This window comes from Schistocerca americana, chromosome 1 (genome assembly GCF_021461395.2).
Source record: "Schistocerca americana isolate TAMUIC-IGC-003095 chromosome 1, iqSchAmer2.1, whole genome shotgun sequence".
Classification (NCBI taxonomy): domain Eukaryota; kingdom Metazoa; phylum Arthropoda; class Insecta; order Orthoptera; family Acrididae; genus Schistocerca; species Schistocerca americana.
This window is the reverse complement of record NC_060119.1, coordinates 59,390,744-59,679,101: the sequence shown is the minus strand read 5'-3', so window position 1 is coordinate 59,679,101 and position 288,358 is coordinate 59,390,744. Positions and strand designations below refer to the sequence as shown.

The 288,358-nt window shown below is 43.0% G+C and overlaps 1 protein-coding gene across 1 annotated transcript; it reads left to right on the top strand.

Moving 5' to 3' along the window:
- Positions 1 to 99,261: 99,261 nt before the first annotated feature.
- LOC124620351 lies at positions 99,262 to 251,928 on the top strand. The gene is made up of 6 exons (XM_047147027.1): positions 99,262 to 99,363; positions 214,622 to 214,748; positions 226,841 to 227,062; positions 236,831 to 237,043; positions 245,761 to 246,022; positions 250,715 to 251,928. The coding sequence occupies exons 1-6, from the start codon at positions 99,321 to 99,323 to the stop codon at positions 250,880 to 250,882; spliced, it is 1,035 nt and encodes a 344-aa protein (XP_047002983.1). The 5' UTR covers positions 99,262 to 99,320; the 3' UTR covers positions 250,883 to 251,928.
- The last annotated feature ends 36,430 nt before the right edge of the window (positions 251,929 to 288,358 follow it).

Genomic DNA, 288,358 nt, shown 5'->3' with positions numbered 1-288,358 from the left:
TATCTTGTTGAAAAACTCCACTGCCGTCGGAAAAAATTGTCGTCAAGAAGCGGTTTACGTGGTCTGCAACCGGTGTACGGTACTTCATGGCCGCCACGGTGCCTCGCACGAGCTCCTCTGGACCCATGGATGCCCACGTGAATGTTTCAAAGAGGGTAACGGAGCCGCCGCCAGTTTGGCTCCATCCCGTACATGTGTCAAGGAGCTGTTCCTGTGGTGTCACCGCCAGACACCACACCTTGCTAGGTGGTAGCCTTTAAATCGGCCGTAGTATACGTCGGACCCGCGTGTCGCCACTGTCAGTGATTCCAGACCGAGCGCCACCACACGGCAGGTCTAGAGAGACTTACAAGCACTCGCCCCAGTTGTACAGCCGACGTTCATAGCAATGGTTCACTGACAAATACGCTCTCATTTGCCGAGACGATAGTTAGCATAGCCTTCAGCTACGTCATTTGCTACGACCTAGCAAGGCGCCATTACCAGTTAATACTGAAATTATAAAACATGTACCGTCAAGAGCGATGTTCTCCAATTATGGATTAAAGTTAAGTATTCCAAGAACTGCGTTCTTTTCTTTATAGGATAATTACTTTACCTTGTTCCAGACCTCACGCCAATCTGCGTGAGCTTAACAGCGTGCATTTCGGCCTCCTCTAGCAACACGGTGTTGGCTCTTCTGCCAACACTTCAGTTCCCCTGGGAGATAACGGATTCGCGCCCTCCCTTCATCATAATGCAGAAGATTAGGAGTATTCGGTACACTGTGTGTTCAGACACGCTTGTACTCCGCCAATCATTAAAGTGAGATGTTAGTTCCGCCACATTTCGTCGCCCGTCCTGCTTTACCAGTGTGCCCAGCATACGACCTGACATATGTGATGTGGGGTGGCCGCCCAGGACGCGGTCTCGCCCAGCTTTCGCCACGTGCTGAAGGCTCTGGCTGAAGGTGTGCTGTGGCACACCTCGAACACCCGGCGAGTCTTGCGTTTCCGAAATGCTTGTGCCGAGCCTCCGGGCCATCACAATATGCCCGCGGTCAATCTCAGACAGATGGCGCGCCTTCCCCATTCTACACACGGACAGCCCGCTCACTGGTACTGCGTGTGCGCTGCGTGTGTCTGACTGACAGTCATTTTTCGACAGGTGACGCTGCTCATTGCTTTCGTCACCGAACCGACGACTCCGTCTTGTGGCGTAGTGCGCCAACAAAACTTTACATGCAGCTGCGAAATATAACTCGCACCGCAACTGTTATTGTTGGTTTTTTATTCTTGTTTTTATCGTTTGTCATAAACATGAACAGATGAAGATTTTTGAATAGCCTTTTGTCTGGCAGAATAACAGAAAAAGATAATTCTGCACACTCTATTCCCACTTGCATGGTTTTGGGGCAACAGATTACTACAATGCATCTCACCCACTTACGTATTTTCATTGGACGCTGGACTATGGAAATCGTCACAGGCCTCTGTTACCTGAGCTGCCTGGGATGTGTCTCTTTACTGCGTTTAAGTCTTTTTCTATGTTAGCCATCTCATCATTAATATGAATCTCGGCATTTTCTTGCCCTTTTGGCAAATCTTGTGTCCAACTTCTTTGAGAAAGTCCTAATTCATCTTTAACAGCTTGTGCTGGAACGCTCGATTCGGAGTGCACTTTAGCAACACACTGGAGCGCCAGAGAAACTGGTATAGGCATGCTTATTCAAATACAGAGATATGTAAACATGTAGAATACGGTGCTGCGGTCGGAACTCTTACATGCGACAAGTGTGTGGCGCTGTTGTTACATCGTTACTGCTACTACAATGGTAGGTTATCAAGATGTAGTGAGTTTGAACGTCGTTTTATAGTCGGCGCACGAGCGATGGGACACAGCATCTTCGAAGTAGCGATGAAGTGGATATTTTTCCGTGCGACCATTTCACGAGTGTACCGTGAATATCAGGAATCTGGTAAAATACCAAACCTCCGATATCGCTGCGGCTGGAAAAAGATCCTGCAATAACGGGGCCAACGACGGCTGAAGAGATTAGTTCAACGTGACAGAAGTGCAATCCTTCCTCAAATTGCTCAAATGCTGGGTCATCAACAAGTGTCAGCGTGCGAATCATTCAAACAAACATCGTCAATATGGGCTTTCGGAGCCGAAAGCCCACTCGTGCACCTAGATGTCTGCACGACACATAGCTTTACGCCTCGCCTGGGCCCGTCAGCACCGACATTGGACTCTTGATGAGTGGAAACATGTTGCCTGGTCGGACGAGTCTCGTTTGAAATTGTATCGAGCGGATGGAAGTGTGCGGTATGGAGTCAACCTCCTGAATCCATGGATCCTGAATATCAACAGGGGACTGTTCAAGCCGGTAGAGAGGCTCTGTAATGTTGTGGGGCGCGTGCATTTGGAGTGATATGGGACCCCTGATACGTCTAGAAACGACTCTGACAGGTGACACGTACGTAAGCATCCTCTCTGATCACTTGAATCCATTCATGTCCATTGTGCATTCTAACGGACTTGGGCAATTCCAGCAGGAGACTGCGACACCGCGCAGGTCCAGAATTGCTACAGAGTGGCTCCAAGAGCACTCTTCTGAGTTTAAATACTTCCGCTGGCCATCAAACTCCCCAGTCATGAACATTACTGAGCATATCTGGGATGCCTTGCAACATGCTGTTCAAAAGACATCTCCAACCCTCGTACTCCTACAGATTTATGTACAGTCTTGCAGAATTAATGGTGTCAATTCCCTTCAGTAAGACCTCAGACATTAACCGATTCCAATGCCACGTCGTGCTACAGAACTTCTGCGTGCTTGGGGAGAGGGGGAGGGGGGCATTCACGATATTAGGCAGGTGTGCCAGTTTCTTTGGCTCTTCAGTGTAGTTTGTTGCACAGCTTGCCTTAATTTGTTTCCTAGACTTTCTGCAATTTGTTCGTCCCTTTCCTTTAAATAAGCATGTCCTCTGTTTTCGTGATCAGTGGAGAGATCTTCTACTTAGGTTATTACCTATTGAATGATGGGTTTCGAAGTTTCTTGTTCTAGTTGCAAAGTGATAAGGTTTTCAGTCAGTTTCTCTACAGCTTCAGGAAGACCTGTTATTGTGTGTTTAATGTATGTTAACTCGCTCGTTTCTAGATCGGTTTGCAAAACAGTGGCCACGTGACTAGCAGTTTTTTAACTGCTCAGTTTGATTTCTGACCTGGTCATTTATTTGCGCAACCTAATTAGATAAGCTATCTTGTTGTTGTCTCATAGGGACGATGTCATCAGCCATAGTTTCTAGTTTTCGTACAATTTACGTAATAGGATGTGTTGCGACGCTAACTGGTTCAGCAATAGTCCGATCTATAGACCGCGACGTAATTTCACTCGTCGCAGCTATCGTGTTATCTAAATTTTCAGGGACAAATTCACCTTCTGGTATTGATTAGACTCAGTTTATGTATGAGAAGAAACCATCATTCTAAACTGCTGACGAGTTATCATTATAGTACCGTACAATACAGTTTGTCGAATTTAATTCTCACTGTAGTGCTGCTAAGTTGTGAGCAGTTCACAGACGGTATCTTCGGACGCCTGAAAAACATGGCTCAAACCCATAAAATACATTTGTGTGAAACAACTGCTAATCACTACTGCAAGCTGCGCGCCCCTAACTACGAAATTGGCCTTGTTTTACAACGTATACTATAATTACGTAGTAATTACAAATTTTAGCACTGATCAAATTTTCTACTTCTAAAGCCTCAAATAAAAAAGATACAGCTACAGAAATAAGAAGTAAGCGGAATGAATTGTGTGTTATCTTACCTTGTGGTGTAGCCGTTAACACTGAGGTTCCAAAAAATTTATCAGTTACAAATGTTTCATGGCATTTCCTTATTTATACACCTTCCTCTAATTTCTTTGCTACTTTCCAATAAATGTCGTACCATTTTAATTTTTAGCGGTATTAAATATTAAGATGTACTGGTTTACATGAAAAAGAAACACTCATGAAATACATGAAATGCATATGCAGAATATTAATGATCTGTTTTAAATAGTACAACAAACTGTCGCCAGTTTAACTCGCCTTAATAAGAACTGGGCGAGTTAAACTGACGATAAGAGTTCAGATTTAAAGTTATTTCTCTCGAAATAGCTGCCTTGCCTTCGTTTTTTCGCAACCGTGTGAATTCGAAATTTTTAAGTACGATAATTTAATTCAGACTGGGCACTCGGAATTGCGTTTAAATAAATGAAGACCAGATTCTAAGGAATTATTGCAATTAGTAGTTACGTCGGTGAGATGGCAAAATTCGCCCAAATCGGTTATTGCGGTTTATACAACAGCACTCACCTACTTTTCCACTTGGTAATTTGTTAATGACATAAGAGAGAAAGCTCAAGTTCAACAAGCAATAAAACACGAGTCATTAGTGGTACAAAACAGAAAATTACTAACTGAGAAACCCGACGTTAACCGTTTTAGAATATATGGTATGGAAAAGGCTTGAGTACCATTCTAAATATGAGGTGCATACAGACGTATATCTCTTTAAGGGTACTATAAATGCAGTTATCCTGTTAGTAAGGTAGTCTGGTCGCGGTGCGTGACAGTAGATGCGTATGGTGGGCAAAACTCCGCGAAACATAGAGCTATAAATACTTTTTGGGTAAAGTTAAACAATACAGACTGTGACTTACGAACTTTACCGTATGTGTGAAAATGTTTTTGTTACGATATGTAAATTAATATCGACAGTATTTTTTGTTTACTCCGTTGTGTTATAATTACTCTGTGAAACTTCCCGGCAGATTAAAACTGTGTGCCGGGCTGAGACTCGAACTCGGGAACTTTGCCTTTCGCGGGCAAGTGCTCTACCAGCTGAGCTACCCAAGCACGACTCACGTCCCGTCCTCACAGCTTTACTTCTGCCAGTACCTCATCTCCTACCTTCCAAACTTAACACAAGCTCTTCTGGATTCATCTACGATGCAGAAGGTGAACTGATTGCCAAGACATTGCCTAAGAATGGCATCTATTGTTTAAATACAAAAGATGTGGGGTCTTACGGCATGGAAGGCTAGGACATATGAATCGCAAAAGTATACTGAAGTTGTCAAAGGTTTCGACAGGACTAAATGAAGATATTGTGATTAAGGATCCCTGTGAGTTGAGCATCGTGGGAAAATAGTCACGTCTTTCATTACAACCTAGCAAAAGGTATTCTAAACACATTTTAGTACATTCTGATTTGTGTGGGCAAATGGAGACAGCGTCTATTGGTGGAAATCAATATTTTCTCACATTTGTTGATGATTTTTCAAGATTCAAGTTTATTTATTTCTTGAAAAAAATTCTGACGTAACACAGATATTAAAAAAAAATTCAAAGCCATGGTGGAGAGGCAGGCAGGCAAAAATTTCCAGAAGTTCCGGTCTGACAATGGAAAGGAGTACGCCAACGACGAACTAAAAGTATTTCTGGTTCAACAGCTTAGATTACGTTACTGTCCACAGCAAAATCGTGTTGCCGAGAGAGCTAATAGAACATTGGTTAAAAAGGCTCGTACTATGATGTTTGCTGCTAACCTACCAAAGGAGCATTGGGCTGAAGCTGTGTCTACAGATTCGTACCTATCAAATCGTTCACTGTCTACCATATTCGGAGATAAGACACCATATGAACTTTGGCATAGGAGAAAGCCTTTTTTATCACATCTGAGAATTTTTGGCTGCAGTGCAATGATTCACGTTCCAAAACTTCATCGCAAGAAGTGAATAAGAAGTCACAGACATTGACATTTATAGGCTACTGTCAAGAAACCAAAGGCTATCGATTCATTAATAGGGAGACTGGCCGGATAATCGTCAGCAGGGATGTAAAATTCCTGGAAAATGGGAGTTTTTCAGGTTCGAAGATAGAGTAACCTAAGACAGCAAATGTCTTAGGACTGGGACAAGAAGCAGTTCTTCAGGACACCAGTACTTCACGAACTGAAGAAGAAGTTAAGTCAGCAGAAAGTGATGATTAACCCTTTTATGGCTTTGAGAGTGATTCAATAGAAACTGAAGCTCAAGGTGATGGTCATGAGAATCAAAACATAGTTCAAGAGGTTACACCTCGAAGGTCAAACAGAGAACCAAAACCCAAGACGTGGCCTGATCATGTTGTTTACTATTTGAAACAAGGGCTTCCAAGTGAAGACATTGATGTCAAGGAAGCTTTGGAAGACGCGAATAATGAAGAATGGAAAAAAGCAATGCAGAAAGAATTCTCATCTCTAATTCGTAATAACACATTCGAAGAAGTAAAGCTACCCAGGGGACACAAACCACTTGAGACTAAGTAGGTATTAAAAATGAAGCCTGGGACTAGCAGTGCACCAGTAATATCTAAGGCACGCCTAGTGGCAAAAGGATGCGCTCAAGTTCAAGGTATTGATTATCAGGAAACCTTTGCATCAGTGGTCAAGCCTGCATCCATTAGATATCTCTTCTCTATGTCAGCTCGAGAGAACCTGAAGTTGACGTCACTATTGCTTATCTCTAAGGAGACCTGAAAATTTTGCAACTCCTGGAAAAGTATGGAGGCTGAAGAAAGCTGTTTACAGACTCAAACAGGCTGGTAGGAAATTGAATCAAAAATTATATGAGGTGTTAAGGAAACTGAAATTGAACATATCAAACACTGATCCTTGTACCTATTTTCACAGAGATTGCACCAAGCTAGTCATCATAGTTTTATACGTCGATGATTGTTATTATTATCAAATGAGAAAAGAGTTTTGGATCAGTTCAAAAGTTCCTTGAAGAGATTTTTTGAGTTAAAAGATTTAGAACGGGTACGCCAATTCCTAGACATGGCAATTACACAGGATCGTGATAAAGGAAAAAATTTGGATCTCCGAGAAATCCTACGCAAAAATAGTTCTGAAGAAATTTAGAATGAGTGAAGCCAAGCCGGTGTCAACACCACTTGAACTTGGATTGGACTTTGAAGCAGTCGGATCAGATGATATCAAGGTACAACATCTAGAAGCAGTAGGAAGTCTTCCATATCTATCCCAAATATCCAGACCTGAAATGTGTTTCGCTGTTAATCTCCTTAGCAGATCTAATCATTGCTTTAAAAAGATTCATTGTTGTCAGTGAAAAGATTGTTTAGATATTTAAAGGGAACCATGGACTAAAAGCTAGAATTTTCTAGAGATGGTAACAGAGATTGGGGAAATAAAATCAGTGACAGACACTCTGCAACTGGTTCATGCATAAAATTGCAAAACTCTTTAATTTCATGGTATAGTACAGGGATCTCCAAACTATTTTGGACAAGTGACCCCTTTTCCAAAATGAACTGTTACCTCAGATCCCCATGGCCAAATTACCTACTTTTAAGATCAACCCCCTTATTCATAATGGTCCGCTAACTTAAAACAGCTGCTACAGAGTATTATTTTTCATTCTGACTTAGGTCAATAGAAGAAGACAGAGTCAGAATTACCAATGCTTTAAGTTAGCACACTATTATTCATAACTTGTGTTAATTTAATAGGGGTCGGTTTATAGACCTCGTCGACCCCCAAAATCAGTTTTAGTTTATGTCGACCCCTAGGGGTCGATATCGACCACATTGGGAATCCCTGGTCTAGTAGAAAACAAAAAACTATTGCAATATCTATTCGTGAAGCCGAATATATGGCCTTGGCATCAATTGTTCAAGATTTACTGTGGTTATGACAACTTATGTTTGGGGTAGTTCCAAGCAGTGTCATAAAGCCATTTACAGTGTATTGTGATAATAAAGGAGCCTTGTAGTTAGCCAAGAATCTAGTGACAAACTCTAGATCGAAGCATATACATGGTGGTCCACTGATCGTGACCGGGCCAAATATCTCACGAAATAATCGTCAAACGAAAAAACTACAAAGAACGAAACTCGTCTAGTTTGAAGGGGGAAACCAGATGGCGCTATGGTTGGCCCGCTAGATGGAGCTGCCATAGGTCAAACGGATATCAACTGCGTTTTTTTAAATAGAAACCCCCATTTTTTATTACATATTCGTGTAGTAGGTAAGAAAATACGCAATTCCTGGTGCATAGAAATATGGTACAGGTGCAATCGATGTTGATGTAGCATTCTCAACACTGACGTTTTTGAGATTCCCGATTCTCGTGCAATTTGTCTGCTACTGATGAGTGGATTAGCCGCGACAGCAGATAAAACACCTACTTGGGAATCATTATTTGTTGCAGGTCGTGGTTGACGTTTCACATGTGGGTGAACACTTCCTTTTTCCTTAAATAACGTAACTATCCGGCGAACGGTCCATACACTTGGATGATGTCGTCCAGGATACCGAGCAGCATACATAGCACACGTCCGTTAGGCATTTTGATCACAATAGCCATAATCAACACGATATCGACCTTTTCCGCAATTGGTAAACGGTCCATTTTAACAGGGGTAATGTATCACGAAGCAAATACCGTCCGCAGTGGCGGAATGTTACGTGATATCACGTACTTATACGTTTGTGACTGTTACAGCGCCATCTATCACAAAGCGAAAAAAGTGGTCCAACTAAAACATTAATATTTCTTTACGTACTACACGAATATGTAATAAAAATGGAGGTTCCTATTAAAAAAAAACGCAGTTGATATCCGTTTGACCTGTGGCAGCGCCATCTAGCGAGCCAACCATAGCGCCATCTGGTTTCCCCCTTCAAGCTAGACGAATTTCGTTCTTTGTAGTTTTTTCGTTTGATGCTTATTTCGTGAGATATTTGGCCCGGTCACTATCAATGGACTGCCCTGTAGATATAAAATATCATTTCATAAGAAGGCATGTTGAGTCAGTTGTTATTAATGTTGAACATCTGCCTTCTGAGGAGTTGTTAGCCGATGCTTTCACAAAACCACTTAGCAATGCCAGCCATGAAAGATGTGTAAGAAACTGTGGCCTTATGAAATAAGTGGAGGAGTGACCTTACATTTAGACTTCATCCTGTGTGTCGATGTCAATTTAAGGGGACATGTTAAGATATGTAAATTGACATGGACAGTTTTTTTTTTTTTTGTTTACTCCTCCGTGTTATAATACTCGGTGGTTATTATGTGTTCAACAGTGTGTAGCTGTTGTTATGCACGTATTGATTTATTAATAAAACGTTGTTTCGGGAAGCTTTCACGTGTGTAATAAAAATGCCTAATAGTTTTTATTGTTTCACTCACGATGCAATGTGGTGTCAGATTCTTCAACGTGTTTCATCCATACTGTTGTGGGTTGAAGTCGGTGATTGTGGCTGGCAGATATCTCAATATAATATGCAATGTCGAACATTTAATTCTCTTAGAAACAGCTATGTTCTCTTTGACTTTTGAACTACAACGTATTATTGAATATACTCGCTTATACAACCCTCGCCCTGTTCCATCCATACTGGCATTAACATTACATTGCACTGATATAGTTAGCGGCGGTTAATACCACTGGGTCATTGGTAATTTAGTAATATTGTCTTAATACACATATCAAAAACAGTTTTGCATCACCTCAGTTCCGAGAGTTCCGGAACCTGTACAGAAACTTGGAGTAGAGGTCAACATGAACATCATTTCTGCCCTTTTTTATGCTCATGAAAACCACACATTGCATGTTGTACCACCACACAAAAATAATTGCTCTGAGCACTAAGGGACTGAACTTCTGAGGTCATCAGTCTCCTAGAACTTAGAACTACTTAAACCTAACTAACCTAAGGCCATCACACACATCCATGCCTGAGGCAGGATTCGAACCTGCGACCGTAGCGGTCGCGCGGTTCCAGACTGTAGCACCTAGAACCGCTCGGCCACCTCGGCCGGCGTGCCACCACACAGCAAGACCTTCAGAGGTGTCGGTCCAGGCTGCTGTGCACACCGGTACCTCCAATACCCAGTAGCACGTCCTCTTGCATTGATGCCTGCCTGTATTCGTAGTGGCATACTGTCCACAAGTTCATCAAGGCACTGTTGGTCCAAATTGTCCCACTCCTCAACAGCAATTCGGCGTAGATCCCTCAGAGTGGTTGGTGGGCCACATCTTCCATAAACAGCCCTTTTCAGTCTATCCCAGGCGTGTTCGACAGGGTTCATTTCCGGAGAACATGCTGGCCACTCTAGTCGAGCGATGTCGTTATCCTGAAGAAAGTCATTCACAAGATGTGCACGATGAGGGCGCGAATTGTCGTACATGAAGACGAATGGCTCGCCAATATGCTGCCGATATGGTTGCACTATCACTCGGAGTCTGGCATTCACGTATCGCACAGCCGTTACGGCGCCTTCCATGATCACCAACGGCGTACGTCGGCCCCACGTAATGCCACTCCAAAACATCAGGGAACCTCCACCTTGCTGCACTCGCTGGCAGTGTGTCTAAGGCGTTCAGCCTGACCGGGTTGCCTCCAAACACGTCTCCAACCATTGTCTGGTTATAGGCATATGCGACACTCATCGGCGAAGAGAACATGATGCCAATCCTGAGCGAGCCATTCGGTATGTTATTGGGCCCATCTGTACTGCGCTGCATGGTGCCATGGTTGCAAAGATCGAACTAGCCATGAGCATCGGGAGTGAACTTTCGCATCATGCATCCTATTGCGCATAGTTTGAGTCATAACATGACGTCCTGTGACTGCACGAGAAGCATTATTCACCATGGTGGTGTTACTGGCAGGGTTCCTCCAAGCCATAATCCGTAGGTAGCGGTCATCCACTGCAGTAGTAGCCCTTAGGCGGCCTCAGCAAGGCATGTCATCGACAGTTCCTATCCCTCTGTATCTCCTCCATGTCCGAACAACGTCGCTTTGGTTCATTCTGAGACGCCTGGACACTTCCCTTGTTGAGAGCCCTTCCTGGCACAAAGTAACAATGCGGACGCCATCGAACCGCGGTATCGACCGTCTAGGCATGGTTTAACTACAGACAACACGAGCCCTGCAGCCCTTTCCTGGTGAAATGACTGGAACTGATCGGCTGTTGTACCCCCTCCGTCTAATAGACACTGCTCATGCATGGTTGTTTACATCTTTGAGCAGGTTTAGTGACCTCTCTGGACAGTCAAATGGGCTGTGTCTGTGATACAATATCCACAGTCAACATCTATCTTCAGGAGTTCTGGGAACTGGGGTGATGCTAAATGTTTTTTGGTGTGTGTATATTTAAAAGAAGCAGTAAAGGAACGGAAGTTACTTTATTTCACTAGGCGTTTACTTTTCATTGCATATGGATAAGTATATCTGGATTTCACAATAATTGTTTACGACTATACAGTATTTGCAGTTTCCTTGTCCACACTGTAAAGAAACGAATGTGTAGGAGACCCAGCTCGTAAGCCCACTACATACAGTTGTCTGTGTGAGAAACATGATTCTGTTTAAGTAAACGCCGCGCTATTTGAATGTTTGTCCCTGAGCTTTGTTGCTGTATGCTAATTTAAATGGAAATTGCAGTCGTCTTAACCCTTTCAGTTCCTTTGTCTACAGTTGCGTACATTTACCTTTACTGGGTCTTCGCTGCAATGGAAGAATTTTTTCCCAATTTTCGACCTCTTCATCATGCGCAAGTGCTGCCAACTGTTGGGCATTACTATGAAAAATCAGTAAGTCAATGTAGCAGTGCATAGCACCTCGTGACCATCAGAATACACGGATGTGATTGATTCGTTATATTTCACTGTGTAATTGAATATTATTATTGCATGGTAATTACTGAATGATCATTTTACAATTTGTTACAATAGAGAATATTTTGTAATTAGTTATTTTAGTCCATAAAATGAAGCCAAGTGTACAAAGTAAGTTTTGAAAGTGGATACACATGTGTGTATAAATCTTGCATCTAAAATCATTTAAAAGTCACCTGGACCATTACCACACAAAAATTTTCCTTCTTCCCGAATATCTACGGCAATCCGGATGACAAAACCATCTGCTTCTTTTGTTTGCCCGTAATTGCACTCGCTCTGATGAATTTACTTTATAACCATATGATGCAGAGTAGTTCCTGTGTAGAAGAACGCCTTGGTCGTTACATGTATTGGCCATTGTATCTCTGTTATGTGTATTTCGGATTTGACGTTGGTTACCTGATTCACGTTTTGTGAGTGAAGACACTCTGAGTCGCGTTGCTCCGTTAACGTTGGTTCTTGTTCCTCACTTCTGCTTCCTCTTAGTTGGCCGTGTCCTACGTGAGCGACAGAAGCGAGCGACAGCGAGCGACTTCTGGATACGCGACACTCCAGCGACAAACAGCAACATCGGTCGACAACCTTGGATGTCCTGCGTGCGAGCGACCACGTCGCGCCACAAGATGGCTGCTTAGAGCCAACCAGCTGTTTATATAAAACGGCGTCCCTAACCTGTAGAATACTATAACTGGAGAGTAAGGCTACAGAATTAGGTTTACTTAAGAAAACAAAGCGAAAAGGAATGCTTTGCGTGAAATTTACAAATTGAGGTATCTCCGTGGAGAATTTCATACGTATCGTCAATTACGAAGATCACCAGACAAGTTCTTTGAATACACATGAATGAGCAGGTGAGTATTCGACTATCTCATCAATAAACTAAATACAAATGTTTTTTTTTACATGATCAAGAACTTTTAACAACCAATAAATGCAGAGTAATGACTATTACATGACTAACTACACTAAATACAAACATAAGCACAAAGAATTGGATGTGTGGGCAATAGATAGCTGTGGTGTAGGAGTAGCGTATCCACTAAATATAAAGCGGCTTGCTAACTTCCGCATTGAGTGGACGAATCATGTTAATGAAGACAAAGCTCTTGGAATGGCATTGACAACTCCCCTTTTAAAAATGATACCAATAAATTGGAGGGAGGTAGCAAGGGAAATCAAGGGAGCTTTGATTGAAAACTGTCAACGTAGCATAGACCAGTTCCAGAGAATATTGTGTATCAGCAGATATATTTTATCCAAGGCCTACTACATAGCACAGGTTCTCCCCATTCCATCAATGGTGGCGAAGACGATCATGTCCACCTTAGCAAAGTTCTTGTGGAAAGGGGAATTGTTTCGAGTGCCGTGAAGACAGCAGTTTTGGATCCAAGCATTGGAGGAATGGGTCTAACCGACATCAAGTCTAAAGCGATGGCATTGTATGTCAAACGAAGATGGAGCATAATGTGTAACGATCCAGGGTGCATTACGGCAAAACTATACGATATTGTCAAGCGAGAAAGTGTAGAGCCGCCGATAAATATGCAAAAAATAAGTTTTAAGCTAAAACACATTAGGGAGTATTATTTTGAACTAAGTTATCTCAACAAAAACTTTTAAAACGTTACAGCAAAGGCGATTTTGGCTGAAAGACGGAAACATGAAAGGAAAAATAACATAGAAACTAAATATGCTGGAATAGCATGGAATGTGGTGTGGAAAAACATCAGTAGTGATGTTCTTTCGTCTGACGTGAGAACAGCGTGGTACAAGGTAGTCAATAACATCATCAGCACTAATGAGCGTCTCTTTGCCATCGGTGTAAGTGGCACTAACATCTGCAGCAAATGCAACCTCGTTCATAGTGTACCTCATCGTCACACATGTGGAGATTGGATCATCAACTGGAGGTGGACCAGGGAGAAAATTGTTCAAATAACAATAAGAACTTCAGCAAACAATGTACCGACTAACATTTTCTTCAGACCAGAAGAAAGTTACTACCCTCAGGCAAAAAATAACGCAGTGATTTGGTTAATGGGCAAATGTACAAGTTATGTTTTTAACAATATTGGGAGCGATGAACATATTGAATACAGAATAGATATGGGAAATTAATTCGAGAAGATACTTAAATATCAGAATCACAATAAGAAATATGGTAGCACGCTCCTAATTGCTTTCAACAGAGTGGGTATAGGTTAGGAACTGGATTCCTAGTAGAGAGGGAATGGGTTGGGTCACATTCCCGACCCTAACCTCACCCGAAAGTCACACATGAAAAATAAATCAGTAGTACAGCAGATACAAGAATATGACGGCAAACATCTGGTGTCTGATATAAAGGAAGGTCTTGAACTCCCTAAGGATGCGTTAGAAGGCTGGAACTGACAAAAGTAACAAGGCAGTGAGGGATTTTGCGATGTCGCTGTTAGGGACTGCTCTTCTGTCCACGTAATTTACCCGGGAAGGAACACACATCAAGGATTTACTGAATGATTAATTTGGGTCTGGGAAATGATGATGAGGAACCTCAGGCTGCAGAAGAAGAAAATGTGCATGATGAAATGCCACCAGTTGAAGGTGACAGTGAAGATGCTAAATTGTGCTACTGCTAAAGACTGAATATGATTCCTCATTCTTTGAATGCTGTAATTTATGACTGCAATTATCTGTCACCTTATTTATGTCATTTCATTGAAGCCATTTTCGTTACTGTTTTTGTGGAGTAAAAAAAAAGTTCGTAATTTCGTGCGAGGATAAAGTCCGAACTTCGATTCCTGGCAATTCTTGCATTTTTACTGACTCAATTACAATTCTGTGTACTAAGTTTTATGTATACTGTTTACACTGCTAAGTGTATTTTCAAGGTCTTGCCAAAGAATTTGATCTTCACACCCATCCCAGTACATCACACTCATTTAATTCCAAATAAATTTCAATGAACCATGAAATTTTACGGATATTTCATGTTGCGAACGTAATTCGTCAGCAATCAATCAGTGTTAAGGCCAAGCGTTTCAATTACTCTAAATAGTCTGTAAAATTAAAACTTTTTGAAAAGAAAATCAAGCGTTTTGTGTAATGATTTGTCTAAAAGTGTTGTTGTTGCGGTCTTCAGTCCAGAGAATGGTTTGATGCAGCTCTCCATGCTACTCTATCCCAGTACCTACTGCAACCTACATCCTTCTGAATCTGTTTAGTGTATTCATCTCTTGGTCTCTATCTACGATTTTTACCCTCCGCGCTACCCTCCAGTACTAAATTGGTGATCCCTTGATGCCTCGGAATATGTCCTGTCAACCGATCCCTTCTTCTAGTCAAGTTGTGCCACAAATTTCTCTTCTCCCCAAATCTATTCAATACCTCCTCAGTAGTTATGTGATCTGCCCATCTAATCTTCAGCATTCTTCTGTAGCACCACATTTTGAAAGCTTCTATTCTCTTTTTGTCTTAACTATTTATCGTCCACGTTTCGTTTCCATACATGGCTACGCTCCGTACAAATACTTTCAGAAAACACTTCCTGACACTTAAATCTATACTCGATGTTAAAAAATTTCTCTTCTTCAGGAAAGCTTTCCTTGCCATTGCCGGCCGGCCGTGCGGTTCTAGGCGCTACAGTCTGGAGCCGAGCGACCGCTACGCTCGCAGGTTCGAATCCTGCCTCGGGCACTGGTGTGTGTGATGTCCTTAGGTTAGTCAGGTTTAATTAGTTCTAAGTTCTAGGCGACTGATGACAACAGAAGTTAAGTCGCATAGTGCTCAGAGCCATTTGAAACCATTTGAACCTTGCCATTGCCAATCCACATTTTATATCCTCTGTACTTCGACAATCATCAGTTGTTTTGCCCCCCAAATAGCAAAACTCATTTGCTACTTTAAGCATGTCATTTCCTAATCTAATACCCTCAGCATCACCCGATTTAGTTCGACTACATTCTATTATCCTCATTTTGCTTTTGTTGATGGTCATCTTAAATCCTCCTTTCAAGACACTGTTCATTCCGTTCAGCTGCTCTTCCAGGTCCTTTGTTGTCTCTGACAGAATTACAATGTCATCGGCGAACCTCAAAGTTTTAATTACTTCTCCATGGATTTTAATTCCTACTCCGAATTTTTCTTTTGTTTCATTTACTGCTTGCTCAATATAGAGATTGAATAACATCGGGGATAGGCTACAACCCTGTCTCACTCCCTTCCCAACCACTGCTTCCCTTTCATGCCCTTCGAATCTTATAACTGCCATCTGGTTTCTGTACAAATTATAAATAGCCTTTCGCTCCCTCTATTTTGCCCCTGTCACCTTCAGAATTTGAAAGAGAGTATTCCAGTCAACATTGTCAAAAGCTTTCTCTAAGTCTACAAATGCTAGAAACGTAGGTTTGCCTTTCCTTAATCTATTTTCTAAGATAAGTCAATATGAAATAAAAAACATTAGGGAAACGTTTGGTGCACCTCATTTTTTGTTCATGATTTCGCGCATCATTCAAAGGCACGTAGAACGTTTCTCTGATCTACTTATTTCTTTTACACAAATAATTTCACAAAATATTTGAGTGATTTCTTTCATTTTTTAATTTCATGTTTCATTCAGGAAGCATGATCTTACTGACTCCTCGTTTGCCTTCCTGACGTACTTGATTCGAAGGAAGCCTTTTTGACATTTAAATACCACACCAATGTATCTTTTTATGTGCAAAATAGCTAGGTCTTGAACAAATCACATTTTTGACAGTTCAGCTTATTAATTAAGTTTTCGTTCATTACCCTGACTACTTTCAAGCAGTTAAATATTTTCATCCCAAACTAGACCTCATTCTGGCCACTTTGATACCCCGCTCACCTGTTTCTCTCCCTTTGTTTGCCTATGAAAATTTGGAGAAAACCTCATGGTGTACGTTATAGGGAGTCTTGTTTTTGCTTTGCTCACGCGTTTACAAAAACGTATCGAGTGTTAATCATATGATAAAATAGTCCTTTCTGCGTGCTGTCATTTCCAAAAATCATGGTTTCGATATATTGAACCCTTTATGAGATACGACGATTTAATAGTTTTCTTAAAAAGGGATGTTAAGTAATTCATAGCTGCCGTCGCGTCCGCTCCACTGCTTTGCCGAGAAGACACGTGGCTGTCGCCCTGTGTCGCGCGTATGTCATAATAAAGTAATTAGGGATATAAAAAGTTCTATTTGGAAAACAAAATAAGAATTCTCAATACGTGTAATGCTTTTAGTTTTTGTATCGAATATTTTTTTTTTTTTAGCCAGACAGGTTTTGGTCCTTATTCTGCTAGACCCAAAACAGATTTCTGACAAAGCCCTTTTCGCCCCAGAAACCCTCACCGCTTTCTCCAAATCGCCCAAGTGCAGCAGTGGAATACCCAGCGCCGGCGCTGAGCAGTGCGAGCAGAGGGGCGTGCGGGCAGCAAGGTGCATCTAGGCATCGTGTTACTGAAGTAACCATACATTATACAACCTGTAAATCATTTAACAAATTTAATAATTTTTCAACATAATTTATGTTCAGTGATGGAAAAAAAGATGTTCTATGCCATACTTCGCCCTCTACCCTCCCAGGAGCCGATTTTTAATTTTTTTACTTTCTTTTTTACTTTTTTTGTATGTTCTTTCCCAGGGTTCAAGGTATCATACGGAATAAAAACAACTACCAGATGCGGGAGGCGCTAGTGAAAAGCTCTTGACCTAGGTTTCAACCCATATAAATGATCCTTCTTCAGAAAACTATTACGTTTTACTTGCTGACCATAATGTGCCGCCAAGAGGCTTAGTCATAACTAAAGCAGCCGTCTGGCTTTGTCATACATTAAATAATACACATATTAGATGTGGTGTGTGTGACCAGTGACGGATAAAGGCGCTTTTACATGGGTTGAAATCTATGTCAAGAGCTTTTGGCCACTCCTTTCCGCAACTGGTGGTTGTTTTTATTCCATACGTTACATTTGCGTAGTTGCTGCAGCAGCCATGCTTAAAATTCAGTTTTCATCGGAACCTGTTCAGCAGTTTAGTAGTGATAAAATGACATACAGAGTTCCCTTCGCATTTAATAATATTAGTATGGAAATGTAGATTAAACACATTGAGAGATGTACGAGTATAACCACTGTATTGATTATGTTGAATGCACAGACATACGTTGCTAGACTGGCAATACCGGATACAATACCATCGGTGTTACGGAAGCCAGCACTTAAATACAGCAACATGGCGGCGAGCAGAAGGTGTAGACAACTGTTTATGAACTGATAAAACAATAGTAAGAAATGGGGATAAACTGATATAACTGCGTTACCTTTAGAGTTTTGACAAAGTGGTGAATATATGCGTCGTGTTTGATTGTAATTTTTCGTACAGGGGACGGAAAGATATAAAGAGAGGAACATGTCACAATGTAAGAATAACTAGTAACATCTGACCTATTTTTGCTTCTGTGCTTGTGTAAGGCTAAATAATTACAATACAGTTTACCTTACACGAAATACCAGCAGAGATTAAATAGTTTATGTAAATTTTAGGGGGGTTTGTAAATCTAGTATTAACAGACGTAGCTTAATGGTGTGTTCTCAAGCACTGTTGATCAACTTTGGCTTTTCTTCGAATAGCATGCTCATAATAAAAGCGCAGCTATAAGTAGAGACAATCTGGAACCGCGCGACCGCTACGGACGCAGGTTCGAATCCTGCCTCGGGCATGGATGTGTTTGATGTCCTTAGGTTAGTTAGGTTTAAGTAGTTCTAAGTTCTAGGGGACTGATGACCTCAGAAGTTAAGTCCCATAGTGCTCAGTACCATTTTTTTATAAGGAGAGCGTGATGTTTGTCGTTGACTATAATTGTGTTTATTCATTTGAATGTTCTTACGAAAACTACAGTCAGCTTAAAACGTGTGTATATCTGACTTGATGTTCTTCTCATAACACGATTCTACAATGTATGTGTTGACCTCAACTAGTACGCAAATATTTGCTCATCTGCAGAAGTTGACTAAACCACCTCGGAAAGGTTACAACGTCCGTTGGTTTCAGAAAATCGTAGTGGTACCATACACAAACTTGCTGACGCCGCCATCTTACCTCACCAAACGTCAGGCTTCATTACAAGATACATCTTTGCCAGTCTAGTAATGTGTGTCTGAAGTTGAATGTCATGATGTAGAACATATCAACCAATAAAAGCATTTTCTCGAATATGATAAAGTCAAAGAGTAAACCGCTTTTTCGAAGAGTAAAGATTTATAATTTTAACTGCAAACACAGTAAACACAAGGAGCCGGAAATCCAAATGATGTGCAAATATTTACTCCTAATTCACGTAATATTCCTTAAATCAATAAATATCTAGAACTAGGCATTTTTTAAAATAGCTTATGTTCTTCCTTAGGGTTCAAGGTGTCTCCAATCAAATTTCATACAAATAAGTTCAGCGATTTAGTAGTGAAAACGCAACAGACATAATTACCTTCGGATTTATAATATTAGTGTGGGTTTTTTCACAGAGAGAACCGCCCTGAAGGGTACCTCAGCAAGTAGGTCGAAACGTTAAAAATATAGCAGTTCTAGTAGTTACAAGGACACGGCCCATACCCAACATTATTTTGTCCAAAATGATACCCGCTGTGGAAGTCTACGACCGTTGATAATTGTATAGGCCTAAGCATTGAATTCAATACACTGCATCCTGTTGTGTAAACGTATCGCTCGATAAAAGCATTTTCGCAAATATGATAAATTAAAACTCCAAACAGTAAACAGTTTTTGAGAGTAAATAAGTTTCCCAAATGCCCGTCATACTCTTCAAATAAATAAATGTATTCTACTACACACTTTCTGTAGTAACCTATGTTCTTCATCAGCCTTCGAGCTATCTGCATATCAAAATCCTGACGAGGAGCCAAGTGCAGAGTGTAAGAGGAAGAATGCTGGGGTGGTCTCGTCACATAAACAGTACGAGGCGCAAAGGGCGTTAGAGCTGAAGGTGGCAGAGTTTCTAAATGAATGCAAGGGGAAAGATATACGAGGCATTACGTACGGGGCAGACCAAGTTTACACAATCACCGAGGGCGTGGCTGCAAAAAGCCCTCACGAGCAGCTGCCGAGGAGACATACAGAAAACAACCAAGACTAGAAGAGCAAGGACAAGGATTTGAGCAGATGGATGGCATGTCAGATTAGACAGCAAGCTGCAGGAGAACGGAGAAATTGCGTGAAAGAGGAGGCTAAACAGATTCACTCCGTATGAAAACCTGTCGGAGACACTGTTTCTTTTTATTCTCACCACGAATACTTGAGTTCCCGACGGGATTAACTGAAATGACTGCAGTGGCACACAACAGCCTTCTCACAGCGCGAGACAGGAAGGAGGAACCACCCAGAATAAGTACAGAAGGAAGAAGTATATAGAGGTGCGCCTTTCGCCAAGTTATAGTGGTAAATGTAGCGTACTTGCCAACGTACGCCAGTAATTTTTAGCATTATAGCTGTCGATTTGTGGCACCGACTTTGTCTCTTTATGGAACATTACACTTTTTTCTGTGTAGCTGAAAAGAGTCTTCGAAGAGTACTTCATTGGCATAAAGTATGTGGAACTTGATCAACCAATTGAAGGTAACAGAGTCGCAAACCACCGTCCTGCGGTCAAGATTTAATGAAATTAAAAATAAATAAATAAATATATGATGAAATGATTTTTGTTTTTAGATGTTACCTTTTTAAAATTGTTTTTGTTATTTGCTCTTTCTTTCTTTCTGTACGAACTTTGTTGTAGAACCCCTTATTTACGTGTGATAATAAAAATTCATTTAGACAGAATTAAGTACATTTTAAATTACGTGAACTTAGTCAACCCTCTCATGCTGATAAATTCATATTAACTGATTAAGAATATTTAGTTGAGAATTATATCTTTTACATAATTCGGCCTTGGCACACATTTTCTAAATAATACACACTTTTGATAATTTATAATGTATTTAGACCACAACAATAATTCAACTTACATTAATTTAATGAAATTAAAATATATATGTATATACACTCCTGGAAATTGAAATAAGAACACCGTGAATTCATTGTCCCAGGAAGGGGAAACTTTATTGACACATTCCTGGGGTCAGATACATCACATGATCACACTGACAGAACCACAGGCACATAGACACAGGCAACAGAGCATGCACAATGTCGGCACTAGTACAGTGTATATCCACCTTTCGCAGCAATGCAGGCTGCTATTCTCCCATGGAGACGATCGTAAAGATGCTGGATGTAGTCCTGTGGAACGGCTTGCCATGCCATTTCCACCTGGCGCCTCAGTTGGACCAGCGTTCGTGCTGGACGTGCAGACCGCGTGAGACGACGCTTCATCCAGTCCCAAACATGCTCAATGGGGGACAGATCCGGAGATCTTGCTGGCCAGGGTAGTTGACTTACACCTTCTAGAGCACGTTGGGTGGCACGGGATACATGCGGACGTGCATTGTCCTGTTGGAACAGCAAGTTCCCTTGCCGGGCTAGGAATGGTAGAACGATGGGTTCGATGACGGTTTGGATGTACCGTGCACTATTCAGTGTCCCCTCGACGATCACCAGTGGTGTACGGCCAGTGTAGGAGATCGCTCCCCACACCATGATGCCGGGTGTTGGCCCTGTGTGCCTCGGTCGTATGCAGTCCTGATTGTGGCGCTCACCTGCACGGCGCCAAACACGCATACGACCATCATTGGCACCAAGGCAGAAGCGACTCTCATCGCTGAAGACGACACGTCTCCATTCGTCCCTCCATTCACGCCTGTCGCGACACCACTGGAGGCGGGCTGCACGATGTTGGGGCGTGAGCGGAAGACGGCCTAACGGTGTGCGGGACCGTAGCCCAGCTTCATGGAGACGGTTGCGAATGGTCCTCGCCGATACCCCAGGAGCAACAGTGTCCCTAATTTGCTGGGAAGTGGCGGTGCGGTCCCCTACGGCACTGCGTAGGATCCCACGGTCTTGGCGTGCATCCGTGCGTCGCTGCGGTCCGGTCCCAGGTCGACGGGCACGTGCACCTTCCGGCGACCACTGGCGACAACATCGATGTACTGTGGAGACCTCACGCCCCACGTGCTGAGCAATTCGGCGGTACGTCCACCCGGCCTCCCGCATGCCCACTATACGCCCTCGCTCAAAGTCCGTCAACTGCACATACGGTTCACGTCCACGCTGTCGCGGCATGCTACCAGTGTTAAAGACTGCGATGGAGCTCCGTATGCCACGGCAAACTGGCTGACACTGACGGCGGCGGTGCACAAATGCTGCGCAGCTAGCGCCATTCGACGGCCAACACCGCGGTTCCTGGTGTGTCCGCTGTGCCGTGCGTGTGATCATTGCTTGTACAGCCCTCTCGCAGTGTCCGGAGCAAGTATGGTGGGTCTGACACACCGGTGTCAATGTGTTCTTTTTTCCATTTTCAGGAGTATATATATATATATATATATATATATATATATATATATATAATGATTTTTGTTTTTTAAATGTTACCTTTTGTAAATTGTTTTTGTATTTGCTCTTTCTTTCTTTCTGTACGAACTTTGTTGTAGAACCCCTTATTTACGTGTGGTAATAAAAATTCATTTAGACAGAATTAAGTACATTTTAAATTACGTGAACTTAGTCAACCCTCTCATGCTGATAAATTCATATTAACTGATTAAGAATATTTAGTTGAGAATTATATCTTTTACACAATTCGATAAAAAGAGAAGAAGTCACACAAACGTCTGCCCTCATGTTGTGTCGTTAAGTCCTCTTCGAACACTCTTTATAATGTCAAGTAATAACGTACATAGTTGCATCAGACAAGTCTGTGTCGTAATTCGACAGCAATAAATGTTAAACTCTACTTGCTTGCGTCGCCAGATTCATGGTACTGACCGCTACAGCTTAGCGAAAAACGTACCTGAAGAAGCGCGGCAAGCATTTTGCATGCCTGTTTCATCAAAAATTAGAATATATTTGCCATTCTGAGTCTGACAGCATGGAAAATCGGTATGAAAATGTTACTGGTATTATAAACCACGGTGACTGGCAGTAGGGTGTCCTGTGCAATTTAAATGTCTCTCTCTTTTTTTTAATGGAATATCATTGTTCCTGGGACACGTACAAATGTGCAGTGCATTGGACTTGAGATAGAGCAACAGGAGACTCTTTGGCCAAGCAGGTCAGCGTACGGTAGTCGGGATCGCAGCCTGGGTGGCGTTACATTCTGGGAAATGAGGTCGGTCCAGAACCTACAGGGGGAGGCAAGCATTGTCCTCCGACACAACTGCTTGCGCCTAATCTCCAGCCGGGGGACAGTAAGGCGCCGTGTGCGGGACCAGGGACGGGGGGGGGGGGGGGTGTACCTTTCCATGTTTTCTGACTTCATTTCTTCATTTCAAAATTAGCATTTGCCGCACGCAGAAAGTCAGTCCAAAGGAAAGAAACTCTAGGCTCGTGACAGTCCTCTCTGAATTTCTCGAACCCAGTCACGAGGCTACGATGAATATCGGCGGGAGACCGTGTGGTTGGTGTAAATGTGTGTGGCGTCAGATTTCAGCACTGAAATGAATGATTTTTGGTAGTAGGGGACAGTTTCGTGCTGTCGTTGGAGGTTGAAAAAGACGCGCTATTTTTAGCGTGGTTCTCTGTTGGAGGGAATCCTCGTGATTGTATCACAGTAGTTTGAAATTTTGCGACTGGCGACCGGCGCCTTTTGTCGGCGAGGAACAGGCATGGCGTGAGTGCGCGCCTTGAGGGAAGCAGGGCGGGGCGGGATGCAAGACTGTCCGCACTGATTTCGGGTTTGGGTGCTGTCGTCTCCTGATCGACTTGGCGTAGCAGTGAGGTAGAGGCTGCCCCAGCTTGGAGTCCCACAGAGGTGCTGACTATTCCGCCTTCGCGCAGCGGCCAGCACATTCACAGCGCACAGCTCGACACAGCACGCTGAGCATAAATCGAAGCACTGGCGGAGTAGTTCAGTTTGATTTCACACTAGTGAAATACAGCACGATCGCCTGTTTCATCTCCTTTTGCACTGGTAATGAATGTGTGCACTGCTGGGTTTTAGTCTCCCACTTACTCTTCCGATCGCGAATTTCAGGATGAAACAGATGTTAGTGTTCATTGAACTTCAGGAAAGAGTGAGAATGCAAGAAATAATTTAACTGATAGGGGAGTGGCATTGCTTTTCATTTAATCTTCATACAAATTTGAATGAATATAATGGTCACAGGTTCTTGTTTATTCATTTTATACGTTGATCCTGTAAATGTGTTTATGAATTAATGTGAATACTGACTTTCATAATAGTTTATGTTCGTTCCCTTCACTTACTTTAAGTTGTAGGCTTTCAATCTGCGTCCTGGGAGATTTTAGCAATCAGCTAAAAATCATAACCCAATACACTACTCCAGTCAGATGGTGTTAGTCAGAGTGAAATTCTGTGCAAATTCCCGACTTTAAAAGCTATGCCCAGGGCCGTAATTTTCGCGTTATCCGTGAAACTTTGCGCAAAAAGATTAGAGGTTAGTCCTTAATGAGCTGGCCTGCCGACAGTTACTTTTGAAGAGTTAAGCGAAATTCTAGACAATGGTGTTTTGCAAAAATTACGCTGAAACAATAGCTCCATATTTAGTAATTGTTCCGTACCTAAAGACTGGAAAATTGCTCAGGTCACACCAATACCCAAAAAGGGAAGTAGGAGTAATCCGTTGAGCAGTAGGGTTTTGGAACATGTATTCGAACATTATGAAGTACCTCGAAGAAAACGATTTATTGACACATAGTCAGCACAGATTCAGAAAATATCGTTCTTGCGAAGCACAAGTAGCTCTTTATACTCATGAAGTAATGAGTTCTATCGACAGTGGATGCCAAATTGATCCCATATTTTTAGATTTCCAGAAGGCTCTTGACACCGTTCCTCACAAGCGTCTTCTAACCAAACTGCGTGTCTATGGAATATCGTCTCAGTTGTGCGACTGGATTGGTGATTTACTGTCAGAAAGGTCACAGATCGTAGTAATAGACGGCAAGTCATCGAGTAAAACAAGTAATATCCGGCGTTCCCCAAGATGAAATTGGCGTCCGCGTGCCAGGAGTAAGTTTAGGTTTCTCCAGAAGGCGGTTACTTACATTAATTGTAGGGTTCACATAATTTGGTGAGGCCAGATCTAAGATTGAGCTTTGATTCTCAGGAAAGTAATCCGTTTCATGAATCATAGTGTTACCGTAATTTGCAGGCACTTATAATTTCAGCTGGATGTATTTCATAAACGTGTTGGCGACTAAATTAAGAGATAACAAATCAAAGAGCGGTTATTGTAGTCCAAATTAAAGCCATTTACTAATTTGTATTTCCTTTCCACTAAGTTATAATAAACTTTTCGTGAGGTCTGTCCCACATCTGACGAAACGGCGGAGTTGCAAACCATTATTGAAATGTTGGAAGGAAATTATTATGTAGAGGACAGTTGTGTAGATTGTGAGGAGCACATTTTTTTTCTTTCCTTTAAATGATAGGGGAAATATGATAATTCATGTATCGCTTGCTGGGTTAATTAAAAGTTGAACGTTAACACAGGGCGAGACACATCATGCCTTAGAAGAGAACAGAGTCAAAATTGACTGTTATTATGGTGCCACATGAGACTATGAATTCTTATCAAATGGTTCAAATGGCTCTGAGCACTATGGGACTTAACATCTATGGTCATCAGTCCCCTAGAACTTAGAACTACTTAAACCTAACTAACCTAAGGACATCACACAACACCCAGCCATCACGAGGCAGAGAAAATCCCTGACCCCGCCGGGAATCGAACCCGGGAGCCCGGGCGTGGGAAGCGAGAACGCTACCGCACGACCACGATATGCGGGCTGAATTCTTATCAGTCGCGAGTGAAACGTAATGTTAATTCGTCAGAGCCGTCAAGTCCGATGTGTTAACGTTGCAGATAACAGCCAATTAGCAAACGATATACGTTCCGTGAATGGGAATACGCAAGAGGAATGGAAGAGGTTGTACCACAACACGTTAGGGTCATAGTAATCATACGTAATCCAGAGGAGAGGCGAGGATGAAAACTAGGTACAGTAGAGATCGGCTCAGTACATTCCAGAGCAGCTTCGCCAGATGGAAGTAGTGTGTCAGGGAACAATTGATTCAACCTAATTGACTTTTAAAAAGAAGCGAGGAAATTAAATAAAAACATAGGGAAGAAGCTCACACAGACAGAAGAAATGAGGAAAGAAAATAAAGACACCAGGATAGAAATTAAAGATGGGAGAAAAGATCAGATAAAAATATAAAGACATGGGAGAGAGTCTAAGAAACGAAATTCAGAAGATAACGGAGGAAACCAAAAAATTTGCCAGAGCGACAGAGGAATCTCAGAAAAGCCAAATCAGTCGATAGATAAGGCAAGGGAAGCAACAAGGGTGTTGAATGAAACGTTAACAGCTAGTAAGCGACAAGAATAGTTGTGAAGCGACAACAGAAATATACCACAGAGCCGAGGGCACAGGGCAGCGTAGCGACGTAAGGTTGTAAGGAGCTACGAACCTTCTCGCAAACGAAACCAAAATTCACGGTTAATGGACTCAGTGTTGGATAGGACGTCAAAAACTCGACACGAATGGCAGAGACACAAGAACCATGTATGCTATTGTAATTTAGCAATCAAAAGAAAGTAATTAATTCGAATCTGGAGAAGAAGCTAGAGGAGGGGATTATAAAACATATCTGCCAATATGGAAAAAGTAGGAAGACGGTCGGCATGGAAGAAGTATCAAATGAGTCACACAATTGTGTACCAGTGTGTAGATGCCAGGATCAGAATGTTAGTGAATTTAGCTTCAGTATTGACAGCAGGGAAAGTTCAGAAATCATACAGAGGCAAGAAGACGTGGGAAGGGTAGTGGCGAGTGTGTAAACGAATGTAACATCAGAAGTACCGTTTTATTCAAATATTTTCTGGAGATTCGAAATTTCGGAACATTGAAGGATGAGGGGATTCACTTCATCCCAAAACTTTGACTTTCCAGTTTGATGTATCATTACCACTATCTTGGCCATTACTGTACGAAATTGATGTTATTTGTGGTCATTCAAAGGAATGGCAGTGAAAAAGATGCAAGGAACTGTCGCAAAGTGTCTTTCTTACCAAGATTTTCGTGATGCATTCCTGCAGAGCTTTTGGTCTACAGAGACACACAAGAAGGAGTAAAGCACGAGGTGATCGTTGCGAAAGATTACGTAGGCTCGAGATTCAAGAGACTAATAAAATTTTCAGAATTCATGATCAAGAAAATCCGTATTTGGGCGTGCCATGCAAACCAGAAGAGATGATCAACACTGCCACACGAATCTTCCGACTCATTGCCAAAACGTTTTAAGTGGGAGATTCAACATGTACATAAATACGTCCTGTACCATGCTGCACGAACTAGAATTTGTATTCAGTACACAGCACAGCCACGGAGGGAGGTGAAATTAGAGAAGGACACGTTGGTGAACTGTCACCTTGGGAGAGTCAAGATGATTATAGTAATTTTTAAATGAAATCATTTCCGCTTTTGGCTGTTAAAGCATTATTTATTGCAATTGCAATTTCGATATATTATCATTTTCAAGTATTTTGGGATGTTGCTCAGTTAAATAAAGCTGTGCCATTCTGTGAAAGAGTATTTGCATGAGGTGGTGTAAATTTATCCGTTATTCCATATACCATACACTTTATAGAGCTGCTGAAATAATGATGTAAACACTGAAGTTTAAAATTTGTGTAGTAGGCATGGTAACTGAATCACATAAGCGTCAAAGATCATCTGCATGATTACTGCTGCTCCGGATCACATGCCTTTGGTTCGAGAACTACCATGTTGCAGAAGATTAGCCTCGAACAGTCAAGAATGTTGATGTCATAGCACCACAGTGATCCCTTTCTGAAACTGCCAAGGACTAGAATGAGGCCACCAGTGTACTCGATACTGCCTGCCCCAGCGTAGCAATATGTCCACACTGCACACACAAGTGAGGTGACTGTGTAGCCATTCTACATTCCTTTCCCTAGTTGTGTGTACAGTAAAATGATACCCACAGTAAGTGTGTGTCGGTGGCGAAGTGCACATGTAGCGTTTAACGACAGTTTCCCAAAAACACCAAATCAGGCTCATTTCATCAGACTATTGATAACATGTTTATTTACTTATTGAACTTATTGTCTTATGAGTTTATTGTTTCACGTATATTTTGCCAATGAACTGTTTTGACTACGTCAAATTTCACTTGTTATATCATAAGAATACCACATACACACACTGTTGACTTGTGCATTGTTCTTGTCGTATCTATCTCAAACATTCACCATGTTTCTACAGAGCAAGTAGATTTGAACCAATTCGTGATTGATGGGGTACATATGTCCCATTAAAGTAATATGCACTTTTGAATATTGAGATGTCTGTCTCTTATACCTACCTAAGGCCAGCATGTAGCGAGATGCTTCCAGAACTTGGAGAAAAGTACCACAGACCATGGGATGGGTGTATAGAAGGCTGTGAGCAATCAAATGGGATAGTGTGTGTCTGTAGCGTGTCTGTTTTCTTGTACATCACAGACATTGTTTTCGAACATCACTAACACTTCCGTAGTTCCACTGGTTTATACATAATTTGCAAGTAGTCGGACATATATGCCCCAGGAAACAATGTAGAAAACATTCGTGTGTGGTACATCAAACCTTCGTTCAGGTATTATATTGAAAACTTGTGTGCAATATTTCATGTTTTTCATTGACAAGAGAATAAATATGTTTCGACGCTGTTCTTTATACTTTTATTCATAGTTAACGTCCTGATAAAATCATTGCAAATTAAATATTTGTATTTAAATCTGAGTTTCACATGAAAATGTGGATCTAGTTAGGTTTATGGGACACATGTGCCCCACCATCAATTTTCAACATCAGTCAGCTTAAATTTTTTTGGCAGTGACAGCGTATTATTTATCACAAAGAATGACAGGTTTTGACCTTTTATTTTTCAAATATATGCTAAATAAAGTTTAACCATGAAAAGGTTAAGCACACCGACCGGCTATGAAGCAGTGCATTCTATACATAGTTCAACTTGAGCAATATGGAAACATGAGTTGTCATAAGAAACTTCTCAGATGATTCATCAATATTATGTTCATTGTTTAACGATATTAACTGTTGCAATGTTCAACCTTCGACTTTGTTCTGATCAGTCTAAAGCTAAATTCAATCACACCCAAAGGTGCCTTGGTACAACTTTTTGTTATAAATATAAACTCAGAAATTGTGCTATGCACACTACTCATTTCTTAAGCACAAATATGAATGATGATCACTCTGAATATCTTGTAATTGAATGGGGAAGGAGCCAATGTAAATGTCAGCAGAGTAATTCTTCATGAGATGCTGTTTAACGCAATAATTCTGATTTGTAAGTCGAGATTTGCTGCTAAACTGTTTGCTAGATCTTCAGTCATTTTTATTAAGATGGTACAGTCTTGAAAGATGTTACCTCTCACACAATCCAAAGATAAAAATTAATGTTACGCTCGTCTCCTCGAATCTGATTCTGATTGAGTAAACGGAGTTTTAATAATCAAAGGTCACACTTAAGATAGTGGCGTTTCTGGAAGCTGATAATCTGGGCCGTGCCTCAGGCTGGTCAGAGGTTGAACGATCTATGAGAGGTATTTGGGACAAAAATTTTGTTTGTGAATGCCCCTCTATCTAGTTTAAGAGGATCACCCAATACGCATAATTGTAAATAGAATAGAGGGAGTTATGAAATATTATAAACATCAGTGACTGGCAGTGGGGAGCCCTCTGTAATTTACACGGCTCTCTTTATTAACTCAGTGCGGATTTTAATGGATTGTGAATGTTCTGTGGCATATTTGAATGTGTAGCGTATTGGACGTGAGACAGAGAGAGCTACAGGAAACACATCGGCCAAGCAGGTGACTGGTGCACAGGACCACAGGCCAGCGTGAGTGGCATAAGATTCTTGGAAGGGAGGTCAGCCCGGAACCCACAGGGGGCGACTGGCATTGTCCTCCCACGTGACTGCTTACGGATAATGTCCGAATGGAGGGCAGTAAGGCGTCATGTGTGAGATTCAAGGGTGCATTTTCATGTTTTCTGACTTCTTCTGCTGCTTGTAGGAAGCAAGGGCCACAGGAAACAAAATCTAACCTCATAGCAGTCTACTCTGAATTCCTCGAAACCAGTCATGAAGCTATGGACATTGGTGGGAGAACATGCAGTTGGCGTAAAGATGTGTGACATCAGATTGCAGCACTGAAATGAATGCTTTTCCGTAGTAGTAGGGGAGAGTTTCATGCTGCACCAGAGGCTGAAAAAAATGTGCTGTTTTAGGCGGGGTTCTCTGTTGGAAGGAGTCCTTGTGATTGGAGCACATTAGATCGTAATTTTGTGACAGGTGAGCCGGCCGCGGTGGTCTCGCGGTTCTAGGCGCTCAGTCCGGAACCGCGCGACTGCTACGGTCGCAGGTTCGAATCCTGCCTCGGGCATGGATGTATGCGATGTCCTTAGGTTAGTTAGGTTTAAGTAGTTCTAAGTTCTAGGGGACTGATGACCATAGCTGTTAAGTCCGATAGTGCTCAGAGCCATTTGAACTATTTTTTTTGCGACAGGTGACTCGCACCTTTTGGCGCGAAGAAACAGGCAGGGCGTAAGTGAGCTCCGGAGGGAAGCAGAATGGCGTAGGATGCGAGAGTGTCAACATTGAGTTCGGCTTAGTACGCTGTGGTGTCCTGATCGACTTGGTGTTAAGAGCATGCTAGTGGCTGCCCCACCTTGGAATCCCGCAAAGGTACTAACGACTCAATCTTTGTGCAGGGACCAGCACATTCGCAGGACACAGACAGCTCTGCGCAGTACAGTCCTACTTACTGTGAGCACAAATGGAAACACCGGCGGAGTAGTTCAATTTGATTTCACACTAGTGAAATCCAGGAAGAGCGCCTGTGTCTTCCCCTTTCGCACCGGTAACGAATGTGTGGACTTATGGGTTTCATTCACTGTTTACTGTATGTCAGTTACGTGTTCTAGACAAGCGACTAAGCTGGCATCCATATTTGTACAGATTCTAGGAGAAAATTTGGACCGGTTTGGTGGAATTAGAGCGCCAAACTCTGCAACCGTCGGAAAAATTACCACTCAGTTTTATGACTCATACTGGGCATTAGTACATGGAAATATGTTTGAACCAACCATTTCTGATGTAGGAACTGAACTACGTTCTTATTTAAGCATGCACATACAGTAAAGAGCCAAATAAACTAGTACACCTGCCTAATATCGTGTAAGGCCGCCACGAGCACCCAGAAGTCCCGCAACACGATGTGACATGGACTCCATTAATGTCTGAAGAAGTGCTGGAGGGAACTGACACCATGAATTCTGCAGGGCTGTCCATAAATCCGTAAGAGTACGAGTGAGTGGAGATATCTTCTGAACAGCACGTTGCAAGGCAACCCCAGATATGCTCAATAATGCTCATGTCTGGGGAGTTTGGTGGCCAGCAGAAGTGTTTAAACTCGGTACAGTATTGCTGGATCCATTCTGTAGCAATTATGGCCGTGTGGGGTGTCGCATTGTCCTGATGGAATTGCCCAAGTCCGTCGGAATGCACAGTCGACATAGTGTATGATGGTGATCAGACAGGATGCTTACTGTTGTGTCTAGACAAGACAGCCTAGACACAATGCGAGGAAGCCGAAAGGCACGCGCTTAAACTCACGCAGGCTGGCGTGAGGTCTGAAATAGGATACGTAATGAATGCTATAAAGAAAAGTACGTAGCTGCTGGAATACTTAACTTTAATCCACATTTGTAGAACATCGCTCTTGATGATACATTAATAGAATCTCAATATCAATGGAATACGGCGCCTTGCTAGGTCGTAGCAAATGTAGCTGAAGGCTATGCTAACTATCGTCTCGGCAAATGAGAGCGTATTTGTCAGTGATCCCCTTCCGGCAAAGTCGGCTGTACAACTGGGGCGAGTGCTAGTACGTCTCTCTAGACCTGCCGTGTGGTGGCGCTCGGTCTGCTATCACTGACAGTGGCGACACGCGGGTCCGGCGTATACTAATGGACCGCGGCCGATTTAAAGGCTACCACCTAGCAAGTGTGGTGTCTGGCGGTGACACCACACTTACGTACAAGTCACCTGCCAGGGTCGTATGCAGAGGTCCCACATCACTCCAACTGCACACGCCCCACACCATTACAAAGCCTCCACCAGCTTGAACAGTCCCCTGCTGACATGCAGGATCCATGGATTCATGAGGTTCTGTACACGTCCATCTGCTAGATACAATGTCCTACCAGACAATATGTTTCCAGTCATCAACGGTCCAATATCGGTGTTGAAGGGCCCTGGCGAGGGGTAAAGCTTTCTGTCATGCAGTCATCAAGGGTACACGAGTGAGCCTTCGGCTCCGAAAGCCCATATCCATGATGTTTTGTTGAATGGTTCACAAGCTCACACTTGTTGATGGCTCAGCATTAAAATCTGCAGAAATTTGCAGAATGATTGCACTTCTGTCACGTTGAACGATTCTCTTCAGCCGTCGTTGGTCCCGTCCTTTCAGGATCTTTTCCGACCGCACTGATGTCGGAGATTTGATGTTTTACCGGATTCCTGAAATGGAAATGGAAATGGAAATGAGCGTATGGCATCGTTGGCCGGGAGGCCCCATCCGGGGACTCTTGGCCGCCAAGTGCAAGTATTTTTTTTCAGTCGACGCCACACTGGGCAACTTGCGCGCCGGTGATGAGGATGAACTGGCGATGAGAACAACACAACACCCAGTCCCAGAGCGGAGAAAATCTCCAATCTGGCCGGGAATCGAACCTGGCCCCGGTTGCACGGCAGGCGAGCACGTTACCACCCAGCTAAGCAGGCGGACGCCTGATTGCTGATATTCACACTTCACTCGTGAAATGGTCGTACGGGAAAATTCCCTCTTCATCGCTACCTCGGAGATACTGTGTCCCATCGCTCGTGCGCCGATTATAACACCACGTTCAATCTCACTTAAATCTTGACAACCTGCCATTGTAGCAGCAATAACCGATCTAACAAATGTGCCAGAGACTTGTCGTCTTGTATAGGCGTTGCAGCCAGCAGCGCCGTATTCTAGCCGTTTACATATCTATGTATTTGAATGCGCGTGCCTATACCAGTTCCTTTGGCGCTTCAGTGTATATCCACCTATATGTAAGAGATTATAAATAAAATCGTGTAGGAGCCACTTGTATATGATTTTTTCCCAGTAATACCCCTTGTATGCCAATGTAAACCTATAGTCATTACCATGACTGAATGGACAAACCACTCACGTGACAGGGACTTTGCAGTAGCTGACTGGTCCTGCAAGACTACAGAAACCAGAAGAAGCAGAAGAAAAGTATGGAACCACTTTTTCCCAATAATATATGAGTGACAAATGTTGGTCCATCAGACTGCAGCAACATGAATGTTATTTTGTCCTTGCCAACATATCCTGGTGGGATTCACTTCAAGCATCCGTTTGTATTTTTAAAAACGTGATTTGAGCCCAAATAACAGCTATTACAGGATAAGCGGAACGTACATGACATTCAGCAAAGTCAGTGATACTCCACCACTGAAAAGAGTAAAGCTGAAAATTGTGTTCATATTTGATGGTGTTACTGTGTAGCTCCTCGATCTAATATGGAAATACTTCTGTTTTGAGATCATCATAGGAAGTTGACATGTTTTATTTAAGCCAAACATATTCGAGGATTCCGAATCAGTTGGTAAGGGATAAATCAAACCTTATTATACTTTTCAAACAAGACAAAATGGACTTAAAATATAATTAATAAGGACATTTATGAACTGACATACTGGCATGCATTGAATAAACTTATAATCATATGTGGACATTGCTGGAATCACACACAGTAGGGTTTCTGGTTACCGATGACTCAAGATATATAAATGAAACTTCCAAAGTTTCTTTTGAAAAGATAGTACAGCAGTACGGAACTGTGTCAGTATGTTGTGAACCACGAACATGTTTGTACACGTGTCATGCATTCAGTTCGATAGGATATTGCGCAGACTAAAAATCTGTTTGTACGTGGATAGAAAAACTGAAGCAATCAATGAAAGTCTCAACTCAAAATCAGTGTGACTGGATAATCTTAGCAAGGCAACAGCTATAAAATGTGAGATATATTTGAATCCCAGTTGAAGCAGTTGAGTGAAAGAATCCATCCATGTAAGATATACACTGAGGGAAAAATTGAAGCAATCAATGAAAGTCGCAACACGAGAATAATGGAATTAGTCAGGTTTATCAAGGCAACAGCCGTAAATGTTGATATGTATGAATTCCAGACGGAACATCTGAATGAAATAATCCATCGAGATGGAACTGAGATAGAACAGTTAAATAAAAAAAGAAAACCCCAAGTGTATATAAGTTATATACTATCCCTGAGTCTGTTTAGTATGTAATGGTATATCAACAGAACGAAACGTTACGAAGCCACAGGAGGCAACTGCGCAGAAGTACGACTGCTAAAATTAGAACAGTTGGAAGGAGACCATTCTCTCCCAGAAATATTTATTCCTGTAAATAAAAGTCGTAAACGACTCTCCCACGCACGTGATAAGATTAATGGAGGCAGAAGAAGAGAAGGAGAAGAAGGAGGAATTACTATTACCGATTTCAGTAACTGTCACAGAGAAATTAGGAAAGATGGAGCGTATGGGATCAGCAGGGAACCATCATATATGCTTTTCACATGTGTATAAACTTAACTACACATGCACTACAGGTCGGGAATCGAGAATTTGAAAGAAAACATGGTTGAGTGGATCTAATATTCTCCAAAACTTCGAACACTGTCAAGTATTTCTCGAAAGATATACAAACAGTACCACAGTGCAATTTATCTTGTTGCCAGAGGCGATAGCGATGTACTGGCTCCTTCTAAGAAAGGGTATGTTCATAAAGGTTTCCAGACTACCCACTACAAGCCGATAGGTCTCTGTTTACCAGGAAAATTGGGACTGTAGCTTTGTCTGAAACAGAACAAAGTATTTCACTACTGAAGGCGATACCGACTCCTTCCAGGAATAGGGTGTTCCCCTACTCACAAAGGAGTCTGGATCGCCCCAGAGGAAGAAGTAGGCAGTTACTTCGTCTGTGAGAATTTGCCGTTTTGTCTGAAATATGGCAGTTTATCTCACTAGCGATCTACCAACTCTTTCTAAGAAGGAAACCACCCAATAGAAGTTGCAAGTCTCTGGCTGTCAAACACAGAGGTAACACTTGCATGTTGGTAGGACAAAGGCTTTTGGTCTAACATGTTGAGAAAGATAGACGAGTAGACTTGCTCCAGCCTGCTGGCCAGAGTTCCTGCAATCCTGTTGGCTACTGCCAAAGTAGGAGGAGGAGCTTGAGTTTGTATAAACCCTTCCCCTTCCAAAGTCATCCTCATTCTGCCTTGGTCTGCAGCTGTGTTTGATGACTCTCTGTGATCATCATGAAATATTCCTCACCCTCCAGCAGGGCCACTGCGGCAAATGCCTAAGATTGAATGATTGCTATGTAAGTATATATTTTCATCTTCACCAATTGAGATTTCGTAAAATCCGTGTATCTGTGTGTCTCTCTACAAGTTCTTCAGCACCTATACACTTGTAGATAGGTAGGAAATTACTCTCCCTACACTTCAATGATAGTTTGCTGCCCGATCCACTCATACCATGTATGTGTGTGTGTGTGTGTGTGTGTGTGTGTGTGTGTGTGTGTGTGTGTACGTGTGTGTCAGATCACATTTCGTAGTATATTTTCGTAGTTTGTGGTCAGATATTATAGTACATTTTCGTACTTTGTGCTTAGATTTCGTAGTATATTTTCGTTACAAAAAGTTTCTTTGTTTTTGTTACAGCATTCATTCGCCAAATTCAGGAGGAATTAACTCCAGTGCTGGAGGCCGAAAGAGAGTCAGTTGATAGGGGTATGCAGCCTCCTCAGATCACACCACAGCCTCCACCTGCGGTTCCACCAGCACATCGGCTATGTAAGTACGAGTTCATAATTTAGTGTTCAGATTTGGTAATATCTATTCACTTTAGAAGAATATTACAGTTTTTCTTTCTTGTTATAGTACATTATCTCGATATGAATGGTTGCTGGTGCCTATAGGCAAGCAGCTCAAAGAGTCTGATGAGTCCCCAGCCATGTAAGTACACATTACCGTTAAAAAATGTTTTTGGTTGTTGTATTTCATGTATCTGCGTGCCTGCTGTTATATTTTTAAAGCGATATGTTCTTCCTGTAGTAGGTGATTTTGAGGAGTTTGAGGAGTGCGTTACACTACGCCAACAAACCTATCACAACATCCATGTAAGTACATTTGTGTTTATCAAATCGTGTTTCGTAGGATATTCTGATTTAGAAAAAAAAGTTTGTAATTCGTCTTCATGTTGTTCTTGCAGCTTCTATAGGGGTATATGACGATGAGATTGAGATGTCAGACTGGAGGAAATGGAGTGGGAGCTGCAGTACAGTGAAACATATATATGGCGAGGCAGGGAGAAGCAATGAGTACGTACACTCACATGCTACACAAAAATAAAGAACACATAAAATCATAATCACAAAAACGAAATACACTGGCATTCAGAACTTTTAAAAGCTTCAAATGCTGCTCATCCGATACAGTGAAGTGTGGCATTTTCCATATTATTTTATTGATGGTGACCCCCTTCTCTTCTTGAACCATATAAATATGTGAGTTGTTATCCATTGGACTCTGTACGATAACAAGTTCCCATTTAGCATTCATAGCAATTCGCCGTATGTCTTCGAAGTAATCCATAAGCAGTTTAGTGGTCTACACGCACTACATCTTGTACTCCTCCACTGTTCTACTCACTAGCTCCTCAATGAATCATCCAGTATTTTCTAAGTCGTTCAAATTCGAGGGAGAAGCAGTGACGTACATTTGAAGGGCTCATGCTGCGCCTACATTGGGTGTACAGACAATCTCAGACCTGTCAAGTTCATATCATGTCTTATGAAACAGCAATGCTAAAGCACTGTACGTAAGGTTCGATGCCACTGTAGCACTACCATCCCTTTTCATAAATTGTTCATCATTATATATGAAACTGCTGCATGGGAGGATAAAAGTATCTTGATGTTGGATAGCAATCCTAATTTCTTGTGGTTGATGCATAAGGTTTATGCAAGAAATATTCCTGACATATAATCAGCATGTCACATTCTACCGGGTTAGTTATATCAAATGACATCATTGCAAAGTGAAGACCCACTGATTTAAGAATCTCAAAGTCTTCATGTGTAATCACCTTGCTGTTCTGTTGCGAAGTCCAGCCCTGTGAGTTGTGTGTGGTGGTTTTATACCTTACGCCCATCCTCTCTCCATTGACAATATGTAAACGCTGGGAAGCTGGAGGCTGCTCGAAGTCATGAGTGGTTAAGGGTCACCACTGGTTTCGGTTCGAGCAAGCTGAAGGTCGTCATAGTCATTTCTACATTCGATAGGTCTCAGGCGGTTGAGGGTCAACGTCACTTCCGGTCCAGCAAGTCGAAGATCGTCGTCGTAGCTTCCAGTCCTGACTGCTTGAAGGTCGCCGCCGCAGCTGACAGGTGTCTACACATTGGAGGTCACTGCTGGTTCCACTTTAGATGTAGACACACAATGATTTACTCACCAAAATAATCGACAAGTTGTTTATCCTGGTCCACAATACGCAGCTCCAGATAGTCCAGGGTCTGAACTCGTCACTGGGAGATATTTAGCGTTTGTAGGGATCAACGATCTTATACCCATTTCCAGCTGATGGGAAGAATCTGTATATTGTATGAAGCAGTCTATTACTGAGATAGGAGTTTGTTGCAATGTTACACTGGACACGGATTGTACTGGCAGGAAGTAAATCCACTGGCTAGTGAGATCTGTAAAATTTAGTACGATCCTTCTTCAAAACCTGTCCTTTTGTGAAACGCAGTAGTCGCCCTACTGTATCTTTCTGGTTAAAGTCAATCGTTGCATTCGCTCTCTTTATTTCAGATTTAGATGTTTAAATCGTCGATATCGTATACATCGGATTCTGTTGCTACAATTTCTTTTCTACCATTAATTTCGATATGAAGTTCGTTGTTAGCCTCTGTCATACTCGGAAAGCTGTTGCATGTCTCCAGTCCAATCAGCGCAGCACTCCACTCTCCACTGCTTTTAATCAATCGGCGGCAAGTAATTCGCAACTGATACTGACGGTAGTTCTTTTAAAGCAAGATTATGTGACACTGCATCTGAAGCTCAACTGACGAGTGGTTGCTTAATGACCTCCTTATTCTTCTTCGTATACGTTAGGAACATGATGCGCAGAAGCACAGGCTATTATTAAATTGTGATGAAAATTGTAGAACACACATCTTCTGTTGGTGAAGCATCGTTCTAACCCTTCTTGTGGCCTCAGATCTTCAAATGAGTCGAAATAATAGACAATATTTGTATTTATCTTAACATACGCCACCCAGTGGGTTTCTGATCCCCCAGAAACGTTTAAATACACAATCCACATTCTCTGGATTTCCACATAGTCTTTGGTAATGTGTCCCGCACAAACACACCACGCAATCTTGGAATGCTGATTTTTTTCCTAACATACTTGAACAGATTTGAATTTAAAATCGGGCTATCTGGTAGGACAGCTATCTTTTTACTTATGAAGAGATCTAGACCTTTCTTGTATGGTTTCAGGTATAGTTCTCTACCGGAGGCTGTTGCTTCCATCACGCGGTAACATCTCCTTGCCTCTTCTAGCTGTTTCTGGGATTTCTGTGCGGTCTTGACTGTTCTGGCAATAGCCGCAGCACCAACAGCCAGTGAACCCTTTGCTGAGAGACCTAAAAGTCAGGAATGAGGAAGGTGATAATTCCGCCTGATGTATTTGTTATTGGCAGAACCTGGAGCGCTTTGACCTGTCCTTTATGCTTCAGGGCACTTTTAGCTGGATACATCACTGTCAGGTTATAGCTTTTTAAACACCCCTGCCCGGGCTTCTTCTTCTTCTTCATTGTTATCTCCAGCGTTCATAACCTGCTGGAAATGCACATCCAATCCCAACTTAAGTTTACTATGCATGGTTTTATCGACTACATATACTGTAATGCGCTGCCCTAAACCAATTTCCTTTCTCGCACATATTGCCTTGGCTTTACAGCTAAAATTCAATCTGCAGCGTGACGTCCTAGGGGACCTTCATGTTTTGCTTATGCTATGTCGCCTTCCAAACGCGCCTCGTCAATCAAGTTAATCCCCTTATCACCACGAGCCAAACGTTTTTGACGCTTTATACCATGTCCGCAGTACTTATACCCAGCAATACGCAGGTAAACTGGAATGAGGAAGGTGATAATTCCGCCTGATGTATTTGTTATTGGCAGAACCTGGAGCGCTTTGACCTGTCCTTTATGCTTCACTATGTGATCAAAAGTATCCGAATACCTGGCTGAAAATGACGTACAAGTTCTTGGCGCACTCCATCGGTAATGCTGGAATTCAATATGGTGTTGGCCCACCTTTAGCCTTAATGACAGCTTCCACTCTCGCAGGCATACATTCGATCAGGTGCTGGAAGGTTTTTTGGAGAATGGCAGCCCATTCTTCACGGAGTGCTGCGATGAGGAGAGGTATCGATGTCGGACGGTGAGGCCTGGCACGAAGTCGGCGTTCCAAAATATCTATGGGACTCAGGCCAGGACTCTGTTCAGGCCAGTCCATTACAGATATGCTATTGTCGTGTAACCACTCCGTCACAGGCCGTGCATTATGAACAGGTGCTCGATCGTGTTGATGGATGCAACGCCATCCCCGAATTGCTCTTCAACACGCAAAACAACAAGGGGTGCAAGCCGCCTGTATGAAAAACACGACCACACCATAACACCGCCGCCTCCGAATTTTGCTGTTGGCACTACACACGCTGGCAGATGACGTTCACCGGGCATTCGCCATATCCACACCCTGCCCACATTGTGTACCGTGATTCGTCACTCCACACAATGTTTTTGCGCTGTTCAACCGTCCAATGTTTACGCTCCTTACACCAAGCGAGGCGTCGTTTGGCATTTACCGGCTTGATGTGTGGATTATGAGCAGCCGCTCCCATGAAATCCAACTTTTCTCATCTCCCGCCTAACTGTCATAGTATTTGCAAACGATCCTGATGCAGTTTGGAATTCCTGTGTGATGGTCTGGATAGATGTCTGTCTATTACACATTACGACCTTCAACTGTCGGCAGTCTGTCAGTCAACAGACGAGGTCGGCCTGTACGCTTTTGTGCTGTACGTGTCCCTTCACGTTTTCATTTCACTATCACATCGGAAACAGTGGACCTAGGGATGTTTAGGAGTGTGGAAATCTCGCGTACCGACGTATGACGCAAGTGACACCCAATCACCTGACCACGTTCGAAATCAGTGAGTTCCGCGGAGAGTCCCATTCTGCTCTTTCACGATGTCTAATGACCACTGAGGTCGCTGATATAGAGTAGCCGGCAGTAGGTGGCAGCACAATGCACCTAATACGAAAAACGTATTTTTGGGGATGTCCGGATACTTTTGATCACATACTGTGCATAATAAGCTACTGTGCTGGTTGTGCTCTGTGCCGTCCATTATGTAGCAAATCGTTAATCCAGCTGTTTCGTGTTGCAGGAAGATAAAGCCATTTAACTAACTCTCTATTTCCTCCATGTCTTATGATGTGCTCTACGAGGAACATGTGGTTCTGAGCTCTTCTGCAATTGCTCTGTGTAATAGCATCCTGAAATTTCAGTGCTACTTCTATCCCTTAAGATGTAGGTTTCAGGATTTGTTCTCTGCACCAAGGAAACCGTGGATATCTAACTCGACCAGTTTGGGGAGCATGACATCTCAAATACTGTCATATGATTTGAGATACGCACCAAATCATGTGGATCAAACATCCTGATATGGTATTATACCGTATCCACGAGTCCATCATCAGACATATCGATTAGTCTGAGATTTAGTGTGCTATGTTTGATTCGATTTACTGTGCAATTATTTCTTGGAGGATATCCATCCATTTGTATGAACCACAGAGATTAAAATGCATTCACATTTGAGCTTTTGTTGTTCAGTTCAGGTGTTCCACGATACTCACCTTTAGGTGAGTAAATGTTCAGCAGTGACGTATTCCATACCGCTACATCAGGTTCTTGAAAGAGCTCTCGTAAAACTCTCCACCACGATCGCCTCGGAGGTTGTCTGGGCATCAATTTTCCCTGTCTGGAACAAACCCTCAGACACCTCTGTGAAATCTCTCCCCATTTTTGTTTTAATGGTTAATGCCCAGGCGAATTTAGAGTATTTATCAATATTCCCGTATATCTACAAGATCAGCTTGTCATAAGTCAGCCAAACTTTTAATCATAACTTGCACATGAGGGTGTGTTTTGCATGCTGATTTTTGCAGCTCTCAGACTAGTGTCTGCACACTTACTCGATTATTCCTCTCTCTCTAAAGCTTGGAGATTATCGAACCAACCTCACCCAAATGAACAGTATTATCAGCAGCAGCTGATGACACGAGCAGCCATAGTTGATCTATTAGCACACTGGGATTGTCATGTGTTGCGGGTGTCGATTGAGGACTCTTTTATGCTGGATGTAAAACAATCACCAATGCTATATCAAGCATCTAATATAGGTTTTATAATGGTTCTGTATTTCGCATTGTGTTGGTCTGTCGCTTTCCTATGTACACTGGTCAGTTTCAGTATATCACCATTTTTCTCCAGATGTTTGGGTGAAGAAATTACAGTTTTCGTGGGATTTAGGAAAATGAGGTTCATTAGCCCAGTTGTTCTTTGAAATTCCCGATCACCTATCTGTACTGGTTTCTCTTGTAAATTTACAGGGTGCATGCCAAACATGTATGGTTTTTCACATCTGACATTGAATGCTTTATCTGTTCTAGTATTGCTGTGATGCTAATGAAATCAGTAACGGCGCCGTCATTGTGTAATTTTGCAGAGAGTTCATCGATGGATTCAGTAACTGGTTTAAAAGTTTCTCTCAGGCCCTGCTCTTGATACAAATGTCCCAAGCCCAGCAGTCATAACTTCTCTCAAACAGCCTTCCATGCCACAATGACCTAATGATTAGTCGACTCTTGTTACATAATAAGCCGACTTGTTCACAGGGTGCACCAAACATACATTCCATCCAATTCAATCTTAACTGTTAAGTAGTCTACGTTCTTTTGAAGTTCTAATTCGTTGACCAGTCTCAGAAGGGTTTGGATATATATCTCTAAGTCCTTAACTTTACATTCGAGTGAGTGAAATTTTCCATCTTTGTACAGACAAATTCTCTGTCTATGCATACCCATCCTCTCAGGTGGAGTGCCTGGGATGCATGTGAAGCCATCCATGGTGCAATGTACACTAACATACTCACCTCTTTCATAACTATACATGGTTAACACTAAAAAAATCGACTAACTGCAGGAACGGATACCTGACTGGACTGGAGGGAAAAGGCACTATAAACATGTGTCTGGAAATGGACGTAGTGCGTCAATGACAATAAATCGTCCCAGAGTACAGAACAGAGCTGCATCGCATGCATGTCATAAGAGATGTCCAATGCATCCTCCATGTGATGCAGTACCCGTGTTCACATGCTACATCATGGATTGCCACACTCTTTCACACATTCTGGCCTCTCTCTGAAGCATCTGCACATCGGAAACTGCTTCAGCGTACACAACGCTATTCAGATACCCAAAAAGGTAAAAATGCAGGAGGGTTTAAGCAGTGATCTAGCAAGCCATGTCGGCTTAGTATATAACAAGCCCCTGCATCCTGTCCAACGTATGGGGAAGATGTTGTTGAGGTGTCGGCGAACTGTAATGCGGAAGTGGGGTGGTGCTCCATCATGAAGAAACTACATGACCTGTCGTATTGCCAAAGGCACATTCTCAAGCAGCCCAGGCAGAGTATTCTGCAGGAAATACAGGTACGTTCCTCTGTCAAGGCGTTGTGGAATAATAACTGGTCCAAGTACGCGGGTACCAAGAATCCCTGCCCACATATTGACGCTTAACCGACGCTTATTAGATGCATCAACCATTCCCCAAGGATTTTCTGTAGCCCACAGAGGACGATTATACAGACTCATGATGCCAGTTATGGTAAACGCTGCTTCGTTGGCAAAGAGGATTGATCACAGGAATTCCATAGTAGTGGTGGTCTAGGGCAAAAAGTATCGACAAAATCCCTCCCATAGGGGGTAACCCACTGCACATAATTTTTGCACTCGTTGCAGGCGATAGAGATAGTAGCAGCTGTCACACAGGACACATGTAATCGTGTTTTAGCTTACACCATGTTGCCAAGCCACTTAGCTGGAGCTTGCACTAGGGTTCATCTCAATATACTGTAAACCTGGTTCTCTAAATCTGGTGTAACCATATCCGCCACCTCCCTGCAAGTTCGCCTGTGTGAAAGGACCCAGGCTCACACAAACGCCCAAAATGGCTTCAAATGTTATATGATGTGGTTGGTATCTCTGAGGGTACTTGTTTTGGTGCAGCCATGCTGCCTACCTCAACCGTTTCCGTCCGCTTGAACGTACACCAACGCCATTTTGGCTTGTTTCCGACATGAATACTGGGCCATTCTACTGCTTACAGTATGCTGCGTCAATTACATAGCCTGCAAAACGAAAGAGACACACAACACATGATCAGGGGAATTTTCATTTTTCAGCAGCATCTACGGTGGCAACTATGCATTTCCAGACAAATGTTTTCGGGACCTTTCTTCCTCCATTTCGAGTGCGAAATCCATCCCTGCAGTTTGTCGGTTTTATTAATCTTCACCCTGTATATACAGAAACTCCTGGAAGTTGTGTCTATACCTACCATCATCCAGTTTTCTTGTTTTATCAATATAGACACATTTTCATAGGACCATTTTTTCCTCCATTTCGTCAGGTAGCCGTCCCTGCAGTTTGTCGGTTTTATTAATGTTCTTTCTGTATATATGGAAACTCCTGGAAGTTGTGTCTATACCTATCGTCATTTAGTTTTCTTGTTTTACCAATAAGAAGGAACCCATAGCATATGTGATTCCAGCAACCTCTACATATCCTTACAAATTCATTGACCGATGTGTCAGTTCCTACATGAACTTGGTAAATGTGCTTTAAATTGAAGTTGTCTCGCTTGAAAGCTTTAATGAGGTTTGCGTTATCCCTCAACAACTGTTTCAGGGTTCTGGAAAATCTCTGACTCAAATAAAAAACGCCAACACCCATATGACAGTCAAACAGTAACATCGTAGAATTTGATCCTAGTTTTCCGCAGCGATATCATCAAATACGAACACAGCGTTTTTTTGCGACGTCATCAAATATGAACACAGTGTTTGGCTTTCATTTTCCGGTGGGGATTTCACTGCTTTGACTGAAGTCATGTGTGTTGCACCATGGTCACCTTGCACGATGTGTTGCAGAAGCTAGTACTTGGGATGAAACAGTATTTATGAAAATACACGTACATGCTCAAAGCGGATTCCATCTGGGCATGTTAGCAGTGAATGACAACATTAGTCTTGGCACAGCTGGATGGACCTACAATTATGGTTCAAATGGTTCAGATGGCTCTGAGCACTATGGGACTTAACATCTGAGGTCATCAGTCCCCTAGAACTTAGAACTGCTTAAACCTAACTAACCAAAGGTCATCACACACATCAATGCCCGAGGCAGGATTCGAACCTGCGACCGTAGCAGTCGCGCGGTTCCGGACTGAAGCGCCTAGAACCGCTCGGCCACCGCGGCCGGGGCGGACCTACAATTATCACCTGTGTATTATTGGGTAAGATTATCTCATTCTTCTTCTTCTTCTTCTGGTCTTCTTCTGCACCATCACATGATCAGTCGATTACTACAAAGTCTTATTGTCGAGAACGCTTCACCCACCATGATACCGACTACATCAGATTTTGGTGTGCAATGGGCTTATATATCAACATCTAAGGTTCAATGCTCACGGGGTATATATACACAAGACAGTTCGTCTGTCATTCAGTTTAATAATGACTGAAGATGCCAACCGTGGTGATGAGGTGATTCAGACAGCTTGGTGCTGCTGTAGTGTTCTAGACATTGCAATGGAAATACTGGTAGCAGTAACATTAATATGAGGGATATGAACAAAAGAAAACACAATTTCTGGTAATACACATATTTTTATTCAACAGGGATACACTGGGTGCACTACACCAAAAAAGTCATTTGGTCCTTTCTTTATCTTCACACCTGTACGGAATTTAGCAAATAAAGCTTCCTTGTATGCACAGACTTCAGCGTGTATTTCTCTCGTACTGGTGGGTGTTCCTTTAGCTTCTTCTTTTGACATTGTATTGATGCACTGTTCTAAATCGTCTGCATGCACACTGTAAGTACAAAGATAGTTCACGATGTCTTTACACACAGTTTGAAACAAGGCAACTATCTGTTCAGTCTTCCCAACACTGGGGATAGCTCCATCCATAGGCAAACAAGTTTGTAACAGTTAAGTGTTGCAGATAAATGGATGGAACTCCAGATCTCACCATGAGTGCTGCGCCACCATATAGTAATGTTATAAATAGCGTCAGGCCAGCACAGTAAATGTCCAGGGGTGCACTAGATAGACAATACTCGCAGGTCATTTGTTGATAGATGTAGGGTTCTGCACAATACACTTAATCTCATTCTATCTCCGTGAACTGCACTTTAGCACTTCTTGATGCGTTTTCAATATTAAATGCAACATGTCAGCCACTGTCCACTGATGCTTCTGTACCAATATTCAAGCACCCTGAAACTCTAGCAGTTAAATTATAAGTTGAGCACTGGAACTGGCAGCTTCTCATCCACCATGTCAGCGCTCTGTCCTTGCAGTAGCACCAGAATGTTTTGGGATGGTGCATGTGTTGGGGACCAGTACAGACCTGCAGTGTGTGGCGGAGGAGCCTCAGCACAATTCTTCTGAGAGTCGAAGACTGGCTGGGTGTCTTCATTACATAAATCGATGAGTGGGATTGGTAATGATGTGTCGACAGAAGTGCCGACACAGTGTGGTTTGAGGAGACCGAAATGCACGCTATAAGCTCACGCAGGATGGCGTGAGGTATCGTTCTTGATGAGACATACTTCATACGATAACTATCAATTGGTATGGTGCCTTGCTAGGTCCTAGCCATTGACTTAGCTGAAGGCTATTCTAACTATCTTCTCTGCAAATAAACGAGGCTTCGTCCGTTGCATCGCTAGCTAAGTCGTCCGTACAACTGGGGCGAGTGCTAGTAAGTCTCTTGAGACCTGCCGTGTGGTGGCGCTCGGTCTGCGATCACTGACAGTGGCGACACGCGGGTCCGACATGTACTAATGGACCGCGGCCGATTTAAAGCTACCACCTAGCAAGTGTGGTGTCTGGCGGTGACACCACATTCCTCCCCCGCAAATCGGCGAACGGTTTTGTTATAAGGCTTCCTCCCGCCGTGGGAGGACCCCATGTTGACGTATGCGATGAGGTGGGAAGCCTAACAACAGGCGAGGCTGTGCCACCCGCACCCTGCCATTCGGTCCGAGTGGAGCTAGGAAACGCCTGAAAACCTAGTCCAGGGTGCACGCCAACATGCGGTGTATGCGCCCGTAGAGAGACAGGAGGGGCCGAAGGGTCGACCTCCATTGCGTCGGGGCACCCGACGCGCGAAGACGCCATGTGGTCCGGAGCGGGCAAGAGGTCCATGGCGGAGGACAGCTGGTCACGGGAAGCGAGCGGCGGCGCGTGACCCGGGGAGGCGCGTGGCGGCTGCAGCGAAGCGTCGAATGCGGGCGGCGCCGGCGGGAGAACAGGCGGCGGCGGCGGCGGCGGCGGCGGCGACGCGTCGCCATGGGGCAAAATGGAAGGCAGCGTCGGTAACACCTGAGGATGAGGCGAGCCAATAGATGGGTCCCCAGGGCGCTGACCGGACGGCACCGTCGCTCAAAGCAGACGGGGAGCGGCAGAACCCGTGCGACGCCAGAGGCGCAACTGATTGAGATGCCGACGCACCTCACCAGATGCCCCCAAAACCAAATACATCGCGCGGCCGAGGCAGCGAAGAATGCGCCCTGCGAGCCAACGCCGTGAACGCGATAGTTGCGATAGTATACAACGTCGGCAGGAGCAAAAGCAGGAGTCTGCCGCTGCACAGGAACCTGATGCGGCGGATGCAGCAAAGACATCAAGGTTCGATGAGGACGACCGTGGAGCAACTCAGCTGGCGAGCGACCATCTCGGGGCTGAGAGCGATACGAAGACAAAAAGAGCAACAACGCGTCCTCCCGAGAATGCGACTCTTTCAGTTTCAAATGTGCTTTATAGTTCTTAGCGCAACCAAGGCCCGGTGCAAAAATGTCTGCAATTTCTTCACATAGACGAGAAACACTGGCTGAAGGCACAGTCTGGTTCTCTGATAGGACCTGATTCACTATAGACAAGTTAAACAACTGAAATAAATCTAAACCAAACAAGTTCACTGCAGAAGAAGAACGAAGGACGTAAAAAGACACAAGTTTTGTTTGTCCCTTGTATGTTGCAAGAAGGCTGGCCTGTCCTAACACAGGGATCGTGTGACCTGAATATGTAGTTAGCTGAACGTTTGTGGCACGCAACGGAGGAGTGCCCAGTTGGTTGTACATGTCTTTATTGATCAGAGAAACCGCAGCTCCGGTATCGAACTGGAATGGGATCACGTTGCCATTAATGTCCAAGTCTACAAAAAGTTTATTGTCCTGCTGACGATAAGAGCGACTGTCTCGTGCAACGTGAACAGACACTGGTACAGAAGCACTTGCGACTTGACGTGATTTCCGTCGATGTCGACGCACACTTTTTGTGGGACGAACACAGTCACTGTTAGAGAGAGTGGCACTGGGCAGAGTGGAATTAACTACATGAATGTCCATGGGCGAAGGTTCACGAGCCTGAGTATTCTTGGTTCGATTCCGGCGCGAAGCAAAGGGCCTGGAATCGTTGTGAGTGTTCGATCTGAGCTTTTTCTGGCAAACACTCTGAACATGTCCTTTTTTATTACAGAAAAAGCAAATAGCTTGGCGTGACGGGCAATTCTCACGCGAATGTCTAGTAGCACACCGCGGGCATGATTTCACTGCATTTGCGTGCTTGCGCGGGACACGTAGCTGCGCAGACGTGCGCGAGGGCTGTTTACAGTTCCGTGCAGCTCGCCCGGCGGGCTGGTTAATGTGACACACAGCTGGCGAAGTTGCAAATGATTCCTGAGCAAAGTCAAGTGTGTCTTGCCTATCCAATATGTCTATCACTTGTTGAAGTGAGGGATTGACTAGTTTCAAAATTTGCTCCCGTATACGAACATCAGAAACGTTCTGTGCAATTGCATGACGCACCATAGTATCTGAATAAGGGAGTCCACATTCACACTCAAATGCACAATCCCTGGTAAGGCCTTGCAAAGTTGCAACCCACTCCCGATTAGTTTGACCGGCCGTATGTTTGGTACGAAAGAACGTATACCGTTTTGCAACTACATTAACTGATTCCGTGAAATAGGCATCTAAAGCAGACAAAATTTCTTCGTAGGACAGAGTTGCTACATCGTGTCGGGGAAATAATTTCACTATCACACGGTACGTTTGCACCCCTACACACGCCAATAAATGAGGCTGCCGCTCGTTACCTTGAATTCTGTAGGCGGCGAGATGAAATCCAAACTGGCGTGACCATTCCGTCCAGGTTTCCACCTCCGCATTGTAGTGCCGAAACGGGGGTGCAACAGCATGTTGTGGCTGCGGTAGCGGTGAAGCGGCGGCTGCTGCATCGGTTTGCATTGCACGTTGATCCTGGACGAGCTGTCCAAGGGCATCCAATAAGGCCTACGTCTGCTGATTCTGCAAGCGATAAAATTCGTACAGTACATCTGGAGATTGTGGCGAAGCCATGACACAAGCAAAGTAGAGCAATACGAACGCGAAATCCTCTTTTAAGCCTCGTCGCCAATATAATGTGTCGACAGAAGTGCCGACACAGTGTGGTTTGAGGAGACTGAAATGCACGCTATAAGCTCACGCAGGATGGCGTGAGGTATCGTTCTTGATGAGACATGCTTCATACGATAACTATCAACTGCTATGGCGCCTTGCTAGGTCGTAGCCATGGACTTAGCTGAAGGCTATTCTATCTTCTCTGCATATAAACGAGGCTTCGTCCGTTGCATCGCTAGCTAAGTCGTCCGTACAACTGGGGCGAGTGCTAGTAAGTCTCTCGAGACCTGCCGTGTGGTGGCGCTCGGTCTGCGATCACTGACAGTGGCGACACGCGGGTCCGACATGTACTAATGGACCGCGGCCGATTTAAAAAAAGCTACGACCTAGCAAGTGTGGTGTCTGGCGGTGACACCACAGGTAATAGCAACTTGTCGTCCTTCTCCAATCTGCTGGTAATATGCGCTACACAATCCCACATTGCTGCTGCGATTGCCATTCTTGACAGGCTGGAGGTCGCTGCAGATCCCGAAGAGCTGGTGGTGGCTACTGCTGGCAAAGACATGCCAGATGTCGCTGCAGGTCCCAACAAGCCAGAGGTTCCTGCCTGTCTAGACATGCCAGATGTCGCTGCAGGTCCCGACAAGGCAGAGGTTCCTGCCTGTCTGGACATGCTGCTGAACAAACAAGAAGAAACAAAAAGCATCCACAGACAAAGACGTGGTGTTGAACAAAGACACAGAGGCATGAGTACACTACTTCACAGTGGAAGCACATAGTGATAATACGAGAGAATTACAAGTTCCATAAATTGATAGGCTTGAAAGCACTCAGTGACATCACTCAATAAAAGAGCCGCAGTTCATTAAGAAGAGCAAATTATACACCTGGATTATTTCTCCCACAAACCTCTTGCTTCAGCGACGTTTAATAATAATGATGAGATTAGGTTTCTCATTCCATTCTGCTACAACGATTGCAAGCCTCGGGCCTCATCCCACAAGTGATGAGGAAGGAGGTGTAGCTGGAATATAAACCTCGTTAAAAAACCAGGGCCCATGTGCCTCTTGATGGTAGCACACTGTTACAGGGCTTCGTGCTACAGTTATGGTGAAGACCTCAATACACCTGCAGCAGCAAACATGGTGAAATTGTGCAAGGCATCAGTGGCATAAGAGGCAAATCTATAGCGTCTCTGCTCCAGAGGAGCGACTACAGAACGTGTCTAACTGTCTCGATTTAAACCTGGCAGAAGGTATGAAATGCCCGACGATAGGCACTGGCGACATCTCGGTCGGTCAGTAGCTGTCGCAACTCATGGGTCGATGGGACGAGTTAAACTATTGGAAAATGCTACGGTGTCCACCGTCCACTGCAGACGAAGCAGATTGATCTCACCTGGCCAATGGGAGAAGAGAGCAAGGGCTACCAACCCAGGGATGAGGTTGGCTAAAGAAGCATGTCCACACTAAATCATTGTGTACTGCTTTTTGGAACACTGGAATATTGACAGGCTATAGTCACGAATTGGCAGGTACCCTAAAATCTGATGTCGATTTAGCCTTCCTACAAAAGACGGGATGGAATGGACAGAAATCCAGAGACAATGGAGAAGACTATAATTTGATCTATCGTGGAACAACTAATAACCAAGGAATCGCTGTAGTTGTGAGTGAAAGACTCTACAGCCCAGTATCAGCTGTACGTCGATACCCCGATCGTCTCATGTCAGTAGTCATCAACAGCCCAACTCGTCGAGTTCATATGTTTCCCGCGTATGCCCCACGGACAGGCTGCGATGAGGCAACTAAAGACGGGCGCATAATCCTAGAATTCGCTGAAGCAAAAGACCTAGTTGTCAGCAGTACGTTCTTTAAGAGACGCACATCACGTCTGATCACGTACACTAGCGGTGGGCACAATACCCACACTGACTGCGACTGCACAGGGTGTCTCTCACCAGAGTCGTCAGGCGCATTCCCTCTGGTGTTTCTGCAGATATTCGCTCCGTGTAGCTCGTCTTTCATGCGACACGCAGTGTCGACGGGAAACGTTATAAACAAAATTATTTCTAAAGCGAAATTTTATGTGCCCATTCGATAGAGCGGTTTCAGATTGATTCTTTATCAATGTGCACAGTAAATCAGGCTCAGTAAAACACAAAGGATATCCAGTACTCCAGCAATGACACAATTGCTCGCGTTGACTGCTTCCGCCAAGCATCCAGCGCTACTGAGTAGCTACTCGATTGCTGTTTTACTTTCCATGTTAATACATATCGATAAAACGAATTTCGAATTACACTAATTTGTGAGCGCTCTATAGAATGGATACATAAAATTCAGATTTAAAAATAATTTTGTTTGTGATGATAAACAAACCGACGCGTTCTGTTGTCAGTGGGCATCGCATGAAAGACGTGCTGAGCAAAATTTGTTTGTGCTGATTCTAGCTACACACTGCAAGAACAAAATTGCAAATATCTGCGGAAACACCAGAGAATTTGTGCCTGGCAGCTCTTAGGGGAGACAGCGATTGTATTACTCCCCAGACGTGACCTCCCTATTGTCACATAAAACTAAGGTCGCACCATCTGAATGCCTAGCGCCTCAACATAAACTGTTGGTTACCGACAGCTGAATGAAAGCTTACATAAGAAAGTCCTATGTGAAATGTCAAGCCATCACCAAATGGCGGAAGCAACAAGAGCATCAAGTGGCCTTCAGTTGATCCTGCTCGTACTGATCGCACTTGATAACTGTCTAACAACTTTGTAACTAGTATAGATCAAGCTGAGCTTGGTGTAACACAGGCAGGTATGTACAGAATTGCTAAAAAGACATGGTTGTGAACAGACAAAGTAAAAGAATAAGAGCATGCAAAAAAGCAGCCTTCAAACAGTTACAAACTTCCCAGGATGAGGAGATATTTCAGAACTTCAAAGCCACCAAAGAGGCGAAACGAGAAGTTACAGAAACCAAAGCAAATCACCACCAACGTTTATATAAGCAGATAACAGCTAATGAAGGTGACAAAATCATCTACCGACTGGCCTGAGCCTGGTGTAGAGGAGGTCAGGATATGAAAAACTACAGTTCGGTAAAAGATAGGAACGGTCGGCAGCTCCGCGACAACAAGATGATTCTGGGGCGTTGGCGAGAGTATTTCAGTGAAAGGTAGAGTCCCGACTGGACCAGTTCCATGTATCAGAACACATGAGCTCGCAGTCGCCATTCATTACATGAAAAATGGAAACATTCCAGGACCAGACGACCTTCCTGCAGACATCTCAGGGACAAAACGACCACTTGGCTGACAGAATTATTCAACTCCATCATTCACTGCAATCATATGCCCACCGATTGCTCGTCTAGTAACACAGAACCTACTTTTAAGGGCAAGGATGACTCTTTGAATGTACCAACTACGGCCCAATCAGGCTCCAAACACTGAAGATATTCGAACGTTTCCTTGGTGACAGGCTGCAGAACACAGTCCAGCTCTCAGTAAATCAGTGTGGCTTAGTGAAAGGATGTGCCACATTAGACGCAGTTTTCCCTGTACACCAGCTGATAGAGACATTCCCCCAGAAAAGGAAGTCACTATGTGGTGTCACCGCCAGACACCACACTTGCTAGGTGGTAGCTTTAAATCGGCCGCGGTCCATTAGTACATGTCGGACCCGCGTGTCGCCACTGTGTGATCGCAGACCGAGCGCCACCACAAGGCAGGTCTCGAGATACGGAATAGCACTCGCCCCAGTTGTACGGACGACTTTGCTAGCGACTGCATGGACGAAGCATTGCTCATTAGCCGAGCCAATAGTTAGAATAGCCTTCAGCTAAGTCAATGGCTACGACCTAGCAAGGCGCCATTAGTTACATTGCATGTATCTAAAGAGTCTCACTTGTATCGCCACAATCTCCAGATGTACCAAAAGGATGGATTAAAGTTAAGTATTCCAGAAGCTACGGACTTTTCTTTATAGCATTCATTACATATCCTGTTTCAGACCTCACGCCATCCTGCTTTAACTTAGCGCGTGCCTTTCGGCTTCCTCTCATTGTGTCTAGGCTGTCTTGTCTAGACACAACACACTAAATCTTGCCTCTCTTGACAATGAGAAGGCATTTGGTAGAGTACGGCATCAGATGATTTGGTATGCTCTTCGCGATCATCAAGTGCCTGAGACCTACATCAAATGCTGTACAAAAACACCAAGAGCCGGGTGCAATACTCTGCAGGACTGACTGACAGCTTTCCTGTGACAGTTCGTGATCGTCACGACTCAGCTCTGTCTTCCCTACTCTTGGTTACCATAACACGTGACTTACAAGAGTGTATACTGTGGACAATACTATGCGCTGATGAAGTGATGATTGTGGCAGATACCAGGGAGGATCTCGAAACTCACGCCCAAACATGGTACGATTGTGAATAAAGATTTGATCTCCGTTTAAACATCCACAAGACTGAGTACCTCAGAACGATTCCATCTCCTGGACTATTTGCTCTTGGTAAGGTTGATACATTTCGATCCCTTGGTTCTCGACTACAGAGTGACGGCTATGTGAAAGAGGATGTGCAACCAAGGATCAAGGTAATCTGGATGTGATTCAATGGCGTCACTGGTATTCTTTGTGATAAGAAGATTTCCACCTAAAATCAAAGATATACAACACAATGACGAGTCCAGTTGTATTATCTGGTACCGATTGTTGTCTCACACTCAGAAGTGTTGAGCACTCATGAAACTGCAGATACCAAGAAGATCATTAGCCATTTCCGTGTTAGACCACATCAAAAATGGAATGATCTGACAACTTGTTGGAGTGCCTCCAATCAATGAGAACATGGAGACTTTGGTGGCATGGACACACCATATGGGCATCACCTGCTTCAGTCATCAGCTCACTCTACCATATCACTGTATCACAATATAAAAGACCTTAGTTACAATACACTAAAAAACACAGATATAAGATCAAGAATCATAAATCCACAGGAAACGTTAGACCATAAGAAATGGATTGCATTGATTCAAAAAGTGGACCCCACTCCAATGGGACAGCACTGAGAAGAAGAGTAGGGTTCTCATTAAATACTGGGGTGCTTTAACGATTCCAAGAAACATTTTCCTATAACTACAAGAAAATTTTGTGAAAAAGGATAGAGGCTCTACACCAACACCACAACTTACATGTAATGCTTTTGCCTCTCTGTTTCAAGAAACCAGATATGAAGTGAATGAGCTTGAAACTGACCATACAAGACATATTCGAATCACATCAATTCCTAAAACATTTTTACGCATCGACTTCGGATTTGAATGGTATCAAAGTGCAGGACTGACACCGCAAAATGGCAAGAAACGGAGACTGAAAAAGGTTTTGAGCATATTTCATAACTGTAACCAATACTTAAGTTTCCTTTAATTTCCCTTTTGCTGATTTGCAGCTGGTCTGGGCTAGTAACCTTCACAACTTGCTGTTTGACACGTATACATGTTTCATCCTTCTTACTGTGAGGATATTATAGAAGATGGATTTAGATGCGCTCAACCCATAGAAATTTAAGGAATCAGCGCCCATTGTCATGGGAGATTGCTTGCAGCAAAACGAAACTGTGAAATCAGGGCTGATAGAATCCCATACTGAATTAGAATCATTAGAAAATTTCCTGAAAGAAACTGCAGTTTATCCATTATCACTACATGACTGTGTGGTTTATTACCCACCACTTACAAACATTGTTCAACAAGTTGTATAAATGAACAGGGCTGCATCACGTCTAAAGCATTTCATGACTACATCTCAAAGTGCACACATCATTATAGACACTCAAGGCTTCTATAGTGAATGTGATCATTTATATTTAATACTATTGCCTTCATCATATTCAAAATTGTTGGACAAATCACAATGTTCTCTGCAAACGTTGTATCGCCGAAACTCTTCAGAGGCATGAAGTACATCATGACAATTAAAACTGTATTATGTTCAATACATAATTACTATGGAATATACTGGGATGATACTTGGATAGCTTATGAAGACATGCTGACATCACATCAAAGGTGTGACCACAAAAACATGACTGTGTGTATGAAAGGCAGTAGCTGGTGATGTGAACTGACAGATGCGAACTAGGATAGTGACTGAGCTACTGACTGACATAGTGACTGAGACCGACTGATTACTGAGACTGAGCCCTCAAGTATATGGCGGCGATCTAAATACTTGTGGTCGAGAGGGCGTTGGTGGTACGTTGCTTGCAAATCTGTCTTTGGCCTCTCTCCCGATGGGTGGCTTGATTCAGTGCCTACTATCGATCATCCTGCTACATATTTCTCAATCAGTATGCTGGCAACAGCTTTCGCCGGCACATACATGACTGTGTACATGAAAGACTATAAAAGTATTCAGAGTGCATGACATTTACGAGCAAGTTGCAGTTTGGAATCATACAGTTGCCAAAACCTCCAGAGTCGCAAGCAGAAGCATGGAGAAGAAGTAGAAAACAGTGTTATAGTTGCTTCAGATAACGTAAAAGTACTATAAATTGGTGGCAAATAAATGATGCTTTTTAAAACAATGTATTTTTATTGTAACTTTCCCAATTCATCATCATTTGACCAAACTCCAATTTGTCCACCACATCCAACCTCCTGGACTGGTCAGTTTCAGCATCTGTTCTCCTCCTGCTTCTACCCCACCGTCCACCTGCTTAGCTGGTTGGTAATGTGCTCGCCTCCCATGCATCTGGGCCTGGGTTTGATTCCTGGCCGGGTTGGAGATTTTCTCCATATGGGGACTGGATGTTGTGTTGTCCTCATCATCATTTCATCCTGCTCACCGGCTCGCAAGTCGCCCAATGTGGCGTCGACTGAAATTAGACCTGCACTTGGCAGCCAAACTTCCCCGGATGGGGCCTCACGGCCAATAGTGTCATACGCTCATTTCATTTCGTTTCATTCTTACTCCACCAATAAACAAGCTGATGAAGCACCAGCATGTCTGCTATCCTTTACCAGCATGTTTGCACCAGTTTTTATTCAACATGTGCAAGTAAGGATTTATGCAGTAAGAAGAGATTTATTCATGGTGAGGGTATCATTTACATATCTTGTCTGTGCTGGTTATCTACTGCGGGATATATAATTTTACCCAAATATTCAGGACGTCTGTGAAACTGGCAATAATTGTGTTCCACCTGCACTCATTGACCAATATGTACAGGACGATATGCAAACTTCTAGTAATTACTTAGCGAATTGAGGTATATCTCTTATCTGCTAAATGTACTTTCTTAGTAATGATACCAATAAATTTTCTTTTGACTGCATTTGGTGTTTCGTTACCAGATACACATATTGCTCCTTTAATACTCACTGGTTTCAGCTTGGAGCATATACATTTATATTTCTGATTGGATATGGGAATCAAGGTAGATAAGAACAGGGATATATGGTGACAAATTAATTTTTTGTTTACACACAATATATAAATTATCTTCTTTAGTATCAATTTTTATGTATAATGTGTTCTTTAAAAATTTTGGCAATGTTAGAGATATGGTACTTTTATACAAAAAAGAAATCATAATGACTATGATACTGTCACTTAGATGAAAGAATGATTCTTGATATTTGTGGATACTTCTAGAATGTACTCGAACCGAATATAGATATTAAAAATGTACAGTCCAGGTGAGTTTCAAACTCACAGCCCTTCATGCAACAGCTTAGCATCATAACCACTACACCACGGGGCTACTCGGCTTCTTCAGAGAAAATATACACTAAAAAAGAATCAACATACGCATTTCACAATGACACCTCAAAGTACAAACACCATTATAGGAACTCAAGGCCACAATAAACATATCTCATGAAGGGACATTAGATTGTTGATATTTTCATTATTTTTGTAATGCAGTTGATGAAATGTTAAAATTTATTTCTTTAATACGACTATTTCAGTAATAGAAAGAGACTTATATGTACAATCACATACAATGTACAATCAGCTCAGGTATACACACACACACACACACACAAAATATATATATGGGATATAGTGCATAGTTTTTTCATGGTTCTAGTTGTCTCAATCGACATACTTATTTACACTACCAACTATTCTGCATACCCTACAACGTTTACCGATTCGAGGCCAGCTGCTTTGGGATGGTTGGTCCACAATTGTATAGTACTGAGGAAAATATGACAAAATTTTGTCCATTTCAGTGCATGAATATACAATTTATTGCTGTAGCGGTTATGAGTTTCACGCTGGCTAGGCTTTTATCAAATCAAACAGCTTGTCATTAACCATAAGTAGGCTATATAACATGACGCCAAGAGGCACGAGTAGCTTTGCACAACAGAATCAAAATGGGAGCAACGAATACTGTCATTGAAAAGACAGTATACTGTATGCGTCCAGACAACAATCCTTTAATATACACTCCTGGAAATGGAAAAAAGAACACATTGACACCGGTGTGTCAGACCCACCATACTTGCTCCGGACACTGCGAGAGGGCTGTACAAGCAATGATCACACGCACGGCACAGCGGACACACCAGGAACCGCGGTGTTGGCCGTCGAATGGCGCTAGCTGCGCAGCATTTGTGCACCGCTGCCGTCAGTGTCAGCCAGTTTGCCGTGGCATACGGAGCTCCATCGCAGTCTTTAACACTGGTAGCATGCCGCGACAGCGTGGACGTGAACCGTATGTGCAGTTGACGGACTTTGAGCGAGGGCGTATAGTGGGCATGCGGGAGGCCGGGTGGACGTACCGCCGAATTGCTCAACACGTGGGGCGTGTGGTCTCCACAGTACATCGATGTTGTCGCCAGTGGTCGGCGGAAGGTGCACGTGCCCGTCCACCTGAGACCGGACCGCAGCGACGCACGGATGCACGCCAAGACCGTAGGATCCTACGCAGTGCCGTAGGGGACCGCACCGCCACTTCCCAGCAAATTAGGGACACTGTTGCTCCTGGGGTATCGGCGAGGACCATTCGCAACTGTCTCCATGAAGCTGGGCTACGGTCCCGCACACCGTTAGGTCGTCTTCCGCTCACGCCCCAACATCGTGCAGCCCGCCTCCAGTGGTGTCGCGACAGGCGTGAATGGAGGGACGAATGGAGACGTGTCGTCTTCAACGATGAGAGTCGCTTCTGCCTTGGTGCCAATGATGGTCGTATGCGTGTTTGGCGCCGTGCAGGTGAGCGCCACAATCAGGACTGCATACGACCGAGGCACACAGGGCCAACACCCGGCATCATGGTGTGGGGAGCGATCTCCTACACTGGCCGTACACCACTGGTGATCGTCGAGGGGACACTGAATAGTGCACGGTACATCCAAACCGTCATCGAACCCATCGTTCTACCATTCCTAGACCGGCAAGGGAACTTGCTGTTCCAACAGGGCAATGCACGTCCGCATGTATCCCGTGCCACCCAACGTGCTCTAGAAGGTGTAAGTCAACTACCCTGACCAGCAAGATCTCCGGATCTGTCCCCCATTGAGCATGTTTGGGACTGGATGAAGCGTCGTCTCACACGGTCTGCACGTCCAGCACGAACGCTGGTCCAACTGAGGTGCCAGGTGGAAATGGCATGGCAAGCCGTTCCACAGGACTACATCCAGCATCTCTACAATCGTCTCCATGGGAGAATAGCAGCCTGCATTGCTGCGAAAGGTGGATATACACTGTACTAGTGCCGACATTGTGCATGCTCTGTTGCCTGTGTCTATGTGCCTGTGGTTCTGTCAGTGTGATCATGTGATGTATCTGACACCAGGAATGTGTCAATAAAGTATCCCCTTCCTGGGACAATGAATTCACGGTGTTCTTATTTCAATTTCCAGGAGTGTACTTTTTGCTTTTTTAGCTAGTGGCAGCTCACAAATACGGCAGTTAACTGATTTCTTGTATAGCGCTTCATTTTCCTTCGATTTAGGCGTAGGAGTGTTGGTGCAATAAATCACATCAAATTCCCTTCCAAGTTGCTCGAGTCCAGAGAACAGCAATCTCTCGGAATTGTCCTTCATGTATGATTGAAAATGATTGTTTGTGCATGCAACTTGATACTCTGCAGCACATGGTTCATGCTGTTCTGTGAAGGTAGTATGTAAGGCACGGGCCTCAAGCACACAGTACACACAGGAGCCAGAAGACACTCAAAGTCTTCATACACAACACAGGGGACACACTCCTTGCTCGGCATATCCACGTGTGGAGCAATTCAATAGATGCTTTGCTAGTTACCCGCTTGTAGAAAACGCATTCAGTCACCTAGGGCAAATATGGTATGCACCTTTATATTTTGACAATTGGCACTAAAGTTATAATGCTCATGAACATTAAACTATTAGCTATGTGTTATACACTGTGTGTTTGCTTGTAATTTCTTTCGCAAACCAAAAGTGACCACACAGAGCAAAATTCATCGTCATTTTGGACATTATTAATTATACTTGTTCTAGCTACATTCTGTGGAATTGGCTTGTATGATGACCCCTCACAGAAAGGCGCGAAAATATATGAATGAACGTCAAGGTGAATTACTCTGCTGAGTTCCTTCCCAGACCTCCTTTCCTGCTCCAATATAATATATTAGCTGTGGCTCGGCATGCAGTGGTGTAGGCAGTCAGTTCCACAAGAAAGTGTACGCCATAATTTTAAATGTAACGTTCGCAGCGGCATCCCTGGTAGTGGTCTCGAACCTGCAATCAATGCGCTTTTCCACAATGTATAGACAAATAGTGTGAGAGTTGAGTGTTTTGTTTTGTCGGTTGCAGTTTAAAATCATTGGTCATAAATCATTGTGCTGATATCCCCTCTGGTCCACTTCTATTTTGATCACAGTATTAGTTTTTTAATTAATCATATTGGTTTCTGATCGACAGTAAGGCTACGCACATCAAAAAAAGTTTTGCATCAGCCCAGTTCCCAGAACTCCTGAAGATAGCCGATGACCGTGGATATTGTATCACAGACACAGTCCCTTTGACTGTTCAGGGATGTCACTAAACTGCCCAAAGATGTAAACAACCATGCAAGAGCAGCGCCTATTTGACGGAGGGGTCCGACAGCTGATCAGTTCTAGTCATTCCACCTGGAAGGAGGTACACGGCTCGTGTTGTCTGCAGTTCAGCCATGCCTAGACGGTCTATACCACGGTTCGATGGCGTCCGCATTGTTACTTTGTGCCAGGAAGGGCTCTCAACAAGGGAAGTGTCCAGGCGTCTCGGAGTGAACCAAAATGATGATGTTCGGACATGGAGGAGATACAGAGAGACAGGAACTGTCGATGACCTGCCTCGCTCAAGCCGTCCAAGGGCTACCACTGCAGTGGATGACCGCTGCCTACAGATTACGGCTCCGAGGAACACTGACAGGAACGTCACCATGTTGAATAATGCTTTTCGTGCAGCCACAGGACGTCGTGTTACCACTCAAACTGTGCGCAATAGGCTGCATGATGCGCAACTTCATTCCCGAGGTCTATGGCGAGGTCCATCTTCGCAACCACGACACCATGCAGCGCGGTACAGATCGGCCCAACAACGTGGACCGCTCAAGATTGGCATCACGTTCTCTTCACTGACGAGTGTCGCATATGTATTCAACCAGACAATACTCAGAGACGTGTTTGGAGGCAACCCGATCAGGCTGTCTAGCAAGTGCAGCAAGGTGGAGGTTCTCTACTGTTTTGAGGTGGCATTATGTGGGGCCGACGTACGCCGCTGGTGGTCATGGACGGCGCTGTAACGGCTGTACGATACGTGAATGCCATCCTCCGACAAATAGCGCAACCAATAGGCAGCATATTGGCGAGGCATTCGTCTTCGTGGACAACAGTTCGCGCCTCCATCGTGCATGTTTTGTGAATGACCCTACTTCAGGATAACGACATCGCTCCACTAGAGTGGCCAGCATTTTCTCCAGACATGAACCCTATCCAACATGCCTGGGATAGATTGAAAATGGCTGTTTATGGACGACGTGACCCACCAACGACTCTGAGGGATCTACGCCGAATCGCTGTAAAGGAGTGGGACAATCAGGACCAACAGTGCCTTGATAAACTTGTGGATAGTATGCCACGACGAATACAGGCGTGCATCCATGCAAGAGGACGTGCTACTGGGTATTAGAGGTACCGTTGCGTACAGCAATCTGGACCACCACCTCTGAAGATAATGCTGTATGGTAGTACAATATGCAATTTGTAGTTTTCATGAGCAATAGAAAGAGCAGGAATGATGTTTATGTTGGCCTCTATTTAAATGTTCTCTCCGAACCGAGGTGACGCAAAACGTTTTTTGATGTGTGTGTAACAAATCTACCTTGCTCAATTACTTTGTTCATATACAGTCAGAAATTTTTTTGGAGAGTTGCACTGTGTAGGCATGTAGTAGTTCTGCTAGTTTGAAATATGCTAATAAACTTTCACAGGTGTGTCAGAATTTAAATTTTCCGCAATAAAATCAAATCGGAATTTTAAATAATATTAATAGACATTCTCAAATATGGCAAATATTTCCACATGTATTCCATCTTATAAAAACAGTGTGGCAACACTAACGCATTTCAGGCAGCTATGATGATTGGTGTTCGCAACTGTGGCTGTTTTGGTTAGGCATAGTGTTTTAATGATGCCAAGGCATCCATTTATTTTATTTGCAACCTATCATGCAAACTGTGAAAAATCATACTACTTTCGTTATGAAGGTAGATTAATGACATGCAAATGACTGATACTTGAAGCGTGGAATGAAATAACCTACGCCCTTTATAAATTTGCTATCAAGCCAGCTGATATTTCTATAAAGGTGTTTGTTATTGCTGTATACCTTTTTGGAAAGTACTGAAAAGTATTGATAAGTTATGTAATTATTGGTTCAAATGGTTCAAATGGCTCTGAGCACTATGGGACTCAACTGCTGAGGTCATTAGTCCCCTAGAACTTAGAACTAGTTAAACCTAACTAACCTAAGGACATCACAAACATCCATGCCCGAGGCAGGATTCGAACCTGCGAACGTAGCGGTCTTGCGGTTCCAGACTGCAGCGCCTTTAACCGCACGGCCACGTCGGCCGGCGTAATTATTGAAAGAATCAGAATTTTGTTACAATGTTTATGTTACGCAGCTGCCGGCCGCTGTGGCCAAGCGGTTCTAGGCGATTCCGTCCAGAACCAAACTGCTGCTACCGTCGTAGGTTCGAATCCTGCCTCGGGCATGGCTGTGTGTGATGTACTTAAGTTAGTTAGATTTAAGTAGTCTAGAGGACTGATGACCTCAGATGTTAAGTCCGATTGTGCTCAGAGCCATTTGAACCATTTTTTGTTACGCAGCTTTCAGGTGATTAGGCAAATGCTTCTCAGTTCTGAGTTGAGTCTGCTCATCAGAATATGACATGCATGAAAATTTCTTGAATGCGTTTGTGCAGACAATGAAAAGTCTCAACTTTCTGAGAACGCATATTTTGATTTGCAAACTAAGTGACTTACTTTTTGCAAACAGGTTTTGACTTGTTGACTAAGATTAAAAATAGGCAATAACAGCAAATCAATCACAAAGAGCAGTAATCTATTGATGTTGCTGCATAGCGATTATTGTCAATATTCAACACTTGTTTAGCATGCATGTTTACACACACAATTCTACAAACTGTAAGTGAAACGTATATTATCGTATTGGAGATTTGAGCTCGGTTACTGTGCTCGCAGAAAATAGTAATGACATAAGGATGTGTCTGACTTTTTGCAAGTACATAAATATTGTTTTGCCTTAACATCCAAACATGTTTCACCACAGTTGTAGCATCCTCAGTACATTTTTCCTTTTATTTTTCTGAAATACGTACATACAGATCATGTTTAGGTTAGGAAATATGTTACCTCGGATTTTGTTGTTATTTACATTATATATGCACGTTGCCTATTATATTACAGTGTGTGTCTCCTGTGACTGCCAACTGAAATCAGCCACAGGTCTAAATTAGTACACCATGTCATCTGCAAACATAAGGGATGTTAGGATATCGCCTGTATTGAATTTTTCTGTGTAATCCAATCTTTAAAACGTGCGTTCAGGAAAAAATCGTGGTGTAATATATGTCCCTTTTTGGCTTACCATTGTAATACTTGGCTGGTCCTACAGCTGTGACAGGGTTTTTGTGTGCCAAACGTGTTTTGGTTGTTTTTATGCAGTTGAACTGACCGGTGGACATTGGTAAAATCGGTTGGCACCCACATGTCACACAAAATCCAAAATAAAATATAAAGTGTATATACAATTTAAATAACAACAAAATCCGATGTAACATATTTCCTAGTCTAAACATAATCCGTATGTATGTATTTCAGAAAAATAAAAGAAAAACCCACTGTGGATGGCACAACTGTGGTGAAACATATTTTGGTGTTAAAACAAAACACTCAATTATGTACTTGCAGAAAGGCGGACCCACCCTTATTTCATTACCAGTATCAACATATATTACTTAGCACTAGTACTAACGTTCTTACATCGTTCACCTGCTGATTACTTGCTGTAGCTCAAGAGCCTAGGGATGCTTCTCATTCCATGTTGCAGAATTTGCAGGAGCTGAGAGAGGGACGAAGCACTAAACATAAGCAGTGGCTGCCGTCTCTAGAACAAGGTGGATAAAACCAGATTCTGATTGTGTGATGCCGATGACGAACTTCGGGTCAGCGGTTGGGCCTTTCTATTTGACTGATTTATCGTGTAACCGAAGTTCAAAGGATTCTCTTTAACGCGCATGTGGATGTCCTCACAGCTTTCATTATTTAGGATAAATTTCTAATTTTTGCACAATACAGATATCTTTTCTAAATCGTTTACGATTTGTTTTGATCTTCTGATGACTTTACTAGACGATACACGACAGCATCGTCTGCAAACAATCTTCGACGTCTGCTCAGATTGTCTCCTAAATCGTTTATAACACTTTCTCGGGGAACGCCAGAAATCACTTCTGTTTTGCTCGATGACTTTCCGTTATTCACTGCGAACTGTGACACGAAATCACGAATCCAGTAGCATAACTGAGACGATATTCCATAAGCACGTAATTTGAGTACAAGGTGCTTGTGACGTACAGTGTCAAAAGCCTTCTGGAAATCTAGAAATACGGAATCAATTTGAAATCCCTCACCAATAGTACTCAACGCTTCGTGTGAGTAAAGAGCTAGTTGTGTTTCACAAGAACAATATTTTCTGAATCCGTGTTGACTGTGTGTCAATAGATCATTCTCCTAGTGCTAATTCGTAATGTCCGAACACAATATACTCGTATGTTCCAAAATCCGCTGCATATTGACATTAACGATACGGGCCTATAATTTAGTGGATTACTCCTACTACCTTTCTTGAATACTGGTGTGACATGTGCAACTTTCCAATCTTTGGGTACGAATCTTTCGTCGAGCGAGCGGTTATGTATGATTGTTAAGTATGGAGCTATTGCATCAGCATACTCTGAAAGATATCTAACTGGCATACGCTCTGGACGGGAAGACTTGCTTTTATTAAGTGATCTAAGTTGCTTCACTACTCCGGGGATATCTATTTCTAAGTTACTCATGTTCGCAGCTGTTCTTGATTAGAGTTCTGGAATATTTACTTGGTCTTCTTTGGTGAAGGAATTTCGGAAGGTAGTATAGTATTTCCATTGCTATCGCGCATAGAAGGCATTCATTGTGTCTTGCCGCTAACATGCGTTACATAAGACCAGAATCTCTTTGCATTTTCTGCCAGGTCTCGAGGCAAAGTTTCGTCGTGGCAACTATTATAAGCATTCCGCATTGAAGTCCGCGCTAAATTTCGAACTTCTGTAAAAGATCGCCAATCTTGGAAATTTTGCGTTCGTTTGAATTTGGCATCCTTTTGTCATTGTTTGTGCAGCAGTGTTCTGATCAAGTTTGTGTACTAAGGGAGATCAGCTCCGTCGTTAGTTAATTTATTTGGTATAAGTCTCTGAACTGCTGTCGATACTATTAATTTCAATTCAAGACACACCTGGTCTACAATTACATTGTTAATTTGGAAGGAGTGTAGAATGTCCTCAGGAAGATGTCAAGTGAATTTTTGTACCTGCTATTTTGAATAGATATATTTTTTGTCTATTTTTGGAGGATTTGGGGGTTACAATATTCACTCTCCCTACGACAACCTTGTGTTCATTATTCCCTGTATCCGTTTTGATGCTCGTTATTAACTCAGGATTATTTGTTGCTAAGTGGTCAGGTGTGTTTTCACAAACGTTTACTATTCGCTCTGGGCACATGAACTAACTGTTCGAAATAATTTTCAGAGAATGCATTTAGCACAGTTTCGGATGACAAATTACATCGACTTCTTCTGACATCTACGGGCTCAGAGATTACTAAAACTTGAAGTAAAAGAAACATGACTTAAACAATATAATAATTACAAAGACTATCAAAAGCTATCAAAACGTTGGACTTTAGACTGACTCAAATTTTCATTCGTATTGGTGTAACAACAGTGTACCTATTACGTAAGTTGGACCTGTTCAAATAACTTACGGGTTTGCTGCCGGGTGACGTCGTCGAACACCGTCGATATTTCGACAGGAGCACACCCTGCCATTCTCAAGGCACAAATGCAAGGAAGAAAGAATGTGCAAGCAAATTTAATACCTCGGTTCACAGAGGAGAACCAAGGAAGACACCACACACAGAAGAAGTGTCAACACAAACAAAGGTAACCAACGTCAGAAATATCGATAGTTACTATTAATCAACAGGTGAGGTAGCACTAATTCAGTCCCTCTGTTTTTTGATAAGGGACAGACCGGATTCCAAGCAGCATTTAAACAAAATCCGCCATCTCTGTTAATAAGGTTGCTTGATAGACTGATTTCAACAGCTTCCTTAATAACGCTATCCCAATAGCTGGACGTGCAAGCCAGAATCTCCGTGTTGTTGTATTCCACAGGATGACCGGTGTCAAGGCAATGTTCTGCAATAGCGGATTTGCTCGGCTGTCGTAAGCTTGTGTGACGCTTATGTTCAATACACCGGTCTTCCACAGTCCTGATTGTCTGACCAATATATGACATGCCACAACTGCAAGGAATACGGTAGGCCCCCTACCTTACGCAAACCAAGATCATCTTTTACGGATGCCAACAGGGTCACTGACCAATCACTGAGGGATGATTGTTTACACGAGGGTTAAACAACAAACAGAGTCTGCAGAGGATTTAAAACATTTCGACACAAGGACAGCAAGATGGGAGTTGTTGTACTTGGCGTGATTGACATTGTGTTGACTGCCCATTTCCGCTGAAGTGACATTTCACGCTATGTTTATTTATATTTTGGAACAGTGAAGTGTAATGAACCAGCGGGAAAATGCTCCTATTGGAGCACAAAAAGGCGAACATGTTCCTCTTTAAACTACTCTGACAGAGAAGTGGGTAATCAGCTGCCTCAAGCCTCATTTCGCTTTACACATCAAAAATTTTCGCATGCGAACATATTCGCGTTCTTTTAACACAGAACATTTCAAATCTGTTTACCAAGTCTCTCTTTGTAGTTAAGGCTTCACACTCAGCGTCTCCCTGTCACTGCCATGTCTATGTCTCTCTCCCACGGTCTTTTTCTCCTCTCCCACTGATTTACAGTACATCTTACTGCCATGGTCTCCCCTTTCACACTTATTCTGGTTGTCTTTCCTTCCCACTGCCACTGTCTTCACCATACCTCGGAAGCTCAAAAATTATGGGGGTCCCACTTATATTTTCTCCTATGCCCACATGTTTAAAATTTCGGTTCAAAATGCCCCATCTCCTATACCAAAGTCTTAAAGTTCGCTGTTCAGGAAGGGTACAGACAGTCCAACCCTACGTACGATCTCTGACCTGTATTTTTCATTTCTACTGTTTCCTCTCTCTTCTGCTCTCACTGATTCTATCCCCATCCATCTGTCTTTCTCATTTACTACCACTAACCATAGTCTCACTGACAATCAATATCTCCTCTCTCTTTGGCTCCCACGACATTCTCCATCCATTCCTTTCTCTTTAATCACCACATTCTCTCTCTCATCACCACTGTCTCCCTTCTCTTCCTTTCCCGTTGGCACTGTCTTCTCTCTCTTCCACCGTCACTGTCTCTCTGCTACTCTCTTTGAGCACAAAAAGACACAAATATATTAGCATGCCATAGTTTTCGTGAGGAAGGTGGAATGAGGATTGACACAGCTGGTTTCCCAATTTTCTGTCAGAGTCTTTTATAAAGAGGAACACATTCATCTTATTTGTACTCCAAAAGGAACATTTGTCCACTGGTTCCCTTCTTTTCCCTTCTACAGCACCGTGTGCTGACTATATGGGGCAATTCAACTGCCTCTGCTGATGTGTTTTATGCAACCCAGAATTCCTTCTAATACCACGTGCAAGATTATCATATTTTCTCGCTCACTATGTGCAAACTATTAGTCCCACAGAAAAAATGAAGAGGATGTTTTTGTAGAACATTTAACGTAGTTAAATTTTGTACTGCAATACATTTTCGACAGAGGCTGTAGTTTTTGAATTATTCAAGAAAAACGCACAAAAGTGACCTTCAAATGCGTTTTTCTTGAATAACCCAAAAACCATGGCCTCCAACAAAAACATATCCTAGTACAAAATTTAGCTACTTCAAATTTTCTAGAAAAAGGTCCTGTGCATTTTCTGGTAGAACTAATAGTTTGCATGTAGTGAGCGAGAGAACGTGAAAACATCACATATGGTTTTTGAAGGTGTTGCAGGTTACACAAAACCCATCGGTAAGGGAACCTAAATCACTCTGTTTGAAACGGATTCTATATGTCAAAAAAGTTTTGAAAGTTTATTTATGTACTTCAACACATTTGTATACTATAATACATATAAAAACAAAATAATAGGAACACATAATATTAGGTTAACACAAAATCGTTCGCTTTACATTTTTTTCTTGATACGTTGCTCAGTGATCGCAATTCAGGAGTGAAAGTGTTATTGGAAATATTTTACTGAATTCGTAGTCTTTTCAGTTTTACATAATTTTTGGCAGTTATTTTAAGTTCCTTTTCTTCAAGTTACGACTTTTTTTTTTTTTTTTTTTTTTTTTTTTTTTTTTTTTTTTTTTTTTTTGCAACTGCTCTAACACAATGGGAACATTTTTATAGATGTAAGATGTGTATTATACAGAGACAAGAGTCATAAAGATTTATTTGTGAAAATTTGTTTTCTAAAATATACACTCTTGGAAATGGAAAAAAGAACACATTGACACCGGTGTGTCAGACCCACCATACTTGCTCCGGACACTGCGAGAGGGTTGTACAAGCAATGATCACACGCACGGCACAGCGGACACACCAGGAACCGCGGTGTTGGCCGTCGAATGGCGCTAGCTGCGCAGCATTTGTGCACCGCCGCCGTCAGTGTCAGCCAGTTTGCCGTGGCATACGGAGCTCCATCGCAGTCTTTAACACTGGTAGCATGCCGCGACAGCGTGGACATGAACCGTATGTTCAGTTGACGGACTTTGAGCGAGGGCGTATAGTGGGTATGCGGGAGGCCGGATGGACGTACCGCCGAATTGCTCAACACGTGGGGCGTGAGGTCTCCACAGTACATCGATGTTGTCGCCAGAGGTCGGCGGAAGGTGCACGTGCCCGTCGACCTGGGACCGGACCGCAGCGACGCACGGATGCACGCCAAGACCGTAGGATCCTACGCAGTGCCGTAGGGGACCGCACCGCCACTTCCCAGCAAATTAGGGACACTGTTGCTCCTGGGGTATCGGCGAGGACCATTCGCAACCGTCTCCATGAAGCTGGGCTACGGCCCCGCACACCGTTAGGCCGTCTTCCGCTCACGCCCCAACATCGTGCAGCCCGCCTCCAGTGGTGTCGCGACAGGCGTGAATGGAGGGACGAATGGAGACGTGTCGTCTTCAGCGATGAGAGTCGCTTCTGCCTTGGTGCCAATGATGGTCGTATGCGTGTTTGGCGCCGTGCAGGTGAGCGCCACAATCAGGACTGCATACGACCGAGGCACACAGGGCCAACACCCGGCATCATGGTGTGGGGAGCGATCTCCTACACTGGCCGTACACCACTGGTGATCGTCGAGGGGACACTGAATAGTGCACGGTACATCCAAACCGTCATCGAACCCATCATTCTACCATTCCTAGACCGGCAAGGGAACTTGCTGTTCCAACAGGACAATGCACGTCCGCATGTATCCCGTGCCACCCAACGTGCTCTAGAAGGTGTAAGTCAACTACCCTGACCAGCAAGATCTCCGGATCTGTCCCCCATTGAGCATGTTTGGGACTGGATGAAGCGTCGTCTCACGCGGTCTGCACGTCTAGCACGAACGCTGGTCCAACTGAGGCGCCAGGTGGAAATGGCATGGCAAGCCGTTCCACAGGACTACATCCAGCATCTCTACGATCGTCTCCATGGGAGAATAGCAGCCTGCATTGCTGCGAAAGGTGGATATACACTGTACTAGTGCCGACATTGTGCATGCTCTGTTGCCTGTGTCTATGTGCCTGTGGTTCTGTCAGTGTGATCATGTGATGTATCTGACCCCAGGAATGTGTCAATAAAGTTTCCCCTTCCTGGGACAATGAATTCACGGTGTTCTTATTTCAATTTCCAGGAGTGTAGTTTGGTGACCTCAGAACCCTTGCGACCATCCTGGAAGCCTTGCTATTTCTTCACTAAGTCACTTAAAACTACATTTAGGTCTCAAACCGTATATTACGTGTATATTTTACGCGTACAAGGACAGTAACTTTCAACTTTTGGATCTAGGAAATGGGTAACGATATCGAGAAAAGTTTGAAAGTTCCCCGAACACATAATGTTAAGAACATATGATCAAAATTTCGGCAATTTGTCATGAATAGAAACTACAGAAGCAGCCATCCCCACAATTGGTACTTTAGATACCCAGAATTCATGGTTTTTCTTGGTGCTCTTAGCAACTGCTTTTATTAGCCGGCTAAGGTCCACCCTACAACACAACTAAAGCAAAAGAACCGATTTTCGCTATTTGTTTGGGCTGGACGAAGTGTGTAATGTTTAAATTTTGGTCCTATAGGATAGCTACAGTATGCTCGTTTTTCCGATAGGTGTACAAATGTTCGCTAGGCGAAGGGCTATCCAAAACACTAGATCCCCTTATGTCTCTGATCAACACAATACCAGATTGACACAGTTGGTTTTCCAAGTAAACCATAAATACCGGTAGCCTGTTTCTAGTGACATTTGAAATGCATTAAAAAAATAAGGGTAATGCTACAGCAGACAGATCCGTTGGGATAAAAACACTTTAAGAACTGAAATGTGACTTTATATTTACTGCAGAGTGGGGAATAATGTTCGAAAACGAACGGAAATGTTTCATTACTCACTTAATTGCATGAATGTCATTACCATCCTCACAGAGACTGCTGTGTGGGGGAAGAAACTCATCGAATAATTTGGTATACCTGAACATATGATTTTGTTTTCGACTGATATTTCATTTCTATAATAGCTCCAACAGACCGGTGATCCTTTCCCTGATAAGTGACGCCTTCAGATTATGCCTCAGAAAATTCAGTTTGATAGTATTTTCAATTCGTGTTCATCTAAAAACAGCAAAAATTGATAACATAACGAGGGAAACTGAAAACTGTTGAATGCGGCGAAATCACATAAATCCAGTATGGTGAACCTTAATTTTTCTGCCATAAGCTAATAGCCGTATAGCTCATTCACCATTTTTGTGCCATATCAGTACAGAGCCCACGGAACGAAGTGAGAGGAATGTTGTGGGTCGAAATCTCCCACAGTGCCGAGAACACGTGAGGCTCTCACTATAATCAGACCGATTGCTGAGATGGAAACGATGCAAGCAAATAAGACAGGCTTGTGAAAGTTCACGTCCACATGTACTACTTACTGGTGGTATTAATTCTGAAATAAAATTTAATAAATTAAATAAATGCCACAGCACATGGTCAAGCAGTTCACTGTGTAATGGCTGGTACATTGCCTCTTAGTGTCAGCTCTTAGTGTCAGCTCGCCCTTACGCCTTCCACCTGCTTTCTACATCTCCTCTCCTCTCCCCAGTCTCTCTCCATCTTCTCCTCCCCCTCCCTCTGATCATCTCCTGCTCCCCCCTCTCTCTGTGCATCTCCTGCGCCCCCTGCCTCTGTTCGTCCCCTCCTCGTACCAGCCTCTGTCCATTTCCTCCGCCCCTTTCTCTCTGTTCAACCCATCCTCCTTCAGACTCTGTCAAGCTCCTTCTCCTCCCTCTCTCACTGTCCATCCCCTCCTCCCCCTCTTTGTTCATCCTCTCCTCTCTTACTTCTTCCTCCCCCCTTTCTCTGGCTATCCCATCCTGCCTCTCTCTAAAAATCCGTCTCCTCCTGTCTCTTTCTGCTAAGCTATGCCCATCTGCATGTGTAGACCCTGCAAAGCATATCTAAACAACCCACACAGCGCGCCCATTACGAAGGGCAGCCTGAATGTCAGGTGTGAAAACCAAACATATACTGCACACACCTCCTCCTCCTCTCTGTGGCCACTTCTTCCTCTATCTGTCTCTCTGTCCACCTCCTCCTCCACCTCTCTCGAACCATCCTCTCCCCCCACTCTCTCTGTCCCTCCCCTCCTTCCTTCCCACAAACCATCCTGCCCCCCTCTCTCTCCATTGCCTCCTGCCTCCTCTCTCCCTATCCATCCCCTCCTGCCCCCCCTCTCTCTCTGTCTATCCCCTAATTTATCCATCTCAAACTTCTCCCAGCTATGCACATCGGCATGTATAGACACTGCAAAAGAGGTCGATAAATCAGGCCAAAGCTATTGCAATGCAACACAACTGCCGTTGTAACGTTCCCTGGCAGCACACACACTATTAATAAAATGAAATGACACACAGAATTGCTCAACTCGAGCGTGCACATTTGCAAATGCTTAACAACAACTGTGGCATGCCTGTTAGGAACGTGTACGGTAATGAGAACACTACGTACAGTTCACACCAACAAAAAGCAATTCGTATGTACTGTAGTTGTTTAACAAAAAATATTATTTAATTTTGCATAAGGGACGTTGGTTATTATTGTAATATTTTCTGTAATAATATTCTCGATGTATTTATGATTGTAATATTTCTATACTCATAATGTAATTACGAAATATGTTAATATCTGCGATGAAAAAATTTAAAATATAGCCACAGAGGAAAATAATGTAAGATTACAAAGAGATATTCATTATCAGCAATACTATTAAAAGCACTACATTATGTGCATTCTTTGTCGTCTCCCTCGAGAGCTGAGAGAGAGAGAGGAACCTGTGACGTAGCATTATATGAATGAGTAGACTTCTTTTGTCTGTATCTATCTTTACCCGCCATTAGAGCAGAAATTATAAAGGCGTGTAATTTTAATTATTGTTATGGTCTAAATACACTATAATTTATCAAAATTGTGTATTACTAATGTAAATTAGCTTGCCCATGTCATCTATAATATTTCTTTAAAGAATTTTCAGCATTTTTAGCGATTATCGTTGGTATTGCTGGGCTGTGCCGCGACCGAACGATTTGCAGCGGCGGCACACTTAAAAAAAAATTGTTCCGCTATAAAATTAACCAAACCCGTCAATCGGGAGCAGGTAAAATTAGCAGTGAATTACGAAATATTTTTCTTTTACAGCGATCCTGAGGCTGACTGAATTTATTACTGGTTTTACATTTGTGCATTCATAGGCGGATAATTAACGTTGAAGTTGTTAATCTGTTGGTTCTTTCAATTTCTAAAGCAAATGACTTAAACGTATAGTGAAGTGTGTTTTGTCAATGATGATTAAACGTTCAGGTCGGCTTGGCAATATTTAACCATTTTATGCTAACAGAGACAATCTTGTGTTCCATAGCTAACGCCGGGAAAGAATTCAGCAAATATTTTAAAAACCACTGCATTTAGAAAATGTGTGCCAAGGCCGAAATACGTAAAAAATTTAATTTAAATAATTTTCAAAATCATAAATGTCATTAATCAGTTAGTTTGAATTTATCAGCAGGAGAGGGTTGCTAAGGTTCACGTAATTTTAAATGTGCTTAATTCTGTCTAAATGAATTTTTATTACCACACGTAAATAAGGGGTTCTACAACAAAGCTCGTACTGAAAGAGTAAATAACAAAAATATTTAAAGCCATTTCTTCCCCATTTTTCATACATTCATTTTACATAATTATTTTTTTTCTCATTAAACCGTGCAGTCATGTTCTGGACGACCGTTTCTTGTTCCTGATGTGTAGGCTGCCGTGCAAAGCAGGTTGATAACATATTTCCATACAACTCATTGTTTCACAGGGCAATCTACACACAAGTCTTTAAAAAACGCGTTTTTGTCCTTATCTTTGCTCCTACTGGGGCTTGGAGGTTATAAACGTCACAGTGCTGATACTCATGAAGTTCGGTGTTTGTTTGCAAAATTTGGTTGAAATCGATCCAGGGGTTTGGGAAGCTATACCACGTATATAAATTCATCTGTAGAACAATACACTTGGTTGGATGTCACCAATACTTCGTACAATGCTTCTTATATTTAGGCCTAAAACACTTCTAGGATAAACACTTTTCAGAGACAGTCTTCAGGCTAACTGAAGGTATGCCTATTTATTCACATGTGTGGTGTGTATTGTAAAGCGCTTTCTTTTGAAATCAGTTACGGTGATAAAGAAAGCATTTGAAGTGGACTGTCGCATAACATGCAGTTTAAAGACACCAAATACTCGTTATTTACGGAACGATTTACGTCAGCTCCAACACACATCACAATTTTTCTTCTACGGTGCTTTCTTTTCCATTAAATTATATTAGAATTGTCAGTAGATGCAACATACGAGTCAATTCTAAATGTTGAAACAGTTGGTGAAAGTTCAGCTGCTAGTATCTTGCGATACTGATCTGAGTGAAGGTCTTGTAGTCGAGCAGAACTGAACTCCCCGCTCCCGGAAGAAAAATTTTCTAAGCGCCTGTTTCGCGACGGTTCGCGTGAGTTCGTGTCTCTCATTAGCCGTCGGAATCAACTATTCACGGCTTCTCCTTTCATTCAGACGCTGTAAATATCGTCGACATAGAGTTATCCTGTAATGGTGCCGCATCTGACAACCAAAGGGGTCTTGCTGTGATAAGAAATGGACCGCAGATAATTACTCATCGTTGTCAGGCTGTGTGGAGCGCAACAGTCAGGCTGATATCCACCACCGTCCAGAGCGTCTTCACACACGTCTTCGCTGGCCATTGCGGCCTGGAATCTCACTGACTGAAGCTGAACGGTCCTCACGATGACTCCCGCTTCCAGCTGAGCCCCAGCGACCAGCGACGTGCGTGGAGACACCCCAGACAGTGTTGGGATGTCAACCTGTCTGGCGCCCACCTTGAGGCCCGACAACCAGGAGTGATGGTCTGGGCTGTCATTTCTTTTCAAGGCAGGGCCGTCGACGATATTCTACGCCCCGTTTTGTTGTCTTTCATGGCAAGCCATCCTGGACTTACATTTCGGAAAGATAATGCCAGCCTATAAACGGCCAGAGTTTGTGTGCTTGTCTTCGTGCTTGCCAAACCCTACCGCCAGATGTCTCGCCAGCTGAGAACGTCTGGAGCGTTACAGGCAGGGCAGTCGAACCAACTCTGTATTTTGACGATCTAAGACGCCGAATGGACAGAATTTGGCATGACATCTCGCAGGAGAATAACCAACAAGTCTATCAAACAATGCCAGGTCGAATAACTGTTTGCGTAAGTGCCAGAGGTGGACCAACAGGATACTGACTTGCGCAATTTGTGAAGCTCTTTCTCTTGAGTAAATCATCCAATTTTTCTGAAATTGTAATCAGCTGTTTGTCTGCACATGTACATCACATCTACTGATTTCCGTCCCATTAGGAAAATTCTTTCGTTGTGCGTCGTTTTTTTTTTTTTGTTTTTTTTTCCCCTTAGAGTATATTCGAAATCGATACAAAAATGCCGCAAACTATACCACCAAGATATCGCCTTTTAACTACTCTTGTGTTTCTGCAAACAATATTAATTACTTTTATCACAACTGTACTGAATTTGTGTTTATGTTGGTCTAACATTAAAAAAAAAAAAAAAAAAACCAGCTAAAATTTAATGACTTCTGTATTTCTATTCGGCTTACCCTTGCTGTGAAGGTCCGGGGGGGGGGGGGAGGGATGGAGGGGGGAAGGGTGTGCGGGGGGGGGGGGGGGCGGCGGAGAGATTACCGTACCGCCCCTCGACATGGAGATTGTCTGCTGAGACGGGAATTTGGCTGAGGTTGAACGAGGATGTATTATGGAGTCGCAGCAGGCTCAATGGAGGATCGTTCAGGCATTCGTCAGAAGCAGTTTTAGGAAGCGATGGGCTAACATAAACCAGACAGACTCGACCGGGGAGTAGCTACTTCTCTTCCACAAAACCAGCCCAGGGCTCACTTCTCTTGGTCCGAACATCGTATTTCTGCCATCTTTTGGAAATTGTAGCTCTTTTGATTTTCATGTGTGTGTGATGAAAGTGGCTATATTTTGCAGAAACGTTCACGCATGAATAAAAATGTATAAATACGAGTCACTGCAGATCTACGAATGAAAGAGAAATAAATTAATATTGTCTAGTCCTATTTGAAGCTCTAGTTTAGATACGAAGTTTTTGAATCGAATATTTTTGTGAAGAATTGTCTGTGAATACTGCACATTAATGAAAAGTCCTAAAAACAAAGAGCGAATAAACATAACGAAAAACGCAACATTCCAAACTGCTCTAAAACAAGATCACACGCTGCAGTACGTGAAGTGAATCGATCGAGGGCTGCTGCAAATCTCTTAATCTTCTCTCCCGTAAGAGCATTTATAACGATGTCTTCAGGGAAGATATGAACAAGTTTTCAAACGAAGAAAATTTAGAAGCCTAGCAGTTAGTTTTTGTAATGTCTTTGTAATGAAGGTATTACAACACTACTTGCTAGGTGGTAATATCTACCGATATTACTGGAAGCTTAACTGAGAAGTGGTTTCTTCCGTTTTTTGCTATTCTACTGAGCGCAGTGAGTTGTTGCCAAGTATTGTTAGATCTACCCCTCAGCGAGGAGGCGGGCTGATGTCGGTGCCAAACCTGCCGTTAAGGGCAACAACGTTATGTGACCTATAAGATACTCACACTTCGATCAAAGGTTCCCATCTGAGCCCTCGTTTTGTTGCTGGATTTACGCACAGGCCTTAATAAATCTGAAAGAAAACGGAGTATGCATAAAAGGCCTCTTGGTCATCTAGCAAATTCTCTGTTTACGTTACGTATAAGGACAACCGACGGACGTAGAATTTAACAAAGATAAAAGCGCACCTTGGTCATCTAGAAAATTCTATGTTTACGTTACGGATAAGGACAATCAACGGACGCAGAGTTTAACTAAGATAATAGGTCGTGATCAAAACTTTTCTTTCATTATCTGAGACGCATTATCTTACAGGGCGCAAGAGCGTACAAGATGGCGCCACCGTTATCTGCACGTTAAGACCACCTTTGCCTCCTGTCTGATAAAGAGACTAGATCATAATCGTTTGAAACAAATAATTTGATAGCAACTTCTTTGCTACGCAATTTTTCCTTCTGCTTGACCCCATTAACAGAGAAAATAAAAATATTCTTCGCTCTTAAAGCCAGTTAACAGTACAAAAAATTATGCACTGAAATTTCCTACGTGTTTGACTTACTACCACAGAGACTTGTAGATAGTCGAGGGCCACATTTAGATTTTGTTGCTGAAGGTTTGGGTGGAGACTGACAGGGAAGGGCTGAACAAAAAGGAATGTTGGTGAGATCGCTGGATAGAAGTTCATCTCATGGGTCGGCCCGTGGTACTGATTTAGACGCTGGCCCATGCACGGCTGAGAGGCAGGAGGGGAATGCGTGGGGGACTTGAGGAGCATAGAACTCAACTATCCTCTGGTCACGTGATTTCCAAAGGTTTATAGGTTTCTCTAAATCACTCTAGCTCCTTCAAAACGAGCACCGCCTCTTTTCTAACGTTATCTTGCACAGCACAGCAACGGCTCGGTCTCTTCGTCGAGACGTTAATTTGTAATCTCCGCTGCAGGCTCGTACTTTTCGCATATACTAACCAGTACGTATGAGAGGTACTGTACGTCAGAAGGGCTTCAAGGGGAAACTTTCTTACGTTAGAAACGTACTATGGGAGCTCTCTGGTTATTTGCCTGTAAGAATATGTATAATCGGAAATTTTGTGTACTCTGGACAGTGAAGAACTTAAAGTTAATTCTGTCTTGAATGTAAGACAATGGAAGATCGCAGAACAGCAGTAGCTCGACGAAACATGAAGTAACTGGCAGTATGCTGGCTAAAATTCCACCAGTGGCTCTGCGATCCAGCTATGACTTCTCAACGTAGCAGGCAAGTTTATGTTGGGACAACCATCTAGGCCGAGAGGGGCCGAAATATCGCGGCAAGAACTGCACAGAGGGGCACTGGCCCGCGAGGGTCACGCCAGGCCCCGACAGAGACAGTTCAGCAGCTGAGCGAGGAAGGTGGTACATTTCGTTTAAATTTCTGTCCACGACGAGGTCCTTACAGACAGAACACAGCCTCTGACTGGGAAACAACGGTGAAGGAAGGCGTCTGTGCCCTTCTCAAAGGAGACAGCACTGTATTTGTCTTCAGCAATTCAGGAAATCCACGGCAAATCCAAACGTGGTTAGACGGGCGGAGAGTTGAACGGACTTCATCCAGAATGCGAGTCAAACGTCTTCACGACGGAGCCACCTGGCTCAGTCAGATGTTAAGCGTCTGTCCTCCCGTTGATCACAGTCTGCGGCAACAATTTCTAAGTTCGAGCACAACTTTGGTATCTATACGGTTTGGCGGAGGACGTCAAGCACTACGAAGCGGATCACTTGTCAGTATTTGCTGTTACGCACTCGACAGAAATGACCTAGAGAGATGTAGCACTGGGAAGATTCTGTGCTATACTGGGGAGTAGCGTCAATTGGGAAAAGCAAGATGTTCATCAGACGCGTTTACCAGAAAACAGAAAACGGCTGGCATAAATAGGAGGTCGCACAGTGCGCCTCCTTAATATTGGCTCAATCACTTTTTTATAATACAGTCATAAGCAGTTTCGACCTCCACAAGCCATCTTCAGATGCTACAATAGACAACAGAAAAGCTTAAATTAAGACCAGAAACAAGTGCAATTATTTTCACTAGGTCTACTTGTTAGCTTAGTAAAGTGCTATTAACATGCACAAGTTTCACGCCTATGGGCGGCATTTGATAGAAAGTGTTCAATTAAATGTGTCACAAGGATTACTACTGTCTCTTTTACTGTAAAAACCTCATTTTGTTCTAAATAGGTTTTACTGTTTTAACGACCTGTATTTACTTCCGTATTCGATCAATAACTGATTGAAATATTATTGTAGTAGTTGTTATAAGTCATGGTTTTTACGATTTAAAATTGTCTTATAGCGGACGTGTGCCTCTAGCGCAAGGAGTAAGGAAGGAAAAGTACACTCGATTGTATGCGTATAATTCCCTGATTTCTGTTTTTACATTTAGCTGATAACGCATGAACATTTGTTTATCAAGTGCCTCCCATAGGCATATGCATGTTAATGGCACTGAACTATGCTCACTAGTAGACTTACTAGTGCAATTACTTTTACTAAGTTTCAGGTCTTAATTTAAGCTTTTCTGTTCTCTGTTGTAGCATCTGAAGATTGAATTTGATGGCCGCAACCGGTTGTGATTGTATCATAAGGAAGTGATTGTGTCAATATATATATACAGGGTGATTCAAAAAGAATACCACAACTTTAGGAATTTAAAACTCTGCAACGACAAAAGGCAGAGCTAAGCACTATCTGTCGCCGAATTAAGGGAGCTATAAAGTTTCATTTAGTTGTACATTTGTTCGCCATTTCAGCCAATAAAGTTTTTGGTCCCTTTTTCTTCGAAGGTGCTACTGTAACTGGACGACAGTATCTGGAGATGTTAGAGAATTGGCTGTCCCCTCAGCTCGAACAAGAAGCACAACAATTCATATTTCAGCAGGATGGAGCGCCACCACATTGACACTTATCTGTCCGTAACTACCTGAACGTCAACTACCCGAGGCGATCGATCGGCCGCCAGGCAGCCCGTGACAGAGCACGTCATCACTGGCCTCCAAGAAGCCCTGATCTTACCCCCTGCGATTTTTTCTTATGGGGGTATGTTAACGATATGGTGTTTCGGCCACCTCTCCCAGCCACCATTGATGATTTGAAACGAGAAATAACAGCAGCTATCCAAAGTGTTACGCCTGATATGCTACAGAGAGTGTGGAACGAGTTGGAGTATCGGGTTGATATTGCTCGTGTGTCTGGAGGGGGCCATATTGAACATCTCTGAACTTGTTTTTGAGTGAAAAAAACCTTTTTAAATACTCTTTGTAATGATGTATAACAGAAGGTTATATTATGTTTCTTTCATTAATTACACATTTTTAAAGTTGTGGTATTCTTTTTGAATCACCCTGTATATATATATATATATATATATATATATATATATATACGATGACCATCAGTCTAATCTTCAGTCAGTAGGTATTACCTCCCAACTTACTTTTTTGGGAAATGACAATGTTTTTCCCTGTTTATATAATAAAGTGATGTCAAATAATGTAAATAAATCCTTTATTTATTTTTTAAAAGTATTCAGATGAACAGAATTGCCTGATATAGATCACCGGGATGGTACAGTGTCTCATGTTTATACAGACGTCTATATTTTGATGTATTCTGTTGACATTTATTTTCATAAGTAAATTATTACGGCTTTATTTGTAAAGGTAAATTACATATACTAAACAAAATTATATACACTCAATATATTATTCGTTATCATTATATTTTTGTATTACAAATATCTTTCAGTTTTACGAGAAAATGATTTATTACTTTTAAAATTTACTTTTCATTCACCTATCATTGTAAAAACCAATGATTTTCAGTTTTTATCACCTATTTATGCTTTTACATCGTTCCATCTATTTTTTGTGGCTACGTTCAAAGCAGGTGGGACAAAGGGTAATGTTACATTTCTTACAAAATGTCAGTGGTCTGCCTTTGCAACCAGCAAACAGACAATGTCTTTGTGAATTACGTGCTGACATAAAGTAGTCCTTTCCATCGTATCTCACGTCAGGGAATGCTCTTCTTGGTGCTGATAAGGGACGTCCCATTCAGAGATTGGCAGCTATTTTCAGATATTGGACAACAAGATATCATCGCAACTCCAACAAATCCACAGATCTTGCACGATGTACCCTGGCGTTTGTGATCCAGCTGTTCACATCAACCTTAGCAATAATTTTTATAAAGAGAGCCCAATACCATTTTTTGCTGCGTCTACGCCTCCATATTTGTATTGTAATTCTTTATAAACTGTGACTGTTGAATGTTGGTTTTCTGCTTAGATTTTCTGTTCCACCTACTTGCAGGAGTGAGTGGCTCTATTGTATCAAAATTGGTGACAATACAGAAGCATTTATTATCATTCCATTTGACAAACAGTGTTGCACAACTTCTATCAAAGAAAATGTCATAAGAGCCAAGAGACAATTATTCCAGTTGCTTTATTTGCACATTTCAGTTCTGTTTTCTCGCACAGTACATGTTGCCTTAAATCCGTTGTTTCGCAGGTGCAGCAAGAGATCTCGACTAGTGAAATAATTGTCGAAGTAAACAGTATACCGGCCGGCCGGAGTGGCCGTGCGGTTCTAGGCGCTACAGTCTGGAGCCGAGCGACCGCTCCGGCCGTAGGTTCGAATCCTGCCTCGGGCATGGATGTGTGTGATGTCCTTAGGTTAGTTAGGTTTAATTAGTTCTAAGTTCTAGGCGACTGATGACCTCAGAAGTTAAGTCGCATAGTACTCAGAGCCATTTGAACCATTTGAAACAGTATACCCTGAGGTTTTCCAGTACACTCAAGAATATTTAGCACGACCCAAGATCCAATACCAAGGTCAATATTTTTGTCACTTACCTGCCACAGTTCACATCAAACTTGAAACAGTAACCATTAGAAGCACACAATGCCCGTAGTTTATAGCCAGATCGAACTGGCTTGCCTCGAATGAACTATTTTAGTGGGTGATGGCCGTAACACTTCACAATCATTTCTTCAACACTCAAGTTTTCCGAAAATATACCAAACTGCTGGAAGGACTCGTTCATCTCGGTAATTAGTGGCCTAGCCTTTAACTCTCTATCATGTTTGCTGTCTTGAACTTAATCATTATCACTGAAGTGAATTAGAGATTTTATATTCCGCGACATATCTCTAGTCCTAAGTCATCGTTTTCAAACCAATAATATGTTTCCCATGGAAGTCTGTGGTAGCCTGACAATAATATGCCTGGGAGTACTCTCACGACGAAAGGGCAATCGCAAACGTTTTAGAATGACTTGCATGTCGCACTGATTCTCTCACAACGTAATCAAAATGCAGTGCTGACATTCAAGATATTTCCTCCAACTTCCCACGGCGTGAGATCCTTTATTTTGTTTTTCGTTTCTTCTAGAGCTGCAACGTTATTTTATTTTAGTTGAAATATATATTGGCTTCATTGTACTGTAAGTCGGCAGCTGGGTGCAAGCTTTCTTCTGTTCTCTTGGGCTTACTCTATCTCCAGTACCCAATACTTCATTATCCACAGTCCCCAAACACGTATCTTCAGTACTTAGAAAAGGAACGTCCACAGATCCAGGAACATCCACAACATTTACAGTACCTGTTGCACCATCGTCTGCCTCATCTTCATCTGTCAAAGCATCGGTATCCGGAGAAACAGCAACCACATCAACATTTTCATTGTTTTCATCAAAAATGTTCAAATGTGTGTGAAATCTTATGGGATTAACTGCTAAGGTCATCAGTCCCTAAGCTTACACACTACTTAACCTAAATTATCCTAAGGACAAACACACACACCCATGCCCGAGGGAGGACTCGAACCTCCGCCGGGACCAGCCGCACAGGCAGTGACTGCAGCGCCTTAGACCGCTCGGCTAATCCTGTGCGGCTTGTTTTCATTAATCAGTCTTTCAAAATTGTCATTATTTATAATGTCTAAAATTTCATCCACTGCAATGCCATCTTAGTTTGCTTGCATTTTCTCTGTTTTATTGTGCTACACTGAATTAAGTAAGCTTCACTCATCAACTCCACTACTAGAACTGAATGCTATTATTGCATTGCTTTTATTACAGCTGTGTCAGCAGACGATACTGTTCCCTCCTAGTGACCTAAAATACATCATTTATCTTTACTCTAGATGAACAACAATGTATGTCAAATAACGGCATATTATTTACTACCAATATTGCAGTATTATTGTATGAACCTTCTACTACACAATCAGAGTCAACAGACACAAAGAAGTAATTGATAAACATAGAGAGGGCATAAAAAGTAACGTGCTGCATTTGCGGCAATTGTGGTCTCATTTTAAATTTTATGAAAAGTCCCATTGTTTGTATGTTCGCTAATAAAAAATCACTATTGCTGTCAATGATGTAGGTTTATAACATAAAAACTGGAATTCAATATAAGATATCCCATTATCAGTAACAAAATAAAAAACATCTCATCTACACCTACATGGTTACTCTGCAATTCACACTTAAGTGCCTGGCAGAGGGTTCACCGAACCATTTTCATACTACTTCTCTATCATTTCACTCTCGAATGGGCCGGCCGGTGTAGCCGTGCGGTTCTAGGCGCTTCAGTCTGGAACCGCCGAGACCGCTACGGTCGCAGGTTCGAATCCTGCCTCGGGTGTGGATGTGTGTGATGTCCTTAGATTAGTTAGGTTTAAGTAGTTATAAGTTCTAGGGGACTGATGACCACAGATGTTAAGTCCCATAGTGCTCAGAGTCATTTGAACCATTTGAACTCTCGAATGGCGCGTGGGAAAAGGAACACCTAAATCTCTCCGTTAGAGCTCTGATTTCTCTTATTTTATTATGATGATCATTTCTCCCTCCGTAGGTGGGTGTCAACAAAATATATACGCATTCGGAAGAGAAAGTTGGTGATCGAAATTTTGTAAATAGATCTCGCCGCAAAGAAAACCGCCACCCCAACTCGACTATCATATCGGTGACACTCTCACCCCTATCGCGCGATAACACGAAACGAGCTGCCTTTCTTTGCACTTTTTCGATGTCCTCCGTCAATCCTACCTGGTAAGGATCCCATACCGCGCAGCAGTATTCCAGCAGTGGGTTTGTCGCATCTTCTAAGTGTTCTGCCAACAAATCAGTCTTTGTTTCGCCTTCCCCACAATATTATCTATGTGGTCTTTCCAATGTTAGTTGCTCGTAATTATAATTCCTAGGTATTTAGTCGAATTGACAGCCCTTAGATTTGTGCGATTTATCGTATACCCAAAATTTATCGGATTTCTTTTAGTACCCATGTGGATGACCTCACACTTTTCTTTGTTTAGTGCCAGTTGCTACTTTTCGCACCATACAGAAATTCTCTCTAGATCATTTTGTAGTTGGAATTGATCGCCTGATGATTTTACTAGACGGTAAATTACAGCGTCATCTGCAAACAATCTATGGGGGCTGCTCACATTATCACCTAGATCATTTATATAAATCATGAACAGCAGAGGGCCTATGACACTACCTTGCGGAACGCCAGATAGCACTTCTGTTCTATTCGATGATTTACCATCTGTCACTACGAACTGTGACTTCTCTGAGAGGAAATCACGAATCCAGTCACACAACTGAGACGATACTCCATATGCAAGCAATTTGATTAAGAGCCGCTTGTGAGGAACGGTATCAAAAGCCTTCTGGAAATCTAGGAATATAGAATCGATCTGAGATCCCTTGTCGACACCACTCATTACTTCATGGGAATAAAGAGCTAGCTGTGTTGCACAAGAACGATATTTTCTGAATCCGTGTTGGTTATGTATCAACAAGTCATTTTCTTCAAGGTGATTCGTAATGTTCGAGTACAGTATATGCACCTAAATCCTACCGCAAATTGAGGTCAGTGACATGGGTCTGTAATTCAGTGGGTTACTCCTATTTCCTTTCTTGAATATTGGTGTGACCTGTGCTACTTCTCAGTCTTTAGCAACAGACCTTTCGTCAAGTGATCGGTTGTATATGATTGCTAAGAAAGGCGCTGTTGTGTCTGCAAACTCTGAGAGGAACCTGATTGGTATACCATCTGGACCGGAAGACTTGCCTTTCTTAAATGATTTAAGTTGTTTCGCAACACCTATGATATCTACTTTTATGTCACTCATGATGACAGCTGTTCTGGTTTCGAATTCTGGAATACTTACTCCGTCTTCTTTCGTGAAGGAATTACGGAAAACTGTATTTAGTAACTTCGCTTTAGTGGCACCATCATCGGTAACATTTCCATCGCTATCGTGCAGGGATGGTATTGACTGTTTTTTGTCTCTGGTGTACTTTACATACGACCAGAATCTGTTTGGGTTTTCTACCATATTTTGAGACAATGTTTCATTGCGGAAACTATTAAAAGCATCTCGCATTGACTGCCGCTCTAAATTTCGATCTTCCGTGAAACTTAGCCAGTCTTGGGGATTATGCGTTCTTCTGAATTTGGCATGCTTTTTTCGTTGCTTCTGCAACAGTGTTCTGGCGTATTTTGTGTACCATGGTGGATCAGTCCCGTCTCTTATTAACTTATGCGGTATAAATCTATCTATTGCTGTCGATACCGTATCTTTGAATTTGAGGCATATCTGGTCTACACTTACAAAATTAGCTTGTAAGAAATGGAGACTCTTGGGAAGGCATCAAGCGAATTTTTATCTGCTGCTTTAAATAGATATATTTTGCGTTTATTTTTAGTGGTTTTGGTTGATATGGTTTTGAGCCTCGCTACAATGACCTTGTGTTCACTAATCCCTGTATCCGCCATAACGCTCTCTATTAGATCAGGATTACTTGTGGCTAAGAGGTCAAGTGTGTTTTCGCAAGTATTTACAATTCGTGTGGGCTCATGAACTAATTGTTGTTCAAAGTAATTCTCAGAGAAAGCATTTAGTACAATTTCGGAAGATGTATTGTGTCTACCACTGGCTTTGAACATGTATTTTCACCAACAAATCGAGGGTAGATTGAAGTCTCCACCAATTATAACTGTATGAGTGGGGTTTCAAGTTTTCTTCGAAGCGCTCAGCTATTATATCATCTGAATCGGGGGGGGGGGGGGGGGGGGTCGGTAGAAAGAGCCAATTATTATTTTGGAACGGCTGTTGAGTATAACCTCTACCCCTAGTAATTCGCAGAAACTGTATACTTCAACTTCACTACAAGATAAACTACTATCAACAGACAGAAACACACCACCACCTACTTTATTTAATCTATCCTTGCTGAACACGGTTTGCGCCTCTGTAAAAATTTCGGTAGAATTTATATCCGGCTTTAGCCAGCTTTCTGTTCCTATAACGATTTCAGCTTCAGTGCTTTCTATCAGCGCTTGAAGTTCCGGTACTTTTCCAACACAGCTACCACAATTTACAACTACAATACCGACTGTTGCTTGGTCGATTCTCGTCGTTTCTTTGCCCTGTACCCTTTGAGACTGGAGCCTTTTTTTTATCTTTCCCAAGACTGTCTAACCTAAAAAACCTCCCAGTCCACGCCACCCGTGTAGCCGCCTCCTGTCTGTAGTGGACACCTGACCTATTTAGCGGAACCCGAAACCCCACCACCCTATGGAGCAAGTCGAGGAATCTGCAGCCTACACGGTCGCAGAACCGCCTGAGACTCTGATTCAGACCCTCCACTCGGATCTGTACCAAAGCTCCACAATCGGTCCTGTCGACGATACTGCAGATTGTGAGCTCTGCCTTCATCTCGCTAGCAAGACTGGCAGTCTTCACCAACTCAGATAGCTGCCGGAAACCAGAGAGAATTTCTTCCGATCCATAGTGACACACGTCATTAATGCCGACATGAGGCACCACCTGCAGTTGGCTGCACCCTGTACCCTTCATGGCATCTGGAAGGACCCTTTCCACATCTTCGATGACTCCCCCCGGTATGCACACGGAGTGCACATTGGCTTTCTTTTCGTCCTTAGCTGCCATATTCCTAAGGGCCTCCACCACCCGCCTAACACTGGGGCTCCCAATGACAAGTAATCCCACCCTCTGCGCTTGTGCGGACCTCGCAGGAAGACCGGCACTGCCCCAACAGGCGAGTCTGCCCTTGCTGGCTCAGTACTTTCGGCAGTGGGCATTACCTCAAACCTGTTACGGAGGCGTAAGGGTACAGCCTTGCAGCCAGCATCAACTTTCGCCTTCCGCCCAGGGATCCGCGACCCCGCCACGGTTCGCCAATCACCGTCAGGCAAGTGTCGACCGGCAGGGACGTCCGAATCCGAGGGCGCAGTGGCATCAGAGATCCCAGGCGGTGGTACAGGTTCCAGAGGCGCCAAAGTGCTCGCCTCACCGCGTCCCAGGGCACCAGCCCGGAGCCTGTCGACCAAGGTCTGTACAGCTTCCAGCTGTTTGCGGACGGTGGCCAATTCTCCCTGAATCCGTACACAACAGGAGAAGTCCTTATCCATCCCTAATATTTTTTTCCCTCTCTTTTATCTCACAAGCGTTCAAAACAAACAAATGACTGACGACTACGCGAATTTGCACTATACGGGTACTAAAGCGCGATGCTACAACTCTCAAATACTACACTCCTGGAAATGGAAAAAAGAACACATTGACACCGGTGTGTCAGACCCACCATACTTGCTCCGTACACTGTGAGAGGGCTGTACAAGCAATGATCACACGCACGGGACAGCGGACACACCAGGAACCGCGGTGTTGGCCGTCGAATGGCGCTAGCTGCGCAGCATTTGTGCACCGCCGCCGTTAGTGTCAGCCAGTTTTCCGTGGCATACGGAGCTCCATCGCAGTCTTTAACACTGGTAGCATGCCGCAACAGCGTGGACGTGAACCGTATGTGCAGTTGACGGACTTTGAGCGAGGGCGTATAGTGGGCATGCGGGAGGCCGGGTGGACGTACCGCCGAATTGCTCAACACGTGGGGCGTGAGGTCTCCACAGTACATCGATGTTGTCGCCAGTGGTCGGCGGAAGGTGCACGTGCCCGCCGACCTGGGACCGGACCGCAGCGACGCACGGATGCACGCCAAGACCGTAGGATCCTACGCAGTGCCGTAGGGGACCGCACCGCCACTTCCCAGCAAATTAGGGACACTGTTGCTCCTGGGGTATCGGCGAGGACCATTCGCAACCGTCTCCATGAAGCTGGGTTACGGTCCCGCACACCGTTAGGCCGTCTTCCGCTCACGCCCCAACATCGTGCAGCCCGCCTCCAGTGGTGCCGCGACAGGCGTGAATGGAGGGACGAATGGAGGCGTGTCGTCTTCAGCGATGAAAGTCGCTTCTGCCTTGGTGCCAATGATGGTCGTATGCGTGTTTGGCGCCGTGCAGGTGAGCGCCACAATCAGGACTGAATACGACCGAAGCACACAGGGCCAACACCCGGCATCATGGTGTGGGGAGCGGTCTTCTACACTGGCCGTACACTACTGGTGATCGTCGAGGGGACACTGAGTAGTGTACGGTACATCCAAACCGTCATCGAAGCCATCGTTCTACCATTCCTAGACCGGCAAGGGAACTTGCTGTTCCAACAGGACAATGCACGTCCGCATGTATCCCGTGCCACCCAACGTGCTCTAGAAGGTGTAAGTCAACTACCCTGGCCAGCAAGATCTCCGGATCTGTCCCCCATTGAGCATGTTTGGGACTGGATGAAGCGTCGTCTCACGCGGTCTGCACGTCCAGCACGAACGCTGGTCCAACTGAGGCGCCAGGTGGAAATGGCATGGCAAGCCGTTCCACAGGACTACTTCCAGCATCTCTACGATCGTCTCCATGGGAGAATAGCAGCCTGCATTGCTGCGAAAGGTGGATATACACTGTACTAGTGCCGACATTGTGCATGTTCATGCGAAATGCGTCAGCACGGACACAAAGAAATTTCTCAAACAGCTTATTTCCACTAATCGAAACTGACTATAGCAGAAACATGCAAAAACTGCAAAGATGAACTTCAGACTAAAGAAAGAAAAAAAATTGGGACGAAAACTGAAATTACAAATAGCCAGGCAACTTTCAACATGTAGCTGTCAATTGACAGTACATAGTGATGTCCAGATTCTTTTGATCAGATAGTGTACATCTTGGTTGCTTCTAGATGTAATTTTTACGTCAATGTACAGTATAATAAATCGTATAACGTTAAAAACCGTGGGAACTTAGCGCAGTTATTAGATAACGTAAAATTCAACAGACTTTTGCTGCGGAAATGTTCCGATGTTCGGTCTGAAGATTCTGATAAGGAATTCGTGAATATTTCCGTTTTGTTTCAGAGTACCTATATTCCAATGAACCAAGTAGTTGATGCATTTCTTTCTGTTTAATGTGAGGACTAATCTAAGTAGAATATGAGAACTGCTATACGTAAGTAATACCATCTTAGGTTTATGATTGAAAACGTCTGTGTATTTACCCATTATTTCGCAGTGATCTATTTTTAGACTCCATTGCCGCCGTTGGATAAGCAGCGGCCAGCAGTAAGTCGTATACTCTTAGCTTACTTATTTGTTTCATAGTTACTCAACCAATCGTCATCTTCCGCCATCTTTTGAAACGCCCACACCGCATATGCCTTCCACTTCACTAAATCGCCAGGTAGCAGTTCATGATGCCGATGGATTTTGTACGGATAACATCGGAGGGTACGCCTAAGTGCCAACCAAACAGTAGTGTATGGAATGCCGGTGCGACGTGCGACTGCACGAGCGCTGACTTCCTCGTGCATAGACGAACCCGCTGCAGTCTCCATTTCTTCCTGAACTGTCTCAGCAGCACTACGCCTTGTGCTCGGTTGGCCACTACGGGGTCTATCGTCTAAACAACCCCTGGCTTCGAAGCTCGAAATCGTTCTCGCCACAGCTGCATTTGTTAACGGATATTTACCCGTTCGGATCCCCTTCCTATGGCGATAGGATCGTAGAACTGCTACCGTGACGGGTGAGAGGTACGCCGATATGTTACAGAATCGCATCATCCCCAGCCTGGCTGATAAACACCTGGTGGAACGTACAATGTTTATGCAGGATGGCGCTCCACCCCATATTGCTAGACGCGTGAAAGATCTCTTGCGCGCGTCGTTTGGTGATGATCGTGTGCTCAGCCGCCACTTTCGTCATGCTTGGCCTCCCAGGTTTGGGGTTACCTGAAGTCACAAGTGTATCGTGATCGACCGACATCTCTAGGGATGCTGAAAGACAACATCCGACGCCAATGCCTCAGCATAACTCCGGACATGCTTTACAGTGCTGTTCACAACATTATTCCTCGACTACAGCTATTGTTGAGCATTTCCTGTAAAGAACATCATCTTTGCTTTGTGTTACTTTGTTTGATAATTATTGCTTTTCTGATCAGATGAAGCGCCATCTCTCTGACAGTTTTTGAACTTTGTATTTTTTGGTTCTAATAAAACCCCATGTCATTTCAAGCATGTGTGTCAATTTGTACCTCTCCATCCACATTATTCCGTGATTTATTCAGTTTTCAGATTTATACTGACTTTTTGATCACCCGGTACATTGTAAAATACATGATAGCAAGGGGCTTTAAAACGACAATGTTCGGAGGAGATTATATTCAGAAGTTGTGTCCCGATCTTAATGGTTCACGCAAGTTTTGGGTTAATTATTCTTTCAAGTCTAGATTAAATGAATACATACATGAGGGAACATCCTCAATTGCACTCCTCGAGGCCATCAGCCGAAAGCAAACACTACTCAGTTTTCTTTAGACTGGTTCTCGTGGAAAATTATATATTGTTTCATGGTTGAACAGTCCGCTATGAAAAATTCATTTCAGTCGGTGTTTTTGTGGCATACAGATTCAAGTTTAATAGCCGAAGGTTTTGCTCCTCTAGTCAGGGAAGTAATTCAATTTATATCACACGCACGCACGCACACACACACACACACACACACACACACACACACACACATACTCGCACCCAAACACCTGACGAAGTCACGAGTGGCAGACGCGCCAGCATAAAAGGATGTGGGGAGTATTGTGTTGTCAGTGTAAGAGGAATGGGAGCTCAGTGACTTAAGACATGGAGTAGTCATTGCATGTCACCTGAGTAACAAATCCATTAGGGATATTTCAACCCTCCTGCAGTCCAAGTCAGCTTTTGGTGATGTGACTGTGAAGTGGAAACACGACGTGGCAACCATAGCTAAACCAAGACCTGGCAGACGTGTTGCACTTGACAGACAGCTCTGTCGAGAATTGTTGTAAAAAAATTGCGTGAGTTCAGCGGAAGGAATGACTCGTAAGTTCCAAAATGCTACCAGCAGTACGGCTAGCACGATCACTGTACGTAGGGAGCTAAAAAGATTGGCGAGCGGTTCCTCATAAGGCACACAACTCTGTAGTGACGGCTGAGGGTGTGTGAGGGCACTGGAGGACCGGACACGAGGGAATGGACTCATGAATAACGGTGTGCCCTGTGTCCACCCAACGGAAGGGTCTGGGTGTGGCGGATGCTTCCAGAACGCCGTCTGGCATTATGTGTAAGGTCAACAGTGAAGTACGAAGGAGATACGGGTGTGTTTTTCACGGTTAGAGTGTGGTTCCCCTATCACGCTCTGAACTACGGTAAATGCAAAACACATTTTACAGCATTTTGTACTAAATTAATAGAAAAACATTTCGGACAACGTGACTGTTCGTATGAGGATTGTAGTGTTGCTAGAGGAGGCCGAAATACACGCGTTTAAGCTCACGCAGGCTGGCGTGAGGTCTGGAACAGTTAAGGGAATTTTTTAGTAGCAAATAAAGTACGTAGTTGATGTAATACTTAACTTTAATCCATAATTGTAGAACATCGCTCTTGATTGTACATGCTTCATAAAATAATATCAAATGCTATGGCGCCTTGCTAGGTCGTAGCAAATGACGTAGCTGAAGGCTATGCTAACTATCGTCTCGGCAAATGAGAGCGTAGTTGTCAGTGATCCTTTCCTAGCAAAGTCGGCTGTACAACTGGGCCGAGTGCTAGTAAGTCTCTCTAGACCTGCCGTGTGGTGGCGCTCGGTCTGCAATCACTGACAGTGGCGACAAGCGGGTCCGACGTATACTAATGGACCGCGGCCGATTTAAAGGCTACCACCTAGCAAGTGTGGTGTCTGGCGGTGACACCACAAGGATAACAACGCGTCGTATCATAAAGCAGCATCTGTGAGGCAGTGGGCTACAACATTTCTGAAATCGATTGACCTTCCCAGAGTACCGACATGAATTAAGTGGAGCAGCTATGGCATGAGTTAGAACGTCCAGTTTGCCTGTGGTTTCGTCGAAGAACGAGGTCCTATGTCAAAGTTGAAACCACAAGTAAGGACAGTGGCTGCGTGACGCAGCGACAAATGAGAGACGTCGGTGTAGACACGCCCTCAGGAGCCTCCATACGTCACTCCGGCTGGAAGATTAATTACGTGCGTCTCAAATTGAGTCTGCAAATATCGCTTATGGCGACAGCATCGTCTTAGATCAGATCAGCAGTGAGAGTTGTATTAGAGGCCACAACTGTCTATCAAAGTTAATAGTCAATTGTACATTCAGAGGCGACAATTATTCTGTATTGTATAAAGTGATAGGTGTTCTGCGACAGTAATAAATACATAAATGACGTGCTTGTGGACATTGATTGTTTTCAAGTTATTTCAGATTCTTTAAGTTTTACTAAAATGATACAATATTTTGTATGTTTAGTATCTGCTCGACCTGTCCCAGAAGCAAATCTGGGCTTGCCAGAACCCGCTACAGTGCCGTCGCCAATATCTCAAGTGTATTTTTCGTCCGGCACTACACTACCTTCTCACATTTTGGTTTTTGAGGAAAACTGTGCTACCATTCCTCCACAGAAATTAAGACAGCTCATTGAAAGTGCCCCAGAATACTTTAAGTCGTCATAAAGACGAAGAAAGCAAACACCTAATATTAACATCTAATAACAGGTGTCCAGATACTTTCGAGCAGATAGTATCGTAGAAAATTATTTTTTGAGTGAATTGCACTACAGCTTTTACATTCGGCCGCAGTGTCAAATATTTTTTGTGAATAAACCACGCAAAAATGGTTTTATAGCTGACTACTTGCTAAATTGTTACTTTTGTTGGAGGCTTCATTGTCTCTCGACCGTAGTTAGTCGCTAAGTGTAGCCACCTGTGTAACGGAGGAGAAAGTGAAGCAGCAGTCAGTGCGCAGTTGAGTACAGAGCACTGCGTCACCAATTCTGAGCTGGGCAATGTGACTTACGTACAATGTCCAATCTATCAGCACGCGTCGGAGGGTCGTTTCGACTTTATACCGTGTGCGCTTCACACTTTACAGCAAGACGAGTTGTCAGCGCCGGAAATTGTCCGCTCGTCGTGTTCGCCGACAGTCAGCTACACGAGCTGCTGATCCCTGCTAACAGACTACCGCGAGGAGATGCAGCACAATGTGTGTCGCCTTCTTGAAGGCGTGACTCTGGTCTCTAGGCGTCCATTATGAAAAAACTACAAGACCTTCGGCTTACTGTTGCGAGAAGTATCCGGACACCTCGCTGAAAATGACTTACAAGTTCGGGCACCCTCCATAGGTAACGCTGTAATTCAATATGGTGTTGGCCCACCCTTAGCCTTGATGACAGCTTACATTCTCACAGGCATATGTTCAATCAGGTGCTCGAAGGTTTCTTGGGGAATTGCAGCGCATTCTTCACGGAGTGCTGCACAGCGGACAGGTATCGATGTCGGTCGTTGAGGCCCGGCACGAAATCGGCGTTCCAAAACATCCCAAAGGCGTTCTATAGCATTCAGCTCACGACTCTGTGCAGGCCAGTCTATAGCGGGCATGTTATTGTGGTGTAACCACTCCGCCACAGGCCGTGCATTATGAACAAGTGCTCGATCGTATTGAAATTGCCATCCCCGAATTGCTCTTCAACAGTGGGAAGCAAGGAGGTGCTTAAAACATCAATGTAGGCATGTGCTATGATAGTGCCACTCAAAACAAGGGGTGCAACCCCCTCCATGAAAAACACCACCACACCATAACATCACTACCTCCGAATTTTACTGTTGGCACTACACACGCTGGAAAATTACATTCACCGGGCATTCACCTTGCCATTGGATCGCCACATTGTGTACTGTGATTCGTCACTCCACACAACGTTTTTACACTGTTCAATCGTCCAAGGTTTACGATCCCACCGAGCGAGGTGGCGCAGTGGTTAGCACACTGGACTCGCATTCGGGAGGACGACGGTTCAATCCCGTCTCCGGCCATCCTGATTTAGGTTTTCCGTGATTTCCCCAAATCGCTTCAGGCAAATGCCGGGATGGTTCCTTTGAAAGGGCACGGCCGATTTCCTTCCCCATCCTTCCGTTACCCGAGCTTGCGCTCCGTCTCTAATGACCTCGTTGTCGACGGTACGTTAAACACTAATCTCCTCCTCCTCCTTTACGTTTCTTTCACAAAGCGAGACGTCGTTTGGCACTTACCGGCTTATGAGCAGCCGCTCGACCATGAAATCCAAGTTTCCTCACCTCCTGCCTAACTGTCACTGTCCTTGCAGTGGATCCTGATGCGGTTGGGAATTCCTGTGTGATGGTCTGGATACATGTCTGCCTATTACACATTATGACCCTCTTCAACTGTCGGCGGTCTCTGTCAGTAAACAGACGAGGTCGGCCTGTACGCTTTTGTACTGTACGTGTCCCTTCACGTTTCCACTTCATTTTCCCATTGGAAACAGTGGACCTAGGGATGTTTAGGAGTGTGAAAATCTTGCGTACAGACGTAGGACAGAAGTGACACCCAATCACCTGGCCACCTCCCACGGAGCGCCCCATTCTGCTCTCTCACGATGTCTGATGACTACTGAGGTCGTTGATATGGAGTACCTGGCAGTAGATGACAACACAATGCACCTAATATGAAAACGCATGATTTTGGGGGTGTCGGGATACTGTTGATCACATAGTGTAGCTGGGCGACCGAGAATGGCAATGGCGTCGGGTTCTTCTTTTCACCTACGGGTGGAGAACTTGTCTCAGCGTTGAGAAGAATGTTGGCGACCAGGTACTGGGTGGTTACAGTGAAAGTACAGCTACTAACAGAGGTCCAGAGCGGACTGTGGTTATCGTATGGCAGCGAAACGTGGTAGATATTCTAATGCGGTAATGCAGAACCGATTAACGCTGGTAAATAATTAGTTTAGTTTTGGGCACCAGGTCCAATCGTGTGCAGGGAATGCGAGAATGTATAGAAAATGAAACTACATGTAATGTATTAGGAATGGGCCGTGGGCAGAAAAGGTCAAACAAGTGGGAAGGCATGATGCTGGTTTAATATTAACTGCTTCTTAACAGAATTTGTTCAATATGAGCAAGGGAGACGTCGGAGAGATATTGTGCAGCGCCAGATTTGCACCTGATGGCCAAAATTGGAAGTTTTTTCCCAGCGTAAATCGGTTTCACATTAACGCATTAACATATCTACCAAGTTTCACAGGTATACGATGATTACAGTGCACACTGGACCTCAGTGACTAGCAGGACTTAAATTATGGCTACGCGGTACTAATGCACTTGTCAAGCACGCAGTTCCAAGAAATCAGCGGCGAGATGAGTCAGTCTCGTTTTGGGTTGGGGTCGTGAAGGTATGTCGGGTGCCTCTCGCCGTTATCGAGTACAGTTTGAGGAGTGTGCAGTACCGGGACAGGATACTCTAGCCTATTGTCCAGCGTTACAGTTGATGTTCCGACGAATGGTCCGCATTTCAAGACGATATCGCAGGAGCACACGAGACCCACCTTGCGAACACTTTCATCCTGCCGACGGGAACTAACTGAACGGAATGGGCAGCAGTATCTGCTGACGTCAACCATAGCGAGCAAGTTTGAGTCCATATGAAATTTGCAGTGTGTCATTGTAGGATAACTCGTCACATTCTGGATGACCTCAATTTGAGAGGGCTTCGATTCATCCCTTCGTTTTCCCAGAAGCTGAACAGCTCGCAGTGAAGATTTTAGTAGTCTGGTCTAGGGCTACACCAAGAAACCGGCTAGCGAGCGATGTAATGCAGTGATGAGCACACTAGACTCACTTTCGAGATGGTAGCAGTTCAGATCTCCGTCGGGCCATCCATATTCTTGTTTTGTGTGCTTTCTCTAAACCGATTAATCCAAATTGTGGGATTGTTCCTTTGGAAAGAGCATGGCCATTTCCATTCACATCCTTCCTCAATCCGAGATCGTGCTCCGTCTCTAATGAGGTCGTCTCAACAGGATGCTGAAGCCTAATCTCCATTCGTTCCTTCTTTCAAAAACCATCCAGGAAGGTCCATTCCACTGGAAGGCTGGACGCTCCGGTGAGGAGCGCTTTTAACGCCCAGCTAAAGGGCAGTCCTCCAGTGTCCACCGTGAACTATGTTATCCTGTGGATCAGGTGCCGCGGAAGCATCCCTTCTCTACATGGACACACTCACTACCACCCCGACTTTCCTCAGAACCTCAGCCGGCCGCTGCGGCCGAGCGGTTCTAGGCGCTTCAGTCCGGAACCGCGCTGCTGCTACGGTTTCCATATTTACGTAAATTTGATCCGTACGACCGCTACAGTCGCAGGTTCGAATCCCGCCTCGGGCATGGATGTGTGTGATGTCCTTAGGTTAGTTAGGTTTAAGTAGTTCTAAGTCTAGGGGACTGATGACCTCAGATGTTAAGTCCCATAATGCTTACAGCCATTTGCACCTCAGTACCTCATCTCACACCCATGGTACTCTTGTTGCCGAGATTTCCCTCCCCGCGTTTGAGGAGTCACCGCTGGGAAGGCTTTCTCTTTTATCGGGGACACGTTTTAAGTTTTTGCAAAAAGAGTGAAAGAAAAACATTTTTAATATAAGTCGTTTTGTTGTTTCTCAAAACTTTTTGCTTTAAAATGTATCCAATTTTAAGCCAACATGCCAACGGCTTTGCCGCAGAGGTAACGTTGATTCCCGTCAGATCACCGAAGTTAAGCGCTGTCGGGCTTCACTAGTACTCGGATGGGTGACCATCGGTGTAGTGCTATTGGGAAGCGGAATGCACTCAACCCTTGTGAGTCCACCTGAGGAGCTACTGACTGAGAAGTGGCGGCTCGGGTCACAAAAACCGACAACGGACGGGAGAGCTGCGTGCTGACGACATGCCACTCCACGTTTGCGAACAGCAATGCCTATCGGCTGTGCGGTCGGTCGGTACCGTCGGGACTTCCGAGGCCCGTTTGGACCGAGTTTTAAGGCGAGATGCTTTCGAACCAGTTCAGAAAAAGGTTGCAGCTTTGATTGTGGTACCTCAAAAACCTGGTTTTGAAGTCATCCAACAGCTTTTTGAGGTGACGAACATCGCCGTCCACTTAATTTTTTGTTTGACACAAGGATACAGAAAGATGTCTCTATATAATAAATCGAGTTAATGCGGCCAGTAGGACACTAGTACCACGATGTCTCCCTCAAACATAATAACTGCCTCAAACAGTCAATTATGGCAGCTGGAATTCTCATGAGGAAAACTGATTCGACGATTAGGAGAACCAACACTTACCTCATCTGTTACACTGCAACTGTTGTGACCTATGTTGTAAAGGATTGAAGAACTGTGAACGCTGTTTGATATAGAACAATCTGTTTCCCGCAAGTCAGTATCCGTTTAATTCTTTGCATCTTTTCATGTGCGGTCAAAGATTTTTATGACTGAATACCTCAGTCTGTGTCACGCTGACTGTGGATAATTTCTCTTTTCATGTATGTTACTGTTGTTCTCAAATTGTGACTTATTGTTGACAACAAGCTTCATAACGGAGTGAATGTACCGTGAGGATGGTGTCAGTACGCCCGTCTAAAGAAATGTCTGCAAGAGGTTCTGAAGTGGAAACCAGATATTACCCCTACCGTGCACTATGCATACCGTTACGATGATTCAATAAGGATGTCTGGTTAAATGGAAGCGAGGGACTTACTCTTGCCAGGCGAAATAACTACGTCTATAAACAAATAAAGATGGCAAGACAAAAACGGAAATGTTGCCCACAACAACATGGATAACTGCAAAATATCGGTGCAATATTTCAAAAACCTTCTCAACTGTGAAGAATCCACAGAAAGAAAGGGCTTTAAGGCTTCACCAATAATCAACCCTAACTCTGAAGCACCCATCACCGACGAACAACAGGTAGGCACTGCAAATCTCAGAAACTGTAAGGCCTCAGTAGAAAGCCAAATTACAGCTGAACTTTGGAAAAGTGTCAACAAAAGTACCATAGACTCTCTCCAAAACATCTTTGAAGAAATCAGGATAAATAAAAGAATCCCAGACGAATGGATAATGGCCCTCGTGCACCTACTGTATCTCTAAGAGTCCAAAACAGACCCCAACAAAAACGGAGGGATGTCACTCCCAGACGTAACGTACAAGATATTCTGTAGAGTGCTACTGAACGGAGCAGAACCCCAGTTAGACCAAAATCTTGGAGAATGCCAAGCGGGTTCCAGGAAAGGAAGGTCCTGCCCAGAACAAGTCCTGAAACGCAGAAACGTCACGGCCCAAAAAAAAAAAAAAAAAAAAAAAAAAAAAATTAAAAGCAAAATCATCTGTTATCACTTTCACTGACTTCCAGAAAACATATGACCCAATAGACTGGGAATCCCTTACCTCTGCACTAAAATAATTAAACCCAGACAAAACCACAAACGTATTCAGGAAAACCCTTACCAGCACATACCCCAAAGTCAAATTCATGGGTGAACTTTCCGACCCTTTTGAGATAAAAACTGTTGTGTGGGAAGGAGATTGACTCTGCCCACTGCTATTTAACTGCGCTCTATAAAGAATGGTCTGAGAGTAAAACACGAAGACACATCGTGGAATCAGACTAGAAAAAACAACGAAGGCATCAAAGACAATCGTCCAGCCTTTGCAGATTTTACAAATGATTTGCCCTCCTAGTCGATACCTGGGAAGAAGTCAACGAACAGACCCACAAACTACAAAAACAAGCAGAAAAAGTAGGTTTCGAAATCTCCTTCGAAAAGACCAAGACAATGACAAACATAAAAAACCTACCAAAACTTTTTGAAGTGGGCAATCAAAAAATTGAGACCGTTAAAGAATTCAAATATCTTGGAGAATGGATCAGCTGGAATGCCCTTGAGAAAAAGATAATGGAATGTACAAGTTATAAAGTTTTTGATGAGTTGGAAGGCCAGTCCAACTCATCAAAAACATATGTAACAGAGAGTCCCTCTCAGGGAATGCAAAAATAACACATTACAACGCAGTAATCAAACTGGAAACCCTATATTCAGTCGAAACACTGCAGTTCGAAGGGTGCACATCAAAGAAAGGAAGACATTAAGAAAAGTCCTTGGCCTTAGATTCACATAACAAATGAAACCCTTTATTAAACTACCGAAAAACTCTCAGACACAATAACGGAAAGAAGAATTGATTTATATGGAAACATCCTCAGAATGAACCCAAAAAAATTTTTGGCTACTTCTGCACCAAAAAAAGAAAAAAAAATCTAGAAAATTGCTTTAACGAAAGAGAATGTCTTAAGAGGACTCCAATTCACAGAAAATATGGTCATAGATAAAACTGCAAAAAAAAAAAAAGAAAAAAAGGACAGACAAGTCAAAATGAAAACCAAACGAACAGTGTAAATCTCCTAAGAGGGAAGGAAAGCAAGATCGGAACGAATTAAACAATATTGAACTAACAGAAATGCACAGAACATTAAAAATTGGTTGATTTGACGTATCCCAAAGTCGGGTGAAGCGAAAGAAGAAGGCAGGTGGCAACAGGTATGGGGACACGTAACCAGAATCCGAGGTGGGCCACAGTCTCGCGATGTCCTTCGGAGGCCCGCAATAAGATCGCGGTCAGCGGCGGCGGCGGCGGCGGCGGCAGGTCGGGCTGGTGTTTCGCTGCGCTGGAGGGGCGGTCGCGTCGCTCGTGACGTAGCCGAAGCCAGAGCGGCAGGGTCCGCGGACGCTGCGCCGCGGCCGTCAGTTGGACGCCGCCAGCCGCGAGGACACGCCATGGCCGACTCCCGGCAGAGGGGCGCGGGCGCGCGCAGCCGCGGTGAGTCCGGCCGCCGCTACACCGCTCTGCTCTGCTCTGCGCAGGCGCGCGCCGCCACGCTCGCTCAAATGTCACGACCCTCCAGGTGCGAATGCGGTGCTTCTTTCGCTACTGTCGTGAAATCTTGGATTTGTTAGCGACACTTTCAACTGCTTTGAAATAAAATATCACAAGTTTTGCAGATGACAAACCAGCACGACATCTGCGAAGGGAAGAACTCTTCTAAGTCGCTTTTGACAGCCACTTTATTAGTGAAAGATCCAAAAGCGTGAATGAAAACGAGAGTTCCTCAGTGCTATCTGTGAATCTGTAGCGCAGTCTTACTTGGCAAACGGTGTTCCGTATTTTCACGAAGAAAAACGCTGCAAGAATTGTGCAAGGACTGAAATCTCCGTGAATTATTCAAAAATTTAAGAATGGGACTAAGAAGAGTGGTGTGGAAGTAGACTGTTCAGCTTTTACGGATAATATACCCATAATGAAACAAGGTGTTGAAACAGCAACAGAACAGATTAATGTACTCAAGAAGTAGCAAAACAAGCTGTGTTGCAAATATCTGACATATTTACGTGTGTCATGGCGCTAAAACGTTTCCATTGCTTCTGAAAAATATTTCAAGGATTGACCCAGCCATCTTTGTCAAATTCTGCCACGAAATACTGTGTTAAAGAAAGGGTTCAAATGGCTCTGAGCACTATGGGACTTAACATCTATGGTCATCAGTCCCCTAGAACTTAGAACTACTTAAACCTAACTAACCTAAGGACATCACACAACACCCAGCCATCACGAGGCAGAGAAAATCCCTGACCCCGCCGGGAATCGAACCCGGGAACCCGGGCGTGGGAAGCGAGAACGCTACCGCACGACCACGAGATGCGGGGGTTAAAGAAAGGGGGAAAATAAATTGTCTGTGTGGATGAACACCAGGTGATACGTCTTCTAAACACCTAAGAGGAATCACTAAATTTTCGCTTTCAATTTAGCATTCTGTGTCGAATATCTCTTAGTTTTTTATGCAGTTCTTCTACCGTAGTGTTTCCAAACACGTCCTGTCCGGAAGTTCTATCAATAAGTTTTCAAGAGGAGTCTGTGTTTCTGCGTGTTTTGGTGCTCTTGGCAGCACTGGCCGTTGTGCAGAGCAGTAACAACAACTAACGTACGATACCCCTTTGTCAATTCTCATACAAGTGCTCTCAAGGAAACGCTATATTCCAGTAAGATATACCGAGCCACAATTCCATGCGACGCCTTCGATATTTTTCAGAGACATCGTGGGGAACCAGTTTGTCCAGTTTCGTGACGTCTCCGCATGCTTACGAGTTCCGAGAAACTGTGTTTTTCTATCACAACAGCACCCCACACTTTGGCGATCTACATACTTTACTAATGGCTGCTGTGCCTCGATATCGACGTCCATTTATGACATGTGCATGCTATCAGATTGTAAAAGTAACAACTCCACACAAGAGATTTAGACGTTAGCCTACTACAGTTGGCCAATTTATTGGTGAAAATTTTATATTTCTGTCTACCACAATTATTTTCTGGTGAAAATCACACTCGTCGAGAGACAGTACTTGCGGTTGACTTTCGTCTGTGTACTGTTCATAAGAATACGCGGCTTGCTCCATGTACGACACAAAGTTCTAGTACGTTGATATAACCCGGAGTTGCGTACGTCGTTTGCTGTGACGTGATAATCACAACCTTTATCATTGTTAACAGACAACTGCTATTCTCATTATATGCGCTCATGGTAATGGCATGGATGAAACAAACGTTCTGGGTTATCAGTCATACAGTCAGGAATCCAATAAAAACAGATGGATAAAATGACTGCAAATGCTTATGCAATTTGATCTCTCAGATTTTCTTGACGTGACTAATGGTATGCTTCCGGATACACAGCTGGATCGTTGTTTCCATTTATGCATTATATTTCTTCTGAAGAAAGCGACTGGTTCTGTCGTTGAAAAATTATGCATAAATGAAAACAACAGTTCGACTCTATGCCGGGAGGCATACCATTAATATTGATCCTCTTATTCTGAACCAGGTCAGCAAAATGGAAATGCAATATGAAGTACAGCGTAAGTACAGGAATTCAACGCACTCTATTTATGTTTGTTGGAACGCACTGAATAAGACGTAAAGAAGAAGATTATGAATTGTAATTTTTGTCTTGTTTTCTGTCGTAAGTCAGGTTTCATTGCCGTAGGTAATGCGATGCATATCAAGAGTTTATCGGTTACGATAAGAGATAATTGGCGCGTAGCTGGCAGCTCGTGCCGCATCTGATAGAGCGAGAGGTTGTCCGTTCAAGATATAAACTTTTCACTGTGCCATTTACGAGCCAATATAGTTATAACTATGGTTCTGCTTCTGAAAAGCGATCCACCGTAAATTTTGTTAAAAAATTAAAATAAAACTTTCCGAATGCAGCTGCATCGATTTTACAAAATTATCCTACCAGTTTTGCAGTTAACAAATACTGTATTAGGCAAGAATTTTGCGATGTTAATTCAAAGCAAATGTTAACAATCCATGCGTCTAGCCGTGTCCGAAGTAACAAATGGGTTGTCATCTGGTCTACTCGGTAGCGCAGTTGGTTGCCCAATTCCAGTGTTCTGGATTCGACATGCAGAGCTCTGCATACACTTGTGCCATGCTTTGGTGAATTCCCTTTTATCGCACTGCTTCCGCTGCAATGAAGCGCGCTACGCCCCTCTGCTTTCCCCTCTCTCTTTCCTCACCTTCTTCCGCAGACAATGGCATTACGATCCCTCTGGTGGTTTTTGTTTTACAGCCTCCGACTGGCCTTTCTCAATACATCTTATACTGTATATCCGCACCGATCGAAGCTGCACACAGACAAGACTCAGGGTTCGAATACGAGCAGGTCCACCTACGAATGCTGTACATGGGAATAAGTCATAGTCTAGAATCTAGCGTATCACCAAGGGCTTAGGAAAACCGTTTCACATTCGTGAATCCTCCCAGATTTACCTGAGATGAAACAGAGAAATCAACTGTTCATTCTTTAAAAATAAGGAGATCTTATACGCAGCAAAAAGGACTGCTGTATTAAATATGTAAATGTTAGAAGTAAGATTTGAACTCTCTTTTCCTATACGTGGCTGTGTGCTTCTTAGAGGTAAAATACGTGCTGTCGGACAGCTTTCTCTGCCTACACTACTCTAAATTATACCATATTGGATATATTCGTTGAACTAAACAATTTATTATAAATGCTTTGGTGACCACCTATACACCGCAAAATAAATATTGTTCTTAACGAAACGTCGTTTCATGCTGAAGGTAAGCGCATTACACGCTTTCGAATTTGACGTTGCAGTGCAATTTCGCACACACGTAAATGAAATAAACAGTTTACCAGCGATGATTTGGTAACCACCCAAATCACATAACATAAATTTTGTCTTCCAAAAATAACTTTATCCTTTATTTAAGCATGTGTTCAAACTGTTGACCACAGACTGAAACGCACATTTGCTATCGCCGTTCAAAAAACTGTGAACAGACGTAATAACAGTGGATGGTATGGTAGAGCATGCGGAGGCGATTCGGCAATACATATCGTAGGGCGTAGTTGGGGCTTCGTCATAGACTGCGTCTCTGAGTGCTCACAGAATAAAGAAATCGAGAGGAATCAAGTCGGGGGACCTCGCAGGCCATTTGACAACAGAATTTCGTCCTGTCCAACGTCCAGGAAAGTCCTCATTCAGTATTTGCGTTGCAACACGGGACGAGTGAGCTGGACAGCCGTCGTGTTGCAGCCACATATATTGTCGAATATCCAGTGGTACCTCTTCTAGAAGAACCGGCAGAATTTTCGTCAGAAAGTGTCCGTACAATTGTCCATTCAGAATGCCTGAGATGAAGTAAGATCCCCACAGCGTAACTTCCTACGAAGCCGCACCAAACGTCTACAGCCGGCCGAAGTGGCCGAGCGGTTCTAGGCGGTTCAGTTCTAGCGGACTGATGATGGTTCAAATTGCTCTGAGAACTATGGGACTTAAAATATGAGGTCATCAGTCCCCTAGAACTTAGAACTACTTAAACCTAACAAACCTAAGGACAACACACACATCCATGCCCGAGGCAGGAATCGAACCTGCGACCGTAGCGGTCGCGCGGTTCCAGACTGAAGCGCCTAGAACCGCTCGGTCACACCGGCCGGCGGGGCTGATGACCTCAGATGTTAAGTCTCATAGTGCTCAGAGCCACGTCTACACTCCACGGGCGTTGATGTTGCACCTGACGAAGCCAGTGTGGGTTTTCAGCTACCCAGTAGTGCATGTTATGCAAATTTATATTCTCGTGGTTAGTAAATGTTGCTTCATCGGTAAAGAGCAAAGGCTGGAAAAAAATAGGGTCGTCACTCTGTTGCTGAAGAGCAAAGCGACGAAATTCTATACGACGTTCGAAGTCACTGCCGTCGAGTGGCTGATACTGTGACAGCAACAGAGATGGAAATTCTGTCGCTGCAGGATGCGAATGACATTCATCTGGCTGATTCCACATTCCTTGGCAATATGTCTCGTACCACTGCGCGGATTCATTACCGTCGTAGCCAGAACAGCTCCTTCGTGTTCTCTGCCAGTTGCAGTCTTCCTTCTTGTCCTCTTTTTTGACTCCAAGCAGCCCGTCCGCGCTAATGTCTTCAGAGCATATTTCGAGCAGTTGCTGGCACGTCGTACATTCGCGATCCGGATCGGTACCCCTATACCGCAATACTGTTTTTACGCCATTTCTTTTACAGTCACCATATAAAAGTAGTATACCCAAGTTCTCCTCATTGGTGTACATGTCTGCACGCAACGAATGTTGAAGCAGGAACGAGCTGCCTGCAGTCCACAGACGTAAATAGGGAAATGTGTTGAAATTCTGACACAGCGTAGCACGAGAGCTCTGCTTAGCTGTGTTTGCACCACTAATGCCGATTCCGGCCCAAGTGCTCTAAAATTCTAGGATATTTCTCGAATTTTTTACGACAAGTTTTAACGTAAAAAAAAGGTTCAAATGGCTCTGAGCACAATGGGACTTAACTTCTGAGGTCATCAGTCCCCTAGAACTACTTAAACCTAACTAACCTAAGGACATCACACACATCCATGCTCGAGGCAGGAATCGAACCTGCGACCGTAGAGGTCACGCGGTTCCAGACTCAAGCGCCTAGAACCGCTCGGCCACATCGGCCGGCGTTTCAACGTCAACATTAACAAATGCTATATCATTATAACTGCCTTCTCAAGAAGTTTCGGATGCAGTTATAAAAAGTATACGATTCCATTTAAACAGTGTACTTACTTCATTATCTCCGTTGACATCAGCGCTAAAAACATTAACCATTAGACGCTCTAACGTATACCGAAAACGGCTTTTCAATATAACTGTTCACGAAATAGAAGGGTATGACACCCTGTATATAGGCGGATATAATACTTAACGTGTAAGATATAGTTTGTCAAATAGTAATGTTGCTAAAGAGGGTTGTGAAGATGTAGGCTTTTTTTCCCGTAGCCACCTAAGATTTCGATCTTACACCCTAGCCGAGATGAACACAACACGCAATTGCGTGGGGGCACTACCTGGAGGTAACTGGTTCGAATCCAGAAACTTGGAAACTTCTTTCGTCGTTATTTTGGATATCGACGGGGTGAGAGGACGATATGCAAATTTTCTGACCGCCAAATGCAGAGAGTTAAAGCACAAAATTATCTCCTAGCAAGACCATTCAATGCAGTTGGTGTTTAACCTTCCGTCTGTTTGGGACGTTAAAACCGGCGATCCTTTTGTACTTTCTGATATTCATAATCGCTCATAAGATCTCGGTATAAGTGTTCATTGCGGAAATAGATGGATATCTTACGCCACGGGAAGAAGTGAGTCTATGTCGCAGAGTTCAAATATGCATGGGGAACAAAAGTTCACCGAGCGGGGTGGCGCAGTGGTTAGACACTGGACTCGCATTCGGGAGGACGACGGTTCAATCCCGCGTCCGGCCATCCTGATTTAGGTTTTCCGTGATTTCCCTAAATCACTCCAGGCAAATGCCGGGATGGTTCCTCTGAAAGGGCACGGCCGACTTCCTTCCCAATCCTTCCCTAATCCGATGAGACCGATGACCACGCTGTCTGGTCTCCTTCCCCAAACCAACCAACCAACTAACAAAAGTTAATGAAAATGATAGGGCAGCGTTCTGAATTCAATAAACGGCTAGGAAGGCAACTAAGATTTCGGCGCACCCACGCTGCTGCCTCGTCAAGCCATAGAGACTCACACGTGTAACTTAGGAGTCTTGTAGCCTTGACAAAACAGGTTCTGACAAGAATGAGTCAGCTTCAGCAGGAGAATAGAAGAAGTTGGGCATTCGCCGCGTGATGCGTATGTTGAGTATTCCATGTCTGCAGCAGCCACCTCTACGGCCACAGCGCCAGCGTTAACATCAGAACTCACATTTCAGGTGACACATTAGGCAACAGAGAGCAGGCTACTGCTAGAAACTGCCAGCGTTACAAATGGTCTTTGCCAAATCCCGTACTAAGGCGCTAAGAAATATGACTCCAACCTCTAAAGCGAAAGCATTTCAGCTTCTCTGCAATATAGTCTCTTCGCACCGTCTGCCACAGACCAACATATACTTACGAGATTCCATACTACTTATCGTATAACAGTTTACGAGGTTTTGAGATACAACCGTTTTGCAGCAGCACTTAAGGTCTCGCTAACTTACCAGCCCGGAGCGAATTTAAAAAGAACTTCAATTTCACGAGGACACGGGAAAAACTATGGCCGTATCTCACTCGTAACTATGGCCCCGTAATTTACACAAAGCTGTACAGACACCTTAGACCATCAATGATAAAGGGCTACTTATTTCCATGTTCCATAGGTAATATTCACAATAAAGATTATGATGTGGCACATGTTGATAGAATAAAAACACGCATAGAGAACTGAACAAATATATTTATACGGCGACATGTTGAACATTCAGATGATTGTAGTTGACTCCTAATGTCTGTTCAAGTATTCATCGGTAGTATATAAGTTGTTAGAGAGAAACAACTTTAGTGGACCTATGAAAACAGTTATGCTGTTGCTGAAATTTTATTTTGATAGGCGCATTGTCAAAGAGTTTTGTAATTGCGGATTTCATTCTCTTCCGTGTTAAAGTTAGATTCACTAGAGAGAAGTGCACACTAACTTCCCTTATAAAACCGTATATATGATTATGTCTAACTCCAATGGATTGCTGTTTATGTCATTAAAAGAAATGTGTATTTAGATGATAACTCTTATAGCAGCTATGGCTCTTATTGATGCTTAGGATTACGTCCGCCAGAACTACAGATACTGAAACTCCTTCTTTAAAGCCTTAGTACCACCGCAGCGTTATTCCAACCAACAGCAGCGTAAACTGTAAGTTAAGGTAGGCTTATTATGTAGCCAGTAGAGTGTACAGAGATGTATTATACTTTAAGCGGGTTTTCTGGTCTCGGCGTCTTACTTTATGTTCAACTTTTTTTGGCAACTAATTGTTTTGTGATACAAATATTTATTAAAAAAGAAAAATGCGTACTTAAATACTGTGTAAATATTTTTCGGCGGAGAATTGATGAGCCCATGCAGCAGAAAGTGGCGGTCAAAATATCTCTGCGCGGGTTGTGCAACTAAACGGTTTGCACCACTGAGGGTGAAGTAGAGCTCTGCAGTCAAAATTAAACAAACGTTCATTATCATAATCATATTTTCGAAGGCGTGAACTTCGATAATCAGATTTCCCGAAGTGTACTTCAAAATGGCGGCCACTTGAAAACGTAGGTACTGAAAATCGTTCTATTTTGTGGCTTTTAAATGTACATAAATAACAAACATTTGCTTTTTGAGGTTTACGCCAAAATTGCAAGTGCCCATTCCATTAAAACCAAAGCGGCATCTAATTTTACCGAGTACTTGTTTTTTAAACACGTGTACTAGTTTAACAAACATTGTCTCGAGAAATACACATTTAAAGTTTTAAATGTAATTTTTGTGTACACAACTTTACAAACTTAGAACTTACCGTTAAGCTGCTATGCCTGAGCCATACAGTAAACCTCCCTCTTCTTCGAAGACTTCATTTTCTAAAGCGCGGGCCTTTCTAGCTGCAATTCCAGCGTCGACGCTTCTCTGAAACGAGCGCCGGTCCCAACTCTTGAGGCGTTTCTCGTCGCCTGTCATGGCGGATGGGCAAGCCTTGGTGCCGGTAACGACTGCAGTGACTTCCGTGGTACGCATGACACCCTTCAATTAGTCGTTAAAAATAACGCACGCCGATTGTTAGCAATCTGGACGACTTTTACTCTGTAAAACATGTGTTTTGAAGCGAGTGAGTTCACTGCTTCATTAGTCTGCGTATAGGCTCCAAGACTCTCTCCATCAAGCTGTCGCCAGTCAGATGTTTGCACACATCAGTAATAACCTCGCCGCACGGTGGTAGCTTACGATTAAAAGTATCGAGTGTCCCGTTCATGTCAACTTTCATCCATTTGCACAAACTTCAAACAGTAATCGTGTTGTGCATCGTCATTCGTTGAAAGCACCGTCATTACCGCTTTTTCCCTCTCACTTTTGTCGAAAGCATTTATTGAGAGATCTGTTGGGCAAGCACAACACCTATATCGATATGTTACACGACCTTTACAGAGAAGGAGATATCGATGGGAGTCGCGAACGGCCCAAGCTGAGAGGGCTAGAGCAGGCGTATGCGCCATTCCATTGAAACGTGAGTTTTCCGACAAAATCCTTTAGCTCATATATTCACAAGGCTACAACGAGTCAAAATACCCAAAAATTTTTTTTTTTTTTTTTAATCTCGTGACCGGAAAAACCCCTTAATACAGTACTTGACAGTTCGATGAGCTTTGTCACACTTACGCCTTTAATTACAAATTTATCTTGGAGAACCATTCATTAATTTCAGAGATCCTGGAGCAACTACATAATCACAGTAGCACCCTACTGTTCTGCGTACATTTAATAGTAACTTGAATTATACACAATAAGCGAAGCGTTACCAATGAGAACAGGTACATTACCACGTAGAGCGCCAGGACATCAAACTCCACACAATCCGACCAAGTAAACGCTGTGGGGTCTCCCTCTCAAATGAAGTAATCATAAGAACCTTATCTTAGCTAATATTAAATTTCAGCCGGCCGGTGTGACCGAGCGGTTCTAGGCGCTTCAGTCTGGAACCGCGCGACCGCTAGGGTCGCAGGTTCTAATCCTGCCTCGGGCATGGATGTGTGTGATGTCCTTAGGTTAGTTAGGTTTAAGTAGTTGTAAGTTCTAGGTGACTGATGACATCAGATGTTGAGTCCCATAGTGCTCAGAGCCATTTGAACCATTAAATTTCACCTTAGCTAACATTAGTGACTTCTGCGTCCTGAAAACGGTCTGTACATTTTAAGTAGAACACATCTATGTTAATTTTAAAATAAGTGGATAATCGTGCTTTACCCTGATAAAACCTTGAATGCAGATGCTCTTTTTCCTGTTAAGTAATGACTATCGCTTGCAGTACGCAATCTATATTATGCATTTTGAATGAAAAATGATTAATCGTACAATGTACATGTATTTGTTCAAGTTATCGAAAGAACTGTTAATCTTAAAGGGGATTTCCAGAACGCAGCGGAGCATGCTGTCCTGTGTAACTTCTTGTTGACCGGTTCTCGAACGTGGAACTTCCGCGGGAAATGCCCCTACTAAACAAGAACTGGCAAATCTGAAGCTGTGAACAGGTTTTTTTTTCTTTTTATTTTTGCACGCCTCCTTTGTGGCGCCAACGGCCTTCAGTCTTCGGCACGAACTAAAATGTTTTATTTGGTTAGCATCAGAATCGAGTTCATGTTACTATAAATACTCCATACTGTTTTTCGATTTTTTAAAGGTTTATTTCCTACCAGATGTGGGTAATCCTAGTGAAAGTTATTGAAGAATCGTGTCATGTTTTCTGATTCACTGTCAGACAGGTTGAAAGTCTTATGACGGAGATGCATAGTGGGCGTTCACGGTAGACTCTTAAAATTTTGCTGTACAGTGAAAGAACGGGGAACATTCAGATGATATGGGTATGGTTTAGTTTTATTTCGAAGAGAATTCTGTCGCAGATGGAAATAGCTGAACCCAACGCATGTGTGTGCACAGGTGTACGTACGTAGAGAAGCAGAGGTAGCTGTGAAAGAAGGTGCACTTCAGATTTAATTGTCTTCGAATTTAGCTTTCTTCATAAGAACGACGTTAATCGCTTCATCAGTGAAGCCAACCGCAAGTTCGAGAGGCCTAGTTAACGAAAAGCGGTGTAAATGAAACCACTGAGCAATATGTATGTCGCAGTGCCTCTCTAACAGAAAAGAAACACCCTTCCGAGGCGCTTTTCCTCTTTCTTGAGGGGGTGGGAATGCTGCAGTCGTAATACAAGTGTCATGCTTAGACCTCAAATCAGAAACTGCTATACGTTTGTTATGATGTATGATGATGATCGGCTGACGAATTTCCATAAAAAGCAAGTTGAACACTGACGCACAGTTCTGTCGTAAGCCGCTTTACAAGCACGGACGAGGCGGCCGCTGAGCGAAGAAAGTGTGCCGAGCAAGTCAGCTCTGCGTTTGTCGTCTGAGAGCTGCCCGTGTCTCCGCCCACACCCGCGACTTAAATGGCTTACTGGTTGTGATACAAAAGTGAAGGAAAATGTCGGCGTGCGGTTAAAAGACAGAACTGCCTACGCAGAAAACTATCTGAATTTATTTCGTTCGTGTACACACGGATCCTAAAGCGTAACACAAATATTTTCGTGAGATATAGTTCCACAGCCTTAGTAAAATGCTTAAAATATGTCAATGTCGTGCTCCAAAATAATTATACTTACTACTTGTTATACAGATCGATTCTCGCGAAGAAGACAGCAGCAACCAGCCACTGTCAATAATGCTGTTTATTTTTGCAAATAGAGCCGTTAATGATTTCGAACTGACAGGTTCATCTTCAGACAGCTGTTCACGTTTAGATATATATTTGTTGACGTTTATACTAGTTTTCGGCTCTTTATTCCCCTTTTGCAATGAATGTTACTTAGGGTGATGGTGTCTTACAGAAAATCGATGTGAGAGACGGCCTATTTACCTGTAACTGTACCTAATAACGATTGAAAACCACGTAAATAAATCTAGAATATAGAAATATTTTAACTTTAGGTTACGTATGTCGAAAATCCCGCTTTGTTATGTTGCATAACTTTCGGTGTAAATACTCTACAAGATGTTCAAATGTGTGTGAATTCCTAAGGGACCAAAAGGCTGGAGGTCATCGGTCCCTAGACTTACACACTACTTAAACTAACTTATGCTAAGAACAACACACACACCCATGCCCGAGGGAGGACTCGAACCTCCGGCGGGAGGAGCCGCGCAATCCGTGACATGGCGCCTCAAACCACTCGGTCACTCCGCGTGGCGAATATCCTAGAGAATCACAAGTGTGCTACCAATTCCGGATTTCGGGTACTGGTGGTAAGGACACTTTTAGATAAGTTGCGAAGCTGTTGGGAGCTGGAAATGCTAGCGGAGCAGTTAGCCCGCAGGCGAGGCACTCGCACACTTTCCAGCCGGGTTCCAGTATTGCCCCGGCTCAGGCTGCTCTGCTGCCCGTGCGTCACGCCAATAAAGCGATATAGCGGCGGATGGAGCGCCCGCTCTGTGAGCAGCCGAGCAAAAAAAGCTGGCCAGGTACGGCCGCGGGCCGAGGTAACGGTGCACATCACACAGCCGGCACCCGTCTGATCTGGAGCCTGGCCGCAGCGCTACACAGACGCACAGCACTTCCTCTGCAACTCGGCTTCCTTCACCGCATACGAAGGGCATCATTCTGGCGAAACTGCTGTTGCCGGCACGACAGATGACTCAGGAGGACGATGAACGCCTGCACTCGATCGTGTTCGAAATGTTGGCCGCAGCGGCGGTGCCATTAAGGCAGCGTATTTATTGCTACTGGCGAACACGGCGGAAACGAATTCACATTACAATACTTAGTTTCCTTCAAAACTACTGCTTTAATATTCAATAACAACATTAATATTACAGATGACTTCGATGGCAATACATACACTATAATTCAAGACATTTTGTTTCTTCTAGACGGAAATATAGCATTTGAAAGCAAATTGCCTGTTACACCATGATACAAGATCTTTTATTTAAAACATGAAATACTGGGTTGGTGCATAAATTCATGATATTTTTCGGTAAGTTTAATAAACTTAATAGATACATATAAGAGTGACTTTATTAACAATATATTCCCCTTCACTATTTACAACAGCCTGCCATCGCTCGGATAACTTTTCGATTACGCGACTGTAGAAATCAAAGGTTTTGACCCGAAGAAGTCGTCGAGCCATGGTCGGAGCGCATTTTCATCCGGAAAGGGAATTCCTTGAAGACTGTACGTTAGAGAGCGGAAACGGTGAAAACTGATGGCGCAAGGTCAGGTGAAGAAGGTGGGTCCGGAATGACTTCCCATCCCAACTCCTTTTTGGCTGTCTAGCGGAATGCGCGTGGGCGTTATTGTGGAGAACCATGATTTGACGCAGTTTTCCTGCTCGTTGTTCTCGGACTGCGTCTGCATGACGTCTCAGTTGTTAATATATGTCAGCAGTGATGGTTAGACCTCGGGGAAGCAATTAGTGGTAAGTACACCACACCGTCGCTGCTCCACCAGACGCATAACATTATCTCTTGTGGACGCGCGCTGGTCTGTTGCTGTTTCTGCTTTGTTTGGGCTCAGCCATTCCTTTCTACTTTTATGATAGCACGAAGACGCCATTCCTCGTCACCCGTAACGATACAGCAGTGGAATTATAATGAAAAAGCGAGATGCACTCGCTGATTGTTGTGATCTTGGCTAAGAGCACGCGGTACCCATACACCCGATTTTTGAACCTTACTCACTGCAAGCAAACGCAGCACGATGATGGAATGTTCATCGCATTTACTCATTCTCGAGTACACTCCTGCGTCACTGTGAAGTAATGTGTTTACAAAACCTTCATCAAACCCCGAAGGCCTTCCTGAACGCGGAAAGTCACTAATGTAAAACGATCCTGCTTGAAACAAGAAATCATTTTTATGTCGTGGTCTGTCCAGTGGAATTATCCGCATACTCGGCACAAATGTCTCTGGTTGCCCCCGCTGCTGTCACCCATCTGTCGAAATCAAACAGAAGAATATGTCGGAAATGTCTCCACTTGGCATACCATATCCTAGCGTCCACAGCTCCGTCCTCTATATCCAAATGGCAAAAAGACAATATGTAAACTCAAATAGCAACAATGAACTACAAATAAGAAATGACAATCGATAAAGAAACCTGTACCAACAGCAATGCAAAACAATCGTAATACAAACAAAAACGCTATGAACTTATGCACCAACGTAGTGCTTTTTAAATGTGAAAAACTATAAAGTAAGTGTAATTACGGATGTTCTACTTTCACTAATGTCAAGTTCTGTCACAGTCTAGGTCTGTTGGAACCATTTGTCGACATGTTAATAGTGGTCTTGTGATTTTCGAGGTTTGAGGGGTATTAGGCTTCCTATTGCCTGTCGCGTTGCGAAAAGAGATGTTCAATCACATAGACAACTTTAACAGAACATGTGTTCGATTTTATAACGATTTCTGTAGACGGAAATACACAAATCATAACATAATTATTCATTACGCGTGAGATATAAACCAGTACGCCTAATTTAGAAAAAATACCATAACTTTTGCTTCTCGTTCATTGCGCAGTGATAACTAACATTCGACCATCTGTCACTGGGTAGCGACGGACATTCACTTTTCGACGCGGACTTTTAAGTTTCCAACCATCCTTCTCATCTGTATCTGTGACACTTTCAGCACTTTATTTGCTTTTTAGATCTTAAGGGGATGAAATCAAATTATGGATCATATTACATGACTGGAACCATCTGCTTCTATCGTTAAATGTCTTGGGAACATAAAACAGCCAGTCAACATGTATAACGTTCTATCATGTTTTTTAATACTACACCACTAACCGCCGTACCGATGACTCTAAAAATCGACCTCCCATGTTAGTAGTAAAGAAGTAACTCACGTAATGTCTGATGGAGATGTTTTACTGCATGAGCAGCGAAAATATAGTAAGTGACGAACTTTTTGGTTTCGTTATCTTATGGAGGGTGTCAATGAGAAAAAGTTTCCAAAAAATTTCAGAGTATCTGTAAAGTCTGTTGGAGGTCGCTAAAGTGCTCTCATTCTCAAATACCGGACGAATATATTCTGAGTAATCCCCGCGCCTGAGGACACACACATAGTTTGTAATCTTAATATTTACCTGATTCTGTTATATCTTTATGGCGTGGCGGTTCTCGTGACTAATGGTCTGAAAGGTTGCATTTAAAACATGAAACTCCAGACTAAAGCTCCTGACCGTCAACTTCAAGTTTAATATCAGTCTCGATGATATGACTCGGGTAAATTGTTCAGAAAAAGGGGCCCCAACCTAAAAATTCCCCATTATGCGCGACGGATCCAGTGCACAAAGCCTCACTGCCACGCTAAATTTGCATCTGACTGTCTACACTCACGTACGTCCTACAATTTTTAAAATTTCCGCCATTCCAGACGAATAACAATTCAACGAGTAAACGGCTCTCCCTACTATATATATCAAGCTTTGGACGAGAAGTAGATCGTACAGTATTGCAGTAATTGGACATATAAGTCACCATACAGTCACTCAGAGCCTCTCATCGCGTATAAGAAAAGCAATGAATGGCTACGCAGCCAAATCTTACCCACTCGTATATTCTGAAACTACTATTACAGTCACTGTGCCTCATGGTAACTCATTAACCTCCATCTGTGTCAAATAACTTGTCAAGTGCAATATTAACTGAAGAATAAAAATCGAAAACGTTCTAAGTGTCAAACGTCACATTTGTCAACAGAATGAAAAAACAAATGTACCTCTATCCCAGTATCTTTCGGGTCTGTATCTGGGGATGACGGAATATCTGATGCTCTGGGAAAACTTCAAGAAACACAACGCAGCTCTATTTGTACATAACTGATTTCTGTCCAAAAAACTGAGAAGGTATTCTGATACCGCAGGGTTATACAGCTCACCACACCTCCGCAAAAAAAAAGACAAATTACAAAATAAATACTTTATTAAGAACGTTCTAACAAATATACTGGAAATCCGATTGCGTCCAAGCGCCTAGTAGAAAATTTGTGTTTCACGTGCAACTAGTACGGGTGACTAAGTTTTATTTGTGATGATACACGTACAGAAATACAGCGATAAGTTTTTAACTAGTAGAACTGAAGTCAACAAAAACTATTTCTCGTATCTTCTAAATTTTGCGAAGCCAGAGGGAAGCAGTGTGTGGCACAAAGACGCCATCTAAAACCGCATGTTTGAAACACTTCCTCCGTGATTTGGCACTTGGATCAAGTCTAGGGATATGCAACAGAGTACCGAGACCACAACAGCACCGAAAACGCTTTTAGTGGAAAAACGGCTCTTACAACGTTTTCCACTTCCGCGCTTCAATTATTTTGGTGTGGTGCAACTAAAAGTATTACGTCAGTGAGGAATGGACGCGGTGCTAAGACTGACTGTGACGCTGCTCTGGAATGCAGAAAACCCCGGCAGGCAGGTCGTCAGCAGCGCTCGCCCTCTTATGATCGTTTGTCGCCCGGCGTCGGTCAGCTTGCTGCCTGCCGTGCTCCCCTGTACGAGTTGCTGCGTGGCATCTCGTACGCTCTTGGGTGATGGCGTGAAGCATATTTATCACGAACATTAATAAAATGATTTCCCCCCACCTACATCCGCTTTTCTTTCACTCAACAAACGTTTTCAATTCAATGACTTGGCGTTACTACTTTAAAGCGGAGGGAAAAACGCATCGACGCTCGATGTAGCCGTAGCGTTACGAATGTAAGATTATACCTCTTCATGATTAGATTATAACAGTAATTTAAATTTTTAAATTCGGTCAATAATTATATGAAAGTAATATTATAAGATTGTTCCCACAATACTTTAAAGACAAACAAATATATAATTATTGAAGAAATCAATCGCAATACAACAGAAAATTGGACAGACCTCGTGAAGACAATCCGGAATGCAATCCGTTAGGGGTCTACCTCCTAGGAAACTCGTAGATTGTGGAACGCAACTTGTGATCGTGCCATTTAATGTAGAATACAGGTCGTTCAGATTTTTATCAGTGGCAGAACAACAGACACATGGATTTCCACAAAGTCCTGAAACACTACTCGAAAGAAAATACGAGAATGAAAACGGCATTTGACAAAATAAACTAAATGAAATCGAGGAAGGCTTGAAGAAAAAAAAAATTGGCATAGTAAATTCAGAGAAAATATAAAAAGTTATCAGCCTTCAAATATCTTCTTCAAAAGAACTGGTGGATCTCTGGAAACAAATATTAAGGAAGCTGCAGAATTCTTAAAAAAATACTTTGATAAACTCCTTAACTGCGAGAAGCTTAAAGAAAAATTACACTTCAATGAAACAGATTCGAAACCGCCTCCAATTACAGAGGTAGAGGAGATTATAAAACAAACAACAGACCCCAGGAGAAAGCAGCGTTATTCCAAGATCTGGAAACTCAAAGACCAAAACATCACAAAGTAAATTAACAAAATTCTCACACATATGTGGAGTAGAGAGAAAATTCCACTGCACAGTAAGGGCGACAACACATACCATAATAATTACAGACGTTTCTTATTATTACCGATCAGCTACAAAATTCCCTCCAAGGCATCACTCGACAGACTAGGACCACGAACTATACAAACATAGATGAATACCCAGCAGGCTTCAGAAAAGGAAGATCCAGTAATAAACAGATTTGGAACCAGCGAAAGCTCCTGAAGGTAATACGGATGAACAACACTGTAGTCACATTCGTAGATTTTAAAAAGGATTACGACTCCATAGACACGCGGACTCTCTTTGACACACTAGAGGAACATGGAATAAACAGAAAAACTAGGATACTCATACAACAGAATAAAATTTATAGGAGAAATCTCAGACCCATTCGAGATACATACTGGGGTCATACAAGGAGATGTCTCTCATCGCTTTTATCCAACATGATATTGGACGAAATTATCAAACAATGGGAAGAAAAGTATAAAGGATTCAGTTGGGAAGAACATGTGCAAACAAGACAATCTTAAAATGCCTGGCATTTGCAGACGAACTGGTAATATTCAACAAGAATAGACAAGAAGCACTGGAGTAGCATGAAGTCTCTGACAAAACAGGTCTAAGGATATCATACGAGAAAAAGTAATACGTGGAAACAAAGAACAGCAACATACAAGACATGCACACAAAATACGAAAAGGTTAGCAGAGTGGAAAAATTCAAATCTCTTGGAACATATATACAAATAGGAGGATCAAACAAGGCATCCATGGACGCTCTGCGATAAAAGAAACGTTTCAAGACAGGTAAAACTCCGGCACTACAATACAGTTGTACTACTAGAAGTACTCTAAGCTTCAGAAACGACCAAACTTGGGGCATCAGGCATCACGGACACAGATAAAATAGACCGTAATGTCCTCAGAAAATTTTTTGGAGCGGTACACAGAGATGGTTTATGGATGAAAAGACCAACCAAAGAATTGTACTAAAACAAAGACATGATCATAAAACGCTAACTAACATTCTGTGGTCACAGACATGGAATGAACAACAAACTTGCATGAAGGGTTTCTGATGTAGTAAACCGTTTAATGATGAAAACCAGCAGGGATCAGCAGGAAAATGACATATGAAAGAGACAGATTTGGAAATAAAATTATGAACACGAAATCTGAAGTAAGAGAAGGGAAGAAAAAAGGGAAAAATGGCCGGAACAATGGAAACAGAAACACAGCCAAAGAATGAAGAGATTTGGGATGAGAAAAAGAAGAAGGAAATCAGAAAAAAAGAATGATCACGTAACATTCAAGTTAATCAATGTCTTAAGGACAAAAATGTGTAATAATAAATAACAATTACGTCAAAACGAAAATCCAGTCTTTGTTGTCCCTGGAAGCCGTTATACAAGGCGTAAAGGATATATAAGAGCAGATACTTTTGTATGTGGTAAGAACATTAGTGCGTTCGTTGCTTTTTCTCTGCATATAACAATTTTTGCGCAAACACGTCGCATTATTTTTACCTGATGTCTTCTGCACGGCGATAACTGCACTACCAAATGGACTGCACATGTCAGTATTGCCTCTGCGCATCCACACTTCAACATCTGACCTGCTGTCCAGGGGAAAGTAGGCAATAATGGGGTGCTCCTACCAGGCACTAACCAGCCTAAAAACATACGACTTGTAAAAGCATTAATTATTAGTCTGCAAATGACGTAAACGCTGATGTAATTTTATTCAGTAGACCGTCCTCGATCACCAGTAGAAATAGCTAGCTGCACCTACACCCTTTACACCCCGTGTAGACAACTTGCAACAGGCACCAGGTGACCGTTTTAGCAGTTTAGTAATACAGATAGTGTTTCAGAATAGCAAGGAGAATGGTGTGTAAATTCTTTGTAGCGATTTGACACAAGTCCACTAGAATATGGTGGGGCGATAACTTTAGATGGCTGCACCATATTGCGCACTCCTAAGCTTTTCTGCGAATGCAGTCCTAAGTGGTAAAGAGGGCCTGCGCAGGACCGCGCAGTAAAGCGGCCGTGCACTTATTGCCGGGGTGATCGAGACAAACCTATGTCGTGCAGCGTCAAACCGAGAAGATTCTGCAAATAACTATCATTCTGAATCTGAGTCTATGTGATAATGAAGAAAATAAAATCAGCGATCGCTCCATTGAATTTTTTGAAAGTAACCTTCCTGTCGACAGTGCGTTCCTGGAGAACACTACGAAATACCGTATATCGCGAATCATCCTAAATTTTTGATTCTATAGCTTGGAGTGTACTATTCGAAAGAATGTGTTATGAGAAGATCTGAAGCTAAATTTTCAGAAAAGTAGAGGGTTACCTTTGTCAGCGGCACTGAAAATACAATTTTATTTCTTTTGAATATACATAATGTGAGTGGTGTATCACCTCAAAACCTAATTATTGATGTAACTCCCTCTGTTGATGCATACAATACTGAACTAGTGTACTTATTACAGAAAGATTTTTAAAAGATGTGCAATTTCTTAGAATCTAGGATAAGCCTTCACTCGCACAGCAAAAATATTCGAAATTCATTTCGGACTGATGAAAATAATAGCAATGTACAATGTTTGATAAAGAATAGCAATGTACAATGTTTGATAAAGTAGACTACCACTTTAATCATACTCGACACACGGGTGATTCCTACACCCCAATTTCCGTATCTACGAAATGTTTCAGCACAGCGGTTAGAAACTTTCAGGGGAGATAGAATACACCTAGGCCAGTGATCGTCGAATTGCGGCCCGTATCGAGTGTTCTCCTGGCCCGCCGTTCACAGCCGTAATTTTTATAATAATAAGCGTCTAGCAACTAACAGCCGAATACAATAAAGTCACCTAACGTTAGGAGCTACTTAAGAGTCTAGTGCTGGAGCTCGTAACAAACAAAAAAATACTTACAGAGACAACAATACCTCAATGTGCTTAATTTCGACTGACGTTGGTGAATGCGACCGTGGTGTAAGTAAAGTTGGCCGCATACCTCAGTGGCAGAGGGGAAAGCAGTATCACCACTGCGGGGTTCAGAGGATGTGAGAGGGGGAGTGTACTATTGTTTGCTTCCAACACTGATTACTCACGGGCGCGGGAGACCCGTACCGATCCCCTGCTATGCTATAAATTCTGACACGAAAATAACACCGATTCGTGAGCACACAGCCGGCCGGTGTGGCCGTGCGGTTAAAGGCGCTTCAGTCTGGAACCGCGTGACCGCTACGGTCGCAGGTCCGAATCCTGCCTCGGGCATGGATGTGTGTGATGTCCTTAGGTTAGTCAGGTTTAATTAGTTCTAAGTTCTAGGCGACTGATGACCTCAAAGTTAAGTTGCATAGTGCTCAGAGCCATTTGAACCATTTTGTGAGCACACATTTCAGAGATGGTCACCATCAAAGGAGGAGGAGCTGTTGTAATTCAGAACAGGGAGTAGAAAAAAGTGGGATTTACATCATTTATCGACCTCGTTTGATGGTGTTTCATATTTAATAACGAATATAAATATGAGTACAAATACTACTATTAGTCAAAGTCATTCGCAGACGTAGTAAAACCAACAACACTTTATCACGCGACTATAGTGTGGCAGCTGTAAGACTGCTGCGGCTGGCAGCAGTCTGAAACAGACGACAGTCAACACGAAGGATTTTTGGAAGGATGCCGACTTTTAGCAGTCAGTACGTGGTTGCCAGCGACCACATTCTCGCGCCCTTCATGTAGCTGGTTTACTGGAGGCTCATAATATACTAATTTATGTCGGTCACCTGTTAATAACAAGATCGGCAACCCCTAATTGCCGCCAAATAATGTCCTTATTGGCTCCTGATCAAAATCGTTTGACGATCACAGACATAAGACGATGGAAAATCACACAGTAATGCACAGTCGGAAACGCTTTCCTGGGGTCGTGATGACGACACAAAACACAAGACAGGGAGGAGACGAACAGGGTGAGAAAGCATGTTTATTAGCCTTAGCACAGATAAAATGCGTGTTTCAATTAATTATATTTTAATTACGGTACTCGTTAAACGTGTTGTCAAAAGTGTGAAATACGAAACGCTGATGTTAAACATGAACAAATTTATTAACATCGTTCAGTTGCGGAATTTTTTTCGGGTGGGAAATTTTTTGTGCGACGCTGTATTAACAATAAATAATTCACGGAGGAAAGTTAAATGGCACCCTAAATAATCCTTCTTACTTATGGTAGCTACTGAAGATCAAAGCGGGCGATGATGTATGAGCAAAAGGGCTGGAGAACGCTTGCACAGAATCTTCACTTACACGGACAGAAAAACAGCAAAATCAAATTTGCAACATATTTATCTTTTAAGAGCTCATATTGAATAGTCCATAAAATTAGAGAAACGAGAGAATGGCGAACTATAGCTCAAAAAATATTTCGAAGTGTCAAAGATAGTTTCATATTTACGTAAATTTGATCCGTACGTTTCAGTAACTTGAAAACTGAACTTGGAACAGTAACGCGCTCGAAGATTAGAGGTTCCAGACCTGGCGGTGATTTGTCAACATGCCATAGTGACCAAGAGAAAATGTCCAATCTAGTAATCCAGACTAAAAAAAATTAACGCATGTCTGTATTTTTTATCACTAATTGTTCAACTTTTAGTTTTTGTTTAACGCAAAATAATTTCCATTACAGTTCTATTTTCTTTGTAAGATGACAAAACATCTTCCTCCCCTCTCGGTGGGATCTGGCTTGCAGTCCAGGTGAATGTACCAAATTCGGTTATATTTTCTTGTTGTTCTTTCTCAACATAACACTTACTACTTGGCCCTATAAAGTTGTTAACATCTGGCAACCTGCTTCAACATGTAGTTGCATAACAGAAAGAAACAGGAAAGAGTTCGTCACGATTATGCAATCTCGTGTACGCACGTTTTCAAAGCGCTTTTGCGTGTTTATTTGTCCCCCTGCTTGCCTTGACACTAGTGCAACACAACACCCGATTTCTTTTCTTATTCTTCTACAGAGAGAGGTGGAGCAGTGATTGGCACACTGGACTCGCGTTTGCGAGGAAGCCGGTTCAAAGCCGCGTCCGGCCAGCCAGGTTTACTTTTTCCTTGATTTCTCTAAATCGCTCCAGGTAAATGGTTCTTTTGAAATGGCGCGGCCGATTTCCTTCCCCATCCTTGACACAATTCGGGATTGTGCTCCGTCTCTAATGACCTCGATGTCGACGGGACGCTAAACCCAATTTTCCTTTCTTCTTATCGTTCTTCATTTTACTACGGCTTATTTCAGCTTTGTTTCCGCTTCAAAGTCAGTAAGTGTTCATGACTGAAGGCCGAGATGCTGGAACCTTCACATCTCGTTGTCGCCTTTCTCATTTAAGCTCCCCATTGTTTTTCTCCTGGGCCCCGGTGGTCACATCCCCTACAGTCGGCGATTGGTTACACTACCTCCGCTACCAACATTGAACAACACAAAACAAATTAAGGAAGAATTAAACAGACACGTTCAACATTTTCTTTAACAAAGTAATGTAATGGCCTGAAGATGGAGTAGTGAGTCACCGAAACTGGTTGCTATACAATAAAATGTCGTGTAACCGACGGCTGCAGGCGTTTCATTTTATTACGTAAATGAATAACTGAAATCATCCGGACCATCGGTCACAAGGATGGCTATTGTTACATTCCAGCCATGGTATACTTATAAGAATCCATGGACTAACCACACCAATAACATTCAGCTTACTAGAGAACTGCGACTCTCATTAAGATTTTTAACCTCAAGACTCTTTGCTTTTCTTTGTCACATTTTCAACAATTTCAGAGGATTCTTTTTTATTCATCTTTCACTCCAGATTCCTCACAGAACTTGAGAAGATCCTTTCGTTTCAGCCAAGTGCTACCCCCAGTGAAGGCTATTAAAGTCGATAGGAAGACTGGGTTGGAAAGGAAAGAAGTAGACAGTTAATAAAGAAATTTAAAACAAAACAAAAATATGTACGTGGATGTCAGATTACTAATCGAAAGATCCCCTGTTCAATAGGCGGTCGGCGCAAAGTGTGTTTCTGTTACTTGTTGCGTGATCTCTCTCTGGCTGTCATTAGTACATGTGAAAACTGCCGAGCTGCACCATAGTTCGGAGCCCTCGTTAAATTCTAGGCCACCCTACAACTGTCTGGCTAGGTCAGTTCTAAGGTTGTGAGAAGGCAACAGCGACAACACACGATTTCCAGTAGGAGTGTGTCTGAAAGCGCTTTGTTATCATACCAACATTCGAGTTGTAGGCGTCCGTACGTTTACGTTTTCCTTGGAACAGTCACTGGTTACAAACATTCCTAGAGAAATGCCTAGTGTCTAATGATTCTAAAACACGAGCAGAGTATGAAGAGAAGACAAAGAAGGAAGGAAGATGATGGCATAACGCTCCAAGGCAGCTGTTAATTTTGCGAGAGTGCCATTTTGGATGCAATTCAACGGAAAATGCACTGACGGGAAAGAAATCGCAACAGCAAGAGGGAGTTATGCGACATAAACGAAAGTCTGTAAGCGTGATGTCTATTCAAATTTCGCGCTAGTAAAGCTACGATGAGGATGCAATCAGGTTCGCTGTAAATACACGCTGTAACGGTCGTGAGCGTCGGTTATCTTTGTGATTGATGTCATTTAAGAGTGTCTTTAAGGCGACAAAGACGCCATTATGAACACCTCACTGAGTTTGAACGAGTTCTTGTAATAGGGCTACGAGAAGCTGGATGTTCGTTCTGCGATATTACAAACAGGCCTGGTAGAAATGAAGCCAGTGTATATGTCTGCTGGAGCGGAGGCCACGGGAATGTACGGTCGCAAGAAGACTGCGCTTCGGACGGCCACTTGGCACTGCCGAGAGGCAAGACCACCGTGTTCAGAGTACGGCTCTGTCGCATCGCAATGCATCTGCAGCAGGAATCTGAGAAGTAGTTGGCACCACTATGACACAACGGACTGTTACAAATCGGTTAGTACAGCTCCGAGCCAGATGCTCACTGAACACAATACCATCGCCATTTACGACTTCAATGGTGTAAAGTGACAGTTCATTGGAGGGCAGGGTGAAGGTCTATTACGTTTTCTGATGAAAGATGGTTCTGCATCGGTGCCACTGATGGCCGCATGTTGGTTAGCAGGAGGCTAGTTGAGAATCTGCAAGCAACCTGTCTACGTGCTAGACACACTGGAGCTACACCTGGAGATGGTGTGGGGTGCGATTTCGTATGCCAGCAGGAACTTTTTCGTGGTCATCCCGCGCACCCTGACTACAAATCTGTTCGTCAATCTGGTGATTCAACCTGTGGTGCTGCCATTCGTGAACAGCATTCCAGCCGGCCGTTGTGGTCGAGCGGTTCTAGGTGCTTCAGTCCGGAACCGCGCTGCTGCTACGGTCGCAGGTTCGAATCCTGCCTCGGGCATCGATGTGTGGGATGTCCTTAGGTTAGTTAGGTTTAAGTAGTTCTAAGTCTAGGGGACTGATGACCTCAGATGTTAAGTCCCATAGTGCTCAGAGCCACTTGAACCATTTTGAACAGCATTCCAGGTGGTGTTTTCCAACATGACAGCGCTCGCCCACATACGGCTGCTGTAACCCCAACATGCTCTACAGGGTATCGCCATATTGCCTTAGCCTTTATCACCAGATCAGTCTCCAATCGAGCACGTACGAGACATCATAGGACGACAATTCCACCGCCATCTACAAACAGAATTAGCCATCCCCGTATTGACCGATCAAATCCAACAGGCATGGGACTCCATCTCACAAACTGACGTCCGGCACCAGTACAACATAATGCATGCAAGTTTGCATGCCTGAATACGACATTCTGGCGGTTACACCTGTTATTAATGTACCAGCATTTCACATTTGCAGTTGTGTATCACGCGCTTCCCATTAACCTGTGATATTGCAACGTTAATCGCTTACATGTGTTACCTACAAAAATATGTTCCCAAAATTCTTACATTGACCTGTGATCTCGCAACGTTAATCACTTACACGTGTTACATACAAAAATATATACCCAAAATTACATTACTCTACATTCATTGTTTTTTGGTGTTTCAACTGTTTTCCGTCAGCGCTCAGCGTATGCGGGGTGATCGGACACAGTGTGAAAAGCTTGTAAGGGTGTTGCAGGGGTGGGCTGTGCTGTGCTGTGAAGTAACTGTTTCCGAGTCAATTAGCATTCGAGTTAGCCAATCAGACCGTTGTGCACGCGAATTCAAGCGGCCCACCAGATACAATAAGTCAGTGTCAGTTGTTCCCATAGCGCACGAAACATCTCGGCCTTCGCTACCATTTGCAAGACGCCGCAAAGCAGGATCCAACATAGTTCCTTAGAAATAAATTTTTGTAATCAGGGAAAGACTTTATGTTCACCCTGTATTTGTGGCGTATCTTAGTGTCAATTCTTGGAAAATGATAAGTTAGAATTTATAACATCATACTGTATTTCTCATGGTTTATTAAACTTTTATTCCTGCGAGTTCGTTCGGTTTACTCTAGGCACAGTGACAAACTGGATCACAAACACCCGCACCCTAACACTCATTCACATTCATTCATTCTCTGTCTGTCTCTCTCTGTCTCTATTTTCAACAAGAAAAATGTGTGAAAATACTGTTGGACAAAATCCGTGCCCGGAACTAATAACTGTATTCGACGTTACTCATGAAATCGGAACCCGGTTGTATACAGGGTGAGTCACCTAACATTACCGCTGGATATATTTCGTAAACCACATCAAATACTGACGAATCGATTCCACAGACCGAACGTGAGGAGAGGGGCTAGTGTAATTGGTTAATACAAACCATAAAAAAGTGCACGGAAGTATGTTTTTTAACACAAACCTACGTTTTTTTAAATGGAACCCCGTTAGTTTTGTTAGCACATCTGAACATATAAACAAATACGTAATCAGTGCCGTTTGTTGCATTGTAAAATGTTAATTATATCCGGAGATATTGTAACCTAAAGCTGACCCTTGACTACCACTCCTCCGCTGTTCGATCGTGTGTATCGGAGAGCACCGAATTACGTAGGGATCCAAAGGGAACGGTGATGGACCTTAGGTACAGAAGAGACTGGAACAGCACATTATGTCCACATGCTAACACCTTTTTATTGGTCTTTTTCACTGACGCACATGTACAGTACCATGAGGGGTGAGGTACACGTACACACGTGGTTTCCGTTTTCAATTACGGAGTGGAATAGAGTGTGTCCCGACATGTCAGGCCAATAGATGTTCAATGTGGTCGCCATCATTTGCTGCACACAATTGCAATCTCTGGCGTAATGAATGTCGTACACGCCGCAGTACATCTGGTGTAATGTCGCCGCAGGCTGCCACAATACGTTGTTTCATATCCTCTGGGGTTGTAGGCACATCACGGTACACTTTCTCCTTTAACATACCCCACAGAAAGAAGTCCCCAGGTGTAAGATCAGGAGAACGGGCTGGCCAATTTATGCGTCCTCCACGTCCTATGAAACGCCCGTCGAACATCCTGTCAAGGGTCAGCCTAGTGTTAATTGCGGAATGTGCAGGTGCACCATCATGCTGATACCACATACGTCGACGCGTTTCCAGTGGGACATTTTCGAGCAACGTTGGCAGATCATTCTGTAGAAACGCGATGTATGTTGCAGCTGTTTGGGCCCCTGCAATGAAGTGAGGACCAATGAGGTGGTCGCCAATGATTTCGCACCATACATTTACAGTCCACGGTCGCTGTCGCTCTACCTGTCTGAGCCAGCGAGGATTGTCCACGGACCAGTAATGCATGTTCCGTAGAGTCACTGCCCCGTGGTTTGTGAAACCCGCTTCATCGGTAAACAGGTAGAACTGCAACGCATTCTCTGTTAATGCCCATTGACAGAATTGCACTCGATGATTAAATTCATCACCATGTAATTACTGATGTGGCGACACATGAAACGGGTGAAAGCGGTGACAATGCAGTATGCGCATGACACTACTTTGACTCAGTCCACCGGCTCTCGCAATGTCCCGTGTACTCATGCGTGGGTTCATGGCAACAGCAGCTAACACACCAACTGCACCCGCTTCTCCTGTGACGGGCCTGTTACGGACCCGTTTGCGTGCTACGACCATATCTGTTGCATACAGATGGCGGTAGATGTTTTGCAATGTGCGGCACGTTGGATGCTCTCTGTCCGGGTACCGTTCTGCATACACCCTGCAGGCTTCAGCTGCATTTAGTCGACACTCGCCATAGATGAGTATCATCTCCGCCTTTTCAGAGTTCGAATACACCATGGTCACAGTTCCTACAACACTACACTATCACAGACGTCTGGTAACACGGTGTACTACAGTTGGTCTGCGTGCGGAGACGAATGCAGAATAACAATAGCAGCAAGCGCTACATGCGGACACTGCGACAGCTAGACCAAACCACAACAGTGCACTACAGCCACACTCGTAAACACGGTCGTCAGATGCACGGTCTGCAGATGCTGCTCGCCGACCCCGTGGCCCGTGTTTGTTACAACACGCAACTGAACGTCGGAGGTTTCAAGCGTCAACTTTAGGTTACAATATCTCCGGATGTAATTAACATTTTACAATGCAACAAACGGCACTGATTACGTATTTGTTTATATGTTCAGATGTGCTAATAAAACTAGCGTGGTCCATTTAAAAAAAACGTAGGTTTGTGTTAAGAAACATACTTCCGTGCATTTTTGTATGGTTTGTATTAAACAATTACACTAGCCCCTCTCCTCACGTTCGGTCTGTGGAATCGGTTCGTCAGTATTTGATGTGGTTTACGAAATATATCCAGCGGTAACGTTAGGTGACTTACCCTGTGTATGAGTCGACGGACAACATTGTCTCTGACATAAATTGAAAATAAATAAAATCCTCCTGTTCCGACCAAGAATACCTTGGTTGCAAGCTAAATGCCACAAATGGTGACTCCTCCAATTTATTTAGAATTTGGGCCCCTCAGATCTGCTTCACTATCTTCTCACTTAGTGTTTGGCTGCAAAGGTCCGAGGGTCTATAATGCCCGCTCCACACGTTGGACTATAGAACAAAAAGTACGTCCAAATGCGATGGTATTCACTCCGATGCGGCGTATTTTTCGCATTTGTGCTTTTCAGTCGTTTTTCAACAGGGCAGAAAAAAACGCTCGCATTACAAGTAAAACTGCAGAACGTTGTAATGACACGTAACTGAACTGTTTACGGGGATCCGAAATTCAGGAGCAAAGCAACAGAAATTAAGAAATTGTGGGATTTTACATGACGATAAGATGCTTGTTTACAGTGATAGGTCTCTCAGCATATTAATTGTGATAGTGATTGCTTGTTATCGTTTCGACAGCGGCCGATAAGAGAACATCAACTTCAATGAGACATTCCTGAGATAAGTATTGTTTTATCTTGAGTCTATCAGTAAACAAATGGATTACCTAGTCATTCGAGTCTCCAGATCTTTGAGATGTATCCTATGAACCAAGCAAACCTCAATTTTTTTTTTCATCTCCGGTGACCTTTATCACTTTGAACTGTAGCACATTCGCTCAGGATAACCCCATCCACCCACTCTCACAGACACACACACACACACACACACACACATAGGCACAGCCCAGCGCGGACTCGTGCGTACGGAGCAGTAGGCGAAACTGTTTAGTTGTTTCAGCAGAGTAACTTGTTCTGTGCTGAGATCTGTGCTTTAACGTGGTCTCGCACGTCAGTATGAAAAACCACTTGTTTAACAGACAGAGATAGACAGCAGACGTTGAATTGGTTGCAATTTTCTGCGAGGTTTGTGCAACGCCACGAAGAAGCCAAGGGATGGAGCAGAATCTCCTAAACTGATGTTCAGCGGGGCTTAAAGTCAGTGAGAGGAACTGGTGTGGTTTTCGAAAGTCAAGCGCTGTGTATCAGCGTCATCACCACCCATTATTCATTCGACATCCACCGCTGGTTTAAGGACTCTGCAAAAGTTTTCGATGCATGAAGTCCTTTGCTATATAAGTCATGTTTGTTCGGTATGTTGTCTAATGTCGTCCCTGCATTTCTTACATCTTGGAATCCAGCAGGGAACCTGATCGGTCCGTCCCCATAAAGTGCATCTGGCCACACGTCCCACCCATTATCGTTCAGTTTTCATTACCGGCGTTATTACGGCTTCCTCTCCAGTCTCTTCTCTTAATCATTTATTTGTTTTCTTCTAACAGTTCCCACTACCAGCAGTGCCAAGTAGTTTTGTAGAAAGACACGGAAGTTTTTTTTCGTACATAGCGTAAAGAATTATCACCGGTATAGATGTAATTCTCTGCTACAGGTTGACTCATGGCGCGAGCCGAGTTTTTCACTGAAAGGAATTGCAAATGCACGTAAGTGGGAAGTTGTACGCCGAGTAGCCAAAGCCACGGGAAGGCAGTGGGTCACGCCGCCTGCTGAAGCGTATGCGTCGCACTCGTCTGCTTCCTGACTGGCCACGTTCAAATCGGCGGCCACCTGACACGCAGTAGAGTGTCACACGGCACTGAGGAGGCGGCACGAGTCCGTCCTTCAGCCACCTGTCGTCTACATGTGCGGCGGCTTGCGTATGTGTAAACAACTCTGCGATACTGAAGATCCACATTGGAAACTGATAATCTCATAAACCCGAAATCTAGTGTATGCTATGACCAGTGCGACTAACACTGTCTAGCATCCCACGTTCACAGCCCGTTAACCAGACACTTGCCTGTAACAGACTGCACGGAGACAGCATCTACACAGGGCTCCTCTTCAAACGGGACATTCCTTCTCGTGACTCTTAACCTCTCAGATTATACGGACTGAGGCGCAGCTTGCCGATGAAAAACGTAATTAGTCTGCCAGTTTTCTTTTTTGATAATATTGAGAAGCATCCCATTTGTTTCTGAACATTTCTGTAAGAAAATCGCATTACTTGCAGTCTTTTACGCATGACTTATTTTTGACTTTTGATCACCTCACATTTTTGTGAGAAGAATGAAATTTGTGCTGAACAGTCGGAACATATACTTCACTGCTTTATCATGTCACGCTTTATACACTCCAAGATGAAAAATCGACGCACCACGAACGAGTTATGTAAATTGGTCACAAACTGATATTTGTACATGTATCGACGGATACATGTATGACTATTGGCGTCCGATGGATGAATGTGTGACGCTGCAGCACAATTTCACCTCGCAGCTGGCAAGGACAGTAAAAAGGGGACATTTTGCCATCAGGGCATGTAGTCTTTGCGAATTTCATTCCGTGTACTCAGCTGCACAGAAACTATGCCTCACAGACAAGTGCGTCAACGATATTTGACGAAAGACGTGGAGTTGGGCTCAAAGAAACCGGTTGGAGCAATCGGAGAATCGCTCGGCATTTGAATAGGAGCGATGCCACTATTCGACGGTACTGGCACGAATGGGTGAACCGTGGCCGCATACAGTGTCAAGTAGGAAGCGGTCGATCCAGAGAAACGACAGAACGTGAGGGCCGAGCAATCGTCAGAGAGGGACTCAGAGCCGCAGATTCATCATTCTCATCGATCCGACGTCCAACTGGAGCTTCAGTGACCACAAGTACCGTTGAAAGGCACCTGAACTCCCGGTGCCCCTTGCGCCGACTACCACTGACTTCTGAAATCAACAAGCTTATTTGATGGGGCATAGGGTCCATTCGGCCTCGAATCTCATTGACTGGAGTACAATATTGTCTTCAGTGAAGAGTCCCGCTGCGAATTGAGTTCCGATGACCAGCGAGGACGTATTTGGAGACGCCCCAGATAGCGGCCCGACAACCGTGAATGGCGATTTGGGGTTCCATGTCATTTCATGACAGGACGCCTTTTGCTGTCGTCTGTGGCACACTTAGAGCACAACAGTACGTCGAACATATTCCACGCCCAGGCAATCCGTCCTGGGCTTACGTTTCAGCAAGATAATGGCCACCCTCACACGGGGAGAGTTTCTGCTGCTCGCCGTTTTGCCTGCAATCCTCACCTCGGCCAGGCTGGCCAGAAACGTCCCTGGATCTCTCCCCAATTGAGGTGTTTGGAGCATTGTGGACAGGGCACCCCAACAATCCCTGGATTTTGGAGATCTAATACGCCAACTGGACAGAATTTGCTACGATACCCTTCAGGAAACATTCAACAACTCTATCACTCAATGCAAAGCCGAACAACTCCTTGCATAAGGGCCAGGGGTGGACAACGAGTTACTGACTTGTTCAGTTTGTGAAGTTCTCTCTCTTCAATAAACCATCCAACTGTTCTGAAATTGTAATCATTTGTTCGTTTGAGCATATATATCACATTTACTGATTTCCACCCCATTCGGACAATTCCTTCGTGGGCGCTGTTTTCTTATCATGTGTACATTATAATCTATCGCCGAATCAGCTCTTTTTGTGTCATTCACATGAACGAAATGGAAATGTAAACGTGAAGCGAATACTAAATCAGGACTGTTTTGTGCCATTCATGCAGTTGTGGAGCTTAGTAGATCTAAAGTAGGGTGGTGCTTTCTAATTAGGGTTGATTTGGTGGAAGAGACCAAACAGCGAGGTCATCCGTCTCTTCGGATTAGGGAAGGATGGGGAGGGAAGTCGGCCGTGTCCTTTCAGGGGGACCATCCCGGCATTTGCCTAAAGCGATTTAGGAAATCACGGAAAACCTAAATCAGGATGGTCGGACGCGGGATTGAACCGTCGCCCTCCCGAATGCGAGTCCAGTGTGCGCCACGTCGCTCGCTGTGCTTTCTGAATCTTGGGTCTGTGTGGATGGAAAATATTCTACTGTTCAGCTCGTCTGTGCAGTTCGGACACAGTAAAGTTACAGGACACAAACGGCAAAAAGGTTTTACCAAATAATCTAGACGCCAGTCGCCCAGAAGGAAATAGGAGAGGTAAGGCAGTATTGCTTACAGAAGTCCCCCATTCAATAGCAAGTCTGTTTAAAATAAAGTCTATTGTTGAAATACATGAATGCTAGTTATAAATCCTTCAGCTACCAGTTATATAGGATCCACCAGGTCGGTAAACAGAAAACTAGCGACATCTTTTATTAATTTCAGCAACTGCTTAATAGTAAAAATAATAAAAGACTGGGGCTATGTGAATCAGTCTTCGTGGGGCTTTCTGAATCAGAATATAATATTTGTTAACTTTATTAAGAACGTCATTGTCCCCATCGCATTGTTCCACCATGTTACTAGTGAACCCGACACATCTGGCTGTATCAACTGACTGCAAAGCCTGCAGAAGTTGCACTGTGCGTGCTAGGAAACGTAGCCGTTTGCGTAAAATCTTCAGCCCAATGCTTTGAAGTATGCCTGTTTGTGTGGACAGATACGTGTCGATTTCCGCGGACTGCGGCCAAATGCTGTACCGCCTCTCGCCTTGTCACCGACACTGCCACTCTGTTCAAACTTTCCATACCATCCTAGGTGCCCATCATATTTGACACATCTCGATAGGGACTTCGGAACTATCGCTGAACTGTAATAGACGACGTGTTTCATGAAACCAGCAAACACGTTGCCCTTTCTCCTGCATAGACGCTATTGTGGCAGCAGCACTCTTAAATTACACTACCTGTAAAAAGAGACATAGAAGAGTAATTATATGCTGTCACAGCACACGTATAAGTGTATCCATAAAAATTTCGTGAATTAAGCTACCATTAGCAAAAAAACTGCATATACGTGTGGAAGTATATGCATAAAAAGGTTAGGCTATCACTTGCAAGAAAGCGCACAGGTGCACGTTGGAAGTAAGTGTCTGCAGTTAGGCTCACCCCGTATGGCAGGAGCGGTGCCTGGTTCGGCTGTTGCAAAAGCCGGCTGCCCGCAGCGGCCGCCGGCCGCCGTGTCGAGTCGCGTCGTGTAGAGTTTGTAGCAGCTGCGGCGCGCGCCAGGCCGGCCTTGGTCCAGAGAAAGTTTCCTCCCGTCCCGCCCCTCCGCGACACATCTCCCCCACCCCCAACCCCCTCAGCCGCGCGACCCGCCGCTCCACGTCGCTGCTTTCATCGCGTCTGTAGCCTCACGCGGCGCAACTTCATCAATCGCCGCAGCTGCTTCGGAACTGGTCATCAGCACCAAAAGATTCTTAACTCTGTATCTCTCAGTAATAAATTAAATTTCTGACAATTGGTTGGTTGGTTTATTTGGGAGAGGGGACCAAACAGCGAAGTCATCGGTCGCATCGTATTAAGGAAACGTGGGGAAGGATATCGGACATGCCCTTTCTGACGAACCATCCCGGCATTCGCCTGAAGCAATTTAGGGAAAACACGGGAAACCTACATCAGGATGGCAGGACGCGGGTTTGAATCGTCGTCCTCCAGAATACGAGTCCAATGTGCTAACCAATGCGCCATCTCTCTCTGTAAATTTCTGTCAATGTCGAGACAGAAGAGAAATATTATTACAGCTCAACTTCCCGCCACATCGAGGTCGATAAAAAACGACACATAAGCTCGTATGAACAATGATCGTCTGCAACACTTCTGATGGAACTTCTCGCGCCAAATGATTTGGTGGTGAAACTGAGGGACGCCTGAATCAGGATGGCCGGACGGGGATCTGAACTTCGTTCCTCCCGCTACCGTACCTATTGCGCCATCTACAGGTATACCGCTGAGATCAGTAGCTTCGACTCTAGGGCAGTGGCCGTAACGCTGCTGAGTTGGTGTCATGAATGGCAACTAGCTCTATGTGTAGAAAAATGTAAGTTGATGCGGATAAGTAGGACAAATAAACCCGTAATGTTCGGATAGAGCAGAGAAACAGTCACGTCGTTTAAATATCTGGGCGTAATATTGCAAAGCGATATGAATTGGAACGAGCACTTCAGGACTGTGGTGGAAAGGGCGAATAGACGACTTCGGTTTATTGGGAGAATTTTAGGAAAGGGTGGTTCACCTGTAAAGGAAACCGCACATAGGACGCTGGTGCGACCTATTCTTTACTACTGCTCGAGTGTTGGGGATCCGTACCAGGTCGGATTGAAGGAAGACATCGAAGCAATTCAGAGGAGGGCTGGTAGAATTGTTACTGATGGGTTCGAACAACACGCAAGTGTTACGGAGACGCTTCGGGAACTTAAATAGGAATCTCTGGAGGGAAGGGGACGTTATTTTGGAGGAACACTATGGAGAAAATTTAGAGAACTGCCATTTGAAGTTGACTACAGAACTATTCTGTTTCCTTCAACATATGTTGCGCGTCAGGGCCACGAAAATAACATACGAGACATTAGGGCCCGTACGGAGGCATATAGACCGTCGTTTTTCCCTCGTTCTATTAGCGAGTGGAACACGAAAGGGTACGTTGTACCCTCCGCCACGCGCCGTAAGGTGGACTGCGGAGTATCGATGAAGATGTACGGAACCGACACGGTAATTCTGTATGTACTGGCTAGTTGATAAGTAACTTAAATAGCCGAAACTTTGTGTTGCCCAGCAATCCTTTGGAGTAAATGTCCACTTCTACATACAGTTTGCGATTGAATTAGCTCTGCCCATGATCACAATTTTCCGCAGCTCCCTTGACCAGATGCATGTTCCCAGCAATTGGAAAACAGCACGGAAGCCACTCACCTATAGAAAAAAGTGAAACTGATCCACAAAACTATTGCCCTACGTTGTTCGTATCTGTCTGTAGCAGAATCCTGGAACACACGCTGAATGCAAACGCTGTGACCTAGCTGGAAGCTTCTGATTACCAATCGGCATGGGTTCTGAAAATATCGATTAAGCTAAACCCAAATCGAGATCTTCACGTGCAATGTCCTCAGTGACACGGCTAGAAGAAATCAAGCTGATTCGGTAATTGAAAAGTTCTGAACAGTGTTTGGCTCACTATCGCAACGGCGCTTTCCGAAAAAAAAATCTTATCAGGATTGCAGCTGAATAAAACATTTGCTGGCAGTCACAACGCTGGATCGAGAGTCATCTGCAGACACTGAAATACACAGTGTGTCCCAGTTCCGTTAGGACTGCTCGTGAGAAATTCCAAACTGCAATTCTATCTCGTGGCGCGCTGCGGCGTTACAATCCTAGAAGGTTCAAAAACAAAGCCCTAGTATTGCTGCAGCAGGCATCCTGGCCGCGAATGGAACAGTACGGTACGTGTCCGACATTCGTCGGAAAATGGTAGTGCAGAAGTGAGGCAACATCAAGTTTTTTGAGTCCTCCAGCGTTTGTGGGCGAGATCTTGTCGAATTCGACCCAAATATCGAGACACAAGTTCCTGCTTGCTCCTCCATGGCGACACCTCAGCCCACAAAGCAAAGGTTGTGTACGAGTTTTTCACCAGCAATTGGATCACAGTCCTGGATCACCCACCGTATTCGCCGGATTTGACCCCAGTCGCCTTCTTGTTGTTCCCCAAATGTAAGTTGGCAATGAAAGGAGACAGTTATGGTGTTGTTAAAGACGTCCAAGAAAACTGCGTAACTCCAAAAAAGGACTACAATGACTGTTTCAAAACACTTTTAACCGATTTCAGCTGTGTTTTGATTCTGGGGGAGACTACTTTGAAAAAATACAGTGACTTTGTGAACAAAATCCATGACTTTTACTTTTCTTAGGCACAGTCCTAACGGAACTGGGACTCGGCATTTAGTTTAAGTTACCATTTGGATGATGGTGCAGTTATCTATTAGGCCTTTCTATCAGGTGAATGTTGCACTAACCTCTAATTAGATCTCGACAAAATATTAACCTGAGGCAAAGACTGCGAACTAACTCTTTATGCAGCAAAATGAAAAATTACTTTTTACGAAACGTAACACAATGTCACAACTAGAACAACGACTAGAAATATGAAGTGGAACTGCAGTACAAGCCGAGTTACGATAAATCAGTGACATACAGGGAAATTGCAGTTTTTCTACAAAACACTTGTGTGGTCCATGTCTGTCTGAATCGTACTCAAGTAAATGCGACCCTTATCAGCACAGCAAGCGAATGGTTACAGGCATGTCTGAATGACGAAAGAGTGTAAAACAAGTGTTGAAAAGTCTCAGCTTCTCGTGATCAACTGCTTAGCAATTTCAAAAACAGTCTTTCAAAGTGGAAACTGCGAATAACCTTCAGTCACCCAGGTATCTTTCCCATGGAGATCGCAGATGTATAGTTCTGCGCCGGCCGATGTGTCCGAGCGGTTCTAGGCGCAACAGCCTGGAACCGCGCGACCGCTACGGTTGCAGATTCGAATCCTGCCTCGGGCATGGATGTGTGTGATGTTCTTAGGTTAGTTAGGTTTAAGTAGTTCTAAGTTCTAGGGGACTGATGACCTCAGAAGTTAAGTCCCATAGTGCTCAGAGCCATTTGAATCATTTGTAAAGTTCTGCAAAAACCGGCTAGCACGGATATGTTCTGGTTGTCATTATTCCCACTTTCAACTTGTGTATAGCACTGGAACGAATCTTATTATATGGCTCAACAAAAATGCCCTCTGCTGTTCATTTCATAGCTACTCATCGTCTATAGATACCGATGTACAGTCGTGGACAAAACGAGCGAGACCCCTCGCCTTTTCGTTATGCTGATCCGCACAGTTTTAAAGTCTGCTACACAGCATAATAGGCAAGGCGACGAAGTGCTACCAACATACGACTAATTCGCACCGTAAATGTCAATGTAAGCAGCAATTACTGTTCGAACGTGCTTCCTGGACCAAATAACATATATTTCCTACGTCTTCAGTGCGAATCATGTATCGAGTGGGTTTACTAACATAATTATGAACCACTCAAGAACGTACATCGATGGTCAGATGGTTGTCAAACGTATACTGCGGTGTTGCCATTGTTCATTAGACTAGCAGCAGGAAGAAAACGTTCGCTCAGCTGATGTGCTGAGATAGCTAGCACTGGCGAAATTCGCGCTTCGAAGACGCCACAGCATCGTCTGCGACCACTTTACTTCGTGGGAAACGAAATAGCCAACGTGTTGTATTCGTATATCTGTGACTATGACTTGGCGCTAAAGTGTGGTTATGGATAGCACGTATGTTCAGATTGCGAGTCTAACATCATAAATAAAGACAATGGGAAATGAATTAGGCGTCCTTCCTCTTGCGTAACATCAAATATATTTTAGTTATTCAAACTTAAATAAAATGAACGGAAAATCATTCACCAGAAGTGAATAACTTTGTAGCAACACCAGATGATATTAACAGCTTGCCAGCGCGGGTTATCCGTGCGTTCAACTGCGTAATGTCGCGGACAGCGCGGCTGATTGCACCGTCAGTTCGAATCTTCCCCGGGCATGGATGTGTGTTAGGTAGGTTTAAGTAGTTCTAGGTCGAGGGGACTGATGACCTAAGCAGTTTGGTCGCATAGTTCTTAGAGCCATTTTTTGACCTTTCGCGTAAATTTTCTTTAAATAAATGGCCATATCTTTAGATAGCGTAGGCACAGAAGCTCACATTTTTACACCACCAGGGGACCGTATACCGCAGGGAGTGTGATACATTTCCGCTTATAATGTCTGCCCGTACTCGACGTAAACGGGTTTTAAGGTTCAAATGGCTTTGGGCACTATGGGACTTAACTGCTGAGGTCATTAGTCCCCTAGAACTTGGAACTACTTAAACCTAACTAACCTAAGGACATCACACACATCCATGCCCGAGGCAGGATTCGAACCTGCGAACGTAGCGGTCTCGCGGTTCCAGACTGCAGCGCCGAGAACCGCACGGCCACTTCGGCCGGCGGGTTTTAAGGGTTGGGTAGACAGATAGACGGTCAAGAAAGTGAGACTAGAATGGTTCGATTTTTACCGATTTAGGTGACGAAATCCTAACAACGAAAATAGCCACGACAGTTACTGAAGATGAGGGTCGCATAAATAATCCCCCCTACTCTTTATTCGAAATGTTCTAGTTGCAGTCGATACATCTGCATATTACTCGTAACCACGCTTTCGATCCAAATCACATTTAGAGGAATGCAAATAAAATCCATTTGCTTACACACGTGGTAATTCAGATCCCAGTATTGATGCCACCCCCTTTTAAAAGTGCGAGCGTTCCCATTGCTAGCTAACTTAAGAAACACTTCGGCTAATGAACGTTTTCTGGCTCTGGTGAGTCTAATGGAGAATTCGAAATATTGTAGAATACGTTTGGCAGCTATGTAGCCGGTAATTTCCTGGGGTGGTGCAGAATCATCCTACTAAATTTACTCGCTAATAACAGTATTTTGTTATTTCGATGAACAATCCAAATGATTGTCACATAAGCGGTGACATGAAGGTAGAAAATTCTTGTTCTTGAGTTCAGAAAGCTCTATGCAACAGAAACTGCAGATCATTTTGCCATATTCATTGCGGAATTGCCGACTTATTCATCTCATGGGTAATAACAAAGGGCTGTTGGCCTGGGTTGTCTGCTAGCGTAGTGAAAGGTGTTTGCTGCTGCAAGGGAGGCCTACACTACTGGTCATTAAAATTGCTACACCGAGAAGAAATGCAGATGATAAACGGGTATTCATTGGACAAATATATTATACTAGAACTGTCATGCGATTACATTTTCACTCAATTTGGGTGCATATGTCCCGAGAAATCAGTACCCAGAACAACCACCTCTGGCCGTAGTAACGGCCTTGATACGCCTGGGCGTTGAGTCAAACAGAGCTTGGATGGCGTGTGCAGGTACAGCTGCCCATGCGGCTTCAACACGATACCACAGTTCATCAAGAGTAATGACTGGCGTATTGTGACGAGCCAGTTGCTCGGCCACCATTGACCAGACGTTTTCAATTGGTGAGAGATCTGGAGAATGTGCTGGCCAGGGCAGCAGTCGAACATTTTCTGTGTCCAGAAATGCCCGTACAGGACCTGCAACATGCGGTCGTGCATTATCCTGCTGAAATGAAGGGGTTTCGCAGGGATCGCATGAAGGGTAGAGGCACGGGTCGTAACACATCTGAAATGTAACGCCCACTGTTCAAAGTGCCGTCAGTGCGAACAAGAGGTGACCGAGACGTGTAACCAATGGCACCCCATACCATCACGCCGGGTGATACGCCAGTATGGCGACGACGAGTACACGTTTCCAATGTGCGTTCACCGCGATGTCGCCAAACACGGATGCGACCATCATGATGCTGTAAACAGAACCTGGAATCATCCGAAAAAATGACGTTTTACCATTCGTGCACCCAGGTTCGTCGTTGAGTACACCATCGCAGGCGCTCCTGTCTCTGATGCAGCGTGAAGGGTAACCGCAGCCATGGTCTCCGAGCTGATAGTCCATGCTGCTGCAAACGTCGTCTAACTGTTCGTGCAGATGGTTGTTGTCTTGCAAACGTCCCCATCTGTTGACTGAGGGATCGAGACGTGGCTGCACGGTCCGTTACGGCCATACGGATAAGATACCTGTCATCTCGACTGCTAGAGATACGAGGCCGTTGGGATCCAGCATGGCGTTCCGTATTACCCTCCTGAACCCACCGATTCCATATTCTGCTAACAGTCATTGGATCTCAACCAACGCGAGCAGCAAAATCGCGATACGATAAACCGCAATCGCGATAGGCTACAATCCGACCTTTATCAAAGTGGGAAATGCGATGGTACGCATTTCTCCTCCTTACACGAGGCATCACAACAACGTTTCACCAGGCAACGTCGGTCAACTGCTGTTTATGTATGTGAAATCGGTTGGAAACTTTCCTGATGTCAGCACGTTGTAGGTGTCGCCATCGGCGTCAATCTTGTGTGAATGCTCTGAAAAGCTAATCATTTGCATATCACAGCATCTTCTTCCTGTCGGTTAAATTTCACGTCTGTAGCACGTCATCTTCGTGGTGTAGCAATTTTAATGGCCAGTAGTGTAGTTTGTTTTCGGTTCTAATCTAGATGGAGGCAGATAGACTATCATTAAAGCAATTTTAAGAAATTCTCGCCCCCCCAATACGCTTTATTGCTACCTTTATTCTGTACCGGCGAACTGTGGATGTCAATGTGAAAGTCTTGTAGAATTTCATACTTGTTACTGCCTACTTTTTACGCTTCTGTCAATAATTAAATTGACTTAAGTGTGGCACTGAATGATATTGTCTGAATTTCGTTATAAATCTTCACATATTGCTAAATTGGCACTTTTTCATGGTAGGTCAGCAACTTTAATCCAGTATGACTGGTCTGAAAGTTGACACACACCGTTTCGCGGCCGAATGCACATAATATTTTGCTAATTCGTAACGATCTGGGGTACTTTGTCTTACTAAAACAGTTATGTTATCTAGATAAGCTGAAAATTCATTTTTATTAATTCATTTCATACTAATTAGCGTTTCTTCTTTCATTTATATCTTGTATTTACGTGTTGTGTTTAACACACTAATCAGCATAATATAGTCTTCCTCATGATTGAAAACAGTGTGACAAAGTTCGGATGGTTTGTTAATTTCACGCCTGTTCATAGTATGTTGGTAGCACTTCGTCGCCTTGCCTGTTATGCTGTGTATCAGACTTTAAAGCTATGCAGATCAGCATAACGAAAAGGTGAGGGGTCTCGAACGTTTTGTCCACGACTGTACGTGAAGATGTGCAGGGACTTACCCAGCGTTCGGCCGAAGTTTTCAGGGAAACACTGGAAAATTTATTAGAATCTATCCAGGAGTATATGTCTTCTCTATACTTCCACATTAACAATTCGTGCTCTGCCTAACTCATCAAAATTCACTAACAGTGAGCATGAAATAGTTCTGTTGCTACGAGACAGGACCGTACGATACACATTCTGCCCGGCACAGACTCGAATCCAGGTCGCTCTACGGGCCTCTTCCAAGACTCCGTCAAAGTTTCGACTTAGCACTAGCTCGTCTACTTCCATTTGTGTCACAAATCAACACTTCACCTGATCCGCCAACGATAAACGAAATGTCGTCCAATCCTGTGGCTACGAATAAGTCAACAGCTCCACTGCACCAGTTCTCCTCGCGTTACTGTCTCTATGGAGTCTGCAAGGAGCAGTTAGTTGGCAATGTTGAGGCAGTGAGTTTGTCCTTTAGGTATGTCCAGTGGCGCAACTGGGATATCACTGTACGCAACAAGCAAGTATCGAAGATGAATTCCGGGTCAGGGACACAGTGAGTTTGTCCTTTAGGTATGTCCAGTGGTGCAACTGGGATATCACTGTACGCAACAAGCAAGTATCGAAGATGAATTCCGGGTCAGGGACACAGTCTTAACTTGTCAAGAAAAAGCGATACCTAGTCAACTTCTATTTTCGAGTTTTAAGAATTTTACCGCGTTTCTCTTGGCAGAAAATCTGCGTTCCTTTCAATGTAACAATAGTCGATAAATACCAGTAATTACTTCTGAGTAGAACTTACACGCTTCGCTAAGACGTACGAACATTTTTCTCCAGCTCTTCTCGAGCCAAAAATACTATGACGAGATATAAAAATATCCTTTATCCGCCTGGACGAATAGTACTTCAAATGCATCTGACATTGCGAAGTCAGACACTCATAATGTGCTAACTTGAATGATTCCAGAACGAACGTTTCACTCTACAACGAAGTGCACGCCGTAATGGATTTTCAAACTCATTACTACGCGCTGGACCGGGATTCAGACCCCGACCACCAGCCCTCGTCAGCAACGCTACTGATATCAGCTGAACACGGTTCATATCCCACTTGTGTGCTCAGAAGCTCCTTTGCGTAACCTGCTATGGGGAGATGTTTTAGCCATAGCCCAGGGGTTCTTTGCAGAATTAGTCTAGAGGCGAGTGTAAGTTATAGTAAATGTATCAGTTGGACTAAAGGCGTCTTTTCAATACGCCTTCCAGCCTGCGTCCTTCTGTGACGATGTCTTTTATGTCATTTGAAGCTGCATGTCTGGCTCTTAACTTCAAGATCATTACAGAAACAAGGGCACTCCTTGTGTCAAGGTTAATCCATCAAATATGCGGTCCGTTTCAGGAAAAGGAAATATCATTCAGTTCCAGGCACCGGTATGCAGACAGCGAAGAAAAATATCGAATTACTTTTTACTGATTTACTCCAGGATAAATCGCTACATTTAGTTTTAATCTGGTTAGGTCATTCAGTGACAGAGTACGGGTTAAAGACCGCGGGTTAGATCCTTGGTCATTCCCGCAGTTTTAGTCTCTTACCTATCATTTCTTTCTTCTCTGGCAATATCCGTTATTGTGAAAAATGACCAACTGTACTGTAGTTCTGAGTCCCCTACAACTGGCATTGCAAGTCAGTTCGAGACCACGCGAAGTATAGTGCTGCCGTTTTCAGACTATCCTTTGGGTTAATGACAACTTTAATTTTATTCTCTACCATAAAATTGTGCCTTTTGCGGTATTTACTGCCGTTGAACCTTAGGCTGTCCATGTAGGCTAGTGGGGAATTAAATTACTCATAGCAATAAGTGCAGCATGCTTCTCTGTGTGGCAATAGTCCATTACAGTAGTTTCTGTACGGTCTTAGAACATAAACAGCACAACACTGTCACAACGGTAGTGTGTGTGTGTGTGTGTGTATGTGTAGTTACATCGGGGAGGAGGGGGGGGGGCAGGGTTGGGAATTAAGGGAGATCAAATATAACGAGACCATTAGAAACTACGTTGTATTTTTTGAACCTAAAACAATTCTTACTTCTATGGTTTTCTATATTGTGGTCTTTAACTTATTTTTGTGGTTGAATCTTTATGAAAGTAGAACCAATTATGTATAATATTGCACCTGACACACAAACCAAGAGCTTTAGTTGATACGACAATCTCAGCGGTTGTTGTACGCTTTTCTTGTAATATCAGTTCCTTTTTCCGTAACTCTGACAGAAACTATATATATAAAAAAAATTCACTGAGCTAAACTCGCCAGAGAAAATTTAGTACTTACATTGCAATGCAGTTAATTCATCTATGGTGCCCTACAAGCTTGGGGCAAAGCGTACAACTAAAAACTCGTGCTTAATTTTTCTATTGCTTCGTTCACGATTTTCGTCTCTTCCTGAGCCATTTATGTGGTTACATTCAGAGGTCCAGGTTTTAAATTATCACTGGGTTGGCTCCACTGAAACTCTACCGTAATAAGTCGTTACAGGTCCATATAACTTCTCGGAGAGACAAAGTTCTTTTCTTTAGGCAACCAGAAGAAAAAACAAACACACACACACACACACAGTAAATGTCAAGCAACCCACGACGTAACTCTGACACACAATCAGCAGCTCTGTCGTAAACTAGGTTGTATATTTTTGACTTGGACACTGTTGTCCTAATAATAAATTAAAATAGTTCCAACCCCCAGCATTGATAAAATTTATTTGGAGAGTTTTCTTCATTGTAAGGCAAGTGCCCCGACTTTACTTTCCCTTATAAACATTCTCAAACAACTAGGATTCATCTACACGTATCCACGCTGAAAAAATCCCAACTCAATAGGGCCGAATTATAAGAATTCCGCCTCCCCTTCACTGCTCTCTCTCTCTCTCTCTCTCTCTTTCCCCGTATCTTTCTCTCTCTCTCTGTCTGTCTTTCTCTGCCTTGTCTCCCCCCACCTGCCGCCACCACCATTCCTTCTTCCTTTTTGTAATGGTTTTATTTTGGTTGACTTTTGTCACTGCCGTCGTGCTATCATTTTAAGCGCTGTGTCCATGCAAGGCGTCGGGTAGTAGCGTAACAAAAAATCTCCTCTGCGTTCCTCTGTTGAAAGGCTTACGAGCTCCGCGCTATTAAGTTTGTCAAAATCCCCATGCACGTATTCTGGGCACGGGATGGATCGTGAAGAAAAAAAATAAAAAGGCTGCAATCGTAGCAATGCAGACTACAAGTTTCTTTTTTTCTTCCCACGCGCTGGTGACCAACCAGTCCCATAAATTCAGCCGCCGCCGGCTGGAGAGCTCTCCCGACCTCCGTGTGCTGTCGGCGCGTGGAGCAGGGCGCTCAAGGCTGCGACCGACGTCTTGCCACTTGACGTCGCTACTCTCCACGTTTCTCTCACTCATTGTCCTCTTTTCTCGTCAAAAAGACTTCTGCTGATAAACGGTCTTCGGAATTACCACGAGTGTTCTGTTATACGAATACCCAGGCGATATTTTAGAGCCTTGCGGAGTGGTGGTCTTAAATGTATACTGAATAATCTAATCAGAAAATGAAAATCAAAAGCGCAAAAAGTAATTGTCACAGTAGATCCATTTCTCAACGATCGATGACGCCACAGGGGTTTCGAGTTCCTGCCAAAGCATTTCTCAGACACATTTTACTGCTGATGGAAACAAAAAAGTAATGCCGGGTGCTTGTTATACTGTTATAGTTTCTGCAGACAGAAAAAATATCAATTCAACGCAATTGTAAACTGTACTAGTCCACTAAACAATTAACTGACGCTAATGAATTGCCACATACCGGTCTAACCACTGACTACTGATGTAATAAATTTTGTTAAAACTATTTCCTGGCACAATCAAGGCTATACTTTTACCGGTTTCAGCTTGCGATCATCTTCAAATGAACGTGCAGCAGACAAGCCACAGCTTCGTTGAGGACGACGCTTTGTCGCTAACTGGAGGTGTTGTTAGTCACAATCGCTGGTCTTTATATGGAAACTGCACTGCACTAACGGCATTATTCACCGCTTTATGGACTCTTCATAGCTTATGTTATTTCCTTCTATGATCGTGCTGAATTGGTTTTTCTCTGTTTGGAAATATGGTAAAGGAATATCCCATTTGTTACTTGGACGGAAATACGTATTAAAAATCGTTAATATATACCGATTTATATGTGGCACTTATGTTCCGATGGATGAAACTGAGCCGGCCGCTGTGGCTCAGCGGTTATAGGCCCTTCAGTCCGGAACCGCGCTGCTGCTACGGTCGCAGGTTCGAATCCTGCCTCGGGCATGGATATGTGTGATGCCCTTAGGTTAGTTAGGTTTAAGTAATTCTAAGTCTAGGGGACTGATGACCTCAGATGTTCCCATAGTGCTTAGAGCCATTTGAACCATTTGGATGAAACTGAATCAAAATAAGTAGCGTAAAAAGGAAAACTGTAGAATGTGTCTAGTACTGAAATAAAGTAGTTTATTGTTGTTAAACTACATGATGAAATAAAGTAGTTTGTTGTTGTTAAAATACATGATCATAAAGAATTCTGGTTCCTATTTTTTTTAAGTCACAATTCTTGGACTGATTTGATTCTCCCCGCCACCTGTTCCCCTTTGTGGTAATCTCTTCATCTCAGAGTAGCATTAGCACCGTGCGTCCTCAATTATTTGTTGTACGTATTCCAATCTCTGTCTTCACCTACAGTTCTCAAATTCTACAGCTCCGTCTAGTGACGTGGAAGTTCTCTCCTGATGTCTAACACATGTTTTATCATCGTGTGCCACCTTCTTGTCAGTGTTTTTCGTATGTTCCTTTTCCTCCGATTTTCCGGAGAATCTCCTCATTCCTGTCTTATCACCCCCTTAATTTTCAACATTCTTCTGTAGTACCACATCTAAAGCGCTTCGACGCCCTTCTTTCCCGGTATTTTCAGAATCTATGAATCATACCATACAATGATATGCCCCAGACACACATTCTCAGAAATTTCATCCTCAAATCAAGGCCTATGTTTGATACTAGGATGCTTCTTTTGGTCAGCTATGTCCTCTTTGCCTACGCTAGTCTGCTTTTTTATGTTCTCTTTGCTTTGTACGTCAAGTGCTATTTCCCTTCCAAGGTAGAAGAATTTCTTCGTCTACTTTGCGGTCTCCTTTTTTTGATGTTAAGTTTATCGCTAATCTCATTCCTCCAACTCATTATTACTTCCGTCCTTCTTAGGTTTTCTCTGAATCCATATTCTGTAGTCATTAGACCGTTCATTCCATTCAACAGATCATCCTGTAATTCACTTTTAGTGAAGACAGCAATATCATCAGCGAATCACATCATTGATATCCTTTCACACTTAATTTCAATTCCACTCATGAACCTTTCTTTTATTTTCGTCATTGCTTTTCTGATGTACAGAGAGAACAGAAGTTGCGAAAGGTATCCCTATCTTACCCTTTTTAATCTGAGCACTTCATTCTTGTCCTATTAACCTTATTTTCCCCTCTTGGTTCTTATACGTATTGGATATAACCCGTCTTTCCCTACAGATTAAACCCTGCTCCCATATTTCACAAAGTTTCAAATATCTTGCACCATTTTACGGTACTAAACGCTGCTTTTCGGTAGACAAAATAATGGACGTGTCTTTATTTTTCTTAAGTTTTGCTTCCATTATCAAGCGAAACGTCAGCACTGCCTCTCTGATCCATTTACCTTTCCGAAAATGAAACCGATCTTCGTCTAACAGATCCTTAATTTTTTTTCTCATTCTTCTGTATATTATTCTTGCCATAAACTAGAACGCATGCGGTGTTAAGCAGTTTGTGCCAAAGTCCTCGCTCTTACCTCCCCTTGGTACTTCGGGATTGTGTAAATTATATTTTTCCCGAAAGTCTGATGGTATATCTCTAGTCTCATAGATTCTACACACCAATTTACCTAGTCATTTGGTTTTTCACTTCCACCAACCATTTTAGAAATCACGAAGGGATGTTATCTATCCCTTCTGCCTTATTTGATAGCACGTCTTACAAAGCACTGTTAAATACTGACTCTAATTGTTTCTAAAGCCCAATGTCTTCCCTATCGACTCCCATTCCTTCTTCTATCGTTGATTAATGAAGTAAAAAATGTACATCCTACACGGATTTAGAACAGTGATGTTCAATTCGAGAACGATTAGCCTTCAAATATACGCGCCACCAGTTCTCAACAAAAGCTATTTTTCCTCGTGAAAAGTCCACATGAAATGTGCAGCTCACTCCCCGCAAGAATGACATTAGACGGCAGAATGTGACGACTGTCTGATTGATGCTGCGTTCCTCGACTTTCGGATAACTTTTGATACAACTCGCAATAATCGATTAACCAGTGAGGTACGCTCTTTCCAGTGTTGTAGTAGATATGCGACCGGATCGACGACTTATCGTTAAGTCAGAGAAATGTAACGACGTGTATGAATGGAAGACGTAAAAATATCAGCAGTTTTCTGAGATTACTCGTGAATAATGCTGTTATTTTTAAAGAGACAACCTGCCACGAGACTCGAAATTTTTTGAAGGATATGTGGAAGACGTGCAAATGTCATTCAATTTGCGTAAGAGAATCTCCATTATAGCCCAAGTAAGTCGTTAGCAACGCAAAACTACGGCTACTAACGTTTTTTAAAGTCCTTTATATCACCAGTCGTAGAGATGTTCCAAATATGTGTGAATTCCTATGGGACCAAACTGCTGAGGTTATCGGTTCCTAGACTGACACACTACTTGAACTAACTCATGCTAAGAACACACACCCATGCCCGAGGGAAGACTCTAACCTCCGGCGGGAGGGGCCTCGCAATCCATCACATGGCGCCTTAAACCGCACGGCCTCCCGCGCGGCAGTCGTAGAGATTTAAGTGAAACGATGACGAGAATATTATTGTGAGAAAGCGAATGAGCAGACTGATTTATTAGGAGGAGGATGGGAAGATGTACGAAAGGAACAGCTTACAAGAGGTGCGGCCATCCCATACATGTTTACTACTTGTTCCTCTGACATTCCTATTATAACGAACTAACAGACGTGCATATAAAAATTCCTACCAAAATTGAGTAGCTGATTGTGGATGGTATCTGGGGTCACTTTACTGGTGATTCCTGTGGGGCGTTTCCACAATGCACCTCTCACTCTGCAGCATAGTGTACAGTCTTATAACTCCGTGATAAATCAAAATTACGTACAGGACCGAGAATCAAACCGGGACCCTAGCCTTTTGTGGGCAGCACCCCCTGTGGCTGAACTATCCGAGCGCGCTTCGCGTCACGCCTCACATTTTCATTCTGCCAAACATGCTTAAGCTGTAGATCTGGCCGTGTGGTCTGCCTGGGTAGCTCAGCTAGTAAGAGCAAGGGCCCAGTTTAGAGCCCTGGTCCGGCCAAGCTATCGCCAAGTTCCACTAGCAGGCTCTGCAGACAAAGCACCGGCAGCACGCAAGAATCTCTTGAAATTTCGACTATCTGCCGTAACAGATAATTCTAAAAATGTGTCGCTGCCTGATGAATACGTGTCATTTACAGATAGTAGTCGTAAGACGTAACAGTTGATGTCAGTGTATAAGAAGTCACTCCTGACATGGACTATCCGTGTGCGGAATGGGGCAGTAGCCAACTAATACTTGTAGGAAGCACCCTGAGGTGTACATCACGTGGTGGCTTGCGTAGTATCAGTGTAGACAGACACCTGAGAGCACAAAAAATGACGACGAAAAATTGCAAACCGAATTGCGGTGCAGCACTGACATGAATCAAATGCAACACACCATTTTTTTAAATTACGTTGAGACCCCCGAGAATAAAAATTATTGCGTGCTATATTACACAAAAATCCTCCAGTCGGTATTCTAAAGCTATTACAGGAAGCCACAAAATTCTGGAAATAAAATATGATGTTATTAACTATAAATTACAGAAACCCTTAATTGGGTATAATTTTTGCTGTTCGTCGCTGTAACTCAACAATCAACTTTAGGATTAGTATGTAAAGGGGCAGAGGTTCGATTCCGTGGCACATTGCAGAGTCTTTTCTTTTTCTTCCTTGCTCTTAAGAGATGTGTAATATGTGGGCCCTTGCTCTTGCTACCTTTAGGTCGTAAAACAACGAGGCTCATTTGTGGTGGCAAGTATGATAAAACTGATGCAACATTTGCTGTTAGCTCTCCTGTACGACATCGTTATGACGTCTGCAAATTGTAACAATGATAATAATAATGTACTAATAATAAATTAATTTCACTGTTTTATCATAACGGCGAAGATCATCAAAAGGTGTTTATTCAATCCACGCAACAACAGCATAACAAAGCTGGAGCCTCTCTCACGATTCCATAGCGAAATTCGGGTAAGGGGAGGCTACACCCGAAGACCCAGAGACTTCGATGCACTTTAACACACTAATTGCGTACCACTGAAACGTAACTCTTGTAAAAGGATTCAGGCTACTAAGAATTAACATTAGTAAAACTAGATAATCGTAACGCATATCGTTTCGTTTTATCGTTCAGGCAGAATTTCCCAAACTTCGTTCTGACAAGGTGTCGGACGATAAACTTTCAAAAGGCACTCAGAACACATGAAAGTTCTGCATTTTCCATGCCGAATTAAAGGCACTTCGGTGCAAGCTAATTTCTTTTGTCTAAGTCGGCGAAAAAGGAACATGGATTATATATCTGGTCAGGCTAAATGAGCAATATAGAAATAAAATATTCGTCTAAAGGAGTCTTTGCGTAATTGGCTAATGGTAAGAGACTGCCTGAATGATATCACGAAACGACATGTATCGTGATTCTCTATGACTGCATATTATGTTGTTCTCACCTGTGTCATTAAATTATTGTGTAATACTTGTGCAAAGTAAGATTAATTGTTAGTTTTATTGTTAAATGCGGTTAAAAAAAGCCGGAAGCGTGGGGATTTGAACCCATGACATCCCTGTCAGTATGTAATCTTTCTAATCGACGCGACAAGTTCCGCGTTGAATCTAGTAAAGCAGTCTAACGCGGTAACTGTTGAACTAGATTTTTTTTTAAAACGCTCAGGCGTAGTGGCCTATCCATGTATGACGCCTTCAGAGGACTAAACTGCGTAGCCGGCCGGAGTGGCCAAGCGGTTCTAGGCGCTATAGCCTGGAACCGCGCGACCGCCACGGTCGCAGGTTCGAAGCCTGCCTCGGGCATGGATGTGTGTGATGTCCTTAGGTTAGTTAGGTTTAAGTAGTTCTAAGTTCTAGGGGACTGATGACCTCGGCAGTTAAGTCACATAGTGCTCAGAGCCATTTTTTTAAACTGCGTAACTTCCTTGTAGTACCACCTCACCCGAAAGGGAACATCATTCTGGAGCAATTTTCACGTTAGACGCTGTCCCCGCATGACGTGGCAGTATTCTGCTGCATTGACGGACAGTCTAAAGCAGCGAGTTATGTCCGTCACGTCGGTCTATAGCAGCCAATGACAGTGCGTAATTCACGGTCAGACACCTCGCTTTGCGTCCAGCCACTTTATTCATGAGCCACGCTTCCTCGTCAACAGGTTATTCGTGATATCTTCTTTGCTCTTGTGGAGGAAGGGAATTTGATATCGTTGGAAGCGGGGCACAGTACGGCTTACCTGAGAGCACTGCGCAACGGCGCTGGCTGCGGGAGGCTGGATCATAAAGCAAACGGTGCGACCAGCAAGCACAAACTTAATGATGATAATCGAATCTACCAGTTAATGTCTGCTGAGCAAAATAGTTATTCTGACGAATATTTTAAGACGAATATGCATTGCCCTCAGCGAATCACGCTCCAGTACGAGTATACAGGATACATGAGCCCGTTTAGACCCAGAATATATGCGCGGGTCATCTCACAGTGACCAAGTGTCTGTGGCAGGTGGGGGCTGGATGTGTTCCCGTGAACTTGGGGTGCTTCTTAGGACAGATGGCCGACTTGATGCTGCCCAGTATACTCACACTACGATCCCATCAATGCGTCCACTATATCCTGAGGAATTAAAATTGTTTCCAGCAGGATCAGTCTCCAGCACACATGCCAACTGTGGTGCAAGAATGGTTTGCAGAACATTATGAGAGTTCTGTCCTCGATTGCCATCCTTGCACTAGACCTCAGCCCATGAGCGGAGATGATACCGCTGTAAGAACCAGCTGTTACCTTCGCAATGTCGCCGTAGCTGCCTTTGAAGAGATGGGAGAAAACTAGAGATTTATCACTGTCCTTGCAGACTCCTTTCCTCGCAGTATGCGGATGGTCATTGAAGTGGAAGGCCTATGGACTGGATATTAAATGGTAAAGGAACTACGCATGTCCTGCTGAGGACCGAAAAAATCTTATTAAGAAACATTAACTGTTGATTGAGTTAATTTCGTGTTTTCTACAGACTAAACAAATTACTGCAGCAAATTAAAACTAATTGGAAGGGGTTCGCGAGAATTACATCTCGTTTCTTCCCAGCATTCCTACTATGTTCTCCGAGCATGTCTGCTGAACTTTCGTATCGGCTATATCGACCTGTTGTGATCCGCTGGATCTGTTCGATGTTTCTTATCACAGCTACCTACTAAGAAAGTCAGACGCTTGAATAATAGAATCGATGGCATTATACTCTTGTTTAGCGATTTCCTACTAAATCATAAGAAGCTGAATTTTACAATGGATTTTGGACTCAAATCGACGAAAAGTGAAAGTCTGTAGCGAGTTCGTAGATTATTTTTCGCTGGAAACTGTCATTAGAGCTTACTTAATTCATATTTGAAGCACCACTAGGCTATTTCTCTCGTGTGAAACAACTCGACTTGGGAAAGAAAGAAGGAAGGTTAAGATTTAAGATCACGTCGAAGACGAGTCCATTTGTTGTCTGACTGTGTGTGTGTGTGTGTGTGTGTGTGAGTGTACGTGACATGAAGTTCCAACACACAAAACCAACAGAATAAAAGTTCTACGTAACGTCACAAATCGAATTTTGAATGAATAAATATCCAAAACGCTTTTATAAAAATGCCCTGTAATTAAATATGTTACGAACTGACTAAATGCAATCCCAAACATTAAATGATACACATGTGAATGTAACACTCCACTGTAAGAATAAGACTGTCCGACAAATAAGTGTAAACTGAACTTAACTTTACCTAAACTGAACATGATAACAATTTTAAAATGTAAAGCTTAACTGTAAATGTAGTGAAAATTAAAATACCCAGCACAGCAGCAAACCAGCCAAAGAAAAGAAACGTTTCCCAGTGCAATGCAAGGAAAAGCAGCTATGCTAAGCAAATCATGCTTTAAGTTTGAGCAAAAGTGTTCTGCTAAGTGCAATGCTTCAACAGACAATCACAAAACAAAATGTTCGTGGGGAGGTGGTGGTAAATTAAATGACTGAAAGAGACTAGCATTCAAAAACTGTATTGCGGAACTCTGATTACTTAACAATTACCACCATCTTTAGAAAAATTACTTCTTATTAAAAATGTTACTCTGCCATATAACACGTTACTAAATGGTAAAGGAGTGGTGTATATATTACTCTGTGTGCAAGCTATGTGAGTTGATAACTGTTTAATCACGTCTGGATAATCAAATAAAGAAAAATCACCGAAAATTTGCGTTACAAAGACTCATCATAAATAGCGCGCGAGCAAGCAATGCAGCAACTACTTACTTGGAAATCTTCACATTTCTCAAATCAATCCTTACAAAATCATATTTCTAAAAAGCAACATCCTCTGCATTTGCCTGTGTTTTGCTAGTTATTTCCAGGCTACTCAGGTGCGTAACCAACACCCAACTCTCTCACTTACTTCTCACTCATTGCTACTGGGAACGACAATGCTACTTACAACCAAAGAACGCATTGCTTGTACTCAGAACCTCTGTGGCGTAACGGCAGCTACTGAAGACTTCTGTTCGAAAAATATCCTGTGTACAAATATGAGGTATGGCTCGTCGAATAAAAAGAGAACCGACATCACTTTCATTGAACACATAAAATAAGCTTGAAACCTTACAATTTTAGACATCAAGTAGCTCTGTTGCTGTTTTTGGCAACAGTCTTTAATTGGAGGTGTGTCTGGCTTCCCATTCTTATTTTACTTAAGCTTAGTGAGAACATCTACCGACAGGCAAATGGTTCAAATGGTTCAAATGGCTCTGAACACTATGGGACGTAACTACTGAGGTCATCAGTCCCCTAGAACTTAGAACTACTTAAACCTAACCTAAGGACATCACACACATCCATGCCCGAGGCAGGATTCGAACCTGCGACCGTAGCGGCCACGCGTTTCCAAACTGAAGCGCTTAGAACCGCACGGCCACACCGGCCGGCGACAGGCAAATCAGAACAGATATTGATATTTCTCCTTACTTCCGTATTAGGATGTGAATAAAATCAAATTTGAAATTTAAAGCGCTTTTGCACGTACACTACAAATTTCGACTGAACACTCTCAGTCCTTATGGACGTCTTCAAAGCCGGGAGGTCCCTGTGTGGCACTCGGAACTGCGCGACATGAAGAAAAGAAGGAAATACGATACTGGTTGACGTCATACTGCTTTCCTAGGTCGGACACGCTGGCCGCCAATTTTGAAAGTAATTTTCCTGGCAACGCCAGCAAGAAGGCACTTGTTTTGTGGGAGCAGCACGAAAGCTAGTCCACATCACGACAGGTTACGTGTGCTCCCCAGGGGCATCTCCTTAAGTGCCGTCAACAGGTCAAAGCAATTTACCTTGACGCTTCTCTCCTCAGGAAACTGTGATGAAACTCGAGCAACGTAAAAGCAAATTAATATAATAAAACAGACAACGTAAAAGGAAACTAATATAAAAAAACAGAACCATCATTACCACATCCACAGATGATTACTAGCCTCTTACAAGGACTTCAAGAAACACTGATGCCTATGTAGACACAACTACGATATTTGTCTGTGCCACAGTTTTTTTTAAACCAACCTAAAAATAAGATATATTAGCACGATTTTAATTTCGCGTTTCTCTCGAGAAGGAAAGAAATGGATCATTCTGTTAGGGAAATAGCAGGAAAAACATGTCTGCTATCATTACCTGCTGTTACGTTTTCGTTCTCTGTTAATTGGGAACACGTAGAACTGAAACAAGGCATTGTGCAAAGAGTGGTATGAAATGGCATGGGAGTTCTATTTTAAATGAGGAAGACTTTTGGTAGGCAAAAAATTCTCGACCTGGCACCGAGAAGGCGTCCATATAAATGAGAGTGTAGTTTAATTTTGTTGGTACAGATTATGTAACTGCGTAAATCAAGAATTAACTGGAGCTGTGCAATAGCTTTTTTACAGGTTTGTTGTACGTGAGCTCCGATAAATGTAAAGTGCAATCACAACTTTGGCCGCGTGCCGGTACCTGGTTTCTCCCTTCCCTTATTTCACCATTACAGACCGCAAAATAACGATGTTTTATACATAAACCAACTGTGGCTATTTACATTCAAGATATACACTTGAAACACAGCTCTCCAACTCTGGCACACCACTTGGGAAGTGGTTGCTGTGTGACGAGGAAGAAAAATTTTTCCAATTAGACAGCGGAACGATCTACCTTCCCAGTCATCAATGCTATACGCCTCTTGCTTTCTTTTCTATTCGTCTGTTTATCGCCCATAGAAATTATTATACGTTGGTGAAAGTTCATGAGGCATCTGCTCCTTCATTTTAATCCAGAAATGCTTGGCTAAATTCAAGTCTGGTTAACCATACCTTCAAGGTGATCAACATGAAAACTACGAAGTCAGGACAGAAAGTCAGTGATCATTGGAAAATTAAATATTTTTTAAATGATTTATGGCAAAGCAAAAGAGTCTGGTACATTTCATATGAAGAATGAGGTGCAACAAGCCTCTCTAGGAGATCAAAACTATACGCGGAAAGGAATTTCTTAGAAATGTTTGGATCATTTTAGAAAGAATTCTACGAACTGTTCACGCCTGAATTCGAAGCAGCAGCAGACGGAAGCAGTTCGCCGGCAGTAATATGCAGTGTATATAAAGTCAGGGAACACTTTCAATGATTTATTGCACGAGGACCAAACGTTGTACAGATATCATACATATGTCATTTTGAAGAGAAACCCTGAAAGCTTTTTTTTTTCATGTGTACCGCCACAGCATAGTATCGTAATTTGCTGATAGGTAGCGCTAGTCGCAAACATGGCGAGTTCAGGTGCGGAGCGAGCTTTCTGTGTGTCGGATCACCAGATCTCACTCCGTGTGACTTTTTTCTGTGGGGACACAATAAAGACCTGGTGTATGTACTGCCTCTACCACGTGATGTAGCAGAACTCCGGGAGAGAATACGGGAAGCGACTGCCACAGTCGACGATGCCGTGCTGGGACGGGTATGGCAAGAATTCGATTACCGTATTGACGTCTGCCGGGTCACTCATGGTTCGCATATCGAATGCTTGTAAAACAAACTTTCAGAGTTTCTCTTCAAAATGCATTATGTATGACATATGTAAAATGTTTAGTTCTTGTGCAATGAATAATTGAAAGTGTTCCCAGTATTTATGTACACGCTGTATATCAGGTAATGTCATCTTCCGTTAACATTTATAATGAATTCTTCTAATTGAATATCGTGCAAAAGATAGAAAAGTAAATGGAAACAAGTGAATGAAATGATTGTTATTCTGAGTGCTCAGAATGGTGGCAGCCTTGCTCTGAGTAGAACACACACCGCAATGGACTGATCGCTTTCTACTGCCTTGATCTTCATCCCTTGACGAGAAATGAAGCTTAGGTGATAGCAGGTATGTAATTTACCAAGCGAGCTCCTAGCCAATCGTAATATGCGCCACCACCAAAAATTCAAATGATACCGTAAATTACTAAACTAAACGATTTATTTAGTTAGCAGCCAGGGAAAGGTTAATATGACTCGTGCTTTGGCAATGGTAAAACTAAGAGACGCAAATTAAGAATTTATTGTTAGAACATCCTTAGTCATCACGTTGGTATCCTCCGATATTCATCTATTCCATCTAAATATATTTCTATCTGCAAAACTTCCTTTGCCCAATAAGGGGCTAAGGGCACCCATGTATACGTATTCTGCAGAACATCCACAATCGAATTTCAGAGACGGTATACATTCACCGGAAAAGCTATACAATGAGTATTTTTCTGTAAGAGTTTGAGGTAGAAAAGTAAGGTTTTTACACCTGAAAGAAACAGTTTTTTGTCCGCAGCTCGTGGTCGTGCGGTGGCGTTCTCGCTTCACGCGCCCGGGTTCCCGGGTTCGATTCCCGGCGGGGTCAGGGATTTTCTCTGCCTCGTGATGACTGGGTGTTGTGTGATGTCCTTAGGTTAGTTAGGTTTAACTAGTTCTAAGTTCTAGGGGACTGATGACCATAGATGTTAAGTCCCATAGTGCTCAGAGCCATTTAACCATTTAAAACAGTCTTTTGCTGCTGAATTGATAAATTTTCATCTCGTCTGGGTGTGACTATATGTCACTTGCAAGAGACCACGAGGGTAACGTAACATCTACATCCATAGCCTGGAAAATCACTGTCGAGAGAATACCAGAAGGTGCTTCCCTTTGTATCACTGAAAATTGAGATTCTATAGCAGTATTCCAATCATAAGCCGGTAAGCCAGAAATACAACTTTCCTGTTTTCTACGAAAACCGTCTGTGAGGACATTGCTATCTTTACAATTTAGGTTTAAAACTATACATAATGAGAAAGAATGTATATGGGAGAAAAAATTTATCTAATGGTTAAAGTGCCCTGCTATCGTAGTTAAGACTGCCTGCGACGAATGAAACAAAATCGCACATCTTTACAACAGAGAATTTTATTTCTTGCAGTCAATTTCAACATAAAACCTGCACAGCGTTGTTTAATCTATATGTACCTGATTGTTTAATAGAACATCATTTAAAATTTGAAGTAAATCAGTCAAGCACTTTTCGAGATTTTTACTAACAACATTTCATTATACACAGGATAGGCTATCCGAGACAAAGTTGGTACGCCTCACGCCAGAGATTCAAGTAACGATGAACTAACTGAACAAGAGCAGGTAACAGTAACGTTAAATAACATGTAGTCGCCCCTTGATGAGAGATGCTTCGTGTGATGACGTTGTCATTTTGCAGGCGTCATGTTGTTAATTTCCCTAGTAAAGTTCCGTTTAAGATCGTCTATTGCGCGAGGATTGTCAGCATATACTTTGCTTTTTAGTGTGCCGCATAAATAAAAATCACACGACGTTAAGTCCAGGGATGTTGGTGCCCGGGGGCTCTGCTGACAAGTCAGTCTTCAGGGAACACGTTGCTGATTTGGGCCATACTTTGCTTGGAAGTGTGAGCGGTTGCTCTATCTTGTTGGGTTGCTGCATACATCTTCTCTACATCTGTTAACTGTGCATAGAAAGAGTCAAAGATGTCTGGATATCTGGCACTGTTTACGGTGTAACTGAAAAATATGGGACCAATAATGCGCATGCCGGACAACGAACACCAAACACATAACTGCTCTGAGTGTAGAGGTTCTTCATGCAGACTACGTCGGCTGTCCTGGTACTAGTACCTGCAACTCTGGGAGTTTACATAACCGGACATGAAGTAAAACAACGGGTCCAAGTAACCGTTAGCAATTGATGTTAATAGCCAGTTACAATAATGAACTCTTTTTTCCTTATCCTCAAATTTCAACTGTTTCACCACGCTCACACAATAGGCTTTTAATTACGTATCTTCTAGTACGCGATGACACTATGTATGAGATACATCAATATGCTGCGACAACTTCCTTACCAACTTTTGGGGGCTTCTCATAACTTCCACGCGAATTCTGCCTATAGTTTCAGGAGTCCATGCCCACTTTGAGTATTTCAGATCTGGTTTAGAGATCGAAACAGAATTTTCAGGAAAAGACTAGTATTTCGCTGTATGATTAATATTCTTACTTTTGTAGCAAATTACAATTTTAATGGAACACCTATATGGAAACACTGCCAGAAATGCATCCATGTACATGCTAGCCAAGCCTGCAGGTCGCGGCTTGTTGTATTTGACCACGAACGGCAACTGTGCAGTGTCCGCAATCCGTTGCAAGACCAGTCATGGTCAGAACTGTATTCTGTATAGTTGTGAGTGCATTATGTCGCAACTCAGTGAATTCGAACGCCAGCAAATTGTGCGTGGTCGTGTGGTCCGTGCTTCCGTAACCAAGGTAGCCGAAGTGTTTGGTACTACAAGAGGCACCGTATCGAAGATTGATACTGTACACAGGGAAAGCGGAAAAACATCAACCGCTAAGCCACGACGTGGATGAAAGTGCGTTTTTGTTGATCTTGCTGGACTGTCACTGAAGAGGATTGTGACGACGGCAGCAAAAGTCACTGCAGAACTGAATGCGACGCTCGCGAATCCTGTCAGCACCAAAGCAATACCAAGAGAGCTCCATAAGCGGGGAATTGTAGGGCGAACCGGAACTCCAGAACCGCTCGTCAGTGATCTAAATTCCCGTATTAGGAACAGATAGTGCCGCAGCCATAAAATCTGGTCTGTGGAACGGTAGAATGTCATTTGGTCGGGTGAGTCTTGTTTCACACTGTATCCAACTCCCAGGAGTGAAACCGGGCGGGGCTTCTGTGATGATTTCGCCACCCATATCGTGGTATTCAATGGGACCCACGGTTACTCTACAAGGTCACATTACTCTCAAGGCTTATGTGACTATTTTGGCTGATCATCTCCGTCTCATGGTACAATATTTGTTCCCCAATGGTGATGCTGTGTTCCATGTCTCAATGGCATTGAGCCTACGTCGTCCAATTTGGAGAGAAAGATGAGCGACCGCTCTCTACCTCCACCATCCTTACCTGAACGTGCCACCATTTTGCAGGAAGAACGGTATAAGAATACCTTGAAGACTGTATGGGACCTGCGTTTGTCCAATCCCAGACGAGTGGAAGATGGTTTGAATGTTAACTGGTATCCTACACCGTATTAGGCGTGGCGGTGTATTGTGATTTTGTTGCTTCCATATTTTTCCCTAGCTCCTGTACTCTTTTACCGCATTCGATAGTTCTCGAGAAATGATCTATGGTGCGTACCAATATTGTTAACGTTTGCAGTGAAAGAGATTCCTCACACAAACCAAAAAGAAACGGAATGCCGCACCACACCAGTCAGAAAGTTACGTTTGAATATAAATTAATACCCTCGGTCTCCTTCCCGAAAAGATAGATTACTAGCATCCCAAAGGTATCTGGCATTCACTTCTACATTTGCTGTTGCGGGAGCGAGGTGTATCGCAGTCGACAGCGTGTCCTCGATATGAGGCTTCGGTTAGCAGCTGCCCCGAACTCAAGTGTTACCTCACAGCCCTGGTGAAAGTAGACCTCTGGCTACGCACCTTACGAAAACGGAATGCTTGCTGAATGGGCAGACGGTGAAGTAACATTTGTTTACCACCAAAATACGCGTTACGACCAGTCTTGGAGTCAGATAACTTGGTGAAATACTGCCAACTTCTACCGTAGACTTAAAAATGAGCTACCATGTAGTTTTCCTTAACGAAGTCGCCTATTAAAAAAACAATTACTCCAGTATCTTGGAGTTTTAATTATTACAAAACTGGAACGGCGAAGCGCTGCTGGAGTCAAGAAGCCTGAGGTAAATTTCCAGACTTTGACGAATTTTTTTTCCAAATCTGACTTTCATTGAATTAAGCTGATCTTTTCCAAAATCATTTACTGTTATCTTAGAGTAACAACACACTTTTAAAGATCCAATAAAAGTGACGTACATGTACAGAAAAATAAAGACTAACAATTTCAGAAAACTTGGATGATTTATTCAAGAGAACGAGCTTCACAAATTGAGCAAGTCAATGTCGCGCTGATCCACCTTGGCCCTTATACAAGCAGTAATACATAGTTGCTGGGTATCCTCCTGAGGAATGTCTGATGGCAGCACGTCATGACCTCACACAAATGCAGGATGCTTTTCGATCGATACCCCTGGGATTTGTAGTGGGATGAATAGAGGCTAGCACGAGTGGGGTGGTTGTAGAAATCTGGAACATTCTATAATAATTAGTACTGGAATAGTTTAATAAATAAGTTTTACTTAACTTCGTCCTGCTACTGCACTCCAGGAACTTAACTAACAACAACTATCTCTCTTGAATACAAATGACTCATTAACAAACATTAACTGGATTACACAACAAGCAAGATAACACAATTCTGGTATTACGTGCGTAACACATGCGTGAACTAGAGGCTGCGAACCTATCGAGATGAAAGCTGTTCTAATCTGACTTGGCTCACGACCTGCAGCTGACTCGGCCGGTGCGATCTGCAAGTCTCTGTATTTGCCATACGGCGGCGCTGCAGGCGCCAGCGAGACCAGGGAGGTTCCAAGTGCTGAACCTCTAGCGTGGTGTCTAACGTTGACACCACAATATTGTGCCAAAATCTTTCTAATTGGAGCTTTAAATTGTCAAAGTCCCGAGCTGGTTGGAGGACGCTACTCCAAACACTCTCATTTGGGGAGAGATCCAGTGGTCTTGCACGCCAAGGTAGAGTTTGGTAAACACGAAGACAGTAGGTACAAACCCTCGCCGTGTGATGATGGGCATTGCCTTGCTGAAACGTAAGCCCAGGATGGCTTGCCATCAGGAGCAACAAAACGGGGCGTAAAATATAACCAATGTACCGCTCTGCTGTAAGGATGCCGTAGATGACAACCAAAGAATTGTGTGACCATTCTGGCTGATCAGCTCCATCCCATGCTACAACGTTTGTTCCCCGATGATGATGTTGTTTTCCAAGACGACTGAGCCCCTGTTCGCAGAGCCTAGGACTCGTTTTGCGAGCACGAGAATGAATTGTCGCATTTCCCCTGGCCACCAGTCACCATATCTCAATAATATTGAACCTACGCCGTCCAATTTGGAGAGAAAGATGAGCGGTCGCTGTCCACCTCCATCATGAAACGAAACGGTACCCCAAACCATGAGTCCGGGCTGGCGGGTGACGGCCATGTTTTTATCCCATCGCTGTCCGGGAGTCTTCTGACACGTCTTCGCTGGTCATCGGGGCTCAGTTGGAAGCGGGACTCATCACTGGAGACAATTTCGCCCATCACAGGGGCCGACAACCAGTAGTGACGGTCTAGCGTGCCATTCCATTTCGTAGCAGCAGCCATTTTTTTTGTTATCCGAAAAGCTATTCTGGGCTTACTTTTCGGCAAGATGTCGCTCACCCTCACACGGCGATGGTTTCTGCTGCTTGTCGATTTTTTTTTCTCCTTAGAGTGTATTTTTACACTCCCCGTATTACTTTACTCTATGACCTCAAGTGGTGGTGGTTAGTGTTTAACGTCCCGTCGACAACGAGGTCATTAGAGACGGAGCGCAAGCTCGGGTTAGGGAAGGATTGGGAAGGAAATCGGCCGTGCCCTTTCAAAGGAACCATCCCGGCATTTGCCTGAAACGATTTAGGGAAATCACGGAAAACCTAAATCAGGATGGCTGGAGACGGGATTGAACCGTCGTCCTCCCGAATGCGAGTCCAGTGTGCTAACCACTGCGCCACCTCTCTCGGTTGACCTCAAGTAAGATTCATTTTTCTTTTTATACCTCTATAAATCTGCTGTTCCTGCCTCTAATATTATTACTTAAATTTCTAACTTCTTCAAAATTTATATTACATGCAAGTTTGCCGTGCGTTCACATACGACGGCTGTTTCCTTTTCCAGGATCCACCTGGTCGCCAAATTTAAACCACAGTGAAAATCCGATACAGCTTCGCGCGAACGTGCTGCGTGATGTGTCTGGTATGCTCATCGATACCGTCACGTCGCATGTTTCAGTTCTGAGTGCACAGGGGACACGTAAACATGCCTGCAACATTACAGTCTCCCGCCAAGTGCGAAGTGCATGCTGTCATTTGATTTCTACATGCTGATGGGTTCCCCGTGATTTCATGCAGCGGACATAGCGTAACCGTCATGCGTGGCAGCAAAGTGCGGCAACGCTGCGGGAATTTCGAAGCACTAAGTACACATTCATGATGGAGACTGTCATGAAAGGAACCGAGCGTCAACCGCTAAGATCCGTCGGCGAGTGGATCAGGCAGTTAGAGAAAGTAGCGTAGCAAGAGCAGTTCAGAACAAGCGAAGAGAAGCGTCATCAGCCATAGTCCTTCTTGATGACAAAGACGCTCCTGCAGCGTTTTCTATCGGAAGTGTTTGATCACCCGCCATACAGCCCTAAGTTGGCCTTCTGATTTTGATCTCTTTGCTCACATGAACCGCTGGCTATGAGGACTCTTTGGTACTGACAACGAGCTGCAGGCCAGCGAAGAGAATGGGGAGGAAACCACAGGCGGCAGCCATGTATGACTTTGGTATTGGAAATCTGATACAACGTTAGGATAAATGTCTAAGTCGGGCGGCGATGTAGTTAAATGATGCAAATAAAACATTTTTGATTTGCACTGTGGCTTTCATTTCGCGACCGGACGGACCGCGAGAAAAAATAACGTTATTATGCCTCAACCGTCGTTTTACCTCTTCTTTTTCAATACGAAGAGAGTTGCCGCATCCAGTGGAGTATTTACCGACTACGCCGAGAAATGCAAGATTCCTTTATCGAAGTTGCCTTGGGGCACGTTAGGCGCACTGTACTTGTTACAGTTCTGCACAGAATGTTTCCAAAGCCATCACTAAATAATTATGCACTATCTAGTTGTACTCACAATAACGATAGAGAACGTATCTCCTTATATTCATGCAACAAAGCATCGAGCCTTCTGAGCTCTGACGGAGAGGTACGGATTGTGTTGGAAGCCACTAACGTGGTGGAGTTGTTAGACACCTTGTGGCAGTACTCACTGTTGCATCGAGTAGAGTGTCGAGTTGGCTCGTATATAGGACGCTGTTTAGCCGCACAGCAGCACAGTATTCTTATCCGAGTGCGCATCAGCGGTGCGTTGCAGCCGTTTTTCGCCATGTGGAAGCAGACGAAAAAAATGGTTCAAATGGCTCTAAAAACTATAGGACGTAACATCTGAGGTCATCAGTCCCCTAGACTTAGAACTACTTAAACCTAACTAACCTAAGGACATCACACACATCCATGCCCGAGGCAGGATTCGAACCTGCGACCGTAGCAGCAGCGCGGTTCCGGACTGAAGCGCCTAGAACCGCTCGGCCACAACGAAGCACACGAGTTTTGGGGGATATTGCTCCTGTTGCGAACTTCGCTCGTGGCAGTAGTCAATCACGGTCTATAGGTCAAGGATCTGTCAAGTGTGACACGCAAGTACTTTGGGCTTGGGTTGTATATTTAATGGAATTTCCATTAATATATTAATTTATTTCATTAACCTAATCTGACCGGGACCATCTGGCCATCGGACGATGGTTTCAAACATACAGTATCTTTTTTACACCACGTTTACCTAAAAATTACAATTTTAATGTGGCAAATAGTATTAAAATGATCTGAGTGACTATAGTGACAATGTGAATAAGTAACATTGACTGTCAACTTATAAGGTTAATAATTATGCTACTGCAACTGGTGCCACAAATAGTGATGGTAGCAATAATAATAATAATAATAACAATAATGACAATAATAATAATAATGATACTAATAGAGTCAGGTATAAAAAGAATTTATAGGTGTACAAAGCAGATGTTTTGCGATATAGCGAAGCTAAGGACACTGACAAACGGGGATGATCTGGTTGGAAGAAGGATGTACAAAGGTAACGAGTGCGTACTGCGGCTATGGTAATCATTACTTTTCCTTTAGTTGATATGTCATTAACTGTCTTCTGAAGCTGTAGATGTTATTCAGTTTCCTTGCATATTGCGTGAAGTTATTCCAGAATCAGGTTGCTGTTACTGAAAAGGACTTCGAGAAAGTGGCTGAATGAAGAACATTGTAGTTACGTGCGCAGTCCAATTTAGATTTTCATCTGCGATTTCTCCTAGTCACTTCGCTGAAGGGGAGAAATTGATATTTGCCATATTTATGGTTAAAGATGGTAGGGATTCCTTATACGTCTCGCTAATGAGGATAGAATGACCAAGCAGTACCGCTTGGGTTTTGTATGGGTTGAGCTGTAACCCAGTATCCTGGGTCACTTTTGGTAGTGGACACTGGTCGGTATTGAGATTCCCGATAGCTGTCTTCAGGTTTATTGGTTTTGCACTTACATACAACTGGAAGTCATCAGCGTACATGCGGTTTTGCAGCAGGACAAAACTGATGACACGTCATTGACATACAGTGGAAAGAGTGTAGGACCTAATACCGAACGCCTGAAGCTACAGGCCTCCATTGTGACTTTGTGGTGCCGGACACGATACATTGCTGGCGGTTTTCCTCTCTGTTGTTGCGATGGAAGTGCAAGCATTCTGTCTTACTTACGACACTGCTGCCGCAAGGTTGAGAGGTCACCTTAAAACAGGAAAGGAACACAAGCACAGCTGGAGAGTGAGCTGAGAAGAGCAGATCGAATGAGAAGAGAAAGAAGTCGCGCTGCCTAGCGGGATTTCCGGCGTGACGTGTTCGGGTCCGTGGACTGGCTGCCCACTGCCACGTCCGCCGCTGCAGAAGTGGGAAAGCGGCGCGGCGAGCGGCGAGCTGCGAGCTGCGAGGTCACTGAGGCGCGCCGGCGGCGGCTTTCGCCACGGGCTGAGACTGCGGTACCGCAGCGCAGGTTCCGCGCAACGCACAGCGCAGACTCGAGCCAGTGGCACGCCTCTTTCCCTACGTGCGGCGGTGGCACGCAATTTCGCGGTGTCCATCTCGTTTCCATATTTCATTGTTGCCCAGTCGCACAAAAATCTTTACATGTTTGGTTTCACCTCTAGCCCTCTCTACCCAGGAGGGAACCAGAACAGAAAAGGTCTGGATAACAGATTCATATCAGGTAACATACGAAAAGTCCGATTTATTGCAAGTTTAGTTATATTTACACTAGTATGAAGGATGCAAAATATTCTATTAGCTCAGAATCCTAACAGTGTGCTTTGTAAAGTACACTGAAGTGACGAAAGTCGTGGGATAACTCTTAATATCGTGTCCAACGTCCTTCTGCCCGGCGTAGCGCAGCAACTCGACGCGGCATGGTTTCAACAAGTCGTTGGTAGCCGGCCGGTGTGGCCAAGCGGCTCTAAGCGCTTCAGTCTGGAACTGCACGACCGCTACGGTCGCAGGTTCGAAGCCTGCCTCGGGCATGGATGTGTGTGATGTCCTTCCGTTAGTTAGGTTTAAGTAGTTTTAAGTTCTAGGGGACTGATGACCACAGATGTTAAGTCCCATAGTGCTCAGAGCCATTTGAACCCTTTTTGAACAAGTCGTTGGAAGTCCCCTCCAGAAATAATGAGCCACGCTGCCTCTGCAGCCGACCATAATTTCGAAAGTGTTGCCGCTGCAGGATTTTATGCACATAAATTTTCGATAGGAAGCATGACGGGCGATCTGGGTGGCCAAGTGTTTCGCCCGAATTGTCCAGAATGTTCTTGAAACCGATCGCGGACAATTTTGGCCGGGTGACATGGCGCATAGTAATCCATAAAAATTCCATCGTTGTCTGGGAACATGAAGTGCATGAATGGCCGCAAATGTTCTCGAAGTACTCCAGTTGAATCAGAGGACCAAATGCATTCCATGTAAACAGCCCATATCATTATGATGCCACCACCAGCTTGCACAGTGCCCTGTTGGCAACCTGGATCCATGGCTTCGTGGGGACCCCCTCACACTCGAACCCTACCACCAGCTCTTACTAACTGAAATCGGGACTCACCAGACGAGGCCACAGTTTTCCAGTTGTCCAGGGTCCACGCGATATGGCCAGGAGCCCAGGAGAGGTGCTGCAGGCGAAGTCGTGATGTTAGCAAAGGCACGGTTAACGTCAAATTTCGCCGCACTGTCCTGACGAATGCATTCTTCGTACGTCTCGCGATAATTTCTGCGATTATTTCAAGTAGTGTTGCTTGCTGTTATCACTAACAACTCTACACAAAGCTGCTGCTCTTCGTCGTTGCGTAAAGCCGTCGGACACTGCTTCGTCCACGTTGACAGATAACGCCTGAAATTTCGTACTCTCGGCGCACTCTTGACACCGTGGATCTCTGAATACTGAACTCGCTAACAACTTCAGAAATCGAATGTCCCACTCGTCGTTAGGAATCTGTTAATTGCCGTCGTGCGATCATAATCACGTCCGAAACATTTTCACATGAAGCAACTAAGTACTAATGACAACTCCGCCAATGCACTGCCCTTTTACACATTGTACGCGCGATATTACTGTCAGCTGTATATCTGCATATCGCTATCCCATCACTTTTGCCACATCAGTGTTAAGTTATTGTAGTAAATACTCTAAACTCCCCGTGGTCCCCGACTTTTGTGAAGAAAGACGTTTTCTGTCTGCTCGAATACTAATTATTGTTGAAGTGTCATGTTCAGACGACGACGAGTCCTCTAAAGAGTTGAGAGTTGTGCTCAATCCCCGGCGAGTCCGTTACCGAGTTCTTAACCTCTGACAAAGCGCTGGCTACGTTAGCAGGCTTATTTGTTTTTGAATTTAAAAGATAAGAAAGTAAGCTGTTGCGATCTACTTGTTTCAGTAAAAAGGGGCAGGAGACTGACAAAAATCGTCTTGGGTCACTCACAAACTCAGTAGAAGCTGGGAATATAAGTTTCACAGAATACCAGTAGAGATGGGAATCTTCAGACACCACAAAGAAAGCGTTTTACTTCCTCCAGAAATAAATGAAAGCCTCATCTAACTCATCGAGCTTATTAAGGATTTGATCCGTTTCGTCGTACACTTTAGCTCCGAAATGTGTGGGTCTGTTATCAAGTGGGAAAGTAGAGACAAACTTTCAATTTGTAATATCGAAGTTTAAGAGTAGCTGGACATGTCTTTAGACTTTATGCCTGATTTTCGGAGTGTTCCCTAATGATGTGGGGCCGCGTGGCCGCTAAATTTTTTGGCATAATTAGATTTCAATTATCATTCCACGTAGTAAAACTAATCTTTTCGTTTAGTTGGCGGGCGAACGTAATAACCTGCTCCATTTGTGAGCTGTGTTTACTACCTGCGCATGGATACACGGGTAGGAGGATCAGGGAGGAGCGCGCTAGGAACGCTATTCTGTTTTGCAGAGCCACGGCTGGACTAGGGACCAGTTTTTCTGACGCCCAGTTTATTATCGGTAGTGGGAAGTAGTACCTGCAAGTTTATACAGTTTCTACATAGTTCTTAAAACATATCATTGTTCACTGAGGCTAATTCGGACTCTTTATAATTGTCTTGTTCGTAATACTGTCTCTTCCCATTACTTCTGCTAGTCAATCCACGGTCAGTCCATTTAAAAATGGGGCTATTTAACCTTGTAAGTAGGAACGAAGTCCTTGTCACCAGAAAGTCAAATTCTTTGGGCGGCCAATAAGCCACGGTGAACAGGTTGCAGTATTACAGCGTCTGTTCTCCATCGTTCTCCATGTCATAGTTGCAGGTGTATCTTTCTACTCTCAGTTTCATTTATAGTCCGTCCTTTCCGCCGCATTATGGTGTTTACGTCTGTTATGCGCATATCTTCAGCTTAATTTTTGACAGCACCTGATTGGGATTATGGCCAAATTTTTTGAGGTGTATCATATCCAACAGACCATGGAGGACTTAAGAAATCTTGCGAAGATTCTTAGAATAAACAGCGCATCCGGTTATGTTAATCACATTGACATCACACCTGGATCGGTACCATGTAAGATTTCTAAGGAAAGAACAGTACACGTTAAGCTATGAGGAAAGCAAACATCCTACATGCTCTCCACTTACGGAATTGAGCTTGGAACTTCTCATTTAGCCGATGACTGTGAATTTCTTATCCCAGAATATTTTTATTTCAAATTGTTTTTTAATTATACGGATCTCTCTCATATAGTGCTTCAATTTGCCAAAAATCTTCTTATATATAACACGGTAAAACACCCACATGCTTATTAGGAATTTTTTAAGGAGTGTAATGAAGCATCTGAAATTTTATCTCGCAACAACGGCATTTCTAAGCCCCATATGATTAACCTCCATAAGCGCTTTACATTTAGACCTCATACACGCCTGTGAGTCTTGCGAACGTGCTTTCACCGCGTTTGTACTCAGAATTACTAGTCGAAAAATTTGATCGCAGCCATTTCACCTGTGTTATGTGTGGTGCTGGAAAGTTAGACGTTTTGGTCGATATTACGAACATGTTCAGCTATTACCTGTAGAATCAAGGCAGGTATCTGGTGAAAGCAGTTGACACGTTCATATCACCACGATTCTGATGATATGCGTACGGGATATTCTCCTAGCCTGTTGTTCATACCATCATAAGAACATTCCAGAATCTAAAGAGTTTCAGCCACAAAGCCATCATCTTCAGATTCTTACAGCACACGTAGCACACGGTGATAATTAATGCTCACAGTCTGACAACGTATTGTCTGTACCACGTCTCCCTATGAGTGACGTGTGTAGCGGTAGTCTGAAGATGACCACCATCTGCTTGAAACTCATTACATTGTATAATGTTCTTATGGTTGTATCAGCAATAGGACATAATTATACGAGAGCGTACTGTAAAATAATGCCTCTGAATTTTTTACTCTGTTCTCAACTTCGGTAGAGATATTACATTCTCTTGCCATAACATTTAAGACATCATCCGCTGTAAAAGGGAGAGGACAGTGTACTGACATTAACGCTACTGAGCTCAAGTAAGACCGACAACGTACACCAGCTCGGCTATAGTGAAGATGGACGACAGGCGATAATGCTATCTATTGTCTTGTCGACTGTTGATAGAGCCTATCCCTTTTTCTTCGTAAGAACGATGTTAAAAATTTGTTATGAAAGCAGGTAATGTGTACGAACATAAGGTACAACTGGAGAACATTTGTAAATTCCGTGGAGCCGGACGGACTTTAGTACTAGTTTCATTTTCTGATTCGTAAATTACGCTTTGCCAAACTGTTAGTCGGCAGTTATTGGGATGAATCTGCAGAAAAAATGTCCACACACAGTAAAACTGACGGACATATGGTTTTGAATATGTTTTCGAGAAATGATATAACAAAGAAATATTAGCACACACTCTTTTGCCTTTGACAAGGAAAACCATACTATGATGGCTATTTTTCATTGAAATTGCAAATAGAAGAACGTAGAGCCCTTGACAAAGTCAATAGGAACGAATTATTATAGATTCTGCAGATGGTCGGGTTCCCCAGCAACTTATCGATAATACACAGATCAAGAAAAGTTTGGCATAACACCGGTTCCCAGAACTCCTGAAGATAGACGTTGACTGTGGATATTGTATCACTGACACAGTCCCTTTGACTGTTCACAGATGTCACTAAACCCGCCCAAAGATGTAAACAACCATGCATGAACAACGTCTATTAGACGGAGGGGGTCCAACAGCCGATCAGTTCCAGTCATTCCACCAGGAAGGAGAAACACGGCTCGAGTTGTCTGTAGTTCAACAATGCCTAGACGATCAATACCGCGGTTCGATCGCGTCCGCATTGTTACTTTGTGCCAGGAAGGGCTCTCATCAAGGGAAGTGTCCAGGCGTCTCGGAGTGAACCAAAGCGATGTTGTTCAGACATTGAGGAGATACAGAGGGAGACAGGAACTGTCGATGAAATGCCTCGCTCAGGCCGCCCAAGGGCTAATATTGCAGTGGATGACCGCTACCTGCGGATTATGGCTCGGAGGAACCCTGACAGCAACACCACCATGTCCAATAATGCTTTTCGTGCAGCCACAGGACGTCAAGTTACGGCTCAAACCATGCGCAATAGGCTGCATGATGCGAAAGTTCACTCCTGATGTCCATGGCGAGGTCCATCTCTGCAACCACGACACTAAGCAGCACCGTACAGATAGGCCCAACAACATGCCGAATAGACCGCTCAGGATTGGCATCACCGATGAGTGTCGCATACGCCTTCAACCAGACAATCGTCGGAGACGTGTTTGGATGCAACCCAGTCAGGCTGAACGCCTTAGATGCACTGTCCAGCGAATGCAGCAAGGTGGAAGTTCCCTGCTGTTTTGGGGTGACATCATGTGGGGCCGACGTACGCCGCTGGTGGTCATGGAAAGCGCTGTAATGACTGTACGATACGTGAATGCCATCCTTCGACCGATAGTGCAACCATATAGGCAGCATATTGGCGAGGCATTCGTCTTCAGGGACGACAATTCGATCCCCCATCGTGCTCATTTTGTGAATGACTTCCTTCGGGATAACGACACCGCGCGACTAGAGTGACCAGACATGAACCCTACCGAACACGCCTGGGATAGATGAAAAGGGCTGTTTCTGGATGACGTGACCCACCAACCACTCTGAGGGACCTACGCCGAATCGCCGTTGAGGATTGGGACAATCTGAAACAACAGTGCCCTGATGAACTTGTGGATAGTATGGCACCACGAATACAGGCATGCATCAGTCCAAGAGGACGTGCCACTGGGTATTAGAGGTACCAGTGTGTACAGCAATATGGACCACCACTTTTGAAGGTCTTGCTGTGTGGTGGTACAACAAGCAACGTGTGGTTTTGATGAGCAATAAAAAGGGCGGAAACGGTGTTTATGTTGATCTGTATTTCAGTTTTCTGTACCGGTTCCGGAACTCTCGGGCCCGAGGTGATGCAATTTTTTTTTTTTTTTTGATGTGTGTTTATACAAAGTTCACTGAACAAATTTAATCTGTCTCAAGAAAGAGAGGAAATTATCAGAGTGGTGCAGGATAAATGCAGGGCAGCAAAGGGATGCGCTCTTTCACCACTCTTGTTTATTATTTATATGAATAAAATCATTGAAAAGTGGAGAAGAGTGAACAAATTCACATATTTAGGATATAAACTATCCCTTCCGGAAGAAACAGAATTATCTGAAAAAGCCACCAAGCATACAAAAATAACTGGAGTGATTAATAATGTAATGAACCCTCCCCTCGTCCAATGAATACCAAAACACTCATTTACAAGACCTTAGCAAGATATGTGCTGTGCTATGGAAGAGAAGCCAATAAAGACAAAATATGCCCAAAGACTTAACAGCCTACGAACTGCTGGTTGCACCTAATAGGACCGCAAAAGGATTGAAGATGTCTTGAAGGAGTTTCTCAGCAACAGTATATAATTTTCAAACATAGGAATTACACAGCCTACCGGCTGCAAATAACTGTTTTTTTACACTGACCTAGGTTTCGAGATCTCTAAGGGTATCGTCATCAGAATGAAGTTTTGAGAAACTGTAAAATTATTGTAACAAAGCAATAGTCAGAGTTTAGAGCAGCTATCCTCAAGTTAAGAATAAAATAAAACACGTTCCAGCCTTTGACACGTATGCCTATCTAGGAACAATACCAGACTTGAAGGAACTTAAGATGGAACTCATCAGACATTATATTCAGAACTACCAAAACAGCTGGAGGAAACTTCTACAACGAATGAGCTCAAAAAGGATCCCAAAATCCATGCTACGCTGTCGTCCCAACGGTGTAAGATCGTTCGGTCGACCCACAGAAAGGAGGTAGGAGAACTCGACGAGCCTGTAATAGGTCAGCAGGCCTAATAATTAGAGGGAATGTGATGATGAAGAAACCGTATAAAGTTTCTCAGCCGGTTGATACGATTATCTTCTACTTTCGTGAGGTTACACGTCATTAATAATAGAACTGCCTAACTTTCTTCCCGAAGAGCAGTTAGTTCACAAAGCTTTGTTAGAAAGTTTCTGGTAGCTCTCCTAGGCACTAGGACAGCACACATCTAACTCTCTCTTGCTGAAGGCACTTCACGGCACGGCTGCTCGAATGCATACGAGTCCTCTTGGCAGGCGCCTCTGCGAAGTAGGACGCACCCAGGGATGCGCGTAGGGACTGGATCAGTGTGCACTGTTCGTACCGGTAACTAGCAGTGATGTTGTCCTCGTGAACACGGATTATGTCAGAAAAACATAATACAGATTACATATTTTACGCGAGCAACTATGTGATTAGATTTAACGTCGATTCCACAAATTTTCATTCAAGTGGTGCTCCGTAATTTAGAACAAGTAAAACAAATTGAAGCACTTTTTCTATTATAACTTTATACAATAATTATCATAAACATATAATCGTATATACACAATTCCTATAATATTATAGTCAGATGTAAAAGGAAGGAGTTTACGTTTATTTTGATAGCACTTAATTTGTGCAGAATTCGAATACAGCATATAAATCAGTTAATGTGAAGTTATTAGGAATACATACAGCAATTAGCACTGGACCCTGAAATTGGAAAATTATCAAGCAAACGTTTACATAGACATTCAGAAATAAAATTCAGGACAGAAGCCTCCAGAGTTTTTGATTAAAATTGGGACCCGTTAGGATGAAGGACTGTCAGAAGTTCTCTTCAACTGCATGTTACAGACTGTCATCAGACAATGGGAAAATGAATTATCCCGGACAGGGTTGCTGAACGAAGTTCACGTCGGTGGTTCAAAGAACGGCCTTGCATTCGCCGATGATCTGGAGATCCTGCCAAGAAACATACAGACAGCTGTGGAACAGGCAGATATGCTTAAGGAACAAGCAGAAATATCTGGCCTCCGAAATTCTTTCAAGAAAGTAAAGTATACAACCAACACCCCAACAGCGCCTTGTCACATAACAACAGAGTACGGTAAAACATATAAAGTGGACAGTTTGAGGTACCTTGATGAAAAAGTACAGAGGAAAACTAGCGCACAAGAAGCCAATCACAGTAGGAGAGAGAAGATGGTCGTTGCATCTCGTATGACGCATGTCTTCCTTAAGACAAAGGCCACCTCAAGCGCTATAACATAGAGGTCGAATCCCAATGTCTGTATGTAGTGAATGCCTCAGAATGGCAGAAAACGTTGGACTGTGAGAAGCTGATAAATCTTTTCCTTTGGAAAAAAATGTGTCGTAAGACAATAGATGGACAATATATACTGCGAAGATAAGGAAACGACGGCTTAGGTTCTATGTACACCTGTTCAGGATAGATGCAACCCAGCTCAAGGAGCAGCTTTTTTTTTTTTTTTTTTTTTTTTTTAAGGTACTGGACGGCAGACTTAAAGTCTTCGATAAATGGTGCAAGAAAGTCAGGAAGGATCTGAAGAGTATTGGACTGAATCAGTAAAGACATCTCTAACCAGTCGAGGTACAGATAATCGATCATAAAATGTGTTTCCACAGCGTCTGGACACAGGAAAGAAGGTAGGCCAGAAAAAGAACGAAATGTTTTTGGACTGCAAGAAACAGTTCCAGTAATGACCATTAATAAATCTTTCAGGTTTTCTTAAACTGTACTTTTGTAATTACTATACATTTTTGATTTGCGGCAATTTCATGAAAACTTGGGTTTCCTAATATTAAACAGTTTTTTTTTTTGTACGAAACTAAGAGCCTAATGTAGATTGCTCACATTCTAGCGAAATGACCCATTATTTGGAACAATGGATATATGTATATATATTTAGGAACAATTTTGTTAACGAGTATGTAAAACAAGAAGCAATTATCTAAACAGGACTTTTTGAACTGTTGATATAATAAATCGTATTTGCATGCATTGTACCAGAGGGACGTAATCTCTGATACCGCAAATTTATTTGTTGTAAGTTTCACATAACATTACTGATAATGCACCAGGTTCTCGCTGTAGAGACTGAGGCGCGAATAGAGCCCTCTCAGACGATCGTGCTTGTGGCAGACTGCTTTCGGTATCCATTTGGGGAACGGGAACATTCAACTCTGTATTCGTTCCTTGGTTACGACATTGACACTGTGCAAGCGGTAATTTGGGAAGATGCCATGCAACTTCTCTACGTCCACATCAACGAACTGCCAAGATCCAAGCCCACGCAGTTCATACACATTATTGATCCATATTACTTCGAAATGCCCCAATGCACGAAATTCCACACTCCCAATGAACTAAGCAATTCATCAGCCAAAGGCATGCCCAGACAAGCTTCACTCTGTGCAAATAGTCGTTAGAAACAGAGAGACAACATAAAAACTAGCGAATGATGGGAAATTCACTGCGACAGTTGACTGAAGTCAATGGCATCCCAGTTCCGCAGAAGCCTGAAATCTAATGATGATGTTTTCAACTTAGTTCCATGGTGATTTTGTCCTTATTTTACTCAGTTGTTGGTCTGGATACCATCCTAACGGCAATTGTCCATAAATAAGCACATAAACACTCGGTGGTACTTCTTCTCCTTTGTTTTTGCGGTGATCAAGTTGATATCGGCAGCATATTACAAATGGATCATTAGTTTAGTTACGACGGCGGCGGCGGTGGTCTAGCGGTTCTAGGCGCTCAGTCCGGAACCGCGTGACTGCTACGGTCGCAGGTTCGAATCCTGCCTCGGGCATGGATGTGTGTGATGTCCTTAGGTTAGTTAGGTTTAAGTAGTTCTAAGTTCTAGGGGACTGATGACCACAGATGTTAAGTCCCACAGTGCTCAGAGCCCTTTTATTAGAACCTGACGCCTGACTGAGGTCACGGTCATCAGGAACGAAGCACTAGCTCACCTGACCAACGACGTGGCCCTATGGACGAAACCGTCCCTCCATCTGCTTGAAATGATAGAAAATCTAAATCAGGGTGCTTTTCTAGAATTTGTGCTGTACTCGTGTGTTGAATATATATAATAAAAATTTAAATGATCACTCATAAAACAAAGGAAAGAGAAAATACAAACACCTTTATTCGTCTTGAGAGTAATCTCCAGTGATAGCTATAATTTTTTGTCAACGAACGTAAACTCTCACACCTTTCTGAGTGTTCACCAGCTGAGCAAGATGGACTCTCATCTGGGAGGATGGACTTGCAAAATCTCTTCAGACCGTCCAGAGTTACGATTCCCCGACTTCCATAAATCATTTAAGTCGAATGCTTGAACGGTTCCTTTAAAAAGATCACTGCCACTTCCTGCCCCATCCTTCCAAAAGCAGAGATTGTACTCGGCCTCTTGCGACCTCGTCGATGTCAAACCGTTCGTTGAAAGTCAGTCGAAATGTGATGCAGACAGCTATGAAAAGTGATCGTTACGGTTGCCTCCTCGAACCATTAGTACCGTGGTTATTTTAGCTTAGGATATTTAACGCTGCGTGGCACTTGCCCCATTTGCCTGTCAATATGCTTGGAGATGCACCCATTTTGGTATGCTTTGTCATTTATATATCACTCCAGGCATCGAAATTGTTAGGTGTTCTTCCTAGCTGCGTCTCACGTGAAGCACGATTGTTGTTGCTTGTCGCCATGATTATTACACGCTACGCTCGATGTGTGAAAACGACTGCTGGAAGAAACTAGCTGTCTGTGCACGAGATCAATTGTGAACAAATACGCCACTGCCACACTCGTGTATTTCAGATAGTTAAAGCGTCTTAGTTACCGGAAGCATTACTGCTGATGGAACTACACATCCTACGAAGCAGCCGACCTGCGACGAAAATTGCAGTTATTCTGTGCTATACGTGAGTCACGCAATACAAATGACACACTTTTCGTTGTGTTCTGCGATGAAAGAATGACGTACAAAAGAATACCAGCAATTTCTTACATCAGAGTGACTCCCTGGGAAACCAGAATTGCTTGCTGTCGTTTTTTGTGCACTCTAGTGTCATCCAGCCTGTATGATTTGAGTAACTTCTATGTATCGCTTTACACGAATCATCTCCTCCGCCTTTTCGTTGCTATGCCATTTCGAAAATACAGGAACACTGAAATAGTAAGGTCGAAGGCTCATTAGGTCGACAATAAAAAGGCGATACTACCTAGATGGGCACAACTCTACGTACTTCAGAATTTACAAAATGACAGGCTCAGCAATGATGTTAATGGAAAGTTAAACTTCTATATTTATATTTTTTGTTTTATTCCTTGTAGTCCGTCAGAAGTGTTGATTGATTCGCTGAAACAGAACCACCATTCCCATACGTTAAATACGCATGCTTGTTTAAAAAAGGTCGCTCGTACTGCGAGCTCCGCAGGTAGTTGAAGTTATTGATAATCTGATTTATTTGACTGATTCCTTTCCTATTGGCTTGTAACAGCACACGAAGTTCCCAACTCCTATTTCAGCAGCTCTGTTTATAGTTGCATGCGAATCTACCTATAGAAAATATACAAGTTTCACAAACAAGCGGTACAAACTTATATCCGTTTCACAGGAGATAAATCAGAAAATTGTCGAATAACATTGGGAATTACATTGAACGTAAAGAGAGTTTGGATCTCAAGTAGCTGAGAGAGTTATGTAAGAACGCTAACAGCGATGAGATTAATTCACTGAACATTTTTAAAAATGAGCTAGAACAGAAAATGACATCTAAATTAAGGAAGTCAATTACAATTCAACACCGTATCTATTCAACCATCAGTTGACAACATATGCTTGAAATGGTGTTAGTAGGCTTGTACACCTACCTGAATTACGACAGCATATGTACGTGCTCCCATAGATTAATTTATCTGAAATTTGTCCTGACTAGTGGTTCACGATTTTGAAGGAAATAAATGAAATTTCATTACTTATATTTAGAAGTATGACAAGTTACTAGTTTGAACTACATGCTAATCAAACTGTTAACTTACCCGTGTTTAATGACTCATTGACGGCATCGAACGAATTTTAAAGAGAAGAGAAGCTTTAACAAACATTGAAACACATTTCGCCAGACTCACAGATTTTATTTCGTAGCTCGTAGCTATGCCATCAAAGAGTTTGTTGCCGTGTGCACTACTCCTTCCCGAGTCAGAGAGATCTGTTGTTTGCAATGAACAGCGAGGTGCCGGCCGAAGTGGCCGTGCGGTTCTAGGCGCTGCAGTCTGGAACCGCGAGCCGGCTACGGTCGCAGGTTCGAATCCTGCCTCGGGCATGGATGTGTGTGATGTCCTTAGGTTAGTTAGGTTTAACTAGTTCTAAGTTCTAGGGGACTAATGACCTCAGGAGTTGAGTCCCATAGTGCTCAGAGCCATTTGAGCCATTTTTGAACAGCGATGTATTCATAGAGTAGGAATATTTACAGAGTGAGCGTTCAGATGCGCAAAACATTTTTGTCGCCAACGTACATTGCCCATTACGTTGTGGGAGATATTTTTAAATAGTAAATGTGCCTTCTTTCGTGTATTTAAGTAAATTTGCATCCACAGCAGCGACAATTATTCACCACTGCTATTGCTGGCATTACTGGCAGACATAACTGCGCACTGCAGTCACATTACCTGAGACTAACGTATACTGGCGACAAAAATACTGTTCTACGCTTCTCAAAACTCACTCCCACTCTATGGAGGAGCTGCACAAATACATAATCCTGTGGGGCGTCAATAATCCAAATTATTCACGAAGTGGCGGTTGTCTACGTGGTAAAACAAACAGAATGACAGAAAATTTTCATGCTTTCACGGTGGCTGCGTCTGAATGCTTGCAATTTTATGGCAGAGTGAAAGTGTTTTCTCCTCTAGTGATTTCTCCTCTAGACGTCATCCGAAGGCGTTCTAGGCTGAAAAATGTTTCCTTTTGGCGTACTTTACTATTTGGTTACGTTCTGTTTTGTACAGTATAAAACATGACCAACAGTGAAATTCTCGAAGCTCAAAGCAATCTTGTGTGTCCCCAAGTTGCTGTGATAGAGTCTTCTGACACAAGCGCATTCGATAACAAAGTCTTTTATACGATACAATGTAACACTTAATCTACCATTTTACAAGCTCTTTTAAACTGCAGAAAGGAACTTGACAAGTCGAATAACATGCTGGTACTTATCCAAACAATATGACGCGAATGGCTTATTTTGATAAAACTAGAGCCGAAACCTTCGTCTTCTTTCATTCAGCTGAACAGCAATTCATATCCATTTTCTGGCTGTCGATGATTCTTTAAACTCCATATTTTTTGGCCTCCTATTTTCCTTTTCTTCCCAACATTTCATTGTGGCGCTTAGTTACCGTTGGCTATAATTAGAACTAATTGGTTATCAAAGGATTAGGAATATTCTCGGTTTTTAATGTTTAATGTGAGTGTGCATGGAACCAATCATAAGAAGGGTAAAAGAGTTACTTCTTTGTTCTTGAGTAAGTTATTTTATAGTTTCAGCCCTGTGGCCATTTTCAGATGATACATGTGTCAGTTGAATGCTTCCTTATTGTATTACATCAGATCAACCGAGAACCCGAGAAAGTTCTGGTTCTAAGTAAAATCAATAAGCTTGTGCAAGGGCTCTGTCCAGTCACTCGTTGGCCAGTCTGGTGTGTCAATAGAAGATAGCAACATGAAAGCTGAAGTTTTAAATTTCGCGCTTAAGAAATCGTTCACGCTGTACTCTCGTGGAAACATACCGTCGTTTGTCCGTCGCACAGATCTTTGTATGGATGACCTCGCAGCAGGCATCCCTGGAGTAGAGAAGCAACTGAAAGAGTTAAAAACAAACAAGTCGTCAGGTGTGGTGGAATCCCAGTTTGGTTTTACAGTGAGTACTCTATGGCACTGGCCCAATTACTTACACGCATTTATCGCGAATCTCTCGCCCAGCTCAAAGTGCCAAGCGACTGGAAAAAAGCACAGGTGACTCTTCTACATAAGAAGGGTAAAAAGAACTGACCCACAATTACAGACCAACATCCTTAACATCAGTTTGCTGCGGAATGCTTCAACATATTCTCGGTTCGAATATAATAAAGTTCCTTGAGACAGAAAACACTCCTATCCATATATCAGCGTGGATTTAGAAAGCATTGCTCGTGCGAAAATTAGCTTTCTCTTTTCTAACACGGTATCCTGCGAACTATGGATGAAGAGCAATAGGCAGATTCCATATTCCTACATTTTCGAAAAGTATTTGACACGGTGCTCCACTGCAGACTGTTAAGAAGGACTAGAATAGGAATAGGTTCCTAGATATGGGAAGACTTATTAAGCGGTACAACACAGTACGTTGTCCCCGACAGTCAGCGTACATCGGAGAAAAGGCATCGTCAGGAGTGTCCCACGGACGTGTGGTAGGATCGTTCTTGTTCTCTGTATATCCTGTAAGCTGCGACTGTTTGCTAATGATGCTGTGAAGTACGGGAAGATGTCGTCGTTAGTGACTGTACGAGCACACAGGATGACTTATACAATATTTCTAGTTGGGGGTGATGAATAGGAGCTTGTTCTAAAGGTAGAAAAGTGCAAGTTAATACAGATGAGTAGGAAAAACAATCCCATAGTGCTCGAATACAGCATTAGCGGGCTACTTGATCTATGGTGTAACGTTGCAAAGCGGTATGAAGTGAAACGAGCACGTGGGGATTGCAGTCGGGAAAGCGAATGGTCGACTTGGGTTTGCTGGGTGAATTTTAGGAAAGTGTGGTTCTTCTGTAAAGGAGACCTCCTATAGGATACTAGTATGACCCATTCTTGAGTACTGCTAGAGTGTTCGGGATTCCGAACAGATTAAAGAAAGACACAGAAGTAATTCAGGAAGGTGCTGCTAGATTTGTTATGTTCGAACAACATGAGATGCTTCGGGGACTCAAGTGGGAATCCCTGGACGGAAGACGACGTTCTTTTTGAGGAACGCTAGTGAGAATATTTAGAGAAACGGCATTTGAAACTGACTGTGGAACGATTCAACTGCTGCCAGCTTAGATTTCGCGTAAGGACCACAATCTTGAGAGACGTGGAAGTTCGCATGGAGGCGTATGGACACTCATTTTTCCCTTGCTGTATACTGCGAGTGGAGCAAGAAGGGAACTACTAACAGTCTACAATGTTCCCTCCGCCACGGAGGGTACGGCATTGAGCGAAATATTACGTAGATGTAAACGTACTGATATAGATGACAAATAATCAACAAGAGTAAATAGAAAAGGCCAATTTACAGGCGCACAGAATCAGAAGGCGCAATATGATGTTACATCTTATAGATGTTTAGATAAACCTAAATATATTATATTGCCAATGCACAAAAAACTTTTAATTTTGTATATCGTGTGTCTCTATAATCGCGACTCAAATAAATAAAAGCTCAGGAAGTTTATAATTAACGCTAAATGGCAATTAGAAAAACGGTGCTGTGCATCTCATTAACCTCTCTCTCTCTCTCTCCGTTAGTGTGTGTGTGTGTGTGTGTGTGTGTGTGTGTGTGTGTGTTTGTGTGCGACAGAGAGAGAGAGAGAGAGAGAGTATGGGTGTGCGCGCGCTCAATAACGCTAACTTCTGTTTTTTAAAGCGTTTAAGTACCTCGTATGTTTCTTTTGCAACTATTGCATCTCCAGTGTTCTGAGCCATAATCCCCTGTGTGAAATAAGACTAATGCATAATTTTTGCCAGGCAATTCTTAGTACCTGGATCATATGTGCGTGGCACACAGAACGCTTCGTTTTAAGTGCAGCTAGTACATACGTGTATTTCTTTGTTCGTCTGTTTTAATTTTTGGACTCGTCTCGTGAGAAACACGCAGCTACGCGGCCTGCGAGGTAGCGGCGACGGCCACACGTCCGCCCACAGGACCGCAGTTGCAGCTGTGTTTGTCATTCGACCGAAGGACGTTCGCTACAGCAAGGGAGAAAGTAAACAGCGCGCCGCTGCCCACCTATTACCGTCTGAGTCCGAAACACCCAGCCGCCGGCTAGCGTTCTCCCTCGGTCGTGTCCACACGTGACGCAATGCTCTCCGTTTGGGCAGACGTGCAGACGCGGCGGTAGCGCGCTCTCTGAGGTGAGGTGGCCACCGACAGACTTCTGGCCGCAAACTTGCTGGCCACCACACTGCACCAATAATCTTTCCTGCTTCTTCCTGTCAACAGCTCCAGCGCACACATTGTTTGTGTCGTCTTCATCGTTCCTCTCTCTCTCTGTCTCATCGTAGAAAATCTCAGAACTGTTACGGATGTAGTTAGTCTCCGAAAACTCGTGAATCCGTTAGCTACCGATCGCTAAATTCCCTTACTTTCTTCTACAGTCAACAACGTTCCTGTAAGAAACACATCAACGCTTCATGTCATGAAAATACGTCTAACAACAATACGACAGAAGTTTGCAGGTACCCGTTTTCAGTCCACCTTCAGTCACAGCTATCTTCCGCGAATCGTTATCTCAAGAAGTTAATCACTTTTCTTTGTCAGTGAGAATCGTTTCGACACAGGCACTGGAACTTTAGCCTTTGGTCGCAGTCAAACGTTTTCTTGCGTCACGTAACTGAGCGATTGCTGATAACACTCTCGGAAATAATTAGTATTTACTGGAATCTCTTATTTATTTATTGGTCTCTATCTTATTCTGGGAGCTATGGAATGGTCTTTCTTCTTTTCATTCGTCGGTCGCGTTACTGTGTATGTCTGACTTACTGTTATTATGAGTGGAAAGACAACGTCGTTACAACTGAAATACCGAGCGAGGTTTCGCAGTGGACTCGCATTCTGGAGGACGACGGTTCAAACCCGTGTCCAGTCTTCCTGATGTATGTTTTCCGCGATTTCCCTTCGCTTCGAAACTGCACGGCCTACTTCCTTCCCCATCCTTCCCTAATCCGATGGCACCGATGACCTCTCTAAGTCAACCAACCAGCCAATAACTGAAATTAATCACAGACCAAAGTAAACCAATAAACAACAAAATGCCTAAGCACATAGACAATTGATATTTCCACAAAGCAAGGTTCCATAACGATTGGACGCCGCCTTCTGATACACCACATTACGGAAATCAATGAAATTGTGGAGGCTACGGGAATAAAAGGGTTGGTGACTGACGTCACAACTTTCGCTTCTGACGATACCTGTACTAAGCAGAAAAATCGCCGTACTAACTGAAACTAAATGAGATGGCATAGTGTCTAAACGAGATGCATTAGAGGTTTATTAACCTAATTCTAATTTAAATGGAGAGGCGTTAAAATATTCGTACGGCCGTCACGAGTTATATTTGCTGTTGGTTCCCTAATACCATTTTGATTGCTTATGTGGGCCACGATCACTCCACACGACATCCTTCTAAATCTGAATTACTGCTCCGATAGCAACAGCCTCAATGTCGACGAAAGTTGAGACTTATCCGTCTCTTTGTTCCGACACACAGCCATAGACGTCTTTCTTGTGCGCGAGTGCACTTTCTCAAGAGAACAGTGAGCCATTTTGAATAAAATTGCTGGTAAAGTTAGGAACTGAATTTCCCTACATTCTACCAACAAAAGCAAAGAAAATGCATCGTAGCTGTTGTGGAAAACTCTCTTCTATATTCTCTACATCTACAGCTACATCTACAGCTACATCTACATGGATACTCCGCAAATCACGCTTAAGTTCCTGGCAGAGGGTTCATCGTACCACTTTCCCTATAATTCTCTGTTATTCGAGTCTCTAAGAGCGAGCAAAAAAAAAAACGGGTACATGTATCTTCCGTGAGAGCACTGATTTCTCTTATTTTATTATGTTGATCGTTTTTCCCTGTGTAGTTGGGCGTTAACAATACATTTTCGCATTCGAAGGAGAAAGTTGGTGATTGAAATTTCGTGAGAAGATTCCACCGCGACGATGAACGCCTTTGTTTTAATGATGTCCACCCCAAATCCTGTATCGAACCAGTGACACTCTCTCCCCTCTTTCGCGATAATACAAAACGTGATGCCCTTGTTTGAACTTTCGCGATCTACTCCATTAATCCTATCTGGTAAGGATTCCACACCTCGCAGCAGCACTCCAAAAGAGGACGCACAAGCGTGGGGTAGGCAGTCTCTTTAGTAGATTTGTTGCGTGTTCCAAGTGTTCTGCCAATTAATCGCAGTCTTTGCTTCGCCTTCCTCGCAACATTTTCTGTCTGTTCTTTCCAATTTAAGTTGTTCGTTATTGTAATTCCTAGTTATTTAGTTGAGTTTACGGCCTTTACATTTGATTGATTTTAAGTTTAGCGCATTCTTTTACCACTCATGCGGATGACCTCACACTTTTCATTATTTAGGATCAATTGCCAATTTTCGCACCATACACATATCTTTTCTAAATCGTTTTGTGATTTGTTTTGATCTCTTTATGACTTTACTATACGATAAACGACAGCATCCTTTGCAAGCAACCTAAGACGGCTGCTCAGATTGTCTCCTAAATCTTTTATATAGATAAGTAACAGCAGAGGGCCTATAACACTACCTTGGGGAACGCCAGAAATCCTGTTTTACTGGATGACTTACCGTTTGTTACAACGAATCTGCCAGGAAGTAATGAATCCAGTCGCATAATTGAGACGATATTCCATGAACACGTAATCTAATTACAAGCAGCTTGTGAGGTGCGGTGTCAAAAGCCTTCTGGAAATCTATAAATGCTTAACCTAATTGAAATCCCTTGACAATAGCATTCAATACTTGGTGTGAGCAAAGAGCTAGTTGTGTTTCACGACAACGATGTTTTCTAAATTTGTGTTCTCTTTCTGTCGGTTCAAACAAACTGTAAGTTAATCTGATTTCTCGTCAGTGCCGGCACAGTAAGTACATAGTGTAGAATGACAAGAGACAGCCGGTTAAAAATATACAAAAGTTGCTGTTACTGAAATAAGTACATGCGCATGTAACTTCGGGAGGCGTTTTGCTTTCTGCCGAAATATTCCTCTACAATTATATTTCAGTGTACTATTTCTTGATGGTCACGAAATAGATAAATGGAAATGCCGGGTGGCTAGGGCCTCCCGTCGGGTAGACCGTTCGCCTGGTGCAGGTCTTTCGAGTTGACGCCACTTTGACGACTTGCGTGTCGATGGGGATGAAATGATGGTGATAAGGACAACACAACACCCAGTCCCTGAGCGGAGGAAATCTCCGACCCAGCCGGGAATCGAACCCGGGCCGTTAGGTATGACATTCCATCATGCTGACCACTCAGCTAACAGGGGCGGACGACGAAATAGATGAAGTTAAGGAACTCTAGTACCTAGGCAGCAAAATAACCAATGACGGTCGGAGCAATGAACACATCAAAAGGAGACTAGCACTGGCAAAAAGGGCATTCCTGCCCAATAGGAGACTACTAGTATCAAATATAGGCCTTAATTTTATGAAGAATTTTCTGGGGCTGTACATCTGGAGCACAGCATTGTGTGGTAGTCAAATATGGACTGTGGGAAAACAGAAAAAAAAGAGAATCGAAGCAAATGAGATGTGGTGCTACAGGCGAATGTTGAAAAGTAGATGGACTGATAAGATAAAGAATGAGGAGGTTCTGTGCAGAATCGGAGAGGAAAAGAATGTGTGGAAAATACTGACAAGGAGAAGGGACAGGGTGATAGGACATCTGTTAAGACATGAGGTAATGGCTTCCATGGTACCAGAGGGAGCTGTACAACGTTACTATGAGATTGGCAGAGGAGAGGAATTCGTGGCGGGCCGCACCAAACCAGTCAGAAGACCGATGACTCAAGGCTAAGAACTTTTTCTAGCTAATCTTAGATCTGCTTTAATTAGTATTCTAACAGTATTGCAAAAGCTCACTGATGTCTAACAATTTCCGTGATTTGGCTATTGTAATGACACGAAATATGAACAGAAACAAAAAAACTAATGCTGTCTCTTACTTCCCGTAGCTAAGGCGAACTAGAGAGAAACTACGAGTGTGTGTGTACTGAAAAATAATGCTTTCGAATTTTTAATGTGAAAACACTTGAAGCTCTTTAAATAAAACAAACTTTATTAACATTCGTTCTTTGTTCTTCACGTCTATACATTTATTTCTTAACATAGTCACCATGGCAACGAACACGTTTCTCCTAACGAGAGGCCAGTTTGTTAATACCGTCCTTGTAGAATGTTCCATTTTTTTGAAGGACCCAAAACTTCACCTTTGCTCGCACTATCGAAATGAAGTCGTCGAGGGCGTTCTTTAAGTCTTGGAAAAGATGCAAATAGGCCAAGTTGGGACTGTCTGGAGGATGATCGATGAGGGTGCACCCAAAGAGTCGGACTGAGGCAGATGTCGCGGCGCGTTTGTGTGGTCCGGCATCGACACGCTGAACGAGAGAGCACTCCGTGTGTGGGCCGATTCTTCGAATTCGTGCCTTCAGTTTTCTGAGGGTCTCGCACTGCCGTGCAGAGTTTATGGCGGTGACTTTAGGCAAGAATTTGAACTGCACCACACCTTGAACATGACTTTGCCTGCTGATGGCACGATCTTCAGCATTTTTGGCGTCGTTGGCCCTGTGTGGCGGAACTCCATTGATACTCTCCAGTTTCTGGTTCAGAATGGTGAACCCAGCTTTCATCACCTGTAACAATGTCTTAAAGTGACCCGTGACCCACGCGCTCAAAACGCAAAAGAAATTGTTGACAGATGGCCACTCTCCTCTCCTCTGCTTCACGCCGGGCCTGAGCGTTCGAGGCACCCACCGTGCACGCAGTTTTGTGTACCGCAGTTCTGCAGTGATGATCTGTACACGCTCTCGTGATGTTCCACACCTACCTGAGAGCTGTGTGTGTCTTATCCGACGGTTTTCAAAATGGTTCAAATGGCTCTGAGCACTATGGGACTTAACATCTGTGGTCATTAGTCCCCTAGAACTTTTAAACCTAACTAACCTAAGGACATCCCATACACCCATGCCCGAGACAGGATTCGAACTTGCGACCGTAGCGGTCGCGCGGTTCCAGACTCAAGCGCCTAGATCCGCACGGCCACACCGGCCGGCTATCCGACGGTTATCTCTGATGAGATCATCAATCCGATTCCGATGATTCTCGTCGGTTGCACTACGCGGCCGCCGCTCCGGACTCTGTCACACACGTTGAGGTTAGTACCACCGTTTCCTTCATTACGAGCAAGAACAACCAAACGTCGCACATGACTGACACACACAACTTTCATTCACCTATGGATATCAATTGGAGACACGTTTTCTGCGGTTAGAAACGCGATTACAACACACTGTTTCTGAGTTGCTGACGTAGTTACGTTACACACAGCCATGTTATACGTTACAATTAGACACAGGGTTTCGTTTGCGTCAGCGAAGAGGAAACGTCCACCGAGTAATATACACTCCTGGAAATTGAAATAAGAACACCGTGAATTCATTGTCCCAGGAAGGGGAAACTTTATTGACACATTCCTGGGGTCAGATACATCACATGATCACACTGACAGAACCACAGGCACATAGACACAGGCAACAGAGCATGCACAATGTCGGCACTAGTACAGTGTATATCCACCTTTCGCAGCAATGCAGGCTGCTATTCTCCCATGGAGACGATCGTAGAGATGCTGGATGTAGTCCTGTGGAACGGCTTGCCATGCCATTTCCACCTGGCGCCTCAGTTGGACCAGCGTTCGTGCTGGACGTGCAGACTGCGTGAGACGACGCTTCATCCAGTCCCAAACATGCTCAATGGGGGACAGATCCGGAGATCTTGCTGGCCAGGGTAGTTGACTTACGCCTTCTAGAGCACGTTGGGTGGCACGGGATACATGCGGGCGTGCATTGTCCTGTTGGAACAGCAAGTTCCCTTGCCGGTCTAGGAATGGTAGAACGATGGTTTCGATGACGGTTTGGATGTACCGTGCACTATTCAGTGTCCCCTCGACGATCACCAGTGGTGTACGGCCAGTGTAGGAGATCGCTCCCCACACCATGATGCCGGGTGTTGGCCCTGTGTGCCTCGGTCGTATGCAGTCCTGATTGTGGCGCTCACCTGCACGGCGCCAAACACGCATACGACCATCACTGGCACCAAGGCAGAAGCGACTCTCATCGCTGAAGACGACACGTCTCCATTCGTCCCTCCATTCACGCCTGTCGCGACACCACTGGAGGCGGGCTGCACGATGTTAGGGCGTGAGCGGAAGACGGCCTAACGGTGTGCGGGACCGTAGCCCAGCTTCATGGAGACGGTTGCGAATGGTCCTCGCCGATACCCCAGGAGCAACAGTGTCCCTAATTTGCTGGGAAGTGGCGGTGCGGTCCCCTACGGCACTGCGTAGGATCCTACGGTCTTGGCGTGCATCCGTGCGTCGCTGCGGTCCGGTCCCAGGTCGACGGGCACGTGCACCTTCCGCCGACCACTGGCGACAACATCGATGTACTGTGGAGACCTCACGCCCCACGTGTTGAGCAATTCGGCGGTACGTCCACCCGGCCTCCAGCATGCCCACTATACGCCCTCGCTCAAAGTCCGTCAACTGCACATACGGTTCACGTCCACGCTGTCGCGGCATGCTACCAGTGTTAAAGACTGCGATGGAGCTCCGTATGCCACGGCAAACTGGCTGACACTGACGGCGGCGGTGCACAAATGCTGCGCAGCTAGCGCCATTCGACGGCCAACACCGCGGTTCCTGGTGTGTCCGCTGTGCCGTGCGTGTGATCATTGCTTGTACAGCCCTCTCGCAGTGTCCAGAGCAAGTATGGTGGGTCTGACACACCGGTGTCAATGTGTTCTTTTTTCCATTTCCAGGAGTGTATATGACATGTAATACCTCAACCAACATCGACAACAAAATAAAAAATCTCCGAGGCATTACTTTACAGCACACCGTCGTATTTAAGCCAGTGAATGAGGGGTAGACTGGTGAAAGAAATAGTGACACATTCATCTACATCCACATCCGCTTGATACTACGTGGGCTATATTATAGTCTGTGAAAGAGAGCTCATGATGTACTGCTATAATTCTACATCTACTTCTAGATCCATACTCTGCAAGCCACCTGACGGTGTGTGCGGAGGGTACCTTGAGTACCTCTACCGGTTCTCCGTTCTGTTCCAGTCTCGTATTGTGCGTGGAAAGAAAGAGTGTCGGTATGCCTCTGTGTGGGCTCTAATCTCTCTGACTTTATCCTCATGGTCTCTTCGCGAGACATACGTAGAAGGGAGCAAGATAGTGGTTGACGCCTCGCTGAGGGTATGTTCTCGAAACTTTAACAAAAGGCCGAACCGAGCTACTGAGCGTCTCTCTTGCAGACTCTTCCACTGGAGTTTATCATCTCCGTAACGCTTTCGCGATTACTAAATGATCCTGTAACGAAGCGCGCTGCTCTCCGTTGGATCTTCTCCATCTCTTCTATCAATCCTATCTGGTACGGATCCCACACTGCTGAGCAATATCCAAGCAGTGGGCGAACAAGTGTACTGTAACCTACTTCCTTTGTGTTCGGCCGGCCCGTGTGGCCGTGCGGTTCTAGGCGCTTCAGTCTGGAACCGCGTGACCGCTACGGTCGCAGGTTCGAATCCTGCCTCGGGCATGGATGTGTGTGATATCCTTAAGTTAGGTTTAATTAGTTCTAAGTTCTAGGCGACTGATGACCTCAGAAGTTAAGTCGCATAGTGCTCAGAGCCATTTGAACCATTTTGTTTTCGGATTGCATTTCCTTAGGATTCTTCCAATGAATCTCAGTCTGGCATCTGCTTTACCGACGATCAACTTTATGTGATCATTCCATTTTAAATAACTCGGAATGCGAACTCCCAGATAATTTATGGAATTAACTGCTTCCAGTTGCTTACCTGCTATATTGTAGCTAAATGATAAGGGATCTTTCTTTCTATGTATTCGCAGCACATTACACTTGTCTAGATTGAGATTCAATTGCCATTCCCTGCACTATGCGTCAATTCGCTGCAGATCCTCCTGCATTTCAGTACAATTTTCCATTGTTACAACCTCTCGATATACTACAGCATCATCCGCAAAAAGCCTCAGTGAACTTCCGATGTGATCCACAAGGTCATTTATATATATTGTGAATAGCAACGGCCCTACGACACTCCCCTGCGGCACACCTGCACTTTAACACACACGATCCTTTTGCCTCCCATTGCTTCTGCATTCGCTAACGAAGGCGGCAAGAACAGCTGCCGTTAAGCCTTTGCGTAAGCTCTAATTATTCCTATTTTATCGTCATACCTATTTCACGTCTGAGATTAGACAGAAAATGTCTTTACATCAGGAGCATGGGACACATACATCGTACAGTGACGTTAATGTCGCTACCGCGCATGCTCGACGTCAGCGTGCTGTAACCACTCATAGGTGGCAGGTGGCAGCACTGGCAACGGACGGTATAAAGCGTGTCGGAGGGGGGAGGGACGCGGAAAACAGTGCAGTCGTTACCGTAATGCGGAAACGGATGAATTTATACGACGTCCAAGCGGGCATGAGCATTGTCTTTCGGGCCAAGGGTGGAAGAATTTCCGAAACGGCGAAGTTTGTAAAGCGTTCCCGTGCCGCCGTGGTTAAAGTATACCGTTCGTGGCGAAATTGTGCCATGTAAAACCAGCGCCGAGGCAACTATAGCGTACCAAGGGGCCACAGGTGACAGACAGGGGTGAACGACGGCTGCAGAGGTGTACGCGGACGGATGGACGTGCAGCAACAGAGCAACTGACATCCCAGATGATCCAAGGGGCTGCCAGCAGTGTCTCCTCGACGAGCGTGCTGCGTGTGGTCCTCTGCAACAAGCACCTGGTTCATGCAACCACGCTGACTGCTGTTCGTCCGTGGCGAAGGCTGAAGTTTGCTGGCCAGCAGAGATGGGTAGTTCGCGAACGAACGGGTGCAAAGGAACGGTTCACCAAGGTGAACGAAAGGATCGAGGAACGAATTCCGAGGAACGATCGGTTCATAGTTCACTTCGGTCGCGGCGATCTACTTATAGTTCGCGAGAACGAGGAACGATCAGTTCATAGTTCACTTCGGTCGCAGCGGTCACTTCGGCAGTTCTCGTTCCAGCCTCGGTCGCGTGCTCGTCTCAGTGTAGGATTCCCTCGGCCGCACTCGTCGTTCTTCGCATGACCACCGGTCTCAGTTCCACTGCCCACTGCTCCTAGTTAGTTCAGTATCCGGTTGTTCGCTTCGTTCACTGCGCTCGTCCATTTTACATGTGTTGCAAACTGTTCCTGCACTTGGCTCTGGCTATTCAGCGTCCACGACCGGTAATCAAAAAGTATTTTATAGTTACGTAAATTACATAAAAATTACGTTGTATGTGATAGGTACGTCTTTTCAGGTAACAAAAGGGCATATCAGTTCACTTCATTATATCGATGAACAGCAGAAGACATACTTATAACAAGGCAAGGGTTTTTTTTTTTTTTTGTAACTCTGCCGGCCGGTGTGGCCAAGCGGTTCTAGGTGCGTTAGTTTGGAACCGCGAGACCGCTACGGTCGCAGGTTCGAATCCTGCCTCGGGCATGGATGTGTGTGATGTCCTTAGGTTAGTTAGGGGTTTAAGTAGTTCTAAGTTCTAGGGGACTGATGACCTCAGATGTTAAGTCCCATAGTGCTCAGAGCCATCTGAGCCACTATTGTTATGTTCGGTTGTTTCCAATTTGCATTACCTGTTAGTTTGGTTTCGTTGAAAAACAAAAAAGTGGGTTGTGGTTCATTTTGGCTCAGTAGGAAAAGCGGTGCCTCTCCATTTGAAAAGACAAAGATTGCCATAAAATCGTATTTACTTATTATGTCAAAAACATTTGTTCTGAAGGAGCTTTCAAACCAAAAACTTTAAAACTTTACTACTGCGAACATAATTATTATTATTATTATTATTATTGCTGCATTAACTTTAATAGTGCAACATAAAAACCTAATTTTTACTAAGCATGTGACGCAAGTATGATGAAAAAACCACATTTTATTTTATGCTTCCATAAGGTCTCTACTTCGCCTCGAACTCAGAGACAACGTGAAGTATATATAGGGTGTAAACGATTATTATTTACAACGCAGCATAGCTATGTAGTGGAAGTCGAAACGAAGAATTTTATACAAGACGCTTGTGGTCTATTAAGTTGGGAAACAGCCACCAACAGGTTTACAAGACTACATGAGCTATAGCCGATGCGCGTCGCGTGAGATTTTCATGTTCTCTTCTCCAGCTCTCTACACATCGTCATCGATTGTTTCGCAATTGCTGCTTGTATTAGCTTGTTATTTCTTCACTGCCTAATTATTACATGAAACTTCCTGGCAGATTAAAACTGTGTGCCCGACCGAGACTCGAACTCGGGACCTTTGCCTTTCGCGGGCAAGTGCTCTACCAACTGAGCTACCGAAGCACGACTCACGCCCGGTACTCACAGCTTTACTTCTGCCAGTACCTCGTCTCCTACCTTCCAAACTTTACAGAAGCTCTCCTGCGAACCTTGCAGAACTAGCACTCCTGAAAGAAAGGATATTGCGGAGACATGGCTTAGCCACAGCCTGGGGGATGTTTCCAGAATGAGATTTTCACTCTGCAGCGGAGTGTGCGCTGATATGAAACTTCCTGGCAGATTAAAACTGTGTGCCCGACCGAGACTCGAACTCGGGACCTTTGCCTTTCGCGGGCAAGTGCTCTACCAACTGAGCTACCGAAGCACGACTCACGCCCGGTACTCACAGCTTTACTTCTGCCAGTACCTCGTCTCCTACCTTCCAAACTTTACAGAAGCTCTCCTGCGAACCTTGCAGAACTAGCACTCCTGAAAGAAAGGATATTGCGGAGACATGGCTTAGCCACAGCCTGGGGGATGTTTCCAGAATGAGATTTTCACTCTGCAGCGGAGTGTGCGCTGATATGAAACTTCCTGGCAGATTAAAACTGTGTGCCCGACCGAGACTCGAACTCGGGACCTTTGCCTTTCGCGGGCAAGTGCTCTACCAACTGAGCTACCGAAGCACGACTCACGCCCGGTACTCACAGCTTTACTTCTGCCAGTACCTCGTCTCCTACCTTCCAAACTTTACAGAAGCTCTCCTGCGAACCTTGCAGACAGTTTTAATCTGCCAGGAAGTTTCATATCAGCGCACACTCCGCTGCAGAGTGATAATCTCATTCTGGAAACATCCCCCAAGCTGTGGCTAAGCCATGTCTCCGCAATATCCTTTCTTTCAGGAGTGCTAGTTCTGCAAGGTTCGCAGGAGAGCTTCTGTAAAGTTTGGAAGGTAGGAGACGAGGTACTGGCAGAAGTAAAGCTGTGAGTACCGGGCGTGAGTCGTGCTTCGGTAGCTCAGTTGGTAGAGCACTTGCCCGCGAAAGGCAAAGGTCCCGAGTTCGAGTCTCGGTCGGGCACACAGTTTTAATCTGCCAGGAAGTTTCATATCAGCGCACACTCCGCTGGAGAGTGAAAATCTCATTCTGGTAATTATTACATGTTTGTCTATTTGTTGTATCTGCTCGTAACGGGCAACACACGTCCGTAATTGGCGAGCAGTCTGTACTTGGGGGCCGGTTTTCGGTGCACCACCCTGTATTATTTCCCTGCGATCAGCCACAGAACGCTACAGTTGGCTAAACGAGAGGTTCTGCAGAATCACAGAAATTACTTCTAAAAGTGTGTAAGAATTCTGTAATGAATAAAAACTCTATACCCCAGGGGGGAGGCAAGTGCCCCCTCTTGGTGCCCTCCATCCTTCAGTCACCTACACTACTAGTTTTCAGTTTTTCATAAGAACCATACCAAGCACAAATGAACGGTGAACGAGTAAAAATGAACGGTTTCCAAAAAAGAACGATCAGCAGTGAACTAGTTCCCAAGGATGAACGAGTTTGCCCATCTCTACTGGCCAGTAGCGCACCTGGACGTCCCCCGAGTAGCGACAGGTGGTCTTTCCAGATGGATCACGTTGCGTGCTCCGTCGGGCAGATGGTCGTTGGCGTCACATGGCCCTGCAACGACCGTCGTCACGGTCCAGGCCCGAGGAGGGGGCGTTACAGTTGAGAATGTTTTCCTGGCACTGTGGATCAACACAAGTATACATCTGTCCTTGGTCACCATGTCCATTACTACGTGCCGTTTGTTTTTCGTCGACACGATGACATCTATCAACAGGACAATGCAAAGTGTTACACAGCTCGCAGTGCACCTGCGTGGTTTGAAGAACACTAGGATGTGTTTACAGTACTCTCCTGACCAACGAAATCCCTGACTTAAACGTAGTCGAGAACCTGTGGGACCACCTTGATCTTGCTGTTTGCACCGTGCATCCTCAACCGAGAAACCTAGTACAAGTGGTAACGCCTCCACATCTCTGTCGAGATCTTCCAGAACCTCTACGTCTTTCTTCCTGCACGTCCGGGCTGCAAAAGGTGGTGATTCAGGCTTCTGACAGATGGTCACGTTAATGTGACTGGGACGTTTACGACTGCGTCAACTTTAGCCGAGTCACGCCTGTAGTTTGTGGAGGACGAGGATAGTGTTTAACGTCCCGACGACAAATAGGTCATTAGAGACGGAGAACGAGCTCGAATTAGAGAAGGATGGAGGAGGAAATCGGCCGTGCCCTTTCAAAGGTACCATCCCGGCATTTGCGTGAAGCTATTTAGGGAAATTACGGAAAACCTAACTGAGGATGACCGGACGTGGGTTTGAACCGTCGTTCTCCCGAAAGCGAGTCCAATGTGCTGTAATTTGTGTATGTGTCTGCAAGAGTATTAGAGGTGTTGCAGACGGTATGGAAGCTTTACAAATCCAAATAATTTGCTACTTCCGATTTTCACACGAGCGGTGCGCAACTGTCAACTATCCTGCCGCAGTTTTTATTTGTTAATAGTACCCCGGAATTTATTTATTTATTTTTCTTTGAGTCCAGTCTCCAAATGGAGTTCGAAAGAACCTTTCGGGAGGTGAATGTAGACTTTCCTGGACCATACTACAGCTCCGAAACTCTTGGGTCTCCAGCCCGCTGACAGTGTTGAGTGGCGTGACGCAGCCCGGCGTCAGTCTCTGCAAGTCTGTTCACCTCTACATACACCACTGCAACAAACATCGATTTAAATCTGCCTACTGTATACAGGCCTTGGTCTCCCTCTACATTTTCTATTCTCCACACTTCCCTCCATTAACAAATTGACAATTTCACTATGCCTCAGTATGTGTCCTATCAATCGATCCTTTCTTTTACCCAAGTTATGCCACAAATTTCAAATGCACCACTTCGATTCAGCACCTCCTCATTATTTATTCGATCTGCTCATCTAATCTACAATGCTCTTCCGTTACACCACATTTCAAAAGCTTGTATTCTCTTCTTGTCTCTACTGTTTATCATCCAAGTTTCCGTTCAGTGCTGCAGGCTGAATAATGTCGTGGCAGGTTAGAGACATGTCACACTGCCTTGTCATTTCTGCTACAAACGGCGTAAGTATTTTGCATAATATATTGAGGTAACAAAAGTCGTAGGATACCTGCAAATATCGTGTCGGGCCTCCTTTTTCCCGCCGTACTGCAGCATCTCGACGTCACATGGGTTCAGTGAGTCGTTGGAAGTCTACTGCAGAAATATTGAGCCGTTGTCTCTATAGTCGTCCAGAATTGCGAAAGTGTTGCAGATGAAGGATTTTGTACACCAACTGACCTCTCGATTATGTCCCATAAACGTTCTGTGGGATTCATGTCTGGCGAACTGATTGAGGAAACCATTCGCATGAATTGTCCAAAATGTTTTTCAGATCAAACGCGAACAATTATGACACGGCCCATTTTCAGTCATAAAAATTCCATCGTTGTTTGGGAACATGGCGTCCATGAATAGCTGAAAATGGTCTCCATGTAACCGAACATTCAAAGGACCCAGTCCATTCCATGTAAATACAACTCACACCATTACGGAGTCACCACCAGCTTGCACAATGTCTTGTTGACAACTTGGATCCATGACTTCTGCCCCACACTCGTACTATGCCATCAGCTCTTTGCAACTGAAGTCGGGACTCATCTGACCGGGCCACGGTTTACCAGCCACCTAAGAGTCCAATCGATATGGTCACGAGCCCAGGAGAAGGGCCGCAGGCGATGCCGTGCTGTTAGCAAAGGAACCCACGTCGGTCGTCTGCTGCCGCAGCCCATTAATGCCAGATGCCGCCGCATTGTCCTAACGGATACGTTCGTCGCACATCCCAAATTGATTTCTGCGGTAATTTGACGCAGTGTTGCTTGTCTGTTAGCACTGACAACTTTACTAAAACGTCACCGTCTCGTTCGTTAAGTGAAGGCCGTGTGCCATTACGTTGTCCGCGGTGAGAGGTGATACCTCAAATGTGGTATTCTCGGCACACATTTGACGCTGCTGATCTCTGAACATTGAATTCCCTAACGATTTCCGAAATGGAATGTCCCACGAGTCTAGCTGCAACTACGATTCCGCGTTCAGGTACCCGTCGTGCGGCCGTAATCACGTCGGAAACCTTTTCATGTGAATCACCTGAGTACAGATGACAACTCCTGCAATGCGCTGGCCTTTTACAACTTGGTACGCGATACTAGGGCCGTCAGTATACGTGCACGTCGCTATCCCCCGACTTTTGTCACGTGAGTGTGCCCTTCCACAGCCGTCACCTCGACGACCGGGCTATGTTAGGCACGGTGCTTAGAGTGAGTGCCTGCTTTACAACAGCGTAGCCGTCGACGCTTGCCGGCGGACACGCGGGCGGCAGGGACCGACCGACGCTCGTCACGTCGTTACACAATGCCGCAGCGAGCGTCGTCGCCAGGCGACGCACGTCGCACGTCGCCCTCGGCAGACGCGTAAGAGGCGCGTTACGAGCGCTGGCGAAAGCAGAGGCCGGCGTCAGGGAACGGAACGTGCTGCGGGGCCCGGCCCGGCCGCTCCTCCTTCCGCACCACTTTCACCGCCGCTCGACGTGTCGCGGCGTTTTGCGCGGGCCCGGCCCGGCGCGGCCGTGACGGGGACAGCCGCGTAGCACACCCGGCCGGCCGCTGCAGTGCTGCTGCGGAGTCCTTGCTGCTGCTCGCCACAGATCATTCAGATGCCGCACAGAAAGTGAAAAATCCGTTACTCGAAAAGTAGAACAAATGCGCATCTCAACAGGTGCTACTTTCTTATTACTGAGACGTTTTTCAGCAGCAGACGATAATTCAATATCTTCCGTTTTGCCTTTTGATGTAAATCCGTGCAGCCACCACCATATTACTTGGGTGGCACATCTGATGGTAAAAAGTGTGCGAGTGCTAGCAGATATGCCCTTTTATTGAAGGCCACTTGCGACAGTAGCCGAAATGAACCTTCAGTCTCTGTCTATCTTTCCTTCCCCACTCTCTCTCTCTCTCTCTCTCTCTCTCTCTCTCTCTCTGTCTGTCTCTCTCTCTCTCTCTCTCTCTCTCTCTCTCTCTCTGTCTATCTCCTCCTCCTCTCTCTGTCTATTTCCTCCACCCCCTCTCTCTGACCGTATCTTACACAGCCCCTCCCACTGCCTCATCCTCCTCCCACTCTCTCTTTCTACCTTCACCTCACCCTCTTCCATTTCCACCTGCCAAGTACCCCTCTACACTTTCCACCTGCCTCATGAATCCTCCCCCCCCCCCTCTCTCTGGCAATTTCCTCCTTCCCCTCACTCTGTCCACACCCTCCTCTAACCATCTCAAGTTCTCCCCAACTACACTCATCAGTACACGTAGCCCCAATGGTACATACAAGCCACTAAGCAAAGTAGCTAGATAACTCAGACTGATATTACTTCAACACGCCTATCATGCAGGGCAGCCTACATGTCAGGACCTGGAAAAACCAGTTCTTGCCCCTAACATGTAGGCTGCCGAGCAAAGCAGGTTGATTTGGATACTCATGAGGTCTGCTGTTTCTGTTCCAAATTTGGTTGAAATTGATCCAGGGATTTGGTAAGAGATTCTAGACATACATAGACCCTGCTTTATATATCAGACAGATAACAGATAGAGTCTAAAAGGGCTACATATGCGAAACTTTAGAATGTTGCGATAGACAGATTCAAGTGTCAAAACTGTCACACGTGCACCATATCTTCTGCTAGAGGTCCATGTAGCTTCTGATGTTAGGGCTAGTAATGTTCACAGGTGCTGTTGCAATTGTTGTGTGATGGAAATTGTTTTGGAGTTGTTCCTGAAAACGTCATCTGTTTATATTAATGCACATCTGGCATCAGCATGCTAACGATTGCCTAACATGCTCACATCAACAAGGTATTTCATCAATAACGGCTGCAGCTTCAGCCAAACTTTCAACCATCTCTTTCGGAGTGTTTATTGGTGTCACATACATGAAACGCTTTATCTCCCCCCACTCCATAGAATGAGGCTGGGAAAGTCTGGCGGCCCTTCCAAATCCAGCAACTGGGGAAAATATAGTTCAAATATTCTCTCATGCCGATGGTAGACTGTGGTGGGGCCCCATCATGCCTGAACTGTAATTGTTATCTGACTGCTAACATGACGTTCTCCAACACATGAGCTAGTACTGGATGAAGAAAGATACGGCAGTTTTCCCCACTGAGCAGAAGAAAAGCAGTACAATCAGCCACCATAGCTAAAAACAGCAGCCACCACATTTATGGTAAATCTTGGTTGATTGTGGAACACACGAGTTGTCTTTAAATTTTCCAACTCCCAGACTAGGCTATCCTCACTGAGGGATATTCCTTTCCTTGGGAAGGGTGTATGTTAATAAACAAAAGAGACATATGGAAGTTAGGAATTTTTACAGTTGTTGCAGATATTATTAGCAGAAGTCCACACTCTGCGTAAAGTCATCAGCTGATAGGACTTCTACGTTCTGATACTTGAGTGAATACATGCCCATCTCTTGCAGGAGGTTCGACAGACTGGCGATAGAGGTATTTAGTTCCTTGGTTATGGAATAGGTGACTAGTGCTGTGGTTGTTTTCAGTTGACTGTAAGACAGCATACTCAGACTGAACAATTTGCACACTGCGAGGTCCTGCAGCTTCCCATCGGTCTGGTCTAATGATCCTGAAGTGGCCATCAAGTTTTTGAAATGTAACATGATTTGGTAATCCTCTCCCTGGTAGCCTTGCTGCTCGGCTGTTGCATTGTGCCCCCCATAAATGAGATTCACGTCAGTTAGCTCGTTTAGAGCGTAATCAGCCATCAATAGCCTGTAAACTTCAGTGTGTGTGGGGGGGGGGGGGGGGCGGGGGGGTTCATGGAAACACTGCATAAGACAAACATAGCATAGTATAATTGCTTGTCCAGGGGTGTGGAGACTACTAGCAGCCATAAACAATTGCCCTGCACAGCAGTAAGAATATTCCATTTTCAATCCAGAGCAGTCATAACGACTGTGAACATTGGCTTAACCAAAGTCCAGCAATTCTTCACTCAAATACCCTTAACGGGGAAACGGTGCTAATGTGGTATTAGTGTCAAACAACAAAAATCTTTCTTCTTATGTTCTTTAATAACGGCACAAATTTGTATACGTTGTTTTTATATGTATGAGGTGATGTAGCGGGTGGAGCACCAAATTCCATCCCTGGAGGGTCTGGGTTCAGTCCTGGGTAGATGCAGAGATTCTTCTTAGAAGAGTCCCTCCAGGACAGCCCAAAGTCCACTCAGTCTGTTTTCAAATGAGTACTGGGGATCATTCCAGGGGGTAAAAGGCAGCTGGAACGATACACCACCTCCTGCTCCTAGTGCCATGGCGAAGGAAGGCTGCACTCCAGCTGCACTCAAGCCAGTTTCCCAGACACAGGCTTCTGCTACAGTATATAAGCCTGTGGCAGATGTCTGCAATTTCGTGTGTAGCTGTAGTCAGCCCAAACAAATACTGCTCGTCTGTATGGACGAAAAATATTGAATGGTTTTTAAAGCGGAATTTTACGTGTCCATTCGACAGAGTGGTTCCAAATTAGTGCAGTGAAATATTCGTTTTACCGAAGTGTATTACAGCGGAACTGGAAGAACAGCCAGTGCTCGAGCAGCGGCAGCGCCGCACAGACCCCCGTGCTGACTGCAGCCGCGACGCAGCAGCGCCGGTCATTCGCTGCTGGAGCACTGGCTGTTGTTCGTGTTTTACTGCCCCTGTCAATACACGTCGGTAGAACGAATAGCGATGTACACTAATCAAGGACTGCTCCGTCGAATGGGCACGTAAAATTCCATTTTAAAAATCATTTTTCTTGTAACGGGAAGCAAACCGACGCTTTTTGTCGAAACTGGGCGCCATGTTGAAAGACGTTTTGAGCAGTATTTGTCTGGGCTGACTACGTCTACACATTTCAAAAACTAAATCGCAAGTATCTGCCGAAACACAAGAAAAAAAGCGCCTGGCAACTCCCAGTGAGAACAGCCTATATACACGGTGGCCGGAAACAGTATGAAAAGTTTGTAAGAGTGTTACAGGGCGAATTGTCCTGAAAAAATATCTGTTAAGAAAAAATTGGATATGTTGATCCGTTTTCCAGTTAATTAGCATTGAAGTTAGCCAATCAGGCCGTTGTGTGTGCAAATTGAAGCGGCCACTGAGAGACGGTGTCGCCAAAAGTGTTCTTCGCCTATTCTGTGAAGGTAACTGCAGTAACTGCTGCGAAGGCAGAACGTCATTTTCATGGACATTAGGTATCGCTTCCCTCATGTTAATCATAGATCGTAGTGTGATGGGAGCATGTCACACATTGCAGTATTGGCGGCTGCACTGGCAAAGTGTCTCTCCCCAGTCTCCTTTACACTCGTTGCACACCCTCCCTCCCCTCCAAGTTGAGGCACGTGGCCGGATGCACTGATACTGCGGATAACCGAGTGCGCGTTGTGGTGTTGCATACTTTCCGAGGAGGACTTCGTATTTATTCTATTCAATGTCTCGGTACTCTGGTAACCACAGAAAGTTACGTATTGCTGTAGCTCAGTAACCGTCTCCGCTATATTCTAATGATGTATGTTATTTTCCTTCCGTATGGTGAGGGTGTTGACGGGTGTTAGTCCACTTGCTCAACGGTCTCACGAATTACACTGCTTGTATGATGTGCACACTTTTTGACGTCTTGTGGGAGAGAGAGAATGACCGTCCTGTTTGGATGACAAGACACACAAAGGCTCTATCCACATAACGTTGAACAATTATTTTTGTTACGTCTGCCAATATTTTAGTATTGCTTTAGTGTTCGCAAAGGCAGATTTTAGATGTTAATCCTGCCGATGCCGAATAAATTCGATTTTACAGAGGTAGTAATGTCGCACGACACAAGCGCAGATTTGCTAATTCAAGTGAGGCGGTAACTGAAATTCTCGTGGTGAGGGAACTACGGGTTATCACGAGCTAGGACAGGACATCTCGTAATATTCTTGTTATTACTCTCTCTCGAGGGGACGTGACGTTCTCTCTAGATGAGAGGTAATGACTGTTTCTTTCCAAAGTGGTTCATAACGCACACCTTTTCTCTTGAAATGAACATTGCGTAATTCTCTAAAAAAGGAAGTGTGGACTATTTGCCGTCCATTATTGCCATTTTTCAGCATTTACTCTTCCATTATCAACATTATTCAATTATTACAGTCGCTATGTTCGTTCCTTCTACGCGGCAGTTTACTATAGCATCTCTGTCTACCACTCCAGTTCGTAATTCACGGAGACGTTGTAAAGTAGCTGTATGAGTGTAGATTAGCGCAAGCGGACTGTGTTTTTCATCTTTGTCACGAGATGGGACAGAACTTCGGGCTCCTTGGTGAACAGACAGCGACGGTGTTAACTGTTAAAGCGATAGAGGATTTGCGAACAACGGCAGTTGTAAGATGATTCCTACATCATTTGTTTAAGCCAAATTATAAGCGCAGTAAAACGCTTTAAGCTAACGCTTCTACCGTCGATCGTGATACAACCTGTTTCACATAAAAATAAAAAAATGGTTCAAATGGCTCTGAGCACTATGGGACTTAACATCTATGGTCATCAGTCCCCTAGAACTTAGAACTACTTAAACCTAACTAACCTAAGGACATCACACAACACCCAGTCATCACGAGGCAGAGAAAATCCCTGACCCCGCCGGGAATCGAACCCGGGAACCCGGGAGCGGGAAGGGCTAAAAATCCATGTCAATGAAAATGTCTGTCGTCACCTACGAATATCAAGACAGAGTACATTGGATATCTTTGTGCAGTATTCCTCCACCCTACCGGTTCCATTATATATACCAAGCAATAAAATTTCTTGATGGTTCCGAATCTTGCTGTTTGTTCTCTATATCCTGGAAACTGATACGTTTAACTAATTTGATACAAAAAAAAAAAAATACAAAAAACGGGACGGCTCGCATCACTAAGGCTAATCAGTGATCGACCGTTTCCCGATCTTGGACGACATCCTGACGCTGCGGCAAGTTCCGCCAGAGTGGACCAGCTCTGTTGCAGTGGACAAGCGTGTCGCAGCTCTCCGCCGCGAGATGTGTTCCAGGTACGGCACAAAAGGAACGAGGATGGCGACTGAGTGTTGTGCGTACTTACCAGCAGAAGCGGGTAGTGTACACCTTCAGTGAAAGAACCATTTGATTCCACACACGTCTTCATTCATTTCTCCTACAAATCTTCGCCTGTCGTCCGAGACTCGTCTCCAATAAACGGACCGAGCGAGGTGGCGCAGTGATTACCACACTGGACTCGCATTCGGGAGGGCGACGGTTCAAACCCGCGTCCGGCCTGATTTAGGTTTTTCGTGATTTCCCTAAATCGACTCATGAAAATGCCAGGATCGTTCCTTTGAAAGGGCACGGCCGACTTCCTTCCCCATCCTCCCGTAGTCCGATGGGACCGATGATCTCGCTCCTTTGTCCCCCCCCCCCCCCCCCAAAAAAAACAACCAACCAATCGAATAAACGCCTCGTACGCTGCCGTTGATCTGGCGGGTTTCGATTTAAATGATCACAGCGTGAGAACATCGTTCAAGATCGAAGAACGGCCGTTCGCTGGTACGCCACCTGACAACTAATCGACAGGACACGAGTCTATTATCAGACACTTCAGACTGCCAAGTTTGGTTTTAAAGAAAATTAATATATGCCACAGGTTTCAATAGTTCGGAATCTCGTGGATCATGTGGACATATTTTGCAGTTACGAATTACTGCGGTTAGATTGAGAAAATACCGTTCAGTTAACTACACTATTTTTACTTTATCGTCAGATAATATATTTTTCACATTTTGTATCAAAGTGCTTTTTACTGTATTAACTCCAGCCACTTAGTCGAAAGCACTGACGCCCAGGAACGAGGTTGAGCTCTCGTCGAAGATTGCCTGTTCGAATCCTCGTGACAGAATGCATTTTCATCTCCAGTAATTGGCAGCAAAATGGAGGAGAGCTGGAATGGTACCAGTGTCCTATCTTAAGAACAAAACCTTTCCGCAAATGTTGTCCACTTGTTTCTCTGGTGTCTGGTGAGTCGTGAGGACACGTTGAGTTCAGCCACTGCACTGGTGGTAGACTACGTCCCAATACTGAGTTTCACTCGCGCTCTCTAATCTTATCGTTGCGAAGTGAAGGAAAGGAAAGCAGTCCGAATCGAAAACCTGTTGCTTGACTTACCGACTGCCCCTACTGAACAAAACACTAGCGTATGGAACATCAGACTAACTGAGTGATTGGACTGAAGAGTTTTTAGCAAAAAGAACACAGCATGTCATTCTGAACGAAGAGAAGTCTTTAGACGTAAAGTGACTCCGGGCGTGCCCTAGGGGAGTGCTACAGGACCATTACTTTTCACACTGTGTATGAGACACTTCAAGTAGTAGATGAGTTTTGCTATTTGGGAAGCAAAATAACTGACGATGGTCGAAGTAGGGTAGATACAAAATGCAGACTGGCAGTGGGAGAGAAAAGTGTTTCTGAATAAGAGAAAATTGTTAATATCGAGTATAGATTTAAGTGTCAGGAAGTACTTTCTGAAACTATTTGTACGGAGCGAAGCCAAGCATGAAACTTTTAAATGAACAATAAACAGTTTAGACAAGAAGAGAATAGAAGCACTTGAAATGTGTTGCTATAGAAGAATGCTGAAGATTAGAAGAGTAGATCACATAACCAAAGAGGAGTTACTGAAAAACTGGGGAGATGAGAAATTTGTGGAAAAGGAGGCGAAGAGATGAAATGCAGTAAGCAGATTAAGAAGGATATACGTTGCAGTAGTTACTCCAAAATGAAGAGGCTTACACAGGATAGGGAAGCATGCAGAGCTGCATCAAACCAGTCTTTGGACTGAAGACCACAACAACAACATAAATAACGTGGTAGATAATGTCCTACGTTCGACAAGACTTCTCGCGTATGATGATGTTGTATACAGAGAAGCCGCAACGCTAGAAAATTGTAATGAAGACCTGCACAGGATCGACGCTTGGTGCAGGGAGTGGCAACTGACCATCAGCATAAACAAATCAGGCGTATTGCGAATACGCAATCAGAAAGGGCCTTTGATGTATGATTACGCAGTCGCAGAACCATCCCATAAAATGTTTAAAAGTGTGCGTACGGAGCGATTTGAAATGGAATGGGCACATAAGGCTAAGAAGGATAATTGATACTAAGGTGGGTGACAGACTGAGATTCATTGGAAAATGTAGTCCATCAGCAAAGGAAGTAGCTCACAAAACACTCTTTCGAGCAATATTTGATGACTGCTCGTATGAGATATGAATCATGTACGACAGATTGAGTAAATAGATAATATCCAAAGAACAGCAGCGCGTCTCGTTACAGGGACACTTAGTAAGCACGAAAGTGTCACAGAGATGATCAGTCCACTCCTGTAGTAGGCGTTCTGCATCGTGGTGTGGTTTATTGTTTAAGTTATGAGAGCGTACCTTCCTAACTGAGTCAACAAATATGTTGCTTCCTCCTATGTATAGATCGCTAGAAGACCATGAAGGCAAAGTCAGTCAGATTGGAGCCCACTCGGAGGTATACAGGTAGCCATTCTTCCCGCCAACTGTTCGCGAGTGCAGTGGTACACAAAGTATCCCACGCTACAAACTGGGTGTCGGCGTAATATAGCCGACCATGCCATCCGACTTCATCTTATTGCAAAATTTACATATCCAGAAACACAGGTCGCAAAAGAATCGTTATTACGGTGGTACAGCTCTATGATCAGTTATGCGCATCAAGAGTGGAACGCTTGTAGAAAAAATTATCTGTGGATGGTAACTGTATGTCTGTACACGCAGTTCCGTAAAAAAAAAAAAAAGAGGGCTCTCCACTGCAAAACCTGACCGCTGGCCTGCGTTTATCCGCCACACGCGTGTTCGGTAGTCGCCCGCCGTGCTCTGCCTGCCTCTACCTCCACCTCCAGCCTCTACCAGTTAGCGGCATTCCGCGAGCCCCCTGGCTTCTGAATTACAATGAGCTGCGCCCTTCATCCAAGAATATGGCCTTGATGCGAAGAGCAACGGACGTTGCAAGCACCAGAAGAGGCGCTCGCCGAATATCAGGTTCCACTCGCGATGCCGAAATCTTTGCTTCTCGCTAGTCGAACGGCGACTGGTTTTTATGAAAAGTGCAATCGTACATTTAATGTGTGACGCACGGCTTATTCAATGACAAAATGCTTTCGGAATTGATATGATGTGCATGCGGTCATTTACAACTTTATAGTAATTGAGAAATTCATTGTATGTTTACACAGCTGCACTTTCCTTTGTTGAACTATCGTTTCCGGACAGTTTATGATGATTTTCAGCTTATATAAAAAATTTCATATGGAAACTTCTTTCACTGAATGTTAGCAATTCCGTGGCACTACAAATACAGCAGACGCATGATGCCGCAAAGTTTGTGTGATCTGCAAATCTACTATCATAGGCTTGTATACTCTGCATGCAGTCTCTGCTACCTTCGGACTCGCCCAAGGAGAGAAGATCAGTGATTAAAGTCCCGTCGACAACGAGGTCATTAGAGACAGAGGCCAAGATCGGTTTGAGGAAGGAACCATCCCCGCGTTTGCCTTACGTAATTTCCGAAAATCACGGGAAAATTAAATGAGGATGGCCGAACCCGTTTATGAACCGTCGTTCTCCCGAATGCGAGTCCAGACGCCCAAGGAGTTATCGTCCATACCATCCCGTGTGCTATTGTAGTTTGAGATGCCAAACCGATCCTCCGATTTTTCCTATTTCTTGGTCAACATTTTCTTAACGATTCTCTGGTATTTCAACGACATTTTGTTTCGTAACTGCGTGTAAAAAAAGGAACACTATAACAGTAAATCTGCGTCACACAGAACGTCTGCGTAATTCTGTCAGGGCCGGCCAGGGTGGCCGAGCCGTTCTAGGCGCTACAGTATGGAACCGCGCGACTGCTATGGTCGCAGGTTCGAATCCTGCCTCGGGCATGAATGTGTGTGATGGCAAATGGCTCTGAGCACTATGGGACTTAACATTTGAGGTGATCAGTCCCCTAGAACTTAGACTGAAGCGCCTAGAACCGCTCGGCCACCAGCGGCCGGCTGTGTGATGTCCTTAGGTTAGGTTAGTTCGGTTTAAGTAGTTCTAAGTTCTAGGGGACTGATGACGTCAGAAGTTAAGTCCCCTAGTGCTCAGAGCCATTTGAACCATTTTGTGTCAGGTTTTGTACTTACAGTATCATGGAATGATTCACATTCTTAAAACATATCTACGTGTGACACTCAGCCAATTACCTCGTACACAATCTCGAGATAGTCCTAAAGTGACCGAATTCGATTGTTTAATAAAGAGGAAGTACAAATGTGTAAACATAGGAGGACTATTTTTTCTCCAACGTCCGATAGGATGCGAAATGGAAATCTTCATTTGCAACTCTTAGCTACACCTGCCAGCTATTTCTCTGCACAGTCACTGCCCTGATGTTTGTGGCACCGTGGTGCCAATTTTCGTATACTCTCGTCATCTCGTCATCTTGTCTGTGATTTCAGCCAATTGCCTACGCTGGTGTACAACTCGCAGTGTGTGCCACGATGTTCATGTGAACGAATAGTTGAAGCTTGGTGAGGGCTGTATTGTGGGTCATCAAACACTTCCCATCGTAAACGCGCAGTTGCGTCGTCGTTGCACCTGTAGTGTGCGGCCGAGGATTGTCGTGGTGAAGGAAATGCACGACAGTTACGTCATGTGGGCTGCATGGAATCAGGCTGATCCCCTCAGCAGGCGCTTCACACTTGGCGGGAGGCACTACTGTTCCAAGCGTGGTTGCGTGCTCGCTGTGCGCTGCGCTCGAAACTGAAGAGTGGGCGCAGTGCAGTCGACGGGCACACCTGAGGCACTGAGCCAAACATCTGAACAAACCTTCATCGGACTTTCACTGCAGTTCTGTTTTTGCAACAGATCGGATACTTAGAAAAAATAGCCTTAGTACAATGAAATTTCTCAAGTACTTTCGGACTTCTATCACAAAATCAGTTCTTCATGTGGAATTCATGCTTTCCAGGTGAATAAGTTTACATTGGAAATTTTTAGTTCTGTTATTCCGTGGACTTTGTACAGTAATACTTATAAGGAACCTGAAATATTTTGCACGCCTTAATTATGCTTTATGCGAGCTTTTTTTTTTATTTCGGCAGTATTAATGTAGTTCTGTATTCCTTCATTTTCTGCAACATTCCATGTTCTTTTCTTCCTACACCAAAAAACTCGTCCTGTAATGATTGATACGTACACTGTCTTCCGTAATTTCTCCCACCTTCCTCCCCACTTTCCCTAAATCAGCACATGCCCCAACAACATGTCACGTTTTCTGTAAAGGATTTTCCATAAATTTCTAGTCCCTGTCTGTTGTGTCCGAACTAACTTATTGCGGTATTAGTATGTCTTTAATTTTCATAATCCCTTAGTCCCTAGATGTTATATACGGTTCTTCTTTCTTCTCCAGTTTTGCCATTGTTTATGCTTTAATTCTACGCAGGGATGTGCCCGAAAGCTAGAGTTCTTAGTCAGCCGTTAAACACTTTTTGCACTTCACTTGATTGACCAGCGTCTTTAGAAAACAATAACGGGAGTTCCGAGCTAATCTTACAGGGATGTGTAAAACGGGAGAACATGAAGAAAGAAAAGAATCCCAGCGTTGATAGGAAAACTACAGAAACATGTTTGTACTAAAGACGCTTTGATTTGCACCAAGAAAGATCAACAAATTCTGCATTATTTTGGATCATTATTTCGGAAAATAATATTTCGTTGCTTGCAAACGCTTATTTATCCTGCACGAATTGGATTTTTTCTTTATTCTATCCTTATTTTGTACTCTACATCTAGACAATGATTTCTCACTCTGCAGCGGAGTGTGCGCTGATATGAAACTTCCTGGCAGATTAAAACTGTGTGCCCGACCGAGACTCGAACTCGGGACCTTTGCCTTTCGCGGGCAAGTGCTGGCAGAAGTAAAGCTGTGAGTACCGGGCGTGAGTCGTGTTTCGGTAGCTCAGATAGAGAGCACTTGCCCGCGAAAGCAAAGGTCCCGAGTTCGAGTCTCGGTCGGGCACACAGTTTGAATCTGCCAGGAAGTTTCATATCAGCGCACACTCCGCTGCAGAGTGAAAATCTCATTCTGGAAACACTGGAGAGATTGTCACTGACATGATACAGGATTTGGGGTGGACATCATTAAAACAAACGCGTTTTTCGTTGTGGCGGATCTTCTCACGAAATCACCAACTTTCTCCTGCGAATGCGAAAATGTTTTGCTGGGGCCGCCCTACATAGGGAGAAACTATCATCGTAATAAAATAAGGGAAGTCAGGGCTCACACGAAAAGACGTGGGTATTCGTTTTTTCCGCGCACTGTTCGAGATTGGAATAATAGAGAATTATTGTGAAGGTGGCTCGATGAACTCTCTGCAAGGCACTTAAGTGTGATTCACCAGCTGCGACATAGTCAAGTATATGAACAATGATCCAATACTGTCAAATGTTTTTTATTCCAGTCTTTGATCACAATATCAATTCTTTTGACGATGACCGGTTTCAGTCAGTAATGACCATCCTCAGATCTACAATATACAAATATATACACCTAGTGAGCAGTGTGTCTTTCAACACAATACTCCATTATGTATCACAATATACTATCATAAACCAGGGAAATGTACAGATAAAATGCGGCAAAACGTACCTTTTCTACACCATGTCGTAAAGTGGTAAGGCCGTAATGGCATCGTCACATAGATCTAAAATAGGTGTAGAATAGGCCACCTCGTCCACACAGTCATTTTTGCTTAGATGTAGTCATCATTTACGTAAGAAACATAATTTGATAAAAACACTTTAGGTAAAATACACGTAGCAGACTTTTAAATATTGGTAACTAATATAGAAATTAATTGTGATACAGTAAAAGACGAATACAGTTACCCATACAAAATTATTAAAAGGAAATATATAAAGATAATAGATCTGACACTTTTATGGTGAATTTACGCTCAAAAATTAATATACGTAATACATTGGCTCTAGCAACCTATAAATTACCTAGGAAAGATAAAATGTCTATACGACATATGAAGAAAACACAGATCAATGATCAGCGCCCTCTGTTGGGACGGTCGCCAGGACGTTATGTAGGCGCGCACCGATCATAAGATAGTTTGTGATATATCTCCCACAGAAAACGTTTAAACAACATATTAACAGTCAATAAATAAAATTATCTAGTTTGGCCATACAATCCACGAATAGGTAGGACATAATCAGTAACAGGATTAGAGCGACGAATGTATGGAAGTAAGGCAATGCCTCGGGTATTTATACCTAGCCTTGCTTGATGATTTATGTTGAGAGCAGTGGTGGTGTAAGTTTTACCGTATTTTATCTGTACATTTCCCTGGCTGTATGATAGTATATTGTAATACGTAATGCTGTATTGTGTTGAAAGACACACTGCTCACTAGGTGTATACATTTTAATATTGTAGATCTGAGGATGGTCATTACTGACTGAAACAGGTCATCGTCAAAAGTATTGATATTGTCTCCAGAATGAGATTTTCACTCTGCAGCGGAGTGTACGCTGATATGAAACTTCCTGTCAGGTTAAAACTGTGTGTCGGACCGAGACTCGAACTCGGGAACTTTGCCTATCGAGGGCAAGTGCTCTACCAACTACCCGTCCTCACAGCTTTACTTCCGCCAGTACCTCGTCTCCTACCTTCCAAACCTTACAGAAGCTCTCCTTCGAAGGAACTTTGGCAGATATTATTGTTGACATTTTGTTCAGTATGATGGGGCTCTCTAGATGAATTTATCTGAATAAAAACAAAGTTAAAATTGTTTCTTTGTTACCTTTGCGCTCTTTCACGCCCAACGGACAATCGTTCATTTCATGCCGTGTACCGTTCTAGTTTGAGATGTGAAACCGATAGCGTGATTATTCCCATATTTATTAGTCAACGTTTCTTAACGTTTCTGTGGTAACTTGTCTGGTTGGCGGAGTTTTTAACATTTTTTCTATCAAACTTCCAGGAACCAAATGCTGCTGCACTTTTATTGATTTAGAAAACATCTCACTAAGATCAGCAGCCTTATCTAAATTTTGGTCTACTAATTGCCTGTTGTAACTCAGGCTCAAGCACTAGATTTCATATTTATGCAACATCAGGTTCTTTTTAGTCTTCACGTAAGGAGCTGTACTTGCGTAGGGATCGCTGGAAGAAGGGGTGAGCTTGTTTTCGCAAATCCTTGTTCTAAATGTGAGGAGACCGTGTGACGTTTCTGCTGCTTCCATGTGGCACAAGGCAAGGGCCACGAGAACAAGGTGAAGAACATCAGCATACAGCCATTTTTCATCGCTACATACGTGAGTGGAGTGAGACTTGGAATGGAAAATAGAGATACAAAGTACCCTCCGCAACGTACTGCACACAGGCTTGCGAAGTGTATATACATATGCGTTTATGCATCGCGGTGTCTCTAGAGTTATGAGTCATGAATCACGTAACATTACGTCAGTGGATAAATTGTTACATAGCAAAGGTTGCTCATACCAGTTTTTCAATGCGTACGATTGTCATTATCAATGTTATCTACGTCTCTCTGCAAGAAAAGAAAATATCTGAGTAGAAGATAGTGTAATAAAGATAGACAATAAGGAAATCAATCATCCGTCTAAAATAGACGTTCCGAAGTTCTAATAGTCTATTTGCAATTGGGTCCACGTCCACCATAAATTGTTCGAAATATAGTTGGTTTCATGTCTTTAATTGTGAAGTCCGGCCAAGTCCTTACGTTTTTACTGCTGTTTGATTTTACGAGTGCTTGGATTCTAATCAAAGTATGATCGTTTTGATGAGTTACAGTAGAAAATATTCTGTCAGTGTCTAACGGCGGAACATGCGCGGTAATGAAAGCAAAACAAAGCTACGTTTTATCTCTCCAATTGCAGGCATTGCGGCAGAATGTATTAATTCAGACATACGGAAGTATTACCGCCTTACACTTTCCATAACATTGATGAACAGAGGTTACGAGAGAAGGACAGGTGTGAGAGTCGAAAATACTCTCCAGAAACTTGCGGAAGAAGCAGGAAGAGCTAAGCGGAAGACTGTCGTCCTTCCTCACTCCTGAAGCGCATGCTTAGTTACGCAACATCCGTTTGGCATCGAGGACGCTGCGAGGATGGCACTCGCACCGGCACCTTAACAGAATAGCTGAGTCAACAGTCATGGTCGAAGCACAGCTGATAGTGCATCCGAGCTAACAACAAGGCGGAAGCGACACGTTCGTTCGCATTACTATCATGATTAAAATCTAGAATATCCTTCAGACTGAAAGTAACTTTTTGGAGACAAATATGTAACTTTCTTTATTCACACATAAAATTCGTTAAAATATTTTAGTTTATTCACTATACACAGATTTACTAAGGATAAATGTATTGGATACCCCAATTTATTCGAGCATGAGTAAGGCAGAGACAAAAGTGATACAGAAAGGCAGAAAAAGGAATCGCAAGAATGCAGAACATTGAAGATATACGAGGTACGCGAATGAAGAAGTGAAAGTTCTGCCGTCTCGAAATAAAATAACTCGAGAGGGAAGAAGCAGAGATGGGTCGAGCAGGGAAGAAATATGAAACTTGAGCTCTTCCCAGCGAATCGAATGTCCAGATTACTCGGGGGGAGGGGGAATGCAGTCGTGCAGCGTCCTCGACGGCTGCCTTTTGTTGTTCCGACGAGTGAACACCTTCTCATCTCCGAGGCACAACTGAAGCAAGAGATCGCTGTGCATCGCAATTTGAACCATCAATGGGCCTGGGCTGCACCAGCCGTGGACACAAAAAACGGCTTATAGAGAAATACGACACCGTAAACGTCACCACGCGACCGAAGATAACCCAGGCGATACCGCTAATGGAGTATTAGCGAACAACGTGTTAGCAAGTGTTGCTGACTCTGTCCCTGTGTTACTACAGCAGGGTGAGAGCATAAACTCAAGCATAATTCAAGCAAAAACCTCCGTCGCTTTGTATTAAGTCACTTGCTAGTTTGACGTCGACAGCTTCCTTGCCAAGCGTATCTCAGTAATTGGATGCGCACGCCAGAATTTCTGTACAGTCGGCCGCCAGGGCGTTACTCGACTGCATTTCCGTACGTTATCAGAACAAGGTGCAAACGGTTCAAATGGCTCTGAGCACTATGGGACTTAACATCTGAGGTCATCAGTCACCTAGAACTTAGAACTACTTAAATCTAACTAACCTAAGGACATCACACACATCCATGCCCGAGGCAGGATTCGAACCTGCGACCGTAGCGGTCGCGCGGTTCCAGACTGTAGCGCCTAGAACCGCTCGGCTACTTCAGCGGGCGAAGAAATGTGCAAAAGTACGGTGCAGGGGCAGAAAAATTTTCTCCAATGTCCAATAATCTCAATCTTCTTTTAACAATTTTTACAGAGGTCAAGGGATGATGTGTCTGAAACGCGCCCTACATTAGAGTCCAACATTTTATGGAAATTCAGTGTAGACGTCATAAGAACAAACTGGAATTAATCGATAAAAAAAACAGTGATCCGACATTATACTTCATACTGGAAAGAGTAGTAGAGATGAAAAAGTATTGTGCTAGATTAGAGTGTGCGGAATGTTACGTTCAAGATAGTGGATATAGAAGCTGTGTAGAAGTTTTTAAAGATTACTACGAGACAGAAAATGTGACCGAATGTGCTTTCTTAATGAAATTAAGACGACATACTAGCCTCTATTATTTACTTGATTTGTTTTAAAGAAGTAGAACAGTTACTTGTTTCTTATACCAAAGGAAGGAAACGCAGATTTTTTAACATCCCGTCGACGTTAAGATCATTTAAGACGTAGCGCTAGTCCAGTTGGACAAGCTGGGGACGATACCGTCCGTGGCCTGTTCAAAGGAAGCACCGTGGCCCTCGCCTTGCCACACAAAACCCTAATAGGGATCTGGAGAGCACTCCTACGAAAACCGAGGCCATTGCTTTAATCAGTTTTTATTTCCATCAGTCGAAATTATATTAACGCACGGCTCTTTCTTCATGAAAATAAATATTTCAAATGATAATGGTTGGTTGCAGTCGTTTTTAATTAGAAGTCATTCCTTTTAACCGTAATTGCAATGAATTAAAATGACAGCACGACCGTATCGTCCTCAGCAGCTTTTGGGGTTGTAACGTTCTTTAAGTAAATGAAATAATGAACTTCACGATTACGTTGATTGAATGTCTGATCTATGGAATGGGTACTGAACTCGAATTGTCGTGTTGCTTGTTGTAAGTGCAAGTGATGTGCTTCATCTTGTGTTATTGTTAGCAAAAACTTTGCAAGAATTGATTGGGCAATGCAACTCCCAGTACCAATAAATAAATACTGTCTCTGCAAAGTACATTCAGCCCCTTAGGCACTGAATCATCTGGCCCCATTCGAAACTGATAACTTTGGTCTCTGTGCACATAACAAATAAATTAAACAGTCTTAGCTCTGAAGCAGCAATGAAGTAACGCGATATATTCTGGTCTCTCATGAAAAGCAAAAAAATATGCTAGCTACAGGCTCAGCAGTGTGCAATGCTGGCCATAATACTACTTGAAATGCACATGAAATTTTTTTGGCCGATAAACGAGAACATTTAAGAAAGTCCAACGTCTTTAAAAAATATGTGACTTGGACAAGGAGGCGGTTCTGATTATGGTGAATTACTAACACTCACTTTTATTGCAAAATTATATTGCATGTTAAGTTTGGCTTTTCGTAAACATCTGACAATTAAAGTTACATTACTCACGAATGATTCATAAACAATGAGATTTAAACAGAAATATAATCTAACCTCATTAATCCAACATAAATGAAAATCATGAAATTACACATAGCTCTGTTAACAAATCTTAAAAATATTACAAAGTGATATATGTAACTAGCCTTTTTATCAAACCGGTTTACGTACATTCTGGGGGGTTGCATGAAGATTTCTGCTTCCATGTTCAACAATATTGACATACCTACATTAATCTAACACTTGGTGGCTTCACACAGCGCGCCACAGAGACTGCCCGCTCCATCGCCTTTCCCTCCAGGCGCTCTCTTACTCCAACAAAGCAGTGTCTTTTGCTCTGCAGTCGCGCACAGTCATCGACCCGAATTATCGAGCATATCAGAGGCATTCATCGTTTATAGTACACTAGTTTCATTTTCATTTATTAATATCCGTATATTATTCTGGTGCCACATACAAGTGTGCCCAGTACGCTCCTTTCAGGGTTGCACAGGAGGTTCCCGCCACCGCCTACGAGGCTCACCGTCCCGCGTGAACAGGCAGCCGCAGAGCAGGGCGAGAACACGATGGCTCAGCTCCGCGCACGGCAGACAGTGGCTGGACACTCGCCCACGAGACACGGTGAGGGAGGGACACACTCCACAGCGTGGACGACGCTCCGCAGGCTACCATCTGGAACGGGAAGATCCAAGCAGGGCTCGAGTCAGTGGGTTTCCGCAATGAGATGGCGTGAATTCTGTGAATAACAACGAACTCCTAGTCATATCCTCCAGTGCCATCTGTCCAAAACGTATTGAACTGTAGATAGGTCGTAGCCACCCCAAGCGCCTTGGATGTAGTGAAGCCTTGGATACATATAATGTGATGAGCAAAGTTCTTATGAGACTGGGAAAGAAGACAATGAAAATGGTAGATGAGCTTTTCTGTTTGAGTTGGAAAACAACTGGAAGTAGTAAAAATTAAAGAGTAAAACATAGTACAGAGAAAGTACAGATGGGATAAGGAAGGAATAGTTTTCCTGAGAAAGAGATGCTGACATCGAACGCAACGTATACGTTAGGCAGTATTTCCTGAAGTTAATTATTTGGAGTGTAGGGAAGTGGAACGATGTCGATAAAGAGTAAAGACGAGAATAGGAGGTTTGATGAGTGATGCTAAAAAAGAATGATGAAGATATGATGCGTAGATCGAATAGCTAATGAGGAGACGATGAACTGAATTGCGGATAAAAGATGTTAAAAACACAAGTTGACTGAAAGAAGAGGTATGTTGACGTAACTGATCTTGCGACCAAATGGAGGAAGGTGTTTGAGGTGAAAATAATAAAAAGGGCACAAGTCTTCAATACAATAGCCTCACCCAGATCCCAACGAATCTATAATGCAATAGTTAAACAGAAATGGATGACTTTCACAGGATTGCTGCGTCAAATCCGTTTTCAGAATGTTAACTGCAACAGCTGATACACAGTCCCGTCACATTAATGTGATCACCGCCTATGTTCGATGTCAACATGCGATAACGACTCACATACGGCAGGTGGAGGCAATATCAGTGTAGGGTGTATGAAGCGTGTTCGGGGGACGTGGCAAACTGTGCAGTCGTTGCCGTAATGCAGAAACGGAGCGGTTTACCTAGCTTCCAAAAGGGCGTGGTGATTGGCTTTCGGCCGCCCGGTGGACGCGTTTCCGAAACGCTTGCCGCTGTGCTTAAAGGACACCGTGCATGGCAAAAAGGCGCTCTACATAACCGCCGCCGAGGCAACTGTTGTGCACCACGGGCCGTAGAAGACAGGGGTGAGGGACGACGTCGGAGTTTACGGGCGAATAGACGAGCAATTGTTGAGAAACTGACTGCCGAGGTGAACCAGTGGACAACAAACAGTGCCTCCTCAACTACCGGTCAACGAACGTTGCTGCGTGGGGCCTCCACAGCAGGCGCTCGGTTCGTGTACCCACTCACGCAGACTGCTGTTCGTCGGGGACAAAGACTGGAATTCACACGCCAGTACTGCTACTGGACGTCCACTGAACGGAGACGGGTGGGCTCTTCAGATGAATCACGTGTTATGCTCCATCGGGCAAGTGGCCAGGACGTGTATGACACGGAACATCTGCAAGCAAACTCCATGCAACAATCTTCGGAGGGGTGCAGGCCAGGTGATGGAACGGTAAGGTCTGGAGAATTTTTCGTGGCACTCCTCGGGTGATCTCGTCACTGTGGAAAGTACAATGGATCAACACAAGTACGTTTCTGTCCTCGGGACCACGTCCACTCCAACAAGCAGTTTGTTCTTCCTCGGCACGATGGCATCTACCGGCAGGAGAATGCAACAGCTCGCAGTGTACGTGCGTGGTTCGAAGAGCATCAGGATGAGTTTACCACAGCCCCCGGCAACCAAACTACCCGGACTTAACTCCAATCGAGAATCTGTGGGACCCCCTGGATGAGGCTGTTCGCACCGTGGATCCACGACCGATAAGTTTAGCGGAGCTGGCCACAGCACTGAAGTCGGCACGGCTGCACATACCTTACGGTACCTTCCAGACCCTCACTGGCTTTCTTCCTGAATGTCCGCAGTACAAAAGATGTTTATCCTGGCTTTTGACAGGTGGTTACATTGTGAAGGGACGTAATTCCTTTCCTGTCCACGGCCGCGCCACTTGTATTATTGAACAGATGGCAGAGTTTCAGTGGATGACGTCGGCGTGTTGTGTTGTGTTGTGACAGGCGCGGAGTCGGCGCTGAGCGTGGAGGAGCAGATGCGGCTGCTGCTGGAGGAGGGGACGAAGGCGCCCGCCAGGTCGACGGGGCCGCTGCAGCTGCCGCCCTGGTACGACGCCGACCTCTACCGCCAGTGAGTACGCTCTCCTCTCCTCTGCACCACACTACTCAGGCTGTCCCAGGAGGAATGGTCCGTGTTCAGGGACATGACATCAACCTCTGACAATGCATTCCCTAAGGGCTACGAGCAGTTATTCATCTTCGATTCTGTGAAACAAACCTCTTCTACTAAAAACTCTTTCCTTTCCATATTTTGGGGGCGGCAGTGTGGACCAAAAGATGAAAGGAATGTCTGATAAATATGGGCTCTAAAATGCATGCCTTAAGAGCTACGATCATTTTCCCAGCGATAGAGATGAACAAGTGCTAATAGCTCTTAAAGTACGCATATTGGAGCCCATGTTTACTGCATTGTTTTGCTTCGAATAATCGGTTATATCCCTGAATGCTGGCCATTCCTCCTGGGACGTCCTGTATCGTCTACATCTCTATTCTGCAATCAACTGCGCGGTCTATATATTGTACAGAGATTAAACTGATAGGACAGTCACGGGAAGGGTAGTCCCATTTAAAGACGCACCGTGTATGATGCTCGAATGTTGCCGCTAGATGCAACGTATGACGCCAGTGTAGACACTGCATCTGATGCAGTGAACACGCATCACCTTGCTAGTTAACCAACTTTGAATGTCGGATTGTAAACAGTACATGACGTATGAGCGACAGCATACTGGAGAACGCACAAAAGATCAACAGGGTCTAACGCCGATCTCTAGTAGCGCAGAGGCATTGCATCCACGTCGTACGGGCCCGGGTTTGATTCCCTGCTGGGTCGGAGATTTTCTCCGCTCGGGGACTGGGTGTTCTGTTGTCTTCAACATCATTTCATCCGCATCCGGCGCGCAGGTCGCCCAATGTGGCGTCGAATGTAATAAGACCTGCACCACGGCGGTCCGACCTGCGCCGCAGGGGGCCTCCCGGCCAATGACGCCGAACGCTCATTTCCATTTCCATTGCATCCACGAACTAAACTTGAGACCACGGACGAATCCTACGCCGCCTCCGCAGAGCCATACGGAGCGGCCGACGGACTACTGTGGCTCAGATTATATGGGGCCTGTTCTTTCGGACATGGCCGAAACAACAGAAACTAAACATTCATATAATTGATTCACCTCGGTGGGCAACGAACCCACCACCTTCATTGCGGATGCACAATGACACCCGACCCCTGCAGGGATCTCACAGTAGCGACCACGGAGAATGTGGGCGGGGACTGCGGAAAGATGGCTCTCGGTGGCAGTGTGGGCCGGCCGACGGGCGTAGCGGGTCAGTCCGCGCAACTGCGGTCCACTGCGTCCGCGTGGCACAGTGGTTAACGCAAGTGACGAGTAAGCAGCAGTTCCCAGATTCGAATCCGGCCCCTGCACACATTTACACTCGTCTCCCTTGATTCCGCATAAATTCCTGACGCAGCTGACATCAACAGCTCCTTCCTTTTCTTTTCCTTTCTCCCCCCTCCACCTTCAGCTCACACAGTCTGAGTCGTACTGTTCCCGAACTGAATGGTGGGATCTGGAATCCGTCTCTAGCACGAGTATACGGAGACGAACGCACCGCACCGTCTTCAGCAACTGACGACCGACTCGTGACGTTTTGGGAACGTTGGCGGCACGTAGCACGGTCCGTTGAATGCCCGTTTCAGTTGCACGGGTGCAAGGGCGTGGCGTACGCCACATAAAGCTGCGGATCCCGTGTGCCAGCACGCTAGTGTCCAGACGAGACGTAGCTCGCTTATGGTCTGGGCTGGGTACACACGGTCGCAGTTGGTCCCCACTTTCACGCCCCTGCGACATATCGCAGGTTTACGTCACGAAAACATTCTCGCAGACCATCTGCTACCTTTCCTGGTATTACATTACCCTGAGCGAAATGTCATGTTTGAGCACTTCAACGCGACACGTCACCACTTTTTGGCTGTACGCAGACTGCTTGAGGAATACTTAGTTGAATTTACTATCACCGATTAGCCCCACAGAACACCCGATCTTGACCCAATCGAGCATAGGATGCACGATCTCAGTCCCCCCGTACCCTCCACGCACGCCAAATCTCAGTCAGGGTAATATAATGCGAGGAAAGGAAACAGATCGTTTGCGAGAATGTATACATGGCATGCGCCTGCCGACTGTCGCAGCAGCCTGAAAATGGGGACGAACTGCGATCCTGTGTACCCAGCCCAGACCACGTCTCGCGCCGTCCGGTGTGGCCGTGCGGTTCTAGGCGTTTCAGTCCGGAACCGCGTGACCGCTACGGTCGCAGGTTCGAATCCTGCCTCGGGCATGGATGTGTGTGATGTCCTTAGGTTAGTCAGGTTTAAGTAGTTCTAAGTTCTAGGTGACTGATGACCAAAGATGTTAAGTCGCATAGTGCTCAGAGCCATTTGAACCACGTCTCGCCTGCACACTAGCGCGTTGGCTCGCGCGATCCGTAGAGTCGTGTGGCACACACCACGCTCCCACGCATCCGTACGATTGAAACCGGCATTCAACGGAAAGTGCTACACGCTGCTAAGGTTCCCAAATAGACATGAGTCGGTCGTCAGTTGCGGAAGCCTGTGCGGAGCGTTTGTCTCCGTACAGTCGTATTAGAGACTATTACTACCTTCCTATGGATATGAAAGTGCTGCCGCCTGCGGACATTATACAAAAAATCCCGCTCTTTTCAAATATTCGGAAGCTTCAAGAAAAGTCAGTCTTTCTTGAGCAGCCCTCAGCAGTGTGGTTCGAGTAGGTGAACGACCATCCAGATTTAGGTGTTACGCTGTCTACCTACATTATTGAAAACAAATTTTGGGACGGTTCTTTCATGCCTCGTTGAGCTAGTAGTTCCTAGCGACCTCCGACTGGACGCCACAACCGTTCTACTTTCATTCTGATTAAACTTTGCAATTATACGTTGTCAACAAATGATCTAAACCAATCGAGGAGTGCTAAGCGTATTTCTGCATACGAGAAACATGATATCTGACTAGATGTAACCTCTTCAATGTTCTTTGAGAATTTAAGTACGAATTCCGTGATGGTGCTATCATTCAGACTTTTTGCAGACGATTTCTCCATCATAACTTCAAATCCCCCAGTACAAATTCTATTCTTCTCGTGTTCCTGTTTGCAATTGAACTTCGTTGCTGACGACGGATGAATATCTGCGCATCGCAGGCTGGTTAGAAACTGATACACGAGTGGAAGCTGTGTGCGCCACCTGTCTGTGAATCTTGGGAACTGTGTTACGTGTGTGTTACTGTATTTTCACTGTTTGTCTATCATACTCTGTGACACCCAAAGTGGCTACCAGTCGAGCAGTTGCCTACACGAGCGTGCGAGACCACCCGGGAATCGCACTCACACTGGCCGGTGTGCCAGGCGCAGCCGCCATTCTGCCGCGCGGATTCGATTCTGGTCTTGCTCACTTCCTGTCTCACAATGCTATACGAACAGGTGTGAAGTCGTCTACAAAACGGGTCTCAAGACTCTCTAACACAAAAACTAGTTCTCCCCCACAAAATAACTTCAGCTTGGGAATAGGAACGCAGCTTTAATGCACTTCATAAGCTGCCGAGTCACACTATTGTCGCCACCTTCAGCTGACGTACGTACCTGTTGGTTATAATTAAAGTGCTGGTGTTCCGACAGCTACAATGCAGGCTGTACACATCACAAGAAGTTGAAATATCGTAGGTATGTTCATTAATCGGCGCGCACAGGGTGTATGCAAAAAAATAATAGTCCCATTTTCTGCCAGCATGGGAAAACATGGCGCTGTCAGTAGTCAGACTTTGAAATGTGTGCTATTTTGACGTCAATATTCTGTTTCTCACTTGGTAATGTGTGCTGATTTCTTTTGTCAAGTGACTATTGGTGTAAAGAATTAACAAGTTTGACGTTATTCGTACAAAACGCAATGGCTATTAATAAAGACCGTGCACTTCTGGTAAAGATGTTTTACCAGAACGGCAGCAAAAGCAGCGCTACACTGCGGGAATATCACCGACAGGAACAACTGCAAAGAGGGACCGTGTCAACAAATGGGCTGAAGGATATGATCAAGAAATTTGAAGAAGCAGGTGAATTAGGTGGTGCAGCAGGGAGAGGGAAGCGGCCCATGCGGTCCATTCCCGAGGCAGTTGTTGAAGAGGTTGCTGCACCTGAAGCCGACCGTGCAGCACACGCCTCAGGTTGTGCACCCAGTGCTCCCACGGGTCAGCAGTTCAGAAGATTTTGCGGCGCATTTTACACTGGTATTCCTACAGGATTCAGAACGTGCGTCAGATGAAGCCTCAAGACAGTCTACAACGCCGTGACTTTACCCCTCGCCTTCTGGCACGCATGGAAATGGATGGCATGCGGCCGGGAAATATTCTTTGGATGGACGAGGCGTATTTTACTCTGCACGGTGCCGTGAATGCACAGAACTGTGGCATATGGAGTTCTACTCCTCAATATGTTGTCCACGAACATCCACTACACTCAGTTCAGGTGTGGTGTGGTTTCACAAGCTCCTCAATTGTCGGTCCATTTTTCTTCGAGCAGATGAAACCTCGCGCACCTTTTATAAGGAACTACTTGTGCAACACGTGATTCCAGCTTCGCAAGAACACAACTGTGTCCACATCACTATTTTCATGCAAGATGGAGCGACACCACATGTCGCATGCCGGGTGAAAGATTTGTTTTGAGAAACATTCGGTAACGACGGCATACCCTCTAGGTAATTTCAAGATGCGTGGCCTCCCAGACACCCTGACCTAAATCCATGTGACTTCTGGTTGTGGAGATATTTGAAAGATCGAGTCTATCAGAGATGTATATGGACTCTTCCTTATCTCAAGGATAACATGTGACGACATAGCTCTGTAATTACGTCAGGTGTGCTGCGAGATACTGTCGACAATCCCGTGTCACCGATGCAGCATGTTGCTGAGTCGGGGGACCATACTGAACATATGTTTTAACTTGTGACTGTATCCTAATAAATGTAGCAGCACCACAGCTATCATGTTTCTGATCGTTCCTGCCATTTTCCTATACCACACCACGTTCTGACTGCTTACAACGTCGTTTTTCACCTGGTGGAAGACAGTGGAACTATTATTTTTTTAGCATACTCCGTGGGCGCAGCGGTCGATGGACGTTTCACTATCCTGTGATGTATGCAGCCTGCACTGCAGCGCTGGCAACACCCTCAGTTTAATTATAACCACCTGCTATTAGCATTGCCTGCTTATTGCTGGCAAGGGTAGAAGGAAGGGTTCATCCTAGTTTCGAGACACAACATTCACCTGTATTCAAGCTGAACGCAGCTTCCGAAACGACGAATTCTGCAAATTGTTCTCATATATCTCTGATGAAGCAGGGTCGTGAGTGGTATAGTGATAGCGTGATTAATCGTCTTGGAATCTGCAGGGCTCCACGTGACATTAATGTATAAGGTCGAGGCAAACCACGAGGCAACGGTTAAAGAAGGGGGAGGGGGCATACGGAATCACAAAGACTCCCCTCCACACTTATTCGGGTTTTCTGTTGGCTTCATGGCTTCATCATTTACCCAGATCAGATCCCGACATTTTCCAGTGCCCAGCTGAAAACCACATCTTTGCGTCGGTTTCGGATCCGCTGTAAGGCATCATTTCTCCTACCGGATTCACGTGTTGTGCAGAGCTCAGGGCAGTGAGAGCGTCAAAGCAAATGAGAAACTTTCTATTGCCTTAGCTTCTTACCTGCCCCTGTGTCTTCTGGACTCTCTCTGTATCTCGACAACATATTAGTTGTTCTGGAAGGCAAAGTAGGAAGATCCTATTAGGAAAAACAACTGTACAACCGAGTCTGTTCCGCTGCGTAGATCCTTACATTTAAGTGACAATAAAGTCTTTGTACGATGTTAGCGCTGAAAAACATGAACTTTTAAAAATATGGTCTCGAGCTCAAAGTTTCCTGCAGTCTGCTGAGCTTAAACTCACTTTGGGTCTTCATCCCCGGCTCCTTACCCTGAGGTCCATTACTTCGAGCTGCATAAGTCATTCTTCACCCCAGATCTCGAATGACTTGGTCGTATGTGACCGATTCCAGAATATACCTACGAAGTTTGACGGCCCATCCCTCTAAATGCCAGTGACTTGGGTAATGTTAATGTTTACAGGGCCTGTCTTGCTGTATTCGCACTGGTAGTTCGCCATCAGCTGCACAAAGACGAAAAACTGGACCGATCCATTGGCTCCTGTTGGTAGCCTCATGTCCTCGTGGCGGACAGTATACAGCATCTTGAGGTAGGGACTCATGCTGATCAGTAAACAACGCTGTCATAATCCAGTCGGGATCGGACGAATGCTCTATACAACTGCAGTAGAAAGGCAGGTTTCGTGTCGAATATTAGGCTTACAAATCATTCACATTCCTTAAAATTTAAAACACCGTCTTCCACTTTGATCTCTGATAGCCTAAGGCTGAGTCGCCAATGGCTGAAATTTATAAAAATGACCGTGATGAGGACCTAAAATTAACTTTTTAGCACAATGAGTCAGTGAGCAGCTGGCCGTTGCAATCAGAAAGGAAAGTCAGCATGACTTTCCAAGAGATGGCGTTACTGTTGTCTCGAGTGCGTTGCAGAAGTTTCGCTGGGAAGCCCTTACACATCCTCCCACAGTCTCAATCTCTCCCCATATTTCATATATTTGGACTCCTGAAGAAAGACATTCGTGCCTGCCTATTTGCTTTAGACCAAGAGATGCGTGCCTGGATATAACCATGGTTGTGTAGCCAACCACAAACATTTTTTCGTGAAGGTATCGGGCCTTTTGTCACACAGTCGGATAAGTGTATTAACAATTATGGTGATTACTCTGGAAATAATAAACAGTAAGTTATACGTACTTTTTATCATCCCTGTTCCCAGAACTCCTGAAGATGGACGTTGACTGTGGGTATTGCATCACAGACACAGTCCCTTTCACTTAGCCCGTCCAAAGATGTAAACAACCATGCATGAGCAGCGCCTATTAGACAGAGGGGGTCCGACAGCCGATCAGTTCCAGTCATTCCACCACGAAGGAGATACACGGCGTGTGTCGTCTGTAGTTCGACCATGCCTTTTTTTTTTTTTTTTTTTTTTTTTGGTCATCAATCTACTGACTGTTTGATGCGGCCCGCCACGAATTCCTTTCCTGTGCTAACCTCTTCATCTCAGAGTAGCACTTGCAACCTACGTCCTCAATTATTTGCTTGACGTATTCCAATCTCTGTCTTCCTATACAGCTCCCTCTAGTACCATGGAAGTCATTCCCTCATGTCTTAGCAGATGTCCTGTCATCCTGTCCCTTCTCATTATCAGTGTTTTCCACATATTCCTTTCCTCTCAGATTCTGCGTAGAACCTCCTCATTCCTTACCTTATCAGTCCACCTAATTTTCAACATTCGTCTATAGCACCACATCTCAAATGCTTCGATTCTCTTCTGTTCCGGTTTTCCCACAGTCCATGTTTCACTACCATACAATGCTGTACTCCAGACGTACATCCTCAGAAATTTTTCCTCAAATTAAGGGTCAAAAATGGTTCAAATGGCTCTGAGCACTATGGGACTCAACTGCTGAGGTCATAAGGCCCCTAGAACTAAGAACTACTTAAACCTAACTAACCTAAGGACATCACACACATCCATGCCCGAGGCAGGATTCGAACCTGCGACCGTAGCGGTCCCGCGGTTCCAGACTGATGCGCCAATAACCGCACGGCCACTCCGGCCGGCTCAAATTAAGGCCGGTATTTGATATTAGTAGACTTCTCTTGGCCAGAAATGCCTTTTTTGCCATAGCGAGTCTGCTTTTGATGTCCTCCTTGCTCCGTCCGTTATTGGTTATTTTACTGCCTAGGTAGCAGAATTCCTTAACTTCAGTGACTTCGTGACCATCAATCCTGATGTTAAGTTTCTCGCTGTTCTCATTTCTACTACTTCTCATTACCTTCGTCTTTCTCCGATTTACTCTCAAACCGTGCTGTGTACTCATTAGACTGTTCATTCCGTTCAGCAGATCATTTAATTCTTCTTCACTTTCACTCAGGATAGCAACGTCATCAGCGAATCGTATCATTGATATCCTTTCACCTTGTATTTTAATTCCACTCCTGAACCTTTCTTTTATTTCCATCATTGCTTCCTCGATGTACAGATTGAAGAGTAGGGGTGAAAGGCTACAGCCTTGTCTTTCACCCTTCTTAATACGAGCACTTCGTTCTTGATCGTCCACTCTTATTATTCCCTCTTGGTTGTTGTACATATTGTATATGACCCGTCTCTCCCTATAGCTTACCCCTACTTTTTTCAGAATCTCGAACAGCTTGCACCATTTTATATTGTCGAACGCTTTTTCCAGGTCGACAAACCCTATGAAAGTGTCTTGATTTTTCTTTAGCCTTGCTTCCATTATTAGCCGTAATGTCAGAATTGCCTCTCTCGTCCCTTTACTTTTCCTAAAGCCAAACTGATCGTCACCTAGCGCATTCTCAATTTTCTTTTCCATTCTTCTGTATATTATTCTTGTAAGCAGCTTCGATGCATGAGCTGTTAAGCTGATTGTGCGATAATTCTCGCACTTGTCAGCTCTTGCCGTCTTCGGAATTGTGTGGATGATGCTTTTCCGAAAGTCAGATGGTATGTCGCCAGACTCATATATTCTACACACCAACGTGAATAGTCGTTTTGTTGCCACTTCCCCCAATGATTTTAGAAATTCTGATGGAATGTTATCAATCCCTTCTGCCTTATTTGACCGTAAGTCCTCCAAAGCTCTTTTAAATTCCGATTCTAATACTGGATCCCCTATCTCTTCTAAATCGACTCCTGTTTCTTCTTCTATCACATCAGACAAATCTTCACCCTCATAGAGGCTTTCAATGTATTCTTTCCACCTATCTGCTCTCTCGTCTGCATTTAACAGTGGAATTCCCGTTGCACTCTTAATGTTACCACCGTTGCTTTTAATGTCACCAAAGGTTGTTTTGACTTTCCTGTATGCTGAGTCTGTCCTTCCGACAATCATATCTTCTTCGATGTCTTCACATTTTTCCTGCAGCCATTTCTTCTTAGCTTCCCTGCACTTCCTATTTATTTCATTCCTCAGCGACTTGTATTTCTGTATTCCTGATTTTTCCGGAACATGTTTGTACTTCCTCCTTTCATCAATCAACTGAAGTATTTCTTCTGTTACCCATGGTTTCTTCGCAGCTACCTTCTTTGTACCTATGTTTTCCTTCCCAACTTCTGTGATGGCCTTTTTTAGAGATGTCCATTCCTCTTCAACTGTACTGCCTACTGCGCTATTCCTTATTGCTGTATCTATAGCGTTAGAGAACTTCAAACGTATCTTGTCATTCCTTAGTGCTTCCGTATCCCACTTCTTTGCGTATTGCTTCTTCCTGACTAATGTCTTGAACTTCAGCCTACTCTTCATCATTACTATATTGTGATCTGAGCCTATATCTGCTCCTGGGTACGCCTTACAATCCAGTATCTGATTTCGGAATCTCTGTCTGACCATGATGTAATCTAATCGAAATCTTCCCGTATCTCCCGGCCTTTTCCAAGTATACCTCCTCCTCTTGTGATTCTTGAACAGGGTATTCGCTATTACTAGCTGAAACTTGTTACAGAACTCAATTAGTCTTTCTCCTCTTTCATTCCTTGTCCCAAGCCCATATTCTCCTGTAACCTTTTCTTCTACTCCTTCCCCTACAACTGCATTCCAGTCGCCCATGACTATTAGATTTTCGTCCCCCTTTACATACTGCATTACCCTTTCAATATCCTCATACACTTTCTCTATCTGTTCATATTCAGCTTGCGACGTCGGCATGTATACCTGAACTATCGTTGTCGGTGTTGGTCTGCTGTCGATTCTGATTAGAACAACCCGGTCACTGAACTGTTCACAGTAACACACCCTCTGCCCTACCTTCCTATTCATAACGAATCCTACACCTGTTATACCATTTTCTGCTGCTGTTGATATTACCCGATACTCATCTGACCAGAAATCCTTGTCTTCCTTCCACTTCACTTCGCTGACCCCTACTATATCTAGATTGAGCCTTTGCATTTCCCTTTTCAGATTTTCTAGTTTCCCTATCACGTTCAAGGTTCTGACATTCCACGCCCCGACTTGTAGAACGTTATCCTTTCGTTGATTGTTCAATCTTTTTCTCATGGTAACCTCCCTCTTGGCAGTCCCCTCCCGGAGATCCGAATGGGGGACTATTCCGGAATCTTTTGCCAATGGAGAGATCATCGTGACACTTCTTCAAATACAGGCCACATGCCCTGTGGATACACGTTACGTGTCTTTAATGCAGTGGTTTCCATTGCCTTCTGCATCCTCATGTCGTTGATCATTGCTGATTCTTCCGCCTTTAGGGGCAATTTCCCACCCCTAGGACAAGAGAGTGCCCTGAACCTCTATCCGCTCCTCCGCCCTCTTTGACAAGGCCGTTGGCAGAATGAGGCTGACTTCTTATTCCGGAAGTCTTCGTCCGCCAATGCTGATTATTTATCAAAATTTAGGCAGTGGCGGAGATCGAACCCGGGACCGAAGACGTTTTTGATTATGAATCAAAGACGCTACCCCTAGACCAAGGCACCATGCCTAAACAGTTAATACCGCAGTTCGATCGCGTCCACATTTTACTTTGTGCCAGGAAGGGCTCTCAACAGGGGAAGGCGTCTCGGAGTGAACCAAAGCGATGTTGTTCGGACATGGAGGAGATACAGAGAAACAGGAACTGTCGATCACATGCCTCGCTCAGGCCGCCCAAGGGCTACTACTGTAGTGGATGACCGCTGCCTACAGATTACGGCTCGGAGAAACCGTGACAGTAACGCCACCAAGTTGAATAATGGTTTTCGTGCAGCCACAGGATGTCGTGTTACGACTAAAACTGTGCGCAATAGGCTATTTCACTGCATGATGTGCAGCTTCACTCCCGACGTCCATGGCGAGGTCCATCTTTGCAACCACGTGACCATGCAGCGCGGTACAGATGGGCCCAACAACATACCGAATGGACCGCTCAGGATTGGCATCACGTTCTCTTCACTGATGAATGTTGCATATACCTTCAACCAGACAATCGTTGGAGACGTGTTTGGAGGCTACCCGGTCAGGGTGAACGCCTTAGACACACTGTCCAGCGAGTGCAGCAAGTTCTATGCTGTTTTGGGGTGGCATTATGTGGGGCCGACGTACGCCGCTGGTGGTCATGGAAAGCGCCGTAACGGCTGTGCGATTCGTGAATGCCATCCTCCGATCGATAGTGCGCCCATATCGGCAGCATATTGGCGAGTCATTCGTCTTCGTGGACGACAATTCGCGCCCCCATCGTGCACATCTTGTGAATGACTTTCTTCAGGATAACGACATCGCTCGGCTAGAGTGGTCAGCTTATTCTGCATAAATGAACCCTATCGAACATGCCTGGGATAGACTGAAAAGGGCTATTTATAGAAGACGTGGCCCACCAACCACTCTGAGGGATCTACGCCGAATCGCCGTTGAGGAGTGGGACAATCTGGACCAACAGTGTCTTGATGAACTTGTGGATAGTATGCCACGACGAATACAGGCATGCATCAATGCAAGAGGACGTGCTACTGGGTATTGGAGGTACCGCTGTGTACAGCAATCTGGACCACCACCTCTGAAGGTCTCGCTGTATGGTAGTACAACATGCAATGTGTGCTTTTCATGAGCATTAAAAAGGGTGGAAATGATGTGTATGTTGATGTCTATTCCAATTTTCTGTACTGGTTCCGTAACTCTCGGAAGCGAGGTGACGCAAAACTTTTTTTGATGTGTGTATTTCGTGCACTTTTAAGACGGGAACCGAACTTCCACTGTCCGCGCTGGGTGCAGAAGAGGTAACTTCGGTTGCCTATTTTGAGGTGCACGAAATACTCCCCAGGCCATTTTATTTCGATCCAGTAGTTGGTATCGTTTTGTAGGACGATTCAGAGACGTTTTGCATCTTAAACCAGAGCTCCAGTGATAACTGTACACCAATAGATCTAGTTTGCAAGGCGAGGCACTGGCGCCTCAGAGGACGTTGTGCGCGTTTGCAGGGGCCAGAGGTTCTTCGCGGCCAACTACTGCGCCATGTTCGTGGCGAAGCTGACGGGCCTGCTGGTGCTGCTGGCGGTGCCGAGCGTGCTGCGCGTGCTGGTGCACACGCGCCGCTCCGCCACGCCCATCTCGTCGTTCAAGCGCTACCTCTCCACCGTGTCGCACATGCTCGAGTGGTACAGCGCCAACGCCGACGGCGACCTCGCCGACCCCAGCTCCAGGTAAGCGCACCGCAGCCGGCGCGAGCGGTGTCCGGGGACGATGGGGGAGTACTGGCCTGGAAATGACGAAGTGGAAGCATGCAAATGAAAATGACAACTTGTAAACGTACTTTTGACCTCAAAACTTTCCGTCGGCCTTGTGTCTTTGAAGGTTCCGTGCCATCACACAATGCCCCACGCGTCCACGGAGAGAATCCACACACCGTTAGCGACGTGTGACGTGTGAGAGGAATTACCAGTCGTATTGTTCACAAGATTTACTCGGAAACTTTTACTGTCGATCCCGAATCAATCCTCTGCACCGCTGCACTATTAAATCAGTTTAAAAAATGTCTGTGTTAGTGCTTTTGGGATCCGTACCATAGATTTTTCGAGAAAACGTCGGGACATAGTCGTAAAAAGTGTTTCGCATTGAAATGTAACTTAATTATCAATCCGTTTAATACAATGGTTACACTGAGTATATAACGGTTACAGAATAGATAAATCCCAAGTTTCAACTACCGCTGGTAGCTTTCAGCGACTTTTCGTTTCCTTTTCGACGTCGCTGTAGCTCTCGCGTTCGGTCGGCCCTGGACTTTTTAGGTTTTTGAAATCTTTTCGACGCCAGTTTTCCTCTGGCTTGCGTTTCTTGTTATTCCGAGCACATTTATGAACCGTGTGAGACGACATTTTTCACTATCTTGTCATTTGATACCGACTTTCACTTAATTCCGGCGAAAATTTTTATTGTCGCACATTGGATGCTAGCAGTGTTTCGCAAGCTCTTTCATAATGACATCTAAATCAGTGTCCTACCTAAACGCGCTTCCACGCTACACCAGTTTACGTCCATGCACTTAACACTGGTACGCCGATGTCACAGGCAAAACAAATACTGAGCAACAAACAGGAACAGACATCATCCGTCCTTTGTGAGCTTAACCACAGTTTACGCATTGTTAGTGTCGTAATAATTAGCGATACAAATCTGACCACGTTTTACCGTACGAGAAAGTTCGACCGATGAGCAAATGGACAGTTTCATGAAAAAAATTTGTCATCGTCGTTCTGACCCGCGAGCCAGAGTTAAAATTTCCTCTACCCCTATGCCATTAACAAATGGCCTGGAACAATCCAGTTACCTTCAGAGAGACTCTCACACCCGACCAGTAGACTGACAAACGAACACGGAAATCGGCCATGAATCCACCTCCAGCTGGTTTTCCAAATAACTCTCGCCAACAGCCTCCCCCAAAACAACTATAGCACACTACTGCAAAATCAGCAACGAACGAAAATGCGAAAGTCCAAATTTCCGATGGAACAAATGGAATTTATTGCCTTCAGTGACACACCTAGGTAAGTGCTCCTCGTTCACCTGCAGCCAACTAATGGCTCTACACCCCGCTGTGCGCCCTCTCCCACTCACCGCGTGCACGAGCTCTGAACTGCGACACTGTTGTAGGAAACCGGCGAACTACGTGTAACTCCGCGCTCGCCCACGGGAACGTGTTTGCGAATCCTTTCAGAGCCTCCCGTGCCCACTGAACGTCCTCAAAACATCAGCTCCGCCCCGCAGAGTCTGCGACTCCTCCCCCACACTCACGAGCGCTGCCCACCTGCCCCTCCACTTCGCGAATCGTCAGCTGTTTCAAAACTCAGGCCTTTCAGCCAGTCAGCCAGAGCAGCATTTTCTTTTGCCGTGTCCCAATGACGCTAGTAAAAGAGGCTTCATGCGAGAGCTTTTCAGAATTTCATTCCCAATAGATTCTGCAATACATTTACATGTATTAGTTATAAGTTTTTCTAATTCTGCAAAAAAAAAGATATCAAATGGATGTAAACAAATAGAGCCCGCCTCCACGTGGCGCGACACGCGCAACGGTGTGAGTGGGGACGGGACCCGGGGTGGTGTTACTTTCAGTCACACCGGACCCCGGACTCGGTCACAGCGGCTAAGTGGCAACATACGACCCACCATAAGAAATTAGACGTTGGGTCATAAAAAAAATAAGCAGCTAGTGAAAAAAAAATACATTTACCATTATGAGACATTCATTTCCCGATAAGCCGGCACTGTAGGCCCCAACCACAACCCTCTTAGGAGGACTGTGCGAAGACCGACCCACCGTCTCCTGGTCGGACAGAGGCCTCTCTCCAGACACTGGTTATCGGCTGTGGTGTCCGCAGTAGGCATCACGCCGAGCCCGCAACTGCGGCCAGGAATGATTTCTTACACACGGTTCTAAATCTGCAATAATTCTTCCTCCATCTTCTGTATAGATACAATTGAGTCGCCTAGATGCAAAACTGTCCATGTCCTCCATAACCAGTTTTGAGAAAAAGTGCAAAAACTGTTTTCACTGGGTAAATACAAACTGCCCTACACTGTATGTTGTATACATAAGTATGGATTAGTACAAAACCATTTGGGCTATTGAAAAAAAAAAAAAGTCAGGAACTCAATGCATGTAAGATATAAGGAAAATAAAAATGGACTTGGACTGTTTTGCATCTGACTTTGCAGATGGCCACTTTTGCATGCAACTGAAATGGACATGTACAGTTTTCAACCTGACTAGTTGTACATCAGGAGAGGATATGGGATGAACATAAAACTGTGTATTCAGTTTTAATTTCTTTTAATATTTAAGATACATGGTGTAACAACTGACAAACTGCAATCCACTTAATACATCATATCTGGAACAATGTCTTCATCTTCTCCTGCTAGGCATTCTGATTCAACTGATGCCCCTGACCCGCTGGAACCTAGTAATGTCATGTACCACGACAGGGATTCACGTTCCCTCCAGGACTCACCACAGTGTTTCTCGAGGAGTTTTGAAACATCCTCCAGTTTCTTTTCATTAATAGGAACAACCGTGTCCGTAATGCAGCTCGGGTTTATGTGTCCTAAGTGTTTCCCACGTTTGCATACGGACACTGGTAGGTTGATTTCAGAATTATAATTAGGCATACCAGTATCGATTTAAGTGTCAGGAAGTCATTTCTGAAAGTATTCGTATGGAGTGTAGCCATGTATGGAAGTGAAACATGGATGATAAATAGTTTGGACAAGAAGAGAATAGAAGCTTTCGAAATGTGGTGCTACAGAAGAATGCTGAAGATTAGATGGGTAGATCACATAACTAATGAGGAAGTATTGAATAGGATTGGGGAGAAGAGAAGTTTGTGGCACAACTTGACCAGAAGAAGGGATCGGTTGATAGGACATGTTCTGAGGCATCAAGGGATCACCAATTTAGTATTGGAGGGCAGCGGGGAGGGTAAAAATCGTAGAGGGAGACCAAGAGATGAATACACTAAGCAGATTCAGAAGGATGTAGGTTGCAGTAGGTACTGGGAGATGAAAAAGCTTGCACAGGATAGAGTAGCATGGAGAGCTGCATCAAACCAGTCTCAGGACTGAAGACCACAACAACAACAAACAACAATTAGGCATAATTTTATAGCATTCTGGGAATGTGTATAACTTTCAGAATAAACAGCTGTAAGAGACCACACAAGTACAATGTTTACATGCTTATGGTAGCCATCTTGCATTACAGTCACATGACCCCAGCCTTCAATGCGATTTGTCAAAAGGGACAAGGCAAGTTTTGCACCCAACTTACTGATGGACATGGACAGTTTTGAATTTAACCACACTTTTCGTGAGCTGTTTTCCATAGGACATGGAGAGCTTTGAGCATAAATAGCATTTCAAGCATGTGTAAAATGTCATGCTCTACAATCCAGAGTTGCCAACTCAATTTTTTTAAAAAGTGGACATGGACAGTTTTGCATTTAAGCGACTCAATTGTTGCACAGTGTTTCGCCGTGACCACCACTTGGTCAGTCGGCGCCAAACGAGGTGGCTGAGGCAGTGGTGAAGCACTGGAGTCGTATTTGAGAGGAGTGCAGTTCAGATCGCCGACTGTCCGTTTCAGTTTAGAGTTTCACAATATCGCAGAGGGAAAATGCTGGGAAAAGTCCTTCGCAAAACGTGCAATTAATTTTCTTCCCTGGCACGAGCTTGTGCCTCGTATCCAATGACCTCCTCCTCGATGGTATATAAAACCTTAATCTTCTTTCCTTTTTGCGATCAACACAGGTATTGTTAGGGCAATGTCACAGGGAGCGAGAATTCTTGGCAAGGGATCCCTTACAAACCAGATAGGTGTGTCGTACCTAAGATTTTTCACATCTCTGGATTCATACTATTTATTGTGTTATGGGGAAAAAGTGAACCACCACCAGCGATAGTGTTCGGTGCCGCCAACGCACGTTATGAGCATACTGACAGGTTAGCGATTCATTTGTCAGAGTCATCAGAGGTCAGCTGGCATGCAGGAGGCCTGTATTTCCACCCTCTGTTTTGTCTATGCGGGCAGTAACTGCACTGTCTTCGAACGTGAACAGTATTTGCAACATTCGTTCTACGGTACAATCATGCCCCACTGACAAGTACATTGTTGTAACTGCGACCGGAACGGCTGCGGGGTCGCCGTGAGCGAAAGCGCGGCGGGACCGAACGGGGGTGGCCCGCGAACGAACAAGACGGACACCCACAACGACAGACGGCTGAGCAAGACACCGAGAACAACAACACGCAAGAAGCAACGGGGTCACAAGCGAAAACCTCACGAACTCAACAACGTCCACTCGTACACGGAAATGAGCAAAGTAAACACGCTGTCTGTAAGCGAGATATCGAGAGACTCACGCGAATATTAGAGTGCATCGCTGAGTGAGAGGCAGGCGCTTAAATACATGATAACGTACGTCTGTATTGGCCGCTGGGACCACGCGCTCCACAGTGGCGCCCTCACATTATACGCGGGCCAGGAGCGCGCGCAGCCACGACTTTGGGCGCGGCGGCTGCAGAGACCTCTAGCGGTAATAGAGGTCCGTGCCCGTCTGGCGCGGATTCGAAACCCGCGGCGCTCGCTACCAGACACATACTCCCGTGGAACAGCTTCAGGCACCTGAGCGCGGTTGATCTGTGGGCCTGTGGAAAAGTGGATGGACATTTTGATGGATTGCTTCACATGATGGGTGCAAATTATCGGTGGTGTGTCGCTGCTATCAACAGTGGTATGTGGAACACTCCCACACCCGTAGACCAGGTTCCGGACGTTTGCATAGTACAGGCGCACGTCAAGGTCGACGCACTGTGCAAGCGGCGGTAGCCGACAGAACATCATTCAGACAAGAAATACGGGTACACGTTGCGTCATTGGGGGTATTTGGGAACGTCTGCTTTCAGCAGGATTAGCGGGATTAAGATCATGGGTGCCTCTTGCCAAGCTACCACTGACACCACTACACTGCCAAGCATTGCTACTCTGGTGTCGTGAAAGAGTCGACTGCACAACGAAATGGCGCTCTGTTGCTTTCAGTGATGAGAATAGATTCTGTCTGTATGCCAGTGATGGTCGTACACGTTTACAGCGTAGCCCTGGCGAACTGACTACTCCAGAGTGCATTCGCCCATGACACATAGATCCCATTTCAGGCTTCATGATATGAGGGCTCGGCAGCTACAACTCGCCGTCACATGTGGTGTTTCTGCAGCGTAAAGTAACCATTTCTCGGTACATCGCACAGGCTATTATCCCTGTGGCACTGCCGTATCTTGACGAGGAGGTGACGTGCTTTTTCAGCTGGACACTGAACGCCCACATACTGCTGCTGCGACGCAATGTGCTCTTCGTGGTGTACAACAACCTCCCTGACAAGCAAATCTCTCGCCAGCTGAACAGGCATGGGACACGGTGAAGTGGGAACTTACTCGTTCTCCAGGGCCTGCAAGAACCACTGCCGAACTGTAACAAAAGATGCAAGCTGCGTGGGACAATCTGTCGCAGATACCATTCGGCACCTTTACGATAGTTTGCATGCGAGAATAGACTCCAGCGCTGCCTCCAGACGAGGATGCACTGTGTATTGACGCGGTTGTTTCGTCATCATTTACTGTGGCGTGTGTGTCCCTTTGGTCTGAATTTGCTATAGAATTCTCCTACAATGGCTACTTGTCACCTCACTTGTCAATAAAATTGCCCTGTCCTTAAAGGTGTTTTATTTAATGAATTAACTGATAGGGAGAACGCCCTCCTCTTCCAGTGCGCCTATCAGGTAACCTCTACAGCGAGTGCTCACGAACAGGCGTGCAGAGTCGGCTCTCCATCACGTTTTGAATCACATATGTGCATAAATACCAAGTGTGCTTTCTTTCAAGAGTTTTGGGAGTGTGTCTCTCGGAAATACAACGTATTATCGTTCACTTAAGCGAGGAGGAGTGAGATACACTTTCTTTTTTACCGGTACAATGAACCACATGACCACGAACTTTTGATGTACGGATCTTATTGTTGACACTCACAATTAATGCGATAAGTATAACTTTCTGAGGAAGGGCGCTAATTGCCCCGAATCTGTAAAGAAATTAAATTCCTTTTACGCAAATGGTTACTTTTTTCTTTATAAGCAGCTACAATTACTGAGGATAGATAAAATACTAAAAACAAAAACTACTCTAAGTAATAATTGTTGTTTTTTGTACTCAATAGAATGTCCTTCATCATAATCAAAGTCCGCCACCGCAGCAGTGTGGACAGCGCACGGGCTTCTCATGCCGAGGGGCCAGGGTTCGATTCCCGGCTTGGTTGGATGGTTCAAAATGGTTCAAATGGCTCTGAGCACTATGGGACTTAACTTCTAAGGTCATCAGTCCCCTAGAACTTAGAACTACTTAAACCTAACTAACCTAAGGACATCACACACATCCATGACCGAGGCAGGATTCGAACCTGCGACCGTAGCGGTCACGCGGTTCCAGACTGTAGCGCCTAGAAACGCACGGCCACCCCGGCCGGCGCTTGGTTGGAGATTTTCTCCTCTCAAGGACTCGGCGCCTGTGTCGTCGTCATCATTTCATGCTCATCGACGCGCAAGTCGTCGAAGTGGTGTCACTTCAAAATACTTGAACCAGGCGTTCAAGTCTACCCGCCAGCAGGCCCTCACCACACGACATTTCATTTTATCATAATCAAAGGCAAGAGTTTCGTGCTATTATTGATAGGTGCGAAAGTTGTTTCCAAACAACAGAAATATCAGATTTCCTGGCAGGTTAAAACGGCGTGCCGGACCGAGCGTCGAATTTGAGACCTTTGCCTTGTGGGGGCAAGTACTCTACCGGTTTAGCTACCCAGACACGACTGACAAATTCTCCTTACGGCTTTACTTTCCCCAGTAACTTGTTTGGAAGGGAGGGGACGAGGTACTGGCGGAAGTAAAGCCGTGAGGAGTGATCGGCAGTCGTGCTTGTGCAACTTACTCGATAGAGCAATTGCCTGCGCAAGACAAAGGTCCCGAGTTCGAGTCTTGGTGTGCCACTCAGTTTCAACGTATCATGAAGTTTGATGTGAGCACACACTCTGCCCCAGAGTAAAAATCGCATTCTGACAACAGACACGTGTTTTGTATAAGCTCGATGAAGCATCGGAAGGGGAGGTTAGTGCTTACAGTCCCATCGACAACGAGGTCATTAGAGACGGAGCGCAAACTCGGATTAGAGGAGTACGGCGAAGGAAATCGGCCGTGTCCTTTCAAAGGAACCAACCCGGCACTTGCCTGAAGCGATTCAAGGAACTCACGGAAAACCTAAATCAAGATGGCTGACATAAAGTTTAACCATCTTCCTCCCGAATGCGAGCCCAGTGTCTTAACCGCTGCGCCACCTCACTCGTTTCGACAAAGTTTTGAAGTGATGTTTGATATGTTTTTAATACGCAGTCTTTTTTACTTTAGTCTTTTTTATTTGAGGAAATTGCGTTTTTTAGTGCTAAATTATAAATGTGTATTGTTTTTCTTAGTTTTACAAAAACATTCCTCTGTTTCACGTAACAAATCAACAATTTTCGAATAAAATCTGAATTAAACATTGAAAATCTCTATTTTGCTATAAATATTGTTAATTTTTAAGTAACAGCAAGGTAGTTACATAGAACAAAAATAGTCCGTAGGTTACACAGTCCTTTACATTTCCTCAGCCAGTTTAAAGACGGTTCATCACTTCTGTTTCTTGGTGAATCGACGAGGGTCGTTCAATAAGTAATACCCACATTTAAAAAAAAAAAAAAAAAGCCATTAATGTACATAGACAAACGTCCTTGTTGGTGCTTTACATTTGATGTTTGTTCTGTGAGCCGGTGAGGTTTCAAACAGTCCTGACAGACGGCAGAGCCGTAGTACAGCGTCAAAATGGCGTCTACATACGACTCACGCTACAAACAGCGTGCTGTTATTGATTTCTTGTGTGCGGAAAAAGAAACCGTGGTGAACATCCATAATCGTTTGTGCACAGTATATGCTGATGCTGCAGTTCATATGAGTACAGTTGGGCGATGCGTAAAGAAAGTTACAGCCTCAGGAAATGCAGAAACAGAGCTCCATGATCAGCCACGCTCGGGACGTCCTGTCACAGCCATTGCTCCGGACATGCTGAATCGTGCGGATACCATTATTTGTGCCGACAGGCTCATCACAGCTCGACAATTGGCCCTAAAGTTGTCGGTTGGCACTGGAAGTGCGTCTGCAGTGATCGAGACTCTCGGATATTCAAAGAGGTGCTCACGATGGGTTCCACGAATGCTCACAGTGGACCATAAGATTCAAAGAAAGGCCATTTCATCTGAATTGTTGGAGCGTTTTGAGACCGACGGAGAGGCCTTTCTGTCTGCGCCGGAAACAAAAAGGCAGTCCATGGAGTTGCATCATCCTGATTCACCACAAAAGAAGAAATTCGAGACAACCCCTGTGCCGGAAAAGTCAAGTTCACAGTCTTCTGGGATTGTGGTGGCGTCATTCTCGTGGAAGTGATGCCAAGAGGATCAACCATCAGTTCAGAGGCATACGTGGAGACTCTTAATAAACTCAAGAATCGTTTGCCAAGTGTTCGATCGGACAAATATCCAGCAGAAATCTTGCTCCAACACGATAATGCACGCCCACACACAAGTCTGAGAACCCTGGAACACATCGCCAAATTGGGTTGAACGTCATTGGCTCATACACCCTACACTCCAGACCTGGCACCCTTGGTCTTCCAGCTCTTTGGGCCACTTAAGGATTCTCTATAGGGAACACACTTTGAAAATGACGAGAGTGTCAGTCATGGCTAGACGGACAGGACACGAGCTTTTACGGGCAGGGAATACATGCTCTTGCACTACGTTGGCGCACGGCCATAGAATGTGATGGAGACTATGTAGAAAAACAGGATATGGACAAGACATGTTGATGCATATTGTCATCAAATTCTGACTCTTAACAATAAATATGTTCTGAGAAAAAAATGTGAGGCATTACGTATTTATCGGCCCTAGTAGTAAGTCACTGATTACATACACAAAGGAAGAGATCGAAATGAGACAACGCCTGATAGGTAAGCAACACACCTAACATACAGGTAATGCGGTTACGATCTTAACTGACCAAGGCTACTAGGAAACCTACCGTAGTCTACACTTACACATTTACTTACAATAGTCTACGATGGCCTACAGTAGTTCTGCAGCTCTGCCCAGGGCAGATGGTGTATGTTGGGTTGCCTACGTTGAGGTGCACGAAGTATTTTCCGGACCAGTTTTATTTTGCCGGCCCTATGCAAAGTTAGTGCCGAGTGTCGCTGCTGAACTGCGCTCGCTTTACGCTTCGTTTATCTGTATGTCGCCCAATCGCCCGAGAGGGGGAGAAGCTGTATCAGTGTTCTCTCGGCAGGGCGTTCAAGTCGCTGACCGAGGTGCGCGGCCGGCACTGCGCCGCCAGCCGCTCGGCGGGCAGCATCTCGCAGTTCGACATGGCCGTCACGCAGTTCGGCTTCATCGGCTTCACCATGGTGGCGCCCGAGAAGCTGGGCATCGAGCGCGGCGGCGAGGAGGGCATCGTGCACTTCTGGCGCGTCATCGGCTACGTCATGGGCATGGAGGACAGGTGGGTGCGTGCGCGCGCGCGCTGCACGGCCAGTACTGAAACGTGTCACAGTTAACGCAGCAGTTCCAGCATTTGTTCTGGTGGCACTCACACTTTTGATCTCCTCGAATATGTGCAACTTCTGCATTCCTTGCTGTCTCCACAAGCGATGCTCCTAGGGCCTGATCGTGGGGGGAATAGTCGCAATACCAAAAAATAATTAATATAGAGTAATGAAATTTCGGGATTACATTTGTCTGGGTAATATATTTAAGTTATTAACATTGCAAGATCATAGGTTAATGTAAGTGCGAGGTAAGCCATTGCAAATGTATAATGCTGAGACATTAATAACTGTTGTAACCGCCAGGATGTCGAATGCAAGCGTGCATACCTTAATGCGTTGCGATATGCAGGTGCCGGAAGTCAGTTTGTGGTATGGAGTTCCATGTCTGTTGTGCTTGGTAGGTCAATACACTTTTTATATCCGTGAATATCTGCAGCTTCTGCATTTCTTATTGTCTCCACAAGCGATGCTCCTAGCACGTGATCGTGGGAGAAAAATCGCAAGACCGAAAATACTGTTTGTGGATGAGACGGGAATTGTCGTTCGACGCTGTCCAATACGCGTTCGATTGGAGACATATCTGGTGATCGAGCAGGACGAGGCAACGTAGTGACAGACTGTAGAAGTGATGGGTTACAAAAGCGGTTCGTGGGCGAACCTTATCCAGCTGGCAAACATCCTCTGGAATGCTGTTCACGAATGGCAGCACAGTAGGTCGAATCACCAAACTGACGAACAGATTGGCTTTCAGGTTGTGAGGGATAACAACGAGAGTGCTCCTGCTATCATACAAAATCGGACCCCAAACCATAACCCGAGGTTTAGGTCCAGTGCGTCTAGCATTCAGACAGTTTGCTTGGAGGCCCTCACCTGGCCTCCTTCTGATCAACATATGGTCTTCACTGGCACCGAGGCAGAAACAGCTTTCATCAGGAAACACAACAGACGTCCTCCCTGCCAACCAATGAGCTCTTGCTTGGTACCAGTGAAGTCACAAGTGGTGGTGGTTTGGCGCTCAGTGGAATGCACACTTCACTGCGTCTGTCTCGGATCTGTCGTTGAAATTGACGATTTGTAACAGTTCGCTGTCTCACTGTAGTGTCAACTGCTGCTCAAAGTGCTGCTGCAGATGTATTGCGACGCGACAGAGCCACACGCCGAACTCGATGGTCTTCCCTATCGGTAGTTCCACGTGGCCGTCCGGAGCCCGGTCTTTTCGCGACCGTACATTCTCGTGACCACCTCTGCCAGCAGTCATGTACAGAGACTACGTTCCTGACAGGTCTTTCGCAGAAGCAACATCCAGCTTCTCGTAGCCTTATTATACGACCTCGTTCAAACTCAGTAAGGCACTGATAATGGCGTCTTTATCACCCTAACAGCATTCTTGACTGCCATCAACACACAACGTCCAATCTCAAAAGCAACTAAAGATCACGACAGTTACAGCGTGTATTTAAAGAAAACCTGATTTGCATGCTTATAGAGGCGTAAAATCTGATTAGACACCATTATTCAAATGTAGAAACAGGCTTACCAACTTTCATTTATGTCGCACAACTCCTTCTTAGAGTTGCGATTTTTCTTTTCCAGTCTTTGCATAAGAACGTTATGGAGTTGGTTAACCTTATATATTTTTATGTCGTAAGAACTATGACCGCTGTGTTAGTGCCAAATTTGTATTTAACAATTAGCGATCGCCAAATTTTTGTCAAAGTAAGTAACTCGTTAGTTTAAGAGATAAGTCCCACTGACATGTGGAGACTGTTAAGTTCCAAAACCAACGAGATACTTTCTAACAAGGAAATTTCTGAAGATGGGATATTTCTGTATTAGGAAAAAGTGCGATTCCATACTGCCAGACAGAACTTCTTAAGGTCGAATTCGAAGTTTCCGGGCCGGAAACAGAAGAAGGCGTGGCAGAACATGACAGAATCGGTGATTCCATCCGCAGTGCAAGTGACGTGGAACAAAGTAAGACATGATGTTGTGCCCACTAACGGCGAAGCTGCTGCCGTAACACCGCAAAATGCGGCAGCTGCGGTCCGATGGACACACCTGGACGCCGGTTCTTGTGGCGAAGCAGAATGGACATCTGGACTACCGTCGAAGAAAAGGTGCCGCTAGTAAAATGGACGGTTGAGCGAAAAACAAAAGCGGAATGGCTGACTGTCACTGTAGCAGACTGCGAGACGCCCCCGCGCCAGAAAGCACAGCCGTCAGCTGTGGAGGAAGAGGGCGCGGCGCACTGGGCGACAGGGCGCCACAGGGTCAGGCTGGGCCCCCTCACACGTGTGGCAGACTGGTGAGAACACGCAGGGTTCATAGCAGCAGCGCGAGGCATTCGTGAATTTGAGTTGATCCCTCTGGAAAAGGTCATCAGCAGGCTCGCTCTCGCAGTGTGACAAAGAACCTCCGGTGGACGCAACCACACCGAGACCCTCCTTCTCCCTCCTCACCCCTCCATCTTCTTCCTCTAGCTGCCACAAGCATCTTATCAGAAACCTGTAGAAGGAAGTAGTGGAAATTTAGTGGAAAGTGGAAAAGAGCACAAAATATAACATTTGTGTTGTTCACATCCGTATAGTGAGTCGCCCAGGCAGTAAATAAACCTCGCAAGCGTACACCAATTGCTTCGCAGAAGCTAGGGCATATAATTCTAAGTTAACCGACTGTTATTTTCTTATTTTTTACAACTCAACAAAAATGAAGTAAGTGATGCTGTCTAGAAATAGCTAGCTTAACAACTTACGCTTTCCCTTATTGTCTAATTTTTTTAGACTGCAGGTTGCTGCCCCTTTATTTCCAAATTACGGAGTCCGGGCAGTGTCGTCCATATTCAGGTGATACGTTCTAGGTACAGAGTAACTTGTCGTAAATGAACAGTCAGTTCACTGTCGTATACTCAACGTATACTGAAGAACCAACGAAACTGGTGCACCTGCCTATTGTCGTGTAGGACCCCCGCGAGCACGCAGAAGTGCCGCAACACGACGTGGCATGGACTCGAGTAATGTCTGATCTAATGCAGGAGGGAACTGACGCCATGACTCCTGCAGGGCTGTCTATAAATCCGTAAGAGGGGGTCGAGATCTTTTCTGAACAGCATGTTGAAAGGCATCCTAGACATGCTCAATAGCCGGCCGAAGTGGCCGAGCGGTTCTTGGCGCTACAGTCTGGAACCGCGTGACCTCTACGGTCGCAGGTTCGAATCCTGCCTCGGGCATGGATGTGTGTGATGTCCTTAGGTTAGCTAGCTTTAAGTAGTTCTACGTTCTATGGGACTGATGACCTCAGATGTTAAGTCCAATAGTGCTCAGAGCCATTTGAACCGTGCTCAATAATGTTCATGTCTGGCGACTTTGTTGGCCATCGGAAGTGTTTAAACTCAGAAGAGTGTTCCTGGAGCCACTATGTAGCAATTCTGGACGTGTGGGGTGTCGCATTGTCCTGCTGGAATTGCCCAAGCCCGTTGCAATGCACAATGGACATGAAAGGATGCAGGTGATCAGACAGTATGCTTACGTACGTGTCACTTGTGACAGTCGTATGTAGACATATCATGGAGTCCCATATCACTACAACTGCTCGCGCCCCACACCATTACAAAGCCTACACAAGCTCGAACAGTGCCCTGCTGACATACAGGGTCCATGGATTCATGAGACTGTATCGATACCCGTACAGAACCGTCTGCTCGATATAGTTTGAAACGCGACCCCTCCAACCAGCTAATATGTTTCTAGCGCGGTATTCTGGCTGTTTACATATCTCTGCATTTGAATACGCATGCCCATAGAAGTTTCTTTCGCGCTTCAGTGTATATATCACAGCGATCCGTTGTTCTTTTTCGACTAGTTTCCCTGTAACTAAGAAATATGACTTGAAGATGGGCGACATTGCAGAACCGGTAGTTTGGAAATAAAAAGACAGGCAGCTGCAGACTGAAATAGTTAGACCATTTCGAATAAAGAAGGATTGCGAATAACTCCGTTGTAATGAATACGTCGAATAGTGGGTAATGAATAATGAATTGTTCTATAGTCAAGGTTTCCTTACTCTGTAGGCAATTTCCACATTCAGGTTTACTAAATGCTGAACAATGCTACATGATCTGCTAAGAACTTAATTTAACTTAGTAAATCTAGAACAAAGTCAGTGTAGTATCCATTCTATAGTTAAAATCTTAGTTTTGTTAATGAAAATACTGGCCCAAAATAGTTTTGATTTGTACTTCAAAAGTCGTCAGTACTCCAAAAGTCGCCAGATAAGTCGCTAAAGAATTTTTGTCGCTAAAAAGTTTTTTTTGTCGCTAAGACGAAGGAAAAAGTCGCCATTTCTAGCGACAAAGTCGCTAAATTGGCAACACTGAACTCAGGTCCCTCAGCTGTTCGAAGATTTTCAAACTCGCTTCCCAACGTCAGCTCTGACGGTATGTTTTTATATCCCCCCTATCCTCTTTAAATCACCAACTTTACAATGTTTTCCTGTCAGTTGCGTTATCGCCTTCTTCCTGCGTTGTTGACAGGTGTTGCTGACATGTTGTGATATCTTAGGCCACCCCTCGTGAAATACGTTACCTGTTTTTTTTTTTTTTTTCTTTTTTAATGTACTAGAAAATGTGCTTGTAGGAACGTTTCGGAGGAAGATGACAGTGAAATAGTTAAGAAAAAACGGGAAGGGACGACAATTTTACGATAGCTAGTGATCATAGTTACGCTAGCAGAGGTCTCATTCAGAGGAAGAACTTCAGGACATTCGTATTGTGGTCCTCTGTTTTTCCATTCAAATATTTAAAGTGTTACTTAAGGTCAAGTATACTCGTGTTCTCCGTGGTGATAAAGAAATTTGCGGATCCCAGCACTGAATGCCACTTTTACAGACTTTCTTTCTGTCCTTATTGAAAGCAATTTTTACATGCAATTTTAAGCCATAGAATACAATTCTATGTGAAAATTTACTTGTTACAGAGATACTATAATTTTTCAGACTGTAAAATTCAGTTTTATAACAGTTCGTTTACGTATACTATAAAAAAAAGAGCACAAAACGTGTGATTTTGTGCGATAAAAAGTATGTTCCTGCTGGCTTAATTTACCGCAGTAAGATCAAAACGGCATTTTTAACTAAATGTTACTTCATTTTAATCAAAAATTTCCGGTATGTTGCGCCTTAAATGTCGTTTTCAGCATAGGGGTCCCAGAGACCTCCCACCTCATGGCATGCATTACACAATAATGTCTCGCAGTATTATTGAGGTTCTCCCTAGATGGCTCAGTAATACTGTCAATTACATTGTTAGTAATATTGTGGAATAATTTTGCAGTTCGAAAGTTTGACGATAAAGGAGCTGCTACGGTGATAATTGTTCTACTTCACTGCAAGCAGAAAAGAAGGTGGTTAAAAACTGGTTAAAGGGGCGTCGAAACTAACTCACTAAAGCTTGTTAGGTATAATTGAGAGTGGAAAAAAATCATTACAAGTGCAGCTTCACTGTCAGTATTAGAGACCTAGTTATGGAGACGTGTCATGCAATAATATGTGCACTAAATGATTATACTCGAGTAAGTAATGTACACACAGAGGTCTATATTTACTTATATTTATAGCCATATTGTTGTTGTTGTTGTGGTCTTCAGTCCTGAGACTGGTTTGATGCACCTCTCCATGCTACTCTATCCTGTGCAAGCTTCTTCATCTCCCAGTACCCACTGCAACCTAAATCCTTTTGGATTTGCTTAGTGTATTCATCTCTTGGTCTCCCTCTACGATTTTTGCCCTCCACGCTGCCCTCCAATACAAAATTGGTGATCCCTTGATGCCTCAGAACATGTCCTACCAATCGATCCCTTCTTCTAGTCAAGTTGTGCCACAAACTTCTCTTCTCCCCAATCCTATTCAATACTTCCTCATTAGTTATGTGATCTACCCATCTAATCTTCAGCATTCTTCTGTAGCACCACATTACAAAAGCTTCTATTCTCTTCTTGTCGAAACTATTTATCGCCCATGTTTCACTTCCATACATGGCTACACTCCATACAAATACTTTCAAAAATGACTTCCTGACACTTAAATCTATACTCGATGTTAACAAATTTCCCTTCTTCACAAACGCTTTCCTCTCTATTTCGACTGTCATTAGTTATTTTGCTCCATAAATAGCAAAACTCCTTTACTACTTTAAGTGTCTCATTTCCTAATCTAATTCACTCAGCATCACCCAGCTTAATTCGACTACATTCCCTTATCCTCGTTTTGCTTTTGTTGATGTTCATCTTATATCCTCCTTTCAAGACACTATCCATTCCGTTCAACAGCTCTTCCAAGTCCTTTACTGTCTCTGACAGCATTACAATATCATCGGCGAACCTCAAAGTTTTTATTTCTTCTCCATGGATTTTAATACCTGCTCCGAATTTTTCTTTTGTTTCCTTCACTGCTTGCTCAATATACAGATTGAATAACATCGGGGAGAGGCTACAACCCTGTCTCACTCCCTTCCCAACCACTGCTTCCCTTTCATGTCCCTCGACTCTTATAACTGCCGTCTGGTTTCTGTACAAATTGTAAACAGCCTTTTGCTCCCTGTATTTTACCCCTGCCACTTCAGAATTTGAAAGAGAGTAGTCCAGTCAACATTGTCAAAAGCTTTCTCTAAGTCTACAAATGCTAGAAATGTAGGTTTGCCTTTCCTTAAACTATTTTCTAAGATAAGTCGTAGGGTCAGTATTGCCTCACGTGTTCCAACATTTCTACGGAATCCAAACTGATCTTCCCCAAGGTCGGCTTCTACCAGTTTTTCCATTCGTCTGTAAAAAATTTTCGTTAGTATTTTGCAGCCGTGACTTATTAAACTGATAGTTCGGTAATTTTCACATCTGTCAACACCTGCTTTCTTTGGGATTGGAATTATTATATTCTTCTTGAAGTCTGAGGGTATTTCGCCTGTCTAATACATCTTGCTCACCAGATGGTAGAGTTTAGTCAGGACTGGCTCTCCCAAGGCCGTCAGTAGGTCTAATGGAATGTTGTCTACTCCCGGGTCCTTGTTTCGACTCATGTCTTTCAGTGCTCTGTCAAATTCTTCACGCAGTATCGTATCATCTTCATCTACATCCTCTTCCATTTCCATAATATTGTCCTCAAGTACATCACCCTTGTATAGACCCTCTATATACTCCTTCCACCTTTCTGCTTTCCCTTCCTTGCTTAGAACTGGGTTTTCATCTGAGCTCTTGATATTCATACAAGTGACTCTTGTTTCTCCAAAGGTCTCTTTAATTTTCCTGTAGGCAGTATCTATCTTACCCCTCGTGAGATAAGCCTCTACATCGTTACATTTGTCCTCTAGCCATCCCTGCTTCGCCATTTTGCACTTCCTGTCGATCTCATATTTGAGACGTTTGTATTCCTTTTTGACTGCTTCATTTACTGCATTTTTATATTTTCTCCTTTCATCAATTAAATTCAATATATCTTCTGTTACCCAGGGATTTCTACTAGCCCTCGTCTTTTTATCTACTTAATCCTCTGCTGCCTTCACTATTTCATCCCTCAAGGCTATCCATTCTTCTTCTGCTGTATTTGTTTCCCCCATTCCTGTCAATTGTTCCCTTATGCTCTCCCTGAAACTCTGTACAACCTCTGGTTTAGTCATTTTATCCAGGTCCCATCTCCTTAAATTCCCACCTTTTTGCAGTTTCTTCAGTTTTAATGTACAGATCATAACCAATAGATTGTGGTCAGAGTCGACATCTGCCCCTGGAAATGTCTTACAATTTAAAACCTGGCTCCTAAATCTCTGTCTTACCATTATATAATCTATATGATACCTTTTAGTATCTACAGGGTTCTTCCATGTATACAACCTTCTTTCATGATTCTTAAACCAAGTGTTAGCTATGATATTCATAGCCATACATGAAATAAATTTCTTAAAACATCTTCCTCCATGATTGTTCCCTACTTTCTGAGCAATGAATCATACAATTCATCATTCTCAACACTTTTTTTTACTCATTTGCTGAAACATCCCACAATGCCAAAAATATTTATACATTTTAAAGTACTCTAATAATAATGTTCTTTCGTCTTGTTTTGATCTCATTCTCCATCCAATGATAAGAAACCGCCATCATTCTTGTAGCACACGACAGACTCAAAGAAATTTTCAATACTACCTACAGACAGCACAATATTTTCAAGCAGTGCAATATGTTTCCATAGTTTTTGATGTTCTTAAAATTATTGCGCAACCTCTCAATCTCTCTCCTACGCGGTCAATATTATTGCGCGTCCGGGAGCTATTGTGAATATTGTTGAACGTCTAGGGGTCGCTTTACATTTCCTTGTTTCATTGTTCTACGTGAAATGTCTTCGATGCCGTTTCTTGGATTTCAGTTTACGACTGAGCCACCACTACTGGGAGCTGAGCTGTTTGTTCATTAATTTGCGGGTCCTTAAAAAATTGAAAAAGAAATGATCTTTTTAGAAACAAGCGCGACGTTTGACATAACATGAAGATGTCTTGTAAGACCAATAAAATGCGCCTTGGTTATGTAGTTAAGTTATATTGTAAGTAACGTTCGACAAATAATGGAAGGATTTAGTAAATCGTTAAGGAAATACGAGCTACGGTCCTGGCTACAATGCTTTTCTCTGTATACAGGTTCAACATATGCCGCCCAGACGGTGTTGAAGAAACCCGTCAACTGTGTTCAATGTTGCTGCAGCAAGTTTTCGTTCCTAACCTGAAGAAACCTCCAGAAGATTTTGCTACGATGTCACGCGCCATGTTGGACGGAATATGGGCCATTCTGCCAGCCATTGACTCTGATGCTGTCTGCGCATACGTGTACAGTCAGCTGGCCGGACTGCCTTACGACTTGGACAAACTCAGCAAGGAGTCGCGCAACGCTTACGAATGGCAGGTACGCAAACTTCCTGAATTTAAATACTTATGTTGTGGAGAGAGTGAAGTTTCAAACGAAAACGAATTGGCGTACGAAGTTTTGGTCTTTAGCTATATACTGTATCGCTAATTCTCAAATGACGTCCTCGGAGACGTAGATTCCACTGACCAGGTAATCGTTTCAATAGCATCTTAAATGGCACGTGCCATTTCCACACTACATGATAGGAGGAGAAAATTAGATTGTGCGTTTCCTGGGCACATTAGTTCTCAAAATTGTCACCACATTTATTAGTTGGTTGGGGACGAAGTAATTTCCAGAAGTGCGTTAAATAGTTGTCGCTCTTTCTCGCAGTGCAGGCAGCCGAGATGTGTACTGATTTGTACTCAGGGAGGAATGTTCCGTCTATGCCTCTAAATGGAGGGCAGTTTGTTTTTTGGCATGCGCATTTCACTTCTTTTATTTATGAAGCATCTTCAGTGGCTTGTAATAAACGTTTCCTTTCATACATATAAGAAATGTATTATGTAGTAGTTACAATACGTTAGTATGATACATTTTGTCATGTTTTTCTCTTGTGTATCACAAATTTCGTTAAGTTAAATTGTCGTTGGGTGTTAGTCCATTGTGTGGTTCTGAAGATGTCTTGAATCGGCCCCCATGCTCCAGAGGTCCGAATTCCAGCGTTTTTTCACCCTCATCAGCCAGCTGGAGCATGGGGTTCGAAAGAACACATCTCCAGGACCACACGTATGGACTAATAATGTTGAACTGCAAATCATAAGTAACACCAAACAATAATTTAACCTCACGAAATTTGTGCTGGTTCTAATCTGAAAAACAAGAGAAAAACATGACCAAATATAACGTAGTAACATATTGTAACTACTACATAGCCGGCCACTGTGGCTGAGCGATTCTAGGAGCTACAGTTCCGAACCACGCGGCTGCTGCGGTCGCAGGTTCAAATCCTGCCTCGAGCATGGATGTGTGTGATGTCATTAGGTTAGTTAGGTTTAAGTAGTTCTAAGGCTAGGGGACTAATGACCTCAGATGTTAAGTCCCATAGTGCTTAGAGCTATTTGAACTACTACATAATACATTTACAATACATATAAAAAGAAACGTGTATTATAGGCCACTGTAGATGCACCAGAAATAAAAGAAGCGAAATGTGCATGGCAAAAAACAAACTGCCTCTCATTTAGTTGTATAGACGGAACATACTTCTATGAATTTTGAGGCAATTAAGGAATGACGAAAAAAGGACTGCTTTGCGTGTTTGCTTCTAAATTACGGAAACAGCTTGTCTGCAGCAGTTGAGTCCCATTTGCATGATTATCTAGCAGGCAGTATCCACACACTGTAAGTTTGTAAGCGGTTTTGGAAATTGGAAACTAATAGCAGGTAATTCAAACACAGCTTTTACAGTGGAGATCGATATGCTAGAAAATCGGGTTACATACTGAAGAGTATTACAGCCCAGTTTCAGTTTATGGTCTCATTGCCCAACACAATACTTGCATTCACATCACCACAGCGTGCGTGTGTAGCAAACTACATATGTGATTCTTTTTTGATCGGGTCTGCGTTTATTTTTCGAATGATTATATTCCATACCTTATCTGTATTTGGTGCACATGAAATAGTGTGAAGATAGCTTGCACCTGAGTAGGAACACAACATGTACTAGTTATTGTATTCCTAGAATATTTTTGGGCTTCGAAAGCACCGATTTACAGTACTACTTTCAGTTGTTCATGTAATCACATGTTCATATAAACATACTGATTCTAGATATACAGATCTAGTGCTGAATTTTTACTTCAGCAATCGATATTCGCTTTCACATAGATGCTGAACTGATTTTGAAAGGTTCTTGTGTTTTTATATTCCCGTTTGCTTTTAGAAATGTTGGTTAACATAGACAACGCAATTGTATATGAAGTGAAGGACATTTATTTACGAGGGTTGAATGAAATGTAATGTCTCCACCTTCGTAAATTGGGTTTGGGTGGGAATATTTTAATAAATCAAACACAGAAATGATCCTTAGAATGTGATCTTTAATTTCCAATATTCACTTTTCCACTTAATCACGAGCCAATTGGATACATTTCTGCCAACGATAAACAAGTTTTCTGAAGCCGCCATGGAAGAAGTCGACGCACTGTTTCGGCAACCACAGTCTCACAGGTCTCTCACCGTCTGCATCAGAAGCACAATGATGTCCCCGCAGATCGACTTTCAATATCGGAAACAAATGGAAGTCAGAGGGTGGTAAATGTGGACTGTGTGGAGGATGCCGTGCGATGGTGAAATTTAATCTCGAAGTTCTGCTGTGGTGGCACGTGAAGTATGTGGTTTGGCATTGTCATGGTGCAGGAACACATTTCCATTTTCCAGTCGGATCCTTGTTAGCCGTCGTTTCAGAGGTCACAGCATTGTGATGTGACGCTCTGAATTTATTGTTGTTCCACGATCAAGGAAATCAACATGGATAACACAATCTGCGTCCCAGAACACTGTGTCCATGATTTTTCCAGCTGAGGGCTGCGTCTTGAATTTGATGCAAGTCTTTGTGTCCATATTCCATAGACTGACGTTTCATCTCCAGTTCGTAATGGTGTACCCATGCTTTGTCTCCTGTCAAAATTGAGTTCTCGTAAAGCGAGAGAAGTTCCTGGCAAATTTCAATTCTGTGCTCTTTCATTTCAGGAGCCAGCATTCAGGGTACCCATCGTGCACAGACCTTCCGATAGCCAAGCAAAGCAATAAAGTGACCCACACTTTCTTTTGAAAAGCCAATTGTGCTTGCAGTTTCTCTCTGAGTGATAAGACGATCGTCCTGAATCAGTCTGTCAACATCTTGCTTGTGAAACTCGATGGTTGCTGTCACAGGATGTCCAACTCTTCGTTTGTCGCGCAGGTCAAATGTTGCCACCTCAACATCATTAAACTTACTCGCCCAACGACATACAGTGCTCACATCAACACAATCACTGTAAACTGCTTTCATTGTCTGATGAATCGCCTTTGGGGTGGCACCTATGAGTGTCAAGAATTCAGTGACTGCACATTGCTTAAATCGCATTCACCGACTGCCTGCACAGGCTTTCATACTTTACACTGTTAACAAGACAACCATTCAATGATAAGGCTTTCCGCCAACCGGAGCTGTGGAGAAGAGACTACGGAACAACCCAGTACCTGCCGCAAACCAATGCTGCCAACTGTTGAAAGTTTCAATTGTAAACAAGCGATGCTGGCATGATAGTTAAAAACATCTTTTACAGAGGAGATTGACTTACAAAGGAAATTATGTACTATAGGCCAATTTCAATTTGCAGTCTAATTCCCAGACAAACACTGCAGTCTTTGAAAGCAGTTGGCATCCAATGTTTTTAAGGATTGATGTTGTGATGTTGTCACGGCAGTCACTATCTGCAGGCGGGCACCATTGCATTTTTGTATCTGCGGTTAGAGTCAAAGTAATGTTACTTTTTAAATGCATGAAATTTTCCAGCCTCAGGAAACATTTTCTAATGTATGTCGTATCTCTGAAACTATCGAAATCATTGGAATCTCCTTTTGTTGACCTCAAAACTAATATTTTCAGACTTTTTGTATTGTGTTTACTGCATACACACTTCAGAAAATTTTTTCTTCACTGTTGTTAATATTTAACTGGTAGAAATTATGTTGTTTACTTTGCCTCCTATAATAATCACATAATTTCGAAACACATATGGTATAGGTCTCTATAGTGCCTATAAGCATCTCAAAAATCTGTTCTTAATTTTAATTGGGTCTGGATCTAAGTTTTTTCCCTGAAATAGGCGAAATTTTGACGACTGTAAAAGTTATCCACTTTAGAACTGGCAAGTCCAATACTTTGATCAGCGGAATGGCCTCTAATACCCAGGGGTTGGGGTTGGGCTGAAGGCTAGCTACTGAAATTGTTATTTTTGATATGTATGAATTTGTCGACTTTGAGATGTGGTATACCATAAAAACTAAGTTTCACTTATACATACAGGAGTGCTAGTTCTGCAAGGTTCGCAGGAGAGCTTCTGTAAAGTTTGCAAGGTAGGAGACGAGATACTGGCAGAAGTAGAACTGCGAGGACAGGGCATGAGTTGTGCTTTGGTAGCTCAGATGGTAGAGCACTTGCCTGCGGAAGGCAAAGGTCCCGAGTTCGAGTCTCGGTCTGGCACACAGTTTTAATCTGCCAGGAAGTTTTATATTAGCGCACACTCTGCTGCAGAGTGAATATCTCATTCTGGAAACATCTGCCAGGCTGTGGCTAAGCCATGTCTCCACAATATCCTTTCTTTCAGGAGTGCTGGTTCTGCAAGGTTTGCAGGAGAGCTTCTGTGAAGTTTGGAAGGTAGGAGATGAGATATTGGCAGAAGTAAAGCTGCAAGGACAGAGCATGAGTCGTGCTTGGGTAGCTCAGATGGTAGAGCACTTGCTCGCAAAAGGCAAAGGTCCTGAGTTTGAGACTCAGCCCGGCACACAGTTTTAATCTGCCAGGAAGTTTCATTTATAAAATTGTTCAAACTGTTTTCAGAATAACGCTAACTAATTCATATTCAAAATAATTTAGAGTTAGCATCAAAATTAACTTGTAATGAAGTGAAATTGAGTGCTTATGTATATAGCTGTTCAGTCCTTCTTATTGTGATACATGGATTGTTTCTTTTACAGGTGTATCTTGTAGAGTTAATGATGACATCTTGGTATGGATGGATACTACGTCTATTTTTTAATTTCGTCGTGTGGCTCTCCATCTACATCACACAAAAATGGCAGTTCTTAGCAAATTATACATTAACAGATAAAGTAGTTCATCAAAACATATATTTGGCCAGTTAACATATTAGTTTACATCAATTAGAGCACAATTCACAATACATTTTAGGCTCAAACTGATCTCCTTTAAGCAATTAGTGTAATTACTACTAGCAGAAGCCTTATTATTAGTACACACATTTTCTGTGAGGTTATTCAACTTCACATGATACTAGTCATAAATAAAATACTTTTGCAAAACAATCAGGTTTGAGTACTGTACATGATATAATAAAACTGTATATTTTTAATATGTGTTGTAATTGCATATGTTTTATGAAGACAAGTACTATAAAATTTGTAATAAGTAATATTTTTCAATCTTTAATTGTTTTTATGTGTGGGGCTTTGTAAATTAATTCAGAATGCTGTTTAGAGTATCTAGTATTTAGACTCCCAACGGTTTTATATAAATGTATTTGTACTATATTATTTTCGAAGTTTTCTTTAAACCCTCGAAATATATCTAATTGCTCAGCTTGAAAATTTTTTAAATTCAAAACTACAGAATGTGCTACAGATAGCTTTTTAACAGGAATATCTAGATATACCTGAAAGCCAATCAGTTTTATGGATTTTTAAGGAAGTGCAATATTCTAAGGAGTAATAAATACAATGTGAAATATAGGTTTTACGTTGAAACCATTTATTTTTGCTCAATTCATTTCTAAACTGATAAGAATATTTATGCAACCATATTGTACATATACATGTTAGACGAATTTTGTAATTTGATGTCTTTATTGTCCATTACCGCTTCCATCAAGTATAATTATGTTTGTTGCCAGAGATTTGTAAAAATATAGTGTAACTATTAACTACAACTCATATTAACCTGATTACTTCACTTTGATTCCAAATTTGAGATGTTACTATTGCATACAAGATGCCTTATTTGTTGTAACAATGAATGGTTGTGTAATGTAAAAATTGGAAGTCACTCACCTGCACTTTTTATTTTTGTATCCACATATGACTGAAGTATGTAAAGATACTTAAATATGTGATTGTTTTCTGTGATATTCGTTGTTGATATGCATAATAAAATGGTTTAAATATGGCCACAAGTATGTAAGAAATTTACAGTTACTTACACTTACCTTTAACAAAATCATTTGTGCTTAATAACTTTGAAGTAATGTGGTCTCAGGATTGGTGTGAACTATAAAATTACAGTAGTGCTTGATTCATCAATAAATCCACTTAAATTAAATATTATTAATATGTTAGAAAATTAGGTTCACCAACTAAATAAAAAACATAAGATATCAGATCACTGAAGTCTAGTGTACGACAAAAATATGATTATTTACCTATATTTAAGAATAAAACAAATACCACAACAGTACAATAGATTAATCACACAATAATAATGACTTTTATCTCTAAAACTTGGTACCAAATAACTTCAAATATAAAATAAGAGAGCAAATGTATCACCTCCTCTTACAATTAAAGCTTCTGCAGTCATTATCACTGCTTATGTCTGCATATTTGCATTTGGTTATTAATTTAGAGAGTGGACAATAACTAGGTCAAGTTGATGAAGTGCAATTTTCACTAAAACGCGTAATGAAGAGTGTAATATTACATAAGTCTATTAAAAAAAGCAAGAATGAATGTTTGTTTCATAAACAACTCACCTTACTTCTCGACATAGTGCCCTTTGAGGGATATACAGTTGGTCGAGCGATCCTCCAGCTTTTTCATCTCATTGGAAAAATAGGTTCTGTCACTCTCTGCAAAATGCTCGTTGACTGGAACTATCACTTCCACAGTTGATGAAAAATTCTTCCTGGTAAGCCAAAAGTACGAGCTACGGAAAGCAAGAAGTCACTTGGGGCTAATTCTGATTAATAGGGTGGATGAGGAAGCAATTCAAAGTCCGATCGTGCTCTTTCACTGGCGTGAATTATCCTGGTAAAAAGAGTCCTTTTTTCCGTGCCAACTTTGGTCTCTTTTCAGCCGACACAAGTTTCAAACGATCCAGCAATGAAGTGTAGTAGGGTTGAGGTATGGTTCTGCCTTTTCCAAGCAATCTACGATAATTATTCCTTGGGCCATCACCTTACCAGCTGATAAAATGGTCTTTACCTTCTTCAGTGTACTTTTACCAACCTTTGTCCATTGTTTTGAGTGCCAGTTTGACTCTAGCATGTAATGATGGATGCAGGTTGGTTTGGTTGTTTGGGGGGAAGAGACCAAACAGCGAGGTCATTGGTCTCATCGGATTAGGAAAGGATGGGGAAGGAAGTTGGCCATGCTCTTTCAAAGGAACCATCCCAGCATTTGCCTGGAGTGATTTAGGGAAATTACGGAAAACCTAAATCAGGATGGCCGAACGCAGGATTGAACCATCATCCTTCTGAACGCAAGTCCAGTGTGCTACCACTGCGCCACCTTGCTCGGTGATGGATGCAGGTTTGATCAACAGTCACAAATCAGCACAAAACTTCTTGTGAACTGTGATTAATTATAGCTAAACGTTGTTCTGAAATGTGGTGCCAGATGTGTTTTGGTTGACTGTGAGCAGTTGGGGCACCAACATTACACACACATACTTCATAGCCAATTCTACATGCAGGATATTAGATATTCGCTCATTTGAGATGCCTACAGTCTCAGTATTTTTATTCAGCTGTTTTGGATTGCATATCATGAATTTTATCAATATTTGCTTTTCTGGTGTCCTCACTTGGGTGCCTGGAATGCACTTCACGTTTGGTGCTTGTCTGATCACTTTCAAATTCATAAATCATAATTCTATATGAATTTGTTTGGCAGTCCAATCCTTCAACTGAAAATGTTTAAAACACCATGAAACTCTCTTTTCTCCATTCTCAATCACTTTCAACACACTGACCAATTCAGATGGCTGTCAACAATGAACTGTATGCTACACACTGTTAAAATTCTTCACACAGACCTTGGAATAACCGTGCTTACTAATCCTGAAGGCACAACAAAATTGTTCTGATCTTTCATGGAAATTTACCAGACTTATCAAACAGCCCTCATATATAAACATACCCTGACTATTATGTGTGCTGCAAATGTAGTCCGAAAACATTAAAGTAGATTAAGTAGATAGAAACTACATTTATATGCTAACCAGAGCCAGTGAAAACGTTATTTAATTCACTGCCACTATTTGGATATAGGCTATAGTGCATTCATATCATGCACAGTAACCTTTACCCTGCCCGCCCCCGACAGCTGAGTGGTCAGTGCGACAGAATCAATCCTAAGGTCCTGGGTTCGATTCCCGGCTGGGCTGGAGATTTTCTCCACTCAGGGACTGGGTCCTAATCATCATCATTTCATCCCCATTGACGCGCAAGTCGCCGAAGTGGCATCAAATCGAAAGACTTGCACCAGCCAAACGGCCTACCTGACAGGAGGCCCTAGTCACACGACATTATTATTACCTTTACCCTCAACTGTAGAAATGTGGAAAATAATAATCGTATATTAGAGTACTGTACATTACACATCCATACAAAAACTACAACTTATAATTGAGATTAAATACAAAATAAAATTTGTACTAAAGGTTCTAAAATATTCAAAACAAAGAATGCCAATTACATTAATTAATCACTGAGTGTTGATTGATAATATATACCAATTTATTATTAACTATACCAGCAATCAATGAGCAACACCTATAAGCGAGGGATCAACTGTTATCTACTCATAGCTGAAATATCATAACTGTGTGTGTGCTTGAATGATAATAAAAATACAGAGTAAGATTATTAACCATTATCATACGTATCACTATAACATGTGTAAGAAAAATCTTTTACCTCAGTGAAGCAAAAACAGTGAATCTTCTGCTAAAAAAATAAATTTTAACCAGTGATTAAGCTGCATCAAGCAGCCATTATTTCACTGATATATTAAAACAAAAATGAATGCATAGCACACAACTACCTTAACTGTTGTATCATAGCTTGACAATGGGTGATAATTCTTTGGAAATATGTGCATGGGCCTGTCTGTAAAATGAATTAAAGTGCTTAATAATAATAATAATAATAAGAAGAACATTAAGTTTCCTTTTTACAAAACCATAAAAGTAGCGAAAGAGAGCAATTAAACAGTACATGTAGAGTCAACTGTATTACATTGTTATATAAATAATGAACATTTGCATCTACATTACACTGGCTCATTTTAAATGCAAAGTTGACAAAACCTACAATTACAAAAACGAATAGGAGAATAAAAATACATAAAAATGTACACAAATGAGACTAGGTACATGTAAACCACTCAGTAGTATTCATATTATCAGTTAAAACAAATGGTTGAAATTAGGCTAATGATTAAATACAGCATAATTGACATGTGTGTACTGTACTAAAGTTGTGTCTAAGGATCAGCATAATGTAGCGAAAATCTTAAGTTGCATGTCAAATAGATACAATTTTTTTACTTATGTAAGTAAAAGCAGTGGACGCAGCATCTGAAGGAAATGAAAATATGCCAAACAGATAGGTTGAAAGATATGCAATTTTAGTATCATATGACCAATAAGAAAAGTTTCATTAGCAAGCATGTTTATATCAATATTCATTTCACTGTCACAAAAGAGTCTCATTCACCATCCATCCAAAAAGTTCTGAGGCTGATATTAAGCCTGGCATATAAGTGATTTCAGCCCAGTAACTACACTGACAGTTTGAAGCACTAACTGCAAACTACAGATGTGCATTTCATTCAGTCAATGGTGAATAGACATTGTTAAGTAATGGACAAATGACCTTAGTGTGCCAGTGTTGGTGTGGCAGAAATTGAGTTGGAGCAACATTAAATCAAATGTAGAAGCCACTTTCCAGAATATTTTCGAGGGGAGAAAAGTGTGTGCTAAATGATTCCCACATATCTCGACTCCTGAATTAAAGAAATAGAATATAAAAAAAACATTGCGTGGACACATGTGACAACTTAACTGAAATGTAAAATGCAGGCTTTTTCTTTCTAGGAAAAATTATCATGGGTGACAGGACTTGAATTTATCAGTACAAAACTAGCACACAAATACATAGTGCAGCACAATGTCTATGCTTTGACACACATAACAAAAATTCGAACCAATGTGATGTGTGAGTTGAGTAACATAGTAAAGAAGAACTTTTCCAATGGTTTCATATATTTGTGTGATTGCTTTGTACATTGTACTTCAGTGGCGAGGGGACAAAGGAGAATATGTAGTGCATCTCAAGAATTCAAACCACCATCTTGACGTTTCTCTTTTTTTTTATTAATCTAGTCTCGAAAGTTTTTCACTGACAAGGTAGCATCACATGTGGTATACTGACTGCTTGAAAATTATCATTAAAAAGACTAATTTGGCACAGAACTTACATTCTACTTATAGAACAAAATCTGTTATTTTTTGTTCCTTGAAATGATCACAAATCATATATAATATGTGTCACCTTAGGACCAGAAAGACAAGAGCAGAGAAATTAGGGCTCATATGGAGGTGCATAGGCTGCTGTTTTAACCTTACTCCAGTTTACAAGTCTAACAGGAAACGCAATGGTTAATAGAATCATATAGTTTTAAAGGTCAACATTAAAACCTGGAAACTGATATCTTTTCAAAAAAGTACATAAAACATACTAAAATTGCGTACTCTTTTCTATTCACATTATCTTGATTTCATACAATTAAACACGTACCGTTCTACGTATCACAGTACTAACGCATCGTCCTGCAACAATAATCAGTGTCTCACAGTCCATTTACTCGTTGTCTTCGCTGTCATTCTTTATAGGGCACTTCAGAGTATCTTCATTGGAAGGTAAGTGTTCGTCAGGTAGGTAATGTAGGAGTTTTTCCAAGTCCTTGATAGTATTTGACTTAATTTGATAATCTAGTTTTCCTGGTGCAGACAATGGATCATGTTCGATGTCTAGATGACAGATGTGACTAATCAGTCCATCGATCATTGTAGAAGCAATACTAACACCCTGTCCTGTGTTATCAAAAACTGAATGTGAAAAAGTGCTTATGGAGAATGTCACCATCCCTTGGTTTTGAAGGCTTTTTCTTCAGAAATTATGGACTCCCTGTAGCACAGCTGCTATCATAACCTGAAGTCTAATGTTTAAGCAGCAGCAGCCTGTCTAACAAGAATTCCACCTGGCTTCGACCTTGTAAGAATCATCTCTGTCACGTTATGTGCAGTAAACAATATATTCTGTTACCTTAGTTACATTTTATAATGCTGAAATCCCTATACCAGGGTAAAAAACTATGTCCTGTCGCCTGAAATTAATGTAAAATGTTATTAAATTTATTAAATCAGTAAATATAACAGAAATCTTCTGAGATTGTGATTCTTATTCCGAACTGAATAACAGATGAGTTATGCCATGTTCTTTTAGGAGGCGTAGGCATTCTCGTCTTACAGTTTTTAAAGCAATAGACAATATTTCTATTACTAGCAATAATTATGTACATGTATACTCTTAGTATCAGTCGTTGCATTACATATAACCAGCAAACACTACTGCCAGCCTATAATGTGTAACAACTGCAACGGCTTCTGACACCAAATGTAACATTTGTGTTACTAAATGTGACAGTTCTGTCACTCAATGTAACTGGGTTTTCTCTTTTGATGCTGTCAATTGTCAGGATGAGCATTCTAAAGCATTCTGTCAGGGTGAAAATATTAAATAAATTAACTTTTCTCTCTTACAACATGTGGGCAGGGTGGGTTCTCCCTTGGCTCGGGTATGAGGTCGAATGAAACATCATTTTACATAAGATAAATTTTATTGAAAGTTTCGTACAACTGTATCTTACTGGGACGTTCTGGTTCGGAGAGCGGCAGCCGTGTCGTTTGCGTAGCCTTCTGCTGCGACAGCGGCGGCGGCGGCGGCGGCGGCGGCGGCGGCGGCGGCGGCGTCTGATTACGCGTAGCGGTGTGTATCTCGTGTCGCCGTCTCGCCCAGCTGACCGGAGACGCGCAGCGCGAGGTGGCCCGTTTAATTATTGCGAGCGACGTCGTGCATCGGATGGTGATACCTTGAATGTGGCGTCCCAGTGTTTCTCTTCTCTAAGCGGCCGCGTGTGTTGTGCGTCGACCAGCGGAGCGGCGCGGCGGTGGAAGGCCAGTGTCCCGAACTCGAACCACGGACTCCCGCTTGCCAGTCTTCGGCTGTCAGGTCTTCATCCCAGCTCACAGGTAACTACTGATGTGAGGCCGTCTCCTTCCCGTCCTCACGAGTCACCCGGGTATGTAAAAACCAGACTTCCAATACCTTTTAACTTCCGTCTTCTGGCGCCGCGGCTGCTGCTTGCTATTCCATTACAGCGGCGGACTTGGTGCGTCTGTGCATGATGCAGTCTCTTCTTGCATGACGGTCTTCAGCACCGAAACTGACTGAAAACTACTGCTACTCTTCTTTTCTTCCTTCGTCTCTCGTCTTCGTCTCCGTCTGTCTTCATCTGTCTTCATCTGTCGGGCCCACCGCGTCTCGCGTATTTATTCACTTCAGTTCACTGGAGGTGAACGACTTCACGGCCATTGCCTCTTCTGTCACGTTGAAAAGCTTCTCGAAGAATCTTCTTGACCTCGGTCATTGGCTCTTGGAATGTAGGCGGGGGCCTCTGATCGCATGTGACGACTGAGAAACACGTGAGCCGGTCATTGCCTCTTCCGTCACGTTGAAAAGCTTCTCGAAGAATCTTCTTAACGTCGGTCATTGGCTCTTGGAATGTAGGCGAGGGCCTTTGCTCACATGCGACAACTGAGAAACACGTGAGCCGGTCGGGCGATGCCCTGACGGCTGAATCGACAGCGCCCGCTTATGTGGAACTCGCTGACTCCACGGTCATTGTTTCTTCTGTTCTGCCCGCTGAATGCCAGTATGTAACTCTCTAAACTAAACCAAGTTTTCCATTTATATTCTAATTTCTAGTTCACTTTGATTTCACTAATTTATTTACTTAAGTAACACTCAACAAATGTAATTCATGTTTAACTGTGCAGATGACAAAGAGAACAATGTGAAACAGCCAAACAATTGCATCATATTGTTTCCTTTGAACATGAGTGATAGTGGTACCTGGGTGTGCAAGTAAAAGTATTAAATGATATCCAGCATTATCAGTGCTGCTATCTAAGCTTTATGTTCAAAGGGGCATAACATCTATTTTTAAAAGGTTACGAGTGATTAATTTATGCCCCCATAAAATGAATATTTTTTCAGAACCCTTTAGAACACCCACAAACTAATCGATCAGTATCCCTTTAATGCATGCAGGATGATTCAAAAGTAACTGTACGTAGTTAGTGGGTGTAATGTACGCCTAAAAGTAAGAGAAAAGCGCTAAATACAGTTTTCTTCTGAAACGGCTTTATTTCTGAGTTATGGTGGATAATTTCATTGGTAGTAGGCATTACATCATGGGCCAGTACAGGCTTTTCGCATGTTGTGTTCGCCTGCATATCGACTGATGGTGCTTTGTGCACCTCTCTCCGGTGCTCAGTTGATCACAGCACGAACTGCCTTTGTTTACTTGACTTTGGTGTGGTTTGTTGTACTCTATGGTACTCCTGTAGTGTATCTGCACCAGACGTACTGTGTACATCATTCCATCAGTAGTTCACTGCAGCCACTGTGTACTATACTATGGTGTACTGAAACAGTGAATATGTGGATATGCACCTCTTTTGTGGCGCACCAGAAGGCAATGCATGAGCATCAAGATGACGGTACATGGAAATGTTTCCTAATAGAAGAGAACCATTAGATTTTCACAGCTGTAGACAGGTGTTAAAGGGAATATGGCATTTGTGGTGCACCATGATTAGGTCGACTTCAGCTGGATATAATGGCTGTTGAGAACATACTTGAAACGGTAGATGAAGATTCAACAATATGTAGCCACTGTGTAAGTGCCACAGTGGGGGTTCCTCAATCAACTGTATGGCGCCTGCTTCAGAAACAGCGAATCGACTCATTTTACCTGCAGAAGGTAATGGAGCGGACACCTACACTCGACCTTAGATATCAGAATTTCTGGCAGCGGTTACTTGAGCGCCATGTTGCCTGACTAACAGAGTGTATCAACTGTTTTTGAACATGGATTGGGTGGTCTGCTTCATTATGTCCCACTCGCTACATTAACCAAGTAATGGTTTATGCATGACGGTGCCCTGCACATTTCTGTGGGGAGGCGAGGGAGTATCTCAAAGCAGCTTAGCTAGATACGTGGTTAGGTTGTGCAGGACCATTTGCTTGGCCTCCAAAATCTAAGGATCTCAACCCCCTGAACTCCTTCCTTGACAGCATCTCAAGGAGCTCATGTATGGTGTTTCAACTGAGTATGTAGCACGAGTACCACAGCGAGCTGAAAACGGATGTGCAACTGTGCAGAAGAGGATGAGTGGAGCCTATAACATTCCTAGAGTAGTAAGACGTCGAGCATGTCTACATTGAGATAATTTTCAACATGTTCTGGGTAAATATACAGTGTGTAGTTTTGTTGACTTTTGGGTCCCATCATGTCATTTCTTTCTGAGAAGAACTAAATTTGTGTTGTTTGTGTTGGATTTGTCATCCCAACTCTACTGTGTAACTCTGAAATAAAGCAGTTTGAGACAAAACTTTAACGTTTTCTTCTTATTTTGATGCATATTACACCTTCAAATTGTGCACATTTACCTTTGAATTACCCTCTGTGATAGTGGTATAAGGTATCCTCTGTCATGCACTGTATCGTGACTTTCGGAGTATGCATGTGCATATAGCTGTAGATTATTTCAAAAAATTAAATATGATGAGAGTACCTAGTATATCTATAACTGTTTTGTCTTTGTAAACGAAAACCTAACTAAGTATTCTAAGGAGAACAATCCACGACCATGGGATGCGTTAAATGTGCCATATGCCAGGGTGGCAAAGACCCATGACAGCTATAAATGTCCAGGTCACGTCTACTTCAACAAGTTACCTGAAAAACCCTACACAGCACTAGCAAATAAATTTTAAGCCATAACTGTGAAAAGATGAAAAATAAAGTATTTTACTCTTCTCAAGAATTCTTTGAGTTGTAACAATTGGTCTGATGTGACTGAACTATGCAAAAATAATATTTTATTTTATAGCAATGTATGTCATGCTGTATAAATATTTTATTCTTTTACTGTCTTGTAGTTATTGTCATACACCTTTTTAATTATTTATTGTCATTCATTTTGCAACTCATAAGTGCATGTCATTTAAATTTTTATAACAAAATGGACAACATATAAGAGACAATAACAAATTTATGGAAAAATTGGTTTGTATATAGTGTATACATACAAATTGCTTTTACGATTTAATGGACCATAAGCATGAACAAAAGCAATTTTGTGTTATTTAGTATGTCATGGAGTTTTTTTAAAAATAAGCCTATAGTTCGGAAACAGACTTTATGTGCCTGTAATCCGTTGTCTCTCTTTGTTCCTGCATGATATACACATTCTTTTGGTCAATATGGGTTGCTAGATGAATAGAACTTTGCGTAAAGTTACTGTAGGTCAGTTATAGTGGAAGGAGGAAGGGACACTTCACTACCAAGGAATACAGATCTAATAATGTTGATATCCACAGACTTTGCACTGATCAGTTTTTTTAACTGCTGCTGCAAAAGTCAGCAATGGGAAGTCAGTAATATCAGTCACAACATCCAGGACATCATCTCATAATTTTGAATTGTTTATGAAAGAACTTGATACATTATTTAACTTTTTAACTTCTAAGAAAACTGTTGTAATATTAAGTGGACATTTAAATTCAATTTTTAGAGCATAGCTATTCTAGAAATATGCCATTTCACACAATGTAAGTACCCATATACAATTTGCAACAACAGTTATGGGAACAGCAACCCTGCTATTAACAACATTTTTATAGGTGCATCGATACTGCATAGTTATTGGTCCCTCAGACTACAACTGTCAACTGCTGACATTCAGTATCAGAGCATGTGATATACTAAAAATAAGTCGAAAACAACCAGAATAATGAATGAAAAAGCATAGTGTAATTCAAGGAGAATTAGCAAACTACTGACTGTGAGGATGTGCACAATACCCCTGGGGTAAACGAAAAATATATGTTCTGTAACACAGTGACTGTGAACTTTCAAAACTGTTTTCCTAAGAAATTAAGCATGGCTAAACCTCAGGTTACAAACTGGATCACAACATCATTCCTATGTAAGAAAAAACTCTATTGACATCAATGAACACAGATGATAATATGGTTAAATCTCTTTACAGAAACTACTGAAAATATCTAAAGAAAGTCATCAAAGTATCTAAATCTTTGTGCTTCCAAGGAAAAGGAATTCCTACAGCAACAATATAAAAACTATTTGAATTATAGCAACAAATAAGGGAAGAAAAACATATTTATAAAACAAAGAAAGTGTTTAAAATATATAATAAACTCTTCAAAGATAGCCTTAAAACTACAGTAACTGTAAGTACTTTTTTCTGTCAGTGCAAGATAATTTACGTTTAAACTCTTGCTTAGCAGACAGCTTACTTGAAAAAGAAAAGCTTTCTAAAAGAAGTGTTACAAAATTCTGCTTCTTCCAACACCTCAATAACAAGTTTTCGATGCTATTAAATAAATGTTCAAGTAGTTATGGTGAAATCTGATGCAAAATTATGAGATGTTGTTCACCTGAACTTAAAAATTCATTGAGTTACTTGTTTCATGAAGCTTTTCATAGTCGTACTTTCACAGAGAGACATAAATGTATTATTGTTTTTAATCTGATTTAATTTTTTATTCCAGGACTCCTGTTGTGCATTGTTACACATGGCTATAGGACAAGTCACAATTACAATTTGGCATTAAAGTAAAAGTAAATTTGTTTGCCTAATATTTTCATAATTTTTAATTCTTTAGCACCCATGAGGTTGCTGTGAACTGTCGACTGTACATGTTTTTTGACACAAGACTTGACTCCAAATTCACATGTGACTTTTATCTTCTGGTATTTATCATCATATTACATTTATTACAATACCCAACTTTACGATAGTTATCTTTATGAAACTCTTCAAATTCTTTAAAAAATTGCAAAACAACCCCACATTGCCATCCACATAACTTGTGTATTTCAGACACCTATGACCCTATGTACACAACACTACATGGGGATTAACTTCTGAATTAACAGCAGTGCCCCCACTCATTCAGGCTGCTATTAAATATGTAGGTGAGATTGTTAGTTGTTTTAGCCAAATGGCTAACTCTCTCTACACATTACATTATAGTGACCTCTGGTAATGTGACTACCTTCAGTCAACGTATGTAGAGTATGCAGAGTTTGGTAAAGAGTCTTGAACAATGTATATATACAACATGACAGCAGGTTTTAACTTCATTTTAAAATGTAGTATTTTCAGCAGTTTATTATGGATCTAAATATATGATCCTCCTCATATTATTGTATTTTATTTGAAAAGACAAACTGTAAACAACATGCAATGTCAATCACACTACTCAAATTAAAATTACAAAATAATAATTTTTTTAAAATAAAAATTTTCCCATATTAATTCAAATGGAATTTACTTGAACTCCATGTGTTAGCTTGCTGGCACCACTACAGTTCAGACACTATCACAGGCAGGAAGTTTAAAGTGCATGAAATTTGTTTTTGTTATAACATTTTTATTTTTAGAAATAATTGAATTCCTATTGCATATTTGGACAGGGTCAGTGTCCTGAAAAACCAAAATCTGTAATCAATGGAAGTAAGTTGGGTTGAATAAGATGCAGAGACAAAGAGCAAAATATTTTTGTTAATTTCTCAGCCAAATATTAACCGATTTTAAAAATTGAAAATACTAACATAATCTATATAAAAAACTACCCAGAAAAATAAAAATGAATAAAATCAGATATCATTTAACAAGTTTTTCTGTTAAAAATTCTCAATTAGTATCCTGTGTTGTGCATCAAATGTGAGATTCTCCTTGCCATACATAATTACATACTCTCAAGTGTATGCACGATTTTTTAAATTAAGATTTGCAACCAGTTTCATCATTGTTGTCTGTGAGGTCACAATTTCTTTGTGTGAGTCATGTTAATCAAATAGATAGGATATATTTTGTTATGAAATTAAATGGATTTATATCTATACCTCATTTCATTAGTGTAACTCATCTAAAATTAGGAAATACTCATAAGCTTTAGCAAATTATCCGAGTTCCTCGTTCCCTGAGGGAAAACTTCATCCCTTCCATTTTTCAAGTGTAGTGTGTGTAGCTTAATATGAATAAATAATACTGAATTAGCCAACTGATTATTATTTCGATTTGTCTGAAATGTAACAGATATGAAGTATGACATTTAAATTTTGCTAAGTTATAGAAAGTAGTGATATCTAGCTCTTAATTTTTTCCCATTCAATTTAGCCACTTCCACAGTTTGCAATTCATACAATTATATCAGATGTTTTGGATTTTTCAATATAGTTTCTTATTGCAAAAGCTTGTAATTTGCATCATATTTAACAATAGTCACACGAATTTCCTTACATTCTACTATGGTTTTAACTTCTTTTGGAAAAGTATTGTTTATTTCAATTACAACATCATTGTAAGCAGGCCAACTAAGAAGACCATCACCAGCACTGAAACAGTCATGTAAAAAAGTCATTCCCACATAATTTCTTTATATGCTTTTTACAAATCCACTAAGCATTCCTAATGGATAAAGCACTTCACTTTTCTTGACCCTTAGTTACCCTTATCAAGTATATGTCCTTACACACTTATTTTATCATTAAAAGATGAAGCCAAGTACAACAAAACTCATGGAGAAGTAAAATGCTCTAATCTAGACATAACACAGTTGCCTTTATTTATGGTTACAAAATCAGATAACTTTGTCACATAGTTGTCAATCATTTTTATTAGTTTTTCCGTTCTATGTTGTATAATTTCAAACATCGGTTCAAGTAATACTGAAGCTTCTTTAAAGTTGAGCATGATTTTGATAAAGCCATCGAGCTCCTATATTTACATTCATTGCAGCGTCCTTACAGGAACATTTAGGTTATATTTCCTTTTCTCAATCAAATGGAATGAGTAAAACTGATAGCTCTCAGCCTTGTTCATTACTTATTAATGATTAAATTTATTAATCCATTTCTAAAATAGCTGTTACGGTAGTACCACTGCAGCCATTCTTTACCATCATCGTGGAGGTTTACCAGGATATGAAAGCCCGAAGTACGAATGGTCTCCTGCTAAGTACGACCTAGGGTACTGTTAAAAAAGTCAACTATAATTGAAAGAATGTTAAAGTATATTAGTAACAGTGAAGATACAGTTTTTTGATTAAGACATGTTTTTACATTTACCAGTTGAATTCAGTGCATATAAATTAACAATTGATGGAAAACAATATGAAGACACAGATGGAGTAATGAATCTCTTAAGAAAAAAACAGATTACTATGGCTCATATGAATGAAAAATTTGGTCGTGTTTATGTGGGTATACTGTACAATTCAGGAGCATTGCATTCTGTTGATAAACCAACAAGATAAAATCAAGTTGAAGAAAAGTGATAAATATGGTGAAGGCCTAATGAACAGTATGATTGACAAACTTCTATTCGAAATGTGTCTGACAGACAGGAGAACGATTAGCACATGGTGATAAAGTTATAAATCCACTAGAAGGAGCTTCCAAAAGTCATGATATTGCCTACAGAGATAATAAAGATTTAGAAAAACGAAATTAAGTAGGTAAAGACCATCAATTAGCTGCAAAAGAAATAATGTATGCTTATGATGATTCATTAGGATAAAAATTAGCAGCTACAGCAGTTAGAGGAATAATGTATGGAAAAAGATAATTTGATATGAGCATTGAACTTGATGAAAATGGTGGGGGTTTATAAAAATTTCAATAGCACCATATCAGTGCTATCTAAAAATATTTATCCTTTACAGTTTTTTACTCTAGATAAATGAATAACTTCAGCATTGATTATGCTTTGATACCTAGGGGCAAAACTAGAGCTAAGTCAATTAAAATTAAAATCAATACTGATCACCAACACAGAATTGATAATTTTTAACTGAACCTCAAGAAAGAGTGATTAATACAACTCTTGGTAATTTACTCATAACATTAGGTTGTGAAAAACATTATTGAATATCTAACGAAAAAGAGAAAGAATTTCTTGGTTCCATGGATGTGGACAATGATTGGCCATAGAAGATTTTGTGGACAGACAAAGCCCACTTCTGTCTGTCAGTATATGTCAATACACTGAATTGTCGAATATGGGCAACAGAAAACTCACACGCAAATAAACCAGTACCACTTCATCCTGAAAAGGTCACTGTGTGGTGCAGGTTTACAGCATCATTTATCATAGGGCCATATATTTTTGAAGAAACAAGTGCTTCCAGTCCTGTTACCTGTACCATCACTGGTATGTCCTATGACTGTCTTTTGTGCAACCACGTCATTACACCTCTCCAACAGCATGGGTGTGTGGATGGGATCATTTTTTTACGCAAGATAGCGCACTTCTGCACAATGCAAATCCAGTTAAGCAGCTGCAGAAGCGCCATTTCGGAAATGCTGGAATTATCAGCCACCATTTCCCTACAGCCTGGGCGTCCCAATCACTTGATCTTAAACCTTGTGACTTCTGGCTGTGGGGCTATCTGAAAGATGATGTGCTCAGTTTTCCGATTGCAAACTTAGCTGTATTGAAGGCACACATTACGCAACACATTCAGGACTTTACCTCGGAAACACTTTGATCAGTTGTGGAACATGGTGTTTCTCGACTCCAGCTTGTTGTAGAAGACAGTAACAGTATATTGAACATGTTTTGCGCCAGTCACAAAGAAATTAATAATCCGATTTCATTCGGATTCATGCTTTTTATGCGGTTTTTGCATTCAGGACAATCAAAAACCGATGTGATTGATGCTTTCTATAATGTGTTTGGTCTCAGGAAAACTGAAAACAGATATTTCCCATCTGATGTGATATGACCTTGACGTGGTGATAGGCTTACATAAGTAACAGTATCACATCTGTACATCCATGCACACTGAGTATTACAGTTTCTTTAAGATCAAATGTACACCTTTGGCAATGTTGTATGATTCATTTGACATTTGTAGTGGGTCACTATTAAATTACGATGTTTACAGTGCCATATATTGCTCCATTTTGTAATTATTTGTTTTCTTTCTGATATACGTTTCCCCCTCTCCAATAATATTCCATTGTAATTTAATGTCATTCTGGCCAATGTTGTTATTTCTACAATGGTTTGAAACTTTAACTACAATCACACAATTTATATGGTTGATGAATCACCTGACCATTCTACAGAATATGAATCTAGATAGATCTGTTCATGTGGGCACACATTGGAATTGTTATTATAAAATATAAAAATTATAAATTTATATTTCATTCATTTGGTGGAACTATTCCAGAAGAAATTGTTAAATATCTTGATTCAAGTGAGTTGTTTCAGAATGGAAAATGAATAAAAAATTTAAGTAAATAATATGCAGCCATTTATGTCCATTTGTCTTAAAACTTTTCAGATAATTATAAGTTTCATGATATTTTAAATTTAATAAGGGAATATTTCTGGACATAAGATAAATAACTGAAATATAAAATCTAGAGAACAAGAAAATATTAAAAATGAAATTGATCCAAAAATACAAAATTTAAGTAGACAATTTCAAAAAGAATTATGTAACATCTTTAAAGTACTTAAAGGCTAAAATGATTTTAAAAGTGGACTATTGGTAGATTTCAAACATCTAATGAGTGATAATGATGCAGTTACCAATCAATACTTAGAAAAGATACCTTAGAAAAACTGAATACACAAGTATTCTAACATAACAGAATAACATCCCACAGATTAATCCAACAAATTACAAGAGAGGAAAATGAAAAAGCTTTTCCAGATTATTTCTCAAAGGCAGATTAAACACCACAATTAATTGAACTAAAAGATTTTCAGAAAGGAATGTGTGACAAACACAAACAGAAATTTCAATTGGTTGCTGGTGAAGTAATGCTGAAATACACATTTGAGTATGATTTAAAAATCAAGAGAACTATTTCATTTGGAGCCAATGCAAATGATGACCTTCATTTTTAAATAGAGGTAAAGAGATGCAATGTGATGAACTTAAGATTTTATATGGGACTCTATTAAATAATCCATTCGTTGAAATGAAAATAGAAGATTAAATATTTATATGCCTAAATAAATCTGTTAAAACTGTTAGATTTTTCTGGTGAATAACTTATGTGAACTGATTTTAGAATCAAATGATGATGACAGATGGGAACAGTAGTTAATAAATTTATATATATATATATATATATATATATATATATATATATATATATAAACAGATAATGATATTTGGTACTTGAAGTGCACATAATTTACTGAAACACATTGTCCTCGCAGAGTAACTGCTGAATGTCTGCACAGTATGTAAAACTAAATAGAGTAAAACATTTTTTTTAAATTTGAAGGTGATGTGATGAATATTCGTAAAGAAATAATTAATGAATTACATAAACAAAAGAGAAAAACATTTAAAATACGAAGTGTGGTTTCATTTAGGGTAGATGATATATGGCACTACTATCTAGTAAAAATGGTTCTGACAGCTTGACAATAATATTAAAAATAAATAAAGGATATAAATATTTATTGACTTGTTGATGTGTTTTCAAATTTTTCTTGGGCTATGCCAGATAAGATAAAACTTGTGAAACTGTAGTGGATGCCACACAAAAAATTTTTAAAGTAAGAACTCCAAGAAATCTACAAACAGATAACAGTTAGGAATTTTACAATAAAGAATGTCAAGTACTGGTGAAGAAATACAAGATCAACCATTATTTCAACTTTTAAATGATTAGAAGCATCTGTAGTAGAAAGATTTAACAGAATGCTAAAAGAATAAATGTGGAAGAGATTTGCTCTTCAAGAATATTATAAGTGGGTAGATATTGTTACGAAACTAGCTGATGAGTACAACAACACAAAACATTCAACAATAAAAATGAAAACAATTGAAGTTACTGAAAAAATTATAAAGAAGCTACTGTGTATGTAATGTTAACCAAGTTGCAGACTATCATCTGTTTTAGAAGAAGCAAAATATAACATAGGTGATAAAGTTAGAACCAGCAAACTGAACGGAATTTTTGAAGAAGGATATACAGCTAATTGGCAAAGACAAATTTTTGCAATTGTAGTGTTACTCGTTCTGATCAACTCACATAAAACTAAAGCACTGGATGGAGAAAGAAATAAAAAAGAAACCTTCATGAACATGAGCTACAGAAAACTAATCATCCTGATGTATATCTTGTTGTTAAAGTTTAGTGAAAGAAAGATAATGAAGTGTATGTTGAAGGGTTAGGATTTGACAATTCAAATAATAGTAGGCCTAGTAAAGATAAAATCATTTTATATAAAGTTTCTCACATCTTGTAAAAGTCATTGCTTGGTGCATCCAGTAAATAACGAAAAATAATTTCTGTAAAAATTAAAATTTTGATTCAATTTTTCTTTCATTTTGTTATACAAGCTGATTGAGTTTGGATTCTATTCGATATTTATTATTTCTTCACAAGTAAAATTCTTCCAAGTAAAATTAATCATGTTTGAAGTTTTCTTCTACGACATCTAATCACATAGTAATCATACTCAAATTCATTTTCAAATAATTTTAAAGTAATAAACATATTTCCCAAATCAGTGTTTTCAGTTGGAACGATGACATGTATATGCATTTGCCTTATTTGCTCTACAAGCACAGTTTGAATTTCTTCTCTTATTTTCTTCAGCACAAACATAGCCACTTCAACATCAATTTGTAAATCTTTAATTTGTTCTTGTAAGTTTTCAGTTGTTGATCATAGTTTGTATTCACCATGTGTCCCATAGTGCTCAGAGCCATTTTTGGGGCGCAGCAGGCGGCGAAAGACTTCCCAGGTGGCCACATGTAAGGCCTCCCTGTTTGTCTGACAAACAGGTTCCAGGTTCTGTCTGTGGCTGACAGTGTCTCTGAGCCAGATGCTGTCGCCTGTCCTGTTTCAGAGGAAACCACTCAGTCAACAACATCCAGGCAATCACGGAGAGTGGAATTATTGGCAATTAGGAGCTCCAACGTTAGGCACGTTATGGGGCCCCTTAGGGACTTGGCTGACAAGAAGGGAAAGAAAACCAATGTGCATTCCGGATGCATACCAGGTGGAGTCATTCCAGATCTGGAAAGGGTCCTCTCGGATGCAATGAAGAGCACAGGGAGCAGCCAACTCCAGGTGGTTGCTTACGTCGGTACCAATGATGTTTGTCACTTTGGATCAGAAGATATTGTCTCTGGTTTCGCATGGCTAACAGAACTGGTAAAGGCTGCCAGTCTCGCTTGCAAGATGAAAGCAGAGCTGACCATTTGCAACATAGTCGACAGGACCGATTGCGGACCTGTGGTACAGAGCCAAATGGAGGGTCTGAATCAGAGGCTCAGATGGTTCTGCGACCGTCTAGGATGCAGATTCCTCGACTTACGCCAAAGGTTGATTGTGTTTCGGGTTCTACTGAATAGGTCACGTGTTCGCTATACGCAGGAGGTGACTACACTGCTAGCAGGGGCTGTGTGACGTGGACTGGACAGATTTTTAGGTTAGAGGGTCTCGGGAAAACACAAGAAGGGCTTCAGTCACAAAGAGTGCAGGTCAAACACAGGAAGAATGTAGATACAGGAACCATTGGTATAACAGTTGTAAATTGACGTAGCTATGTTGGGAAGGTACCAGAAATCTAAGAATTAATAAAAAGCACTGATGCTCAAATCGTTATAGGCACTGAAAGCTTGCTAAAGACAGAAATAAGCTCAGCCGAGATTTTTGCGAAGAACCTAATGGTGTTCCGAAAGGATAGGCCAAATGCAGTTTGCTGTGGCGTGTTTGTTGCTGTTAGAAGTAGTTTAACTTGTCATGAAATTGAAGAAGATACTTCCTGTGAGTTAGTATGGCAGAGGTCATTGTTGGCAACCAGAATAAAATAATGATAGGATCCTTTTACCGACCTCCCAATGCAGATGATACAGTTGCTGAAATATTCAAAGAGAACATGAGTTTGATTTCAAACACATACTCGACTCATATAGTAATAGTTGGTGGTGACTTTAATTTACCCTCGATATCTTGGCGAAAACACATGTTTAATTATGGAGGCATGCATAAAATATCATTCGAACTTGTGCTAAACGCATTCTCTGAAAATTATTTCGATCAGTTAGTTCAAGAGCCCACACAAATATTAAATGGTTGTGAAAACACACTTAACATCTTAGCAACAAATACTACTGAGTTAGTAACGAGCATCAAAACCGATACAGGGATTAGTGAACACAGGGTTGTCGTAGCGAGATTGAATATTGTAATCCCCAAATCCTCCAAAAATAAGCGAAAAATATACCTACTTAAAAAAGCAGATAAAATTTCACTTGACGCCTTCCTCAGAGACAATCTCTACACATTCCAAATTAATAATATATGTGTAGAACAGATGTGGCTTGAATTCAAAGAAATAGTATGAGTATCAATTGAGAGATTTATACCAAATAAATTAACGAACGACAGAGCTGATCCTCCTTGGTACAAAAAATGGGTTAGAAGATTGTTGCAGAAACAATGAAACAAACATGCTAAATTTAAACAGACACAAAATTCACAAGATTGTCGATCTTTTACAGAAGCTCGAAATTATTGTTGACTTCAATGCGAGATGCTTATAACAGTTTCGACAACGAAACTTTGTCTCGAAACGTGGCAGAAAATCGAAAGAGGTTCTGATCGTATGTGAAGTATGTTAGTGGTAAGAAACAATCAATGCCTTCTCTGCGCGATAGCAATGGAGATACTATCGAAGACAGTTCTCTCAAAGCAGAGCTACTAAACACAGCCTTCCAGAATGCTTTCACAAAGGAAGACGAAGTAAGCATTCCAGAATTAGAATTGAGAACAGCTGCCAACATGAGTAAGTAGAAGGTGGTGGTGGTGGTTAGTGTTTAACGTCCCGTCGACAACGCGGTCATTAGAGACGGAGCGCAAGCTCGGGTTAGGGAAGGATTGGGAAGGAAATCGGCCGTGCCCTTTCAAAGGAACCATCCCGGCATTTGCCTGAAACGATTTAGGGAAATCACGGAAATCCTAAATCAGGATGGCCGGAGACGGGATTGAACCGTCGTCCTCCCGAATGCGAAACGTAGAAGGAATATCCTAGGAGTAGTGAAGCAACTTAAATTACTATATAAAAGCAAGTCTTGTGGTCCAGACTGTGTACCAATTAGGTTCCTTTTTGGGTATGCTAATGCATTAGCTCCATACTTAACAATCATATACAACCATTCATTCGACGAAAAATCCATACCCAAAGAATGGAAAGTTGCACAGGTCACGCCAATATTCAAGAAAGGTAGTAGGAGTAATCCACTAAATTACAGGCCAATATCGTTAACATTGATGTGCAGCAGGATTTTGGAACATACGAGGTGCTATCCAAAACTTTCGGTACTGGTGCTGCCACCCATTGAAAACCTTACCTTTGCACTAATGGTCACCATCACCCTTGAAGTAGTTCTCATCCGCATGTACACGCTGGTCCCAGCGCTTCTGCCACTGGTCAAACGTTTTCTGGAAGTCCTGTTCTTTGAGGGTGTTTATCACTGCTAGCGATGCTCCTTGAATCCTCTCCAGAGTGTGTAACCGACGGCCTTTCGACTTGAGTTTGTTTTGGGAATAGCACGAAGTCGCAAGGTGCCAAATAGTGGCGCGTACGCTGAGTAGGGTACAATAGCCTAATTGTTTTTAGCCAAAATTTCCTGGTGAGCAAGGATGTGTGACAGGGCGTGTTGTCGTGATGGTGCAGCCAGTTCCCTTGACGCCAAAGTTCGGCTATCGTCGCGGCATGTTATCACAGAGCCGTCGCAAAAGTCACAGTAGTATGCGGAATTTACTGTTTGGTTGAGTGGGACGAATTCTTTGAGCACAATTCCCTTCATATCAAAGAAAACAATGATCATGCTCTTCACTTTGCTCTTCACCTGTCTCGCTGTTTTGGGTCTTGGAGAGCCCGGGCTCTGTCCCCCAAACACTTGATGAATCATTCCAAGGGTCTCCTTAGCAACTTTCCCGAGATTCTCACAGAATTTGATACACACGCGCTGATCTGTTCGCGGATCCACCGTAAAATCGCAACACACCATACACAGAGTATTACGGAAATCACTGTGGACACGCAAAACGTTCTCCCAGCTCAATGCCACTCTGCACACTGACTCATCAGATGTGCAGCTCTCGCCACCTAGCGGTGCAAAGATCTACTACTCCTACTTTCCAGATGGCAGCGTCAGTCCCGAAAATTTTGGATTCCACCTCGTATATTGTGTTCAAACTGTCGATTGACACACACAGTCAACATGGGTTTAGAAAATATCGTTCCTGTTAAACAGAACTAGCTCTTTATTCTCACGAAGTGTTGAGAGATTTCAGATCGATTCCGTATTTCTGGGTTTTGTGGAAGGCTTTTTACACTGTACCACACAAGCAGCTTGTAGTGAAATTGCGTGCTTATGGAATATCGTCTCAGTTATATGACTGGATTTGTGATTTCCTGTCAGAGAGGTCACAGTTCGTAGTAACTGATGAAAAGTCACAGAGTAAAACAGAAGTGATTTCTGGCATTCCCCAAGGTAGTGTTATAGGCCCTTTGCTGTTGCTTATCTGTATAAATGATTTGGGAGAAAATCTGAACAGCTGCCTTAGGTTGTTTGCAGATGATAAAGTCATCAGAAGATAAAAACAAATTGCAAAACGATTTAGAAAAGATATATGAGTGGTGCGAAAATTGGCAGTTGCCCTAAATATCGGAAAGTGTAAGCTCATCCACATGAGTGCTACAAGGAATTCATTAAACTTCACTTACACGATAAATCAGTGTAATCTAAAAGCCGTAAATTCAACTAAATACCTAGGTATTACAATTACGAACAACTTAAATTTGAAGGAACACATAGAAACTTGTTGTGGGGAAGGCTAACCAAAGACTGAGTTTTATTGGCAGGACACTTGGAAAATGTAAAAGCTCTACTAAGGAGCCTGCCTACACTACACTTGTCCGTCCTCGTTTACAATACTGCTACACGGTGCGGGATCCTTACGAGATAGGACTGAGGGAGTACATCACAAAAGCTTAAAGAAGGGCAGCATGTTTTGTATTATGACGAAATACGGGAAAGTGTGTCACAGATATGATACAGGACTTGGGCTGGACATCATTAAAAGAAAGGTGTTTTTCGTTGCGAAGGAATCTTCTCATGAAATTCCAATCACCAACTTTCTCCTTCGAATGCGATAATATTTTGTTGACGCCGACCTACGTAGGGAGAAACAATCACCACGATAAAATAAGGGAAATCAGAGCTCATGCAGAAAGAGATAGGTGTTCATTCTTTCCACATGCTATACGAGACTGGAATAATAGAGGATTGTGAAGATGGTTCTATGAACCCTCTGCCAGGCACTTAAATGTGATTTGCAGAGTATCCATGTAGATGTAGATGTAGATGTAGAAAATCAACAACTCTTTTAATCAGATCTTATAATATTTTAAGTTTATATAACTCAAGATACTACTACTATTGTTCTTTGTGAAAATGGTTGATGCAGCTCCAGCTGAAGCAGGCTTCGACCTGTGTCCATATGAAAAGAGTAAAGCAATAAAATATTTAAGTCGTTATGGTTACTTGGATATTCAGTATGATACAAAACTTACACAAGTGAGTGATGATGTGTTAAGAGACTAATTAATCCTATTTCAGTTAATACTCTGTCTTGAGATAAATGGTGAGTGAAGTGTAGATACCCTAAATTTTATGAGTAGACCTAATTGTGGTGTTAAAGATTCATTTGTTAACCATTATACTCGTATGTATACATGGAATAATAATATAAAATGGACTTACAAAAAGAAAATGAAAAAGTATTAGAAGTAACAGAGGCAGCATTTCGTTTATGGCCATAATATAATGATATTCAGTTTGTTCACAACAGCAATGCTTCTGATGTTTTACCTTAACATAAAAGAAGAAAATATACATTTGAAATATCAGGTCACTAATGTTCTAGGATCTAGATGGAAAAGGAATTGTGTTAGGTTATACATTTTTCCAAATAGGAATAATGGTAAAGTAGAAATGCATTTAGATAAAGATTTGATCTGGTACTCGAAAATTGATAGAAATGCATCAGATTATCAAAAAAATCTATTTGAAGTTTTCGTTTATGAAACTGGTCACACCTTAGATTTACAGCGCACAGATTTTGATGGAGCAATAATGTATGCATACTATAATGGTTCTCTCTAATAACTAATTAGTTAAAATTTTTATCACAAGATTTACAAAAAATAGATGGAGTGTATCAGATACCAAGAGACTATATATTGATGTATTTTCATACATTACTAAGATATCCTAAACCAATAGCTAATATGAGATATATAATTTTTTTTACTAAACAATGTAGTAAACATAAACACAGGAAGAGCATTTTTATTCTTTTATGATCCTTTCTATGCAGGATTGGATGAGTGTGACTTCAAATATAAATAAAGTGGAGTAATAATTAGAGAATTTCTAGGAGTGCCTAACAGAATTAATTCTGTATTTAGGTCATTACATTCTTAAATTCTTATTCTGTCTATTAGACATTGTTAGAAGAATAAATCGGATAATTTGTAATCTAATAAAGCGATGCAAGATTTAGATGCTTCTGACATGGTTATCAATTTATCCACATGTTCGTATCTGACGATGAGAGATCTGTGCTTGCCAAGGATGGAAATTTTTCCATTAGCCCACACATTGTGCCCACAAATGAGATAACAGCCAGCGTAGCAGCAGGTATTCGAGCTGTAAGAGTATTGTCTCATGCATGGTCCCCAAAAAGTAATTTCACTGGTGGTGACAGGAATCCCAGAAAACGCCTGAATGAGGATGATTGTGTTATCATTCTCCCTGCTGACAAGGGAAATGCAACCGTTGTTTTAATGTGACTGACTATTATAATAAGATTAACGACTTAGTAGATCGCCAAGCAAATAGGAAACGAAGCAAAGACCCCACTAACGAGGTTCTTAGAAATGTTATGTGGTTGATAAAGAAGTCCTCTATCGAACAGAGCGTTCAGAAAAGCGTGTTCAATTCAGTTGCGCTAACACCAAGACTATGTGGATTGCCAAAGGTGCACACAGAACATGTTCCTCTAAGGCCTACAGCGGTTGGTTTGTTCATCTATTCAATTGACAAGTTCCTGACAACATTCTTATGACCGTCTGTGGGCCGATCGTATTCATTTATCAAAAGTTCGACACATTTCATAAGCAATTTAAAAGACATTGTGGTACACCTAGAGGACATATTAGTCCATTTTGATTGGTGTTGCTGTTCACTGTGGTTCCACTCAATGAAGTGTTGGAACAGATGAATCGTATTTTTCCTCCCAATGTTGCAGAACGGTTTAGATATTGCCTCACAACCACGTATTCCAAATGTAACGAATCGTTCTATGAACAGATGGATGATATCGCTACGGGAAGCCCTTGTTCCTGGTTATAACGAACATCTTTATGCAAAAATTCGAGAAGTAGGCACTGGAAACTGTAAACAAGCAATCAAATATTTGATTCCGTCACATGGATGATACATTTGCTTTTTGGTGGCATGGCAGGGAGAATTGAATCTTTTCCACAAACATCTGAAGGGGATCAGTCTGAAGATTCAGCTTACTAAAGAGGTAGAGGCAGGAAGATGATTAAATTTTCTTGATGTGCTAGCTTTCAAGAAAGATGGTAACTTGTGCCACATGATTTATCGAAAACGCATGCACACTGACCATTACCTTCACTGGGATTCTACCTAACACCCACAACAAAAGCGAGGCACCATAAAAACATTGGCGAATAGAGCAACGCAAATCTGCGAACCAGAGCTGCTTGACACAGAATTAAAAAATCTCACCAATTCATTGCTCAAGAATGATTATTCGTTCGCTGAGGTGAAAAAGCATTAACACGACTGCATAGAAACCAAGTAATGCTCAAGCGCCAGTGAAATCGAAAGTTTTTCTGTCATTCATTAAGGACATAATTGAGCGCATAGGAAAAATCCTAAGATACAAGATCACCTAAAACCGACTAAGGATTCTCACCAAGCGCTAGAAAAAGCTGGATTTATAAGATTTCGTGTGCGAGGGTTGAATGAAAGGTAATGCCTCCCCCTTCGTTAACTGTATTTGAGTGGAAATATTTTAATAAATCAAATGCAGAAATAATCCTTAGAATGTGATACGTGATCTTTAATTACCAATATTCACTTTTACACATAATCACCAGCCAATTGAATACATTTCTGCCAACGATGAACAAGTTTTCTGAAGCCGTCAAGGAAGAAGACGACGCACTGTTTCAGCAACAACAGTCTCACAGGTTTCTGAACACCTTCATCGGAAGCATAATGATGTCCCCGCAGATGGTCTTTCATTATCGGGAACAGATGGAAGTCAGATGGTGCTAAATCTGGCCTGTATGGAGGGTGCCATATGGTGGTGGGATTCAGTCTCTGAAGTTCTGTTGTGGTGGCACGTGAAGTGTGTGGTTTCCCAAGGAAATGCAATAATGTGACACACAAGTTCTTGTGTACTGCCGATTGTGCTGGCAATTTCTCTCTGAGTGATACGACGATCGTCCTGAATCAATCTGTCAACATTTTGCTTGTGAAACTCGGTGGTTGCTGTCACAGGACATCCAACTCTTTATCACGCAGGTCAGATGTTTCTGCCTCAACATTTTTAAACTTATTCGCTCAACGACCAACAGTACTTACATCAACGCAACCATCATAAACTGCTTTCATTTTCTGATTAATCTCCTTTGGGGGACATTTTCTGCTGTTAAGAATTCAATGACTTCACATTTCTTAAATCGCATTGGCCGACCGTATGTGCAGGGTTTGTTGTTTACACTGTAACAACACAACCGTTCAATGCTAAGGCTTCCCGCCAACTGGAGCTGTAAAAAAGAGGCTACGTAACAAGCCAGTACGTGCTACATACCAATGCAGCCAACTGTTGAAGATTTACGAAGGTGGAGGCATTACTTTTCAGTCAACCCTCGTATTTGCAGGGAGGTGTGGACACTAAGATGGAGAGATCATCTGATGCAGAACACGCTTTACAGCCAGGAGACAACCACATTCATTCTGATACGACTCAGGAACTGGCAGCCACAAGCGGATGCCATGAAAGGCTGTACAGAGGGGTCGTAGCATTGTAAAACAACCCAGGAATTTCAATGAGGAGGAGGAGGTAGTGTAATTGAATGATGTTTGGATTTCGGTACTGAAGAAGGTATGTACCAGTCTTCTGCCATGGGATGATAGCAACAGCAGACAATGGCAGTCAACTACAGCCAATCATGCTCATGTATTCAAAACATGACATCACGCAACTGCACGGAAGTTCGTGGAAGCAGAATTTTGCTGTAATCAGTAGCGAGGGAGGGTGTGAATCAGATATTCAAAGAAGTTACGATCCCCCTTGAAAACGTCCTCTGTAGATGAGGACGAAACGCCGGATTTTAAGTGGAAATACATTCGACCACGGCATAATAGTCTGGCACGTTTTATTTATTGTGACATTTCTAGCTGTGAAAGTTTATATTTTTTATACGAAAATATTATTGTCGATGAACAATGATAAGCAACAGGCTGAAACTGATAACACACAAAACATGTGTTAACTGTCAAGAAATTAAAGATTTGAATTGCATTTACTCAAATCCACCATATAAAGACAAACATAGAAGTAAATGTAAAGCATGTATTCGAGAATACCCAAAAAATAACAAATCTGGATGAGACGTTTTTAAAAATTCCTTGACAAAACATTTTTGTATTAAATAAGAGACTGAAATCGATCAGTTCACTTTTTGATTATTATATAAGAAATAATTTGACAGTATATACTAAATTACATAAATGTGGTCTAATTATATTTATTGATAGATATCAAGGGGGATATTAACAATTACCTTATTTTGATGATAGAAGTTCCAAAACTGATTAGGATAGGCCATTAACAATTGAATAGGATATTTCCATTTCAAGCAACGTCTTTGGGAAACGAGAAAATAGAAGGACAATTAAATATCACCTAGTTAAGCATTTGCAAACAGACTACAAACTATAAATTTTGAGAACAATCTAAACTTGATGACCCAGAGTTCTTCTTCAATGCATTGAAGCCAGAAATTATGAAAACTGTGAAAGATAATCTAAAAATAACTTTTAAGCCTTTTTGTGAGTGCAGAATGCAAATAAGTAGAAATGTTAAGGAATTTAAGTTCCAAACAGAGAACTACAGGATTTAAAGAGAGTTAATTAAAAAAATTAACAATGATAATCAAAATATTTTATCAAAAATGTCGAATTTTCAAGCAGGGTAATAAGGCCAGACTTTAAACGGAATTATTGCCTTACAACTAGGGATAAATAGATATGTTCCACTGATAGAATCACCAAATGTGAAATTCCCAGAAAAAATTAAAAAAACATGTATTAATATAAAAAATAATGATCAAAAATTTCTTTGTGGAATATAAAACCTGTATTATATTCTGTAAATAAAACAGTGGCAGAGACACATAATAATAACATTCCAAAAATTGAGACTAAAATTAATATATCTATTAATGTTTACTCAGTTGATGAAAAATATCAACTGTATCTGTTAAAAATAAGAAAACGCAAAAGGATGAAGATGTAAGTACCTTTATTTTAAGAATGGGGGAAATTGACACTATTGTTTCAAAAAAATGTATCTAGGATTGTTTCAAGTCAAATTACAATACATGAAGCAGGAAAATTTATTTGTGAAATGTGTTTATTCCGCTTTAACAGTAAGGAAAAATTAGATAGTTGCATACCAAAATATTTAGTTAACAAACCATTAAACGTTGAATTACCAGAGGAAATCTTGAAGATTATCAACATACGCAACAAGTTCAATTTGTAGTTTATCCAGATATTGAGAGTTTGCTATTAAAGATGGATGAATGACAATCAAACCCAGAATCTTCATACACAATAAAATATCAGAAACATCAACCAAATGGTTCCTGTTACTATATCAAGTACATTGATGGATACTATGAAGATTCCATTGTATATAGAGGATCAAACTGTCGTAAAAAAGTTATGAAAAAATGTATGAAAAAAGAGCTTGAAGAAATTCGAACAATTTATTCTGAAACTGAAGAAATGAGACCTTTAACATCTGAAGAACAATCAAGAAATACAATGTCTGAAATATGCTCATTATGTAGATGCCATTACACGAAAAACAATAAAAAAGTTCGTCATCATGATAATTTAACAGGAAAATATATAAATCCTTTACATAATAATTGTTATCTAAAACTTATAAGTCGAAGTCCTGTACAATTTATTTACATAAATTATGTGGATATGACACTCCTTTGTTTGTAAAAGTATTTGGTTGTGATAAAAACATAGAGTTGATACCCAACAATGAAAAAATATATGTTAGTTTTCGCCAGTTGACAGAAAATTTCAAGGTGAGATGTATTGACACATTTAAATTTATGGCTTCTCCACTTTACAAACCTTTATTGAAAAGGAATCAAACGATGAATGTAAGCTGGCCACTGTGACTGAGCAGTTCTAGTCACTTTTGTCCAGAACCATGCTGCTGCTACGTTCGCACATTCAAATCCTGCCTCAGGCATGGATGTGTGTAATGTCCTTAGGTTAGCTAGGTTTAAGTAGTTCTAAGTCTAGGGGACTGATGACTTCAGACGTTAAGTCCCATGGTGCTTGAGCCATTTGAACCATTTGCCGATCCCAGAAGATTTATTCAATTTATTGATCACAAAAGGTGTCTGTCTACATGATTACATGGAGTTTTGGAGGATGTCTGAAGAAACACAGCTTGCAACAAAAAGAAGAATTTTGCAGTAAACTGAATGATGGTGAAATAAGTGCTGAAATTAATAAAAATGCTAAATTAGTTTGGGAAAAATTTAATATCCAAAATCTTGGTGAATATCATGATCTGTATAAAAGTATATGATTTGGATCCATCTTGGTATTTTACAGCTCCTGGTTTATCTTGGGATGCAATGCTAAAAATGACTGAACAATCAGTAGAATTATTACATGATTACGATATTGTTCCTACGATTGAAAAGGGAATAAGGTGCGGTACATCCGAGTGTTGGAAAATATATACGAAATGCAAATAATAAATATATGGAAGATTATGATGTAAAAAAGATATCAAATTATTTATCATGTTTTAATGCAAACAATCTGTATAGTTACGCTGTGAGCCAATATTTACCATATGATGATTTTGAGTGGGGTGAACCAAATTCTTTCGATTCTACAACAATAAGTGGACTTTCAGAGAGTTTTAAAATTGGATATATATTTGAAGTAGATCTAGAATATTCTGGAGAACTACATAATCTACGTAAAGATATAGCTTTAGTGTCCAAGACTGAAATTGTATCTGGAACTAACGAAACTAAGTTGCTGACTGCTCTGTCTGCTAAGTACACTGATGTACTGTGCTGTAGAAACCTGAAACAGTATCTGTCTCTAGGGATTAGGATAACAAAAATACACAGATTTTTAAAATTTAATCAGTCAGGTATCTTAAAGAAGTATATAGTATTGAACAAACAAATGCGGATGAAAGCAAAGCATGATTTTGAAAAAGGTTTCTATAAGCTAACGAGTAATTCTGTGTTTGAAAGACGATAGAGACCATAAAAAACAGAGTGCATATAAGATTAGTTTCAGATGGAGAAAAGTCTGATAAACTTCCAGCAAAATCAAATTTTAAAGGAAGAACTGTATTTAATGAAAATCTTGTTGCCATACATACGTATAAGACAAAAATCGCGTTTAATAAACCTATCTATGTAGCAATGAGTAGACTTGATTCACCTAAAGAACTGATACATGACTTTCACTATGTAGTTATGAAACCAAAATATGGTAAAACTATTAATTTTTGCTATGGAGGTCCAGTAACAGGTGATACACCAGCAATATTGAAAAATAAAATAAATGGTAATGTAGGAATAAAATGCATTGAACAGTTAGCTATTCACTGGAAAGAAAGAAATGATGGAAAAGAAGTAGCATTCGTAGCATTTAGTAACAAATACTTGGTTTGGAATCATGACGGTTGCTCTGATATAAGCAAGACAATATGGCATAAAACTATCAAAGATATTTATAGAGTTGTTACAAATAACTCTGCTGTTGATGTAAAAGAACATCATTCACTCTCTAATAAGAATCTAAACAAAGTGAAGCCTAAAGATTTAAAAATAGGGGATGAACTCTACCATTCATCTTGTGTAAATGCAAAGTCAAAAACTGAAGACAATTTTGCCAGGGAATTCATAAATAGCATGTTCAACATAAAAAACGAGAACAGAGAGATGAAGACAATATTCTTAAACACCTTTTTCTTAGGAGATGGAAGTTGTGGAATATACCCACATGCGAGGGGTTCAAAATATTTTTTGGCACTCAGAAACATATCAACTTTGTTAAATCCATGTGTGTGAAGATAATTTTAAGATGTTTGATACACTTAGTCCAAGTGGTGTATATAAAATTTTTCCTGTTGAAAGCATAAAGTAATATGTTACAGAGTATGCTAAATTTTATTACACCGATCAGATATTGCTAAAGAAGAAATATATTGGTTCTGCTCTCGCTATTATCTGGCAGATGGGGCTAAGTGTTACAATCAAAATGTGTAAAAATATTATCTTTGACACAAAGGAAAAATTACTTGTTCATAGCTATGCTATTCATTTCAGAGACTGGGGTATACATTTTCTGTACAAACCAGGCTAGATAAACCAAATATTTTAAGACAACAATCTCTGAGAGTGAGAAGAGTTAGAAAATTAACAAAATAAAGAAGATACATACGATTTCTCATCAAGACAATTATGCATATAATACAGAAAGTAATGGAACATTTAACACGGGTTCTCCAACAACAGTTTATAACACAAGTAGGTTGATATACAGTGTATGTACTGAAGATTTCTATGAAGACATGATATCAGTAATCGATTACGTTGATACTATTGACTATCCAACGGATGATATTTATGGCTTTCCAGAAGTAAGCATGAAAGATTTAGGAAAAACGAAAGATAAATGTAATGGAAAAATAATGGAAGAATTTTATGGTTTGAGAGCAAAAATATATGCTTATAAAATTGATGAGAAGGAGGAGAAAAAATCTAAAGGAGTGAATAACTGTGTTGTCTAAAATAAAATAAGTTCAGTATACTATAAAAATTGTTTGTTCAACAATAGAGAGCAATACAGAACAACAGGCACGATTCAAAGTGAGAAACATGACAGCTATACAGTTGAGGTAAACACGAAAGCATTGAGTCCTCGTGATGGTAAAAGATATGTCCTGGATCATCTATAAGGCTCGCTTTGAGTACAATACTTACAGCAGAACACTTAGAACACTACCAAATGTTTATTGGTTGTTGGAGAACGCGTGATGAAGCTGTCTAGGAGAGGCCTAAACTCGACTACCATCCTCTGTGACTATAACCAGCTGGAATGAAAACACATCTGCAGCCACACCACTCTTCCAACATTCTAGAATCTGTGATGTAGGAATTTAGAAGACTATTTTTAGTTTAACTGGTGTCACATTACTTCCCACATATAATTCACCATTTACACAGTGCTTACCTCACAAATTATAAGGTTAATACGATTCCATTTTTTGGTTACATATTTAGTTCATTTACTCACTCATCCAAAAATCTTTGAAGATTATGGAATACATGATTCTCTTGCAAATATTGTGTGTGTGTGCGCGAGCGCACACATGCAAACACACACACACACACACACACACACACACACACACACACACACACACACACACACACACACGCACACAAACACACAAAATTTAACAGTAATATTAGGTTTTGTTCTTCAAGGTCTAGAAGCTGCGAAAGAGTACCTGCTGACCACTGTTTTGAGTTTCTTTAGCAATAAAATAAAAACATGCTGAAATCGATGGAGTACAGCAACAATTTCTGCATAGTGGCTGCAGCAGAATGTTCGTATTTCGAAATACAGCCATCAGGGAGCAGTGATGGAAGGCATGTGGCGTCACGAAGTACAACCGACTTGAACTGTAGCTGACTGTCTATGGGGTACACACAGGGGTTTTCTCTTTAGATTAGGCGACTCTCCATCCAATCCAGAGAACGATAGCTGTAGTAAACGCAGAAGTATCAGTGTAAGATGGAAAGAAATTCCTCACACTGGTGAGAGTATTAAAATCCTAATTGTAAACTACCAAACCATTCACAACAAAGTACCAGAGTTTGAAGAGTTCATGAAAGCAGTTAAGCTCACGTAATGCTAGATATGGAAAGTTGTTTGAAACCTGAAATTGATAGCAGTCAGATTTATGGGCAAAATTTAAGTGTATGTCAAATGGATAGTCAATGGGAAATTGAGGTGGTGTATTTGTCGCAGGAGACAAGAGACTCAAATCCGTCGAGGTGGAAATGGAAGTTGCATGTGAAATTGTTTGGCCAAGACTCAGTATCCGGGATGGGCATAAAATGATAATTGGATCTTTCTGTCACCCACCAGACTAACTTTCTGATGTAAACGAGCACTTTCGACAAAACCTCAGTTCACTTGAACTTAAGGTCCGCAGTCATACTGTAATTATTGGTGGACACTTTAATTATCCAACATTTCATTGGGAAAATTACAGTTTTTTTTATTAGAGGGTGTGATAAGGCATCCAATGAAACATTACTAAATGCTTTCTCTGAAAACTAACTAGAGCAGATAGTTAAGAACCCCACTCATGATGGAAATATATGGATCTAATCTCAAGTAATAGACTTGACCTTTTTGAGGATGCCCACATTGAGACTGACCAAGACACGATTGTGGCAACAATAATTACCATAGTACAAAGGAACCTAAAACAAGCAGAAAAAGAGGTATGTTCAGTAAACTAGATGAGTCTAGATCAGTAATGTCTTATCTTGATGAGGAACTTGATACTTTCAGCACAGAGTAGGAACATGTAGGGGAACTATAGCTCAGTTTAAAAGAATAGTTGACCAACACTGAACAGACATGTACCCAGTAGGGCAGTCCACAATGGGAGGGAACCTCTATAGTATACAGTCACAGTAAAGAAACGTTTAAAGAAACAGAGACTACTGCATTATAGGCGTAAAACGAAGTGTAGGGATACAGATAGAGAAATGCTGAATGAAACGCGTTTGGCTCTCAAGTGAGAAATATATAATGCTTTCAATGACTACTGCAGCAGAAAATTGTCAAACAATGTTTCACAGAACATGAAGAGATTCTGGTCGTATGTAGAGGCTGTTAGTGGCACCCGAGTTAGACAGGAACTGAAATTGAGAGTAGTAATGCCAAAGCTGAAATGCTTGACTCTGTTTCCAAATGTTCCTTTACTAAGGAAAACCCAGGAGAATTGCCCCAATTTTAAACGATTTATTGCAGCAAAATAGCCATTATAGTTATACATTACATTACAATCATTTGAGAGCGAATTACAAGGATGTGTTGAGTGTCTGCATAATTCTTAGTAGATTACATTCAGTGCTGGTATTATAACAGATTATCAATTGAACCATTTATTGCATAGTCTCTAATTGATCTGGTCCTCTTGTTGCATATTTCTATATGGTATCTCTCACAAGACTGTCCACGTAGTGTACACTTGCAAAGGTTTGACGGTTCGTGGTATGTTGTATTTGCACAAATTTCGTGGTGGAATCCGTGTACTGCGAGTCTTGTAAGTACGTGTCTCATCTCAAAATTTGCTGCTGTTCAAGTGCGGTCGACCATGGCCCCGGATTCATAGAATTCCATTGGTACTTCCTCTCTTTTCTTGAGTAGTGATCTTAGTAGGTTCTCCGATGCTAATGTGTTGGGAAGTAAGAACCTTGTCCTTAGATCCTCGATGAGGAAAGATTCTCGAGCGAGAAGGTAGACTAATCTTGATCTTATGGTTTTTGTTACCCCTAATGCTCTTTTGATATAGGTTGCTTTTACTCTTTCCAATGTTTCTAAGTTCTTTTCATTTAGGTGTATCCATATGATTTCTATCCCATAAGCCAGTATTGGTATTACTTTTGATTTGAAGAGTGCCATAGCTGTGTCTAGATTTAGTGTTCTGATGGAACTTATTTCGTTTATCGCTCTGATAGCCTGTGTCGCTTTCTCTGTTGTGTGTTTAGTGAACCACTTTGCGGACTGCTGGAGTTTTATCCCCAGATATTTGTAATCTTTTGTGATACATATTTGCTTTCCTTGTAGTGCAATTCTTGTCGTTTTTGGGATTTGCCCGCCTGGTCTGAATACCATCATTTCCGTTTTGTCGATGTTGATTACAAACTTGTGTTTTCTGCACCATTTTTCCACGTCTTCTATAGTCTCCTGTAGTTTCTTTAAGTTTTTTGAGCCTATCACAATGTTGTCCGTGTAGGCATTTACTTCGACATCTTCGTCATGAGCGATTTCCATAATGTCCTTTGCTGCCAGAATGAACAGGGGTCAGAATGAACAGTGGGTCTCCTTGGAGTACTCCGTTTGTTTGCCTTATTGGTTCAGACAGGTCGAGGTTGTCCGAGATCCTTATCTCATTCCATTCATTTATGGAGTTTATAATCCTCGTCCAGACGCTGTCTCTTCCCAGGGTTTCGTCGAGCATCCTTTTTACTAATGATCGATCGAGGAGGTCGAAGGCCTTTGTGAAGTCTATGAATACAGCATAATATTTTTGCTTCTTATCGATGGTTTCCCATATGTTTTTTAAAAGCAGCTCCACTGCTGTGATAGTGGATCTTTTTTCCCTGAACCCGAATTGAGATTCTGGGAGGTGGTCTTCCAAAGTGTGTCTTATTCTTCCTGTGACTAGTTATGTGAATACCTTAAAAGGGTTGTTCTCCAAGTCTATTCCTCTGTATTTGTTTGTGTCCTTTGGGTCGCCCTTCCCTTTGTACATTACCCTTACTATTGATTTTCTCCACTGGCCTGGGATTTTTGCTGTTTGAATGCATTTGTTATAAAGTTTTGTCCAGGTTGGTGCTAGCAGATTGGCTGTGTCTTTAAGGTAATCGTTGTAAAGCATGTCCAGTCCTGCTGCTTTCTTCCTTTTTGTTGATTCAATGATGTTTCAGACCTCATTCGGAGTGAGTGGGGACCAGGCTGCCATCTCTTGCAGTGTGATCTCTTGACTTGATACCTGTGCTCCCTCTCTACCATCTTTGTTGAGAATGTCTTTGAAATGTCTCGTCCATTCTTCCATGCTTATATAGTGTGACTGTGCCTGCTTTCGGGGGCGGATTACAATGGGTCCCAATTTAATCATTTGATCCTCAAATCACTGAAAAGAAGAATGAAACAAGTATTAGTGTCAATGGTGTTGAGAAAACGCTGAAATCGTTAAAACTGAACAACCTCCAGAGCCCAATGAAATCCCTGTCACATTCTATACTGAATTTGCGGATCAGTTAGCCCCTCTTTCAACTGTTATCTATCGTAGATCCCTCAAACAAAAAACCGTGCCCAGTTCTTGGAGAAAAGAGAATGTCACACCTGTCTACAAAAAAGATAATAGAAACGATCTACAAAACTAATGTTCAATATCTTTGACATCGATTTGTTGTAAAGTCTTAGAGCACATCCTGAGCTCAAACATAATGAGGTATATTGAAAAGAATGACTCACTCAATACCAACCTGCATGGATTCCGCAAACATCGATTGTGTGAAATCCAACGTTCACTTTTCTCACATGAGATACCGAAAGCTTTGGATCAAGCCAATTGGGTCGATGCAGAATTTTTTGATTTCCAAAAAGCATCTGATTCAGTACCACACCCTCACTTATTGTCAAAAGTAAGATCATATGGGGTATCAAGTGAAATTTGTGACTAGATTTAGGCCTTTTTGGTAGGGAAGAAGCAGCATGTTATCTTGGATGGAGAATCATCGACAGATGTAGAAGTAACTTTGTGTGTGCCCCATTGAAGAGTGTTGGAACCCTTGCTGTTCATGTTATATATTAATCACACTATTTATACAGGGAAGGAGAGACAGCATTGGTCGTATATTTTTGTTTATTATCGCAAAATCGATTTTCGGTCACTTAGTGACCATCTTCAGTGCTGTAATTATAACTTAAATTAGTAAGCACTGGTGTCAATAAGCTTATGGCG

Coding starts and splice junctions, on each gene's coding strand:
- LOC124620351 (XM_047147027.1), top strand. CDS start 99,321: ATGGCCGACTCCCGGCAGAGGGGCGCGGGCGCGCGCAGCCGCG. Junction 237,044..245,760: donor GTCATGGGCATGGAGGACAG/GTGGGTGCGTGC, acceptor CTCTGTATACAG/GTTCAACATATGCCGCCCAG. Junction 246,023..250,714: donor GCAACGCTTACGAATGGCAG/GTACGCAAACTT, acceptor TTTCTTTTACAG/GTGTATCTTGTAGAGTTAAT.